Raw genomic sequence first — 227,766 nt, 5'->3', positions numbered from 1 at the left:
ATGTCCGGGCCTAATAATTCGTTAGAAAGTTATTACAAATTATAGACTTATGTTAAATTATAATAATTATAGCGGTATAAGAGTAAGGAAAGTTCGCGAGTTATACCCGCTAATTAGTAGAACGGTTTTAATTTAACAATAAAATCAAATTTAATTTTAGGAATTACGCTTCAATTCGCCCCAAGAAAAAATTAAATTAATTATATATAAAATATATAATATTTCGAATCCTCTCCCTAATAATTATAGAATTCTTTAACCTCCCTAATAATATTTATAATATAATTTATATCGACCTCCTCTATTAAATTCCGGAAAACCCCCTACCGTGGTAAATTACTATCGATCATTAATTTCTTCCTATATTCGTAGAAGGGGAAGAGGAGTACTACGTAAACAAAATTTTATATATTACAGGGCCCTATATTAACTGGAAGGTCTTTATAAAATAGAAAGTGTAACGGCGCTGGCGGACTGGTTCTGGGTGCTATGTACGAATGTAGTTCACGAAGATACTGGAATAAGGTATATAGAGGATTCTAAACATAGTATAGTCCAGGGGATGCGAGCCATTCAATTAGCCATACCAAGACTGGCTATAGGGTAAATCTTAGTACGTACAGGGTTTATTGTATAAGTAAAGGGGATGCGAATAAAGGGATTGGCTAATAGCGACCTGTATACGGGTCCCGCTATCGCTTATATATTTAAGGTATTTATTTAAGTCCGTACGCTTATACTTAATCCTTTTCCTCTTTTCTTTTCCCTATTTAAAACCTTCTATTATAAATGGAATTTTAATTTTACTTTCGACTTACCTATACTATACCCTTATATTATTTCAAATTAACCTAACCACTACTTAAGAAGGTTAAATCCCAATCCGAAAACAAAACCAAAAAGATCCATCGTAAGAATTTAAAGTACTGAACATTTATAATAATAATATAATAATACCACTACGCCTAATACGTAATAGCGCCGGTAGCTGCGAAGGTACCGAATAGACCGAAAACTATAATAACGATTATTATAACGAGGAAGCCTTTAACGACGATAATCGCGATAAAACCTTCTTCGATAATAAGAAAGGTGGAAATAGCGATAGAGAAGGAGGCCTTAATTCTCTAAATCCTAACCTTAAATAAGAAGAAGAAAATATAATTATTAAACCGAAGCCTAAGAAGAAGGTTATTGTTAACGATAGGGATAAAAAACTAATTCCTAAGCGTAAATCTATTAATCCTATTATTAAAAATAAAGTATATAAAGCTATATATTTTAATAAGGAATACTATAAAAGCTTCTACCCAAACGAAGAATGATTTCGCAGTAAATTTATAATCCTTCGTAACAAAATCCTTATACTATATATATTACTAATTAAAATTACCCGACGAAGTATTAGCTAATATAATAATTAATTATAAGGACGATAACGAAGAGCCCGAACTATCCTTCGACCTATTTAATCAATATATTATTTAAGTAATTCAAAATGCTAAGACCTTCGATGCCCGCTTAATTAAATACGAGCTTACTAACGATTTAAAGTAAAAAAGTAGAGGAATTCGCGGAATTATTTATCCGCAATTCTATTCCTAACGTCCTTTTCTAAACGCTACTCACTTCGAACCTCCTATTTTTAACTATTTAATTAAAGAAAAGTTCGCTAAATTATACCGCGGAAGTCCCTAGGCTATATTTTAAGAATTTAAATTACTATTTATTATAAATATAGGGCAAAAAGAATAAATATCGGAATTTTACCCCTTCGTTTCCTATTTAAGTATTAAATTCAAAACTATTTACGATTACGTCCCCACTCTAGCCGATTAATATAACGCTACCGACCCCGCTATAATATAATGATTAAAAGATTCCCTTATGGAAAAGGAAAATACTATCGAAGGATTACAGGATTTTATTATTAATTTAAATTTTAATAAAAGAGTAATTAAGAATAAAAATAAAGGAAAAGCTAAAGAAACGGTATTCTCTAATGATATGAAGGACGCTAACGAAACTCCTCTTAGGGCTTCTACCTACTTTTCGACCTTACTCCCCGAAATCGACCCCAATAATAGAAAACGCCCTACTTCTAACTCCCGCTACTATAGTACTAAATAAACCGACCTTGCCAAATATTTCAACCAAAACAAGGAAAACAATATTCCCTTCGAAGCCTAATATAATTTAATTTAAAATAAGTTCGAAATTGATACTAATTACTAGCCCTCCAACTACAATAAATTTCTATATATTAAAAATCGCTTAATTAATTACACTTACCGCAATCTAATAGCGTACTTACGCAAAACCTATCCGCCCTAAATTAAAATTCATTCTGGCTTAATAACCTATTTATAACGCTAATATTATAACCCTAACTAAAAAGAAAACGTACTTTAAAACTTTGTTAAATTAAAAATCAAAGACAACAATAACTTTAATCTTTTTAAAAATAAATTTATTCAAATAGCTAACGAATATTAACGCCCCAAGACCGAGTAAAAGCGTAAACTATTCTAACGCCTTCTAATTAAATATAAGAAATAAATAAGTGTGAAATATTATAACTCTTCTATTTCCTTTTAATCTTAATATATAAACTATTCCGGTTTTAAATAGGTATTAAAGACCATAGCTAACGAAAATAAAGCCACTTCCAAATCTAGAAAAGGTAATAACGGAAATAATAAAAGACCCAACTCTAATTCTTCTAATTCTTCTACCTCCGCCCCTAAACCCGCTAGTAGTAAAAGAGGTACCGTTCGTTAAAGTAATAACCGTTATAAAAAAACTATTCGATTATTTAATAAAGGTAAATACTTCTTCTATAAAGAAAAGGGTTATATTAAATGCGACTATCTTAAGAAGGAACGTTTCGACCGCGAGCGTCGCAATCGTATTACCGCTATTATTAATTAATATTTAGTTTATAAGAATAAAATAATTAAATAGTTCTAATTACTCCGGCCGCTCTAGCCGTTAACAAATAAGGAATTAATTACCCTAAGTAAATTAAATTCTTTCTTAAGGGAAGTATCGATTATAAAGTAATAAGAAAAGGATAAATAGAAATATAGAGAAAGATTTAATTTAATACCCTTTTTAGGAAGAGAACCCTTATTTATTTAATATGTTTTAATTAATAATAAAATACCATTATTTATATTTAATATTTCAGTTGATATAAGAGTAAACGGTTATTTATTTATAAGTACCTTATTCGCTAAAAGATTAAAGAAACGACTATTAATTAAATTTACGAGTAACTTTCCGGTTCAAAAGATTAATAATTATTAAGGAAAAACGAACTAAAGTAATAAAAAGGTTATTAAAGCCGCTTAAAGAATTTAAAACCGAATCACCCTACCCGATTATTTTATTATAATTAATATAGCGTATAATATTATTATCGGCCGAAAGTAATTCGACCTTTATAATATTTAAATAAATTATATAAATTATCGTTTGTTCTTCCCCATAAAATAAAAACCGGACCCTAATTAATTAAAGTATTTCGAATTTTAAAATTCTACCACTTTAATTAACCCCGCTTATTAAAAGGACGTAGAGTACCGTAACGTATTAATAGTTCGAAAAAATAAGTAATAAACGGACGGTAAAAATAATAAATGAACGGCTATCCGCCTTATAAATAATTATATTTTAATAGAACTTATCCTCGACGGATAACCATTCTTTACTTATTGTAAAAAAAAAAAGAAATCGATTTCAAAGTATAAAATTAATATTGTTATAAAGCTTACTAATATTAAAAAGATATCGAAAAGCGTATTTTTAAATTCGAAACCGCTTCTAACATCGAACCTAAAACCGTCCCTATTACCCCTAAAGATTTTAAGTACATTTAGGATAAGGATATAAAAAAAATTAAATTAGATTTACCCGTATTATGTTTTTTAAAACCCTATTACAATTTTTAAAAAGATTAACCCATTAAATAAAATAGAATGTAATTTGATTAACTTTTCTTGCCTTATAATATTATTTTTAAAATCCGAAAAACCCTGTTATTGAAAATAACCCGTTAAAGAAAAATAAGGATCGAACGCTTAAAGTACTTACTAATTAAAGTATAACGGTATAGGTTAATATAAGCATCATCTTACTTAAATATACGTATTAAATAGAAATCTCTTTATACGTTCCGTTAAGAAAAAAAATTAAATGACCTATTCGATAAGCATTTTCGAAATCGACCGATTTATTTAATAAAAACGAATTATTGATAACCCTGCTTAGGAAGCGCTCCCTTGCAATAAAAAAGAATTCTGTAACGAAGTTCTTTAAATAATTCCCCCCGAATACTATAACGAAATCGAAATCTTCAATAAGTACGACTCGAATATATTACCCGAATACCGTTCTTACGATTATAAAATCGAATTCCATAAAGGTTATCGTTTAAAAGAATTTAAATATAATCCCTTATATAAAATATCCCTTAACGAATTAGAAGTAATATAAAAGTACATTTTAGAAAACTTAAAGGGATTTATTGAACCGAATTTATTATTTTAAGTAATACCTATTTCATTCGTTAAAAAAGTTAATAGTAATTTCCGCTTCTATGTAAATTATTGGGAATTTAATGCGATTATGTAAAAAAATTAATATTTATTACCGCTAATTGAAGAGACTCTTGGTAATGTAGTTGTTAGTTATTATAGATTTACTATATATATAATAATAATAATAAAGTTATAACGGATTTACGGGCTTATATAATAATATAAAAGTATAAAAATAGAATTTATATTTTTATATATAAATACTATCTTTATAACCGGGCAAAAATTCCGGTCTAGAAGAAAGGTCCGATTTGCAATAGGGATCACCCCTAAATAGAATCCGGAAGAAAACCCGGAGGAAAATCTTGACCTCGACCTTCGTAGTCGAATTCCGGCCTCAACGTTAATCAAACGAAGTTATATGTAACTCTATTGGAAAGAACGGAATATAACGTTTCCGACCGTATAAATAGTTTCGTTATATAACGACTATATAGAATAAAAGTAAAGAAAGAAGTCCGAGAAGACTTTTGAATTCGGATTCGAATCCCGGACTCTACAGCTGACGTATGAGAATAACCAGACTACCGTTAGAATGATCAGAAAATAACGATTCCAAAGGTACAAACGGTTTTATCACTCAATAATTTATTAATCCAAAAAGTCTATTTGAAGAGGGCTTCCCTCGAGGAAAGGGGAAAAGAAATATATCTTAGACACTTATTAATATCTCAACCAATCTACTACCTTTCCCCACATTCTACATACCATTCTACTATACTTTGAACGCTCCACATAGCCGTATCGACCGTACCTTCGTACCGTATCCACTCGTCGATCGTTACCTTCCAACAGTAGTAAAAGCGTAATAATTTATAAAGATTAATATCCGCTAAATATTTTATTGTATTCGGATAAAATTAAAGGACGAAGAATTAACGACTTTCTATACTAGTATAAGAATTTTTAAATATAAAGTATTACTTTTCGGTCTTACTAACGGGCCAATTAATTTCTAAAATTTTATTAATTCGGTCTTAACCGAATATTTAGGCGACTTTTATACGGTTTATATCGATAATATCCTTATTTACTCTAATATTATAAAAGATTACCGATTTTATATTAAGAAAATCTTTTGCCGATTAAAGGACGTTAAGTTCCAAGCCGACTTTAAGAAGTATAAATTCTATATTACGAAGATTAAATTCCTAAGATTTATTATAGGACGAAATAGTATTTCCGTCGACCTAAAGAAGGTAGAGGTTATTAGAGAATAAACTGTACCTTCTAATTTAAGAAAGGTTTAATCTTTCTTAAAATTCTATAATTTCTATTGAAAATTTATTAACGATTACGGCTACGTAGCGTGTCCCTTTATAAATTTAATACGGAAAGGAAAAATATTTATATAAATTAATAAATACTAAACCGCGTTTAAAGAATTTAAGAAACTATTCGTAGAAACCCCGTTATTAAAGCATTTCCGTTATAATACCGAAACAAAGCTTAAAATAAATATTAACGATAGAATATTAGTAAAAATATTATCCTAATTATAAGAAGATATTAAAAAATAATACCCGGTTATTCTTTTTTTTAAAATTATATAGAGCGTTGAATATAATTACCCTATTTATAATAAAGCATTATTCGCTATTATTGAAGCCCTCTAAACGTAATAACCCGAATTTGTCGGCTTTTAATAGAATAAACTATTTATAATTATTACCAATTATTAAATATTTAAATATTTTAATATTAAATACTTCTTCAACTTTTAATAAGCCGGATAAGTAAAATTCCTATCCTAATACTACTTCGAAATTACGTATTGGCCCGGTATAAAAAATGTAATAACGGACGTACTTTTTTAAACGTCCGAAGACCTTAAAACCCAAAAAAATAAGAAAGATATATACTATACGCTCCAAATATTCAAACTAATAAAAGAAACCGGAACTGAAATTTCCATTATCGCTTTTATTACTACCGCTTCCGGCCCGCTAAAAGAATCAATCCTAATAATAGCCTTAAATAAAAATAAATTAAGCCCCGTTAAATTAAGAAAATACGAACTAATAGATACGTTTATAAAGGCTAATTGCGAGGATAAATTTTTAAAAAAGTATCGTATTCGCGTTCATAGTTCAGACCCCAACTTTGTAATGCTAATTAACGGATTCTTAGTATACTAAAATCGCCTAATCGTATCCGAATCGAATAACCTACGTACCCGTATTATCGATAAACCTTACTCTATATTAACTACGGTCTACCTAAAAAAAATTTAAAACCCGAACGGTTTTCAAAATATAATACTAATAGCTATATATAATTACAAATATCGACCGTTTTATTAAAATTTATATAATACATAAGGTTAATAAAATCCCCAAGGATAAAACGCCGGGCTTATTCCACCTAATTCCCCCGCTAACCCGGAAATAGATATTTATTATTATAAAATTTAAAACAATACCGAAAGATAAGTACAATTTCGATAACGTATTAATTATACTTAACCGTCTATTAAAATTATTCTAAATTACCCTATATATAAAAAATATTATAGTTTGCAACGCTATTCGAATATATTACGAAGGACCCTACCAGGTTTACGGTATATTAGAGGAAGTAATTTCGGATAGGGGATATCACGCACGTAAATCTCGAGGGTAGGGACACGAATAATCTAACGTAATCAATAAATAACTAAAGATAAGGAAAAAGAAGAAAGAGGAAGAAGTACAACCTTGAAGAGGGCACGGCTATATATACAGCCAATGGCAATACACGGAGGGTGGCGCTAATGATGCACCCAATCAGAAGGCATCTTGGCATGCGCATAGACCAAGCTATGACAGGGGACCGCAATTCACGTTTACGTTTACTAACGAAAAGTTAATTACCGCGGGATATAGTTAGATAGCGGGCTAAGCGGAAGTAATAAATGCCTACATCGACTAATAATTATAACCGTTTATTAACTACTATTAAAACGATTAGTCTAAAGCTATCCCCGCCCTAAATACCGTACAAAATAGTTTGCTACAAAATAACGTGAGCTTATCTCCCTACAAAATTATATTTAAATACTCAATAAAAATACCTTTCGATTAGGACGCCTATATTTAAAACCCTAATATACTACGGACGGAACAACTAACCCGGGAATAAGCCTAGAACTACGCCTAACGTATTCGGAAGTATATTAAATATATTAAAAAAAGTAATAGTAAAAGTATAAGAATAATAGGTAACGTAAGCCAATAAAAAGCGGAAAGAACCTAATTTCGACTTAAATAATAAAATTATTATTATTAAAAAAACTAAAATCTACGACGATTCAATTTAATAATAAATTAAATTTCTTTAATACTTATAATTATTATAAAATTATTAATAAAGTAAGGTACTCCTACCGGCTAAAATTATTAAAGAGTTAGAAAAGTACTAACGTATTCTATATAAACCGTGTATAAAAGTATAATAATAATCCGCTCCCGGGATAAGTGCTCGAATATTCCGGTCCGGTTATAAATAAAAATAGAAACCCCAAATAGGAAGTCGATAAATTTACGGCCTTTAAAATAATTAATAGGAAATTCTTCTACTAAGCGGATTAGAAAAGTTAAGACTCCAATCTAGAATAGTATTCCGCTTCGAATTTTAAATACGTACCGAAAGCGTTTTAAAACTTTTACGAAACTAATTTAGACGCCCCGAGCCCGCCCCGAAAATTAATAAATTAGTTTAACGAAGATATAGAACAACACGACGATAACGAATACCCCGAAGCAAAGGGACTAAAGCGTTTATAGCGTATTATAAGGAAGAAATAAATATAATTCGGGTTTTATATAATTATTTAATAAAATTCGCGGACGAGTCTTCTATATAAAGGGGGGGGGGGGGGGGGGGGGGGGGTGGGGTAATATAATAGCGCTAGCAGACTAAGTCTAAGTACTATATACGAATAAATTACCGTCGGGTTTGCCGATGACACTAATATCCTGGCGGTAGCAAAGACGACTGAGGAGAACTGCAGAACTCTCCAAGCTGCTTGGGAGGTCTGTGCCGAATGGGCAAGGGAGCGAGGGATGGAATTCGAAGCGAGCAAGACGGAGTTGATGCACTTTACCCGGACAAGGAAGCCACGAGAAGAGACTCTCCGGATCGGGGAGACCGTCCTAGAACCGGCAGAATCCGCAAGGTTCCTAGGCGTTTGGTTAGACAGGAAACTCAACTTTAAGGCCCACGCTCAGGCCATAAAGAAGAAGATGGCGACGCAGACCTTCGCGTTAACACGGCTAGCGGCAAAGACATGGGGCTGCTCCTTTGAACGAGCCCGGCAGATCTATACGAAGGTGATTCGAAGCGCAATAGCCTACGGCGCATCGGCATATCATCAACCGACGGAGCTATACGGGAAAGCCCGGGGAATTGCGACCCAGCTGGCGAAACATCAGACCAAATGCCTAAGGGTAATGGCGGGGGCATACAAAGCGACCCCGATAAGAAACTTGGAAACCGAAACGTACTGTCCGCCGATCGACCTTTACCTAAATAAACGGGTAAGAGCCTTCGAAGAAAGAATTGCTCGGACGGACCAAGCAGAGTTCGTTAGGGGGACGGCTGCATGGGTAGCCGGTTGCATCCAGGAGAGGTCCCGACGACGGACTTCCCCTCCCAAAGACCTACCGGAAAGCGGAGCGGCCAAAGCCCAATGGGCCGAGAGATGGGCGCCCACCGCCAACCTAATAGGGGAAACAACGCCGCAAGACGCGCCACACGATACGCAACAGGGCACGCCGTATCAGGAAGAGCCATCGGCCAAAGATAGGGAGCGGTGGTTAGAGAGAGCAACAAGGAGGGAATGGATAGCAAGGTGGGAGATGCAGACAGCGGCGGCAGTCTCCAAGTCGGGAAGACGCTACCAGTTGACGATCGCTGACCTATACCCAAAGTTCGACGGGACTTCGATAAGGAGACATATGGTCGGCTCCAGAGAGAAAAGGAGGCGCGGAGAGGCTGAGGGCGAAGACCCTCGCCCCCTCTCTAAAGCCAAAAGCTCACTCCTCATCCAAGCGCGGACAGAAGTAATCGGGCTCCGGTCCTTCCTATTTAAAAGGAAGGTCCCCGATATCGAAACACCGTACTGCTCTTGCGGGACGGGCAAGGAGACCTTTGCATACTTGGTTTACGACTGTCTATGGACATTCAACCAGCGAATAAGGGAAGAAGAGTGGCCGCACAGCCAAGAGCAACTGGCTGTATACTTGGACGACGGAGAGCAGGCCGACCGCCTCCTCGGTTGGGTATTGAGATTGGGACGGCTCCGAGAGTACCATCTAGCAGTTGAGTTGGAGGAGGGAGGAGTCGGCGAAGCCGACCCTCAGGGATAACACATCAGTCGATGGTAAGATATCGGCGATGCGTTAACGTCATTATTCACCGAGCGGTGGGTGAGCACCGCTACGGTAGGAAACGCAGGTGCCGGCCTCGCGGCCGGGCAAGGGGCGGGGGTTTGTATCCGGCAGACGGAAGTATGTACGGTTTTCCCTCCGAAACTAGGTGAAGGACCCCATGCCCATCGGGCGCTTAGTATATAGTTACTACCATAGGGAATAAGACTACTATCACTATATACGAATATAATTTAAAAAAGTATTAAAATGAGGTATATAAAGGATTTTAAATATAGTACGGTCTAAGGGATACAAACTATTCAATTGGCTATACTAAAATTAGCTATAGGGTAGATCCTAATACGTATAAGGTTTATTATATAGGTAAAGGGGATACGAATAAAGGGATTGGCTAATAGTAACCCGCATACGGGTCCCGCTATCGCTTGTACGACCAAAGTATTTATTTGGGTCTATACGCTTATACCTAATTCTCTTCCTCTTTTCTTTTCCCTATTTAAAATCTTCTATTATAGATAGAATCTTAGCCATGCCTTCGACTCACCCATACTGTGCCCTTGTAGAAAGGGTATAAAATTTTATTTTAATACCTGTTAAACAACTTTAAAAACAAGAGAGGTACTAGAGACCTTTAAAAAAAAGTATAGAAACGCCCGGCTTAACAACGGGCTAATTAATTAATTTATAAGGGGAAAAATAAGGAAAGGAAAGCAGTTATTATTAGTAGCTAAAGGTAACGAGAATAAAGGAAGGCGTAAACTTAAAATTAATTAAAATATTATTTCCCCTAATAACGCGTCCTCTTTAATATAATTACCGATTTTGTTAGCAACTACTAGCTTCGGAGCGAAGTATTCTAATATCGTTACCGTAGCGGCGTTTAACTTCTTAATAACGTAGGCGATAATATTTTTCTTCTTCTTCTTAGGAAGGGCTTTAACCTCCTCCTCCTCCTCCTCCCCCTTAAAACGAATTCTCTTCTTAATCTTTTTCTTCTTCTTCTTCTTTTCTTTCTCTTTATATTCTATTTTTACTCCCAGAATTACTTCTATTTCCGCCTCTTCCTCTAATACTACCGGCTCCTCCTCTAATACCGCCTCTTCCTTTACCAATTATATTACCCTACCCGATAATAACGCTAACTGCTCCCTAAATTCCCCTTCGTCCTCTAACTCCCAATTTACTTCTTCTACTACCTTCTCCCTCTCTTTCTTCCTCTCCTCCTCTAATGTAAAGATATAGGATTCGAACTTAAATAGTTAAATAACGACGGTAATGAATTAGGATTCGAACTTAAAAAGACGAGATTTGAACCCAGAAACAATAATATTAATTTTATTTATTATACTAAAAACGGTACAAATAGCGGATTCGGCGGTAATAGCGGCGGCGTTAAGTCAATTAATAATTTCACAACTGGAACAAAAAAATTCAATATGAATTAAAACTTAGGAAGCAACCTAATTAGCTCAATCCGTACGGACGGTTTAAACGTCTTCCTCTAATAAGCTTAATACTTCAGCCGAAATTAAAGGTATTAGAACTATTGGAACCATAATTAAAATTACTACGGCGGCGGGCTAAGCGGGCGGTTCCTTACCTATAGGGTACTTAACAACTAAATACGGAGTATCCCTAATAATAAATATAAATAAAGGAATATTATATTAGAAGAAATAAAAGAACGATTTATTTAATAGGATAGCTATCCTTAACTACATCTTTAAAATAACAAACGACAATCACTACTTTGCGGAAAACTTAATAAATCTTACTACCAGCCCCCTTACCGATAAGGTAATGTCACGGGTCTACTGGGTGTGCACTGCAGTAGGGGTGGAACAGAGCTTGAGATTGTTAACAAGGAGGAAAAGGTCTGCAGGCCGTGCCAGCTCTGCAGGGAAAACCTAAATACTAGGACCCTAGCCAATCAGGGGGAAGGAACCATGGCCCACCCAGAAGGTCTACAAGCCCGAGGCATCTCTGGAAGCCTAGCTCCCAGAGCCAGGCATAACCTCTGGGCGCCAGCCCGTTACAGGTAACCCTATACTAATTAAATATAGTACCGCTCCTAAATAATAGAGGGCTAGCGCCGGCAAATTTCGGAATTCTTAGACCGGGCGCACAGGGCGCAATAATCTTTACCTTCAGCGAATATGCAAACCTTATAATCCCTAATAATTATATAGCAGGAATACTATTAGGGGGTAGCGCCCCGAATAAGGACCTTAGTAAACTTTTCTTAGTAAGTTCGTAAGCGGGCGTCGTGCTGCATATGTGCGTTCACGGTGGGGGTGATGCGTTCTTAATTTGGTTGCAATGTCAAAAAAGGATGGCCCACGGTATCGCACATTTTCGCACTTTACATTGTATGTACACCAATATGGATAATGCACCTATACAGGGGGTTGCACCATATCGCACCAACGGACAATAGAAGTACTATAGATATTATATCGGGATATTAGTCTCGCACCCGTAGAGTACTAGATATTACCAAATATTAGTTCGCATTAGAAATTAACCGCGCACTTAGACCCGCACACCTACTGGGCGCGGTTGGGATTGTATACGGACGTATATTTTTTTTAGAAATAATTTACTTTTTATTGCCGCTAGTCTACTATACTGCTAGCTGGCGATACGATACGATTAATGGTATTGAAACTATATATAAAACTTTAAGAATAAATATTATTAAATATAAATACCAAATATATTTACCTATTCCATCCCTTCCCTTGTACTGCCATACGTACTTTATTACTAATATCGCTAAGTTAAAAGCTGGAGGATTTCTATGAATATAGGGAGTTAGTTAGTATATAGGTAGGAAGAATAACGGGCAGGGAATTTACTGTACGGTGAGGCGGCGGAATATAGGTAGCGGATTGTACGAGTATTTAAATACTACTATTAGAGAGTACTCTTAAAGAATAGAGTGCAAGGGTACAGTATGGGTGAGTCGAAGGCAAAACTAAGATTCCATCTATAATAGAAGATTTTAGATAGGGAAAAGAAAAGAGGAAGAGAATTAGGTATAAGCGTATAGACCCAAATAAATACCCTAATCCTACAAGCGACAGCGGGACCTATATACAGGTCGCTATTACCCAATCCCTTCACTCGTATGCCCTTAACCTACATGGTAAACCCTATACGTACTAAGATCTACCCTACAATTAGTTTTAGTATAGCTAATTAAATAATTCGTGTCCCCTAAACTTTATTATATTTAGAATCCTTTATATATTTTATTTTAATACCCTTATAAATTACCTTCGTATATAGCACCCAAACCTAATCCGCTAGCGCCGTTATATTTTTCCCCCCTATAAAAAAAATTCGTCCGCGAATTTTACTAAATAATTATATAAAACCCGAACTATATTTAGTTTTTCCTTATAACACGCTATAAACGCTTTAATCCCTCTAATTCGGAATATTCGCCGCCGTCGTACTATTCTATATCTTTATTAAATTAATTTATTAATCGTTAAGGCGGGCCCGGGGCATCCGGATTAATTTCGCAAAAGTCTTAAAGCGCCTTCGGCGCGTATTTAAAAATAAAAGCGGAATACTACTCTAAATTGGGGTCCTAACCTTTCCAATCCGCCTAATAAAAGTACTTCCCATTAATCATTTTAAAAGCTATAACCTTATCGACTTCCCACTCGGAATCTCCGTCTTTATCTATAACTAAATTAAAATATTCGGGTACTTATCCCGGGAGCGGATTATTATTATACTTTTACAAGCGGTCCGTATAAAATATATTAGTACTTTTCTAACTCTCTAATAATTCTAGCCGGTAGGAATACCCTATTTTCTTAATAATTCTATAATAATTACGGGTATTAGGGAAATCGAATTTATTATTAAGTTAAATCGTTATAGATTAGAGCCTTTTAATAATAATAATTTTATTACTTAATTCGAAATCGGGTTCCTTCCGCTTCTTAATAATTTACGCCGCTTATTACTCTTATATTTTCAATATTATTTCCCCAACGTATTCGACGTATCCCCAAATACGTTAGGCGTAATTTTAAGCCTATTCCCGGGTTAATTATGTTATCCGCGGTAAATTAGGGTTTTAAGTACGGGCGTCCTAATCGAAAAGTATCCTTATTAAGTATTTAAATATAATTTCGTAAGGAAATAAGCCTATATTATTTTATAATAAACTATTTTATACAATATTTAGGGTAGCGATAGCCTTAAAATAATTATTTTAATAGTAATTAATAAACGGTTATAATTACTAATTAATTATCACGGGGCGAGGGCACCGTTAGGTATGAGGTATGATCTTTGTTGTTGTTGTACGAGGGAAGTAAGAAAGGTGTGCGTAGCCAGGGCAGATATAGGGCACGGGTGAAATCCACTTATATGGATCTACCCCGTAACCACTACCAAGGCTAAGCCTAGTACCATAGCAATGGCTGCAGCTGAGCCGCAGTACAGCATTGGCTAATGGCACGATTGGCACAGGGCATGTAATCTAGCCCTGTGATACTAACCCCTCGCAAAAGAAGTCCCTGTTTACGAAATGGTTAATTAAATATATAGTTTTGCCTTTGAGTCCTTCAAAGTAGGTCTTCCCGGTCACCCTGTGGATATACTTAATTATAATCTGATAAAATCCTTTAGTGCGTATATTAAGACGGGAAGTTACTTAGTATTAGAATTCTTATTTAAAGGTAGAATACTAGCCAAAATATTACTAAACGTAACCCTTCTACCGAAATATTTATTATTTTACCAAATAATTCTAAACAATATTCTAATTGTTTTTATAATTGCTACCTCTCCTCTTTATTATCGCCAACCCTTGTAAGGGGGTGCTATAAAGGCCCTATAATATAGCGGCGTACGAAGACGCTTAAAGCGCCGCTACTAGTATAAGTAATGTAGAAATTATATATTCGAATCGTATTTATAATTCTTTATTTTCTCTTTTTCGCAATGTAATTATTAAAACGCGCTATTTGTTTGCGCTAACGTCTTATAACTATTATACAATTTTATTCGAATTGGGGAGACCGATTTAGGGAGACTATTTAGGAGGAACCTGCCTATAAAAGTCCTATAGTAAAATAAAGTAAAGAAATTAAAGTATAAGTAAATCTCGGGCTATTCTTTGGAATAAGTTTAGGAGATTTATTTTTTAGAGATTTAGGGTAGGGTTGGCGCTATAAATCTTAAATTCTTTTTTATTGAATTCTTATTGATATTTTATTTTTTATTTAATTTTATATTTCGTCGAATTGGTGGTAGTACTTCTAATTATTTTAGGGTATCCTCCGACTTTATTACCTTTTTCTTTAGTCGCCCTCTTCTTTTCTTAAGTTAGGCCGGTAGTAGTAATATATTAGGGTTAACGTTATAGAATTTCTGTTGGAGGTGTCCCGTGTCACGTGCGGCCAGCCATGGCTCCCTTCTCCCTTCACTGGCCATGGCACCACCGCACAGGGACCTCCCTTGCCCTACTTTTAGACCTCCAGACTTTACACACAGTCTGACCTCTACTCTACTCAATACATCACCATCATCATTGATTCGTTCGTTGTCGTTCAGCCTATTCACATTAATCCTTTCCTAACTATAATATTTCCGGGCCGATTTTTAATTTCTCCAAGCAATTTCTATTCGTAATTATTATAAATTTTATTATTATTAAGATCCCCAACCGACTCAATAAATATATTATATAACTGTATAACGGCTTTACCCTTACCCTTATTCTTATTAATAGGATATTCCTTTACTCAATGTATTTAAGAGCTACAATCTATACAACGGTTCTCCTTCTTCCAACATTATTATTATTTAAAAATAATCCTAAAACCGGAACTAGAAGCTCTAAATAGACTACCGCATCTTACAACCCTAAATATCCTTATAGTACTAATTTATATAAGATCCCCGGGATTTACAATATCCCCTAAATGATTATTACCATCCAAACGTCGGAAATATTCTTATAGAATTTTGAAACCCTCTAGAACGTCCGTCTTTTCCTTCAACCTTATTCGCTACTCTTTATTCAAATTACCTATAAAAAAAGTCTACTTTAAACTATTTATCTAATTGCTCTAAACTCAATCGAAGACTTTATTAAAATAGAGGAGGAATATTTTAATTACTTTGTTTCGGGCTTACAAAGTTTCAAAGAATTCTTAGGCCGTACGTTTATCGGAATTCGTTTCGCCGTAGGACTAGTAGAATTTCTACAATAACCTCGCTAATAAACAATTCGTCAGCTATCGGGCAAAAGAAAGAAGGGTCTTCTAAATAAGAAATAAAAAATTAGAATAAAATAATAAAATTAGGGCTCCAAATTACCAATACCTAGACCATTAATATAAAGTTTTACCTCGGTAATATAGAACCAAGCATCGAAATCTAAAGTCTCCCTAAACAGTTTAATCAAATAGGGAAGGACTAACTTGAGCTAATAAGGAGAGGCTACAACGAAGGGAACAACTATAGACTAAGAAACCTTAAATTCAACCATCTAATCGACCAAGGATTAAATAACCACAACGAATTATTATTACCTTTCGCTAGCAATCTAATCCCAAAGGATAGAAACCGTAGTAGAGCAAAGAAAACGAAAAAGTTGAGCACGGCAAAAAAATCGTACAGACAATCGTAACTCTCCTATACAAACGAACAAAAAGGTTTAGAAGGTAGTGAAGAAAAGGGTCAACAATATATCACGGGTCTACTAAGTATACACAGCAGTAAGGGTAGAACAGAGCTTGAAATTATTAATAAAGGGGAAGAAGAGGTCCTACAAGCCCGGCTAGGCTGGAAGGACACCTATATACTGGAAGCCTGGCCAATTAGGGGGCAGGCAAATAAGCGGGTCTGCAGGCCCTGTCAAAGGTCCATAGCTCTGGCTTGCAACCAGGCTCGACCTCTGGGCGCCAGCCCCTTACACTAAGCTTTAAAATACTTTAGGAGTAAAAAGGTATTAAATAGTAAATAAGTACAATAGTTAAAAACCCTTTTAGAATATTAATTCCGTATAACTCATTGCTCTAAGAAGGAGAACGTTACTATCGACGTATTATCTCGGAAACTTAAAAGTTTAAAGACGATTAAAGCTAAAAAAGAGGATTAGTATACCCTCCGCTTATTAAAACCGGATAAGGAAGGGTTTCTTATTTTCGCTAGTAATAAGGAGGATATAAATACGGTTAAATTATATATTATTCTTATAATAAGTTTAACGATAGTACTTTAAATAATATAATTATTAATTATAGAAAGAGATCAGGAGGAAAGTACTACGGCGACCCTATTGGGGATAGTATTAATTAATAAGCTCTTAATATTAAATTATAGTATGGATTTATTATCGTTATATAAAAAGAAAGTAAAACTTCCCAATATATCCTTTACTTTAAATAATAGTTTATTTTATTATAAGGGTAAGTTAGTAGTGTTAAAGGATAAAGATATAAGGATATATTTAATATGGGATATGTATGTATAATTTACTACGGCGTATCCTAATAAAGTAAAAATAAGGTGGCTAGTATATAAATAATATTAGTAGTTAGCGATAATTTCGGATATTAACCGCTACGTAATAAATTATTAAAAACATAAAATATTAAAGCACTTGAAGGATAAAATATTAAGGAAGCTTTACCTTATACTAGTAATGGACGGAAGACTTTAGCGAAGCGTAGTAATTAATTTTAAATCTATATTAATAAATAAGCAGGGTTATAATAATATTTTAGTAATAATTAATTACTTTATTAAAATATCCTAGTATTCCCTATATAAGGATATAGTAATAGCCCGTTAAGCGGTTTAATTCTACTATTAGGGACTATGTAGGTATTTAGGTGCCCGGAGGAGGTTATTAATAATAGAGGCCCTTAATTTATATTCGATTTTATATAAGAATTTATTAAATTCTTAGGTATTATTTAGAAATTTAATAGCCTAGATTATTCCTAGACTGTAAAATAAATAGAAATTATAAATTAGTACTTAAATTAGAAACTTCGGCCTTTTATTAATTATAATTAGGACGATTAATCGCTAGCGCTCTTAGCGTTGGATACTGCCCAAGTTATACTACTATGTAAGAGTTTAAATAAGTTGTTGCCCTACGAAGTAGTTATAGGATATCCTATATTAATATTTTTCGATTAATAAAGCTGTACGTAGTTAGCCGGTCTCCCTATTCGAAAATGTTTCAATAAGTCGGAAGCTTAAGCATTAATACGACAACTAAAATAAATTAGGGATAGGGCTATAAGCGCTATTAATAAAGCCTAATAATAATAAGCGGTTTAGGCGAACCGATATTGAAAGGAACCGGACTTTAGAATAAGTAATAAAATATTTATTATTAAAAAAAATTAAATAACCCATAAACTGAATAATAAATTAGACCGACTATTTACTTATATCTTATATTATATTGAAGTAATAAAGGGATACTCTTATAAATTAGATTAGGGGGGATAGCTCAGTTGGGAAGATTTGGGCTTGGTTTACCTTGCGGTTGTTCCGTGAGGTTGTAGGTTCGAATCCTACTCCCCTCTCTTCTATCCGATCTTTTCGGCTTGGAATTCTTCCCCTACCCTAAGTACGTGGTTAAATTTGTAGGGCTCTCCCTAGTCTAAAACCCTAAGAACCCTACTAAAGTAGATTTAAATCGATTTTCTACTCCTCGATAAAAGAAATCACCCCGTCTGATAGTACGATAGCTTCTCCGCCCAATCAGCGCACGATTCCCTAATAGTAAGTAGGGTAATACTTATCTTCGCCTCCGAAATTAGGGCCCTCGGGCCGAAAGAAGACTTTAAGAACGCCGATCGAATCTGTAAATCCTTTCTTCCTTCCCTCTAAAATACTACTCTATAAAAAAGTAGACGGTCCCGGGGCAGTGAAGAAAGGGTAGGGGTAGAGGGGTTAATTAGAGGAGAATAACGAAAGGAAGGCTTGGGATAAACGAAGGAAAATATTAGATGTAAAGACGCGGGAGGTTTTTATCCGGTATTCGTGGTAGTGGTCTCGGATATACGGTTTTTCCGCCCGGCTTTGAACGACGAAGGACCGTATACCTAAATAGGCAATTAATTAAATTAGACAGTCAAGCGTGAATAGGATTATTATTATTATAAATTAGATTAACCCGAATTGTATAGGGGTAAAAAAGTATTTTATATTAATTATTTAGGGAAGGACGCTAATAACCTACTACCGGGGTAAGTTAAGTAGAATCCTATTAGGGAAATTATAATAGATAACGGAGAGGAGGAATAGGAAATATATAAAGTATTATCGTCTAAAGCCGTTAATAGGAAATTCTAATACTAAATAGAATAGAGAAGTTGGGACCCCGACCGGGAATAGTATTCAGTTGATAAATTCAAAAATATAATTATAATACTTTAAAAATATTATACAAAATATCCGGATAAGCCTAATCCACCTAAATAATTAACCTACTAATTAAAGGGGGATAAGGAGAATTATAAAGAAAATAATATCCCGGTTGTAATAAGGAGAATAATATACCGTAGAAGGATTTAAGGCGGTTTTCTTTATTTTTATAGGAGGGGATTGGAGCGATAAGGAGGATTATAAGCGGCCCTTTCGGAATTATATCTAACGATTAAGCTAGCAACGATCGTAGGACTAGTTAAATAACGTAGTAATAACTATATTTCCCTACCCCAAGGGTATTATTAAATTTAGAAAGCGATAAGGTTGTAAGTTTAAAATAGGCTTATATTAAGACATCTTTTTATACTTTTAGTTTTTGCTACGTTTTCGGCTTTGGGTCTAAACTGTTAATTGGAGGGGGGGGGGGTAATATTATAGCCCAATATTATGACTTCCTAGGAGTATATTAGTCACGTACTTGCGTACCGCTTTCGCGGAACGCTTGCACTAGTATTGGGCTTACTCGAAGTGGGTCCTAGAAGTTCTAGCGCGCACATACTTATTCTCGTGCAGCCAGCCCACCTTTACACCTTTCCTCTTTCTTTCTTTAGCTTTAGTTTTGTATTTGAATTGCGCTATATTCCTACTTGAGCTGGCTTTCTCTCGTGAATGTGCGTGCCCTCACAGATATAAGTAAAGGGATTGGCTAATAGCGACCCGTATATGTGTCCCGTTATCGCTTATACGACTAGGGTATTTATTTCAGTCTATACGCTTATATTTAGTTCTCTTCCTCTTTTCTTTTCCCTATTTAAAATCTTTCATTATAGATGGAATTTTAGTTTTGCCTTCGACTCACCCATACTGTGCCCTTGCACTAGCCCGGAAATAAACATTTATTATTATAGACTTTAAAAAAATGCCGAACGATAAATACGGTTTCAACAACGCGTTAGTAATAATTAACCGTCTATTAAAATTATTTTAGGTTACCCCTTATATAGAGAACGCTATTACCTATAATGCGGCCCGGATATATTACGAAAGACCTTACTATATTTATAATATATTAAAAAAAAAATTTCAGATAAGGGACTATAATTTATATTTACCTTTACCGGCGAAATATCGAAATTAACCGGGACTAAATATAAATTAGCTACTACGGGATATAATTAAACGGTAGGCCAAATAAAGGTTATAAATACCTATATTAACTAACGCTTTCGACCGTTCGTTAATTACTATTAGAACGACTAGTTAAAAGCTATCCTAGCCCTAAATATAATATAAAATAGCTTTCCCCAAGATAGCGTAGGCCTATTGCCCGATAAAATTATATTCGGACACTTAATTAAAATACTTTTCAATTAGGACACCCGAAATTTAAAACCCTAATATACCGTAAATAGAGCAAATAACCTAGAAATAAATATAAGACTATACCTAGCGTATCTAGGGGTATATTAAATATATTGAAAAAATAATACTAAAAGTATAAGGAATAATAATGTAAGGGGGACAGCAGAGTGCTGCACAGCTGCTGGGCCAAAAAGAGATCGATAAGGTTCTATAAAGAAGAAAGGGGGAAAAGTCGGGCTGCAAAGCGGAGCTACAAACTATAGCCTTTTAAAGGGGGCTACAAGCACGTATACGGTACTATAGAAGCGTAACGCCGTACTATAGGGTATAAGCCACAAGTAATTAAGCTATAGAACTTAATATAAACCTCTAGGCGGTAGCCCCTAATATTAGCCCCCCTCTCCCAATCTAGGTTACTTTAGTAACAAATAACGTTATAACTTATATATAAATTATATGCGTGCCTTCTAATATTACGTATCCTCCTCCTTCTAGTTAAATTAATCCGTTTTATAGCCGTCGCCCCGCTTTGAAATATAAAAGGTTTTCCTCCCGCCCTTCCCTTCTCCCTTCCTTTTCTTTCCCTCTTTAACGAAACTTTGATAACCTCCCGTAAATCCCCCCCTTCCTCCGTAGTATTATAATAATTAACCCATTTTATAAATACGAATAAAATAATTTCCCGTACGATCTTCGAATAAAAGAAGAAAAAGAACGAAGAAAAAGAAAAATATATTCGCGTTTAACTCTCTATTCTCCGCATTCTTACAGCCTCTTCTAATCGCCGTACTCGTTCTATTACCGCAATTACTACTACTTCTATTATCGCCCCTCCAATTCCCTCAACTCCCCGTACTTCTACCGGCACCCTTTTTTTAAATTATTTTTACTACCCCTCCTTTTTACACTATTCCCACTATTCTTAGCGTCCGCTTTACTCTCCTACCCTCTACCCCCTTTAGTCCTAATAATTTCGTATTTTTCCTAACCGAAATTTCTAACCCTTTAGAAAGTAAATCGGCTCCGTAGCGTCGCGGCCCTATAATTTTTATAATTAAAGCAATCCCTATCGAATTCTATAGTATTCTCCCTTCTTTATACGCTAACGATTTTAGAAATTCTTTTATTAACTTTAAAAAGGCTTAAGAAGGTATAACTACTTATATTATTTATACGAATTAATATTAACCTTATTTTATTCGCAAGTACGCATATTACTATAATTAAAATGTTATTTATTATATTACTTACCAACTCGATTCGGCGACAATTTATATAACCCTTCCTCCTAAAGCTTAAAAAATATATTTAAAGTAGAACCGTGAAGGATATTTTAGTATTAAGGATAAATTAGAGCCCGCCACTACCCTTGCCCGTAATAATTTAATTTTTATAAACGAAATTTTAAAATATTTATTTAAATTCGAAAAAATTAACGTCTTCGACCCCAACGCCCTCAACCGGTGATTTACCGACCCCAACTTTTTTTTAAATATCATAACCTATACCGACGCTTTTATAACCCTTCCTTTCGTTACTTTGGCTCCCTACACTCTTATTCCCATTACCGAAACTCCCACTACCGTCGACCTCGTTACCGCTGACTTTATTACCGCTTCTAATATAATTTTTTTATCGAATACTTAAAATTTATTTAAACGGGCGTAAATAGCCTCGAAACTAAAGTATTTAAATCTCTAGAAAGGCTGGCTATATTAGAGAAGAATATAAAGATTTTATTAATTTAAAAGGTTTAGAATAACACTACTTACTATAAATATACTTTAATTTTTATTCGCGTTAAGAAGCGTAAAGCTTCTCCCCTCCCGGAATTTATACGTAAATACCCCTTTATTTATAATATTACAGCTATAATTATTTAAATTAATTCCATCCCTACTACCTCTATTACCCCTACTATTTTTATAACTATTAAAAGTATTTATTAAATACTCTTAATATTATTAAAAGAATTATAAAATTACGCGAATTTAAAGAGGCTACTATTATAATTAGTCCTTCTAATACTAATTTTAGAAATTTAGAAAATAATAAAGAGAATTTAAAAGTTTATACGGGCTATTTATATTCCTTACTCTTTTTTTTTTATAATTTTATATAATAATGTTTGTATAGGAAGTTAGCCTCTACGAATCCCTTTATTTCTTCGGAGAAAGGGACCCTCTAACTTCTCCTACTCTACTATTATTCTAAAAGTCCTATATTAGTATCTACGGGCCCGTATTACCGCTTAAATTCATTTAAAGTAATAATATTTTAAAATTCTTCTACAAATTCCTATATAATTTCTTTATATTCCTTCTATTTAATATAAACGTAGCGAATTATAATACTGCCCTTATTTATAAAATTATTCATATAGAGAATATAATTTACTTCCTATTCCTTTTCTCCTTTAATTATAATAGTTGGGGGCTAGGGGTCTATAATAACTTAACTTAGTAAAGGGTCTTCTACGGCCCTCCGGAGGAGGTTAATATAAAAAACGTTATAAGCCGTAGTAAATAAACCTTTTAATTCTACTATATATGGAGAAAGGACTTTAAAGACTATATATTATATATATATATATAACGTCAAACTTTTTCTTAAAGTATTTAAAATTATAATTCTTAAAATTTAACTAAACTTTATCTCCGACTTAGAAGCGTTTTATTAAATACCTCAAACGGTTAATAAATTTCTTTTATTATTAAATAGTAATTATTATAATAGCTTAATATAAATCCGAAATTTATTATAGCTTTTTAATAAATTCGTAGGCCTTCCGCTCTAAGGTAGAGGAGATAGGGAAGTTTATAAATAATTCCTCTACTATAGGGATAATAGGATTAATTTTATACCTGTAAATTATAAAGAAAGGATTTATACCGATAGAGGTAACGTCGTTAGAATTTACCTATTTAATTAGTACCCTTATTACTAATTATAAAATATAGTTAGCCGTAGTAGCGGACGAAATATTTAAAAAAAAGTTATTCTACGTGGAAATTTATATTTATTAAAGGTATAGGCTCTAAAATAACGCTTTTACTGAACCGGTCCTTAATAACATAAAGATAAATATTACTATTTACTTTTAAGAGGTTAATAATAAAATTTATTTATACAATTTTATATTACTATTTTAAAATTAATAATAATTATAAGAAACCTCTTTTTATCTCCCTCCAAACTTTTATAGAGCCGTAGACGTAGTAATTGCATAAAAACCGCTATATATAAGAGCCGAGGAGTAATTAATAATATTCTTTTATAAGGGTAAAAATTAGTCCCTTTCTTTTAAAATAATTAAATATTAAAGTTTCATATATTCCTTAGATTCAGGCTATATATAAAGCGTCGAACTATTAGTATTATTCGGTTATTACTAATATTATAGCCTCCGAAGAGGCTGGGGCTCCCGGGATTTAAAGCCGCCCTTTATAGCGCATATGCCCCAACCTATTTACGGAATAATTAGCGATTTATATTTTTAATTAGAAAAAAAGGTTCGAAGGAGCGGGAATTTTTCTTAATTATACGTAGGACGGCTTAATACGTAGAGTCTCTATAAACTACCTAATTTTAAAATTATTATAAATTTGGATTTCGAAGACTTATACGCCTTCTATTATAAAGACGGATAATATAAATATTCGTATATATTTTTATAGAATTATTTCAAGAATAAATTATATATTTTAAATTTCGAAATCCTCCCTAATCGGTCGGTTTTAATTTCGGCGGGAAAAGGTATTAGGGACGACAATATTTTTACCCAAGTAATAAATGAAGTCCAAATTAAAATAGAAGAAATATTCTACTTAGCGGGCCTACCGTTTAGAATGTTTTTAGCAGTCTATAAAATATTTTAGGTTACAATAATCGGTTAATATAATAAAGGCTTCGCAATTACAGAATTCTATAAACTATTATTTAAAATAAAAAATAATAGCCAACATTTCTTTATTATAAATAAAGTAATTACGTTCAGCTATAGAAAACTTTTATAAATAGAAGCCTATAATTTAATAGGTACTATCTTCTAGCTCTTAAATAATAATTCTACCTAAAATGTAGTTATTATAATTAATTTTTAAGAAAGTTTTATCATCGGGGTCGAATTCTATAAGGATAGGAGCTCGTATAAAAAAACGTTTAAATATTTAGAAAATTAAATTATATTCTTTTATCTATTCGAAAGCGACCCCCTTATTTATAGATATTATTAAGGGTATAATTACTTTCGAAAACTATAATGTAAATATCCGGTAATAATTCACGAAACCGAAGAAATTATGTACGCCTTTTTACGAAGTAAGAACGAACTATTTTAAAATTATTTTAATCTTTTCGGGGTCCGCCTATACGCTTACGCCTATATATATAATAAAATTTAAATACTTAACCTTCTTAATAACGAATTCGTTGTTATTTAAATTTAAATATAAACTATATTCTTTTATTGTCTCTAAGACCTTTACGACTTTATTTATATAGTTTTCTTTAGAATTAGAAGAATGAATAAATACGTTATTTATATAAGCCGAATAGAATTCCTTTAGGAAATTCTTTAAAATAAAATTAATATACTATTAGAAAGATATTAAGGCCCTAAATAACCTAAAAGGGACTACTAACTATTTAAATACATTATAACGTATATAGAAAACTATTTTCCACTCCTCTCCCGCAATTATACGTATTTTATACAAGGCCTATATTACATTTATTTTAATATATTATATTATACCCTTCAAAATTTTAAAAGTATTATAAATTAAAGGAAGGGGGTAATAATCGGTACAGGTAATAGCGTTAAAGGCTTTATAATCGTAATAAAACTGTAAACCGCCGCCGCCGGGTTTACGTATAAATAAGATAGGGGCTCTAGCTTTTAAATTATTTATACGGATATACTCTTTATTTATAAAGTTTTTTAATATTTTCTTTAAAACGAGGAACTTTTCGCGGAATATACTATATAGGGGGCCGTATAAAATAGGAACATTTTAACCGTTTAAACCCTTTTTAAAAAGAATTTTATAATTAATACTAGGTTTATTAAGGTTAAATTTATTTACCTCTTCTTTTATAAATAGGGGTAAAAAGTAATAAAACTTTTTAGGGATTTTCGAACGGAGCTAGGCTTCCGTATAGACTTGTTAAAACGCTAAAAGTTTTTTTAATATTTTTTTTTCAAATTAATTATAAAAATATAATCTTCTACTATAACCCTATTATATTATTTATATATACATTTAACAATTCTTACGAAGGTAATTACTATAATATATAACGCGGATTTAACCTCTTTAATAAACGGGGTATCTTCCTTCTCTTCCTTTTTAACGTAAAGGATCTAATTATTTATTACCCCTATATAAAAACGTTTTTCGTAGGGGATAAAATAGGTTCAATATATAACTAATTATGGTTTTCTTGGAATTAGAGGGTATTCGAATTCTAAAACGATATAAACTACTATACATTTAATATAGCCGTTTACTTCTATTATAAACCACATGAAATTCGTAATGGAAGCACCTTCTATAATTATAAATACGCCTTTAATTTAATATATAGGGATAGGGATTATAAGGATTTTAAAATCTTATACAACCTTTTTATTAATTATAACATAGTACTAATAACCCTCGTCGACGAGGACGTACAATAAATTACAATTATTAACGATAAATAGAATTGAAGTAGGTTCGATTTCTATGTTATTCTCTAATTTAAAGTCTTCTACTTTATTGCTCAGTACTTTTAAGGATTCTAATACCCGATTACATATTGGAATTACTCTTTTCCTTAATCCTCTAAGGCCGAATCGTATTATTTATCTTCGTCCTTTAATATAAGAAGGGTTATAGCCGTTTCAATTAAATTAATCCCAACTTTATTATTAGAGTTTATTATAGGGAGGTATAAGTATTATACCGTATAATAGTCCGAAGTATTATATTTTATATAAAGGTTATTCCTACGGCGCCTCTAACGTTCCTTATTAAAAACCTATTAGGTACAGCAAATAAGGCTATTATTATAACCTCCGCGGCCGCCGCTTCGTTTACGGGCGGAACCGGCTAAAATTCTATTTATAAATATATTAATATCGCTATCGGCATCCTTTATACCCAGTTCGTTAAAAGCGGGGCTAAGGTTATTTATATTATTATTCTACAAAATAGCAATTGAAATATATAAGGCCCGGGAAATAGAGAACCGGCTAGCGGAAATTCAATTAAATTCCTAATTCTTCCCTCTACCCTAACGATAATTATTCTATTATTTAAAGAATTTAAATACTTCGGTACATTTATAGCAAGTAGCGTTAACCTAAAATATTTCGATATAATCGTTATATTTATTAAGGAAAGTAATTATAAAAACAGTATTTAAAAACTTAATATTAAAAGTATTATATAAAATACCTAATTTAAATTCGTTATTCTACGTAGCGCCTCCAACTTTAAAGAGCTCGTCTTTCTAATCGGTATAAAAAGAGGAGAAAGTCTGACCATCGTATTATTAATAATATATTTAATTTAAAATCCCTCTAACTTCTTTCTTTTATTATCGGGAAAGGTAACGAAAATTTTAATTTAAGCGGCGTTTCTATTTACGCAAAAGCCCGCTTTATTATTAGTATTATACGTTTTAACAAATAGGGTATAATAGAAAGAGAAGGTCGATTATTAACCGTCCTCAGTAAATAGGGTTAGAAATTTCTACGTACGTAAATATCTATTACTACCATTATTATTATTAATTATAGAATTAGCGCTAACTATAATTAAAGAGAAATTAAAATTAGGATCTAAGACCGGGGAGCGATTCGAAGTAGGGTTTATAATTACAAAGCAAAAGATTCGTATAAAGTCTAAATTATTAATATTAAATGCATTAGCAATAGCCATAATAAGGTTAATTGTCGTCTTCTTAGGGTCGTATTTAAAGGTAATACCGGTAGTTCCTATAATTCTTATAGGACCTTCTATAGAGCCCGAAGGGGCATCCTAAAAAGAGGAGGTAAATACCATTTCTTCATCGATATCTGTAAGCAATCTAAATTCAACTATTCCAATAATTAATGGGCATTGCTAGGGGGGCACTAGTTGTTTTGCTCGGGGGGCACTAATACTCCTAGGGTTAGGGTTCTATGTATGTAATTGCGGAGCGGCTCGCCCTCGTGGCGGAGGAGCACGGGCTCCTGCTAGAGGCTTAGATGGGGAATAGGAAGGGGAGATCGACGGAGTTCGCGGTTAGGGTGGTAACGGAAACGGTACATACAGCGTAGGAGCTGGAGGCGGTAGCGTTACTACTACTCCTAGATTTCAAAAGGGCGTTTGATTGGGTTAATTATAGGTGGCTCCTCTACACCCTGTGGGAAAAGGGGCTTCCACACTAATTGCTCTATTGGGTCGAGAATTTCCTAATAGACCGGAGAGGAAGCGTATTCTTCGACGGGAAATTATTTCGGGAGTTTTAAGTACTTGCGGGAGTATTGTAAGGCTTCCCCCTTTCGCCTATCCTCTTTCTAATCATTATTGCTATTTTGTACGAGGTATTGAAGGAATTGAGGGGGATAGTAATGGTAGGATTCGTAGACGATACTAATATTTTAGCCTTTTCAAAGTCGATGAGAAAAAATTGCGATAAATTGAAGGAAGCTTAGCGGATTTATTACAATTGGGCGGAGGAACGTAGAATAGAATTTAAGGCTAATAGGTTGGAATTTATTTATTTTATTAAAACCCGGTAGTTACGAATTGAAACTATTGACTTCGGAGGGTACTAATTAGCCCCTACGGATTCGGTACGGTTTTTAGGAATATAATTCAATTGTAAATTAATTCATTAAACATACTTTTAGGCGGTAAAGAAGAAAATATTGATGTAAATCTTCGTATTTATACGTATTGCGGCGAAAATGTAAAGTTATAATTTCGTCCGAGCGAAGGAAGTATATATAAAAGCGATTCGTACGGCGGTAACTTATAGAATGTTAACGTACTATATATTAACGGAGCCGTTTAAAAAATTACCCAGTTTTATAAAGGCTCTAATAACGATTTATATTAATTATTTTAAAGTAATTTCTAAAATTTATAAGGTAGTATTTATATTTAATATTAAGACGGAAACCTTTTACTTACCCTTTAACTTTTATTTTAATAAAATGTTTAGAGTATTTAAGGATTAATTTACCTACTGACCGGTAATCATCTTCGTTAAAGGGACGTTAATTTAAGTAGCGGAGGAATTAGGAAGCGGAAAGAGAAGTAAATAATTATAATTACCCCCGGTTAACGGCTGGGTAAAAATTAAATAAGTTAAAAAATAAGCCCCGGGCGAAAATATTCTAATACTATAGGGAAAAGTGAAAGAATTTATATTAACTAAGAAAGAGAAGTAGTTAGAAGAAGTAATTCGGAAGGAATAAATTGTAAAGTAGTATATTAAAATAACCGAAGCAATAAAGAAAAGGAGAAAACTAAATACTATAAAAGCGTATATGTAATTCGATAAAATTATATTATAATATTATATTTGGCCTAATATAAATAAGAAACTATTATTGTACTACCTCTCGAAAATTATAAATTCGCTCTTAGTATAAATTAGGACGGGCAAAATAGGCTTACGAATATTCCTATTCGAAACAAGAGTACCGGAGGTAATAATACCTTACTACCGGTATAAATTAATTAAAGAAATATTCGAATATACTATATTAGAGTTTAAAGAAATAGGAAATATATAATGATAGGGAGACCCAATTTAGCCGCAAAATTTCGAATAATTTTATAATAAATTCGAAACTATAGAAGGAGCGGAGCGGATTCTTCGCTAGGCCTTACATTTAAATTGATTATAAGAATATAAATTAGTAATAAAGATAGAATAAATAAAAGAAGTAAAGGAGCTATTAGGGAGTTTGAATTGATCTTTGATTTTAGAGCGCGGGAATATATTTATAATACCCCTAAATTAATTACCCGGATACGAAAAGATCTAACGAAAGTACCGATATAATATTAAAGAAACGCTAATAAATTACTAATTAAAAGTATGTCTAATTATTAAAGATTAAATAATAATTATAATTAAAGAATATTATAAAACTAGAACGAAATTAAATCGCCGATATAGAAGGAGCAAATATTATTTACTAATTATTTAAAAATAAAACCGTTATAAACGTTATAAAAATTCAATTCGGGGTTAGAGTTACTTTCGTAGCTACTTTCAAAAACTTATAATCAACTTCCTCCTCGATATTATTATCCTTAATAACGTTATTATCAAAACTAATCTACTTTAATAAACCTTTACTCCTAATATATCCGTTTCTAATAACTAGGGTAAAACCGAAAGCGTAATTATTAAATAATAATTTAAAGACTTTAAAATAAGTAATATAGACAATAACCTCAATATTAGCGATTTAATTAAAAATTAGCGAAGAAATTAAAATAGAAACTATATAAAGTATTTATATAATTAGAAAAATCCTCGAAACTAATTATTATATAACGAATAGTAATAATACCCTCTTCGATAAGACCGATACATTTATTACATTATCGACGCGGTCTTTAATAATTAAAATAAAGTTATTAATCCTACCGAAGACGGCTTTAACGGCCCTACTAGCTTTATCAGCGGGAATATATGGTAAAATAATATTATAATAGATAATAATAAAGTCTGAAACGTTATTAGGGGTAACACCGCCGTCGTTTATCTTCTTCTTCTTAAGAGAGGAGTAAATATTAGAAGATCAAACCGTAACGGGGGTATTATTATTACCGCTAAATTCATTATTATTATCCTAAAAAGTAATAATTACGTCCTAAACAATAGAAAAGACCTATAAATTCCTAACAAGAATTTAATATTCAAGAAATTTAAAGTTAAAGTTAATATCGCGGAAAACCTTAGTAACTCAAACAAAATTATAACCGGATTCGAAATAGCACCCCTTCGAATACTTCTCAAACTTCTAACCCAATATACACTTACAATAAAAACTTTTAATTTTAACTAATTTAAAAGGTAATTAAAATAATAAAGAAGAATAAAGGAAAAGTTTATAAAAATCCGAAAAATAGTAGGTATTATCGAAGCTATTATAGAAATACTTATAAGAGAGAATAACGCGAAGGATTACGTAATATAAATTATAAATATATAAAATATATTGAATATCGTTATTAGAGACCTAATAGTAGGCTATAGAAATAATATTCTTCTCCTACTCCTTTACCTTTTACTTATTTTAAAACTACTAATAAAAGGCCTTAACAATCTTTTTAAATACGTAATGGAGAATATTAGAAGATATAATAGTAAGAGTAGTAACCTTAAAATCCTTGGGGTTTTTAAGAATTTTAGCCGGCTTATTACTATTAGGCTTATTAAATTTGTTTAGGGCCTTAATTTAAATTTTATTAAAAGGAATTATAGTAACGCCGGGTTGGAACCGAAAAAAAAAGTAGTGTAATATTAGAATAAAAGCAGTAAATTAAGAAATAAGTAAAATAAAGAATATAAAAGAGAAAGAGAGGAAGGAAGGAAAAGAGTAACGGAGAAATTACTTTAATAATTAGAGAGTAAATCGCTATAATATATTTATTATAAAAAAGATGGGATAAAAGGGCGGAGTAAAAAGAAGGAGAAGAATAACGATACAATTAGTAATTAATTAAATTTAGCGGAAGGAATAGAAGGGAAACGGGATAGGCGTAAAACCGCAAGGACCGCGTATTAAAATTAAAAATTATACTTCGGGAATAACAGTAAGGTTATACTAAGTAGAAAATAAATAACGAAGGTACGGCGCCGATATAACGCCGTTATAATAGAGTAGCAGAGGGTTTTTAGCCGGCTACGGTATAGTTTTTCCCATTGATTAAGAATAGAAGTAGCACCGCATACCTACTAGGTAGACTATATAGTTAATTAGCGTATATAAGACCAATAATAATATATATATAAATACCAGAATATATTTTTATTAATACCGTCTATAATATTAATAATTAGGTATACAAAACGGGTCGTACCCGCCGCCTAGCCTAATCGTCCAAATGCAACCGTACGTACCTCTATCTTTCTAATACATTACCACTATTATTATCGCCAAGTCAACAAAGATCGTAGAATTAGGCATTTCATCGGGGGGCACCAGGGTCGTCTTACGGGGGCACCAATCCTTATTTACGCACTAATCGGGTTAGGGTTTAATATACACACTATTTTTTTCGACGGTTTAATACAGTTTGACAGTAACCGTACAATACCATTTCGGTATAAATCAGTGCCAAGCCCAATCGCGCAGTGGACCCCCTTATATACGACTTATAATTTTGAACTTCTTAGTACCTATACCTTCAACCTTAACAACTTTCTTTTTATACCCTCTTTACAACTAAACTACCTCTAATTACTAAAATAAGCGAAAATCAATTACTATTTACTAACTTCAATTTCCAAAAGCCTTAAAATACTACGCGCATCGTGTATACAATTCTATACTATAGAAATTATTACAAAATTACCCGCTATAGTTCGTAGTATAATTATTCGTAGTAGATGGATAAATACTATAGAACTCCTATATTAAAAACGTTATATACTATATAAATTTCTATAGAAAACTATATTATTACTAAACATTGCTATAATTCTTTTCATGTATCTTTAACATCATGGAATTTACCATATAAATGCTATTTAACATCTAAAAGACGTGCCAAGAATTGAAATATTGGTGCCCCAATAAGGATTGGTGCCCCCGTAAGACGACCCTGGTACCCCCCGATGAAATGCCGAGAATTAATCAAAACATTACACCCTATATAAATCTCTATATAAATTAATGCACATTAATTATAGACTATCTTAATTAAAATCTATAAATAATACGCTATGGTATTGAAGTGCGCTGGCCATGCGGTTGATTTTATTGAGGATTGATCTCGTTAATGTTTGGTAATAGAGGCGGTAGTTAAAGGGTAAAAGTTCAAAATCGCCAATTTTATATATACAAGTGGGTCTAGGCGGCTAAGCTGGGCGGCTATCGGGTACGACCCGACTATTAATACTATAGGCGGTATTACGAAATTACAAGACTAAAAATCTAACTACATAAAACCCTAACCCTCAGGAGTATTAGTGCCCCCCGAGCAAAACAACTAGTGCCCCCCTAGTAGTCATAGCTGCCGAACCCCCATCTGAACGAACAGTCGCCCAATAGTCCCTCAACGGTACGTCGCTCCTTTTGGTAGATCGGTGAAATTCCGTCTGTAGACGGTTATATAGATACTACGGTCCGCGGACTGTAGTTTTAGGCTATATTTAGTAGGTATAACCTATACTCTCCCACCCAATTCTGGTGTAGTTGGGTGCGATTGCGCGCCGCCAAATATATTAAGGAAGTTACGACCAATGCGTATAGTACTAGTACCCTAGATTATACGAACTAGACTTATATTTTTCTACGGACCTATTAGCTATTTATACCCGCGCTTACCTTATTACTTAATACCTAATACCTAGCGTACAGTTCACTCCGAATTCCGAATCCCGATTTTGCGCCCTATTGCCCGCCCTACTACCCGGGTGTACGGTCTAGTACCCCGACCCCGACCCCGACCCCGACCCCGACCCCGACCCTGGTATTGTACCGCTGCCCGGCGGCCGGCGCTGCGCGGTAATATAGGATGCGACATACAATTTAATGCGATATATAATTAAATGCGGTAGTAATTAAATGCGGTTATAGTAATTAAATGCGACGTATAATTAATATACTACTATTAATGCGATGCGGTTAATGCGATACAATTGAATATAGTAATATATATTACGCTTATAATACTTAGGGATTAACGCGGCGGCTATTAGACTTTTAATAATTCTACGGAAGAAGATCCGATATTTCGGTAGAGGTACTATAGCGGTTAAATATAACAATAAAGCGACTTGGGACGATACATTCCCGGAGGCGAAGAGTATATGCGTAATATTTATAATATAGACGAATTGTTAGCTATCAGATTGTTAAAGCGCTTGTATAGTAATATGTACTTTGTAGTAGTTATAGATAGATCCCTATTTATAGATAATAATATATCGTTAAATAGTATTTAGAATATTGATTGATTTATATTAAGATGATGTCCTAGGTCACCTAGGCCCAGATAGGTTGGTGGTTACGTTTGTGACGGTCTTTGAGTTTCGAGATATTAACGATATAGATGCGGTGCGTTTGAATAGTTAGTAGGCCTATAATGATGGACTCGTTGGTATTTTCGACTATAGGTAAGTCTGGTTATAGTACTGTCCGTATAGTAAGTATTACTTTGGTTAATATAAGGAAGATACAACGTTTTTTTTTATACGGGATTGCTTATAAGTAAAGATGTGATTTATACGGCCGAGGCTATTAACGTTCTTATATTAGATATAGTTACCGATGTTGAAGGTATACCGCTTGTGGGTTCTATAGTATTGGACCGGTTAATTTAGGTTCCTTATATACTAATAGGCGGTTTAAAGGCATTAATACTTTACTATATTAATAATACTATAGGATATAGTATAATAATATATATATTAACGCTATAATGTAATAGCCGGCGTTATATTTGTCGCTATAATCGCCTATGTAGCGTTCGTCCGGAAATCTGGTCTTCTCTAACCGATTGGATATATTAACTAGTAATAGGCTAGGACAACGATATAGATAGGGATAGGGACAGAGACAGGGATAGGGATAGGGACGGCAATTTACTCGTTTGAAAAGGATACCCGGGCGTTGTATTGTATAATACTAGGGCCGAGGATTATATGTAGAATATTATAATCGAATTCGTAGGCCTCTTTTAGAGCCCGACGAAATATATTTACTATTTGTTTCGAAGTTAGCGGTAGGCAATATAGCCGGCTAGTATCTCGGTTGATTCTAATAATAATAGGGTGATATATTTTCTTTATTAAGCCGTCCTTAACCCTTCTAAATACTACTAGGCGTAAATATATATTATCCGCCGAGCGATTAATATTAAATTCGTCGTTATCGTTATCTATTAGTCCTATTTTAATTCGATCTTCTCATTATGATATTTCTTTCGAATATATATTGGGGGTATACTAGGCGAACTCATTTATTTACGATATTAACGTAGGGTCGGATAGGGCGAAGTTATTTAATTTAACGAATCGAATAATATAGACGATGTGTTCGTATTGGAGGATGAATCTTTCGATATTTTAGCTATTAGTGGTCTTTACTATCTTTTTAAGTCGCCTACGTTATTATTATTAATCCTAATTAAATATATCGTCGTTTATTTACGCCGCCCGGGTTTTGTATACCCAATTTGCAGTAGCGATTATGTGGGCGGCCCGGCGCCGGGCTGAGATTTTATATAATACGAAGTTAATCCTACTAGCGGTTTTAGGGGAAATTGTTAGTGTAGGGTATTGAATACAATTTACTTGTGATATTTCTCTTCTACTAATATATTTAGTAGGCTTGGCGGACTATATTTATTATAAATGTCCTTATAATATATACCTACGTAAATATTAGGACGAAGCTTTTTTTGAATGTATATTTTTGTACGCTTGGGTAAGCCGGTGCTGTTGGTTACTGCGTCGGCGACAGGGGTAATTTTATTTAGATTACTATTGTCGTTACTATTAATTGCTATGATTGTATCTTTTTTATTAATAAGGATAATAAATGGAGGTGAGGACGGCCTTCTAGATATCGAAGGTATAGATGACCGTTTCGATCGTTAGGATATTGCGGTAGTTATAAATAATCGTTTAGACCGTTGGGATATGGCTATAGATGACCGTCTAGATGAAACTTGTAACGGTAATTCGGTTGTACGCGCCTTCGTCTTAAATACTTCCGTTCTAGGGTTTTTGGCTGTGCCCTCTGCCGTAGTATTATACATTAGTATATACTATTATCTTCTGGTATAAATATAATCTTCTAGTTTCTTATATTCTTTTTAGGAATTTTTAGTATTTATCAAAACAGAATTATTACGAACTATTAATACTAGAGCCCTGGCTATAGTACTAATATAATTATTGTCGGTTGGGTTAGGTCGCCAATGTCTGTGTAGTATAGTTTTCTAAGCTTCCTAAATATACGAATTAATATAGTCTTTTTTAGCCATGTTTCGATAAGGAGCGGTGTAATAATAGACTATTTGCCGTACACTAACAATTCGTAACTTTTAATATAATACTTTAGTAATAATATAGTACTCCAATTAGGGGGAAATAGCCACTTTTATAGTCTACGATAATATTCGAGCTCGGAGGTGGGTATAAAAAATATATCTATTAGTATTTTGTGGATATATATAGCCATACCTTTAAATTTTAAATATATTAGATTAGGGGGACGGGTTATTATTATATCTAAACCCGGTATTAAATCGAATAATACTAGTCGTATCTTATTAATCGCCTATTGAATTTAATACCCTTTTTTGTCCCCTTTTTTCCGTAGATTATATTTAACCTCGTACTTCATTTATAAATGATAATTATAAAATCGGTTGAGATTAAAGGTGTTATTAATAATATTCTGCTTATTGATTATATAGTGTGGACTAATAAAGTAAAATCGGCAAAATTTTAGCTTAGTAGACCTAGTAACGCTATAATCCTTATTTTATTAAAGTATATTACTAATATAATATATAGTAAATATTAATATTACCGTTAGTCTCCCCTTAATATCTATTATAACGCCTTCATTAAATAGTATTAAGTAGCCTATTGTATTAATAACGGCCTTTATAAAGAAGTTCCGCTATGCTCGCTCACTTCGTGTTAAAATACTTCTTTCCCTAGACCATAACAGCTGCGCTTCAAATAGGCTAAATAATAAGCTTTAAACGAAAATATCCAAATATTGTAAAGAGAAATAAAAGAATCTACGTTAGATAAAAAAAAAGTAAATAGTTAGAAGAAGTAATTTGGAAGAAATAGGTTACGAGGTAATATATTAAAGTAATTAAAACGATAAAGAAAAGAAGGAAATTAAATATTATAAAAGCGCGTACGCGGTACGATAGAATTATATTATAATACTATATTTAACCTAATACGAACAAAAAATTATTATTGTATTACTTTTCGAAGGCTATAAATTTACTCCTAATATAAATTAGGATAGATAAAATAAGCCTATAAATATTCCTATTTAAAGGAAGGGTACTAAAAGTAATAATACCCTATTGCTAATATAGGCTAATTGAAGAAACGTTCGAATATATTATATTAAAATATAAAGAAATAGAAAGTATATAGCTATTAAGCAATCTAATTTAATTATAAAATATCGAATAATTCTATAACGAATTCAAAACCGTAGAAGGAGCGGAGCGGATTTTTCGTTGGGCTTTACGATTAGGTCGATTATAGGAATATAAATTAGCGGTAAAAATGAAATAAATAAAAAAGCGGAGGAGCTATTAGGGATTTTAATTTAATTTTTAATTTTAGAGCGTAAGAGTATATTTATAATACCTTGAAATTAATTATTCGAATACGAAGAAATTTAACGAAGGCGCTGATATAATAGTAAAATAATGTTAATAAATTACTAATTAAGATTAATTCCAATTACTAAAAATTATGTAATAATTATAATTAAAAAATATTATAAAACCGAAACGAAATTAAATAATTAACGTAAAAGAAATCAACGTTACCTACTAATTATTTAAGGACGGGGTTATTATAAGCGTTATCAAAATCTAATTCGGAGTGAGGGTCGCTCTTATAATTACTTTTAAATTCATGATAAACTTCTTCCTCAATATTATTATCCTTAATAATATTATTATTAAAATTAACTTACTTCGGTAAACCTTTATTTTTAATATATTTACTTTTAATAATTAGAGTAAAATTGAAAATATAATTATCAAGCGATAATTTAAAGATTTTAAAATAGGTGGTGTAAATTATAGTTTCGATATTAGGAATTTAATTGAGAGTTAGCGAAGGAACTGAAATGAAAATAATATAAGGTATTTATACGGTTAGAAAAATCTTCGAAATTAATTACAATATAATGAATAGCGGTAATACCCTTTTTAATAACGCTAATATAATCCGTTATATTATTTATATAATTTTTAATAATTGAAATAAAATTATCGATTTTATTGAAGACGGCCTTAAGGGCCTTATTAGCCTTATTAATAGAAATACGTAATAAAATTATATTATAGCGAATGGTAATAAGGTTTAAAATATTATTGGGAATAACGTTACTGTTATTTATCTTCCTCTCCTTAAGAGAAGGGTTAATATTGGAAAATAAAACTATAACGGGGGCGTTACTATTATTGCTAGACTTATTATCGTCGTTTTAGAGGGTAATAATTGCGTTTTAAATAGTAAGAGTAATTTATAAATTATGAATAAAGGTTTAATATTCGGGAGATTTCGGGTCGAAGTCGGTATTGCGGAGAGTTTTAATAGCCTAAATAAAATTATAACCAACTTTAAAACGGCGCCCCTTCGGATAGTTCTTAGGCTTTTTATTTAATTTATATTTATAATAAAGACCCCTAATTTTAATTAATTTGAAAATCAATCATAATAACGAAGAAGAATAAGGGAAAGGCTTATAAGGATCCGAAAAATAACGGGTAATATTAAAGCTAGTATAAAAGTATTTATAAGAAAGAGTAATACGAAGGACTATACGGTATAAGCCGTAAATATATAAAATATATTAAATATTATTATTAAGGACCCGATAGTAGGATATAGAAATAGTACTCTTTTCCTACCCTTTCGCTTGTTATTTATTTTAGAACTTCTAATAAAGGATTTTAATAATTTTTGTCATAGGGCTAGCGCCCGGTTGATATGCTTGGCTATTGCCAAGCGTACCAAGCCGAACTAGGGGTTGTTGCATAGTACTAAGGCTAATGCGAGCCCTCTAGTTCGCCAAACCCACATATTTGCCTAGCCCGTACGGTCTTAGCTCTAGTTGCACAAAACCTTCTTTCGACTACTCCCTTCTAGAGCAGTCCTTTTCCTCTCTATCAAATATAGCATTTCAACCTTACACGACTGCTCGCTGTGCAATACTCTCGCAGACCCGTTACAATTTTTTTTTAAATACGATGCTACGATAGGGAATATTAAAGGATGTAACGGTAGGAGTAGTAGCCTTAAGGTCCTTAAGGTCTTTAAAATCTTTAACCGGTTTATTTTTATCGGGCTTATTAGATTTATTTAGGGCCTTAGCTTAAACTTTATTAGAAGGAATTATAATAGCGCCGGGTTGGAACTGAAAAGAAAATATAGGCGGCGTAATATTAGAGTAGGGATAGTAAATTAGGAAGTAGGTAAGATAAAGAGTATAAAAAGGAAGAAGAGGAAGGAAGCGAAAGAGTAAGGGAAAAATTACTTTATCGATTAGAGGGTAGGTCGTTATAATATATTGATTATAAAAGATACAATGAAAGGGCGGGGTAGAGAGAAGTAGAAGAATAACGATACAATTAGCAATTAATTAAATTTAGCGGAAGGAATAGAGGGGAAGCGGGATGGGGGTAAGGCCGGAGGGACCGTATACCGGAATTAAAAATTATACTTCGGGAATAACGGTAAGGTTATACCGAAGAAAAAATAAACGGCGAAGGTAAGGAGCCGATACGGCGCCGTCGCGATAAAGTAGCGGAGGGTTTTCAACCGGCTACGGTACGGTTTTCCTACCAATTAAGAATGGAAGTAGTACTATATACCTATTGGGTGGATTATATAGTGAGTTAGCGTATATAAGACTAATAAGAGTATAATACTATTAAGACTATTTATAATATAAATACTAAACTATAGGCAGCTAGCATCGAGAATAAAACCCTTACCGTTAAAATATTAACAGCCAAACTCAACGATATTGACAATATTAAGAAGCGCTTAAGTATTAACTTTACTATTTAAATCAAGATTAGCACCGCTAACCCCGTTAGTAATACTAATATTAATTCGAATACCTCTAGTACCGATAAGAATAAAGATAGTAAATCTAAATCTGGCCGTAGCCGTAATAAGAAGATTCCCTACACTTCGTATAATGAAGAGATCTGGCCTACCCAGAAGTACTTCATTTGCAGTTATTATATTAAAAAGACAGTTAATATCTATTAGGCCTACAACCCAAAACTCGCCCCCGATACCTAAAAGTCGAAAAATGAATTAATAACTAAAAAGGCTACTATTAGTACTACTCTCGCTAGCACTACCGCTACCAATATTAATAACCCGGCTACCTCCAATACCCTATTATTCTATAGGGGTACTTTACTATATAGTATTAACTAATAATCCTTTTAATAGAGCCTATAATTAATAAAAGATTTAATTCTTATTACCTCTTATTAAATAGTTTATTTATTAAAATTCAATAAACTCAAAAGTAATAAAATATTTTAATTTAAAAAGATAACGTTATCTACGATTCTAAATATATATATATAATATATTCAATTATTTAAAATAATTTACAAAACTATAGCCACTAACCGTACTAATCCCTCTTACCTTTAGGGATAGCTCTAAAATATACCATTACTATATTAATACTATTAAATTAACTTTACTAATAATTTTAAACATTAACGTTAGAGTATATATTAAAAACGTATTATATTCGCTAATTATATTAATTAACCTAATATTAATAAGTAGTCTTGTCGATAATAATATAGAATAGTACATGTAGTTAAATCGAATCTAATTAGGGAAAGTAGAAATCTAATACCTATCCCAAAATAGCCTAATCTATATACCGGCACATCAAACCCAAAACTTTATTTAATAAAAAGACCAAACGAAATTACCTCTATTTAGCTCTATGAATTACTCAACAATATATCGCTGCCTCATACATACAAAGAAGGAACAAATCCTAAAAACCTATAAAAACGCCAAAATCCCAATCCGTAACGCTAAAAATTACATATATAAATCTTATATTATCGCTAAAATAACGAATAATGAACTTAAGTATTAAATTGTACTAATTGTTATATAAGCTATCGAATTTATTTACATTAATATAATTTCTCATAATATACCCGGCTATATAAAATACAAATATATAATCCATTTCGTTAACCACGTCTCAAAGTTGATCTAGCCACGCTTCTATATCAACAAAAGAAACGCGGCCGTCCAAGTTAAAGAATTCAAACAATTTATTAAAATCCAAAATAGAAGAAAGGTTAAAATCTTTAGTATAAATAGTAACCCTAAATTTAAATTTAATACTAAACAGTTCTAAAATAACAACATAATTAAATAGTCCCGTAAAGAAAGTATTACTCTTTAGAAAACTATAGTACAGACTTTATAAATAAACGGTAAATTAGAATGAATAGGAACTATTTTTATAAAACGAATAGAAATTCTGATAATTAATTTAAAGATTCCAATATATTTATAGCCCTTTATTATCAAGGCCGTTATTCAAATGGATAATTTATTACTATTAAAGGTTAACCCGGAAGGCAAAAGTCTATAGGAAATTCTAACCAAACGCACCAACTTCCTTAAAGGAATAGAAATCCTATATATTGAATACCTACGTTCATACTTCTATAACGCGTATTATTTTATTAAACTTAAAAAGCGAATAAAAGGCAATAAATTCTACCCTCGTCCAATTAAGAGAAAACTAATCGGTTTATAATAATATATATAATCGTATCTATAAAATTTAGAATCTAGCGATAAACGAAATCGTTAAGGCTAACGCTATAAGATTCATCGAGAAAAAAAACAACGAAATTCCTAAAGAGAAGGAACTTCCCTTAATAATTCACTTTTGTAACTAAATAATCGCTGAAATCGAGGAAATCGTTACTAGTAATCAATAGATTTAAGTAATTATATTAAGTGTTAACCTAAATGATTAAGAGAAAGCAGCTAAAACTAAGGCAAAGATAGCGCTTATTATTAAGAAACTGGGCAATATAATTATTAATATTCACAACCTATACCCTTCCCCAAATACCACGCCGGCGCCAAAGAACGTACAACAACCAAAGAACACGCAATAACCGAACTCTCCTAAAAACAATACATTTCCCTACGATAAACGTCTAACTACTATCGAAGAAAATATCCGAAACCTAGAAGGAAAAGATAACGATATTGACCTATTTAGCCCCGATAACTTCGACGAAGAACAACTAATTCCCCCTAGCACATTCGAAAATAATATAGAAGACGAAAAAGTAATTACCGCCCCGTCAAACCTAACTCTACGTTACTAAGAACTCGAACGTCCTTAAGAATTCGAACGAATTCAAACTCCTCCCCCTCCTCCTCGAGAAACTATATAATAAACCCTGGCCACCATAGTCATAGCCTCCGAAGGCTCCAATACTACCGAAAACTCTAAAACCCCCGACCGTAATCCCGACCGACCAAAATATTCTAACGCCGCCGGAATTAAAAAGCAAACAATTTTAACGAATAGTATTAAAATTAGAAGGTTATAAATATAAAATCCAAAGAGCGTTTAATGATATTAAGAAAATTATTTCAAACAACCTAAAACTACTAAACCTCTACGTTAATATTACGGAACCCTAAAAGGTCCGCTATATTTTCATACCCTATCTTACAACTACAAAAGCAATCTAAATTCAATAAATTAACGATATTATATATATTATCCCTAAGAATTATCGAGAGGCAAGAAAGTTATCCAATTAAAAGGAATACTAATTTCCCATTATAAAAAAAAAATTTAAAACTGTAAAGAACTTGGGAATATAAAAACTAATTAAGAGAACCCCAAATATATTTACCCTACCTAGTAAATAGGTATATACTAAGAAATATTGTATCGACAAAAAGGAATTTATTACCAAAGCTAAATAAATTATTTATAGCAACTTCGAGAAAGATAAGTAAGATATTCAAAATATTTACGTAATAATAGCTAACTTTATAAACGTTAAACTCTTTATAACTATTATAATAATTTTAAACTACGAATATTATTAATATAATTTAATACAATATTTCTAAACGCCCTAATTCTATTAAAACACCTATATTATATCGAATAACCAACTGGACTAAACAGGAAAAGAGATAGCTATAATTAATTAGAATTAATGTTCTTATTATATAAAGCCTTATATAGCCTTTAACGCAGTCTATTATTTTAATTCTCGATATTATACCTAATTATAAAAGAAATAAGTTTCGAACAGTTACAGTAAATAAGTACCTTATAACAAATAAGTAATTGGGAGTATTTATCGCACTTTATATAGACGACTTCTTCGTTGCCGTAGTAATTACGACTACTATTAACTATATTCGAATTACCCTTAAGAAATATTTTAAATTCAAGTAATTTGGGTAAAGTACGTAGCTTTTTAAGCTTTAATATTATAAAGGACGGTAAAAAAAAATAGTCTTTATTACCTAAAAACGATATACCCGTACTATTATAAAAGGCTTTACTAGTAAAATATTTTATAGAATTAAAATGCCCTAACTACCTAATTTTAAGATCGATAGGGGTATTAAATTTCTAAAAGAGAATAAAATATATATTACAATAATAGGTCGGTTGAATTATTTATCGATAAGAACCTACCCGGATATTATATATACCGTTAGTAAATTCTATAGAAGTAATACATGGCTAACAAATAAATATATCATAATAATAAAATATTTATTCTACTACCTTTAATAACACCCAAATCTAGGAATTATATTGGGGGGCTAATATTCGTTAAAGAACGGCCACTTCGACTTATATTTTAAATATTACGCCGACGCCTCCTTTGCTAATAATATACCTTTAAGGCGTAATATTACCAAGCATATTATATTCCTAACGTATGACATTTAATCTGGGGGCACCCGGGTCGTCTTACAGGGGCACCCAACCTTATAGCGGCACCCATCGGGTTAGGGTTTAACGTGTATATTATTTTTTTCAAGCCTTTAATACAGTCAGACAGTAATCGGACAATACCCTTTCCGTATAAGACAGTGCCAAGCCCAGTCGCCCAGTGGACCCCTTGTGCACGACCCCCATCTTTAAACTTAGTAATTTTGAACTTCTTAGTGCCTATGCCTTATCACAACCTTCTTTTTGCTCCCTCTTTACAACCAGACCACCTTTGATCCCCAGAAGAGGCTAGAATCAATCGCACGTACGTAAACTAGCTCTCAAGTAGACTTACCAGCTCCGAAGGCTACACGAAGTGGCCGTGTAAGCAGGCCCAGTCAGAAAGTTAGGGAAGCCTCTAGCCAAAACACCATATAAACTATCACGAGATTACTGGGCATAGGCAGTAGCATAGTCATTCGAAGTATGTACATAAATGCCAGAACTCTACTATATTGAAAACATTGTGTACTATACAAATCTCCATACTTTTAAAACTATGTTACTGAACATCGCTATGATTTTTTCATGTATATGTAACACCATCCAATTTACTATGTAAATGCTATTTTACGTCTAAAATACCTGCCAAGGATTGAAATATGGGTGCCCCTATAAGGTTGGGTGCCCCCGTAAGACGACCCGGGTGCCCCCAGATTGAATGCCTAACGTATAGCCTAATCTTATAGAAGTTAAAGAGGTAAGAGTTCGTAATAACTAGTACGATGGAAGCGGAGTTCACAAACCTCGTTCCAACAGCGAGATCGCTAAAATAGGTAGGAAGTATATCTCAAAAACCTCGGTTTTCCCCAGAACCCAATCAACCCAATTAACCTAATCAACCCAATCAACCCAATCAACCCAATCAATCCAATCAACCCAGTTAATAGTAATAATAAAGAAGAAGGATATAATACTAACGTCATCCTCTTTACGGATAGTACTAATACTAGAAAACGGGTATTAAATCCCAATACCTCAATACGTAACCGTCATATTAATATACGTTATAAATAGCTTATTAAATGATCCGACAAGAATAGTATCAAATTAATCTATATATTAGGCGATGAAATAGCGGTAGATGGTCTAACGAAGCCGTTAAAAGCAAATAAGCATAGCAAATTCATTAGTTTAGTAGGATTAGTAGCCAAGGACATTCCCTAGGGTTAAAAGAATAATACCAAAAGTATCTTGACAATATAAACAAAACAATCATATACAGTAGTATAGCCTTAGAGAGCGGTCTTTCAGTCTGTAGGAGTATATTGAGAAGGCCGTCCCTATTACGTACCTCTATACCGTTGCGCCCTTCACTTGTCTGGGCGCACGGCCCTGGCTCCCTCTCGTGCCCTATTTCAGCCCTCTAGACTAGCCGCCTCTCTCTCTCTCTCTCCATAGCATCACACAATACAGTCAGTAACCCATGCCTGTTCACATTTTATGGTCCCTCCCTATATAATATTTTCGAATTTATATTCTCGTAAGAGAAGGGGAAGTAAAGGGGTTATTAATAGCCTAATTAAAGGTTTAGGCAAAGAGGTTATTGAAGCGCAGCTGTTATGGTCTAGGGAAAGAAGTGTTTTAACACGAAGTGAGCGAGTATAGCGGAGCTTCTCTATAATAGGGTGCGCCCCCCTATAAATTCTTCGTCCTATAATTGGCCGGTTTTGAATATTTTGTAGTAAAATCCGTACCTTGGATTGGTTAGAATTTTGTAGTCCGTGTACACTACGGGGGGTCTAGGGGGGTGTCCTCCTGGTTTTAGCGCTGCAAGTTTGAGCGCTGCAGGCAAAGGGGGGGTCCCGGGGGGCGCAGCCCCCTGGTAAGTAAGAAGAAAGAAGGATTCTAGAATACTTATAATAATAGGTTAGTGAAGTAATAGAGCAATAGAGTGATAGGGAGCAATGGGAAATAACGGGGAGCAATGGGGAGTAATAAGGAGTAATGAAGTAATGAAGCAATGGAAGCCTTGGAAGTATAGGTTGGGGATTGGGATATAACTTAGAGTTCAAAGTAGACCGCCAAAATTTGAGTAAATGATTGAGATCCAACTTGGTGTTCAAAGTAGACCGCCAAAATTTGAGTTGATGATGGAGATTCAACTTGTAACGGGTCTGCAAGAGTATTGCACAGCGAGCAGTCGTATAAGGTTGAAATGCTATATTTGACAAGGAAAGCAAGAAGGAAGACTGCACCAGAAGGGTGCAGTCGAAATAGGGTTTTATGGTATATGGGATGGCAGAGCCCAGACGGCGCGGGGCAAGCAAACAGGTGGGGCCTAGCCAACCAGAAGGCTCGCATCGGCTTACATCATCGGTAAGCTGTATGCAACCGGCTTGGCGGCAGCCAAGCTAAACCCCTAGGCCTTAGCCCCATGACACAACTTGGCGTTCAAAGTAGACCGCTAAAATTTGAGTTGATGATTGAGATCCAATTTGGCGTTTAAAGTAAACCGCCAAAATTTGAATTAATAATTGAAATTCAACTTGGCGTTTAAAGTAGGCCGCCAAATTTTGGCGTTGGTGATTGAGATACTTCCCTAGACCTATATGACAGCTGCGCTTCAGTCAAATTCTGCCGGCGCCCCGGAAGACGATGTTATTGATAGTAAGAGGTATACGCTATTTAACCTTTTTTTTTTAAGTATTAATATAATTAGGGGGTTTATTATAATCCTTTTCGTATTAAATAGAAATTCCCTATTGTTCTTATAATCCCTCCCTTCCTCTTTATTATCGTCGTTGTCCTCGTTATTTACTTTCTCCCCTATTACTATAGTAATATGCTCCTTATAAATATCATTAACTAGGGTTTTATTTATATTTTGGGGGGATAGCTCAGTTGGGAAGATCTGAGCTTGGTTCACCTTCGGTTTCATCCGAAAGGTCGTAGGTTCGAATCCCGCTCCCTTCTCTTTCATCCGATTTTTCGGATGAAATTTCTTCCACGCTTTCCTCCCTAAATAAGTATTAAAAATGTGGAGGGCCCGCTCTAGTCCAGAACCCTAGTAATACGTAGCTGGATATGTATAAAATTTATTCCTATTCGAAGAAACGGCCTCTCTCTCCGCTCTAGCTAATAGGGTTTTAGAATTAGAACCCTACTTCCAAAATCCATTCCGGAGCCACGGTATTAGCTCAGCATCAAAATCCAAAATCCTATACGGCGACTACGATAATTAATTAATTACGTTATCTCTTATTAATCCCGGCCTATATAAGCGTATATATATAAATAACCGATAAAGGTTAATCGGCGAAGAATTCTAACGAATAAGACCCCTCCCCTCTACCCTTATACCTTAAAGATAGGATGAAGAACTACCCGACGAAAACGCGGTACCGAAGCGCTAGGTGGGGGGGCGGGGTCTTGGAATTAATTAATTAGAAGTTACTAAGTCTACCGGGACGAAAAATAACGATAAAAAAAGACGATAAACAACGAAGCAACCAAAATCTCCTCCGGGCGCGACGTAGTAAGGCGGCGCATTAGGTGCGGGGGCTAGGGTTAGGGTTAGAAATAGGGTAGCTAGGGGTTTTCATCCGTTATACAATTTTTCCTCTAAATTAAGAAAGGAAGCAATACCGTATACCCACTGGGTAAAACTATAGTATAGTTTAGCGGAATAAGACAATATATATATCTATATTTTCTTCGAATTATATTTATACGCGGGGGTCTCCAATAATGTGAGAGAAGGTTTTTAATTATTAAATAGTAAATTAGGTAATTAATTAAGTTAACTAGCGGCTAGTACTAATATTAACCTCGTTATCCTTATTAAAAATCGATAAGGGAAGGTATTCTATACAATATTTGGTTTACTATTAAAGTAGCTATTTCCTCTCTACATTAATTTAATAAGGGAAATTCTCCTCTATATTAAATATATTGTTATTGTAAACGGGGATATATTTTTATTAATTATCCTATTTATACTTTTCGAACTAAATATTTTAAATAACTTTAGCCGGTTGACTTCTATTAGTATTAACCTTCTATTATTCCTTTAACTTCTTCTATATAACGCCGTTAATTTATTTTATGACCCTCTCTTATTTTTTTATCAACTCATATATTTTTTGTTGAATCCGTTCAATTATTTTAGTATTAAGTTATCCCTTCGAAAGAGAAAAATTAAGGCCGTTAATACTATTACTAATTTTATATACCTTCCTCTTTATACGCCGATCGGAATTAACCTCCCTCTTATAGTTATATTAGTTACGTTCTTAAATTTTATTATAAGTTAAGATAGTTTTTATAATAATTTAGAATAGATAAAGGTATTTCCCGCGGGTAGGGGAGCTGAACGAATAAGAATAACGGTTAATAATATAGTTAATTACTTCGATAGCCTTTCTAAAGTAATTCTCGTATAGCATTATAATAGGGTGTGTAGGGTATAGTTTAAAAGCTAGTTACTTAATTTTAATTTAAAATAATACCGTTTATTTATTAATTAGCCAAATACTAAACTCCTTGAACCCCTTCATAATATTGTACTTCGTAAAATTATTATTTATAATACCGTTAAGCGAATGTACGAAGGTTGCCCGGGTAAAGTTATATTCCCTTCGCTAGACAAATTGACGGAGGACTTTCTAGTAATAGGATTTAAAGGAGGAGAAAACGCCTACCTTAAGAGGTTATATAAGGTAGGTAAAATAAAGAGGTAAAGCGAGTAGTTTTATATCGAATGCTTTAATATAGTCTTTAATTACTATATTACAATAGCTATTAAAACCGTTGATAATAAGTAGTCGATATATAGGATTAGTGTTAGGGAGCCGCCTTTTACTAATGTTGATATAATTACTTAGTTGACGGCCGTTAATATTATACTTATATTAGTTACAACCGAGCTAGTCTATAAAATTACACCCTATCTTTTTGAAGGTTGGGGAAAATTTAAAGAAATATTTATTGAAGTATTTTAATTAATTAAGACAAACTCTACTCGCACCGTAGGAAAACTCCATTCGGACCGTAGTTTCAAACTTCAACCAAGTATAACTTTGCTAGATTTAAGCGTATAAATCCAAAAGTACTATTAGAATATTTGTCATTTTTCGTACTATTTTTCACGTCAAGCAACCCTCCTAGCCCCCTACTTACTAGAAGAGTATTAGCGACCTTAGATTCCTAATATCCTTAAATTCCCATTTTAGTATCTTTTTAAAATTGGAGACTTATAAAAGGGTTACCTTTAGGGTATATAGAGTGTAAGGTAGAGAAAAAATAAATTAAAATTCCCAACACGTTTGGGAGATCTCAAACCCTAACCCCCTCAAGTTATTTGAAGATTCAATATTTTACCTACGGTCCGTGTAACGGGTCTGCAAGAGCGTTGCACAGCGAGCAGTCGTATAAGGTTGAAATGCTATATTTGATAGGGAAAGAAAGGGAGGAAAGATTGTACCAGAAGGGTGTAGTTAAGACAAGGTTTTAAGGTTGAGCGTACAGGCTAGGCAGTTATACGGGTCTGGCCAATTAGAAAGCTCGCATCGGCTTATCGGCTTATCGAGCCTGTAGGGATCCGGCTTGGCAAAGCCAAGCCAATACCCTGGGTACTAGCCCTATGACATTACCCCCCTGCTCCCCTATGGAGAGCTCGGCCTACAATACAATATATGTCGCAGCTAAAATATACGAAAAAAATGACCAAAATCCAGCACAACCGTACCTAGCCAAATGCCTATCTAAACGGGGAAAACTAATAATACTGGAAAAGTATCTATATTGAGCCTCCAAACAAACGTTGTACAATTACCTGCTTCCTACCCGAGTCGGTAACGATGCGCTTACCGCCTACCCTTATAGAGTTGCGCTATGGCCTGGTACTAAGACTAAATTAGGGGACATTTCTAGACCTTGCCTAATTCCGGGGCCCTCTTTTGCCGTGTTATATTAGCGATCCGTAACGGAGATAATTAAAATTAAAGCTATTACCTAATACTTCGTATCTGTCGGTGGGCTGGAAAAGGCGACAACGAAAAAGGGCTTGATTGTTGTTGTCTAAAGGAAGAGGAGAAACGGAAACCAGGGCAGCCTAAATACCTGGAAGGGAGTGCCGGTGAATGGGCGGCCCAGTGCCATTCACTGGGCAACCTGGGCACGGACTTCCAACAGTATCACTTTACTTCTCCTACCAGTAGTAGGTTGCCCTCTCGTTCCCTCGCTAAGGAATAGCCTCAGTGATTTTTATACCTGCGAAATGTAATACCTATTCCCTCCATCGGTTGCGTTATAAATAGGTACTACTAAATATAGTTGGGCGGCGAAAGGTATTATTCTAGAATTTGCTTATTCATTTAGTAGACGGTATACCCTAGCAAGCTAACTAGCGATAGTAGCACTCTTCTACCCCTAATATTATTAGGGTCGTCTTCAATAAGACTTCGCTCAATCTAAAAGCTCCTCCTCTTAATCGTCGTTATCGTAGCCGTCTAAGCCCCTACCGGGTTACATTCGAACGTTATTTATCCTTATCTTTTACTTGCACTATTTGAACTAGTAAGAGCCACTCCCACAATTCGTACACTTACCCTCCTTCTTCTACTTATTCTTCTACTTCTAAAACGGCGACATCTTTCACGAGGCCACCGAAGTATTAATAGAGGTATCTATAGGATCACTAGCGTCATCATCATTAACCGGGGTATACTTCGAAAACGAGGAGGTAAAGGCTAAAAGAAAGGAGTTACCGTTAAACTTCCTTAAGTAAGTGAGTAGCTATATATATTGTTTAAGTACGTCGGTCCTATCGTTGAGCTATTATTTCCAATTATAATTTAAGGCGGCGGTTACTTAATTGACTTTGGCGGGGTCCGACTAAGAATCTGCGTAAGTATAGTAAAGTACCTCTTCGAACCGAACTAAAAAGCTCGCTATTAACTCCCTGCTCTTCTATCGCAATTGGTGTAGTTCTTGGTTAACGCATTTGGCGGAGTTGGGGGTCCCCGTAAGTAAGACGGAACTTATCGAGGAATACTATCGGCGACCGCACTAAGGGGGAGTTAGCGAAGGCGACGAATGGTTTCTTAACAGTGGACAATAAGCAAGCGAGCAAATAGTAAAATTGCGCTTTTAAGTCGCTAATAGCGTACCTATCCATATAGAGTTTAGTTAGCGCGCTCAAAACTTAAGTTTCGAAGTCCTCTTTATTCCCAGAAAACTTTTCGAGGTAGGGGAGTATTATCTTTCGTATAGGAACATCGAGAGAAGGGGAGGTCAAAGCTTTAAGAGTAACGAGCTCGCTTAATACAGTCTCGAAGGTAGCGCTAAACTAATTGAAGCGTTCTTAAGGGTCTTAGGACTACGGAATCTAATCCGGTACTATTATCGAGAGGGACGGGGGTCTGGGTAGCAAAAGGAATCGGTCGGTGGATAAGAACAGTTGTCGTAGATGAGAAATTCGTTATTAGAGGGGATAAGAGCAACGAAGGGGAGAGAGACTCTTTAGGCGTGCCTACAAGAGAAGGGTAACGGTATTAATTTAAAAAGAGGGTCAAATATGATGTAACGGGTCTATCAAAGCGTTATATAGCGAGCAATCGTATAAGGTTGAAACACTATATTTAATAGGGAAAGAAAGGGAGGAAAGATTGTACTAGAAGGGTGTAATTAAGATAAGGTTTTAAGGTTGAGCGTACGGGCTAGGTAGTTATACGGGTCTGGCCAACCAGAAGGCTCGCATTGGCTTATCGGCTTATCGAGCCTGCAGGGATCCGGCTTGGCAAATCCAAGCCAACACCCTGGGCACTAGCCCCATGACAGTCCGAATAGAGTTTTCCTACGGTGCGAGTAGAGTTTCTCTTAATTAAGGGTAAATTTTACGTTCGAAAATCCTATTGGGGATTTAGCGAATTGTATATCGCTTAGGATATTATTATTAATAAATTCCTTAGTTAAATAAAAATAAAATAAAAAGTAAATAAGGATTCTATATTTATTTTGATACGGGAATCTAGGGATTGCTTCCAATACGGTACAGATTATAAAGGATGCAGTAGCATTAGAAGCATATAAAGGTAGTAAGAAAGATGATTTAAAAAGAAGGGGACGGTTAGAAGCTAGCCGCCTGTACGAAGAAGATATCCTGCACGGGGAGCGTAAGGCACGGACTATAGAGTAGTCCGAGCTCTAAGCCTGGCAGGCATGGAATCCTCTATGCCAGCCCAATTAGTTTAGGCTGCCTTAGCTAGTCTAAGGTATAATAATATAAGGGGTGATAACGATAATACCGTATATCGAAGATATTCGGTATTAAATGCCGGCTTATAAGAAAAGAAACTATTGTCCTTGATAGTCCCAAGTGTTTAAGTCTCCTCCGATAAATATATTTATAAAGATAATAAGAGAAGGTCCGAAGAAACTGTCTATGAAGGCAATAAGGTCCGGAGAAACTATCTATAAAGGCAATAAATTATTTCCGAAGTCCTCCAGGTCTCTATTATTAAATTCCAGGTCTCCTCCGATAATGTTTAGGTCTCCTCCGATAAGTTTTAGGTCTCCTCCGATGTATCTATCTATTCGGGATACTCTGGGGCGTATTGGGGTATATCAGAATTATAAGGGCGAAGATAGTAAAAGTCCGTAGGGGTCCGATGAGGTCTGGGAAGTTAGGTAAAGTTTAGGAAGCCGGGCGTTAGTTAATTAAATGAAAGAAGGAAAGAGAAGGGGGTATTCGAAGGAGTAGTTAAGAGGGCGTGAAAAATGAAAAGATTATTACGTAGATAAATAGAAGTAAAGTAAAAGGGTATAAAAAGGGATTTCTAGTAAGTTGGTACGAATTGTAAAGAGCTATTAGGAGGTAATAGGGCCGTTGACGAATTGTAAAGTGCTAGCAAGGGAATTAGTACGGGTTATAAAAAGCTATTAAGGAATTATTAATTCGGTATTAGTAGGGGAGTTGGTACGAATTATAAAGAATAGTTAAGGAATTACTAATTCTTTTATTTTTATTATTGATTATTAATTATTAAAATAATTTAGTTAAGGAAATTGTAATACTATAGTTACGCCGGGTTACTAGAGAAACTATTACGCTGGTCAAGTCTATCGAATTATTAAGAGAAGAAAGGTAGAAGTAATAGGATTAAACGGGAATCAAAAATATAGGGTTGGTAATAATGCTTTAGTATTATTATTAAGAGAAAAGATTATTTAGTTTATAGTTACCCGCCTAGAAAGAAAGAAAATAATGTCCTTATTATAATAATAAGAGAGGAGGGAATTGAAAGCTCGAAATTTAATAAGAAAGTATTATTATATAGATAAATCTTAAAGTGAGCGTTTAAATTGCTACATTATAAAAGCTAGGGTAGTGAGTTTACTAATTACATTTTTAAGTATATTAAAATTTATAGTTCCTTTACTACTACGCTAGCTAGTATTTTTAATGGTGAAAACTTTTAAGGTACTAGTCTTTAATTTAGTAGGCCGGTAATAGTTATAATCGTAGGGATAGGTGAAGAGGAGGTTTCGTAAGCTAAAGATTTTATTATAAGTACGGCAATTATAGGGAATTAAAATTTAACTACTAGAGGGAGAAGTAGGCTAATTACTATTTTTATATTTATTAGAAGTAGCTATTGGACTACTACTTTTGGGAGGAGATAAAGCTACCGGCTACGGAATTAGAAATACTATAGCCGTAGCCGTAGTAGAGGCGGAATTGTTCTGCTTGGAAGCTAGGGATATTGTAGCGTTACCGGTAATAATAGGAAGCTTTTTTTCGTAACGCCCGAAGTAAGAGAAGTCTTGTTGGAAGTCCGTGCCCTGGGCCGCCCATTCACCGGCTTTGCCCATTCACTGGGCCGTTCCATTACCGGCACTCCCTTCCAGGTATTTAGGCCGCCCTGGTTTCCGTTTCTCCTCTTCCATTAGACAACTACAATCAAGCCCTTTTCGTTGTCGCCTTCCAGCCTCCATCAAGTCTAGCTTCGGTAATAGTTTAGGGACGAATAGTTTAAATATTAGAATATTAGAGTACGTATCCGCGACGGGAATTAGAAATACCGTAGTAGGTATTACGGTAATTATTTTATTCTTAACGATGGTTAAATAAGAAAACCGCTTTTTGAATTCGCGGTTTAAATTATTATAAATCTTATCGAATTTCGCTTCAAAATTAAATTTTTAGTAGTTCGGCTTAGGAAGGGGAGCGCGGCGGCGGGATTCGAGAAATTTGCGATACCGCTCTTCGAAGTTCGGGGTTGGTAATACTGGCGAAAAAACTATAGCCGGGCGAACCGGGCGAATTAGAACCCGATAGGGGGCCGCTAGGGAAGTTAGGCGGCCGTTAAGGAAATTAATAATATCCTCGTTACTAGGGTAACGGTTAACTTAGTAATTCGGGGTATTATTAGCTGTAATAATAAGAGATCGCATTTTCAAACGAACATTAGGCTTATATATATTTGAATAGACGTAGTTAAAAAGGGCGTTCCTCGAGCGAAAATTAGAATTACTATACTTATAATAAATATACTTAATTACAGTTTTGGGAAACGGTAGTTTTGAAGTTAACTTTTTAATTTTAATCTCCGCGGGAGATAGGGAGACGGACGAAGTTTATAATTTTAATATTGAATAGATATAAGGGTCTAATACTTAAAGCGCTTCGCGCGTAGTTCGAAATTATTATTTAGCGGTATAGATAACTTTCTTAGGAACGACGATATATTTATCTTCGTTATTAACGCTAATAGCGTTTAAGGTAATAGAAAAAATAGTTTAAATTACTAAGATTAAAAGGATACGAGGTTTCTTTTCTGGGGGGCGGTAAGAAAGAATTAAAAGTTAGCGAATAAGAAGAATATTACCGGGAAGTATATTCGCTAAATCACGGTTGCAATACTAATTAATAAGTATATAATTGAAAGAACCCTATTTTCGTTGATAGAAATTTATAAAGCTAATTTTAGGTCGAAAGAAAAGCTTCTAGAAAGAAAGTATTAGCGTATCCTTTCTAACCTCTTTTAATTTAGAAAGATAAGGTATTTTCTAAATACGAGGGTCATTAAATTATTCCTTATCCTTATTTTCCTTATATTTACTATACGACTTCTTATCTTTGTCCATTTTTTTATACTTATTATATATTTCTTTTTCTTTAACTTTATTAATAATAAAGTATAACTAGATAGTATAGCTTTTAGAAATCTTTTTAAATATTTTCGGCGGGGAGGAATAGATTTTAGATAGCCTTAAAATAATTAATACCTAATCCGTTAATACGAATATAGAAGAATTATTTGTAGTCCCAAATAATTTGTAAAGAGTAAAAGAAGGCGCGGGGGTCCCTAAGTTTATTGCCATCTTGAAAAAAGGTTCTATAAGGATACTCTTTATCCTTTGGATACTATAGGTAATAATAGAGGCGGGCTATAGTTGTTTAAATTTATTAATAAAGGCTACTTGATTTAGTTTTGCGGAAACGCTGGAATATATTGTTTAGAGGCGGGCATTCGAATCATCTAATTTATGGCGATGTCCGTATTTTCGTCGCGATGGAAAAGGGTGAATTAAGAATTCGTAAGGTAAACTTAGTTCGGCGGGAGCGCTAGAATGACTTATTTATTGTAATAGAATGGGAGTTTGGTTTATAGTCGGTCGGCGCGCTTAAGGATAATTCGCGTTGGTAGGGGAGTTAGTATAGTGGCCGAAGGCCGGTACTAGTGCTAGTATTAGAATAGGGGTTTTAAGAGTACCTAAGTTCGTTTCGAACGGCTAGGAAGCGGCTATCTAAATTCGCTGCTTTACGAAATAGTATAGTATTAAGGAGGAAATATTAGCAAGTACCCAAATTCGTTATTAGTAGGGAAGGGTATTGAAAATTCTTAAAATTACTCAAATTCGCTTTAAGAAAAGAGCGGTCGCGTACTTAAATTCGGCGGCCGAGGAGGTAATAAGGAAGTTAGTAATAACGAGAGTTACTGGAATTTTATTATTACCGTCGATTAGATTAGTAGAAGGTTTGCGCTTTCGCTAGCGGTACTTAAAATAATCGTGTGCCTAGTATTGAAGGTAGGGGAATATCGGATATAGTTAATCGTATTGCTCGTGATAAAGTCGTTTGCGCCGTCGGTATAGTTAGTATAGTTTAAATCGCTAGTATTACTACAACCGTTTAATTGTAGCTACTATTTAGTACGGGAATTTGGGGATTGCTTCCAATACGGTATAGATTACAAAGGATGTAGTAGTATTAGAAGTATATAAAGGTAATAAGAAAGATGATTTAAAAAGAAGGGGACGGTTCGAAGCTAGCTGCTTATACGAAGAAGATATCCTACGCGGGGAGTGCAAAGTACGGACTATAGAGTAGTCCGAATTCCAAGCTTGGCAGGTATGGAATCCTCTGTACCAGCCCAGCTAGTCTAGGCTGCCTTGGCTAGTCTAAGGTATAATACAAGGGGTGATGATGACAATACCGTATATCGAGGATATCCGGTATTATATTTATATTTATACCTATAATTAAGGAATAAGACTCCCTATTTGCAAGATTAAAAATTTCTAGTTAGATTTAACTATTAGTATTAATTTCGCGCAATTAAAGGGCGTTGAATTCAATTAATTCAAAAAAATTTCGTTAATTTTTCTTTTATTCAATTCCTTTAATACTACTACCTTTATGTGATTACTCGATACGTAACTAATACGTACGCTACATTTATTATTATTCTAGTAATTATACGGGGGAATAATAGCGGTAATATCCTTATACTTATTAAACTAATCGTTTATGGATTTAAGGTTCAACTTTTAACAGTAGTATTTAAAATTAATAACGTAGTACGTCGTTAACCGTAATTCCGGGTAATCGTTAATAAATTTCGTATATTAGTGCCTATCGAATTGAGTCGATGGAGAATTCAGCCGTATCGATCGCAAGCGGTTAGTAATAATTATTACTATAAATTATAACGTAGGGAACCGTCCCCTAAAGTAAAAAATTATATATACCGTAATAACCTCCTTTTTAACGGAGGTTAACGACTGCGGCCGCCTTCTAAGTTTTGTTAAAATAGTAGCCTTACCCGTATCTTATAATAATTTTATATAGTAGGTAATTAAATTATATAATTTACTAATATAATGAGCGATTTCTTTGATTGAAGGCGGCTTCTTATTATTAAATTTAAAAATATTATATCGATCGCGCGCGTCGAAATACCAGTAGGTATTAATTAGGCCGGCGGGGACGGGGAATTCTTTTTAGAGGAATCTATTTATATTAGAATTAGTAAGTTAACTAGCGACTTTAATTAATATATAGATATATAAATTCTTATTGTTTTATAGCTTTACGAGGCAAATACGATAAAAAGCGATGCGTTTGGGTACGAAATGCGGCGATATTGCTATTCGAAATTACGATGCAAATGAGCGATTTTGTAGGGGGTTAATAATCGAATTTGTATCAGTTGTATTGGGCACTATCCCAGATTAAAATATTATCCCAAATTTTTAGCGCCCCCTACATTGACGAAATGGAGGGGGCAAAGAAAGCTTGGCGCCCAGAAGCCCCCAAGTACACGACCCTCGTCCCCCGTCGAAAAAGAGGAAGCGGACACACAAGAAGCCGAAGCCGAAAGCCCCAGCCGACGTCCCCCCTGGCCTGGACGTACAATACAGCCCTGGTTTGTTTGTTAGTCTGTACAAAAAACGGCAACTTTGCTGGATATAGGAAAGTGTTCGGCTTTCTATCGGTTAATTACCGTAGACCGATATCTTCTAGTCTTGAAGGAGTCGGAGAGAGACATAAGAGGCTTCTGTGGCGTCAAAAACTGATGGAGGCTGGAAGGCGACAACGAAAAGGGCTTGATTGTAGTTGTCTAACGGAAGAGGAGAAACGGAAACCAGGGCAGCCTAAATACCTGGAAGGGAGTGCCGGTAATGGAACGGCCCAGTGAATGGGCAAAGCCGGTGAATGGGCGGCCCAGGGCACGGACTTCCAACAAAAACCCTTGTCATTGTCCCATGATGCTTCAAACGGAGGACAGTTCCTCTCTTCAAAGGCCAATGAGAGCTCCGAAACTCCCCTGTTCAACCCATGATCGAAGAACCAAACTAACAAACAAACCAGTATTGAATTGTACCTTCAACCCCCATGGGCGCTGCAGTTCAGCCTATGTCGAACTCGGCAAACGATCTACATGGACTTTGGTTCTCGAGGGTCGCTCGCACCGTCTCTCACGAGATAGGCCATTGTTTCTGCTTGGGACACTGCTCCTATTATGCTTGTGTTATGCAGGGTACAACGAGTGTGGCAGAGGATGTTAGACAACCTCCTTACTTGTGCCCTGTCTGCCTGGCAAAAATCACACATGCCATGATGGGCGTCTCACCCGAAACTGGTGATAACGAGCAGGCATACATTGTGCAAAGATATCAGGCCTTGATGGAGTTCTGCCAAAGCTGGCTGCATGTGGGTGGGTATGTTTGCCGGCTTTCATGCCTGGCTTGAGAGAAGGGTCGAGATTCTCTCCGCAGGGCGTAGTGCCTCTCCGCCCATTTGTCTTGATTGACGAACGAGCACTTATTGGTGCCCGTGAGACGTAGTTGTTGGTTCTTCTGATGGGCCATGCTTCTGGTACCGGAGTGATTACCTAGGGGTAGGTAGGTACGCATGACGGATCTTACACAGGACACCGGTTGCGGGAAGCCGACATGCTAAGTACAGTCACCATTCACCTAGACTTTGATGTGGAAGTTTGAACGCTCTTGTTTCTGTTACATTTCTCCGGTTTCCCTCTAGTATCACTTCTTTGCCCCTTAAGTACACGATTAAAAAGCCTACCAGCGATGTTCAGGATGCAGTGTGTGGCATTGGGCCTGGCAGCTCGCCCCTTTCATCTCTGACAGGAGCTCTTGATGGTACTGGTGAGTACCGCTTGCGCCGGATCAAGTGCCTGGACCGCGTATTTCTGTTAGTGCTTCCGTCACAAGTGACTTTCATGTCACAGGCGGGATGGGAACGCAAAGAAGGTCAACTTACACCAAGCCGGCAATAACACCGATCAACACCGGTATTCCCAATCCCAACGAGACACCAAGAATAACCCTATTGCTGACACCATTTGTGTCCTTGTCGAGGAAGTCCTTGACGTCTTGAATGGCTTCACTGGCGCTGGGCAAGAAGCCGTCGTCTGTAGCAGATGGGTTATATGAGGTCGGAGGCCCGCTGACGGATGAAATCATGTTATGAACGTTAGTTCCAAACTCTGGAATCGAGGACACCGAGTCCATCTGGGTAGCAGGGAAGACCGGAGAAACGCCGGCTGGCAAAACGGTAACGAGTGTGATAACAGATTTCATTGTTGTGCTTTCCTGCAGCGAGACCGGGCAGTTGACCAGTCCTGGAGACTTGCAAATCTGCCCAAAGAAGGTTGCCGTGGACGAAATGGTGGTAGTGACCAGTTCTTCTTCCCGACGGCCCAAGAAACGGTTAAGTAATGGTGGCGGAGTCATGCGAGGAAGCCAGTTGAGTCTGGGGGATCCGCGTTCCTCCAGGCCCGCTGTGGTTGTGGCCGTGACTGTCGCCGTGGGCGTGGTCAGGGTAGCGCAGAAGCCGCCTATCTTGGTATGGAAAACGGGGATAGAAGAATTAGGACTAGGACCCCAGGTGTTGCCTAGCGCTTCGATGGTGGCACCCGCGGCGACCGCAAGAGCAAAGGTATAGAACGCTTCAGCCTTGAGCTTGCACTCTTCCTCTTCTTCGTCATCCCCGTCTTTTCGAACTGCAAGTTCGTGGAATGACGAACTGTCAGGGTGCACGGCACCGGCCGATTCCACTTCGTTTCGACGGGCAGCCTTCTCAGGGCCCGAGTTCTCGTCACCTGTGGATATCGTAGGCCCTGTAACAGATATCGAGAACTCGGCCACATGGGCAACAACTTCAGCAACCACTCCAGCACCAAATAGCGGCTTGTCGTCCTTCGTTTTCACCTTTGGGAGTTGCTTCGTCACCTGCTTGAACTCCAGTCCAGCCTTCAGCGCGACTCTCAACACCGCCTTGATAGTAGCTGTTGGAGAAGACAGGGTGACTGGCAGGAACTCAAACTTTCCTCCGTGGAAGTTGAAGTCCGAAATGTTGCGGCTGAACATGACAAGTTCAGCACCCACGCCCTTGTCAAACTTCATATTCTTCATATGAAAGCCGCTGCTGATGTCAACCTCGGCGTCAAGCTCGATGATCAGATCAATGACAACCGCAAGGCCCGCTGTGATATCATCTCCCTCGGAGAAGCCAAAACTCGGATCCTTAGAAGAAAAGAGGTTCAACTCATATGTCGACGCTGCGCTTATCTTTGTGTTGAGCTTCAGATACAGCTCGAAGTCGTCCTCGAACAAGAACCCGATTTTGACCTCTGGTAGAGGAGCGAGATCGACGTCAAAGTCCAGGTCCAGGGTTGGCCAATCTATATCGGTGAAGTCGGTATCTCCTTCGTATATCAGCTCTTTGAATTCGTTTACGATGGCCTCTCCGCTACCTTTGATGGCATCCGTGAGCTGGTCGGCGGCTGCCTTGGTCACGTTTTCGATTTCTCTCCCGATCTCGAGAGTGTGGTTCCGGAAGACGTCGGTGAAGTTGCCGTTGACAGTGAACGAGCCGGTGGCAGCCCCCCTAATGTAGCACTCCTCGCAGGTAACCTCGATATTGAGGCTGGAGCTCAAGCTCTGGTTTTTACCGGGCTTGTCTTCCCTTTCGCTGTAAGAGACAAAAGTAGTCAGCATGGACCGTGGAATCGAGAAAAGAGGAGATTCTCTGCAGTACATACAACTGGAGCTTCATAAGTGTGGCTCCCCTCCAGCTCCTGTTAAAGTCTATCCTCCCGGTCGTTAGGTTCTTGTCTCTTCCCTCCAACCTGACAGCATTTAAACTTCTTGCAACATGCTTTAATGTGTCATGGGACGTCATTCCCGGCGCATTTCGAATCTGGTAAGCAGGGACAAGATCACCAGCTACTGGACTGGCGGAAACGGTACCCAAGCCCGCAAGTGCCCAGACAAGGGCCGTTACAAAGCCTCCGAGCACCATGGTAATGGAAAGAGTAGTATGCTACTCGTTGATGAGTGACAGGAGATAGGAACAATGGATGCGTACAAGGAGCGAACAGGTTGGTCTGCAGCAGCCTGGGAACGGGCTCCATATATACATATACCTAGCCATGGGAGTTTGTCGTGTCAGCCCTAGCAGGCTCTTGATCTCCTCGTTGATATGGCACCAAGGCAAAGTTTCCATTTTGTCGCTGGTGCCGAAACAATAATCCAGGAAGCTGCTGTGATGTAGATGTAAGATGGGGTAGTAAGGTCCTCAGCCCTGTCAGACGCTACGGCAAGGTACATGAGTTCCATGCTGTTGGTACCGAGATTCGAGAAGAAACAACAGCGTTTTGTGGCTTGGAAACAGCTGAAATGCAGCTTGCCTTAGCAGCATTGATCCGTCAAATTTCCTATCTCGAATCATCCCCGCGAGCAAACTCGATGCGAACTTGTATGTTTGCCTTGGAACCGCTCTGGCTGAACGTGTCCCAGGTAAAGTTGGTCTTCCAGCTTTCACACTTATCTCGTGTATATCGTAAAGGAGCGCATCTAACCCAGGCTAGGCACTTTGTTCTGGAGAGATAACCAGCTTTGTCAGTCCTGTCTCATGACATTGCAAGCTATATCATACCCCTGCAGGTCTATATGTCTGTTGGTGACAGCATCCCCGGCCTACATGCGTGCCCGTGGCGTAAAAGCCGCTGCATACCCGACAATGTCACGCGGAGTCTAACAAGAATGGAACGCTTCTCAGGGCCCCGCATGCTGGGTGCAGAGATACAGTGCAAAAGTGTCTTTCTAGCTGCTACTCCAGCCGAGAGAAAGAATCACGCACTGGCAATTTCTACTCCGCTCTCGCCTCGCTGAGCATTAATAAATGGCATATCGCTCAATACCTCCAAGGCTGTGTCAGGATTAACGAAAACTGTTTCAGCCACGGTTCTTGCTTGAGGTGCTTGTCGGCATTTTCGAAAGATGACCATGGGTCTCATGCGGCGGGGAGGCTAATGAACGACTTACACGGATTCCCGAGGATTGATAGAAGACGCGATCAAGGGCTCGAGCTCGAGCTGGACATTTGTTTGGCAGCACGAAGCTCGTAGGATCCGACAGCAATCCGAACCTTGCTATATCGGGCGGCCGCTCGGCAGCCTTGGCATCAGGCCTACTGAGCTCAGCTTGCAACCTCGATCAGATAGGTAGGTAATGGGGCATGACTTCCAGCCACATCTCAATTACACTAGGGCCAGGCTTTGGGTGAAATGCTCAACGGTTCAGGTAGAAGCAGGAAGGCGAAAGTAGGTGTACCCATTGCTCCGGTGTCGGGAGGTAGAGACAGGTATTCACCCTCTCTGGGCCAAAAGCCAACATGCGATATTTTGAAGGCGCGCCGATATTATCGACCTTGATCGACAAGTTTCGTTGTGTTTGCAGTGGTACATCATTTGAGGATGGTCACAAAAATTGAACCCAAGGTCGTGATGACCATTTAGGTCAGAGCGCAAGTTGAATCCCTGGACGAGGGTGACAAAACGCCGGAGATCATATAGGATTTTGAAGATTGCCGACCGAGTAGGTAAGCGACAACACTCACACATCACCTCAGGAACCTAGACCTAATCTCCCTCATGCATCTCGGGTACCCTTCCCTCCCATTCTTTCTTTCCGTTTGCCTATTGTTCTTTCATCAGACCTCCTGCCTAATTCCGAGTGCTTCCTGCGTGTTTTTCCTTCTCGACTGATCATATTCACCAAACTTTGCTCGCAGACGACCGAATCCGCTGATGATGTTTTTCGCAGGGCTTGTATGTCCCTCCGTGAGCTGCTACCTATCTTGAGACTGACGACATACGGAGCTCTTTGGCGCAAACCTGTGAGGAAGCCTCGCAATGGTTATATTTGAGTAAGAGTCCGTCCTACTTCATCATGAACTGGTGATTTTAGGAGCAAGTGTCTAACAAGCATCTTTAGCAGCTTCCCCAGCTCATAGCCACTCTTATCAATTCCCCAGGAATTTGAGGCTACGGGTCATCTCAAACGATGGCACAACATCAACGCCGCAAGAGTGAGATCACAGCAGCTCGAGGACTTTGGTTGTGAACAACAGATACCCAATCATTGGGTAGCTGATCTTCGATCTGGTGTAACACAGAATATCACCACGTTCTCCAACGTTGCAAAAGAGTAGCAAAAGAGTAGCATCTGCCCAAGTCAACAGCAGGACCGGACTCCGGTAACCGGGTAGCTAATGTTGCATCTTCAGCCATTGACGTCTTTTTCGGGGAGCAGTCTGGATCTTCCCTGACTCGACAGACGCCATGCCTTAGGCTTTGGCCTTATCCGGAACCCACGCCTCTCTCGCGGACCAGTTGCCGGTTCCCGTAATTGGGTTATTGGGTAGTTGGAGTACCGTCCACCCAGTGACAGCACCATCGCATGGCAGCCCTGCACTGTACACCTCCCACAAGGAAATCCCCTCAGACGTTGCCAGCTTTCTGGGGATTGCTTGGAGGCTGTCTGCTCTGTATTGCTAGGTATCATAGGATGCCCTGTGCATTACGGGCTCTTCGAGTCGTCGGTGAAAGTTGGGCATATCGAGGACAGAAGAGCGGGGCGGTCATTCTGTTTTCTTGAGTGTGAAGCCATCCGTTCGAGTTCGGAGAGGTACCTGAACGTGGTGTGTAGAGAGACACTGTCGTCACAATACCACCTTGGACACACCCAATCCAGTCAAGATTCCGCCAGTAAGGGAGAGGGTTACTGCAAATGGATTCACACGCCGATAAATTGGGCTCTAGGCTTTCCGCTAGTGGCATGCCGAGGTAGGTCAACCCTTCGATATCTCATTCCCCAGGGATTCCTTGCCTTATTGAGGGGTCAATAAAGAATATGATTTGAAGAAACGCTCTTTCCTGTCTCGATAGAAGCCTTTTCCACGCAGGAAGGTGTGGTAGCATAGGTACACATGCAACCAGCAGATGGCAAGACTAGTTTCCAAAAAAAAAAAAAAAAAAAAAAAAAAAAAAAAAAAAGTAAGTCTTGTGGTCAGCTTCGAGCAATAGGCGCCGCAGAGGGGTGTATGTCAACACGCGGGTTACATAGGGTGGATATGGAAATAGACCCTTCCTTGTCTCATGGCTCACTGGGACCTTATCCAAGCGTGACAAATCCTGCGCGCCTTCTCGCAACTCCATAAAGGATCTATTGCCAACAATCAAGGATCCATCCGCGTCTCTCCGCACCATTCCCCAGTCGTTAAGCTAAACGAGGATATCTCAAGGCCAAGCTACCTCCAGTTGTAAGACGTATGGTAGAAGCGCCTCATGCCTTGTTTACGACAGAGGTTGTGGCACTGGAGATATAGTCGGGTATGGACGCATGGTTCCGGAAAGGCGGGAGAACACGTCTAGTACTCGCCTACCCATCACTCTTCTAGGGTGGTGGTGAACCTTTACTGCAACCCACAAGACCAGGATGATCGGCAGCTATGAGGAATAAGGGAGCTCCTCGGTAGCCAATGGAAGCTTTAACTTTCTGTTCACAAGCAGAGACCGTCGCACCCATCATGCTACAGGAAGGAACTGAGGGTGCTGCTGTAGTACCCGTATACACGAGTCATCTACCACTGACCTATCGGGGATATCCGCTTAACATCTCGTTGATGTTTATGAACTTCCGGGACCAATGATGTTGCTGGCAGCCCGGGGGCAGGAATATTGGGCGTACTTACTACTACCGGACCAGTCTTCCCTACTTGCCGGTCTGCCACCATCGGAAATTCAGGCTTCAGATATCGGGTTTCCAATGTGCCATCTGCTTCTTTTGTGGAAAGCTGCAATGTCTTGGCAAGGTGAAACTGGATCTTTGTCGGTTGCCTGTGTGCCTTTGTCACCATGAGCCCAACCGTCACGAAACCGACATAAAATGCCTCCATCTGGCACCAAGCTACTTACACCAAGAGAGATTCTTTTTCCTGACTTCAACGCGCCTTTGACTTGCTGCAGAAAAGAGATATCGACTCCTTTGAATTCTATTATTCCGGTCCAGAACAGGAGCCGAAGGCAGGGCCTTAGCTGAGCACTTGCATACCCGTCAACATTTTCACCGGGCATCAGAATACAAGCTCTCTCACACAGAAGCTCACATACTCTTTGCCTGTCATCAAGACCCATGACGGTGAGTAAGAGTGCGCGGGGGTATTCCACAGGACAGAACAAAGTATGGGAAAGGGACCAACTGATGACAATGTCTTTCCAGTATCAGATTGGCGATGTTGTCTGCATCCGGGGCGCAAGTCTCCGCTACAAGGTCATTGCCGTTACTGGCTCAATGATCACGATCATCGTCGTGAATCCTCAACCAGACGGCCAATACTTGCCATTCACCTCCACGTCCCTCCAGAGTGTCGACGAGTCAAGGATCGAAAAGGTTGAGACCTAGCAATACCATGCTCATGGCTGATTGTGACCTGGGAGGTACGGGGTCGTGCGTACATTAGGGATTGCTTCTGTGTTGGAAGTCAGATTAACCAGCGTCCAAGGTCCAGCGAGGAAAAGCACTTAGCCTAGTACAAGTAGGAGCAACAAGCAGAGGAGGCAAATAGTGCCCGTATACCATCCGACTTCCATCGGTTGATCACTGGTCGCCGGGCCAACCATACTCTGCAGTGACCTCAAAGTGAAAAGGGACTGAGACGGGAAGGCCCTTCACCCCCATTGTAAGTAAGGCTGCCAGGCAACAATACCTTCCGCCCTGCCACGAAATTACATACCACCCCGCCCCTCCTGTTACCGTCTTCATCTCTCTTGGTATCCTTCTTCCACGGGTTGCCATCCCATTCCTTTTCAGCCTCAACAAACTTGCAAATAAACAGCTTCCCGCCGACATACCCCCTCCCTTCATCCACTTCCACTTGGATTGTGCTACACCGAATCCGAGTTAGTATTCGGCCATCTTCCGTCGCGCTCCTACGACTGGGACGCCACTCGCAGCAACGCTTGACAACAATTTCGGCATCATGGAGCAGCCTCAGGTCAAGATGATCGGTGGCCGCGAGTACGCTGCCACGGGCTCCAAGTTTGGACCCTCTTACCTGCCCGTCGACGTTATGGCCCGCATGAATGCCTCGCCGCACCAGGGTCTCGCCATGTCCGCCGTCGTCCACGTACTGAACCCCTCCCCGCGCGTCTTTGAAAGTATGAGGATAACTGACATGGCGCTCAATAGGACAAACGATCTTTGGACTCAGAGGCACCCGCCAGAGAGCCCCTCCCCGGCGTTGACACTGACAAGCACTTGACCATGCCTAGCCCTAAGCGTGGCCCCGTCGCGTCAACCTTCCGCCCGCTGCCCAAGATCTCCAAGGCAAACGGTAAGCTACCTGTTCGTGCGCTTTGGATCCCACGTCCGTACCCAATGGCGCGCGCTGAGACTCCCCCCATCATTCTTCCTCCTCCACGCTTGTCGAAAGGATACGTGACCTCGGAGACCCTGAAGTTTTCCAGACCCGAATCCACCGGAAACCTGAGTGCAAGCTACTACAGCTCGGCATCGTGGAAAGAAGAACTCGCAAAGGTTACCAACAAGCAATGACGGCGTGGCTCCAGTCTCCAGAGATAACGCATGCGGAAGACCAAAAAAAAGCACAAAAAACACAAAAAAAAAGAAGCCTAGCATAGTAATAGGCAGAGTCTCATCGTTTCTCCCGACTATAACTCTCCTTGCTCTCTCCTTCATCCCTTGTCGTTCCATCCTTCCTTGCAGTGTTTCGCTTGGAACTATCTGCCAGCGCAGTGATATTTGCTGCATCTTTGTCAATGATCAGGATAGGAAGCTAACTATCTGACGATGTCGTGTACTGTTTACCACAGGCCAAGGATCTGTCCACTCTCTTTCTTTGCCCGTTAGCATTGCCAACAGCCCCGCGGAGGCAGCCATGGCCCACCTTATCAACACTCTTGTCGATAGCGCCAAAGCCACCTTTGAGGATCTGCTCGCCAACATGGCCGGCTCGGCTTCTAACACGGTCAACTCGGGCTCCGACTCTGGTGCTGCTGACAACGACAACGGCAACGACAAGGGCAACGGCGACGGCAGCGGTGATGGCGCAGCCTCTTCTTCCACCACTACCACCGCAGCCAACACTACCTCCGCCACCGGCTCCAACATCGGCACTCCCCGCCGTCGTCGCGCTGCCGGCGGTGGCTCCGGCGGTTCAGGCCGCAAGCCCGGCGGCACTCCCCGCAAGAAGCCCGCCTCCCGTGCTGACGTCATTGAGAAGCGCGGCTCTTGCGAGCGCTGCAAGAAGTCCAAGGCCAAGTGTGAGCCCATCCCCGAGTGCATCCGTTGCGCCAAGGACGGAGTCGAATGCTCGCTCAAGGAGACGATGATGCAGGAGACTGGTCGTCGTCTGGGTGCTTGCCAGCGCTGCAAGAAGAACAAGGTCGGCTGCAAGAAGATCGAGAGCTGCGGTCGTTGCCACAAGGCCGAGCAGCCTTGCTCTTGGGCTGTTAAGGCTTAGACCGACACCGATAGGATCGTTGAAGACGTTGCGGGAGTTCTGGAAAAATGGGTTTGTGGGGCGGGTTTTCCATCGCATTGTGGTGGAAGGATTATCCGTATAACCTGTTTCCGAAGACTTCAACTGCTTCAACGCCGACTTGTGGCCTAGAGATACCCGACTTTATGAGCTTTAGTTTTGGTGCAGTTGGCTTGGCTGAGGGGTCCTTTGCGTTGTTATGGATTGATGGTTATCACATGGCTTGGAATTGAGGAGTGTCCTTTGCGCACATGGGCTGAATCATGAAGACGAACTGGGGATGGGAGGAACTTATCTTGGACTGCTCATTGTCCGTTGCTTGGGGTCTTTTTCTCTTGCTGTACTTTTATGGGAGACGATGCCTTTAGGGTCCTCCACGGACAGCTGAATCCAACAGTCCAATGCATTCAGTGGTTAATTGTCGACTGCTCCAAGGCGGAATACATGAGAGTGATGTTGTGTGCTCAAACGAATCTGATGTGCACAGCCAATTCCATATTTGACACCGTAATGCATACATGCATACTCTATCTAGGTTACATTCGCAGTGCTTATCTCATTATAGAGTACGTACCTGCTACATGTTGGACGACTTTACGTCATACAAGTAGTCCCCTCGCTCCTTTCCATTTTCCACAATTTCTCCAAGCACCAGAACTCTGTCCCGACACTCAACTTCACGAAAGCGTCGACGCCAGCTAAAGTGGCCAAAATGATCAAACGTGGTAAGCATTAATCATCTGGCTCTCTCTATTCCATCATTCATGCGCTAACTCAGGTACTGAAAACAGCAACATATCTTACCTCCATCGCCGACCCTTCCCTCCAACCGTCGCATCAGTCGGCGTCCTCCCCAAGCTCGGGTTAGCCACGTTATCCGGAAACGAGCCTCCCACAGCAACATTGAGCAGAATGAACTTGGGAGTCCGCGTAACCGCCGTCCAAGCCGTCTCGTTATTCACCCGGTTCCCATCCACAGTGAACACGACATTCCCATCGATCCTCCACACGACCTTCTCCCCCCTCCAACTCCCGCCGGGGTTCGTTCGATCGATGTCCACCGAAAACTTATGAAACCTGCTTCTGTCGAGCGCCGCCTGATTGGTGACCCCCGTATACTCATTGCAAGGCCCGCCCGGCGCATTCGGCCCGCAGTGTATCGTCTGCCACGCTGCCGACGCGCCGTTGACGTTCTCCAGGATGTCAATCTCGCCAATCATCGGCCAGTTCCAGTAGTTGCCTCGGTACGCAGAACTCAGCATCCAAAATGCAGGCCAGATGCCAAGCTGCTTGCTGGCGGGGAGGTCACCGAGCTTGATCCAGGCCTCGATTCGGATCGCCTGGCCGGGAGGACAGACGATATCTCTAGCTGCGACAGTCTCAATTCGGGAGGATGTCCAGGCGCCCGTGACTGGATTCTTGACTGGTGTGATTTGGAGTGTTCCAGAAGTGGTGATGACGATGTTGTTGGTGGAGGAGGTGTAGGTCTGGACTTCGCCGGTGCCCCAGTTTCCTGGACCCCCGGGGTAGGATGTGCCCAAGTCAAAGGCCCATTTGGAGGTAGAAGGAAGGGAACCGGGCCAGTACAGGGAGAAGTTGTCGACGAAAAGCGCCTTCTTGAAGCCCTTGGGGAGGTAGACGTTATACCCGGGTCCGTAACCCCATTCCTGGACTGGTGTTGCTGCAGCCTGCACGCCGCCGAGGAGAGCAAGACCCGCGGTCAAGACGACACAAAAAGGGCCCATTTTGAGGGATTGGACGCTCGGCAGGGACGACGAGCTGGCTCGCGGGAAAATGCAAGGAGAGAAGATTGGGTCGAAGCCGGAAAGCACAACACCACTACAGCGAGCCGCCTGGTATTAACCGAACCGAGAAAGGGAAGAAGGTAACATCCTGGAGCTACCGTATAGGTCCATCTTATATGCTAGTCATCCAGGCACTTTGCCATACCCTCGGGGGAGGCTGGTTTATTGCAGCCACCATCGTCGCCGCGCCGGCATGCTTCGCGTTCGGGAACGGGAGCATTCCAGTTTACCCCTGACCTCACTGACAAATCTGCTCGAATTATGGAGGCTGAGAAGCTAATATGTCTCAGATCCGCTAGCCACGCTACCGCCCCACTTGAAAATAGGTAGTTCCGAGAACGATCCAGTCCAGACTTGCCATAGTGGCTACCTATCCGTGGTCTAAATCGATCCGAAGGCCACATGCACAACAAAAACCGAGGCAAAGGATGCAAGTTCACGGCCTCATTCAGCTGAACACTATACGAGAACGATAGCGAGCATATGGAGAGGCAAGAACTCGTACATTACCTGGTGCCCCAATGTCATTCTTGGTATCTCCTCTAGAGGTATCCTTTCAACGGACATTCACTGGAAAGTATAGCTGTGATGCGTCGTGCAGTTGTTTACCTACTCCTTTAGCCATAGGCTGTACAGATAAGGAGTGAATGGCATCTGAGTGTCGCCGGCTGGCTATCTTGGCGCAAATTGCAAACGCGTTGTGATGCATCGCGAGTCGTCTAGGCGGTGGGCGCAACCTGACTTTTGTGCCTCACGGACCAAAAAGGACCATAAATATCAGGAAGCAGTAGCCTTCCTACAATCTCAAAAGTATCCAAGATTACAACATACGTCCATCGTCAACTAGGCTTTAAGCGGTATCCAACTTTGCGTACGACCGTCAGTCAATTCAGGGCTCACTACCATGTGTATCCGCCGATTTGCCGAAAAGAAATGCTGAGAATGCAAGAACGTCATTTGGAGCGAGGTCAAGGAGGAAAAGTGCTGGCCGATGGTTCTGGAAACAGAGGAGGAGGCTAAGAAAAAGGGTCGAAGCCGAGGGCAGTTCGGAGGATGCACACAAGGGGTGACCAAAAAGACTGATACAGACTGGAGCATTTGCTCCGACTGTGCCAGGAAGTCGTACGTCTAGGGCGTTGACGGTAGGGTTCGAGTCAAGCCGATAATTCGATGACACGATGGCAGTTTGGTGGACGAAGGGAGCTGACAGCTCAACGCTCTGAGCAATAGCAACTTCAGATCACCACAAGCATGACACTCTCGTCTACTTATAAGAAAAATGCTAGCCCCGAGGGTAGCAGTTTCAAATACGTAAACTCAGAGATGGGATTGATCCATGGAGTACAGAGTGCCGGTGACGGCATCATCTTTGCATGCTCGAGAAGTGACAACAGCATTCACCTAGCACAACGCCCAATTCTTCCGTCCTCACCTTAATTCTAGACAACAAGTATCGGAGGATGGTGCACCAGCAACCTCGATAGCGGCCAGTCTGACCTGTATCCAGCCGCATAATGGCACATCCAATGTGTCACTACAGAATAGAATGGGAAGCATCTCGTCATTGTGTAAGACCAGCCCAACTCTGCTTTCTAGGGCGCTGGATCCTATAAAAGACTGGCAGCAGCGAGGCAAATTTCTCCCATCTCGGTCCCTATAGCCAGTTCCAAGCTTCAAACGAAGCTGCTTCAACCTTTGTTCCACCCTTTGACATTCACAGGCACCCAAGAATAACCCATCAAGCATCAGCCATCAAAATGTGCAGAACAACCGTATACGAAATCTACTGCGCCGACTGTAACAGATTCATGCGCGAGCACAGGGGCAGGGAATATTGTGAACAAGTTGACGAATACTATAGAAAAGGCTACCGATCAGGGCTAGAATCGAGCGCTTCTTGGCCTGACGGGTATGGCAGGTGCGCAGCCGGAGAGACGATCAACACATTTACGAACACGAACACGCAGCGATGCTTTGCTTGCAAGAGGAAGAGAGACGAGAGAGGGGAATCACTCAGGAGAAACATGATAAGGCGCCAGAGTTTATGAAGTACCACGGGAGTTATTAGCGGCTGGGGAATAGATGCTTCCAATCCTGACGAATATTAGGTAAAGGGGAGAGATCTAGGTTGAACGTATGTCAGAAAGAACTCTCAGTCGCTGTTTGAGGCTTCTCCGCCTTAACGAGCAGGTGTAATCAGTCAGAAGGGAAGGAAGAACAAAAGAAAGCACGAGAATAATTGGCGCATGCATTTGTTTGCACGCAATGTAGATGAGAGACCCTACGTGCAGTCGTGAGCCCTAGTCTCCTTTCAACATTTAAGTACTGTTTATTCTTCTTTGCCATCTTTATAAAAGTCCCAACGTCCATCGTATTTTGGATCAACCTCCAATTTGGACAAGCAACATATCCCCTCTGTGCCTTCCCGTACCTTCGTCAACGCCATCAGCGTCTGCAAAAATCCACTAGTATCTCGCACATCACTACCCAACCACCCTGTAGGTATCCTCCCTGACGAACCCTGTGTTTTATCCCAAACAGGTCCAACAGCTCACTTTCCCATCTCGGCAGCAAGCTTCTCATATCACCACTCAATCAAATCCACCGCAAGCCCTCCTCCACCATCCACTACGGCTTACCGTCAGTAGAGGTAGAGCCAGCCTCCCGTCTACTCCGTCCTCGAGCTCCGAATTCCGAGCACCGATTTGGCTGTCCCCTTCCAAGCCATCACAGCTCAGAAGCCCCGTCAAAACCAATTCACTATGTGCCGGCACAACATCCACTCGATAACCTGCATGTCATGCGGCGTAGAATACGAGAAGTGGATCCGCGAGAAGCCGTGCCAGAACCAGTTGGCTCGTGATCCCAATCCATTGCTCTACGAGGAAATGGACGGATTTCGCAATATTGGCAAGAGGGAAAAGGTTATGGAAGGCCGGGGCGCGTGTAGAGATTCGGTTATCTGCGAGATTTACTGGGATGGCCTTTGCACGACGTGTCGTGAGTATTCTAGGGAGGATTGCCGAGCGGGCTTTTCTCCTCGAGGGGGTGTTTGGTGTTGGTTGGATTGAGGGGTGTTGGATACTTTCCGTTTGAGATAATGACGATGGGGATGTTCTAGACTTGAAGGCTGATTTCTGATTTTTATATGATCGGACTTTGGCACCGTCATGGCACTGTTTGGTTGAGACAATGAAGCAGTGCAGTGTCCATCCAGTGTGTGTCCTTTGCTTGTGAAGCAGAGTCCAGACACATGTGCGCGGAGAAAGGCGGCTTTCACACAAACTTTCACGTTATTAGCTAAGAAACGAGGTCATCCCAAGTAAAAAGAGACCACCGCATTCGTACTTCCCATATGGCTCTGACGGAGACCGCTCTCGAACGTATACCTCTAGTAACATTGGTTCAAACCCAAACAAACCAAATGTAACAGATGAAAATGTGTAGTCCACAAGATAAATACCTCTGCCTCTACCCGTCCATCGCTCAGTCCTCCCCTACACCTCACCATCCCAAACACAAAGCAGTTCAAGCCTACAGTGAAAACCACCTGCGTTAACCAACAACACCATCAACAACTGTTCGCTGCCTCACCACCTACAGTCCAACAAAATGTGCACCCATGCCATAACCCGCACCAAGTGTCCCGGTTGCGCTAGGGAACTGAAAACCGAGACCAAGGAGACCAAATGCAGCGACGCCACAGCCAACAACAAGAGCTGGGGCAAGTGCAAGAACGGCGGTAGTACCACGGAATCGAGCAAATACGGGGATAAGCATTGCTCGAGTTGTAAGTGCAAGAAGAAGAGTACCTAGCGCCTAGCTTCGAATAAATGACTTGTTGGGTCATCTCGCCACCATCCGTGAGGGAGTGAAAGGGAGCGGAAGGGAGTGGGAAGTAGGTAGTCTAGCAGCTAGGAGTAGGGAAATAACAGTCTTGTGTTCTAATCGCCTAATTCCGCTGATACTGCCTGCCGCCTCGCCTCACTTCAACCTCCCTACGTACCCTTCCGCGTCCCAGCCCTTACTATCTCCAGATGTCCCCTTTCCCGCGTAGCTTTCTCTGCGTGGCTTGTCAGCCAAGTGGTCGTAAGAATTAACCGAAAACATCACGGTCCAATATATCACGCCTTCAGTAGACTCTTTCATGCATCCACGCGTCTTTCATACACCTTTTGATCAAAATTCAGAACATCTCTTCGTAAACAAGGCATAACAGATTTTGGCCGACGTCCTCCAAATTATTACGAGGCATGCCACAGTTTTGTTAACGGCCTTTCTTAATCAAAGCGAGCGGCATTGGACTGTCCATGCAACTAATCGGTTTATTCTTACGACCACTCGTCGGTGTAAAGGGTACCTACTCTAGCTACCATGGTCGTACTGTGTCGGGCGGCGCGTTCTATGTTCACCGTTCCTGCCACCGTTCCTTCCTGCCGCCGCCCAGCCGGTACGTCCTTCTCCTGACATCGGACGACAAGACACTCACCCGCCACGCGCCTGCCCCTGACTGGCCCTAGCCCAGGCACCAGCGGCCATTATAAGGTCCGTTACCTAGCCCCTCTACCACAACGGGGAGCCCTGTGGTCTCATGGCGCAGTGGTTACCGTTGATGAATAACTTAGCGCGGCGGTTTTCGTAGGTATGCAGCTGGGGTATTGTCGTTCGTTCTACAAACCTACCTGGGCAACTTAGCTTTTTGCTTTCTTTATTTGATTGGGGAAGTGGTGAGGATGTTGGAAATGGGGGGTTTGGTTTTTTTCTTTTAGTTTTGGGGGTGGAAAGAGTTTTTGTTTGGGGAGAAGGGAGGTGGAAAAACCAAGCGATTTGGAGAGGGGACTGAAGAGGAAGAAGGAAGGAAGGAAGGAAGGAAGCTTTTGGGGACGCGAAGAAGTTGCTGAAGCGTGCTGTGCATAGTCGAGTTGAAGAGTGGTCCGAGGCACAAGTAGAATGAGGAAGAGAAATGGACAGAGGGCTTGGGGAGAGAGCCTCCTTGGATCATGGTGTTGTTGGTGTCAAACGAAAGAGTGAAGAGGACATTGTCGACGAAAGCGGCGAGTCGGAACGAGGGTGATGGACGAAGAGGAGAGCCTTTCGTCCTCGTCTGTACAATTCAATACTGGTTTGTTTGTTAGTTTGGTTCTTCGATTATGGGTTGAATAAGGGAATTTTGGAGCTTTCATTGGCCTCTAAAGAGAAGAATTATCCTCCGTTTGAAGCGATATGGGATAATAGTAAGGGCTTAGGACGCTACAGAGGCTTCTTATAGGTGTCCTATTATGCCTCTCTCAAGGCCTTTAAAACTGGAAGATATCAGTTTCACGGCGTTCACCCGATAGAAAGCCGAACGCTTTCCTGTATCCAATAAAGCTTTGGCCTTTTGGTACCAAACTAACAAACAAACCAGGTCTTGATTGTATACTATAAAGTCGAAATGTCATGTCGGCCCTCAAACCATCAATTCACCTGCACCTGATCCAGTCCCCGGGGTGACGAAGTAGTACGTGTGATGTATCCAGCGTTGCACACGCCGTGAAGGTAATCGATGTATTCAAAATATTAACTCGCACGTGAACGGCCTCGTGGGAAATAGATATCGAGTATTATCGAGTATAAGTATCGTAGGCCCTCTGGCTTCCCAAAGGCCGACGAGGTCAGTACCGACAACAGCAAGCCCAAGCCTCCATCTTGACTGAGACCAGAAACAACCACACCCAAGAAACCCAAGCAAGCTATTACAACTACGGATAGCCCACCCAGCCAAAATGTGCACAAACCACATTTACGTAACGACTTGCTATTACTGCGAGGCCGAAATGGGCAGAAGGACCGAGGAGGTCAAATGTGACCATGTCCGGAGGTACTACCTCTCATGGCGCGGTTGCGGCTACAGCAACAACGTGGAGCATGCCGAGTTCAAAACCTGCTCGTCGTGCAGGAGGTCGATACGCAGGAGATGAAGGACAACGAAAGGGGTAAAGAGGAGGAGGAGTAAAGGAGGGAAAGAACGGGGAAGAAGAAGACGGGATGATGGGAAATCTGAAGGGGACATGGAGGAAGGAAATGATTGAGGAGTGGACTGTGGAAGGGGGGTTACCGGACCTGCTTGGAATGAGATAATTTGGGGCTGTCACTCAGCTGGTTGGTGACGGGGAAGGGAAGGAAAAGAAGAAGTTGAAGGAAGTAAAGAGGTGAAGTCTGGAAAGGAAGGATGAAAAGGGGTGTGTTGTTTTGCTTAACCCACTGAACTTCCACCCAGTCTCAAATACACTTTTCAACCAGACCATGACACAAAACAATAGCCAGGTGATCATCCATGAAACCCCTCCTAACAAACGCCCAAGCTCCAGAACTGGAGCCACCCTTTGACCGTGATCTTATCCGTCTTGTCGATGAAGCACAGATCCCTTATTATCCACCTCATCTCCATGATCCTTTCCTGCCATTACCCATATGATACCGATGTCCCCTATCCCACCCTATACATCCTCAACCCTTGTAATGTCTACCGTCTTCACCGTCTTCGTGGTCTTGGTGTTCCTTGTCCACCACCCCTGGAACCTCTTAGTTTTCCCGCCCGTGGTGACCTTCAAACAATCCTCAGCCTCCTTCAGCAAAGCCTCGAGTTCCTCTTCCGTGGCATTTCTTGTCAGGAGGGGCTGCATGGAGGCAGTTAGGCGGTCCAGTCGTGCTTGGTCGAAGCCGTGGATGAGCCCCTCGGTTGTTGTGGGTTTGGTGGTCTTTTTGAGAGGCATCGAATAATATTTCTGGAGTTTGACGAATCTGTCGGTGGGTATGTCGGTTTATTTGTGAATCTGATGATGCGACTGGTGATTATTGTGGGCAATTAATACCGATTACAATACATGTGAATTCTTGTTGTTGAAGTGCTTTATGGTTGAGAAATCGAATTCGGGATTTCGCTGTCGGACGGAACGGCATATTAAGCTTAGGGTCCTGACCGTCTTCTAGAAGTAGACTCCTTCCTGTTGTCTTTGAGACACAGTTTGCCTTGCCAACAAGGGGCCCATTGTCGAGTCTTTGTCCACTGAGGCAAGTGCTCGGCAAGTGAACCATACAGGAAGTCGGCCATGCGCCAGGCTGGCTGAATGGCTTTGAAGATGAGCGGGCTGGAACAAAGAACGACCATGGGGAGGAACCGAGTCCGCGCCTTCGGGAACTGTAACGGTCCTCTGGGTAGTGGGTGACCAACCGGAAGGCCCTCTGGGGTAGCGATTTCCACATTGGGCTGTCCACCCCTCGGTGGCTTGATGCTGACCCGAAGAGTCGGGTGGAAGGAGACACGGGAAACTGTGAGGCGCCGGCAGTTAATGGATCTATCTGCCGGAAAACAGAGCAACGGAACGGGACAAGATAGTAAGTAGCGGATCATCAAGTGGTTTGTCATGGGAATGAAAGAAATAGTAAGAAAGTACAGGTTGCTAGATGTCCAATGGGGCCTAGAAGAGCAATACAAGAGAACGAATCATGAGCCCGGCCATGACTGTAAAACCGAGAACTCAAAGCACAATGATAGCCACTAGGCGATACTCGCCATCAATGGGGACATTCAGAAAGTAAGGTTCTCTGGTATCACTCGCTCAAACCAATCCGCTGGCTGACGTAAACAAAACATAAACTGCTTGACCGTACAATATCCATCCAAGAGGCATGTTTTCCCATGCCAAAAAAGCCGGAACGCCTATATATCCACCAGGCCCAAGAACGCCAACATGCAGAATCAACAGGATAGATAGAAAAAGGATGAAAACAGGCCAAAAGAGGACAGCCTATTCCTCAGACCACTGCTTGGGTGCTTGTGTCTGTGAGTGAGAAGCGACCACCGTGTTCACCTAGATACTCCTGTTGTGCGCTTCCCTCAGACGCTTAATCCAATGTTTGCGCACGTGACTGGGCATCTTGCAGAACACCATGGCCTTGTTCTCGTCCGTGAGGGCCTTTTCGGCCACCTTGAGCTGAAAGTCCATATCCTCCTGGGCGAAGTCTCGGAAGAAGATCTCGACGGCTTGCTCTGCCCAGCTCAGCTTGGGCTTGGGAAAACGGAAAACCTCTGCCAGGGCTGTTACCGCATCGGGAGTAGATAGACTGCTGACTGCGGAAGAGCTGGCAATACCCGAGGCTTGGGAAGCGTGGTCAACAGAGCTTGAGGCAGTACGACGGCGTTTTTCAGCGTTGGTAGAGCCGCTGGAGCCACTGCTGTCAGGCATGTGAGGCCTTCTCCGGTTCTGGACAGGATTCTCCTCGGGCGGCGTGAGGGCGGACGTGCTCGGGTTATTTCGGGGTTGATGTGCGGTCGGGTTGGGCCGGGAATGTGGTGGTGGTTGAGACGACGGCAAGGTTGGTGGAGTGGGAATGGGGGCCAAGACGGGGGCGGGGATGGGAGAGGGAAGAGGGGCGGAAGCCGAATGGACTGGCGGCGGCGGAGGCATGTGGCCCTGTGGATGAGGGTTTGCGTAGGATGGGTCGGCAAGGAGGTTCATGATTGTCGTATTAGGGGCATCCTGGTCGGCGTGGCCTGGACCATGACCGGAGCCGGGGCCGGAAGGGTTGAGGTTATCATTCGTCTTGCGGGGGCGTTGTTTGGTCAGCCGTTTAGGGGCACCGCCAGAGCCGATGACATCGGGGAACAAGATCTCGTATAGTTCTTCATGTTCAAAGGGTCTGCCACGAAGGGAGCGAGAGAGTGGCTCCATCTGATAAAAGGAGACATGGGGTTAGCGGAGTGACAAGGCAAGACGGGACGAGGCAACGGGATGCCGACATGACATGACGCACCTGCAAATGTCTGGCCCATGCTTCTTCGGATGCATTTACAGTCCTGGTCATGACATCGTAGTGGAAGTCTGGATCCTCCCGCAGACCGCGCCACAGACGGAACTTTTTTCGAGCATTGTCACTCTTGTTGATGAGGTGGCCCTTGTTGGCATAGGCGTTATGGTGGGTGATGAGGGCCTGCAATGCGCGGTCCCAGGCCTCGGGCTTGAACGTGTTGCCCTCGCGTAGACCGAGATGGACAGACTCGCAGAGGGAGGTGAAGAAGGTGGTCTCATAGGCCGTGTTCCAGCTGAAGCGGGGGCCGCGGTGCTTACCGGGAGCCAAGGCGGGAGGGCCGGCGCCGGAAGCCGAGGCGGGGAAGGGGTCGTCGGACATTGGGGGCCGTGTGGTCCGTGTTCCGTCCGTGGTTCCGTCCGTGGTTCCGTCCGGGATCCGTACGGGGTCCGTTGACTATTTGTACGGACTGTACGGTACCGTTAGGGTGCGTTGTCGAGATGGGTGGAGCCCCCTTTCTGGTCAGATGGTGACGGATGCCGTTGACGCCGTTTGTTGACGCCTACAAGTGTCCGACGGAAGCTAGACAGTGGCCCCGTCCGCCCGTCCGTTTGTCCGTCTAGCAAACGGGACTGACGGATGGCCAAGAAGAGGAAAAATGAGAATCGAAGACGGGAACCAAAAAGCTGGGGTTGGTCGGGAGGGTGCGAAAATAGGAAACGGAGGCAAAGATGGATTGCAGTCAATGGTGGGTCGAGGCGGGCCGGGACTGTGAAGTCGGTTGGGAAGCGTCAAGCAAGGCAAGCGTCAACACACAGCGCAGCTGCCAAAGCGACGGTCAACCCGACAGGTGATTGCGGTTGTGATTGCGACTGCGACGGCGACGGGAACTGAGCGCGCCTCGGCGTTTCAATGATAAAAAGGAAGATGTTTCGTTTCAATCGCGCTTCCGTTTCATGGCAATCATGGGAATCCCGTCATCAACCGCGTAGATGAATGGATGGTTTGAATGGTCATAGAGTGGCAATCGGGGTTTGGTGCAGGTCAGTGACAGCCGAGGACGGGAATGCGATGCGAGAAGGAAACTGTGAAAGTGCCGCAGTCCAGTTCCCCGTCACCGTTTTGCCGAATGATTGCCAGACACAAAGGCTGCCAGGACACTGCGCAGTGAGCCTGCACTGAAGACGGCAGAGCGGGGCCTGTCGGACCGCAGATAAGGTATGCTGACAGCTGGCATAAGCGTCTCCACTGGCGGAGGTACAAGCAAAGGTACAAGGAACCTGGAAGTAATTCGAGCAGACTGCAGTCAAAGCGCAAAATTACAAGTCACCAAAAGTGAAACGGAAAGAGTCGAGTCCAGACCTTTGCTTCCTCTCCTGCCAAGCCAGGTCACGGGATCTTGTGGACCGTGCTCTGCGACTTTCTGTTACTGTAGGTAGATTCTGGCCCAGTCTGCACTAACAATTCCGGCGCCACCGCACAACCAGAGAAGTTGTTCACTGCTTCGACTTTACGGACTTTTACAAGACATCAAAGCTGACACTTGACTTTGACCTCAAGAATCCCCCATTGATCCTTGCACTACCAGCCCGTTATGGCCAGCACGCGTGCATAATTGGGATCATCGGGCTATGTGTGTCAGGACAGCTCCAGGTGCAAGTGCCAATCCCCGGAATATGGGAGTCGTCCTCTTCCGTGATCCGGGGATAGCTTCTTTTTTCTCAAACGAGTCGTTCAAGCTGATCACAATCCACCGAGTTTCATCGGGCGTACTCAGCCAATCACACATGACCGAGATTAGGTGTGCCCCAGGCCACTTACACGCCCAGTTTCAGAATGCCAAGCCCTCTGTTTCAACTGTTTCGAAAATTACCGAGTTTATGAGTCGTTACAACAACAACTCGAGAGACTCGACAAGTGTCACAGCCATCCATACCTCTAGCTACCAATGGAGTTCAGAAGGATATGGCTGCTTGCGCGGCCAGCCCCTTGGAGTTTCGATGCTCTTTTCTTCCGAGCCTCCTGACGAGGCCTCCTCGTCGGCGTCAACGGTCTAGACAGCAGACCATTTCCCCGTCTTTTGTCTGAGCGGTTCTGGGTTTGAATCTATATTGCCTCTTTCCTGTCCTTCCAACAACATAAAAGATGCAATATTGACATCCAGAGCTTACTTTGTCTGTGTTTTCCCATTCGCTTCTGCTATAGTCTACCACCTGGCGTGGTGGTTGCCCTATTATTCTGTCTTTTTCACTCCCATCACTCCCTCACAATGCCTGTCCTTTTCAAGCTTTTCATCCTTAGCGTCTTGCTTTCCCTGGTGGTGGCTGCGCCATACACCAAACGCTCATTCAAAGTCGAACGGATCAGGAATCCGAACTTCAAGGCACGCAATGGCCCCAGGGAGCTGTTGAAGGCGTATCGGAAATACCGAATGCCAGTTCCACAACCCCTACTTGATGCCATGAACGCCCAGAGAAACGGCACCACACCAACAATCACATCAATAACCCAGGAAGACTTCTCCGAGAGCTCCACGCCCGACACCTCGCGGATAGATGCCATTGGTGGCAGTGGTAAAGCGGCGGCAGGCACAGAGGCTGGTGCCGTCACAGCCACCCCTGAACAGGACGACGTCGAATATCTTGCTCCAGTCACCATTGGCGGTCAAACCATCAACCTCGACTTCGACTCGGGCTCATCCGATCTATGGGTCTTCAACACACAACTCAGCCCCCAGATAACAAACGGCCATCAAGTCTACAACCCTGCTGCATCCAAGACCTTTAAATTGCTGCAGGGACAGACATTTTCCATCAGCTATGGAGATGGCTCTGCTGCTGCCGGCAATGTTGGTACCGACGTGGTTGAAGTTGGCGGTGTCGCTGTCCAAAACCAGGCAGTCGAGCTTGCCACCCAAGTTTCCCAGACATTCATCCAAGATACACAGAACAACGGCTTGCTTGGCCTTGCCTTCTCCAAGCTCAACACTGTCCAGCCTCAGCAGCAAAAGACCTTCTTCGACAACGTTCTCCCCTCTCTCGCCGAGCCCGTTTTCACTGCCGATCTCCGCCATAACGCTGTTGGTGCTTACGAGTTTGGCCGCATTGATAACACAAAGTTTACGGGACAGATGGCATGGATCCCCGTCAACACAGGCATGGGCTTCTGGCAGTTCACAACGTCTGCCTTTTCCGTTGGAAACGGCCAAGCTAAGAAAGTGGCACCGGCACAGGCTATTGCCGATACGGGCACCACTCTGATGCTTGTTTCCCAAGCAGTGGCCAACGCCTATTATAGCCAGGTCCAAGGAGCTCAGAACGATCCAAATGCGGGAGGAGTCACATTCCCTTGCAATGCAAACCTTCCGGATCTCTTCGTGGATGTGGGCGGGCGGTATATGGCCCGCGTCAAGGGCGACGACATCAGATTCTCCCAAATCGATGCTACTAGTAAGTCTATACCATCTCCTTACGACAGAGCCATATGCTAACATCTATGCTTCAGCTTGCTTTGGTGGTGTTCAGCCCACGACATCTGGGTTGGAAATTTGGGGAGACATCTTTTTCAAGTCTCAGTTCGTCGTTTTCAACGGCGGTAACAACTCACTCGGTATGGCCCAGCATGTGTAGAGCACATGCTCCATGCCGAAGAGTAATGACCGCTATGACGTGTTTTGTGCGAAAATGATTGAATATAGTATACTTAATAATATCATTTTGAAGAACCGTCCTTCGGGATCTATTGCCTTGCTTTAGCTCAGCCGGTGTAAGTTATGTGATCACTCAACTCAGTTTGACTTGTGACCTCCGATGTCAAGTGGACAACTGATTTTGCACGGCCTGTCTCTCAGCTACATGAACCTCGGCGTCTTTCCTCGAAAACACGGTATATGGATGATTGGTGGGAAGATTTATACGTATGCATCGCACCAAGAACTCTGGTTGATCGTTTCCGCGAACCATTTCCGATCTCGTCACAAAGTTGCATTTGCCATACGGCCTAAACCCGGTCCCCCGCACTCAATCCGACATCACAGCCAGGAACATACATCACGCGAACTTCAAAGGGACCATCCCCCGCATTTCCACTTCAGCACTGACGACTGTGGCTTCGGCGTGAGCTTCTCTTGGTATCATTTCCCCAATCCCGAAAACACGGTGGGAGTTCGGCCTTTCTCAGGGGGCGGGGTGTTACACAGCGCGAAAAGAGGCTACATGTCGCCTAATCAATATATGGCAATGCGGCCCGGCTGTTGTCGGTGGCCACAACCGTTCGGGATGCTTCCTTGGCCAGTTGAAGCACATAGTATTCGCTCGCCTCGTGTCCTTCCGAATCTCCACAGCATCTCGTCCACTGCCGGAACTGCACCCCGCCATTTATCTCGCACATGAAGCATGACCCCAATGCATCACGACGATCATTCGGGGCCTCAGCGCCCGATGTCTTCCAGTCTGAATCCAGGTCTTGCATGCCCGGAAGATCGTATTGAGGATGGGTTTAGGTAAAGTGGCGGTAGCTATCCGTCCAGGAAGCTCGCCGTGGTTCCGACTGGGCATTTCTTGGGCGTCAGTATAAGAGAAGGTCGTTTCTTGGTCCGGGGAGACGGGAGAATGGGTTTGGCCTTACGGAAGGAACTCAAGCCTGGCTGAAGAACAGGGACACAACACTCAACACAGAGCCCACCATGCACCTTTTAATATTCGCGGTGTTGGCCACGTCCTCCCTCGCCTGGGCCGAGACCGGCGAGAAGCAAGCTCGTCAAGCTGGTTCAGGTTCTGCGGCATGGGACGCTGCCTACTCCCAGGCAAGCACTGCTCTCTCCAAGCTATCACAACAAGACAAGGTCAACATCGTCACCGGAGTCGGTTGGAACAAGGGCCCCTGTGTTGGTAACACCCCAGCAATTGGATCCATCGGCTATCCTCAGCTGTGTCTACAAGACGGCCCTCTTGGCATTCGGCTTGCAGGAAGTGTCACCGCGTTCACACCCGGTATCCAAGCCGCTTCAACATGGGATGTCGAACTGATTCGACAGCGCGGCATCTACCTCGGTGCGGAAGCTAAAGGCGTTGGCGTACATGTCCTTCTCGGACCCGTCGCCGGACCACTTGGCAAGATCCCCAATGGTGGACGTAACTGGGAGGGTTTTGGTCCGGATCCCTATCTCACAGGTATTGCAATGAGCGAGACCATTGAAGGGATCCAGAGCAATGGTGTCCAAGCTTGCGCCAAGCACTTCATCCTCAACGAGCAGGAGACGAACCGCGAGACTATCAGCAGTGTCGTCGACGACCGCACAATGCATGAGCTCTACCTCTTCCCTTTCGCTGATGCTGTACACTCAAACGTTGCAAGCGTGATGTGCAGCTATAACAAGGTACGTTTTCCCCGGTCTCCCTTGGAAGCTGAAGGACTTGAATGACTGACATGCTTCCAGGTCAATGGCACGTGGGCATGCGAGACTGACAAGATCCTAAATGGCCTTCTAAAGAAGGAGCTGGGCTTCAAAGGATATGTCATGAGTGACTGGAACGCCCAGCACACCACGAACGGCGCTGCAAACAGTGGTATGGACATGACAATGCCTGGCAGCGACTTCAATGGCAAGACGATCCTGTGGGGACCACAGCTCAACACCGCCGTCAACAATGGCCAGGTCTCCAAAGCAAGACTGGACGACATGGCCAAGCGCATTCTTGCATCGTGGTATCTGCTCAAGCAGAACTCAGGCTACCCGGCCACCAACCTCAAGGCCAATGTCCAAGGGAACCACAAAGAGAACGTTCGCGCAGTGGCAAGAGATGGTATTGTTCTGCTCAAGAACGACGACAACATCCTACCGCTCAAGAAGCCCAGCAAGCTGGCAGTCATCGGGTCATCTTCCGTCGTAAACCCGGCCGGAATCAACGCCTGCGCCGATCGTGGATGCAACACCGGTGCGCTCGGCATGGGCTGGGGCTCTGGCACAGCCGAGTACCCCTACTTCGTAGCACCCTACGATGCTCTCAAGACCCGGGCACAGTCCGACGGAACCACCATCAACCTTCTCAGCTCCGACAGCACCAGCGGCGTAGCCAACGCTGCCTCCGGAGCAGATGCCGCACTAGTCTTCATCACCGCCGACTCCGGCGAAGGCTACACCACCGTCGAAGGCGTGACCGGCGACCGTCCAAACCTCGACCCCTGGCACAACGGCAACCAGCTAGTCCAAGCCGTGGCGCAAGCCAACAAGAACACCATCGTCGTCGTCCATAGCACCGGCCCCATCATCCTGGAGACCATCCTCGCACAGCCGGGCGTCAAGGCCGTCGTGTGGGCCGGTCTTCCCAGCCAGGAGAACGGCAACGCCCTCGTCGATGTCCTGTACGGCTTGGTCTCTCCGTCGGGTAAGCTGCCGTATACCATCGCCAGGAGCGAAAGCGACTACGGCACTGCAGTGCAAAGGGGAGGAACGGATCAGTTCGCTGAGGGTCTGTTTATCGATTACCGCCACTTTGATAAGAATGGCATCGCTCCCCGGTATGAATTTGGTTTTGGTCTTTGTAAGTTTTTCCCTTTCCTGTCCCCTTCCATACTAAGAACAGTCCACTTACCTCTGTATGCCAACAACAGCCTACACAAACTTCACCTACTCCTCCCTCTCCATCACCTCCACCGCCTCCTCCGGTCCCGCCTCGGGCGACACCATCCCCGGCGGCCGCTCCGACCTCTGGGAGACCGTCGCGACCGTCACCGCCGTCGTCAAAAATACCGGCGGTGTGCAGGGCGCTGAGGTGCCTCAGCTGTACATCACGTTGCCGTCTTCGGCGCCGTCGAACCCGCCCAAACAGTTGAGAGGGTTCACGAAGCTGAAGCTCGCGCCGGGGGAGAGTAAGACGGCTACGTTTAATTTGCGGAGGAGGGATCTGAGCTATTGGGACACGGGGAGGCAGAATTGGGTGGTGCCTAGTGGGAGCTTTGGGGTGGGGGTGGGTGCTAGTTCGAGGGATTTGAGGTTGAATGGGAAGTTTGACGTCTCATGAGTCTGTCGAGGGGAGTAGGGGAGCTAAGCCCTTGCCTAGCTACCTGTTTTTGGATGTGGCCGTATGGGTGATGGGTTTTGGATGACATAACCTTTAGGGTAAAAATTTGGAATGCTTATATCTTCTTCAGCTGGATATGTGTGCTGACGTTTCGGCACCTGTGCAGTCTCGGACTTGAAGACCAGTTTCTAGTAGAAGAAAGGTCTAGAAACAAGCCTGGGTCTTATCAGCAGACACCACAGTTCATGATCATGTGGTCGAACATATCGATGGGTTCGAAGTCTCCGCGGATGTTCGGATCTTAGCCTTGCTCTCTGGGCTTAACCTTCTCCCTCTCACCCCCAGAGTCCCACGAGATTCACGTCTGCACAGGAGAGGCACAAGTCAAATCCCGTGTAGCATCAGCCCATCAACTACCACCGCCCAGCCTCCCCACAAGCCCTTTATGTCATAATCAGCTCCAATCCACAGGCAATAGAGTAGTTCGCAGTTGGATCATCACCTCTTAAACCTCCCCCCCCCCCCCCCCCCCCCCCCCCCAAAAGGACCGCGCATTGTCATCCAGAAGCAACGGCCTAAGCCGAAGCAACCAACCGGCATCCCGTCCCCGGATTCCATCCCATCTATTGACTTGAGAACCATGTTTCATCTTCAACAACCCCCATCTGCTCATGGTGCCGGGATCAAGGGGCGATGGTAACTTCTCATGTCACACGATGACATGCCTGTCTCCGGACTTCGGCTGTGGTACCACGCATGCTCCGAGGATGTTGAAGGTCAGCCACGGCAACTACATACCCTCCCTCATTTCCCAGATACGGTACTTCAACTCCCTTCCGCGTCATCTCTTCGTCGTTCCCCCCATCAAGCAAGAGCTGAAGCTTCAAAGCTTCGAGAACTAGCTCACTGTCTCTGCTGTGCTTGTACGTAGCCGGCGTGGTCGGTAGTCAAGAGTGGAGTTGACAATGTAACCGGCCTGCAGCTAGCCTATCACCAAGACCGCGAAGCTAATGGGGGCACACCTAACAAATAACCTGTTGTTCTTGCCCTCCGCGTGCCTCCGCACGGCGTGCGCCCTGCATCCCTGGAATCCCGCCTGCTTTGATTGGGAAAGAAGTTCACACCAAACCCACGAAATGCGCTCACGGGTGTGTCAGACTGCCAGTGTGTGTTCGTTCGTTCACCCGCCCTTCGTTCGTTGTTCCCCTCACTTCCAGACCCTAGTGGGGGGATGGAACATTCATGAGGGGATTGCATTAAAAATAAGTTCAGGGCGACAGGGCGTGACGGCGTGGCTGGCCCCTTATTCGTCTCACCATGGCACTAGTGACTAGTGTCGATGCTACTGTAGGCTTGTTGGGCTGCTAGAGGTAGTGCTGGGCAGTCAGCGTAGCGCCACTACCGCGGGCAGCAGGGCTTGGGATATAAGAATTGAACTTCCCCTCAAACTTCAACCTGATGTTTTCCTTCTTCTTCTTTTTAAGACTCTTCGACTTCAAATCAGCCCTGAACGAACATCACAAACTCACCAACTCAAACAAACCCCCAACAACAATAATCATGTGCGGAGACTCTTGCTCTTGCGGTGACAGCTGCAGCTGTGCCAACTGCACCACGCACAGCAAGTAAATACATTTGACGATGCAAAATTGTAAGTGACACACGTCTCCCATCTTCACGTTCAACTGAATCAACCCCTAACACCATCCAGAAAACAATTCCCAACTGTGTCAAACCCGACATCTCCATCTTCTTCCGACGTTTTCCGATTATCTCATCAAGACATCGCCTCTCATTGAACCAACTGGCAAGGGGGAACCGGCAACACCGACATGGAGTATCACCTCACCACCACTCAAGAGTTCCTTATGAATCGGTTCCGAGATTCGGTCTGACTGGAAGTGATGGACATTCGAGGTTACCACACTGGGAAAGCTTGTGATGGATGAACGACTCGTTGTGCTGCATTAGACAGGCATTAGCGTGAGCTTAAATCCAAGGAAGATGGACCAACTTTCTTTTTCGTTCCTCCCCTGATCCCACAACTTTGTGGAACCGGGTTCGAATCACTGCATGCCCGGATGGGGGTTCCGGTGTTTCGACCGTGCAGGTTTTTTGCCTGGAGTTATTGTGAGGGGGGAAACTTGCTTGTTTTATTGTGCTCGTATGTTGCTCATTCATTCCTATTCGAAGACGGAACGGGCTGGGAAAGGTGAGTGGTGAAGTCGTGCCCCTCGTCCCCTTCTAGCTCCTGTGTCAGCACTGGAGTCAAGTGTCAACATGAGATCACTCCTACAAATCGTTATCTTCAACACTGGAATATCTTTCTCATATGCCAGCCAAGTTGCGGCCCCGAGTCTCAACCTTCCAAATTTCATGATATCAGAGCTACATCCCATGATTGACAGTGATACCAACGAGAGACGCCCGGTGAGTGCTCCTGGAGCCCACAACATCTGTCTCGAAAGGCAAGCCCGGCACTAGAGCTCGCCACGCACTAGTCAAGTCAAACGCCCACCTTTCTCTCCCTATACATCAAGTTACCCACAAAGCGACGAGTCCAGCTGTTAGGGCTGAAGATGAATCTGGAGATGACCAATAATTCATAACGAAGATCCCGTATCTCCCAAGGGTCACGGACGTCAAAATCACACCACGGTGCACCGTATCGCAACATCATCGATTGGTTCTCCCATCTAAAACTTTGTGAGAACGTGAAACGGACACTGGTGCAACCGACAGATAACTTTCCCATCGGAGTGGCCGAGCCGCGAGACAGAATGCCATTTGGCCATCTCCAAGCACAGGCACAAGCTTAATGCTGTTTGGCACCTCGCAACCCACCAGCAGCATGTCGTGGAAGTAGCAGCCAACCCGTTCCCATCCCACAATCTCATTGGGGGCTTGATGGGATATGGCCTTATGGCCTTAAGCTCAGCTGCCCTCCTCAACCGTTGGATTTCTGTGATGCCCCAACGTCATCCAATGCACGATTAGCCACCACCATCACCGGTAGATATAATTCTCCGATGTCACTTGTCTCAGATGAGATATATAGCGATGTAGGGACTTGAGGTGATATGCACGATTGGTTTATACTGGCATAGCCACGCCTTGTTCGTTGAGTAGGCGGAGAGATCTCAACTTGGTCAGGATTCTAGAAACATCGAACAATCTACACACCCAGTGACCGAGATGTAAGCCCACGATGACCACCAAAGGCAAAGTCAGGAGAAGGACTGAAGGAGAATCCTTTAAAACCTTCCTCCAACTAGCCTCTAGTCCACCCATATCCCCTCAATCTCAAGTCCTCAACAGCTCAAATTCCAAGACAGCAAAACACACCATCTTTGACAACCTCAACCACAACTTTAAACACCCACATCCACACCCACACCCACCTCTCACTTTTCACTTCCACTTCCACTCACTTCCACTTCCACTTCCGCTTCCCACCTCCAAGCCACCCTCACCCAGTCAGTCACCCTCACCAGCACCACCAAACATGTGCACCCAAACAATCACCCAATCCCTCTGCTCCCACTGCAAGGAGCTTCTCCTCGAAGTAACCACCGAAGAGCGCTGTGCCAAAGTCATCCAAGCGCAAGCCTACACCTTCTCTTGCGGCACCAAGAAGACGACCAAGGCGAGAGAGTACCCGAGGAAGTGCGCTTCATGCGTGAAAAAGGAGCGATCAGAGAAGCCGGGGATGGAGAGATCAGGTAAGTTGTGTGCAGTGAAAGGAAGAGAAGGGGAAGGAAGCATGATGGCAACGTCTTCTACAGCTACAGCTACCCCTTTGTTCAGGTTATTGGCTGACCTGTACCCCTTCTAGCGTCGGCACTCCTGTTGAACCCTCTCCTCGCTGGTCGCGGCATCCGCTGCCACTCATGCCCGTCTCTTTGGCAGCTGGGAGGACGAAGTCGATGAGACGGAAGGGCATATATGTGTCAGTCAGTCAGTCAACTGAGCGTTAAAAGATTGGGGGGGGGATCCCAGCCCATTCATTGAAGGTCATCAAATCCGAACGAAATGACGACAGATCGGAAACTTAAAGGAGTGGAAGAAAAGCAGGAATCGACGAAGACACAACTAGCAAAAAAAGAAAGAGTCTCGAAAGAAGAGGGAAAAAAACATACAACACCAGGGATTCGCTGGTCGTCACCGACCCAACTACTAGTCTGGCCCTCACTGGCTTATCTATGGGAGAGCGGACGGGATCCCGAGTTTTCCAGTGGGTATGGTCGTATGTGCTTGTTTCCTCAGAATGTGGAGTTTATCAAGCCAGATGGAATCCTGTGGGCCTCTCTGTCCTTGGCATATCCTTCTTTCTTACGGTCGAGGATACACTCCATGGTCTATAGAGCCTCCACAACACATAGAGCTGTCTGAGAATAGATCGAGATTAGATGTTAGCTGCTTCTGGCATGTCCTTCGAACCCTCCTACCTATCCCATTCGAGTGATGCCTGAGTCAAACTCCTGGTCTTCCCCATAGCCAATCCCATGATGAGTTGCCGGCAAACCCAGACAGAACCATGATTCCCTGCTAACAAACTCTTTAGCTCCCTCCGCCCTCCCCCCTTCTCCTTATCACATTATCCTCGGAAATGAAGACCTCCAAAACACAAACCTCGAATCCTCCACACCCAACCCTCCAAACCTACCCACCCTCACCCTCGGCCTCCCAATGCCCAACTCCCTCCTCCCCTCTACCAGCTCCTCAAACACCCTTCCCCATTGATGCCTCCTCACTTGAGCCCACTCGTTCGGATTCACCTCCACCGACCTAAACAACCCAATGAACTGCTTCACGCTCCTCGCCATCACCGGACCCCGGGAGAATTCCGCATCTGTAGCTGCCCGATCCCATCTTTCCCACAGGTCAAGGACCTCGCTCATGCCTGTAAGAACGATGCAGTCATCGGTTACTGGGCTTACCCCGGTATCGAAATGCGAGAGGTGATGAATGCGGATGTAATGGCGAATATCCTCTTGCTCGGTGGGAAAGGTGAGGGTGGATCGAATACGCTCCTCCCAGGGCATGTGCCCGGTGTTGTTTCGGTCGGTAAGCTGGTAGAAGTTGTCGACGGGCTCAAGGACAACGCAGGGTCTGCCTTCGTGGGATCTCTTGACACTCAAGCGGACGATGAGTCTCAGACCGTGGTGAGGCCGGGCGCGTGGGAGGTTGCTGTACGTGTACATGGTGTGGTTAGTCCTAGTTTTTTTTTTTTTTTTTTTTTTTTTTTTTTTTTTTTTTTTTTAGCTGTTGTTGATGTTCGTAAGTGGTTGGATGGACAAGTTTGAGCGGTTGACTTGAAGCTCCGCGCCCTTCGACCAGATATATAGTCAGACAGTCGCCTCTAAGTCCATGAATTCCTATCACTTCGACGATTCGACCGGCCAATGCGTCTGTTTGCCATGTTCAACCACCATTTTTCAAAGGATCTCTGTTGTGGTCTAGGTGTATGTCAAGGAATGTGCATTGACAACAGGTGAAGGAATTGGAAGCTGGGAGACATCATTAGCAAACTAGAGACAAGAATGAATATGCTAATGGGTGACGCATGAGGGCGCCGCAGAGCGGTTATGTACATAGTGCCTGGCATTGTGCTTTTGTAGCCCAGCTTCGACGTGACGAAACAGCTATCGTGCGCAAATCAGTGGAAAAGCGAGGCGAGGAAGCGAGCCATGAAGAACAGAGATGAGATGTCAATTTGACGGGAATTGACCCAGAGCTAAACAAACGCCAAAGTTGAGTATCAGAGAAATGCAAACCATGCCCCCCGTCACAGCCCATAAAACGTAACATTTCGAGGAAAGGAACAAGTGTTGCCCTGCAACACAGAAGAGAAGAATCGGTCATGATCAAAGTCGTGTGGACTTTTCAGACTTGCGGTTCCAGGTTCATATCCTCTATTGGTCCTTGGCCTTCTTGCCCTTGGCGAGGTACCTGTACACTCAATATTAGCATTGTGGAAGATATTGTAGTTGTCGCATCGAGGTAACGTACCCGCTGAATACACTCTCGAAGACGGCGACAGCGGCGAGGATACCAGCGCCACGGCCGGCATGCTGCCACGTGAACTGCCTGCGGTCGTAGAGGCCCCAAGCCCTGTAGCCGAGCCATCCACTAAGACCAACAACGGCGAAAAGGTTGACGGCAGCGAGAGCACCAGTGGTACCATCGCTCAAGCTGGCGAACTGCTTGGTCAACCAGTTGTCGGCCTTCTTGGCCTTGCTCTTGGCCTTCTTCTTCGCGAGGTCGGCCTCAGCGCGGGCCTTGGCCTTGGCCCTTTCGGCCTCCTCCCTGGCTGCTTGTTCCTCCTGCTCGACGCGGGTGGCCTGGGTCTCGGTCTGGATTTCCTGCTCTTGGAAGTCGGAAGGGACGGTGTGGACAGAAGGGGTATCGACGTCGATCAGGGAGGAAGTGGAGGTAGACTCGTCAACCTCGATCTGGGGAGGGAGAGGGGCAGCAGCCTGAGTGAGAACAAAGGATATGTTAGAATCGTTATCTCATGGTGCGCGAGCCAATTACAGAATCATTGCTGGGCGCGTAGCAAAGGAAAGCAGAGGTAGCGATAACTTACCTCCTCGGGAGTCTGCTTGGGGCCCTTGGCAGCAATCTCAGCATAAGACACTGTCACGAATGGTGGTTAGCTATGTTCTCGGAAGTGTCGCGTGGTTTTGGGCTCGGGCAGATATGCCGCGCAAAGCCGCGGAGAAAGGCAGAACTTACTGTTGATTGATTGTGGTAAAGGTGTTTGTGTGTTGATTAAGCGGTAGATGGGAGAATGGGAATGATCGCAAAGGTGAGGCGACGTCGAAGATTTGTTCTTGGATGTTCTTGAAGTTGGTGATGATCTGGGGAAGGGAAGCTCTTGGAGTTGACGGCCGAAAGGATTTGTATTTAGGGACGAACAAGCACGGGATTGGATGAGCGTGAGGTCACTTCGTCAACCAAGGAACGTGAAAAGCCGGAGAAGGGGCTTGGCAAACGTTCGGATACGATTGATTCAAGGCATGCAAACGGCCTTACGGCCCATGTCAATTTGGCAGTCACATTCAGTGGTGCGATGCCCCGTGCCTGCTTGACTTTTCGCTTGAAGACGGGAGCCTGATGCTGGCTGCAAAGAATCGTGACAGCGCATGAACGGGGAGCTCCAATTCCAAAACGGTGACGCAACCGGACGGAGCCAAGGTCAGCTCACCACCCCGGAAAACAGGCCCCAAAACAACCCCGCTGCCCCGCTATACCCACTAAAAAGCCCAAAATGGAAGCCAGCACAGCTGAGCACCCATGTCGCGAATGACGTCTGCGGCTCCGCTAGCACGCCTTTTTAGCTTCCAGGCCTCTCCGATCCAAGCAACCTTGGAGAATGTCAACACAGGGAAGTTCCCCTGGCATCGGGAGACGGCGGGACGTCCCAAGGTGTCAATTGGGTTGAGGTTGAACTGGTCCCTGATCAGCATGTCATTCTCCGTTTTCCTCTTGAAGACGGGCCGTTGAAAATGATAAGCTGTAGGAGCTATTCTAGGTAACGGAGGCCCTCCGTCGTCGACAGCAACACCAAGTATGAGCATGGGATATGTCTATTTTGCGCTTGCATTACATGGTATGAATACACAAAGTCGTACATTGCCCTTCAAAAGCGGAAGGCAAACCAACCTCAACCCTCTCGCATGCGCCTCTAAACTCCCATTATCCCAGATGATACTAGCCAGTCGCTGACTGTGGTCGCCATCGTTGCGCCTGTCTTCTCCCTTTTCTCTCTCTCTCTCTATGCCATATGTCAAATCGTACAGAGCAATGGTACTAGAAGTTGTAGAAACAGCAGCAACAGGCTAGCTGTGTGTTGTTTGTCATTGTTCGTCGTCTGTGTATTTATTGCTGCTTCTTGCCCTTGTTGGCAACGGTAGCATCGTGGGCGGCGGTGGGGACGACCTCGGAGGTCTTCTCGGTGGTAGCATCGTAGGCAGAGGCAGGGACAGCAGAAGCAGCGGTCTCGGGAGCCTTCTCCTGCTTGTTCTCGACGGGAGAGGCGGCGGCGGGAAGCTCAGGCTCCTCCTTGGCGGGGGTGCCCTCGGCGGCAGGGGCAGGGGCAGAGGCGCGCTCAGCCTCCTCGTCGTCAGCTAGCTCGGCGCCGTAGACCTCGGGGTACTTGCGGAAGCAATCCTGCATGTGACTGTTGGATAGTTAGCTTTCAATGTTCCACCTCGATTTCGACTAGAGGAAAACGTCGGCGACAGCTCTGGGTACGTACGAGAACTTGTCAATGCACTCCATGCCCTTAGGCTCCTCCGTGGAGTAGACGAAGCAGCTGAAGGCAGCCTTGAACTCCTCGCCACAGGGGCCGTGGGCCATGCCACCCAGGCACGGGCAGTCCCAGTTGATCTCGCCGGTCTCGGGGTTGAAGGCGCCCTGGGCATCGGCCTCCTGTTGGAGAGCCTCAGGGGTGGCACCAGCCTCGGGGATGACACCCTCGGTGGACTCGGACTTGGGCTTGGAATCGCCCTCGGGGATGGCCTCAGCCTCGGCCTCGGCCTTGGTGATCTGTTCCTCTACCGACTCGGAAGGTGTCGCCGGGGTGGCAGCGGCCTTAGCGGCAGCCTGGGCAGCCTTCCTGGCGGCGGCATGCTCGGCGGCCTGGCGTCTCTTCTCTTCGACAATGGCGTCGACGGTGGGAAGGTCGGCGTCGGTCAGCTGGGAGGGGGCGGTACCGGCGGTCTCTGTGCGAATTGGCCCATGTATTAGCATTGGCGCATTGTGTGGTCGATAACACGACGGAGAGGCCGAGGGTGCGCAATAAGGTTGCTATAGCTAAAAGGGGCGCATACCAGCAGGCACATCGGAAAAGATGGGGCTGGTGTTGTAGTAGTAAACGGCAGCGACGGCGAGACCCCATCGTACGGCGGCACCCTTCCATGTGCTCTTCTTGGGCGCGGAGGTTGTGGAGGCGAAGCGGCGGGCACCGGAGGAGACGAGGGCCGACGGGGAGGTGGTGGGCCGGATTGCGCGCAATGCGCTTTGCGAGGGGCGGAGAGCCGTGCGGTACATTGTGTCGTCGGTGTCGGGACTCGAAATCAGAAAGACAGGCGCAAACGGTCGGAGGAGACGTCGAGGAAAACGAGGGTCGGACGGTGCTTCCGGAGCTCCACGGGTCCGGGAATCAAGAGGTTTGTCATCACTTCCAGAATCCGACCGACAAAATTTCTGGCGATGCTCCAGTGTAGGCCAACCGGCCGACCGACCGGGCGGGCCAGGGCGTTGTTACTCCAATTCACTATCTGATTGGTCACACCCGCTTAAAAGTGGCACCCGTGTCCTTGAGAATGTCATTGTTTGAAGCATGTGCAGCAGATGAAATTGGAGAAGAGACGAATAAATACATGGCGACGTTAGATTGATCAAGAGGAGATTCGGGTTTAATTTTCGACATACGATCAATACAAGATTAGGAACATGGCGAGAGTAGTCTTGAGGCAGCAAGACATCTCAACTCTGGACTTGCATCTCTAAAGCTTCTAGAGGGTTGGGGTTCGGGTTGTCTATGTGTGCAGCGTATGAAGCTATTACAAGCTCGTCTTTCACAGATATCTGCTGCTGGTCGTCGACACCACTGCATGCTGTAACGCCGGACAGCCCACCGGAAGCGCCGAAACGGGCCTCGGGGCAGAGACAAACAGCACAACTTAATATATAACAACCTCTGTTCTTGGATCAAACTAAGTTCGGATTAATAAAGCTTCCCTCTCACTTACGTTCACCACTACCCAGCTCTACCAGCTGAACAACTACAGAGGGTGTGCAATACATCCGGATGAAACAATGAGCACAACCAACGGCGCCACACAGACAACCGGGGCGACCGGTGAGGACCAGATTTTCGAATGGTATCCCATTGATTTGTTACGGGATTATGAGCAGCAGAAGAAGGATCAATTGCAGAATGGCTCAAATGGAACCACTCACAAGACCGGACGATTCGCACTGGTCGTTCTCAACCAACCACTTACTCATTTGGGGTTGGTAAAGCGCCTGTGGAAGAACGGTATGTTAAGGCGAACAGTCAGATGAAAAGAAACGGGTATTAACATCGAACTCCCACAAAGCATCTATCCGCGTCGCTGCCGACGGAGGCGCAAACTGTCTTTATGACGTCGCCGGCAAGAACGGCGACCATGAGTTTGTAAGAGACATCATCACCACCTCTTCACCTCATCCAAATTATCACTAACAACAACCTTCAGGATGACCTCACAGCAATCATAGGCGACCTCGACTCCCTCACCACCGAAACCCGCACTTACTTCACCACCCACTCCTCTTCCCCCACCGCCAGCAAAACCGCCATCATCCACGAACCCAGCCAATACTCAACCGACTTCGCCAAGTCCGTTGACTACCTCCGCGGTCCCTCCTGCTCCAAACCCGACGCTCCACCGCCCGACATCGTCGCCATCGGCGGTCTCGGCGGCCGCGTCGACCAAGGTCTCTCCCAGCTTCACCACCTCTACCTCTTCCAATCCTCGCCCACCTACGCCGACGGGCGTATGTACTTGTTCAGCGGGGAATCGCTCACCTTCCTGCTCAAATCGGGAACCCATCGAATCCGGGTGAGGGAACCAGGTCAGACAAACCAGCCGGAGAAAGACGTGTTCGCCAAGTGGGTGGGGATCCTACCGGTCAAAGAGCCGAGCAGGATCTGGACGAAAGGACTGGAGTGGGATGTGGAGGATTGGCCGACCGAGTTTGGCGGGCAGGTGAGCACGAGCAATCATGTGTTGCCGGGGACGGAGGTGGTGGAGGTCAGGGCGACGAGGGATGTGTTGTTTACTATTGCGCTGAGGGACGTTTAGGGGGTGTCCTTTGGTGTGGTGGGGAGGAGACGCATGACGGGGGATTGGTTGGGTAGGGTGTGGTGAGGTAAGAGGCCCGCCCGGCTTGAGAGGAGAGACCAGAGGTAGGAATGGGAGGTTATCTGCTGTGAAATGGTTACGATCCGGTCATTCTTGTTGCATACATGGCGGTTAAAGGGAAAGGGCATATGGTACCTTTTAGATGAAATTGTTCACGCCTTGCTGCCCATGATATTAGACCATGTTTGTTTAGTTAAAAAGTAAACCAGACCAAGCCCAGCACCCAAAACTCCACGCTTGATGACTGTGAGACAGATGCCGCCGTCGCCGGGCCCCATGCCGCAATCTGAACGGACCTTCGCTAAGAGTCCTCCTCCACCGCTAATAAGATAACCCATCAACAATTAGTCCCGTCTGTCTCTTTTTTTTTTCCCCATAAAACCCATGTTTCGACCACCAACGCAGCAACAAGCAAGCTCACCTCAAATAATGCAACACCAACCAACAGAACAAGAAGAAAACCACCACCCCTCCCCAAAAGATCCACTTATCCTGCTTCGCCCTCCTCTCAATCATCCTGATGGTATCGCCACTGATCCCCAGCGTGTTGCCAACCGAGTACAGCTTCCGCTGCGTATTCTTCATGATCTCCCTCTGCTGGTTCAGATCGCCCAGCACCGCCTGGCCCCTCGCAATGTAGTCGTCCAGCGCCGAGTGCGTGCTCCTAAAGAAATCCTGCTCCCTCAGCGCATGCTGCTCGCGACTCGCGTCCCCGGAGCCCAGTACACTGCTGCTGCCCATCCTCCCCGACTCGGCCATGCTATTCGTCCTCGCATGCGATATTCCGTACCCTCCTCCTCCTCCCGTAGCGCTGCTCGTCGCCGTCGCCGTCGCCGACGCCGACGCATTAGCATACGGATTCTCAGGCGTACTCGCCACAAACGGCCTGCGCCCCAATAACTCGGCGCGGTTCTGCGCGTGCATGTGTTCCTCGCGCTTGGATTTCAGCGAGTCCAGCTGCGTCCGGAAGTCGTGCAGCTCGGACCGGAAGTTGCGTATCCTCTCGTAGGCCTTTTCCTGCTTGGCTGCGTTGAGCTCCTGCTTGGCGAGGTGGTTGTACTCGTCGATGGTCCGGTTGAAGGCGGTTAGGGAGGCTGAGAGAGAGCCCAGCGCGGCGGGCGTGAGAGAGGTCGGATCGAGCTCGTGTGAGGAGAGGGCGGCAAGGTCTTTGCGGATGGAGGTGCTCTGCTTGAGAGCTGAGTTGAAGGTTGTGTTCTGGAGAGGGTGGGAAGGGTGTTAGTTGCTTCGGGGACCGTGAAGCTGTTGATGCTGGTTGACTTACCATGTTGGGCTGACTTTCAGGGGTTCATTCGAGGATCGGAGTTTCGAGAAGACAAGCAGGCAGCAATGCTTATCGTTGATGGGAGGTGAGGTGAAGGAAGTATGGTTTATTAGAAGCTATAGGTAATGGATGGATCTCGAAACGATGGACCAGGCAGAAAGGTAGCTTCAAGCTATCTGTTCAAATGCTTCTGGAAGCTTTGCAAGGTGGCATCTGCAATTGTTGGAGTTGCGATTTGGAGCCTGGGATGGATGCTGCTCGTGATTGTCTTGGCGGCCGCATTTTAGCGCTGCGGGTGGGGTGTATCTAAGCTCCCCGCCGGGTCTGGGCACGAGTGTTTGTGGGGAACTGTCCAAACTCCAAAGTGGAGGAGAAGAGGAGGGTTGGGGTTGTCCGTCTTTCCTCCTCAACGTCAACCTCGACCTCATCTTCCTTCTTCATCACGAGCCGGACAACCAAAAAGACATTGATTAAGAGCGCTTTTATCTCACAGTGCACAAGGCTTCGAGAAAGTCAAATCTGCTTCCAGCTGCCCGCATCATCCTGCGTTGGCACCACTTCGACGACCAGGAATTGGCCAATCACTAGCCCGATACACCGAGCCTGCTTCCAACGATTTCCATGTCACGTTTGAGACGGGCGAACTCCACGTGTAACCCTGAGCAGATACGCACCGCGCCAGCCCGTAGTCTGTCTGTTCACACTCCAGCTGGGGCAGCTTGGTGGTCGCGACGCCGCTGAATTGGACCCTGTTTTTGCGCCTTCATTAGCCAACTATGCTTTACCACTCCAGAGGAATCAAGAGGGAACCTACGGATGCTCAGGATCAATGTCGATACAAACCCAATCCGTCTTGATCGCAATCTCCTGAGTCTTGTCATCATATCGGAACGAGCAAGTCTTGGGCGCAAGAGGCTGTTCGCCAGCGCCAAATGAACCAGGATACCAGGTCTCGGCGTCACCCAGTTTGACGTCGTCATGGTAGACGAACACCGGGAAATCAAAGAGGCTGTTCTGGGTGTTGAGACGCACGTTGAAGCTGATGGCTGCCGAGCTCACGTCGTCACCGGTGCTCTTGTCGAGCTCAAAGTTGCCAAGGACCCCTGAGGGAGAGACGACGGAAGAGATGGTGCAACCGTCTACGGTCGGGATGTGATCTTCGATGGAGTAAGGGGCTAGGGCAGTTTCTGAAAGGGCCTGACCTTGGACCGAAACTCTGTCGGCTTGGCAGTATGTGGTGGTCGACTCGGTGCTGCAGTTCAGAGGGAGAGTGGTGCTTCCTGTGCCTGTGATGCTCACTCTGTGGCGTCACTCGGGATTAGCACTCTCTCTTCGACCAAACAAGACGGCCAAAAAAACTTAACGGCTTTGCAGAATCAACATCGTCGCAGTACCACGTCTCGTTGATCTCAAACTTCCAGCTTCTCGGATAAAACACGGCGTCAGTTCTGATATTATACCGACTCTTACGATCTGTGCCCCCGCCGCAGTTGATCTGGAGACGCGGATCCTCTCCTGGGCCAGCCAAAAAGTAGTTCAGGCAACCGACTACATGTCCAGTGGCTTCATTGGTGACTTGGAACTGGATCGACTGAGACTGGATGGCAGACGGCCCGTCCCCAGTCTCGTTGATGAAGATGATAGTTCCCAGTGTCCACTTTGGCGTCTTGGAAAGGGTACCACAGCCTGGGTTCTTGTGCCCCGGCGGTCCTTCGGCGTATGCGGGCGTGATCGCAACAGGTTCTGAAAGCGAGCCCTTTACCAAGTCAACAGGGTTGGATGTCTTGCACCCATCGCCGTCACAAACGAGAGGAATAGATGCGTTGCCAGATGCCCTGAAATGCAATCCGTCGTATGCTTGACGTACGGACTGATACGCTTTCGTAGTCGTTCTGTCATTGCAGTACCACCATTCATCTACGTGGACGATAGCGGTAGTTGCTTTGAGCTCGACTGCCCCAGCAAATGTCAATCCATATTGCGGGCCGGAGGCAAGGCAAGTGCCATCTTCTGCTTGACAGCTTATGTCTAGAGTGTAGTTGGTTGCTCTGTTCACGAGGGTGTAATGCGCATGGTGTTGGGCAAGATTGGCGGTGAAATTGTGGACGAACCAACTTGGGATGGTGAAGGAGTTGGTGGTACAGCCTCCGGGAGCGGGCTGAGTTTGTGCCAGTGCACTCGCGGCCGCGAAAGTGAGGAGGAATATCGACTTGAGTATGGCCATGATGGTGTGCTCTCGAAACACCGCGGTCAGACGAGCTTACTGGACAAGGCGGTTGGGGATGGCAGTGGCTTGATGGGTGAAGCAATCAACGCGAGCAGGCGAGGAGGAAGAGCAAAGCTGCAAGTCTCGTGCTGGCTCACATCTCCAGATGCCGCTTTTCATCTAGATGTTCTCCCCAGGCATTCATGCCGTGTGTTCTATCCAGGCCGCTTCCCCTCACCATCCTACCCGCTGCAGGTACCATGAAGCAATAACGGGGACTTTAGCCTTTGAAAGGGGCTAATACCGGGACTGGATCTTTTCGGTGCGTGCCGTTATCTCGGGCAATTGAGCCTCATGTTGAACCGGCTGGGCTGTTTCACTCGGTGCCATCTCAGAGACGGGACATATCTGGACAAAGACAGTGACGATAAAATAAGGTTTATGGTCCCCACATGAATGCTATGGATAGCACAGCCAAATGCTGAAGGCAGACGGGATGCCGGAGATGGGAGAGAAGAGGGAGCATTGTCACCCCGAACGTATCCGAGAATGACGTACCGGCGACTACTCTCTAAGCACGTGATGGTCTCCGATGGGCTCCGAATCCCGATGGGCTCCGACCACGACTCATGCCCAATTCGGAAGGAGTTGATCGAGAGCAACCGGTCACAACATAACCGCTAGCCTCCGATTTCGGGGCCCTAGCAGCAACCATTGCAGTAATCCGCGACTAACATCACGCGTCTTCTTTGTCAGCGTCATGGTGGATGTTGACGAATAACGCTTCCGCGACTCCGTCCTTGACACAGTCATACACAGATTTTCAGACATCCAAGGCAATTGCGAGGAAGATTGTCTTCGTCCCGGCAAGCACGACCACATCTCGATCAAAAGTCTCCCGCAACTGAATCCGGGATATCCGCCTCTCTCTGCCTTCTCCCGCCGCCACCTTTCCTCCCTTTACACCCCTTTACTCGCGTGTGGGGGCCTTTCTGCCTATTAACAATCCGGGTCGAAGCCCACTGCATCGAGCTATTCCCTCTCCCTCCCAAGAACAAGCGTCTCGTTTTGCGGCATTTCCCGGACGCCAGTGAGTGAGAGAGCCGTCCTCCTTCTCAAGCACCGTCAACAGAAGCATCCTTCATGCCGACTTTCCTTTTATTCGATGAGCGTCCTCGCTCACTCCTCAACATCACCACCAAGTGGTCGTAGTCTCTGCCGATAGTTCGTACCAGAGACACCGGAAATAACCGATGTCCATGCGTCGTTAGCAACTGCCTCCCATGGCTTCCCGCCCAGGGCATGACGGCCCTCAATCGTTGCTTTCGAGTCCCTATAGCTCCGGTTATCAGCGTTCTTCGGTCGAGTGACGGGACGCTGGGAATTCTGTCCCTCTAGGTAAGTGAATGGTGTGCTAAATTTCTCAGCAGATGGGCTGACATTAATTGCACAGCTGGGCTCTTCTCCAAAGCCTCCTTGTCCTCCGTCCTACATCTGCCGTAGAGAGACGTGATTCCCAAGTGCCAGTCACACACAGCTCATCAAGTTCGCTTCTTGCATCGACACACCAAGGGCATCAGGGAGTTGCAAACCAAAAAGAGCTTGTCCAGTGACTAGCAGCTAGCCTCGATTGCCTCATCGCCCCTAGCATTCCGTGATTGGCTCAGCTGAGCTCGCAAAACAACTCAACACCTCGAACGTCTCAGCTTCAGCCCTATGTCAATACGAACCGTCACGCCATAACCCCGAAATATCGACGACCTTCAACGATACCAGCGCGGTGGAGTGATGATTGGGGGTCACCAAACTACCTTCCTAGCTAGGGAGCTGCAGCAAAACCAGGAGCAATTCATCAGGAGAGCCAAGAATTCGTCCATGGCGACAATTCATCAAAGGATGTGATGGCCATGTCTTGGCCGTATCCTCAGGCTGGATTCAAGAATCAGGGGATGGGTTGGGGTATCCGCCTCGCACGGGCCACACGACATGCTTTTCTTCATGGTGGACCTCGTCGTCGAGAACTTCAGTTGGCGACATCATGGGGAAATCCCCATGACGATTTCACGACACATATAAGTCACCTCCCCCAGATCTTCAATTCAGCCTTGAGGCTTTCATCTTCATCTTTCGACGAGTCAATGATCACGCATTGGAGAATGGGATTGGGGTCCATGGACAGGGGGAGGACACTGAGAGGCACCACCCCTTTCGCTCTTCTCGATTGTTGCATGGTTCCTGATGGGTCAACTGGACATTGGATACCCAGACGCAAGGAGGAAAGAGAACGACCATGTTGTTGTCGTCGGCTCACAGAAGGGAGAAACTTGGCATTCCAGCATCAGGTACGAATCCGGACAGCTCCAGCAGGCCCCTGCATTGCATTGGCTCTTATGGTTGTTGCCGCAATTCTTGGCTCTGAGCACGACATCGACACATTTTTCCATTTTGTGGGCCATGCCCGCCCATTGCCTGTTGCATGCGGCGACTGTTAATGAGAAGTGCCAAAAGGCCCCACAGGACCCAGGAATCCCCCCCCCTGTCTCGGCCTTACCCTTTGTTGCCTTCGACTGGATCACATCCCGCAACCCATCAGCCCCATCTGTGTGATCCCTTTTCGAATCCCACACCAACGCCGTCTTGGCGAAGCTTTTTGGATGCCGTACGGAATACGGGGCCAAGACAGGACTCCCAAGTCAACGAATTTCTGAGGAATCTTCCTTCCTGATGGAGATTCTCATTGCGTAAAAGCTGTCAGTCAGCCTTGCGTCTCTGGGCATTGACCGCCTAAGGGTCGTTACGTACACGCTACGCACTAGGGCCCAGTTAGACCGATGTGCTCGGCAGGGTGTCCGATGGCGTGCGGCTCGTTGTTGCACGTTGCATCCACCGAACGCAACTTTGGCAGGTTGACCACACCGAGAACCAGGTTTTGGGTCCACCTCCGAAAGATTCTAGGAGGTCCGGGGTGCCTTGAGACTTCACCACAATGTCGCCATGGGATGACGCCAGGGCCGATCCCTGCGAGCCGCACACACTTTCAAGTTCCTGGTCGACCTTTATATCAAAAGCTCGCAACATATAAACCGGCCTTCGCCCTCTGATCAGCCTCTCCTCTTTATCAACATCAACCAAATCGTCAACAACCCTATCAGGGCCGAAGGGCAACAACACACATTATGGGTTCTTTTGACAAGTTCTCCGACCCGGAGGCTGTCAAGACCGCCCCTGTGGCGATTAGCGACGATGATGGTTCCGTCGGCGGTGAGGTCCAGGCAGCTGAGAAGTTCGCCTTTGGCGAAGACCGAAAGATCGGTATCACCGGCGCCGTCTTCTTGATTCTCAACAAGATGATTGGTACCGGTATCTTTTCGACCCCTTCGGCCATTTTTGCCGCCACGGGCTCCGTCGGTGTCAGTCTGTTCCTTTGGGTTATTGGTAAGTTTACAGTTGGGGAATCTCCATCTTGCCGAGACATGCCATCTCTCACCTTGGGGGCCACTCCGTCCTAACCATATTCCTACACAGGTGGCTTCTTGACCTGCTGCGGTCTCAGCGTCTGGCTCGAATTCGGTCTTGCTATTCCTCGCTCCGGTGGTGAGAAGAACTACCTCGAGTACATCTACAAGCACCCCAAGTACCTCGCCTCCTGCGTTCTCGCCGCGCAGATGATCTTTCTCGGTTTCTCTTCCGGAAACTCGCTCGCCTTCGGGCGCTACATCCTTTACGCCAACAACGGAGAGTCCGAAGACAGCTACAAGGCTCGCGGTATTGGTGTTGCCTGCGCTACCTTTGCCTGCGCCCTGCACGCTTTCCTTCCTAAGTGGGGTGTCCGCTTGGTCAATGTCCTTGGCGTCTTCAAGGTCGTCATCGTACTTTTCATCGTCTTCGCTGGTTTTGCCGCCCTTGCCGGTCATCGCCACGTCCCCGACCCCAAGAACTTCGAGCACGCCTTCCGCATTGAAACGACCGCTACCTACGGTGGTGGTGGTGCTTATGCTTACTCCAACGCTCTGCTCAACATTGTCTACAGCTACAAGGGTTGGGAAAACGCCAACTACGTTATGAACGAACTCAAGGATCCCCGCCGTACCTTGACCCTCGCCGCTCCTATCGCCGTTGCCGGTGTCACTATTCTCTACGTTTTAGCCAACGTTGCCTACTTCGCCGCTGTCCCCAAGGCCGAAATTGCTACCTCTGAGGTTCTTGTCGCTGGTATTTTCTTCAGGAACGTTTTCGGTGACAGCGCCGGTGTCAAGGCCCTTCCCGTTTTCGTCGCCCTCAGCAACTTGGGCAACGTCTTGGCTGTCTCTTTTGCCCACGCTCGTCTCAACCAGGAGTTGGGCAAGGAGGGTTTGCTTCCTCTTAGCAAGTTCTGGGGCTCCAACAAGCCTTGCAATGCTCCTGCCGCTTCGCTTTTCCTGCACTGGCTGATCACCATTATCATCTTGCTTGCTCCTCCTCCTGGACCTGCTTATAACTTCCTGGTCAACCTCTACACCTACCCCGGTGTCTGGATCAACGGCTTCGTTTCTGGCGGTCTCATCTGGCTCCATTTCTTCCGCAGAGATACCTGGAAGCCAACGTGGCGCTGCTGGGAGCCCATCCTCGTTATCTTCTTCCTCCTCAACGTCTTCTTGGCTGTCGTTCCCTTCATCCCCCCTGTTGGAGACTGGAACGCCCAGGGCTACCCCTACTACGTCTTCCCCATCGTCGGTGTTGCCGTTCTGCTCCTTGGTGCCTCCTACTGGTTTATGTGGACCAAGTTCTGGCCCTGGGTTCGCGGACACAAGATCGAGGCGGAGAGAATCATCGACGAGGATGGCAATGAGGTCATCAGGTACAAGAAGATCAAGAGGGCATAAATGCTTTCTCGAAGCGATATCACTATTACGGATCTAATGATGCTGGAGAGAATCATGGACGAGGATGGCAATGAGGTCATCAGGTACAAGAAGATCAAGAGGGCATAAACGCTTTCTCGAAGGGATCTCACTATTACGGATCTAATGATGCTTTTTGGAGTTAAGGGATTTTTTTCGGTTGGAGTTCAAGATACCCTTGTTTATCACATGACTTATCTTTAAATATCTAATAACCCTATTCAACAGAGGGTCTGGCATTTTATATGCCATTATCACTTTTTGTTCCTTTTCAATGGTGTTGCAAGTGACAAAGATGCAGTGATGTTGAGTGCTTTCCTGGGAATATTGTTGGCGTACTCTGTCATTGATGCTGAACAACGGTCCATTACCTTGCACAATCTCTTTGCTCACATACCTACATTAATCGATACCCAATATTCATGCCATAGTCGCAACTTTCAACATCCTGGCTACTTCCAATTTCCAAAGCAAGCACGCAATCGCTCAAATTTTTTTGTGTGCACCTTGTCCCTTACATCTCGCCGCCTGGAACGTTGACCTACCCGGGAACTGCCCGACACTAAAACAGACTAACAGTTCGGCGAACGGGTACCAAAGTAGTGGGGATCCACCTTGTCTAAAGCTTAGCGCCAGGTCCAGCGCTTACCCCTGAGAAGTGTAAACAGACTGATCCCGACTGGGTGGGAAGGATAGACCCACTTGGTTGGTTTGGGATGGGATGGGATGGAAAGGATTACGTATGGGATGCCAAGCGATTTTGATTTGATGTTCGGATGTTGTTGATCAAGTTCAGAGCCGGTCGAGGACAGACCGGTGCGTGTTTAGTCGGGGCGCAGAGGCGGACTTGAGGTTATGGCGAAATTAAGTTGCTGCGTTAGTTTTGCGTTAGAATGGTGCCTGGCTAGAAAGACGTTAGAAAACGCGAGGAAGGTTTGCTAGCTAGCTTAGTTCGGCACGCACGTGCAAGAGGTTCGTTCGGATCTGAAGATGTGCAAGATTAGGTATCGATTATTAGGGCTATACGAAAGATACGTACCTTCTCTACTTCGTCCTTTTCTGGTGGCCAAGCAGTGTCTCTTGGCGCCAAGTCGCTGGTCCAACCCCAAGTCTCTCCTCTTTAAGACTTTCACTACAACTTTACGAAAAATTACTGTATTAAAAAACGGACTTCACCAGTAAATTTAGCGCGCCCAAAAGGGGCCTTTTTATACGGGTTAGCTATATACCGGGTTGTACTGAGATTAATATAGCGGTTGTGAAGAAAATCGCAGATACTTGGGTTTGGTTTGGCTTACAAGATATAGGCGGAAAAGGTACGTATCTTTCGTATAGCCCTAATATTCGTTTCCCAAGATTAACCTCCACGACCGACCGATACAGATACCCGACTACCTACCCGACAACCCGCACCGACAGCCGGTAACATAGGGAGAGTTGAATCAACAACGACAAGTCTGATAGGCTGATACTCACATCTTGTGGGGAGTCGAGAGGGTAGCGTAATAATTACGCAGCTCAGAGGTCGGTAGTGGGTTCTCACGACAGTAGCTTGAGATGTTTGAGGCTATTCAGGACCAATCAGACACTACAGGCAGCGAGGGTATGGAGACTGGGAAGTGGGAAGTGGGAAGTGAGAAGTGAGAAGTACCTCTCGAGTAATACCCGTGGAATACCTTTGCCGGTGAGGCTCTCTCTGTCTTTCCTTCACAAGTTCACACAGCTTGATAGAAATCTGGTGGGAACTGGGAAGGAAGCAAGCACCTTTCTTTACCACGGAGCATGGCTAGAGTACTCGGGATAAAATGCGCCGAAACTTCCTGTTGACGGCGTTTGGGATAGCAAGAGACCATGGTATTCGTTCTTCGATGAAATACTCCGAGAGGTTGAGTGCAGCGAGAGAGAGAGATCAGTGTCAAGCCGGATCTTCCTCCTTCTTCACCTACCCGACGATCGATGGTCTTCCCGTCCCGAGATTGCCGACCCGGCAAGCAACCCGACGACTGCCGGCCGGTATCCAAAGAACGGAACGGACCAGGCTCCGGTCTCTTCCTGTGCACACCTCCCCCAAAAGCCATTCAAAGACCATATACACAGTACCTCCACAGACACTACTCACACATCATCGTTCGACAACAAGTGGGAAACCCTCATTGAGACATTTGACCGAGACTTGACCGAGCTTATGCCAAGGAGGAAAATAAGCCAAACCGGATGCAGCAACCCAAACCAGCGCTGGATATCTATCCCCTTGAACCTTAGATAAAGCAGATCGTTAATGGAAATCCCCAAAAAAAAAATCGCGAGGTGAGCCTCAAGCTCAATTCCAAGTTAGGAGACCTACACACTCGCTCTAGTCAGTCTGTTGATGCAACGAGAGGTCATGAGTAGGCCCACTTGACTTGGCAATGTTCCTCAGTCCTGAGAAGAAATGAGGAAGAAGCTTACCAAGCCTACGGGGCCACTCAATGATCGAAGCAGCATCAACAAGATACCTTGCCATATCTCGGCGGCGATCTGCCATCCAAATCTCCTCTTTCGTTTCCGTGAATTCGATGCTGCATGTTCATGGCGAGTTTCCATCGTCTTGTTGGATAAGATAACGCCATGCGATGACTACCTAGGCATTGTGGGCTCAAGCAGGCGAAGTTTGTCCAAACAATCAGGAAAGACCCGGACATGGAATCGATGAAGAAGGCCTGGAAAGACGACGCGATGTAATAGAAGCCAGAAAAACTTGGAACATGCCGACGACGCAAAGTGATGACCCAGAAAAGGGAGATGCGAAACTGCAACAAAATCGGCTGCAGTGACGAGAAGCCATTCCGACGGCAACTGGCAAGCAAGCAAGCAACCTTGTATGGATGGATCAAAGTGTGATCTCAAACCCGCAAAGCTACCGACCACCAGAACTCCGGCGCTGATGCAGACGCATGCGCTGAGTGATATGCAACGCTGTAACAAGATAATGTCGTCCGTGATGCACTGATAATGCTCCCGCATGCCCGCTGCAAGCCCTAAACCGGAAAGCCCAAAACCGGTTCTCTGGTCTTGGTGCATAGTTGCAGACCACTGCAGACCAAACACAAACCAAGAATCTGAGCATGTGAGTGAGAGTGCGGGGGAGGGACGAATGCAGTCCTACAAACTTCGCCGCCGCTTTTGGCCTCGGGGCTCGGGTGTATGGTTCGGCCTAGGATTCGGCTGGGGCTGCTGGGAAACCGGCCTGGTGGGAGAAACCATCATTCGCCGCCAGAGATTGCCACGCTCGCGGTTGTGAGGAGGGTTGCGAGGCTCTTGGCGAGGTTGCTGGTGAGGCTGGGCGTTTTGCTGAGGCATAGCTCTAGCTTGTTGGTTGTGGTTATTGTTGTTGCTGTTGTTTTTAGCCGCGGGCTGATGGGGATTCAGCTCAGCATGTACGAGCCTCTCCAGCTTTCTCGCAATCTCCAGCTCCCTTGCCCGCTCCCGCTGGCGTAACCTCTCCCGCTCCAACTCCAGCTCCCACACTCGCGCCAGATTCCGCCACCCATCGTGGATTCTTCCTAGAATGTCGAGTCTATGGCGACGACGCCGCAGCTGCTCCTCTTCCGGAGGTCTGTTGTCAACGGCTAAGGCATAATCGGATGGCCTCCAACAGCCTGTGTGCCAGGTGTGGCGCCTGTCGTCCGAGCTGTTATATCTTAGTCAGCAATGTAGTCCATCAGAAACGAGGGGCGAGAAGGGAGTGAGGAGATGAATGGGTTGACCTACCTTGACTGGTTGGAGGCGCCACACCTGTAGCAAAATGACCAGGCACATTTACACCTGATTATGTGGCAGCCCTTAACCAGCTCGACCATGTACCCACACACTGGGCAGAGTTTCCACCCTTGCTCCTTGCCCAGGGCGAGCACCTTGAGTGTATCTTGGTCTTGCTTACAAACTAATCTCGGGTGGTAAGGCTGGCGGCAGTGTTTGCAGGTGCTGGCGGAGCACTTGGGGCAGTGGCCGAGATCGCTCTTGATCAGGGCAGGTTTTATAAAACTGCTGCACCGGGGGTTAGAGCAGTAAAGCGGGTTTGGTGTCTTGATCTCCTCGATCATGTCCTCGTACGCCTGCTTTTCCTCGGAGGACAAGGTGGCACCTGTGTAGTCTTTTGTGTCGAATATCTTGCCGCAGCATCGGAATGGATAACGATCCTTGGTCGCAGTGCGGATACCCTGAACGAGGCAACCGTCGCAGTAACCGTGGCCGGCGTTGGAGGGGTTCGAGTCCGATGCTTCCTCGGAAGGAGAGGGAGGGCAAAAGTAAATTAGCTGGTCCGCGGGAGATTCTTCCATGCAGACGACGCATTCGGGGCTCCTGGGTTCCTTGGGAGCCTCATCGTAGTTGGGAGCCTCATCGTAGTCGACAGTTGTCGAGGTGACGACCATGATGTTCTTCGTATAAAAGGATGTGGATAGCCGCTTCGTTGGGTATCTCCTCAACGGGAGCGTCATGGCCTCGATAGTGTCTTTGCTGCTGGTACGCACCTTTGCTTGAATTTTCCCCCAAGAGGCGGAAATACGTTCCTTAAGGCGCACCATTTCCGAGAGGATGAGTCTGATTCTTGTTTTGGTTATGGACAAATTGGTTTCTGGGGTGTCTTATTCGCTGAAACCGAAACCGATGCGGGGATGTGGTTGAATGCTCAACAGCCGTGGAGTAAATAAGATGGTAATGCCAGAATATCCGGAGGTAATGGTTTTGTCAATGACACGGACATTTAGTCTTGTGGGTTATTCTGTCCGGGGGCTCTTTTACTTCTTGGTGCGGAGCAGATGGCGAGTATGTATCAGTAATCCTGTGCAGTTTCGGACTTGATGGAGGTTGTGACGAGAACCAAAAGGGTCTGATGACAGTAGCAAGGAGCTTTTATATGATAGCTATGGCTTATGCCTGGACCATGGTGCTTTTCACGAGCATATGTCTGCAGGAAATGTGGGGGATGCTGCAATAACTCATGCCCTCTTATCAGACACATGAATGACCAACTTGCCATGCGTCTTGCCCTTCCTGAGGTCCCTGAAGGCTGTCGGAACATCCTCAAACTCATAGGCATGCTCGACTACGGGCTTGACTTTGCCCTCTGCGACTATCTGGCCGAGTATAGCCAAGTCCTGGTATTGATCGCCCATCAATGTGTACAGTTGAAACTTGCGTTTTCCGCCACCGAGAAAGGAGGGTCTCAATAGCCTGGACATGGTCGAAGACACGGCAGCCAAGGACATAGGCCCACCGACCTGCACAAACTTTCCATCGGGCAGGAGATAGTCATCGCCGGCCTTGTACAGTTCCGCCGGAAAACCGACATTGTCGACGCAGAGCTTGAAGACTTGACCGCGTTCTTTCAGGGCCTGGCAGACATCGACAGCTGTGTAGTCAATGATGTCGTCGGCGCCAAGGGCCTTGCATTGCTCGGCTTTGGCGGCAGAGCACGAGATTGTGACATGGCAGCCAAGGGCCTTTGCAATCTGAATGCCAAAGGAGCCGACACCACCGGAACCGCCATTGAGGAAGACCTTGTCGCCAGGCTTGACGTGGGGAGCAATGGTCTGGTAGGCGGTCAATCCAGCACAGGGGATGGAGGCAGCCTCGTCAACGTCGACACCCGAGGGCAGGGAGGCACAAGCCTTTGCCGATGCCACGATGTATTGACCGCAAGCGCCCTGCTGAGTAGGGGCTTGACGGCCAAAGACAATCTCGCCGACCCGAAAGTTGTCGACGGTGTTGGTGGACTTGACGACGCGTCCGCAAAAGTCCCAGGCGGGAGTGGCAGGAGTTCGGACGAGAGCACGGCCCAGATTCAGGGGCAGTTCGGCGACCTTGTAGTCTGATGGGTTGATGCTCGCGCTGAGAACCTCGATGAGCAGCTCGTTGTCGCCCAGACGCGGCGAGAGGGTGGGCACGGGAACATCGTCCTTGAGCACCAAGTTTTGTTCCAGGCCACCAGTAGTCTGCGCATACTGCCAGGCGCGCATCGTAGGGGGGATTTCCGACGACATGGTTGAGTGTTATGGATCGCGAATCTAGTGATCAATAGCGTTGGTGTTGACTGTCACTTCAGTGGGAATTGTTAGTGTCAAGCTGTTTAGCGGGGCCAGGAGCTTAACCCGAATGCTGCAGTGCTGTAGCCGCTGGTGCAGTTGAGGAACAGGTTAAAGGCTTGAGGACGGGAGATTTTGCAGTTGAATTGGATACACTTGGGAAGCTCAGAGAGAACGGAAGACGAAAAGCTGGATCATCTGTTGCAAGGAGATAAAAGAGAAAGAGCGAAACAGAAAGCGCAACGCGTCGTCGTCGATAGTTTAGAGCTGAATGCCATAAGCGGTAGGGTGCACAGACCACAATGACCTCATCATTGGTTCGGCAGAAAGGCCTATCAACAGTTACCTCTTTGTTCCAAAACATCATCACACACAAACGGTTCATGCTTTGCCAGAGTCTTCAAAGATGGATTAGAGACATTCCTCAACTAGAAGCTATGCGCAAAAGCTTCTTTTTACCGTCCTTCAATTACAATGCTTATCATCAAAGGGAGTGACTCCCAGACCCAAAGTCTCCTGTGATGGGCTTTACGCTTGATAATCTACTATCTGGAACTCCAGCTGTTACCAGCCCACACCCTGGTTAAAGCTGCCTGAGCTGTTAGCGGCAAAACTGAATCGCTGTACTGGCCGAACAGCAACTCATCCAGCCTCGTCAGCTCCCCGTCACAATCTCAATTCCGTTTCGACATAACCACTGGAATCGATGGCCTGCGATACGAGTTTCAGATCACGGTCACCCGTCGGCAAGATGCCAAAACATCCAATGTTAGCGGCCATCATCAGGCCGCCGCCGCAGACACCCGAGTGCCGATACGAAGACTACTATGCAACATGTGATCTACCTCTTCACTCTCAACATGAAGCAACCTGCAATTGTGTATCAAGATCCTCGATGGCCTCTAAGCCTCGCATCTTCGTCTCAATGGAAACATGGTGGCTCAACTTGACAGGCTATGTTGATCCCTTCCTTCGCCCCTTCCACCCTCCCTGATTAGTGATTACGTCCAAGTTGCTCCTTTTGGGCAGATTATTTCGATTTTCAAGTTTGATGCCATGTTTGTACCCAAAGTCTGGATGAGATGCCGATTCTGTTCGCCCTTAAGAAGCAAGCAATATTGTCAGTGTTTCCACTACCACGTGGTTGTTGGGACGATACAGCTTCCCGCCATGTCAACAACCTCCACCATTTTTCAAGCCCAAGGCGGCCGAGTCTCATCCTTCACCCCGCTCTCTTCCTGAACCAGGTTGAACTCTACCTCGACCATCTTGCCCACTCACGATGGATCTGGCAGACAAGAGATATCGCGGCGGAGAGCTTCTGGGCGTTGACCTCGGCTCGTGGACACTCGCGTTCATCGCCGTCGCCCTTCGTGCCTACACCCGTCTCCGGGTCAGGAGGGACTGCTTTGGGGTTGACGATATCCTGATGTTCATCTCGATGGTGTGCTTCACGGTATACGTTGCCCTTTCTATGAGCTGCATCCACCACGGGACTGGCCATCGTGACAATGACGTCCCTAACGCGAAGAGCATTACAGAGGCCAGAAAGGTGTGTGTTGCGCATCCCCCCTGTCTCTTCTTTCACCCAAGGGCCAAGGCCGACCGAGTTCTTTGCTAACCTGACGGCGTTCTCAGTTCTGGTGGGCCTGCTACCACGCCTACACCTTCACCATCTTGTTCGCCAAGCTATCCGTCAGTTGGTTCCTGCTACGCCTCACGACCATCAACAAAATACACAGACGCATCATCCACGGTGCCGTAATAATCACAATCTCCAATAGCATAGCTTTTTTCCTTTTTACGATATTCCAGTGCACACCGATCTACTACTTCTGGGATCACTCACAAGAAGGTGGGAAATGCGTTAGCACCTCGGCCGTTCTCGCCGTAGGATACACGTGCAGTGTCTTCAATATCGTTACCGATCTCGTCTACGCGCTGCTCCCAGCTTGGATCATTTACCATCTCCAGATGAAGCTCAAGACGAGGATCGCCCTCATGATACTGATGGGTATGGGATGTCTGTACGTATTTCATTTATCCTACCCTCTGATCCCAGTCAGCAGCTAACTTCTAGGGTACTATAGTGCAAGCTGCGCAGTCATAGTCCGCATGCCATACCTCGACCAGCAAACCAGCCACCGGAACTCGAACTCTCTCTACCTCGCAACCAACGTAGCTATCTGGTCCAGCGTGGAACTATGCCTGGCCATCACGGCAGGTAGCCTGGCCACTCTGCGCCCGCTGATCATCAAAGTTGGCCGCAAGCTCGGGTTTGCCAGCGCTACGTCCGCGTCCGCATATGATATTGAATTTGGCCCGAGTGGACCTCTGGTGTTGCTCAGGGAACGCACCAACTCCATGTTCTCGAGGAGAGGACCGTCGACGCCTAGTAACGCTGTCCTGTTGGAGACCGAGAGGGCGGTGCCGTTTGATGGGGCCCATGCAAGTTGAGATTCTAGTAAAAAACAGCGAAAATAAGAGTGAGACTAACCAGAGTTCTTTCGAGCAGTTCTCCAGACACGTTATTGTTACGAGATCCGTCGACAAAGACCCGTCGTTTGAAGGAGATCATCAATCGGATTCTACTTCCTCTTGGCCGCTGAAGAAGTAGACTAGTTCCTCGTCTTTGCTCCACCATTGCTTCTACCAGAGTAGCAAGCGAGCCATTGCCCTTTGACTCAATGTCGTCATGTTCAGCTCAGTCTCTAGCCTTCAAATCTTCCTCAACGGACTATCAGGGCACTTCAAGGATTACGGCTCAGACGACGGCGACGTCTGGAAGGCAGATAGCAGGTACGGAGCAGCAGTTGCAAGACGCTATGAAGACACTCTATGAGGACTCGGCAGTTAAGGTTATGGGAATACAATAGAGACGGAGCTCGCGCGGAGGATTGGCAAACCAAGGACCGCAGTCAGTCAAGTCAGACGTTGATTTCACACACAAAACACCAAAGGCATACGAATGAAGTCAATGAACGTCATTATCCAGTTCTCATAAAGAAGTTCAAGTGATTATACCATGATTGCAAACGCATGCTAATCCCTCCCTAAGCCCAGTAACCACCACCCCAAACTCCAAGTCAAGTCATCAGTTCTTCTTCAACCCCTCCAAAATATCAAACGCCGCCTTCTCCGCCGCCAAGTACGTACTAACCGCCGTAAACGTCCCCGGAATCCTCGGATACACACTCGCATCCACGACCCTCAGTCCCTTGACTCCCCTCACCCTAAACTTACTATCCAACACCGCCATCGGATCCCCATCGGGCCCAATCGGGCACGTGGAACTTGCATGATGACCCCACGCTCCATCCTTGATATACTGCTCAATCTCCCCATCGCTCTGCTTATCCGCGCCGGGCCTGACCTCCTGCGTCCTAACGGCCTGCCTCTTCAGCGCGTCGCGGGCCAAGCCGATCGCTTCGCGCATCGCCGTCAAATCGGCCTGGTAATCGCCCGACCCGAAATCAAAGTAGTTGTAGACAATACTCGGCGTGTCCAACGGGTCGGACGACCTAAGCGTGACGCTACCAGCCCTGTTGCGCGGATGCGCCTTCAGCACAGCCCACGTCCACCAGTCGTGCTCAGCCGTGATATCCACGCTATAACCGGGGTAATAACCGGCAAAATTCACCGGTCCGCCAAAAGTAAACACGTCGTAGCTATCGTCTGTCGTCACGCTCGACTTATACAACATGGCAACTGCTAGACCGGAGGAGGCATAAGTCCCGCGATCGCCCAGCACATTAGGGTTCAACCACCGATCCAAGCACGGATCGGACGTGTTGCCGTACAGCTGGAATGTGCAACCCTTGAGCGCAGCCCAGTTATTCGGGACCTTGACGTTGACGCCGATTTCGTAGTGGTCTTGTAAGTTGCCGCCGACACCGGGCAGATCCACCAAAACGGGGATGCCGAAGCGGGATAACTCGACGCGGGGGCCGATGCCGGAGAGCTTGAGGATCTGAGGCGAGTTGTAGGTGCCGCCGGAGATGATGACTTCGCGTGAGGCCTTGGCGGAGCCGGGCGTGCCGTTGGGGCGGATTTGGGAGGCGCGGTTGGGAGAAAGGGGAGAAGCGCGGTAGAGGTGCGCGCCGTCGAGGAATTCGACGCCTGTGGCTACTGGTTCAGACCCAGAAGTGGTGTTGAAGGTGATCTTGGTGACGTGGCAGTTCAGGCGCACGTCGAGCGGGTACTTCTTGCTGCCGTCGGGGTTGCGGGCGTCGCGCACGGCGACGACGAAGTCACGACTGCCGGAGCGGGCGCCGTTCCTGCTGCTGATGGGAACCTCGTAGTAGGCCGGCGTCTTGTCGCGGGCGAGGGTGTCGGCGTTGAGGTCAGCCGCTAGGACGGTGGCGAGGTTGATGGGCGATTGGGTGATGTTGCCGAGGGCGAAGGCGCCGCCGAGGGTTAAAGACAAAAGTTGCGGGTCCTTGAGCGGGATGGTTAAGGGGGTAACTTCGGTGGAGAGCCAGCCGTCCCGGCCGTGGCCGGAGTAGAGACCGTTGACGTAGTTCTTGTCCTCCATGGAGACGAAGTGCTTGCGCATGTTCTCGGGCGACCAGCCTTGGTCGCCGGTCAGGTCGGCGAGGTACTGGAAGTCGGACTGGTGGGGGTAGACGGCGATCAGGGCGTTGTGGGCGGTGCAACCGCCGAGGACGCCGGCGCGGGGATAGAGTGTGCCGAGCATCTCGGCGCCCTCGGGCGGGGACAAGCCAGTGTAGATGCTGCCGTCCGGTAGCCGGTAGCTGGTCTTCCAGTCACGAGCCTGACGGTCGTCGTCGGGGTAGTGGCGGACGTAAAAGTCCCAGGACATCTTCTCGTCCTCGGTAGACCGGGCGTTGTAGGCCGGGACTGTGACGTTGACGTTGTTGCCCTGGTCGTCGCCGGCCTCGATCAGGAGGGTCTTGTGGCCGGCCATGGCCAAGCGGGCGGCGAGGGGACCGCCACCGGCACCGGAGCCAACGACGATGTATTCATAGCCGGTGAGCTCAACGGCGGAGGCGAGAGGGGCGGCGGCCAAGGCCAGCCCTAGGAGACGACGGAGGATCATGGTAGTAGTATTTCTCGGTTGCTGCAGAACCTGGAGAAACAGAAGGGAGTGATGAGACCGGCTGAAGCCAGCGCGAGCCGCGAGGAGGCCGTTCTTATATCACGTCGACTGACACTGAGGGGAGGTTGGACGTCATGGTCTGGAACTCCGCACGATGCCTGGCTGTTGTTGAGTTAGCACAACCACCCCTCGTGCCCCTTTCCAACAACACAAACAAGGATACAACATCGGTGTAGCCATGCACACCATCCCACATCCCGCGAACGAGAGAGGCCCGGACCGCCCTGCCCACGAGGGGCGGAAGTCGGAACCTTTTGGCACTAGCTTGCCAGGTCCCCGATGCAGCTACGATTCGACGATAATTCACCAAGAGTGTGGCTCAACAGGCAGCCAAAACCATGGTTTTTTTTGGGAGTATATCTCCGCCAGAGCGCGCATCTCCCCCCTCTCTCGATTTCATGGCGCAGTAAGAGCTGGCGAGCGAAGTTCGTGGTGAACATGCTATGAAGTTGCAGATAGAGCTTTCGGTCAAGACTTTGGCCCCGGGTCTAAAGGAATACCGATTCGGGCAGGAACCATGTCCAGACGGGGAAACATGATCGCCGAACTAAAAATCCCAAAGGTTGGGGAAAACGGGAAAATAGTGTACATCGGGGATCGGGCAGCGCAGATCGTGATCTGCAGGAAAGCGGTCCAATCACAGCTCATAACCTCCTGTTGAGTTCATTGAGCTATTCCATTTCTTGCCTAGCCCATTGGTTGGCTTGACGGGAAAGGCAATGGCATTGTCGATCACTGGGATTCAGTGATGGTGGGGAAATTTGGTGGTGACCGGGACCAACAACCTGTCGCACAACATCAAAGTGACGATGGCGGCGTCCGCCCTTCGAAGCCATCCAAGACATTCGGGTTCCCTTTCCCACGAATCCCATCTGTACATCACCCCATCATCGCCCATCGCCGCCAAATCTCGCATGAGCACCCGACCCGTAAGCCGGAATAAGGACGGTGAAACCCAGCGTATAGCGACTTAAAGATTCTTCCGCAGGCGCAAATGAGGCTGAACAGAGCAACATGAAAATATCCTACGAACCAGCTGAGTGGCTGCCTCAAGTAGATTCAAGTTAACGCCCTCCGCGGGCTCGCATGTCTTGATATCGTGGGTTGCATGGGCATCCTAGTTGCTCGTTTTACCAGTCTCGAGGGTTGAGTCTCGAGTCTCAACCCCCAGACTTCGTTCGGGGACGGGGACTTGAGTTTCCCGACACTCGATAGAAGATGGGAGAGCTGTGGTTCTCCATCGATATCAACACACAAGAGTCAATAGCCTCCCACAAGAAGCGGAGTTCTTGCTTTCGATAGTAGATACTCCGTGGACTCCTCTTCCCCAGAGTCTCTTACGTACAAGCGAACCCTAACGGCTTTGAACGGGTACGGATTCCCGCGGGAGATGGGGACGGGATGTATGTACCCCAGCCGCGTGATCAACAGGTAACCTGCCCTGCATGTTTGTCGAGCCCGTAGAACTAAATCCCAAAACGAACCTCTGGGACATAAAACTCGAATAAGGGCGCCCTAAACTTGACCTATATTCCATAAGCAATATTTGTAGATCACTTCGTGTTGGTTCTGTGAAATAGGTCAACAAATGAAGAACGTCAGCCAAGTCTGCCAAAATGCGAATGTGCCTTGAACGGCTTGTGGGGGGTGAAGGTTGTGGTGGACTTGACCGTCAGCTTCGTCCTTGGCATGCTTGGACGAGACCGACCTTGGAATTCTGCCAGACACGTCGACTATTCTGGTAAGATGTGATGAGGCTGCAGAGGGCCCGCATTGGGTTGAGCGACTTCCACTGTTCTCGCGATGCCATAATAACTCGATGGCGTGCATCTACTAGTGATATATGTGAATGTCTTCACTGGCGGCTATCGGCTATTCGCGGCGCTAGTGAGACAGTAGGCTAGATAACCCCGAGGAGTGCGAAAGGGAGCCGTGGGACCCGGGAGCGAAGAATGATGAGAAAGTTATGAGTATTATATATATACCGAGAAATGCGACAGGCCATGGTACACCTGTCGCCGGTGGAGGCGTTCATACAGTGAATGCCTCGTCTTAAACATTATCCATCATAGCTGCCGTTTCAGGTCAGATTTTCCATTACAATTCGTCTTATACGTCCAATGGGGCACAGGTAAAAATGACCCTTAAACCCTCCCCTGGCGACCAACGCTCTCCACGCGGAAGCCCAACTTCTCCATGCCTGCCACCTCCAACACTCCCCTACCATCAAACACCCAGTGTGGCTTGTGCATGTGGTAGTGAACCTTCCTCCAGTCGAGTCTGCCCTTGAAGACGTGCTCCTGTCCCGCTCCGTACCCACTGGTACCCGTCACCTTCTCGATGTAACAGTCTGGGCAGTCTTCAGCACAGTCTGGCACAGGGTTGAAGCGGTGCAATGGATCTTCCTTATCCTCCGCATCTGTTGACTGTAGCAGGAAGGTATGGAGAGCCAGGAGCTCAGTCTCGGTTGGCTCATCGCCCTCAAACGGCCGTGGGTCAGGGACGACAGCCTTGACAGGGGCTGCCTTGGGGGCCAGAACCTCGGCAGACGCTGATACCGGCTCACCGGTGTTCTTGAACTCATCGAATTCGGTGGTAACTAGTAGCGCATCGGAGGAGTGGCAGGCTTCGTAGGCGTCCGCATAGACGATCACTGGACCGCCGTTCCTCTGTAGCACCTCAGCGCCGACATAGCGACCGATATCCTCAGCCATCTGCGCTGGGTTACAGCAGGGGTCGTAGACAGCAATCTCTCGTGGTCCTTCCTCGACCAGCGTCCGAATTATTTCCACCGCGGGCGACTCACGGGTATCGTTGGTGTCCTTCTTGAAGGCGTAGCCGAGAATGGTGAGCTTCTTGCCAATGAGGGTGTTGTTGAGACACCTCACGACACGCGAAGCGAACCTGTTCCTGGCGAACTCGTTCATGGTAATGACGTTACGCCAGTAGTCTGCTACCTCGGGTAGTTGGAGGCTCTCGGCCAAGTAAGCCAGACTGAGCACATCCTTCTTGAAGCAGCTGCCGCCGAAACCGATACCGGCCTTGAGGAACTTGCTGCCGATACGGGGGTCGGCACCAATCGCACCCGCAACCTCACTGACATCGGCGCCAGTCGCCTCGCACACGGCCGCAATCGAGTTGATACTGCTGATGCGCTGGGCGAGCATGGAGTTTGCGACAAGCTTGGCGAGCTCGGAACTGAACACGTTGGTGGTGATGATGCGTGACCTCGGGATCCAGGCGGAGTAGACAGATGCTAAAGCGGCGGCAGCGCGCTGACCAGATGGCGTAGCACTGGAGCCGATTAGGATACGGTCTGCGTTGAGAAGATCCTTGATGGCAGTTCCGGCAGCCAGGAACTCGGGGTTGCTAAGAACCTCGAAGTGAATACCAGGCCTATGGAGCGCAAGCTGGGGAACAGTTAGCGAATCAATCCCTTTACTTGGACATATTGGGTCTCCTTACAGTGTCTTGTACAAACTGCGCTGTCCGGCAGGGAACCGTAGACTTCTCTACAATGATGGCACCCGGCCGGGCATGTTGCGCAACCACATTGGTGACCGCCTCAAAAGCAGTCATGTCCGTCGCAGAACCTGCGCCAGCACCACGGCTCTTGGTTGGTGTGTTGACGGCAATCAGAACGATGTCGGCTTCGCTGATAGACTTGGCCACATCGGCTGTGAAGAAGAGGTTTGGCTGGCGGGCAGCAATGGGTTTCGAAACATGGTCTCCGCACTGGCTGCCGCATTCTGAGGCCGGAGTGGAGGCATCAGAGACATCTGGCGTATTCGAAGATGTGGTGTTTGTAGCAGAGAGGGGCTTGGTCTCGATGGTGCATTCCTTGGATCCGTCTCGGGCAATGCGCAGAATATGGTTCAAGCCGGGCTCATAGATGGGGGGATGTACGGAGTTCCATCGTCGAATGCGCTTCTCGTCCTTGTCGACTACCGTCACTCGGATATGGGGGTTGTTGAAGGCAATGACAGCCGCAGTAGGGCCACCTAGAGGTTTGTTAGTCTACGAACACTCGACTGTAACCCCCACAAGACTCACCAACATAGCCAGCGCCAACACAGCAGATGTTGCGAACTGGTGGTGTCCGGGCCGTAGTGTCGAACAGCGTGGACGACAACGACCTGGAGGCACTCTGGGGTTTCATAGCGGGGATCCCCGGTTGTTGGTCCGCAGCCTGGAGGACGGGACTGAAGGACAAGTTGCTTCCTGGGGTCGTTGGCGCAGTGGAGACGTCGAGACTAACGTCGTTCCCCAGGTCGAGAGTCGAGGGCAACTGAAGGGCCATTGCCTTGTGCTAGTGTTTCTCCCAGAGACAGGCGGTGATGATGGGGAGAAAGGGGCAGCGGAAGGAATGAAGGGAGAAGCAAGTGGTCCAAGACAACGATGGCGGGGGACTACTTCCACTTTGAGGAACCAGGAGACATGGCCCGACAGCGCCAGCGGGATGGTCCAGGAGAGGGTCCAGGAGAGGGACCAGGAGAGGCTGCCAAGAATGGAGAATCCGGCTTTTAGACGATTCCGGGGAAGAAAGGGGAAACGCCATCCCGAGGGCGGCGAGGCTTCAGGATGGTTTTTTCTGGAGGCCAAGACGGGAGGGTGGACATGACGAAAGGTGGAGCGGTGGATGTGGATCGGCAGGGTGACATGTCGAAGGTATTTCCATCTTCCATCAGTCGGTCAACACAAGATCAGATGTCGACAAGTCTTGGGCAGGGTCTTGGTATTAGTCGGGATTTCTTGGACTTGGCCATTGTTGGTTGGATTGGATTGCCTTTGTCTGTTCTGTTCGTGATGGTGGCCCGACTTGGCCATTGAACCCGTGAATCACCGAGCACATAACATCAATCTGGATAACATGTCCATATCGATCCATCATGTTGAAGCTCTGTTCGCTTCCGGCAGCCTTGTTGACATTGGCATCTTGAAGAGGAATGAGGAAAAGTGATGTCTTGTCTTGGACCCTGTAAGGTGCTAGCGGCCTTAGGTACAAGAGCGCAAGAGACATGTTTCTCAATGGCCGAGTTGGGCCAATAAGACTCTTCAAGATAATGACTTGTCAATTGCAACTTCCAATGCTTAAAAATGTCGAGCAATGTCCACCGCTGCTGCCGTCTGATGTTCTTTTTGCTCGCATGTGTTGGTCTTGGCGGACGTGATTCTTGGTCCTCGGATTTCTCGATCGACCAATCACTGGACCGAACTTACGGAGATAGTGGGAATAGTGGAGAGTTGTGGATCCCAGCCGTCAGGGGCCAAGCACCCTCCGCTGCATGGACGGGGATTTCCCCTCCTCATCCGGGGACGCGCGTCAGCGCCAAGTCTAGAAAACGCGTGGAATGCGCCGTGACATCCGAACGAGCTTGCGACTTGTAATTCAGGAACTGCAATTGCGACCAACAAATGTTCCGAGACCACCAATTCGCATCGCCATCTTGGAAAAGGAAGGCACAATAGTCGTCGTACCAGGCAGCAGAAATCTGCCACTTGCCAGGTACGCGACAATGTCCTCGACTGGTCGGTGAGCCGTGGCACAAATCGAACTTGGTCCAATCGCTCGCTCTCTGTTCAAGAGACAACCTCTATCACCATCATCGCGCTCGATACCAACAACCCTCGACCGGTCAATCCAATACTGGCATCCGATCCGATCCATACCTACCACGCGCTCCAACCCTGCCTTTAGATCCCACCTTCGAGACGCCGGATGCGCAGGGCTCGAACCGTACATACTGCGATACACAAACATCAAGCGATGACACAGTACCGAAGCTCAACCCAGGTTTAAGAGTTTGGTGGAATACCTATTACAACAAGCCAGGATGACGTACCGCGCATCCTTCCCGCACAGCGGGAGCACCGTAGCATTCAAGCTACTGGTACCAAGAAACACCATCCCTTACCCATGCCATCCCGCGATCCCTCGTGGTTTTAGCCTCAACCGAAATCCCCGACGGCGAAAGCCCTGGCATCCCATTCATCAAGTGAGGTCTGGGGCTTGAGACTGCTCAAATGCGCTGATGACTTTCAGTTCGAAGCGCGCAGATGATGTGCCTGGCTCGACAGTGCCTCCCGCGGAGCAGAATTCGGGAATTTGGACGACATCCGGCTCCACATTATCCGCACTCCGGACCCTTGCTGGGAAGTATATCCAGCCGACACGGACAGAAGGCTCGACCGAGTTTCTCAGCCGACCTGTATCAGCCACATTCGATGATAACCCAGAGAGGACTAACTGCAAACAAGAGCCCAGGTGTCTTCTCTATCAGGGCTGGACTGCGTTCTATCGTTTGAAAAGGACAATTTCGGCCATCCCAACTTATCGTACAACGTGTCTTGAACGGGAAGGGTGTTTGGTTGATGTTGACTGTCCCCCACTTGGATGCAAGAGGCCCAACTCTCCAGATTGCAAGCCACAAATGCGCAAACGCATATTGGGTGTGGAATCTGAGCCTGGGCCAATGGTTGTTACCTTCAGAATCTCATGGATGAGCGTCTAGCGAAACACACACTGAAGCGAGGAGCCTCTTCGTATGTTGGATATCACCCGAACCCTCTTGAGCGACTCAGGAGGACTACATGACGCGCCTATGACATTTCCCACTGCTGTTGTGGCTTCTTGTCCCTTTGATACAAAGCTGTGCATTTGCTTTCTCTTTCAGACTCAAGGATACGTACAGCTCTGGATTCCATGCTGCTCCAGTACGGGATACTGCTTACCCTTCACGCCGGAGGCCCAAGATCTCCTAGCATTCCATCCGTCCCCCTATTTTTACCGGGGTATAAGTGCGCCAATCGTCTTCTTTGCGACCTTCGTGGCTCCAAAGACCGTTTGTTCTGCTGATAAGTGTTTGTAGTGACCGTCAGAGCGGGCGTAAGAAGGCATTGGGGCTTGAGGAGCACCAACGAAGTTTGGTCTTTGAACATCAAAGCTTGATAGTCACTCGAATGAGTACGTCTCCTGCGAGTAGCTACTGGATTCTGGCTGCCTGCATCGGATGCTAACACTTGCACGGTGTCTCCGTCCGTCGTTTGAGGGTCGCTTCTGATGGGCTGTCAACAGAGTATGGTTTTGTTGGAAACCTCCTTAAGAGTTGCTCCGCCCGGACGTGTTCAGACGATGAGGCACAAGGACACCACCCCCCCAACCTCTTTGCCACCCTTCGCAGGCTTACACTCTCAGTCCCAACATCGAACAGCCCTCTTGGACCAAACCCCGTCGTTCTAGTCTCCCCTACCCCTCCCCACGATCACTGTCCGGCCGAAGAGATGGTGACCTTCCAAAGTGGTGCCTTAAGCAAGTTATGCTCCAAGGACCAGCAAGAACTCCTGGATGCCATCGATCGTCTCCGTTTGGAGGGCATCAACAACTATGTCTCACTGCCCCAGATCATTGTCTGCGGTGATCAATCATCCGGCAAGAGCTCTGTCCTGGAGGCCATCTCTGGCGTCGCTTTCCCATCAAGGCGAACTTGTGCACTCGCTTTCCCACGGAAGTGGTTTTGCGCCGCACTCTTGACATAAGCGCCCATGTTTCTATTGTACCTAATGAAGACGCCAACGCGGCTGAGCGCAAGGCTCTATCTGCCTTCAAGGAGAAGATGACCTCATTCGACCTCCTGCCGGACATCATCGAAAAGGCAAAGAACCACATGGGAATCTCGACAACTCAGGCAAAGGCGTTTTCTAATCATCACCTTCGTGTTGAGATTACGGGTCCTGATCGTCCACACCTCACTATCGTCGATCTTCCCGGTCTCATCCATTCGGAAACGAAAAACCAGACTGCCGCGGATGTCCAGCTGATCCAAAACGTCGTCCGCTCTTACATGAACGAACCCAGGAGTATCATCTTGGCGGTCGTCTCGGCCAAAAACGACTTCGCCAACCAGGTGGTGCTGAAGCTGGCTCGCGCAGCCGACCCCCGCGGCCACCGCACTCTCGGTATCATCACCAAGCCCGATGCCTTACATCCCGGGTCCGAGAGTGAGAAGCAGTATGTCGACCTTGCCAAGAATCAGGAAGTCGAGTTCCGTCTTGGTTGGCATGTACTCCGAAACAAGGATTCCGATAAGGAAGCCAAGAACGTTGTCGACCGTGACACCATGGAGCAACAGTTCTTCAGTCAGGGCGCCTGGACTGAGCTCCCACTCGCCCATCTTGGCATTGACAAACTCCGTGAGAGACTGAGCAAGGTCTTGCTCAAACAGATTGCCTCTGAGCTTCCCAATGTGATGGAGGAGATCGAGACCAAGTTTGAGGCATGCAATGCCCAGATCCAGAAGCTTGGTGATCCCAGGGCGAAGGAGACTGAACAGCGTCTCTACCTGTATACGATTAGCCAGTCTTTTCAGCAACTTGTGAAGGCCGCTGTGGACGGCACTTATAACCACGACTCCTTCAAGGACGCCAAGACCGACACTGGTTATAGACAGCGAATCCGAGCCGTGGTGCAAAACCTGAATGAGAGATTTGCCGACGAGATTGCGTCCCGCGGCCATTACTATGCAATCGAGACATACCATTCTCGCGTTGTCGGTGACAAGATGGTCTTGATTTCTGAAGAGAAGTTCATCAAACATATCGAGAACCTCTTGAGACGTACCAAAGGCCGGGAGCTGCCGGGGACTTTCAACCCAATGATCGTTTCGGATCTCTTCCTAGAACAAGCACGGCCTTGGGGTGATTTGGCTCGTCAACATGTCCAGCGAGCGTGGGAGGCTGCCAATCAATTTCTTGATCTCATCATCGCCCAGATCGCGGACGCGTCGACCCTGAAGTCTCTGAAGAAGGAAATCTTCGGACCGTCTATGGACGAGATCCTGACAGATATGATGGATAAGGCTAGCGAGCTTCTGATACCGCATCAGAGTGGTCATCCGATCACCTACAACCAGTCGTTTACAGAGGCGCTCCACACTGCCCGAGAGGAGCAGTCGAAGAAGAGGCTGGAAAAGGCTGTACGCTCGTTCTTCGGCAATGAATGCACAGAAACAGACATCCAGCACAACAAGACTGGGTATTGCAACCGTTGCAACCGCGACATCACGGGCGGAACCAACATCAAGGAACTCGTGGATGCCCTGGCGCGGACTGAACCAAACCCGCAACGCTTTGCAGCCCAAGAAGCCTTGAGCTGCCTTAACGCCTACTATACGGTATGAGCTAAGATAATGCCCTTCGTTCAGCCCCTCTTTCAACACCCACTTACACTGAACACTATTCCAGGTAGCGATGAAGCGTTTTATCGATGACGTCGCCGCCCAGGTGATCGAAGATAAGCTGATCGACGCTCTTGGGAGTATCTTGTCTCCCGTCGCAATCTTCGAAATGGATTCCAAGCAGATCGCCATTATCGCGGGCGAATCCGAGGATAGTCGTATTGAACGAGAACAGCTCACCAAGCAGCTTACGGTGCTCCAGAAGGGTATGGACACTTGCAAGCGCTTTACCGGGATGAAGTTCACTGGTAGTAAGTCCGATTATTCCATAAGTCATATTCTTCCATACTGACGAAGGAGTAGACTCGCTGTTTGTCTCTGCAACTTCCGAGACCGACTCTGCGTCTGGGGCTCAGAAGACGCCTGGCTCATTGGGTGGTGCAGGCAAGCGGAAGCACAAAGCGCAGAAAGACGAGAAAAAGCAGCCGCAGAATGCAGAGGTACAACTCCTGAAACCCCCTTCTGATCCAATAAGAGATGTTAACAATCATTCAAGGCTAGCGCTTGAGCCCGGGCTGTAAACAGCGGCAAGCGAGGCAAGCGAGGCAAGCGAGGCAAGCGAGGAGAACCCAGCAGTACCTTCATGGAGGATACTCCATTGGTTCCGAGGCGTGACCTCTCTCGCAGGGACATCAACTCGTGGCGCTACCAGGGGGATGATGAGAGTGATGTGGGTGGAAAAACAGGTCATCATTGCGCGGAGGTTCATAAGAGAAAACCTACCCACACTCACCCCCAAAACTATACGCGCCCACCCCCCATAGTAAACCCTTACCCTAACAGCCCACGCCAATCCGTAGCCTATATATAATACCTGCATTTGAAACCCCTATTTTTGCCGCAAAATTTCGTATTTCTAATACATATAACATTATATAGCTACTCGAATACCCTTTTCTTTCTCGATCTATTTAACCCAATCTACCTTAGTAGTCGATTAATATTACGCAATTGTACCCAGTTATATTGTAACCCTATATTGTATTTAATTAATAGTACGTCGTATCGCTCTAAACTAATTGCCCCTTGCCTATTACTAATAAACTTTATATAAATGCCTCTTTGCCGTTGTTGTAAATCGAACAATTCAATCGTTATTTTTATATTAAGCGCTTTATTTAATTGCGATATTTAGATTGTCCCCAATTTGCTAGAATTATTATTTCCCTTCGATATTTTCGATAAAGTACGCCGCTAATTTGCCGTTGTTTATTATTATTACTAGTTTAGTATTATTATTCTACGGTCCTAAATGTATAGGATTAAGAATAAGAAGTATCCGATATACGGTGCGATTAACCGTTACGTTTATTAATACGATTATACTTCGTATTGTAAATAATTGTTTGATAACCTACGTAGTAAACGCCTTCGTATATTTACGAAGATTGTTAGGGATTGCTTATTTAAGGTAACGGTTAATACGATTACGGCGATTAATTAGAAATAGATTGTAGTAGTTACTAAGGGTATATACGAAGGCTACCCGTTATTTAAGAATTTTGATAGCTATTTTTCCCTATAGGAAAGAGTATTAATTTTAGATGCTGAGGCGACCTCTTAGGTTGATACTTTATTCGGGAGAAGGGAATTTACTATCTGCTCTATTTATTCTATTATTAAAGACCGTTACCCTAATTGCTTCGTTACGTATAAGGACTTTTGTAATATGCGATTGTAGCGTAGGAAGGTAGTTTAAGAGGGGTATTAAAATATATAAGTATTCGTAAGAGCTTTAGAGAATAACGATAAGGTCGTTTATTATTATATCAAGTAAGAGGACGAGGGTAAGATTATATTTTCTAGTACTATTTGGGTTTTCGAGTACTAGTATAAAATATAGAAGTAGTCCCCTTTTACTATTTTTATCGACGCAACGTATAAAATTAACTACTATTACTTTCCCTTGGTATAGGGTGTTGTTTTAATTTATAAAATGACTTCTATGCCTATATTTTAAGCTACGATTAATAATGAGGGGAAAGTTAGATTTGGCTACTTCGCTATTTAAATTAAGTAAATTACTAATATTTTAAGTATTATTTTATTAAATATTTTTATTACTAACGGCGATAAGTAGTTAATTAGCGTATTTAGTGATACTTTTCTTAACTATTAACTATAGTATTACGTTTAGTATATTAATTGCAACGTTATTGATTAAATTAAGAAAAAATAGAGGTGTTAAAATAATAATTCTCTTAATAGTAATAGTGACGACGACGATAATTCGTAACCTTCTAATAGCGATAGTAATAATAACTCTAGTTCGAATTCGTTTAATTTAGAAAATAATAATAATAATAAGAATGATAGGGGTATTAATGTTAAAAACGATGCTAACGCCTGTAATTTTATAGAATTTTAGCGTTTCTATTAATTAGTCTGTATAATAATGTTAACGTGTGGCTAGTACTGTGCCTTGTAACTGCCTTGTACTACCTTGTAGTATAGAAGGCTAGTTGAACTATTCCTTCTACGGAATCAGTTGACTCAGTCCCCACAGAATGTACTAGAATACAAGAGGTTTTGCCACTGTATTCTAGAGTCTTATAACTTAGCTAGCATTTCTTCCAGACTGATTTGTCATCACAGGATTCAACAGAAGCTTCTAGATGCTTAGTGTCCATGTATATAGAGACCTCTCCTCTCCTTCAGTTCGTCACTCCTTAAGCAAGCAAGCACAAGTCAAGCAATACAATATAGTCTTTTCTCACAGTGCAGAGTCCACTGTAATCTTCTGTCTTGAGAGCAGAGTCCTCTCTAAGACCTCTTTTACAACATCCTTTTATTGTACTTGCAACTACGCTGCTTCCTTCAGCATTGCTGTCGTACTTCCTACCGCTTCCGCTCCGCTCTGCTACAAGTGCATAGTTCACTGTAGCAACCTTGTACTGGTGCTATCATTATAGGCCAGTCAGGGCACCGCAGGAAACAAATAATAAGGACGGCCGCCACCCTCCCTTTTCTTATTTAAAACGAAGTTATTAATATACGTATAGGGCTATTTTTTATATAGTAATATATACTTTATATTTTAACCGTCGATAAATTAAAAAAAGTATACGAAATTTTTATTATAAAATTCGGGGAATCTTAGCCGCACTTCGTTATTAGGTATATTAAGGCTAAGTAAATGTTTAATAAGCGTTATTAGGCTAGCTACTATATAGCGAATAATTTTAATTATAATTAGAGAATTACTTCCTCTAATGAATTTAATAACGGTTTATTAAAATTATATTGTGTATTAATATACGGTAGCCTCTTCAATTTTTATTCAGCTTACTTATAGTATATTAATAACCGATACGAATTTTATAAAATAACGAATAGTAAATCGTTTTTAAGAATATGGGTTAATTGGATTAATAGCGTATAATTAGGTAGTTACTCTCTAGAATTTTCTTTATAGGCTTTCGATATATTAAATTGTTAATATTATTAATTGTTTGTAGTATTCCCTTTTATAAAAGAGGGTAGGAAGGTCGAGGGTAAATTTCTACCGCCCTATACTAGTACGTTTAGGAAATAATATAGATTACCCTACGTATATATAATAAAATTACTAGTTAGTGAATCAGGTATATTAATTATTGAGGAAAGTTATTATTTATTTTAGTATTTAAATTAGATTAAGGTAAGCTTCCCTATTTTTCTCCCAATATATCCTATATTAATTTATTTAATGGAATTCGGTAGATAAATATTTATACTTTAAATTAGCAGTTAAGGTAGTATTTAAAGGCTGCTTATATAATGAAGAGGGACTGTTTAGTAAAGACTATATCTTTATAATACGATTACTAATTGAAGGCGCTTCGTAATTTTAATTATAGAGGGTTACGCGGTCCTAAGCTATTTTATTTTAATAATTAGTTGGCCTATACGGGAGGTTAAAGAATATTATACCTATTAGCGCCTCTATTCGTTATTATTATTTATAGTACAAATTGGGTAATAATATTAAGGCTTTTAATATTGTAAATATAGTTGTATTCTAGCAATTTTAATAATTCTAGCAGTTTAAGAAGGTAATTAAGAAGGTAACTTAATTAAACGAGCCTACCTTACCTACCTAGTCCCGCTAGCGAAAGCCTACCCTAATTGTTAATTATATTGTTATTTTTAATTTTGAGGAGGAGGCTAGTTTTGAATTGGATTTTAGGCTCTTTATTTTATTTAATACTCTATCCCTCCCCTCTTTGAAAGTTTCCTCCTCCCTCTTTATATGGTAATCTTCATCCTCCGCTAGAGAGTAGCTACCTCCCGTAATCCTATACAACGATACTACTTATTTCGATAGGGTAGAAATTAAATATAATTTTTAAAAATCAGATTTAAAAGAATATTTTATCCCTCTTAATAGGAGGGATATAGCGAAGCTTGGGAAAGAGGGGACGCTAACCCCTCTTATAGACGAAGAATAGTAAACTTACTTTACTAAAGAGTTATAGGAATAGAAGGAGGCCGCCGCTTATACCCTCCCCCACCCCCTATACTACTTCTTAAAGCGGTTACCTTATAAGATGGAGTCCCTATATAGTATTACCTTCGAAAAGGATAGAGAGTAGTTAGAATAGTGTAGAACTTATATTAAATACCTAGAATTATAGTTAAAAGTAAAGTAGGAGGTTAATTCTATTCGTTTATACGTATATAGAGACTAGGTAGTTAAAACTATATCGTATAGTAATCCTTTTATTGATAAGTATATTAAATATACCCGCCGTTTATTTTACGCTAAGAGTATTTGAGAATTTAGAAGGTATATATTATTATTGAGCTAATAACGAGGGGTGGGATTGTGATACCTCATCGTACTAGGCTTGGTATAAGGATGGCTACGCTAACGACGAGAGCGATTGTAACCCTATTAATATCTAGTTTGAAAGGGAGGGTGGCAAGAGGAACCCTATTGTAATTAGTAATAACGAGGAGTAAATAGTAGATATTACTAAGTAAATAAATAAGAAATAGATAAATAAGAAATAGATTTACACTTAACACTACGAAAATCTCACGACTCTGGCGGTCTCAGTGCACATGGCGATTTTAGCAGGGATGTTAGAAGATATGATAAAACGACGGTTTTTATATGTCAGCTATCAAATGGGGTATTGAGGGTGCGTATAGTTTTGGGGGTGAGTGTGGGTAGGTTTTCTCGTTTATAAGCCCTACACCATAGTTGACATAGATTGAGATTGAGCCTGCTTCCGACATGCCTCCACTCTTATCGATGCCATCTCCTCATATACTGCGCATGACAATAATGAATATTTTTAGGGCATCAAGCAAATCTCCCGGCGCACTGCGAAATCGCATCGCAAATCTCAGCCTCCACCGTCCAACCTGACAACAATAAGCTAACCGAGGCACCTGGATAGTCAACCCTTTCCTAAACCGGCTATGCATCTTTGATGCCCTTAAAGGATTGGACTGAGGTATACATCACAACAAAGGGAACAAAGCCCAGATCTGAAACGAGACCCCAATGGTAAGCAGAGCTTCTTACCCATTCCTTTGTTCATTGACTTCGCTTTCTTAACGCGCGTACGCATACTACCTACCTGCCATGACAAAACCTCCTCGAGGCTTGGTCAAGAACCGTATCCTCCAGCATCGCACCCGAAACATTCTTCGTCGCGGAAACTCGAACTCATCATATCATATGAGCTGGACCTCAACATCATCTCTCTGGACCAAGCTATTCAATGCTCGACCTAAACGACAACCGTGGCACCAAACGCCGATATCCTTCCCCCCACGCGACTGACGACAACGAATTGGAACCCCCGCGCGTCCCTCTCTTTTCCATGCCCCTGACCAAAAGCCGCAAACTCATTCGGTTTCCCTACATCACAATGCTCTCCGCTAAGCAAAACACCCCGCGGCCGACCAAGAGGGTAAAATGGAACAAGGAACCAACCCACTGGCAAACAACAGAAGGCGACTTTGTGGACGGCACCGTCCTCCACCCCTCCGACGACGAGGATTCCAACTCCAGCTCCGAAACCCTGGAGAAAGGAGTCTCAGGAGGCTCAAACAACACCTCCGCCTCCTCGGACGGTACGGACCCAGACCTAGTCATGCTCGACGGCAGCCCCTGCTCCTCCAAAGCCGAACTCGCCTGGCTCCCGAACAAGCGGTCTGGACCTGGACCCTTGGGATTCCTCTCCGAACCGGCTTTGTACCAGACCATCGACGAAGCGGTGCAAATGACGTTGAAAAGACGGCTGGTTCCGCATCTGAATGTGGTCGAGAAGATGGTGGAGCAGAATTCGGCTGACGCACTGGAGAGGATGCGGGAGAGGATACGGATCTCTTATCAGTTGGATTATGAAAAGTTGGAGGAGCAGGTGAGGAGGGCGAAGAGGGCGTGTAAAGAGCGGGAGAGGGAGATTGAGCGGTTGGTTAGGGAGCGGGAGGGGAGGTATTGGGGTGATACAGTTGAGAGTCAGGGTGGGGAGGGGGAGGGGGAGGGGGAGAAAAAGTCGGAGGAGCAAAGTCTGGAGAGGGTTCGAAGGATGTTTGTTGAGTTCAGGGCAAAGGTGTGGGAGTTTGTGGGTAGTTCTGCGCTGCAGTTGGAGACGAAGGGGGCGAAGGTGACAGAGGTGGATATCATGCGCTTGCCGTGGGTGCCGGATAAGCAGCTGTTTGGGAACGCGTCGGTGGAGGTGAGGAGGTATTTGGTTATGGCGGCCGTGTTTCAGGTGCTGTATTCGAGGATTTTGAGGCCGGGGCATAGGACGTTTGGGGCCGAGTTGGATGGGGAGGTGGATGAGAGGGGGGAGACGGGGCGGGTGGAGAGGCAGTTGGAGGATATTGAGGGGTATTTGATGAGGCATGAGAAAGGTATGTTTCTTTACGCTGTTGGTGATGGATGATTGAATGCTAACGAGGATGTGACGACAGTGGGACAAAAGAGTGAAGCAAAATGGCGAGCGGTTAACATCAACCTTTTCAAGCAACTTCGTCAGGGGGTGTTGACAGCTGAAGCGAAGAGTGCGGCGCAAACGTTAATCGGGTACCTTGAACCTTTGATGAAGTTCACTTTCGCCCGGAACAAGAAACTGGTTGAGAAGACCATCGAGCAACTCTGCGAACAGGCTTTGGATCTCAAACTGGCGATTAGGAAGTCACCAGTCCCATTACAGATCGAAATTGCTTCGAAGAGCACCGACGAGGAAGACGACGAAGATCCTCCCGAATGGGAACCGAAGGTGGACAAATCTGGAAAGGCGTTGATCCACCCGCGATGGCACGAGAAAATGGGCCAGCTAAAGCTAACAACAGAAGGAAAGGAGGTCAACTCAAGGGTCAAGTACATTGCTTTCATCCCCTTCGGAGCATTGGCGAGATGCGAGCCTAACGAACCTAAGATGGTTGTGGAAAGGGCATGGGTTATTGGAAGGACCTAGCCGTGGTCATCTCGGGCTGAAGACGGCCGTGAAGCTTCCGTACCTAGCTGTCGTCAACAGTGGAGTTCACGCGGCCCCGAGCCGCTGGTTCGGGAGTCAACCCGGGGCTGTGTGTGCTCCACAGCCACTCCACTTTTGCGGTGATGCGGCCGCAAACCCGCTCCGGCCCGCTCCCGGATATTGGACCCGCGGAGCCCGGAGGTAAGACGAGAGATCTCATTGGACGCAAGGAGTTAAGGCATGCGACTCGATGCGGCTTCGGCTTATGTCAGATCTAGAAACGAGCTAGTGCCAGGCATGTGTTAGATAGCATCATTATTTGTCGGCCGCTTCGTATATGATGATAATGATATATATATTTTCCCACCCCTCTACAAGTCCGTCAAACCCTCTCTTTCCTTTTCGTTGTTCTTCTTAACCCATAGCAAACACACCAACATCATCAACCCAAAATGCATCTAATCCTAACAGGCGCCACCGGCCTCGTCGGCTCCGCCGTCCTAGACGCCATGATCAAGACAAAAGACATCACCAAGATCTCCATCATCAGCCGACGACCCGTCAAGATGGCCGAAGATGCGAAGGACCCTCGCATCAACGTCATTCTTCACAAGGATTTCGAGAAATACGATAGTGACCTGCTCAACCAACTTAGGGGAGCAACGGGATGCGTTTGGGCGTTGGGAATCAGTCAGAATGCTGTTGGGAAGGAGTATGTTATGTTCCCTTTCTCTTTTCCCATCCATCTGTTGTTTCCCTAAACCAAGACGACAAACTGATACTGATGGACTGTAAAAGGGAATACGTCAAAATAACAAAGGACTTCCCCCTCGCCGCCGCCGCCGCTTTCCAGACCCTCCCCTCCTCCGGCCCCTCCGGCCCCTCCTCCTCTCCTGCTTCTTCTTCCCCAGAATCCCAATCCCAACCGCAGCAACCCTTCCGCTTCATCTACGTATCCGGCGAAGGCGCCACCACCGTCCCCCTTGACTCCCAGCCCCTCCTCTCTCGCCTCACAAACCCCTGGTTCGCCATCATCAAGGGACAAACCGAGCTCTCCCTCTCCCAGCTCTACTCCACCCCCGGCACCTTTCTTCCCTGGTCAATGAGACCAGGCTTTGTCGACCCGTCCTCCCACCCCGCCATCACGCCTTACATTCCCAAACCCCCCTTCCTCGTGAACTTGGCGGGATGTGTTTTGGGACCGCCGATCAGGGCGGGGTATAAGAAGATGTGGAGTCCTACTGAGCCACTTGGGAAGTTTTTGGTGGAGATGGCTATGGGAGGGTGGGATGAGACGATTAGGAAGGAGGGAGAGACGGGGGGAAAGGGGATTGAGAAGTTGGAGGGGGGTGGGGTGGTTGTGTCAAATGAAGGGTGGAGGAGGGTTGCTGGGTTGGGGTAGGGTTGAGAAGAAGAAGAAGAAGAAGAAGGGAGGAGAGGGAGGAGAGTCAGAGGGGAGAGGGGTGGGATAGAAGGGAACGAACGGGGAGGGAAAGGAGAAGGCTGACTTTGTATGGTGGAAGACACTGTGATTCTGATGCTTGGATGCTCGTTGGTACGTAGACTAGCTAGACTACGTAGTTCGTAGGCTTTTTTGGGCCGCAAGTTGCGTGTGCAAATGTGCTGGCTGTTTGTTCGACAACAAGGCATGGCATGGGAGTGCCTTATTTTTATAATAAGAGACAACGGAATGAGGCAAATGACAAACATTAAGAGAAAACCTCAGCGCACTCCAAGCCCAACCTACACGCACTCTAAGACCCATATGACAGCTGTCATATAAATACGGTCGTTTTGTATGGTAAACTGGGTTCATTTCAATGTTCCAAACATCGCTCCCGCCAGAGTAAAAGTCGTGATACTTTTCGTGGTGTTGTGAATCCCCCATATCGAAATAATTTGAACCCACCAAACCCGGCACGCACAGTCAGCTCAGTACAGTCTTGATCCCTGAAATCCTTCTCTTGTTTATTTACTTGGTCACCATAATGACAGGAACCCATGGATCGTATGGCAACACTTGCCGGGCAATAGCAAGAACCCTATCGTATTAAGCGACTCAAAGTAGAGTGGTGGTGATGCGACGTGCAAAAATCACCCAAAACCGCCAAGTTCAAAAAGGGGTGCAAGACTGGCCAAAAATTTCACGAAATGTGGTGCAATGTTTCGTGCATTGAAATGGGGTATTTTCACGGGTAAAAGTGGACTTTCTGATGTCGGGTGTCATGGGGTGTTATGGGGTGCCAGAGACCCTAACCCTTGGGATTTTATGGGTCTTAGAGTCCGTGTAGGCTAACCTTGGAGTGCGCTGAGGTTTTCTCAACATTAAAACCGAACCAAGTGCTCAAGTGAATGAAGGACGTCAGACGTCTACAGTAACATTAAGTGATTATACTCTATCTGAAGGCTTGAGACTGTTCTAGATAAATGGCCAAACGTCCGCCACTGCACCCCACATCCCGAATGTGCAGTTTCCTGAACTAGGCCCCGTATGGCGCGACGACATGGGGGAACTGCTGGTAGCAGGTCCCACGGTTGATATCTTCACCCAGGCCGGCAGACAACCAGACCTGTCCGCCGCAAATAAGAATGTTCTTTCTTCCGAGAGAATCTTGGAGCGTGAGCTCACCAGTGACGGAATTCACGCATCCCTTGATCTTGCTGACCTTGGCACCCGCCGCAATTTGACCCTCAACAGCTTGCTTGTCGTTGATTTGGAGCCAACTGCTGCCCGAATTTAATGTCCCGATATAGACGTAGTATGTGTAGGTATAGGGAACAACTCTGTCGTGAAAGTACAGAGAGCCTTCGCTATCAAGAGCCAAGTTGTACCGGGGCTGAACGGACGCGGAGGTGCTGGTGCTGCCAAATAGCCAGTTCAGGTTACCGCTTATGCCGTTCAGCAAGTTGGCGTACATGTAGATGGTGTTGCCATTGAAGGTGGTCATTGCACGGAAGGCGTCGGTGTTGGTTAGACACACGGGTTGCACAGGCTCGGGGGCGGCGGTCGCGGTCTCGATCGCGGTGACAGTGGCAGTGAGAAAGACGATATCAGTCTGAGTGGCGGTGACCGTCTCAACATCCTTCACAAGCACAGTCGTGGTAGCCGAGGCTGTGGCCGTCACTGAGACCAACTCAGTTTCCGTGGTGGTAACGGTGGCAGCGACAGAGGCAAAGACGGTCTAGGAAAAAGAAGTCAAGTTAGCTAGGTTCCCCTGCGAACCTTGGGATAGTGAAAACTTACAGTGGTCTCCTCGACAGTAACAGTCGAAACGGGAACGGGAACGGTGATGGTTACGACCTCAGCACCGACGCACTTGCAGGCCGACTTGTACTTGTCGAAGGATGGGCAGTCCAAGGCATACTCGGGGAGCGCCGGAGAAGACTGAACGGGAGCAGGCTCGACCGGGGCCGAGCTGGTGGGCTCCACGAACGTCAAGGTATCGATGTCACGCTTCTTCTCGGTCGGAGCAGGGACGGTGATGGTCTGGAAGACGGTCTCAGTGCTGGCAATGGTCGTCTCAGTTGTAAGCTGAGAGACTGTCTCGGTGCCGATGGTGACGGAAGAGCTCTCGGTGAAGAAGACAGTCTCGGTGGCAGCGGTGGTTGACTCGATCTCGGTGACAATCTCGGTGCCAAGGACGGTGGCATACTGGGTAGAAGACACGGTAACGATCTCGGTCACGATTCTGGCTGGAACCTACACAGTCTCGATAAGGACCGAAGCGCAGTCATCGATACCATGTTCGTTTAGGACAATGGCTGTTGTGACAAGACGTTTGTTAGTATTTCCGTGAGAACATTCTACTGAAAGCAATCGTACCCTTCAAGCACTTGTTGCTGCGACAGCAGGCGGCCGAGGCCAGGTTCAGCCAGGCAAAGCCCGAGACCAAGAACAAAGCTTGCTTCATGGTGAAAACAAAAGAATGACTGGAGTGAGTGGTAAGCGAGTGTGTTTTGTCGAATCCCGAATCCACGGTTGGCTGTGTCGATCACCTCTCTTTGGAATGGCAATGGAACCCTTTTAACCAAGTGTGCCCGAACCAAGGAGAGCGGTTGAGGGCTGAAGTCGGTATGTGTAATTTCCGTGTGCTGGTATTGATAGGACGCCACACGAGCTATCATCGATTTTGCATCTCCTTTCGGGGAGGCCATGCTGGGCCGATTGGACGAGTCTAGACCAAGTGGTTTTCCCGCTAACCCATCTCTAGGCGGACTAGTACTGTGTTGACATGTTCCCGGCTATCTGGGAGACGGGCAAGCACACGTGTAGGCTAGTAGGGCCGTACACTTGATTGGAAACAAGCTTTCCATGGGAACCTGGGGTGTTCAAAAAACGATAGTGCGTCAATAGCGCGGTCGGAGTCCGTACTCGCTTGGTGCCCGATGACAGCTGAGCCGCCGTAGAGAAAGAGTTGGAGGAAATGGAGGTTATTCCCAGGCATGTCTACCTGTGTCCTTGGGGTGTCCGTATGGTCGGAATCAAGGCCAATCCGAGATGTCGGTGAAAAGGTCCATTGCTTGTTGACGTTCCATGTTAATCTCGGCTGGGAACCGAGAGGATGACGGCATCACCAGAGTTCTACTCGGCCAGTCCGCAGAGCTGCCTACACCAAGGTCAAATTGGATCCGGCGCTATCGTGGGGAGGGAGGGATGTTGCGAGGATCCATGGCGTCCATTCAATGTCAATGGAACCCTGGGTGATCTACCACGCCCTGTTAGCGCTTTGCCTTGTTTTGTATGGAGTTCGGGGAAGATCACTAACGGGCCGAGCCCGGGGTCTTGCCGAGGCTCTTGCCCAGCATTGCGATTCGACGGGACAGACCGCGAAGAGGAAAGACAAGCGAGGAAGACAAAGAGAAAGCTGAAGACGAAGCTCCCCAGTGGAGTAAACAGACTGCCAGGGGGATCCTGGGAAAACAGCAGAGCCCACAGAGTCCAGAACGTTGGGGACATGGAGATTGTGGAGTCGTGATGAGATTGGAATTGGTGACGTTGATTGTTGACAGGGCAAAAGTCGGAATGGCATCCAATTTCCAGTGGCTGCTCCCTTCTGCGCCTCTGATCTTGCCGTAAAAGTGGCACGTTGCTCCGGTTCAGGCCGATTCGACGCCACGGAAGGAGTGGCTTGCAGTGGCTTCAGGGGGCCTGCGTGAACTGCTGCAAAGCCCCAACTTGCAGTGCACCGTGCACTTGCCAGGCCTTGTTATTGACTGTTTGACATGTCCAAGTTTTATTTTATTTGTTTCCCATGTCATGGCAGTTACATGAACCACCGCAAGTGGAATGTTCACATCCGGCATCCGCTCGTAAACCAGTGCCCGAGGACCAATCAAGCAAGCATTGCATCGACAGCGATAATGAAGCAAAGACGAAGACGACATTCGGCCATCGGACCAATTTCTCAATCTCCCCGAGCATGACGATGGAAAAGAGGAGGACCATGATGGCTTTACAGTAATGGCACGACAGCTAGTCAGATTGATGTTGGACAACACCGAGGCCATCCAGGCATACACAGGCTGTCTTCCTCAGACATGGTTCTGACCACGTCTCTCGGACTCGGCGTCGTTCCATGATTCCATCTCATACTGCCGAACCCCATGAGGCCCATCAGCACCCTTGGATCCAACCTTCTCTGCCCCGGGCTGCAAGTGCTCAGCACTGTCGGCATCTGGCATCTTGACAAAGCTGGGGAGCTCGTTCTGCTTGGACGTGTTCGAGCTTACTCCCAAAAGGGACATGAGGGACATGAGACTCTCGGTTGGTATGATGCGTGCCAGGATCGGTCGCAGCGTAGGGCCGCATGCAGCAACAATACCGATATGGACCTCAGCCAGGTTCCAGATGGAGAGACCAGTGAGCATGGCTATACCACTGCGTTAGCAGATCATCTATCAGACGAAATAGGATAGGGGACACTGGCGCTTACAGATGGCATCCGACGTCCACAGACCCAAGCTTGCCTTGATGTAGATGTAGGCTTTGGCGACGGACGCACCCACGGACCTATCATCTACTGTTAGCCTGGCTGACACTTCAGGACTTGGACAGACAAGACTCACAGGGCACCGATCATAAAGGTCAGCAGCGTCAAGAACCTAGTACGTTTGTCCATCTTCATGCTGTAGATCACGGGAATTGGGATGAGCAGCGTGATAAAGTCGGTGGCAACATCACTGCCCACCATTGCATATCCGGTGGGAATCGCGCTTCCGCAGTGATCCAGATACTCTTGCGGCTGTCCGAACAGAGCCTTGAGGTGCGAGCCGCACTCTAGCAGGCCACCCAGGACAAAGGCCAGAGTCCACGCAATGATGATTGCGATCCAGACCATGAGGAAACGGCGAAACACGACTCGGGCAAAGAGGTGCCAGAACAGGAAGCATACGGATAGCTTGATCAAGCCGAGAGTAGCGATACCGAGCAGCAGGAACGAGAGTTCAATCTAAAAAAAAAAACAGTCTGTTAGAAAGGGCAGAGCAAGGCTTGGACAAGGAAGCGCACATGTTTGGCCTTGTTCAGACGTCCGTTGACTGCCTTGGGGTCTTCGATCGAGCCCCCCAGTGGATATCCCAAGGCGTGTTCCTTCACGCCTGTTTCTCGTTAGAAGTTGCGGCGAAGAAGATGTGGTCGGCGTTTTCACTCACCATAGATCTCCATCACGGTCATCCCGGTTGCGAAAACTGCAGCCACCACGATCAGCCAGTCGGCCGCAATGTAGCCTTGACGCTTCCACCTCTTGGAGTAGAATCTCAAGCCAACACAAAGTGTCGAGATAATCCACATGATGACAGACCCGGCGATGAGGCCGCCCGGGCTGTCATACTCGGGAGGTGAGAGTTGGGGTTGGGACATGATGGCTCAAGGCTGTTTGGACAACCCAATCTGCTGTTGGCAATGACTTGAGCCCAAAAGTCAATTGATCTCGGGCATTTGGCTTCCAAGGACGAGACACCGAGGTGTCAATGGCAGCAGCCTCAACGGGAATCGCTACCTTATTACTCATTCCACCATTGCGCGGGCCAAAAGATACAGACCTGATCCTCTCCAGCCTTCCCTGGCCAAGAGTAAGCGACGAGGGGAAATGTGCCGGCAGCTGATGCCAGCCTCTTCCGTCTTTGCCCGTGTCGTTGCACAACAGTTCCCTCGACCCTTCTTCCTTCCCAGCATGGTCTTTGGTCCGGGCATGTCACAGTCCATCCTATTCCTACCTTCCGCCGACGCTCACCCACCACCACGCTGATATTGAGTAGCAATACATGCTAATAAACGGTGTGCCGTGTCCAGCGTCCGGGATGGTTACACGAAAGAAAATCGTGGGCTTGTCTGCCTGCTACTACTATAATATCTGCCGTCAGCCCCTCACCTCACCTTACCACCGTTCCTTGGGACCATTCGTCCAATGCATACACGCGAACCACCGAAACAATACCACATTGGCTGCAGGCGAACCATGGTCAGTCAGCAAGGGGACGAACCGCAAAATGAGGGGGGCGGACAACGGGCCGTTTTTATATGGACACAAAGACCACAAAGCTGCTTCATTGCGGCGTAGACGGAGCACTCACTCAGCACCCCCCACCATTCTATCGGGGGGTGTCGCACGGCAATACTATGTGGGTAGGATCAAAGTCGGATAAAAGAGCAAAGGGATCATCATCAGCCAGACCCTTTGCCATGTCGCATCTGCCACCGTTCAAGCGAATAATGCAACACGGCAGAGTATCAGGAACCACTATCGGGGCATGCGGAATCCTTAGCCGGTGGTGGTTTTGTGATGAGCCGTTGCAGTTGCACTCCGATAAGCCGCAGACGGAGGATTTTTTGGTCTCGTATACGAAGAGCGAATACAAGCTCCGGGTCTTGGAGACCAACACAGACATTTCCATGGTACACAAAAACACCGGTTACGTTTACAATTACACTGCGCATCAGTCCAATCACTTAAACTTGTCGGACTTGAAGTTGCTTGCAGGGACGGAGTGCTTGGTCTGACCGAGGAATCGCGACCAGTACCGTTCTGCAACAGCCATGTCCTAGATGTAACTGTTGGTTGTTGGTAGGTTCCGTTCCCATGGCAGTCAGCAATCAGGACCTCCTGTCATTAAGAGAGTCCTGACTGATACTTCCCGCCCAGTTAATTGGTTGCCCTGTTTGGACGTCAGTAACCCCGTTGGACCCCTCCATTTGTGTTCCATTCGCCTTGACAGCCGTTTACGGTTGAAGCGCCACCACATCTAACAACCTGGAAATCCTGACAGCCATTGTCACCAAGTCGTTCTTTCTCTGGCACATGTCAATAATTTGGGACAAAGTCAACAAAACATCACATCACCACCAGTATTTGCAGTTTACGCCATCGAGCAACCGGCCAAGAAGCTTGACTGCTTGAAGCACACCAATGCATCCTCATTACCTTTTCTGAAAAAAAGCCAAAGCCGAAGAACGCCACCACCACAAGCAACTCAACCCAAGAGCCACGCACGATGCTAGCCGCACTTCGACCGCTCCAAGCGGTCCTCCTCGGCCTAGCGCTCGCGACCTCTGCTGTCCTCGCGACAGACACAAACCCCATCGTCAAAGACCCCATCAACAAGCTCTCCTACAAGGGCACCATCACCACCCCCCCCAATTCACCAGAAAAAACCACCAAAATCGAACACTTCCTCAACATCCGCTTCGCCCATGCTGCCCGCTTCACCCCTCCCTCACCCTTCCTCCCCTCCCCCGGATCTACCATCGACGCCACCTCTCCCGGCCCCGCCTGCCCGCAATCTCTCCCCGCCATCCCTCCCTTCTTCTCCGAAACTCACGCGATAAGCGAAGACTGTCTCAATTTGCGCATCTCCCGCCCCTCGGGCGTTAAGGCAGATGCAAAATTACCGGTGGTGGTCCATATCCATGGTGGCGGGGTAGTCAAGGGGTCTGCTTACGATCCCCATTTCGACCCCGACCGTCTGCTGGCGTTGAGTGTGGAGATGGGGCAGCCGGTGATTTATGTGGCGATCAATTATCGACTTACCATCTTTGGGTTTGCGCGGTTGCCGATCCTAAAAGAGCAGAAATCCCTCAATCTGGGCATGAGGGATCAGAGAGTGGCGCTGGAATGGGTCAGAGACAACATTGACCATTTTGGCGGGGACCCTGAACGGGTGACGGCGTTTGGATTATCTGCTGGAGGAACGTTTACGAGTTTGCAGATGGTTGCGTATGGAGGGGCTAAAGGGGCGCCGTTTACGAGGGCGTGGATGATGAGTGGACCGCCGGGGACGGCGTTGAATATGACGAGTGAGGAGACGGAGAGGCATACTAGGGAGGTTGCTGAACGGGTGGGTTGTGATTCTACCAAGAAAAATGACGAGGAGGTGTTGGAGTGTTTGAGGAAGGTGCCCATGGAGGAACTGACGGAGAAGGCGATGGGGTATTCGGTTGAGAATCATCCGCCTGCTGGGTTGTTTACTTTTATTCCTTCGGTGGATGGTGACTTCATCCCGGACCGTCAATCGGTTCTTTATCAGTCCGGGAAGTTTGTCAAGGGTACGTCCCCCTCCCCTTTCCTTCCCTTCCCTTGGCCCCGGCCCTCCTCATCTCCCCACAAAAAACATTCTAACAATCTCCCACTCAGGCATCCCAACAATCCTCTCCTGGGCACAAGACGACGGCGCCACCAACGCCGGCCCCGCCCCCCTCTTTACGTCTGAAGAATCCATGATCCCCGCCCTCCACTCCTTCACCGGCCCCTCCTCCCTCACCCCCTCCGACATCACCACCCTCTTCTCCCTCTACCCCGCCTCCGACTTCCTGCCCGAATACCTCTCCTACGCCTCCTGTCGCGACCCGGACTCGGGAGACCCAGAAGCACCAATCCACTACTTCCGCATCTCGCGCATCCTGCGCGATATCTTATTCACCTGTTCCAGCATCGACTTCGGCTACCATTTATCCCGCGCTTCTTACGCCGAAAATCCGGACTTTGCCGGGGTAAGACTGTATACCCTGAACCAAAGTATGTTGACCCCGCTCTTCAAGGGCGCGGGCATGCCGTATCTGGGCGCGGTGCACGGGAGTGATACGAATTATATCTTTAACGGGGTTTTCCCGGAGTTGGGCGATGCTTGTTCGGAGGAGGATGGCAAGTTGGCGAGGGAGATGGCGGGGGCTTTTGTGAGGTTTGCTGCGACGGGGGATCCGAGCCCTAGTAGTTCCAAGGACAACAAGAAAAGGGGGGAGGGGGAGGGAGATGAGGAGGGGTGGGAGTGGCCGGAGGCGTTTGGGGGTAAGGACGAGTTGTTGGAAGATGGAGTTGGGACCAAAGGATTGGAAGAGCTACGGGGAGTTAATGTGCATGTTATTGGCGGGCCGGTGGGGACGGGGAGTTGTAGGGTTAGACATCATGGGATTGTGGCAGGTGAGCAAGATCTGGGGAGCATGCAGAAGCCGATTGTGGGAGAGGGGGTGGAGTATGGGGAGATGGGAGAGAAGGATGAGGATGAGGAGTCTACGGCGGCTAAGAAACCGGAGCAAGTGAGGAGGAAGAGGGAGGCGCTGTTGGAGAGGGAGAAGTTGCTTAAGCGGTGTGCGTTCATCAATACTTTGAACGAGAAGCTGGGCGTTTGAGTTGGATAGTCCCGAGTTGAGGTATGCTCTGGCTCGAGACAGGTCTGGAACATGGCAACTGGGCAAGTGCAGTACCGTGCCTGGTTAGAGGCGGGAGAGGTCAAGCAGGCTGAGGATAAGAATAGCAACACGGAAGCAGCATTTGATGTGGAAGATGTAGGCAATACCTACGGCTGTATGTTCAAGATGATGGCTTTGGAAGATATCACACGGGTGGTTATTTGTGACTACGTCCCCTCTTTGTAAAGTACAAGCTGAAGCCAAGAAGTGGGAAACACTTGGGACAGTCGAGGATGGTTTGCAACGTTGCCTCCTCCCTCTTGATCGTGTGCCATCTTCAGTCATTGCAGGATTGTCGGGTAAGGGTGGCTTTAGGCTCACCGAGGCTCTCACATAACATCGCCAACAGTCGCCGATATTGGATCGTTTTTAAGATTAGTGGCCACCTTCCCAGTGTCAAATGCGAACTGTCTCCCGAGGCACTGTTGAGCTGTGAATAGCTTACGGTTCCGAGACCTGACATGGAGAGGTGACCCTGCAGAGCAGTGAAGACAGATGATTGATGGAACAACAACGACTAAGTCAATATCGGCGTACTCGGTGCTTGACTGTCGTTGGCGCGGATACGAACCTGTGGGATCAACACCCAAAGGAGTTAACATTGAAGAGGCAAGAGCAAGGCAATGACGAGGCACAGTCAGCGTTGGACGCCGGTAGTTCTCCGTGCGGATGCAGTCATAAGCCACGATCGGACCACTGCCGTTGCCTTGCTTTGGCGGTTACTGCAACGATGGCTCGTGCAGTTATAACTCTTGAGTAAAAGGTTTTCCTTGGGCTGTTATGGCTGCCTGCGCACTGGGTGCACTGTAAATGCTCGGTGCTTGGCGATACGGTATTCCTCTCCGGGTGTTTCCCGAGGACGGACGGTTGAATCGAAGGATCGTGCTCGGAGTGCCGAGTGTGTCTGGCCCCCAAAAGCGTGATAACGGTACCTGGAACTACGAGTCGACCGCTAGCATATTCCTGCTAGGCGCTTATTGTGATAAGTACCGGAAGGTGATGATACCTTTCAAGATCTTTTGCCGATCGGGTCTGGTTGTGCTCTTGGGACTTTGTTTCCTTTGGCTTGTATGTATATCTTTCGGTCTGAAGTCATCGTCAGTGCTGAATGGTCTCCCCGATTTCTTTCCTTGCTTCATCTCTTTCTCTCCAGGCTGTCTTTCAACGCTGGCAGTTCGCAAACGCCTCTCACCTTCAGCACAACGAGGTCTTGTACGCCATATCAGCGTTGCAAACATGAAGACTGTTACGCTGTTTGTCTTGCTTGCGGCGTCAGTCGCCTCAGTCTTTGCTGCTCCCATTCCGTCTTCAGGTAAGGAAGCCCCAATGATTTTGATGAGCCCATGACTGACGACTGGACCACCATAGAGCTTGCTCAAGCCACTCGACGAGATGGACATGGGACAGAGTTTGACACGGACCTTTGTCTTCTCAAGAAGCGAACAGGAGTGATTGGCGAGGGGATCGACAATTGCGACATGTGAGAAGGATCTGGGTACTTGGTACAGGCATTGGAGTGGAAGTGTGAATGGAGGGAGGTCGGATGGATGTCGGAGGGAAGAAGAGGGGTCCAGTTACACAAGGGCAGCAATGGTAGGGGACGGCCAGTTCCTTCCGAAACAATGTTGTTTTCCCGGGTTGGGTGGGATTTAAGGCAGGCACGGAAGGATCCGAGAATAGCATTTCCATTGTAACTTCCGAAAGGGCTGAACTGATGAGCGGGAGAAGAAGGGGTTTCCAAGAGAAAGTCGGTGTGCAATCAATTTATTCATTTGATCTTCACTTTTGTCAAAGCCAATTGCGCATAAGGTTGTTCGGGTGTCTTTGATTGCGCCGCAAAGATATACACATTCGCCCAGAGGCCATTCCAGGCTGCCTTACTCGGTACCGTCCACGATATCTGACGCCCCCAACTCAAACTCCGGTACTTGTGCACCTTCAATATCACACTGTCGATATCTTATCATTCGGATTCCGGCAGATGGGCCCGTTCTTCCCCGCCGCCGCCTTCCCATGTTTCGTATCACTCTTCGCTGACCACCTTAACGGCACCCTTTGGCCCTAGTCCTCCACCCTCATTCATATGATGTGTCTAGCCCTACAGCGCCAAGACGCGGGTTCCTCAGCCAAATTGAAGAGCCGCCGTTGCTATCGGTCCGGCAGATCAGCGCCCACCTCCGTTTCATGGGCGCCTGTTCAAGGACAAGATCACCGGCATGGCTTACTCACCCGTATCGTACGATATGCTTCCAGATGCTTTGTGGGCCAATAGTTGAACGTCTTCATGAGTCAGGAGTCTCATAGCATACCTCTATGCACTGTTACCATAATCTTTAGTCCTGAACACTGATCTCTTTTGCGGTACTGTGCGGTTGGCCTACAAGCGCCTACTGACAAGGATGAGGGCGAGAAGGATCATGGACTGCATGGCATTTCACACAACCGCTTTCTACTTGTCTCCAACATCAGTTGTTGTGTCTCTTGCCCTGGTCAAGACCTTGATGCAATGCCGGCACTTTCAATCGGTTCATGTCACTCCCACACTATGGGTCTCTGCTTCTTCCTCCGATACATTTCTCCCACTCATTCATTGTGCCCATAGGTTTTGACCAGTTCTGTGACGACTGCTCAGATTTTCTTTGACGAGATTCTCATCTCAAGAGACTCCATCATGGAGCCATTGATCACAGACGAGAAGCCCCGGTATGCTCGTTTGCACGGCGATGATGAGAACATCCCTGAGAATCCAGAAGCATTAGCCCTCATACGGAAGTGGAAACGGAGATTCTACGTCCTGCTCGCTTCATCTCTTTCCTTCATTACAATCCTCTGCGGTGTTGGAGTCTACAGCATCTTGTCATTGCAAGACTGTCCACCATCAAAACCCGGGGCCGTAATACCGTATTGCAAGTTCTTCCTACATGACGACTTTGCAGTTACTAACACCATTCACAGCACCGGCTCCGGTACAATATGTCAATAAATGGCTGACTGGGGACCCGGACACCAAAAAGTTCATGGGCAAACCTCGTCCTGAACTCGACCAAGCATGGCATGACCTCCTTGACAGCACTCTGATCAAGTACTCAGCCGATGAGCTCTTCCTCGCCAATAACGCCACCTCAGTCCAGCACAAAGATGGCGGCTTCGTCGGCGGGCTGGGTATTTCCCATTCTTTGCATTGCCTTGTAAGCGGCCACCCTGCCATCAAGTACCGACCATCGCGTCTCGGCATCCCCACTCTCCCCTTTTTGCTTACAATCTCCACCATGCCAAGAATCACAAAGTAAACAAGTTTCCCAATCCGTTCACTAACACCTCTGCGCACAACAGAAACGGCTGAAGCAATATCTACACCCCGAGTACTACTACGGCCATGAGGCGCAAGATTGGGACGAGCTCTACTCACACGTCGATCACTGTCTTGAGTCGTTACGTCAGGAGATCTTGTGCAATGCCGACGTGAATGTCTACACCCTGAAGTGGACGCCACACAGCCGGTTCAAGCCTACGGTAAAGGTGCCACAGCCGCATGCCTGTGTCGATTGGGAGGCGCTGCATGGCTGGATGAAGGGAAGGCAGGCTAGGTTGGAGGATATAGTCGGTCCGCCCGAGAGTTTGTTTGAGGGGAAAGATTCCAAGGAGACAGGGAGTGCAAAGGGTCCGGAAGAATGTCAAGGGAAAGGGGACTGGGAAGGGAAGGAGGGGAAAATAACGGAGTGAGACTGCTTGACGTAAAGGTAATGATTGGGGATCCTTGGCGTAGCAAAGACAGATCTAACAGGCACCAATCTCTCCGACCTGTTTGGGCACCTCTCGAAAATGTCGAGGTGCCCCTCTGACGTTGGTTCCGACCACACACGAGGAAGGAACGTGCCTCGCAGCACGATTTTCCAAGAAGGAAGGCGCTCATCGCGTTCCTGCTGCTGTGGATTGCGACGAGTGCGTGTGTTAGATCATTGCCTTTGATCAATTCTTACATAGTTCATCCATTGCTGCTGTTACAACGACCGCAACCACGCACCTATAGCCATCACTCCGCATTAACAAGCTCAACATATTACCAACAGTATCAATATCTTGCAATTCATCAACGAACTTCCAGTATCCTCGGTATTATACCCTCTTTCCTACCCTGCCCACTGCCCACTGTTCCCTTCAAAAATCTTGCTCCCACCAAACACGCTAACAACCCATCCACAGCAATGTCCGCCAACGATTACTACAACAACAACAACAACAACAGCTCCACCTCAGGCCCCGGCCATCAACAGCCCTCCTCCGACACTCAACACGCCCCCAACCAATCCCAATCCCATAGCTACCCTCCCCAAGGCCAAGCTCACCTCCACTCGTACGACAACCATTTTCAACTCCAAGACCACGCCGGTCGTCGTCGCAGCTCCGCCATCTCCATCCCCGCCGGTGCTGCCGGCGTCAGCTTGAACCCCCATCTCGCTCAGGGTTTTCTGCAACATCAAGTCCCGAACAACACCCCCGCCAACCATAGTGGTACCTCTTCCGTTCAACATGGTCATCATCCTAACACCAGCCACTTTTGTCCGGTGGGACAAGACTCGCACAACACCAGCACCTCCAACGTTCTCAACGGTCCCAACGCCAACGAACCCCACGGTTATAACGGCCCCAACGCTCCCAACGCTCCCAACGGCCCAGACGGAGAGCGCGGTCTCGGCGCCACCCTCGTCGGCGGAGCAAGCGGTCACTTCCTCGCTCACCAGCTCGGCCATGGCCATCACGGTGTCCTCGGAAGCACTGCGGGGGCGGTGGCTGCTAATTTGTTGGAGCACCAGTTGAAGAAGAGCCACCACAATGATCACCACAATGATCACCACAATCAGAATCAGCATGCTCATGATTTGGGGCATAACGGAGGAGGTGGGAGAGGAGGGTTGAGTGGGATGTTTGGTGGTGGGCATCATAATCTTCAACAACAGGCACAGCAGCATCACTACCCGGCTACGCACGCTGGAGGGGTTGGGTATGAGCAACACGGACAAGGATATGGTCAAGGAGATGTTCATCAAGAGCACCATGGACATGGAAAGCATGGGAGGTGGGGTCATTAACCGCTTGAGAGGCTCTGGGAAAAAGTGTTGGTGAGTAGTTGTCCTATTTGTATCGCTTACCTACCTACCTGGTTTTTGGCTTATCCTTGATGTATCGATTGTGTCAGGCCTAGTCAGTAGACCTACATGAAACAAAACTTTATTACAACTTTCCACTTCACGAGCAAGAACATCATACACAGGCATCGCATGATTCGCATCACGTTGTGCATATGGGCCTTAGGCATCGACCCCAACAAAGATTGCTGCCACCAATTCGATCCCACTATCCGACACCTCCGCTGTAAGTACTTGCCCATTGAAGCAGCACGTCCTTACGCTCTTGGTAACAACCTCGCTGACCAGCTTTGCTCCGAGAAGTAAGCCAAAGGGGAAAATAGTAACGCTGTCACCCTGCTCGACACAAAAAGGTAGCGACATAGGTCGGAGCGGGAGGGTGCCCAGACGAACCCGGACTCCCAAATCTCCTCGCTGCCGGCGGTCACACCCCTCGACAAAGCCGACTGGGAATTCCGCCTGATCCTCCAAGCCTTTGGCAATTGGCATCCACCACATCCCCATCCCGCGTCCTCGCCCTTCCCCCTTCCAACGTCCCCCTCCCGTTCCCACAAGCCCCTACATCCCATCCTGGCTCACATAGCTAATGCTCCGAGAGCGTTGGGGGAAAATGTAAAAAGAAAACAAGTACGAAAATAATAAAAAAATATACTTACTCCGCTGGGAAACCGCTTGGTGAAAACCCAGATCCCGCTTGAGATTCGCTGTTGGTTAGTGACACTCGCTAGGTGGTTAGTTATGCTCGCTATGGGTTAGTATACTCCCTGGGAGCCTAGCCTGTTAGTAGCACCTTCACGCGCAATTTTGTGATGGGAGCCTGGCCGGTTAGTAGTGATGGGAGCCTGGCCGGTTAGTAGCGCAAGTTGCTATCTTACACTAAATTAACTACTCGCCAAGGTTCGGTTCAGCGACAGGCCCTGCCCCTACACCTGTATTCCCTCTCTCGGCCCACCCAACAAGTGTAGAGACAGGCGGCGACCTTCTAGCCCTGACGAGCACATAATGATACTGTAGATTTTTTTTTTTGGGAAAGAGGAAGGTCAACTTGAAGGAAACAGAGAACTCACACCGCTTTGATACCAGGGGGGGAGTGCCTAGGACGTGCCCAGACAGCTCCCCCCCAGTATGGCGAAAATGTTGCCCTCGAGGAGGAATCGAACGGATGACCTTGCGGAAGGTGCGATTCACAGCCCACGTGGGGAGCCGCTACGCCACGTGGCCACATGGGTTGTTGTTACCCACTTCAACGGGAACCCAAACCTAAATAGGCATAGACGTGTCCGAATCCCCCTTCCGTCCCAACTTCCCGTCCCAACATCCCTGGCCCGATGTACCTCCACCATCAATTGCCAACACCAACCCTTTGGGTTTTCGCATCGCATTTTCCACCGAAGAAACTTGCCAGGGAAAAGAAACTCATTGACGTGCTCGCGCACAGAAGTGCTGGAAAAAAAAGAGCAACGCTGGGAATGTTCGAGGAGAAAATTTGCAAAAAGAAGACAACAAAGAGGAAAAGAAAAGAAAAGTGAACCGGAGGAGGAGGGAGGGGTTTGGTTTTTATCTCCTGCACCAGCTGCACCACAAACCTGCCAAAGTTGCGTTCGGTGTATGGATGCAACCAACATGCAACATGCAACGAACGACCTGCTAGCACAACGGACGATCACATGGCAATTTGAGAACATCCATTATTTGGTTAGTAATGTGGGCATTTTTTTGTACCAGTTGATAACAGTTCAGTTCAGTTGATGCTACGAGATATCGGACTTGACGATACCAGTTGCACTCTCCGGCAGCCCAGAATCTTTTGTAGAGTGGCCATGGAATGATCCCAAGGCAAACCAAAGGGCGGGAATTGTGTCAGATTCAAGGGTGATTTTAGCCATACCATATGGAGGTTAGCGCTCCAGCTACCTAATATTGCCTGATTTCTGGGTATATTTGGGTTACCCTAATACCCTCTATACCTTCTAAGCGAATTAATCATATACATTCTTCAATCAATTAATTCTACACCATTATATCTAACAATTAATAATCTAATTTGCGTATTTATATTCAACGCTATAATTATTAATTATAAGCAAGATCCCTACGAAACTAATAACATCAACTATATCCTTATCAAAAGAATCTACCGATAAGGCTATTACGGTTATTTTTAATACCCGTACCGACTAGCCTAATTAATATAAAATTCTCAAGAGACTTGTTAGTAGCAACTAGGAATTTAGAAATTGGCTGCTTAAAGGAAGACCTATAGTTCAAAAGGTTCTACCTCCGAAGCTGGAAGACTTCTTCTTTACTAAGTAAGTAAAGGACCGCCTTCTAACGGCAAAGAAGGAGCTCGTTAAATTCAATAGAAGAATCTGGGTTAAAAAGGCCGTAACTATAACCGTAATAATTACTACTACTATAGCTACCAATACGAATAGTACTATTACCGAAACTACTATTACTACTTAATTTTAAAAAGAAGCCGCCGCCGGCGCTAATGAAGACGATGAAGAAGGAAGTTTAGGAGAAGAAAATGAAGAAAAGAAAGAGGAGCATAATAAATACCGTACTAAATAGAATATTAAGAAAAATATAATTATTAACTCCTCTACTGACCTAATAACTACCGGGAAAATAGCGTACGATTAAATTAATAATATAAATAACGCTCGTTATAAATACTAGAAAAATTTTAATAATGATAATACCTAAATTCTTAACTAAATAAACACCTATATTACTACCTATTATATTAATACTTTATTTAAATAGGATAAATCCAACCGTAATTAATTTAAAGAAATTGAAAATCAAATTAATTATTAACTTATTGACTAAATTGCTAAAACTCGTCGAAATTATTAAACCTTTATTAAAAAAATAATAAAGAAGTAACCTAAGGACTTCGAAAAATAGTTATCTAATTAGGAAATCCTTATTGTAAACGGGAAAAGACTCGGAATTAGTAAAATAACATTCTTTACTTTATAGTTCACCGACTTTATCGATATAGTCCGTAAATATAAACCTATTTAAATTATCAGTTTTTAGAAATTCGATGACGAATTCGAAGAAATATCCTTAAAATATAAAGATATATCTATTAATTTTAAAAGGGTTAATATATTAGAACGTACTATACTATTAATCAAATTTAAAAAGGCTATAATTCGTAGCGCTTAGGGTATTAACCGCTCTAATTCGTAAGAGTTCGTATTTAATAAAGAGGATATTTCTAATTTTAATTATAAAAAGAAACGGAAGGTAAATGTAAGGAAGAAACGTAGCGCGGATAAAAACGCGAAAAATTCTTTATAGCCGAAAAAGAGAAGAAGCGCTACGGCGCTTTATAGAATTTACAAACAAAGTTCTTATTCAATAATATACTATTAGTATTTAATATTTAAATTAGGAATAATCCTAAATAGAAGCTAAATAACCCTATTTGAAAATTTGTTAATAAGAATCTCGAAAAATATCCTAAAAGTAATAAAGAAATTAAGAAGGTTAAAAGTTAAATATAAGACTGCTTTATTACTTCTACGTAAATTACTACTTCGAAAAATTAAAGGAGACAAAAAATTAGTACTTGTAATTTAATAATTCTTATTAAATAAAGTACTTTTAATACGAGTAGTAGTAAGGTAATGTTTATTTACTTAAGAAATCTATAATCTTTAATTCTGGGGCTTCTATTTATATTTTTAACGAAATTAATTATTTTTCTTCGTTTTAACCAACGTTCTTAAAGGACCGAATTTAGGCTAGTAAATCTCAAATACCTATTAAAGGTTTTAAAACTATTAATATAAAAACATAAAGAAAAAAGGGAACTTTAAAACTATGGTTAAAAGAAGTAACCTTCTACTTTAATTTTACTATAAATTTTATATTATTACGCTTACTTTAAAAGTAAAATCTTTATTAGGATTATAAACCGCCTAGTAATTACCTCCGTCGGTTAAATAATTTACTTTTTTATTTCTTTTAAAAAATCCATTATTAAATAATTTTCAAACACCTACCCCTCTCCTTCAACCGTCCTACCTTCTTTACTCGTTAAAATCGCTTTAATTCCTTTACTGGCTATTGTGTATATAAAATACCCGCCAAACTCTAATATAAGTAATTCGGTTACTATAATCCTCAAATCTTTAAATACTTTTATAATATTGAAGGCATTAAATTCAGAGGGCCCGCTACTCATTAATACGATACGTACAATATTTTAAAAATTAAACGATAAATTAAACGAAACTTACGAAATAAAGGATTTAATCTAGGAAAGCGTCTTGCCGTCGATTTTCTTAAATATAAAATAGGGAAAAGTAGCTTTGAATATATTATATTTATTACCTACTAATAAAATAAATTCGTTTGGGACATTTATGTAGCGAATCGAATAATTAAGGCCATCGCTAAAAGACTCTATTTAATTATTAATATAATTAATTACTAATATAATATTAAAATTAAATATATTAAATACGATAATAAATTTAATAATTAATATATTAGAAATAAGTTAATTATACGCCTTATTATTTTCGAACCTTTAATACTTAATATTTAAATTTATAACGGTAATACTAAATATTATAAGGGTATAATTAAAGAAAAAGCGTATATAATAATAAATAGCGTTAAAAATCCCTTATAATTTCTAGCTTTAAATCATTTTAACTTCCGTTTACTTTATTAATTAATTGCTTAAATATTTCTATAATTAGAAGTTACTATACGAATAGATTTATACTTTTGTAATTTACTATAAAGGGGTATAAATTAAACCCTGTAAACTTAATTTTAATTATTTATTCGTCTACGGCTATAAAATATATATAATAACAGGTATTATATAAAAAAAAGAATAATAGTAAAAAGAATTTTAATTAAAGGCTTAAATCGGATTCCTTATTAGCTATACTACCTCTTCTAGTTACTAAATTTAAAACCCGTAAATTAACTGTATTGTGTATACTCGTAATATATTCTTTAACGAAAATCCAATTTATTTAAGGAACCTTAATAATTGTCAAGAAGGACTAAGGTTAATTAGTAACGAAATTGCCGATCTATTCAATTAAATTAATTAACCTCTTTAATTCTTTATATAATATTTTGAACCCTTCAACGTAATTTAAAATATAGAAAATAATAATCTTACCTCTCTCCTACCGTTATTTATCGATAATAAAAATTTAAAAAATAATAACGAAACTATTTCGAAATTAATAAAGCTTACTGCTCAAAATAAAATATTTGTCGACTTTATATTTAATTACCCTACTCCGCTAAATATATTACTAACTATTTTTACTACTAACCTTATAATAAATTTACTAAAACTTATCTCCTTCTTAACTTTCGAATTATAGGAAGTTATATTTAACATTAGGAAATTTATTCAATTAATTAAGTAATAGTAAGGTAAAATAATTATAAACGTAGAAATTAATTACCTGATTTCTAAAGGTAGTAGACTAAATTCTATTAAACGTTAAAACCTCCTTCTAATCCCAAAAACTTACCGCAATTTTAAATATTATAATTCAAATAATCTTTTTAAATAAATAAAGGAAATATATTTTAACAATTATAAAAAAATAAAATTATAAATTAAAGTTGACGAAGACGTTCTCCGTATTAAAAATCTTCCAATCCTCGACTATATATAAATATATATATATAAATTTAATAAATATAGTCAATTATTAAAAGTAAAGGCTCCCTTTATAATTAAAGGAAATTAGTAATATAATTATAGTAAGGAAACGTATACTTCTACGTTAATTAATCGCTTATTTCGGTCAATTATCACCTACGCTATTAAATTCGATTTCGAACTCATTTAATACAATATAATAAACGCCTTTGTTAATGCCTACCTTAAAAAAGAAATATATATATATATATACCCCCTAATTATTAAAAGTATAATACTATCTTTAAAATCCTGAAGACCTTTTATAATCTTTAACGAACTCCCTTACTATAATAACGAAAATTTAATAGGACCTTTAAAAATTTAAGGTTCAAATTATTATTCGAAGACCCATATATCCTCAAACGTAATAAAATCCTAATTTTCTATTACATTAATAATATTATTTTCGCCTTTAATGAATTATAGTATAATAAAGTTACCCGGGTTACGAAGAAACTAAAAGAGAAATATAAATTTACTAGTAGTAATAACCTTTAATAGTTTCTAAGTATCGAAATTATTCGAAACTAAAAAGTAAACTATATTTAATTATCCTAATAGGAATATATTTATAAAATTACTAAATTAATTAAGAATCCCTATACCTTCGCCTTTGTTCCAATAAATAATAAAGAATTAATACTTTATAATAGTATAACCTCTTTTAATAAAATCCGGGAATATTAGGTTATTATTGTCTCTATAATATACGCTGCTATAATTACCCGGCCTAATATCACCTTCGCCGCCAGCTGACTAATTCGCTATAATTATAACCCTAATCCTTAATATTGTAAGGCTATTAATAAAATTTTATATTACCTTTAATATTACCTTAATCTCTCCCTCTATTATAATAAATTAATAAAGTTTAAAATCGCTTCAAATATATTGTACGCTAACAATTTTCTAAATTGAAAGAATTCGTATAGATTTACAATTAAATTCTTTAATAATTTAATTTATTAGGGTATAACTAAATAAAAAATAGTATCCACCTTAATAATAAAAATAGAATTATTATCGATTTTAAACGCTATTAAGGAAGTTATCGCTATTATACATTTATATAAGGAGATTAATATTCCCCTTAATAAAGATATGCCTGTAATCGGTTGTAATAATATATAAATAATCTGTATATTAATTATTAAAGTAGCGAAGCTAATAATTAAATTAAAATATATCGATATCTATTGTTATTAATTAAGGTAAGAAACTATAGAGGGAAGGATTAAAGTTAAGTATTTAGAGACGAAGAAAATATTAGCCGATAGACTAACGAAGGTTCTAAGATAATTAGATTACGAGAAATTCTGGGAATTAATAGGAATAACGAATATACTAGTTTGTAAGGAGATAAGGATAGATAAGGAGATTCCGGATAATATTTTAAAGGATATTTACAATTTGGTTAAAGAAATTAATGTATTAGAAGAGAAATTTTATAAATAGCTTTACTTTTGCCCTATTTAGAAAGTTTGTAAGTAAGAGGGTGTATCAAATTTAAGGGTGGTTTTAACCATACTATATAGAGGTTAGCGCTCTAGCCACCTAATATTGCCTAATTTCTAAGCATATCTAGGTTACCCTAGCACCCCCTATATCTTCTGGGCGAGTCAATCACACACACTCTTCAATCAATCAATTCTACACCGTCACATCTGACAAAATGATCCCGATGCTAACTGATGAGTGAGTGGTGAGTGCGAAAGAAGACATAAGATCTGTTTTGCAAGACAACGCTGTAAATTGATGAGCATGACCTCCTCTTAGCTGTTGATTCCCCTCCCCAGATGCTTGATTGGATCTCCGTTGTTGACAAGACGAGCTAAATCGTATCTGTCTGTAGCTTAAAGTCCGCCATGGCAAGTCTCCCCAAAGCCACCCACCCACTAACCTCTTATGCCCGCTCATGCTCTCGGGCTCGGCCAAGAAGACCAATTCCCAATGATGCTTTCGTAGTGAGAATGTAAACCACTGCCTCGGTAGCTAGCGTATAACAGGTGTTCATGCAATGTTCTGATGTCCATAAGCAAACAATGACTTCCACTCCTTTCCTTTTGCCTAGTAACCGCGCCAGAATCCCCCGAGCCGAGTCTCCTTGATTGACACCCCTGTCCATTCCTCAAATACTGGCCGTAAACACTGTTTCTTTATTGAACCCGTCAGGTATCTTTGATCCACCTTGATGACATCCTCCCCCAGATCTTTCCCAAATGTTACTACGCCCGGACGATACCCGCGCCCTCCCGGCGCCCCCTCGATACCGGGATCTGAATCTCCCCTTCCGAATCCGAGTCTCCTCTCTCCCTTGCCGCGGCAAGCTCCAACATCCTATCAATGTCCTCATCTTTCAGGCCCGTGCGTGCCGGCCTCGAAGGTACCGTGAGTCCCGAGGAAACAGGCAATTGCTTCAACTTTTGTATAGGTGCGTGCGCGTGCGCGTGTTGTTGTGGCTCGCCACCAGTAGCAGCATGGCCGTTGTATCCTCCCCTCTTCCGCGGCATGCCTCGGGTGTTGGTGTTGCTGTACGGCGAGACGCCGTAGGTGCCGTCGTCCATGTCCATGGCGTTGGGAGACTTTTGGAAACCTACGCGTTTTTGGGTGGACTGGGACTGTGTTTGGTGGGCGCGTGGGTGGTTTGTTGGTCTTGCCGAGGGTAGGCTTTTCCGTGGTTGTGAGCTCGGCAGTGCGGTTCGTTGTTGCGGTTGTGCGTGGCCGGATGGCAGTGGTTGTGATGATGGCAAAGGTTGCGACGACGATAGTGGTTGTGATGATGAGGGAAAGCCGTGTTTGAGGTTAGCAGAGTTACCGGGACTACTCATGAAGAGCAAGGATTCTATGGCGTCTTGTTCCCGGACGTTCTGATGTGGAGGGTAGAGTGGCGGATCCATTAGCGATGTCCGATGATGATGTGTTGTTAGGTAAGGACTGGGTTGCCCAGCTGTGTTGAGTCCTTGTTGGGGTGGTGGCTGGTGGTTGATAGCAAGAAAAGCCTGTGTGTTTCGTGGCACCGAGTTGCGCCGAGGATGTTGAAATTGCTGTCTTGTTGGCTGAATAGGAGCGGGAGGAGCAAGAGTAACAGAAGGAATAGGCTCTGCCTGCGAAGTTGGGCTATAACGAGGAGCCAAGTGACCCGATTCCGGCGGATAGGGACTCTCGGCGGGCCGCCCTTGGCTGTGATGTTGTTGGGAACCTGACGGATGTTGTTGCGAACCCGATGGATGATGCTGCTGAGACCCTGATGGATATTGCTGGGAGGATGTTGGGTATTGTTGAGAGCTAACGGGAGCCATACTGGCGTGGCTACCTCTGCGTTGGAGGTTCGAGAGCTGTGGACTGGCGGACGATCCGTTCCTCATGTGTACCGTGGAATTGCTCGAGGTAGGAGAAGCGGCACGGGAAGCCAGCGACTCTACTTGGTCAATCGAGTGGGATTGCCATCCATTGTTGACCTTAACCATTGCGTATGAAAGACGAGTCTTGAGCTCGGCAGAGAGCTGTAACAAAGGTGGTGTTAGCATTGAGAATTCTAAAAGCCAGAGATCCAACCAAAGACTCACCTCTCCAAGTCGGCTGGTGGCAGTAGAAGCCATACTGACGGCGCTTGTGTTCCTTGTGTGACTGGCGGTACCAGCGAGAGATGGGCTGGGCCTTTCGTATGTGGGCTTGACCATTCCGTCGGCCATGCGCTTTCTTGACAAAGCATTTCCATTCTCGGGTATCCTCTCCTGTGCGGCAGCAATCTGGGACAGCTGCAGCAACTGTGAATCCTGGCTCGAGTCGTGGCTGTTGGGCTTGCTGGGGCTTCGACCACCTTCGCTGGAGGGCGGGGTAAACACCAAGTCAGCGTCGTTGGTGGAACTTGTTGCTTGCGAGACGCTGAGAGAGTGCGGGAGGCGGTGACGTTGGGACGGCGGAGGAGGTTGGAAGCGACTGGAGCTGTCGTAAGGAGCTAGATTGGCACTGCTGGCGTTGACCGGCGGGTATTCGGACGGGCGAGGGTCGTAGATACGGGGCGCCTCGGGGGCCGGGTGTCGGACGGGTGCCGACGGCTGGTGGGAATGGGGATGCGGATAACTTGGGACGCGATAGTCGGTCGCGTCGTGGGAGCTGGTGGCCGCTGGTCGCGTCTCCTTGTCGGCAGTAGAAGCTTGTCGCATGGTGGCGGCGACCATGGAGCTATGAGGAAGCAAAAGTGTCGAGTCTTTGTCGGCATTGTGAAGCGTCGGCGTCGGCGTCGCAATGGTCGCAATCGCAGTGACACGTCCGGGGTCCAGCGCAGGCAGCACCGACGCGGAGGGCGTGTCCGGCCCCATAATTGCACTTTGAGTACAGCGACAACGGCCGGGCAGGCGAGGGGATCGTGGCGGAGAAGGGGGGGACGCGGTAGTTCGGGGCAGCAATTGGAATGCAGTCGTAGGTTGAAGATTGCTCGATGCGAGATTTGGCGACAAGCGAGGCTCTTTGGTTGGAAGCTCGGGTAGATGATCTCTATAGTGTTGGCGTGCGTTACGCGGTTCGCGACGCCGCCCGCAGATGGGCTAACGAACTGGAACCGCGCTGTGTTGCACTTACACGACTCCGCTTTCTCTAGCTGGGCTGCTGTGGACAATGGTTTCCCTACACTATTTAGCGGGTCCCCACTGCCGCGCGCGCGTGAACTTCTGGCGCTCTCGGGGCTTCCCTGTTCTGCATTTGTGAGCACCGCACGGATCGAATGGTGAGCAGCGCTACAGAAATTGACCCCACAATCTTCAAGTGTGCTCACGCCAAGAGCACGTGTGATTTGAGACCCAAGTTGATCATTTATGTTTCGCCTCTTCAATTGGCTCGGGACGCGTCGACTTGTCCTCTTCAAGTCATTTCACAACTCCAGTCTTCACTCTTCACTTCCGCTGTCCAGATCGAGATGAATGATCCATCATCAAACAGTCATCATGTTCGAGATTTGGTTGACCAAAATCCGCTAATTTACACTTAGGCCAATTTCCGAATTTTGTCCAATCTTTTTTTGTCTCGACGCCAACAAGCACCATCAAACTTAGTCAAGCGTCAACTGAACGCGAGGTCACGTGCCTCCAACTACACCTCTTCATATGCACATGTTTGAACCACTTCCTGTCATACTTCTATGCCCCCAACATTCTCATCATTAGGTGTGTCAATCAACCATTACATCTCTTGAATTTCAGTGCAATCTCCATTCAATCCGTAGAACTATCTAAAGTCTGTCCCTCTCCCAGCCCGAAGAGTCTTCTTCAACCACAAGACAAATACCCCTTCCACGTGAAATTCAACGCCCCCCGAATCGGCACCGAAAACATCTTATCCGCATCAATGAACGTCCCTCTCAGTTCGTTGAACGTGCAAAGCGACGGATTCCTCTGCAGCTCGTCCGACATGGAGTCCTTCTCTGGGTCCCAGTCTCTCCAGCCGCCTTCCCGGGGAATGCTCCATCTGATAACCGAAGCACCGCCGCGTCCGAATTCTTCCTGCTTATGGTGACAGGTGGTGATGTCTTCGTGGTCGCATTGGTCGGAGCAGCCTGTGTCTTGCCTGTAATGGCGGTCTTCAGCTTGGGTGGGGGTTGCGAGCTTGGGTTCTGGATTGAGGACGAGACAGAGGGAATCGTCGGTTTTGGTTTTGGAGGTACTGGATTGGTAGAGGAGGCGGGGTCGGCGCTGACTCGTTAATGAGGGGATAAGGATCGTGTGGTTGAGGGTTTGAATTTTGGGTTGTGGCTGCGAGTTGTCAGATGTCGATGGGTTCAAGGACATTCTGATGAACTTGACGCTGCAGGTCAGAAGTGGAAGACAGATGTAGACGGCATCAGAACACCAGTAGGTGACACCAAGGGGTACTGGCAAGTCATCCACCCTCTTGTGAAAGTGGTACGCAGTCGTTAACACATCCCCAGACTGCTCAAGTCTCGGTTCTTCGGTTCCGGTGTCCTCACCGGCTTCAAACCGGAATCTGGTAAGAGAGACTGTTGCTTTCGTGACATGAGAGCTTGCAGCGTCGAAGTTGATGGATAGGGCATACAGCAAAGAGCCGTCGGAAGAGAAGCGAATTTCGGTCAGTAAGCGTGAACCGAAGCGTGTCCCAAGGTCTGGCATCTGCTCTTTCTCGGCAATTTGAGCTTCCGGCAACAAAGGACCATCCCTTTCGGACAACTTGGGTAGGCTAGATGTCGTGGTCTTTCCGCTGACTGTGTTCATGATACTCAAGCTTTCTGCATCTTGTGCCCAGACAAAGACAGGCTCCCTGGGATGCAGCGTACCACCCATCTGCCTTCTTGTCTTTTGCCTTCCGTGGCATGGGACCCACACAGGATTCCCTTCTTCACGAACGATGACCAGAACGTCTGTAACGGTATCGCACTCGGGCTCTGTTGCATCCGTTGACGAGTAAATAAGATTGGAATCCCCTTCCGTCTCACTGCCTGTTTCGCTCTCACTCTCTTCTTCATCCTCGTCAAATTCCTTTTCATCATACTCTTCATCTTCCTCTTCTTCCTCGTCATACTCGGAACGATCATCATCTCCTGGGCCTCCTCCATCTTTCTGTCCTGTACCTTCCGCGAGCCCTCGGAGTCTCCCCATGGATTGCGAAGGCCTTTGCACTGGCGTAAAATAACATGCCACGTTGACCTTCCCTGTATGGTTGGAAGCAACCCGTACTTCATTGACGAGCTGCCAACTCTGTGGTGTGCTCGAGAGACATTCGCTTACCAGTCTCTTAGGCAGCGCATATGACTGTTCTCCGTCAGAATTTATAACCGCAACATCCAGATTACGCTTGCAGATTGAGTACATCCCGGGAGAATCGACAGCTGACAGCGAACCGAAAGAGCTGAAATGACGGAATGGAAAATTCAGACCTGAGTTCAGAGACCCAGAGACCCAGCCTGGCTTCGAAAATGGTGTTGAAACAAGCCATTTCAGCGATCCATCACCGGTGTCACTGGGCTTCATCAAGAGTACCCGAGCCTTGAATACGCCCTTGTCAGTACACACCTCGTCTACCGATACATCGCTGCTTGGTCCCAGCGCACGTGGACCAAGGGCGACTCGCCTGATTGTCTTGTCCAAGAACTTTGCTCTTCCCGGAAAAAAACCCCAACCTGCAAGGTCCATGGGGCACAGCAACAGAGCATCCATGCCAGACGAGAGTGCCTCGTGCCACTCCATGATGAAGCGTTGAAGATGGTGAAGAATCTCCAAATCGTGCGTTGACACCCACCCATTACCAGGCTTATCCCACCAAAGCGGTATTGTTGAAGCGATGAAGTCTGATGTACTCCATTCCGACCCATCAGCTCTCATGCTATAACCACAGCTGCCACGCTGTACGTATTGGGCAAACAGATAGCGTGCTACTTTGGTTTGTACCCGAAAGGCAGTCCAAAAGCCGCAGCTTTGGATAAATTTTCGGATCTCTTGACGCATTTCCTCGCAAGCCACGCCTCTCATATCCAAATGTTGAAACCAAAAGACAGAGGCATATCGAAGGAATGCATGCTCAGGGTCGGTTTCGAAAGACTCTGGCAGGCCATCCGGACTCTCATAGCGTTTGAAACTCAGGTACGTGAGACATATCCGGCCCATTTCCCGATGCGCCGATGATCGATCAATGAAGTACTTGGAGAGATGTTCCGAAGGGACCAGGCTATGGCGGAGAAGGAAGAAGTCTTGAACGGATTTGTGACTAAGCTTAACAATCGGGCTTTGTGCGGTATCGGCAGAGGGAGAATCGATGGTTAGGAACGATCCACAAAGCCGACGGATAGCGTCTTGAGATGGAATTCGTTTTGTGGAATAGTCGTTGGAGCCGATCCGTGTGGCCAATGCATCAAGCAGTTCGGTCATGGCTAGGAGTTTCCTGGTTGTAACAAGAATGACGATGGTGCGCCTGTAGACGAGTGGGTGAGTTAGCTAAGCAGTTAACCGAGGGCACCCCTCCTGAGAGCGAATGCTTCTTACCTTGCCAGCTCTTGCTCGTAAGTAGTCCGATAATTGAGTTTCTCGAGACTGCGCAAGTAACAGCCGCTCAATCCCTTGGGATAAGTTCTCAGTTCCTCTTCAGCCTCTTCCTCGCAAGTGATGCCTTGTCCAAGCAGGGTATCTGCTCGCAGTTTTGCATAGAGGAAGTTGCCCTCCGACGCTTCCACCAAGTCTTCAATCTGATCCGGCGAAAGTTCCTTCTCACTAAGCATGTCTTCAAGGTAGGCTTTGATATCTGCAGCCAAGCTTGCTGATGAAGGAACAATCTGAAATGCTTTGACCCTTGACATGGTTTCTCCTATTGGGCCTTCATTACGACTGGTGAAACACCACTTGGTGGTTCCATGCCGCTCCGAAGCCTGCGAAATCAGCTGCTCAAACATGCCATGGAAAGGATACGGCCTTTCCTGGTCTAACCCTATTATTTCGTCAAGACCGTCCACCACAATGTAAGCAAGACTCGTAGCCTTGAGAAGCTCATGGACGACATCCATGAGTGGTCTTTCGTGGTTGATGAAATTATTGGAATTGGCTTGGTCCTCGCGGAACATGTCAACAACTTTGTCCGGTATCCTCTTGGACATGTACCTGCAGAGTAGCTGTATGGCAATGGAACGAAGTGCGTTTCGAGGGTCTTTGCGGGTGGGGTCATCGAAGGAGCAGAAATACCAGACCACCTTGTGGTTCTCCTGCTTTAAGCGGCTGACAATCTGGGAGGCCAAGATTGTTTTTCCGCAGCCAGGAGGTGCGTTGTACCACAGGACAGGATCTGACTTTTTCCCTGTCCAGACATCACGCCTGTCCCATTCCTTGTATCCAGGGTGGTCGAAAATCCATGAACAGGTTCCGTGGTGGTGAAGTTCTAGCATATCATACAGACTGTGGCGAGGGTCGAGCTTGGAGGGGCCTTCGGGGCCGGCAACCCATGGGATGATCTGGTCTCGCAGCATGTCTGTCCGGTGCCTGCATTAGCGTATGTAACGAATACCAAGAAGTTCGGATGAATGCGTACCTGGACGCCATTGACGGGTCAGTCTGGCCTCGATGGACTGAGCGAGACACTGGACGCTTGTACGGTCCTCCTTAATGGTGCGTAGACAATCCTTGATGTCCTTGTCGAGTGGGCTGATAAGTCCCTTGGCTATGCTCTTTGAGAACGGAATTGGAGAGGATCTTAATGGATTCCCACCAGAACTGGAGAATGTTCCTGTATGATGCCACCAGTCTCGCCTGCATGACTGGGTCATCTCGATAGGCATCGTAGAAGTTGTCGTAGCAATGAAGGTATGTATCGATCTCATCGAGCGCTTCAATGACTGTATTCAAGCACTCCTGGGCGTTGAGCGCCAGCATCAAGACCATGCGAGCACCAGAGAAAATGGCGGCCACCGCCATGGGACATGCCCCGAAGACGGTCTCGCAGAACTTGGCAAGCTCGGTCAAGGATAACACGAAGGGTCCCAGCTTGTCCAACGCCCTGGCAGACTTGCTGTTTTTCTTCTTGGCGGCGACATCTCGGGAGAAGTCGTTGATGAAGGCTCGCAGTTGGGCTTCCTGGTGCTTGGACTCGGACGAGTTCTCGGGCGCAGTTTGATCGCGTCGCTCGGTAATGGACTTGATGAAGGGATGTTTCGCGTCTCTCTTGGACAGCTGAGAGAGGAAGTCATCGACAACGGCAGCGAAGCGTTGGTTCGGCGTCTGTGTGCTGTCGCTGTCGCTGTCGTTCTTGAAGTCGTCAGTCGTCATGTTGTGTCTAGAGCTTGGCTCCCCGAGGTCATCGGAAGCAAAGAATCCCCAACAACATCAACTGCCAGGGACTTGAGGTACAGACCGGAGATACAGGCCTTCATGTTGGGGTGCAGAGACTTAAAATTTAGGGCTGACTCCTTGATTACCACCCCACCCTATCCCATCCTTGCAAATTGACCTGGTGGCGGCAGCTGACACCCAGACTGAAAGTGTTGAAGGAGGTCACCAAGACCGGGAAGGAGAGAAGGCTGTGACGACAAGAGAAAGCCAGGTGGCGCGGGGTAATATGAATGATTTTGGCGATAAGGTTGCTTCGTTTGGAAGGCTCGAATGTCTCCGGCAAATGGACGATGGATGCCTGGAAACACCAATGTAAGGTGCTAGCCCAAAGGAGCGCTTAGCGCTGAAGCCGCATGCAAATATATGCAACTATTGCATGCAACCATCCCGTCATGCAGCAATCAGCAGGGGCATCTGACAGACTATTTAAACCGTCAGAGCGGGGATGGGGTCGGTCGATGATAACCGGAATGGCATGGCATCACCAGGGGCATGAGCAAGCCTGGTCTATATCGTGCCTCCAATGCCCACCATTAAAATGGCTCTACCTAGTCTTCATACCAGCAGTTGGCATGAGTCCACACCTGACAAACGCATCCCATCAAACGAGCAGCCATGGCGAACGTTGACGCCGGAACACGCCTTGAAAGCTTGATCCTTCGCCGCAAATACGATCCGAAGACTCGGGAGGAGAAGGAAGTCAAGGTTCACAATCTCAAATCCGATGCGCTATCCGAGGAACAGCGCAAAGAACTCGAGCATGCTCTCGTCATCCGTCAAGTCTACGACCAGAATGGCCGGCAAGAGAAGACCATCCTCAACGTCAACTCCCCCTTCATCCTCCGCGCATTCCGAGATGTGATCAAGTCCCATCCCATCGTTCCCTCGACCTTTGAGGAGCCCTTCGAGCTCGAAAGTCCATTCCAGATGCTGATTCACCACTGGGATGACCTGGATGTTCATCGCCGACAGACATCCGACTACGATGTCCGATCCCATCTCAACCTCCTTTTTGACTTCATGGAGTCTGAGCTGGGCCCTGACTACCAAAGACTCCAGGCCATGTGGCAAAAAGGCCATATTACGTACGAGACATTATGGTCCGTCTTCAAGCCCGGCAGCCTGCTCATCACGTTTGAGAACGGTCATCCCTGGCTTCTTCGCTGCTTACGGACGGGTTATGAGGTGTACAACAGCATAGGTCCAGTCTGTCATATTTACGGTCAGTACACCGACTTTGATGGGAAAACATTCGGAAATGCCACTCAGGAGTTTCAGATTCGCCAGAAGGTTAGCTTGAATGGTCTTCATCCTGGTCCCATCAACCAATTACCCATCTTCCCCCTTGCGTACTGGACAAAAGACGAGACCAAGATAGACGACCTGAAGAGAAGACTCCAGATCAGGGGAGAGGCCTTCAAAGAGATCGATGGCGTCGCTCTCAGATACTACCACGGTACGGCCAAGTATCTCAAAGAACCTCCGATGAGCTACTACCATCCCTCTCTTGAAGGCGAATCAGGCTTGTGGATTGGGTTCACGGTCAGTACACTGACCCCAAGGCTAGCAACACTCTTGAAAGCCAGAGCAGTACTCATTCAAATGTCAGTATAGGAGTCAGCACGAGTTGTCTTGGACCGGGTACTATTCGACGAGGAAATATTCTCCGAACGCAAGACCGTCGCCGCCAATCCAGGCGCGGACCTTACCCTCTGTCCGCCCTATACCAAGGGGTTTTCCCCAGCAAAGAAGACGTTCTGCCGGTACTACCTGGACTGTCTTCGCCCTATCGACTGGAAGCCAGATGCCTGGGAGTCTCTGCTCCTCCCGAATGCCCAGAAACGCATTCTTCGAGCTCTCGTTGAGAATCACATATTCCCTGACAATGCCCGGGACGAAGACATGCAAAAGGGCAAAGGGCTGGTTCTCTTGTTACATGGAAGCCCCGGGTCTGGAAAGACGATGACTGCAGGTTAGACTAGTCGGCCTGTGGCGGTCACGTCTTTTCCAACTTGCTAACAAGGGCGCACACAGAAACTGCTGCAGAAGCAACCAAGAAGCTTCTAATCTCAAGCTCACTCGGGGAGTTGAACCGAGACAACTGGGCATCCGAGTTTGAGAGACGTCTCAAAGAGCTATTGCATTACGCCACAAAATGGCAGGCAGTCGTGCTACTCGATGAAGCTGATGTGTTCCTAGAGAAACGCGAGGATGCGGAAGGTCACAACGCCGACCGGAATGCCTTGGTCGCCGGTGCGGACCCTCCATGTTGGAACTATATGCCAATGTTCGCTGCCACTCGTCTTCCCTACCCACAGTCTTCCTGAAGCATCTTGAGTACTTCTCAGGGATCGTGTTCCTGACCACCAACCGCGTCCGGTCATTCGATGCCGCGATGAAGTCTCGCATACACCTTGCGCTGACCTACGGACCACCCGATCTTGAGACTCGGCGGCAACTCTGGATGAAGTATCTCGGAGCGATCCCGAAGAGCGAGATCAGCATGGGTATCAACGAGGATATTGACGAGCTGCTCACAGAAAAGCTCAACGGACGTGAGATATCGTATGCGGTCAACACGGCTCGTACCATTGCTCGTCATGAACGACAGCCACTGAGTCTTGATCACTTGATGACTGTTATCCTAGTGCGGCAAGAATTTGACAAGTCTTTGAAGGAGGTTTCAAGGATAGAAAGGAAAGATTCCGTTCTTGACGCTTTCTAACGCCTGGAAGAGTATAAGGTGCCCAGCCTTCTAATAAAATTGGATTAAAGATATTATTAATGGGGCTCGATTACAAATTGCGTGATGATTTCTGCATCGCAGCATTCTGCGTCGCAGCAGAAAACATCTTCTCCAGAATAGCCAGCTTCTCCATCACAGGCTTAAACCTTGACTGGACCTCCGTAGTAGCCGGTCTCCCGTTCAGCATCATCATCTCCATCTCAGAAACAAGCATATCCTCCATGGAATTCAACTTCTCCTCCGTAGAATAAAACGGAGACACGTACGCAGGAATACCATGCTCAACAAACATCTTGTCCAAAGCAACCAAGTTCGCCACCAGAGACTTGTACTCGAGCGAAAACACCATAAAAGTCCCAGGAGCTTCCTCACTTCCCCCCTCTTTGTCATCCCGGTTCGAAGCAAGCCCCTTCTCCATGGCAGCCAGCTTCTGCTCCACCCCCTTCTCGTCCAGTAAAGTATTGTTAATCCGAGAAAGAAGTGGAACGAAGACCTCCTTCATATGCTCCAGCCTATACTCCACCAACTCAAGCGAAGACCTGATCAGAGGAAAGTTATCCGGAGAAACCATCTTCATAGCATCCATTTCGGTCTCCACAAGCTGAAACCCAGCCAGGATCTCCTTCCAAGGTATCCTATCAGCTTCCTCATCTTCCTCAGCTTCCTCAGCTTCCTTAGCTTCCTCAACTTCCTCAACTTTGTCCCCTCCCTCCTCCTCGTCGCCACCCACACGACGTCTCTTGGCCGGACTCTTCCCCTTTTTATCACCACCCCCGTCTCCCTCTCCGCCTTTCCTCACCATCTCAGTAGTGACCTTCTCAGTGACCTTCTCAGTCATTTCAGTATCCTCAGCAGCAATGACCCTCTCAGAAACCTGAACTCCCAAACTCTCCCTGGTAAAATCCAGCCACTCCTCCCTCTTTGCTTTCCACGCCTTTGTGTCCCCAAGACTGTCAATTGCGCAGCTCACCATGCCCTTGCGCAAATGCATCAGACCGCTGGCTTGCCAGGCGGCGACGGCGAAACGGACTAGGTCAAGAATGTAGAGGGTTCGCTCTTCTTCGGAGAGGTCAGGGGTGGAACCGATTTGGTTGAGGACTTGGGTGTGGACTTGTTGGTACATTGAGGGCTCGGGGTCGGGGTCGGGGCCGGATTGAGGTTGGGACATGGTGACGTCGGGGTCGGATTGAGGTTGGGACATGGTAGCGGTAGGCCGTTTACGGCGAGTGGTAACAGGTTTGATAATTGATGGGACTGGTGAGTTAGATGAGAGGGTTAGTTCGTGTCAGAATGATGGATTTGGCTGATCTGGCTTACAGAGTATTGTCTAAAGTATTGACTGTTTTCCAAGAAAGAATCCGGCTTGATACCCGGGAAAAAAAGGGCGAAAGAATCCCGTCATTCTCTGCTCCTGGGACCCGACCTTTAAGTACTGAAAGAGAACGGCAAAAAAACAACGTGAGCCGTGGCTTCCAGGCAACCAGGCCGCACAACAACCCAAGTAGGAGCGTTGTGTTTGGATCTCCCGTGCCACTCACAGGACGGCACGAAGGATTACCTGCGTTCAAGTGCGTTCAAGGATCAGCGTTCCTGGCTTCGGTTCCTGCACCTGTCCGAAAGCGAGGTTCCTGGGGTGCTGGCGCAGGAAGGGAGATCGTGAGCTGAGTTGACATGGACAAGATTGGAAATTTCCACCGCTGCTACAAGGCAGGCAGAGATTGGTCCGAAGTTTTCTTGCTACTGTCGTCGGTGGGAAGAAGGAACGCCGAGAACGCAGCTTCCACCGTGCCTTCCCAAAGCGGAAAATAGCTACCGGATGTGTAATATCTGATTGGCTAGCATGTTGGGATGAAGTGGGTCTAATGTTCGGCGAGTCGGGCGCCGGCCGCGTCGGGCCCGCAAACGACGACATTCCGAGTGCTGCCATCTAGTTTGACGAGATCCTGCAAACCATTCACAAATTTGCTACATCGGTTCTTCAGTTATCCTCCTCGATTATTCTTGAGTTATCTCCTTGGAATTTCAGAAGTGAAGATAAATCCCCAACCAACCCATTCATCCTTTGATGGCCCTTGTTCGAGATGCAACACAGCAGAAGGTGTTGGCGGCCGGTGGCCGGGAACAAAGCATCGACCGTAAAGGGACCAACATGAAGCAACGCCATGCTCCATGTCGCGGTTGGTTCAGGTATCCGTACTGAGAGGAGGGGGGTCTTTCGACCTGTCCGCGAACGGTACTATGACAATTCGGAATTCAGTGACCTGTACTTAGAGCCCTCAACTTTTTTTGATGTCTAAATGCACTGACGTTTCACCTTTGAGATATTTCGTACCTGATTGACTGTTAATTCATGGTCTTTTGACAATCCGAATATTTCAAACGTTTGGGAATTTGGACGTTTCGTCGGGCGGGATAGTCAATTGATGGTAAATTGGCAGTCGTAACCAGTTTGACATCGGGGGTTCTCGAGGTGTCTAAGTACAGATCGTAAGACCCCCCTCCTCCCAGTACGGATCTTCCCCCTCCTCTACTCTACCTTCCTCAACCTTTCAATCCGCTGAGAAAGTGCAATATGACAGACGCGATTCGCATCCTCCTGACCTTCGCTCCTACTGCGGCTCCTCCTACTGCGCCTTCAACCATCACACGCTGGACCGCCTTACCGCTTGATATCGCAGCTACCTTCCACGTCGAAACCACCAGAATACCATGAACATTCTCTCGAATCTCAAACCCAAGGGGCGGAAACGCGAGAAGGTAATCCAAGCCCACACCCAACAATACCAAGCCTCGAACAGATCTTCCAATCCGACAGCCAAAACCACCATATGTCTCAAGTCCAACCCCCTCCTCTCGCACACACCTCTCTTCCCTCTATGCTTCTGAGGCTGTTAGAATGCCCTGTGTTCTACAAACCCCCGACTCAGGTCCCAGGGCCTGTTCTCGAATTCATCTTTTCCACCAGGTTGCTATTGTCGGAGCCGCACCTTGTCCCTTTTATCCACTTCATATCAGCGTACCACTGAACCCCCGTTCCGCGCTTGTTTGATGTTAGACAGTTTGAGCCTCCCTCCAAAAGCTTAATCTGGACGAAACAAAGCATCATTGTCTGCTTCGCAAACCCGCCTTTGTCGCATCGACTCCAGTCCCTGTCTCCCTGAGAGGGGTGGCGCAGAGGGCTTATCCCGTCCCGTGTTGTCGAGACAAGGGATTCCGTTTTTGTCTTTGATCACAGCATGGCCGTGGTTCATTCACGCTACCACGAACCATCTGCGCTATCTTGGGTGCTTGGTGTAGCATGACAAGATGGGGGTTAAAAGTCGTTCTCGACGACCGAGAAAGCTGGTTCCTCCCTTCCGAGTGTTCAACCGCAACGCCATCTCCAAGAACTCAGGAGGTCCTCCGCAGAGTTCAGGCACACGACGGCATACTCTACGGATACCTCAGCACGATAAGCACGCCAGTCTACTGCCATCATGAAGGTCACTCTTTCCTCCTTCATCGTGGCCATCGGTCTCTCTTCGATGACCATTGCCTCTCCTTTGCACCGTGCCGTCAGACGTCAAGAGGATGGACATTCTTCGAGTATGTACCACATCATCCGCCACTGGTTGCAGTGAAACCCACAATTTATCAGCTAACAACACTACCGCAGGTACTGCCCCCGAGTCTGTGTACCACTTTGGTATCTGGCCTCATAATCATACCAGACCTCATAAACCTACGGGCAGCCATACGGGCAGCCCTACTACCGATACTGGCATCCTAACGGTTCAAACCCAGACCTCATTAACCCAAACCGGCCCGACACTGGTCAATCGTGATGACGCCACTACATCCCCATCTCCAACTACCGTCTCCGACTTTCGTCCCCGCAAGTTCACCGGTTTCGACACCCACAAATTCACCGGCATCCCCCCTCCCTCGGTAACCTGGACTCCTCAGAGCGGCAGCCACACTCGCTCTGCCCACACAAGGCCCATCTACAGCGGTACCTACAGACATATACCTCCTCCCCCAAAGCCCACCGGCCCTATCGCCTGTGCCCTTGGGGAGTCTGACTCTGACGATGTTTTATTCTTTGCCAAGAAGAAACACAAGGAAGCCACCAAGCACGCCTCCCAGTCCCACTTGAACCGCAGAGAAGAATCTGAAGGACCTTGGGTCGGCGAAACGATAGTCATACAATCGTATTACACTCACCACGCCACGGTCACGAGAACCCAGTAGTCCGCCGTAACAATCACTTCTCTTCCCGGGCAGTATCAAAATCACCTTCCTCCCATCACAACTCCCCCTCCCCCCACCAGCACTTCTCAACCTCCCAAACCACCAACAACCACTTCCTCACACCCTCCTCCTCCCCCTCCGCCTCCTCCTCCTCCCAGCAGCAGCACAACCACCGCCCCAACCGCCACCCTAACTTCCAAAGCCATAACCCCGCCCACAATCGAGTCCAAAACCCCCGTCTGCCCCTCCGCAGGTACAGCAGGCACCAACAACAACAACATCTGGTGTCTAGGCGGGCAGACCTTCTACCTCGAATGCGACACCGACCACCACGGCGACGATTTCGGATCCGTCAACCTGGTCCCCCAGAACTGGGACATGTAGGGACGGTACGGCGCGCTTTGCGCGGCTGTTCCTGACCAGAAATGTACGGGGTTTAGTTATGTGTGGGGGACTGGCATGTGTTATTTGAAGGAAGGGGGGAATGCGAAGAAGAGTGCAGCGCTGTATTCAAATTAAATTGCCAAGCCAAATATAAATGAACAATCAAATATAAATAAATCAATATGCGTGTATATTTGATTTGCCCAAATAAATATATATCGATATTTGATTTGATATATTTGCCCGCCCGGCAGAATCCCTGGGTTAGGGTTTAAGCTGGCAAAACCCTTTCATTTTTACCCTTAAAGATTGCTATTATCGGGACCCTAAACCCCTATGTACGGTATCCTAAACCCTATATACGGCCAGTTAGCTCGCTCGAGCTACCTAGAGGGACCCGTATTTTAAAATTTTTGGTGTTTTAAATTACCGCCCGTATTCTAGGTACCTTTTTGAGGTTATATCGCTAACCTTTTACCCTAGTTAGTTCGCCTCTGAAATTAAGCCTTATTGTATTTAATTGTACTAAATCGTTTGCGATATTTATTAATTGTCCCTCCCTCTTGTTGTTAATTAGTACTAATTTCTATTTAGCGCTATTAGTATTGCTGCCGCCGCTGTTAAAATACCCGTTGTTAAAGACTTCGAAATTTCGTCCACTGTGGGCAATATACCGATTATTTCCTTTAAAGATTTGATTGCGTACGTAGAGGCTATTAATATATTCGATAGGATATATCGTCTCCCCTTCCGTCGATAAATTAATTATTTGAAAATGATTTACCACGACGATTTGTTTAAGAATATTGAACGTATATTGAAAATTACTTAGTAGGGAGATTAATATATATTAGAGGTATAGTTATGTAAACGTTTTAAATGAAACTCTTAGGTCAGCGATTATAATATTTATTTAATTAAAGTATTTAGAAATTATAAGTTGAATAGTTATTAGTATTATAATTTATACGATAATTTCTACGTCCTTTATATTATTAATTTAATTTTTATTTACTTTCGACGTATTTATAAGATTAAGGAATTTATTAGCGAAGATACCGATTAGCTAATATTTAAGAAAGTTCGCTCTATTATAGAGTAATTATAATAAATTATTTTTTTTATTATTAAGCTTATCAGCGAGGTATTTTGCGAGTTATTAGTAGAGATGATTATTACGGCGCGCTTCCTATTTAATTTTATTAAGAATAAGGTATTTCGAAGGTTCTTATAATTAATAGATTGTAATATAGTTAATAAGTTATTATTAGAGTCGCGCTATAGTTTTATAATATAGATAAAGAATAAATATACCTATTATTTTAATTATTTTAAAGAGCGTTTAGATAAATCCTTTTAATAGAAATACTTCTCTTTTAATTTTTAAACCTCCTTAAACGGCCTTATTATATTCTTAATATTCATTTATTATATAAATTACTATAATATTATTAACAATAATCTATTTGACCTCTTTTAAATTTATAGTAATTATAGTAGCGAGAATATTACGGCTTCCCTTCTATAGGTTATTAAGTTCTACGAAATTAAAAGCGATAAAATCGGCTTCTTTTAGTACGATAATGTTAATTCTAATAATTACTATATTTATTACGTTTTTAAGGGATTATACTTTGCCCTTTCGAACGAGGAAATCGAAATAGAAGTGTTTTATCGTCGTCTTCGTTATTTCGATTACGTTTTAAATTTCGGTATAAAGGCCATTATTAAATCTTCCATATCTTACACTACCGATACTAATTATTCCTTTTCCCGCCTTTTTATTATTAAAAAGAATATTATAATATAGGAGTAGCATAAGTAGGGCCTAGTTAGAAGGCTTTATAGTATTATATAATTTATTTAACGAAATTTTTAAAGACGGACGAAGTTTTAAGAAATTATATAATTTAAACGGTATTTTAATTTAATAACGAACTCTCTCCCTTCTTAGATATATGTATAGAGGAGGATGAAGTTTTTCTTACTATCGGCGTTATTTTTAATAATGTAACGCACTAAAATTCAAATTATTATATAATACGACGCGTTTAGAAGCTACGCTACTTTATTAATCATTACGTTAATAAGGCTATATAGTATTTAAATGTTTTGAAGAGGCTCTTTAAAGAAGATTAATTTAATAATAATGATTGGGCTATCCTTACTTCTATTATAGATATAATACGCTACTTTAAAGACTTCACTAAGAAATTTGAGAAGTAGGGTCCTTACTTCTTAACCGTTATACTTAATTTATACCGCTTTATTACTATTTTTAACGATAAGAGGGTATAATTTAATAAGAAGGTTATTTTTTAAATGTTTAAGGGTTTAAATATCTTAGAATTTAATATTGTAATTTCTAATATTTAACGGCGCCGCATACATACTTTATAAATTTAATCCTCCCTTCAAATTTAATCTTCTTCTTCCTCCTCTTCCTAAATCGAGCCCTCTTAAAAACAACGAGCCTCCTATTAATTATATTGACGATTTAATTAACGAAGGTATAGAGTACGTCAGTTTAATATTTAATAGAATTATTACTAAATTAGAAAAATATAAGGATTTAATAGAGGAGGAGAATACTATATATTAAATTATTTATATCCTCTACCCTAATTATTGTAATAGATAAGTAGTAAAATATCTTTCTAATTACGAATATAGAAAGATTATTAGGGATTTCTAAATTATATACGACGAAAGTTACGCTAATGCTCTTTTTAAACATCTACTAACTAATATTAACAATTAATAGGCTAAATTAACTAATACCAATTAATTTATCGACCCTAATTTCTACGATACCCTCCTTTTATAATTAAAGAAGGAGGATAAGTTGTATTACTACTTTAACGACGAAATTTACGTTATTAATAATATAATTAGCTAGTAGAAGACTAACTAATTTTTATACGTTCGTTTAATACGTATAGTATTTAATTATTATTCTATTCCTTCTATAGTAAACGATTATAAGCGGTCTTTTAACGGCGCTAAGTTAATTATTAATAATTAGAGGCATAGTCTTTCCGCTGAGTCTATTAATATTGTCGAGAATTTGAAGTTCTGGCTAGAGAACGGGCTTAAAAAGTATAATTGAGGTAGGGGTTTGGGAACCGACGACGACGACGATGTTTCGGATGGGGAATCTAGTATTCTAATGAGGTTTAGGGAGGTTTGGGGAGGCTGTACGTAAAGAAAAATGAAAAATCAGGGTTCAAATGCATTAGAAATCACGATTTTACGAATTTAAATATTTGACTAAATAAATATCGATATTAATTCAAATAAATACGATTTCTTATTTGACCTAGTTAAATAAATACAGATCGATATTTATTTATATTTGATTTGAATACAGCGTTAGAAGAGTGATGGGGGGAAATATGTGGAGGGGACGCATGGTGGACGGGTGGTCAAGTTGGGGGAGAAGGAGGTGGGGAATTGTCTTGGGGTGAACCCGAGGGTTGGGCAGTATATGGGGTTGAGTGAGGGGGTTAGGAGGGATCTTGAGGGTTTGGAGGGCGTGGAGTGAGTGAATGGGATGAGGTGAGGGATTGGAGAATTGGGGGGTGGGGGCGAGTGATGAGTCTATCTCCGGCGTTTTTCTCCTGAGAGAAGAGAGGGGAATGTGAAAGATGAGGTGAGATGAGAAACAGAAATTGAAAAGAAGCGTAGAAGATAGATGCATCATTCCCTCTATCCCATCTCTTTGCCGCATATGAACGGAACAGTTATTCTTGCTCCTCTTTTCCTACGTGCTGTGAAGCTTTGAACTTTTCAAAGAAAAGCATTGACGTTGATAGGACATACCAGGAACTGTTCACCTCTTTCTTGTTTTGACGAAGTATTCTTTATTACTACCCTATGAACGACTATCCCGCACAAACAAGAAGGTTCATAGAACATATTGCACGCTTCATGTGTCACCGCGCTCACCAATTGCGCGTGATACATGCGAGTGTCCAACAAGCAACGTCTAGCTCCGGCTTCTGAGGTTTCACACACCGGGGGTCAGCATAGCAATGAAACGGATCAAGGATGAGTGAGTGTCCCTGCATCACTCGACGTCCTGACAGTCCCTGAATAGCCTCCGTCCTGACTAGCCCCTCCTCCGTTCCTTAACGGAGGTACCTTGCTGTGTACATATGGTCATTGATCTACCAGCTCCGTTGGTCCTTCCTTGACAGGCAGACCGTTATCGTACGACAGCCGGTCCCCGTATGTTCCCTGTAGGTGATCCTTCTTTAGCCCCAATGACCCAACGTGTGTAAGACACTTGAGGCCAATGGGAGAATTGCACCACTAACTCCGTGAGTGATCCACGGCAGGGAAGATATGAGACGCTATCTCCGCTTACCGAACGACGACAGCTGATGGGTAGAGGGGAGGAGGGGTAGATCAACGTCTGTCTCACATCCAAGTGATGTTGTTCCAGATATGGACCTTGAACATCGCGAGTTTTGTTGGCTGGAGATAACTGTGATGCGATGATATTCCCTCAGCACGACGACGATGATCAGGTTGACGTGACTCCGAACAGACAAGGACTCCGAGGGTCAAGGTGAGCTTATCATGACCGATCAGCAACGGTCTCGGTATCTTCCGATGTCTGGCCGGTTGTCTTGGATGATCTATCTGTCTTGCGTGGTTTACTTGCCTGGTCTTCATGTTCACGCCATATCGCAACTTCATGTACTGTAGCCTAGTGTAGCGGGTATGATCTCGCGAATCACAAGCTCACGGGTTGCTAGTGTCTGGCTAGTGAGGGTGGGGGACAAGACTAAGAGGGCGCGTGCTGCGGTTCAAGCAGTGAATGCCATGAAAAGAGTCGTAGCGTTGGTGGATAGAAACGAGGGGAAGAAGAATCGAGCAACCCAAGGTGCAGTGCAGTGAGTGAGGCCACAAACAAACTCGGGCGGGACACTCGGAAAGAACGAAACCAAACACTCTCGGAACAAGTATCTTCTCTCATCATCTGTTAGAAGGGGTAGTAGAGCGATGAATTTTGCCATAGTTACCTCTAAGCATGGCTCTCACTAACAGAGGTACATGTGTCAACGTGGTCTCCTCCGTTGTTTCCTCATGAGTGAGGGGATTCCGAGGACAAGAAGGTTACACTACAGTTGCTCTCTATCGAGCCAAGTGCACCGCACTGCAGTAAAAGGGAGGATGAGGCAGGAAGGATGATACAGTTGGGAAAGCATCCCAGAATAAGTTCTCAGTGATGGGTTGGGGTAACCATCATTCCTCCCGTTCAAGTTCAAGAGAGTTGATACAGTGCGGATGTCGTTCTCATCGATTGCTTTCGTTGAGGCGACAAGATGAGGGCAATGACGCTGGGAAGATGTAAAAAGTATAGCACGACGTGAGGATAGAACATCGAAGAAATGACGATGCGAAGCGGATGAGTTCACTTGAATAGAAGTCACGGTCTTTGAGGGCAGTGACTGAACGAAGAAACATCGAGAAAGTGAACAGACCTGAATCATGGCATAGAAAGCAGCACTTACAGTGACGTGTGAGTGAAGGTATGCGGTTGAAGAAGCGAGCATGTGAAGTTCTCACGTCAAGCTTGGCCGCCGTCATCAAGCAACTGCTATCGTCAACTGTGTTGTCACCGCTGGTGGTGTTGTTAAGCGAGGTGGCAAAAAAATGTTAGTGCAATTGTTAGTGCGAAGCCACTGCTGACATCCAAATGGCGGCAAGCTGACAGTGCCAAAACTCAAGTTCCAACCCAAGGGTCGTCGACGACAGGGGTACCTGTTCGGAGCTGGTGGGACGGACCCTGGAACGGCGGCGTGGGTGGGACCGTGTGACGGAGTTTGACCGGGACGGTGAACAACGGTGAGAGACCCTTGAACCCTTGATGTGACCACCAAGACCACGACCGGAAGGACCCCGACCAACCGGGCGAAAGGCTTCCCAATGCACTCACGGAGAGCCGCAAGCCTCAAAATGTACCAACTTTCTTGGTTTTTCTCGCGTTGTCCCAATCAGCATGGTGAGATCTTCAACGCTACTTGGGGGTTAGCGATGGCTTGGGTGGACCCTTTTGCCAACCCCCTCTCATAAAAGAGGGGGAAAAAAATTGTAGGACAAACTTTTAATCTGGGATAGCCCATATAGTAATCTACTAACAATCTGTCCCATCCATAGACTAAACCACCACATTTCAATAATGATTTATCAACACAACGGTTCTAAAAGCTCAATATATTGCCCATTTAGGTAATTAGTAAATAAATGAATAAATTGCAATCTTTATCTATTATTTTCTAGTGCTAGTATAAGTATTAGTGCAAGTGCTAGTATAAGTATTAGTGTTAGTATAGGTACTACCTCCTATACAACCGCCTCCCTCCTTACTAATATACTTTTGAGTACGGCTACTGCTTACTTCCTTACCTATATACGAAGTCTTATAGTACTCTTAATGTTCTTTATAACCCCCTAGTATAATATTAATTCGAGAAACCGTAGTTTTAATGGAGTAGAGGGGTCAACGGCTAGTATTAATAACCTAATTAATAGCCTAGTTCGTACGGGAAATCTTAATATAGCGGGCAGGTAAAAGAGACGGCGGTTAATTAGCTCTAGTAATAGTAAGTTATCCTCTTCTTCCTCCTCTTCCTCTTTATCGTCTTCCTTATCGTATACCGCGTTAAGGATAGCTTCGTCCTCGTCGTCGTTATTAATAAGAATACTCTCGTCTTTGAATATAGTGTTAATTATCTATATATTAAAACGAGTAACGACGTCGGTAATAGATTTAAGGGTAAGTCCTTCTATTGAATTAATAATTTATATATCAATATATGTTATGGGGCTAGAGCCCAGGGGTTAAGCTTGGCTACAGCCAAGCCGGGTTCATGCGGCTTACTGGCGATGTAAGCTGATACGAGTCTTCTAATTGGCTAATCCCCACTTCCATCCTATATACTATAAAACCCTATTCTCACTGTACCCTTCTAATATAATCCTTCTTACTCTCTTTGTCAAATATAGTATTTTAACCTTATACGATTATTCGCTGTGCTTTACTTTTGTAGACCCATGACATTATATTTAACCCTCTTTTTAATTTAATACCGTTGCCCTTCTTTCGTAGGTACGCCTAAAGAATTTCCCCTCTTATTGCTTCGTTTCCTTCCGCGATAGACTTTTCTATTTACTAACCGATTCTTCTCGCTACTACCCGGACCTCCGTCCCTTTCAATAATAGTACTAATATCCTTCCCCTAAATTTTATAATTTTAAGACTCTTAAAAACGGTTATAGTAATTTATAGCCGCCTTCCAAACGTTATTGACCGAAATCTCCTCGAAGCTTACCGTTTTTCCTAAGCTAGTATTCCCTTCCTTCGATAAACTTTTAGGGGATAAAGAAGAGTCCAAAATATAGGTACTTAATATTTAAATTAAATTCTACGTCAATAAATTCGCTATTAGTAATATAGAAGCGTAGTTCTACTATTTACTCGCCTATTTATTACTCGCTATTAAAAAACTATTTATTATGTTCGCCAACTCCCCCGTATTACGGTCGCTGGCTACCTTTATTAATAAATTTGAATTTATATATAGGGACTCTAACGCTATTAAACGAATTAGTTAAAACTTTTATTAGCTACGCTAAAAGTCCGGTTTTAAAGAATTTATAATGGCCTTCTTCATTTAATTCGAAAAAGTATTTTATTGCATTTATATAGATTCCTAATTTAATATTGCTAAAGTTAATTAATTTACTACTACCTTAAATTATAATTAAAAGTAACGCCTCTCCGACCGAACCGACGTACTTAAATAATACTTTTAATTATTTACTTTCTTGAGGAAATTTGATAGTAATACTTTCCTTTTAACTACCGCCTCCTCTTCGTCTTACCCCTTATAGAAATATAGTAATAGCCCGGTTAATAATAATAATGCTAGTAATCTTATAAATACCTTTATTAATACTTCGGTAGCTTCATTAAAAATATTGCCGTTTTAGAAGTAAAAAAATAGGTAGAAGAAAGAAAGCAAATCTATAAATTGTAAGAGTAACTCCTATTAATTTAAGTAGTATAAAAGACGAAGATAAATAATTTTTACGTATAATCCGGTAAGGGTGTAAATAGTTACGATAATAATAGTTATAGAAAGGAAGAATATTCGGATTAAGTAAAGTTAATATTGGCGACCCTAATAATATTAGGGGTAAAGGAATATTATTATATTTAAAAGTAGAGACCTTTAATTAGCTTACTATAATATAATTCTATCTACTAATTAAATAGGTGAACTATAGAATAATACTTTTCGCTGCCTAATTATAATTAGTAGTATTTATTTATAATATAACTGATAGAAGGAATAAGTATTATATTTCGTAGGTATAAGAATTATTGAAGCTATTCTCTAACGAAGGAAGTAAACAACTATTATTAGTAAGAGAAGTAGAGCAATACGAAATATTGGGTAACGATTTTAATTACACTCTATCGCGGGTATAAATTTTTATTTTTATAAAATATTTCCCAAATAAATAAAATTTAAATATATTTCCTAATTTAATTTTAGTACCTATAATCTTTGGGTACAATTTTATAAGGGTAATAATAAGTACGTTCGTTACCGATTCGAGTAATAGGCAAGTAATTGTACAACGTTTATTTAGGGGCTTAGATAGAGAAATTTTATTTTTTCTAGTATTATTAATTTTCCCTATTTAGATAGGCATTTGGTTGGGTGTAGTTGTACTGGATCTTTGGTTATTTTCGTATATTTGGCTACAATATATTTTATGCTATGGGCCGCGCTTTCTAAGGAGGAGTAGGGGGATAATATTATAGGGCTAGAACCTAGGGGTTAAACTTAGTTGCAACTGAGCTGGGTTTATACAGCTTACCGGCGATATAAGCTGATACGAGCCTTTTGGTTAGCCAGTCCCCACTTCTATCCTATATATTATAAAACCCTATTCTAACTACACCCTTCTGGTACAGTCCTTCTTGCTCTCTTTATCTAATATAGAATTTCAACCTTATACGACTGCTTGCTGTGCCTTACTCTTGCAGACCCATTACAATATAGGTGGCTATTTAAGAGCCTGTCTTAGTGAGGGGTTGAGGGCGGGGAGGGGAGGAGAGGAGTTTTAGCGGTTAAATAGAAGAAAGTTGAGTAGTAAAAGGGTATTAAATGGTAGAGGGATTATTACCTAAATTAGTATTAATATTAACCGAATTATTAGAAAAGAAATAAAAGGGCTTACCTTATATTCCTTTTAAGGACTTCTGGTACTATTATATCCTATATATCCCGTATAAATAACCCTCCCCCTTCCTCCTCTTCGTCGTTGAATATATCCTCCTTATAAACTAGTATATAGCCGTCTTTCAATTACTCTTTCTGCTAATTATTAAGGTAAACCTTCTATATAACCTTCCCCTTACTGTTAATTAAATCCTTAACGTATTTATTATATAGCTTCTTTTAAGTCTTCTTATTGTATGACCTAATGGCTATTAATTATTTTTTTCTTTAATTATCTACTTCTTATATTACTTCTCTATAATTCTTTAATTAAATTCTCTCTTAACGAGATTTAATGCCTCGCCCTTTTATAGAACTTTATATACCCGCCGCTTTATTTTACGGTCGAAATTAGCTGCCTTCTCCCTATCTTAACAGTTATACTCTTATATAGTATTATATATTAACGGTGCTTCGTAAATAACGACTTCTACGACGTAATAACAGATATACGTAGGGGAATTAAATGTATGATAATATTTATCTTTAATATGGGTAATAACTTTTGTGGCCTTTCGAAAGCGGTCCTTCTTAGAGAGTAACGAAGGTAAGGCGGGGTTGGATTTCTTAGGTTGCTTTATTTGGATTTGAAGTAAGATTTTTATTTTATTGATTGGCTACGTCCTAGTATTAGAAAACCCGTTGAAAATATTATACGTAGTTATATTAGAATTAAAGATTCGCTAATAAGGTCAGTCGGAAACGAAATAGAGGTAATAGGGACGATAATTAACTTTGAGTTTATAAACGAAGGTAGTGTAAATGAAGTTAAATTCGCTCCGCTAAATGAATTGTTTTAATACTTTTTAATAATGAAATTTGAGGGACGAGAATACCCCGACGTTAAAGGGTTGTATTATATATATTAAATAAGGAAGTACAGTTATTAGAATAATATCGAAAGTATTAATATACTCTTTAACTTTTATACTATAGTAATTATTAAATTCATTAATAATTAAGAGACGGTAAATAGGTTTATATAACCTTTTTAAACTAATACCGTTAATAAGGTCTTTAAATTTCCTATTAATATAGTCGACCCTATATTAATTATACCTAAACTAATCCCGAAAGGAGAACCCTTTATCGCCTAATTTATAATTATATTCTTTCTTCAATTTCGTAAAAGTAGGGGACGAATAGAAGGAATACTAATTGATGTACTTTAATTAATCGAATATAAAGTCGGCGTTTAAAAAACCGGTTAGTAATTTAGTAAACCTAATAGAGTCGTCGAAGTCGTTAGTAATAAAGTCCTTTGTAGGATCCATTTTAAAAATTATATAAATAGGGATAGTTTTATTAATTGTGTTTATTCTAATTATTAAAGTCGCCGACTTTCGATTGGTAATATTATTAATTTCTAATTAGAAATAAATAAAGAAAAACGGTAAATATTTAACCTTATATAATTCAATTAATAGAGTGATATTTTTAATTGTACTAACTTACCTTTTACTTCGCTAATTCTCTTAATATAATAACCCTTACGCGCCCGCCCGCTATATAACCGAATTTTATATTTATTTTATCATAGTTCTAAATATTATTATTATTAACGTTATACTTCTTGAGTATAGCTTCGTAATTATTAAATTACTCGTTAATAGAATCCTTTTTCAACTCCTAGAATTTCCTTTTAATATTAATAGCCTAGTAAATTATGGTTTTTAATTTAGGATAGTCTTTAAGGAAGCTAATTAACTACGTTACATTATAAGTCTTTAGAACCTTGCGTAACGAACGTAGTCGATTTATAGCCGTAATTACTATTTAGTATAAGGTGGAAAACCTTTCTTAAAAGTAAAATATTATATATAATACAATAGTATCCTCCTTAGCAGCGGTCAATATACGGGGCTTCCCTTTAGGGCGCGACGAAATAATTTAATTTATTAAAAATCGATTAGCGATTTAATATAGCGAGATATAGAAGTACGCGATTCTCTAGTGATAGTGGCGATTTTTTTAATAGTCAGCGGTTTATATGATGATTTGAAGCATTTAAGACGTTCGCGGCCATCGAAATATATACGGGCGCTTCTATACTTAGCGGGCACTTCCCCTATTTTATCGAAATATTTATCAAAATTTATTATACGTACGTTAACCTCTATATTAATCTATGGATATATAGACCGCTTATTTTTTTATAGCGTTAAATGGTTAGAAATAGCGAGTCAGTATAAAATTTCGTTGCGAAATAGTCCCGGAATATACGATGCAAATGAGTAGTTTTATACGGCGCTAATAGCCGATTCTGTATGGTACCAGGCGGGTCTTGTCCCAAATTAAAAGTTTGTCCTACAATTTTTTTTCCCCCTCTTTTATGAGAGGGGGTTGGCAAAAGGGTCTACCCAAGCCATCGCTAACCCCCAAGTATCACCGTCCATCTCTTGGACCCCTACAACTACAACAAACAACACAGTGCGCAGCCGTTCTAACAGCACAAGATATGAAACAGTCGTCAGTGAAGGGATTCCCAAGGCAACACAAGTTCCAGGGAAATCTCAGGGACCTGCGAATCTTCCTGAGAAGATTCTAGCGCAACATCACATCCCTTCTTCTTTTGACATTTCTCCGATAAGAAAGTTGCAAGTAGCGGGCAATCTGGCGGGCATAACCGGCTGGGCATTAGGCTACCAGCCCAGAAAAACCAGAGGGATCTTGCATTGAAAAGCCAAAAGGAGGCTAAGATCTGCCTTGCCGGGCGCAGAAATCGAAAGATGTGTGGATTCCAAGGGATGAAGATCGTTCTTTTTGGATTGGAACTTTGGAAGTGGTGGTGGGTTTGCGTGGGATGATGCGACGCTGAGGCGGTTGGGCGTTGTTCCGTTCCTTGAATTCTTTTTTGCAGGGACATCGATCAACATGTGAATGAAAGACGCCGCAAAATCCCTATTGGGTTGCAGTTGCATTTCCCAACCGTGTTTGTCTCTTGTCTTGCGTGAGGGAGGTGATGATAGGCATTTTCACGGCGGTGATTGCCAGGGCATAAAGGATGAAGATCTTCTGATATCTGCGACTTTGTTGCATTGATGGACGACAGCGGGACTTGACCAAATCAAGGCCCAAGAATGCAAATCTTGGCAAAATCTTGGCCCAAACCGATTTCGAACAAATGGGAAAAGGGACCGCTAAGAAACATGGCCTCGGTTAGCAGATCCAGAAAATCTGATTGGTCACCAGCCAGGGGCATCTTCCAAGCGATGGTTTGCTCGCGTCGGAGAAGGCCCGAAACCGTGAACCGAACCCGGTACGGAACGGCGACCGCCGGGTTAAGCGAACAAGAGGACACCCCTTTCCACGCGGTGCCGGGTTCCCGGACACGACGGCCCCTCCTCGGCCTCCTCCCCTCGACGGAAGACGGAGTGGTGTCGGACTTGTCATTGGCGGAGTGCTGTTATTTACCGCTATTTCCACCCGGCGTCTTGGCTCTCGGGCGCTACGGGAGACTACGGGAGCAAAGGGCGGACCTCTGCGTGGGAAAACGGATCCGAGTGCGACTTTGGCAGCTGAGCAGTGCTGAGGATTTGCCGGCCGGCAACAGCAACGGCATCAATGTTCATGATTCTCATGTCAGCAACAACATCATCGGTGTCAAAGGGCAGATTAACCTCATAAGGAATAGTTCAAGATGGAGGCACGTCGAATTGGACAAGGACACAACTCACACTGCCGTTGTTAGCAGCTTGACAGCTTGACAACGAGACAACGGGCATTCACCATCAGACAACACAATGGTCTTTTGATGCCTTTCCCATCATCCCTTTTGACGAGTTGTTGTTCCCGCAAGTTGGACGCCACGCGGCGGACATTGCATCTAACAGAAGTCGAAACACCAATGCAATGCACAAAGGGTTCTTTGCTTTGCCTTGCTTTCACTGCAGTGCACTTTTGACACGGCACCCCAAAAAACCCTTCCTTCGCGCCATTTTCCCTGTTTCCCTTCTTGCTTTTTGATCCATCAGCATCCATCCATTGGATATCGCCAAGACCATGATCACGAACTTGCCCTCCGTCGTGCGCGGCGGACGGCCTCCCACGACGCCAACGAGTCCCTTTCCACTGTTTTCACACCCCCGACCCCTGCCCAAGTCCCGCAAAGTCCCACAACCACCGCTCCGCTTACGCTTTGCGGATAGAACCCACCCTTGCTGCGGGTTTGTTTTGTGATTATGCAAAATGATATCAGTGTGGGTTTATCCTTATGGGGCCCTTGTTAAGGGTGCAGTGGGGGTGTTGCTGTCCTCAACAAAGGGTCCTCACCGTGCCCGAAGAAGGTAGGTCGACGGCATCGTGAAACTCGAAGCAAAGGGTTCAGGGAGATTGGAGACGTGGTTATCCATTGGAAAATGGGGAAAAAAACAAAAAGGTAAAACGAACCCGAGACGAGACAGAAGGAAGATCAGAAAATTGTTAAGCACAGTATGCTCAGAGTCCGGACGAACCCATTGCTCGCCCTCGGTTTCGGAGACAAAGTTGTCAAAACTCAAAAAATCATGGTAAAAACGGTCCGTCGTTTTCTCCCCGTTTCACCAACTGAACTCGCAGTTGGATTAACCGTCGAGTCGACTTGGTCAGTGCTTCCGTCAGATTGAATGAATGCCACGGTGCGGTGTGCTTGGACGACGTCAAAGAGTCGGTCCGTTCATCGACTCTTATCTCGATGTTATCTGTGATATCGAGATCTCTGTGCTCTTTTCTATCACTTGTCTTGCTGTCTTTTCGCCTCACACGCAGGCGATATCTTCTATGACTTAAGCGCCGATTTTCATATGATACCATGGCGAATTTTCCATGAACGAGTTTTCACAAACTGTGTCCACGTTTCGTATGTTCGGTTCGGATAAACAAGGTTCAAAACTTGACGATGGTGGTGGTGGTGGCAAATCATTTCCTTTGGAGGGAAAGTACTGCGTACACTACTCGAACTCCCGAGCCAACCACCACTACGAAGTGCCGATATGATAGACATGCTGACATGATATGACAAGATCCTAGACAAAAGCAAGACAAGAAAGAACAAGCACGAACAAGCAAATTAATGAGCCGCATTGTGCAAACTCTGTCAAATCGAACGGGGATATGAAATTCCGAGTGTTACAACGCCGGTAGCTACGGTAGCCAAGGAAGCCAAGCAAAAAGTCATGAAAAGATGGGTTTTCGAAAAACTCAAAATCTTCGAAAATGCTTCCGCTCCAATGAATTGCAATGGTACATCCAAGCATGACGGTTATCACTCGGAAAGCGCCGGGGCCACATTCAGCGGATTTCGGCACCGGCGCCGCGACACAGGGGATGAGGTTGGCCCTCTGATTTGCATGGGGATACTTGTCTTTCAGTTCCTCTCAAGAAAGGTTGAGAGAGATGATCATACCTTAGTTTCGCGTGAATGTAGTGAAAACATTTGTTGCAAAATCGTTCCCGGGTTGTTACCTGACGATCAGAATTCAATGTTCCCAAGCATGCATGAACTGAATTCCTAAAGTCGCGAATCAGTGACGCTTCCAACATCCACGGCAAAACCAATTCCCCATCCTCGACATTCACGGGCTTATCTCTTCGTCAATGGTCTTGGCATCAATCCTTGGCACGCTCCTCCATCTTGAAACAGCGCCTTGGCACCTCCACGGAGCCCACTCCGGCTCGCTTGGCAAGGTGGCGTCCGCCAAGAAAACCGCACGCACGGCTCTTGTGAACAACGGTTACAAGCTGACGGAAAGGGGTGACCCCTGTTGGTGATAATGGACGACGTAAGATTCTCCAAGTACAGACGTAGGCCCAGTTTGTTATTTCGATATCAATCCATCATATGGGGGGTTTCAAACCAGTGGAAGATATGGGAACAATGGAAGGTATTTGTGAATAGTCATGTTTTGTGTATCCTAGAGAACAATGAGATCTAAAAATGCTGAGCTCTAGTGATAGATCTAACAACATGTAAATGGTGGAAGAGAAAATAGAAAATGCATGATGAGAAAGAAGAAGAAAAAATGAAACATCTTCATCTACTGCTACCACATCCCATCCTCCTCCTCATCCTCGCTCTGCAAGGGCTCATCAACCCTCGCGGTATCGTAGTCCCAAACAAGAAATGAAACCCTTTAAACGCCAAATGGTATGATATCTCCCAATTCCGAGATTCCGCTGTCGCTGCCAAAGCGAAGGTATATATAGCCAAGCCAATCAATGCCCTAAATACCAATGATCATGCTGTAAACAACCACACACTGAAAATCCATCACAATCCGTTTACTCGACGGCAGAGGCGTTCATGTTGAGAGGGTTGACACGGTCATCCCACTTGAAGTTAAAGTCATCACCAAGCTCCTTGCGGCAGGCAGTAGTGACGGCCTCCCAGACGTTGGCGAAGACGCCAAAGTTGGCCGGGTTCTCCTCGTCGTTCTCGCCGCCCTGGAACACACCGGTGCGGACAAGGCACGTGTTCCAGCCGTAGAGGTTACCGCCGACGATGTCGGAAGCCGGGTTGTCACCGACCATGTAGATGTTCTGGGGGATCTTCTCCTCGCCGTGGATCTGCTCCATCCAGGAAGCAATGACCTCGTCGGCGTACTTGTAGGTGGCCATCTCGGGCTTGCCGTAGACGACACGCTCGAGGTCGACGCCGGTGAGAGCCTTGTACATGGCCTCGAGACCGATACGGAAGGCACCCTGGCTCATGCGAGGAGTGGGGTGCTCGGTAGGGCAGAGCAAATCACCCTGGGAGAAGTAGATGGGGATGCGCTGCGAAACAGGGTCCTTGGCAACAGTTCCGAGGCGGCCATTCTCGGATCGGAGAAGATCGACAATGATCTGCATGTCGGTAGCGTAATCGCGGGAGTCGGAGAAGACCATGATGGCCTCGATGTTGCACTTGGTGAAGTCGCGGGGGCGGGAAGTGGCGCGCTCCTCGTCGGTGAAGACGCGGTAGGGAGCGATCGAAGGGTCCCAGGCAACAATGTCGTTGGGAACAACAATGTCCTTGAAGCCATACTCCTCAGCAACCTCGCGGCACTTGTAGCCCTCACCACCGACAACGAGGACGGTGTTGTAGTACTCGGCCAAGGCGCGCATGGGGGTGTGGGACTGGATGAACTGATCGGTGCTGATGGGGTTCTGGAGGATCTTGGAGAGCTGCTCGGTACGGGCAAGCTCGGGCTTACCAGAGCCGTTGGTAAGGAAGATGTGGGGGATCTTGATGCCAAGCTCGTTATCGCCGTTGAGCATGTCCAAGACCTTCTTGCCCTCAGGGATCAGACGATCACCGTGGACGAGGACACCATCGATATCGAAGACAAAGCTCATGTTCTTGACCTTCTCGACCTTCTCAGCGTGGATGTCTTGAACACGGTCGGCCAAGAACTCGCGGGTAGGCTTGAGAGGAAGGGTGCCGGTGGCATCCTGAAGGGCCTCGGCGACGCCGGGGAAGGTGACGCTGCTGAGACGAGACTGGCGCTTGGAACGGGGGATGGGAAGAGAAGCGCCGAACGAGTTGCGGGAGAGTCTGCGCTCCTTCAAGGATGGGGAAGCGGAAAGGTTGTGCATGTAGAGGTCGGCGTGAGCATCGGGAGACCTGGTTGCCGGAACCTCGATGGTGTTGTGGTTGCCGGGAGTAGCAGAAAGAGGGATGGTGAGAGAGTCGGGACGGGTAGAGTTGCCACGAGTCTTCTTGATGTTTAGTTGTTGTGGTCCATTGTCCTGGGGCTCCTGCTGCTGCTGCTTCTGTTGCTCGACACCGTCGACGGCCTTGATTTGAGTCTCAGTTGGTGACTCTGGAGGAGTGTGGGGGGTCGTCTTGGTGGTTGGGTTAGGAATACCCACAACGAGATTGCTTTGCTGACCGGACATCTTGATGGATGGGTATCAGAAGAAAATACAAGACTGTTCGATGTGCTGTATGGATGAAGAGACGCAAGGATGAAAACGGTCTACGTTTCGTGAGTAAAAAAACACAAGAGGATTTGACTGCTGATGATGGCGGAACAATACCATCTTGAGCGGCGGGCATCTGTGTCTCTTATATGTCGACGTCGGTAGGGTCCAAGGCGATAGTATCATGGTCTTGGCTCTTGTCATGGCGGGTGTGCTCTTGGGACCCCTGGGATCCTGGGATGTCCTCTCCATCAGACCAACCACGCGAGTCGCATTCGCGAACCCCTGATCTACTGCTATCAAAGGAATCCATTCAGAGGGTGCCGTCTGGTGCCAAACGTCGATCTCCGACCGAGTATCGCCGCAAGATCTCCAGGATGACAACAGATAGGGCAACTGATGGTGAGATGGCGGTTCCCACACAGTGCCGTGGCCGCCAGCGCAGGGCCCCCCACGGATGGGATTATAGTATTGCCCATCGGACGATAAGTGGCCCCTTTTTGCATGCTCCGTGCATTCACCGTTGTCCTGAATCAATCTCCCATACGCCGCGTCCAAACGTGAAGCGGACACATTTCCTAGTAAACGGATCACGGCTAGGACGGTAGCAGCGTAGGCGGCGGGCTTGTCCATGTCGATGTCGTCAGAGGCTCCAGAATTTGTCAAGAGGTTGAGGGTCCTGGAGAACGGAGATGAGATTGGCCGTCCTAGCAGGGCGAAGAGTGGGCATATTTTGTGGGACCGTTTCGGACTACAACTGCACCACTGCAACGCCGTAAGACAGGTGGCAGCAGCACAAGACCACCCGGCACCCGGCACCCGGCGTTGGCGCTGCCCGCCGTCTTGACCGCTAACCACCAATTTGGATATATCGCTGCCAAACCTTGTCTTTACGTGTCCGTTCGCCGCCGCTGTTTGTCCGTTGTCCGTGTCCGAACCAAGGCACCAAACGGCACCAGAGAGGGCCAAAGCGATGCTGGCTCCAATGACAGCCCGGTGCCTGAAACTGACCGACAGTGATGTTCCAGGGAAGAAATGCGCCAGAGATGGAGGATCAAACATCAGAGAGCCAAACATGACTCGCCATGGATGAAGATCTCGAGATGATCGCCTTGGCGTTTCCTCTGTCATCCGTTTGATGCTGGGCTGTCCCTCCGTCTGGCATGTCGGTGCAACTGTCCTGAGCGTCTCGTTGTCTTTGTCGTTGTGGATGCCCGTCTGAGACCTTGTCGGCGTCGGAAAGCCCACCTCACCCCCGCCGCACGTGGGGCTCCGTGGGGCTCCGTGCGTCATCGGTGGACCCCTAAAAATGCCTCTGCTGCCACTGACCCAACACTGATCCAACGCTGACCCAGCATGCATCACTCTACACAGTAGGGATCCGCACCCCCTGGTCCCTGGAAGGATACCTTGGCAGGCCGCTGCCACCTCTCTTGCCTTTGTTTACCGCCCCGAATCTCAACAGGAAATACGTGCAGATGTGTGCGTATCTGCGTATCTCGGTCCTGGCAGCGCCGGTTTCTTGTAGAGCTCCGAATTGGATTTAACTGGTGCTTCCCGTGGGTTCTGTATCTTGATCAGCAAACACTTCTTATCAGTCTTACCTTCGTTTTGACGACGACAAAGCACTCCTTCAATACCCCTTTTCCATCACAATCACAAAACAAGGATTGCTCTGACAATCCGTAATATCACCACCTCCAAAATGCCCGGATTTACCGCCGCCAACACCACCTACACACTCAACAATGGAGTGAGAATCCCCGCCGTCGGATTCGGCACCTTTGCCAACGAGGGTGCCAAGGGCGAGACCTATGCCGCCGTCAAGAAGGCCCTCGAGGTTGGGTACCGTCACCTAGACTGCGCGTGGTTCTACCAGAACGAGGACGAGGTCGGCCAGGCGCTTGCTGAGTTCCTTGAGAACAACAAGGACGTCAAGCGCGAGGACATCTTCATCTGCACCAAGGTCTGGAACCACCTGCACGAGCCCGAGGATGTCAAGTGGAGCTTGCAGGACTCTCTCGACAAGCTCAAGGTTGACTACGTCGACCTCTTCCTCGTCCACTGGCCCATTGCCGTCGAGAAGGACGAGAACAACATGCCCAAGATTGGCCCCGATGGCAAGTACATCGTCAAGAAGGAGCTCACCGAGAACCCCGAGCCAACATGGCGGGCCATGGAGGATCTCGTGGATGCCGGCAAGACGCGGTCGATCGGTGTTTCAAACTGGACGATCCCCGGCCTGCAGAAGCTCCTCAAGTTCGCTCGCATCAAGCCGACCGTCAACCAGATTGAGATCCACCCCTTCCTCCCCAACACCGAGCTCGTCGAGTTCTGCTTCAAGAACCAGATCATCCCTACTGCCTACTCTCCCCTCGGCTCGCAGAACCAGGTCCCATCGACGGGCGAGCGTGTCCGTGATGATCCCCTTCTCAAGGCTGTTGCCGAGCGCAGCGGGCACAACCTCGCCCAGATTCTCCTCGCCTGGGGTCTTCGCAGAGGCTACGTTGTGCTCCCCAAGAGCTCGACCCCCTCGCGTATCGAGAGCAACTTCCAGATTCCTGTCCTCCGCGACGAGGACTTTAAGGCCATCCAGGAGGTCGCCAAGGGCCGCCACTGCCGCTTCGTCAACATGAAGGACACCTTTGGCTACGATGTCTGGCCCGAGGAGTCGGACGGCCAGCTCAAGCAGGAGTAATTGTTTGGTTGCGTGGAGTTTTGTCGACATGATTTAATGACTGGGACGCGGGCGTGTCAACGGAGACGGAACGATAGAGCGGTTGGATACCAAAATTCCTTTGTATTGGATATCTTGTTATGATAGACATCACCTGGTAGATGGGCTGAGCAAGCGGATGGATTAGTTACCCTTCTCATGTGTGGAATTGGAGCCATTTACATACGAGTATCAACCCTAAGATTGTGTTCTGTTGTGATTTGTGACCTTGTTGTTCATGTTCAACCTCCCGACGTCGAGTCGTCCGAGTCTCCTCGCCTCTTCCGTTCCCCGCAATCTCGAGTCAAACGAAGTAAAAATCTTGACTCTGAGTCCTGCAGCACAACCCGGGACCGACGTTGGCGGACCTTCCCGTCCCGCCGGATGCTCTTACCTGTTTGATCGTCACCACAGACCTTCTCTTTCCGTTTACAACCGCCAACCTTCGAGTGGAGGAGCGCAGTTTCCATATTCGCAATTGAGATCAATGATTGGCATTTCACGTTTCAGATCCTGCGCGTCATTTCCACCATCATCAAACTTGCTCATCACAGAAGCAACGACGCGTCAAGCCGATCCATGATACAATGGATCCCATGCCGAGAGAAGTCGATGTCGACAGAGCTTCACATGAAAAATGTCATCCGCGTCCAATGCTCAACACACCTCCTCTATTTTGGTGGAAGCTGCTTGTTCGGCGACCTCACGGCGATATTGACAAATTGCGTCCTGATATTCGGATCGAATATTCCCATCTGTTCGGTTGATATCTGAAGAAGGATCACCTCCTTACTGTGGTTTGTTAGACATCGATGAGCACTTTGAAGTGAAACAATGCTTCAATTAGATCATCTTGTACCTTGTAATCCTATATATCAAACCATCTTAACCAACTACGCAGGAAAGCACAAAATCGGTGGAATTCTCCCCAGCCAACTCAAACCTCACCTCCATCATCCCTTCCTCTCCATCTATCCCATCCCCTCTCCAGCTTTTTCCACCCTACACTCAACAACCCGAACACCTACTCTACACTCCCTCGTACCCGGGCCTCAGTGCCCTCACCCTCCCATGGCCCCCAACCTTCACCCAAACCCACCAACGCGCCTACCAACACCCCTCCCCTGTTACGATCCAATAAGGGATCACTTATGTAAGCAGCTAGATAGACCAATCAGGAGCGCCGCAGAGCCGCAACCGTAATAGCGGCGCAGCGGCGCCCTTCTGAAGGTCGGTATATAAGACGGCCTCCCCAGGCCTCTTATATTACGGCTCTTCAGCAAGCAATAGCTTCTACAATCAATCAGTACCTTTCGGCTACTACTACCGTTGTTCTACCTATCCCAGCGATATACTCCTGTGCTTGTAACGGTTCGTCACATCCCCCTACCTCCACGGCTTCAAACATCCACAGCACACATCACAAGCCATCACCGGCCAACTCGACATCCAGACCTGCCTTTCCGGAACCTTGCCGTTCTTATCCAAGATTCCTTGGGGCCCTTGGTGAGCTGGGTTTTGTGGGTCAACGATCTGATTGAGAAAGACCTCGAGAGCGGGGAGCTTGTCTCGGGCGTCGGAGCAGGGCCAGCAGAGGGGGTTGTGGCGGAGGCAGAATTCGGTGAGGGGGCGGTAGGTTTTTGGGGGTGGGATGGATGGCGGTGGAGGACGGGACTCGCGGGAGGTGTTGAGGGTGGTGATGTTGGTGAGGTCGGCGATGGTTGGACGGTTGTTTAGCCATGCTTCTCGATCGAACGAGTGATGTAGCCTGAAGAATCAGGTTGAGAGATAGCAGTACGTCAATGGAAGAGAAAGGAAACCACAATTCGACGGAACATTGCAACTCTATGGATGGGTACTCGTGACTATTCTATTCCATTCCTACTCTATTTGATCACCATCCAACCACTTTCCCTTCCTCCCTCCCCGGGGTTATCCATCCTTGGTTGCATTCGCCATCTTATGCTCTTCCAGCGCGTCGGCCAAAGCCCGCGCAGACCCCTTTGTAATGAGCCTCCAAGTCTCCAAGCCCTCGCCGTCATCCGTCGCGACTGTTATCATGACGGATTTGGGGCCACATGGTTCCTCCCTGTAAGTATAATCAGAGTCCAGACGCTGATCAAGTACAAGAGTAGCCCGAGGCTCAGCATGAAGCTGAAGGCGCACCTCGCCGGTCGTATTGTTCTTGACCAGACGCAAGAACCCCATACACTGCGTCTTCCATGGCAGCCTTCTTTGCTTTGAGCCCTCGTCATTGCTGTCGTCGTCATTCGCGTCATATTTATCCGCCTTAGCACGAACCTCAAAGACAACAGAGCCGCTATCTTCTCCCGGGCCGCCATCGACTAACGAGAGTTGGACCTGTGGCGCCTGAGACAGGTGTTGTTCGTTCGAGCTGGGTTGAACTAATGGAGAGAGCTGTTCCGCAATGTCGTTGAAGACTTCCTGAGCGGAGACAACATAGGCAATCCTTGATGTGGTGCTGCCCGCAACGATATGGCCGTAGAAGGCCTTGGTCGTGGCATCAAATATACAGGATCCTGAGTCACCGGGTTGGAGAGGTGAGCCGAGAGATAGGGGCCAGACTCGCTGGAACGAACGGGTACCCTTGATGCAAATGAAGGATGAGCAACCCCATAGAATTCCGTTGACAGAGCCTCCAGAAGATGTGCTGGTTTGTACATGGGTGTTGACGTGAGGCATTGGAGATGCGTCCCTGCGCATGATTGTTGGAAGCCCAAGGATCCTCGAGACAGATACCGATGGCTCCACGGGTACCAGCATATAGTCAAGGTCCGGTGACCCCATGACGTTGCCGGCGTCAACACTGAGAGAAAGAGACATGGGCTCTCCATGTGTTGGTCTGAGGTGCAGTCGATCCAGTACCCTTCGGGCGTTCTTCTGCTCATTCAGTTCCCGGACACGCCCGTCCACGGCATTGAGGATAACCTCAGATGCCTGGTATTGAGTTGGTTGGGCGTCGCCATGGATAGACTGACTGCGTTCACTGTCGCTGGAGTCTGAGGTATCGCTATTGCCAGAAGTGGTGATTCCGCCGTCAGTAGCGTCCGTTGAAGAGCTTTCAAACCCTCCGAATTCGAACTCGTCGTCTGACATGTCAGCGAGCTCAGTGTCCTCAAAATCAGTTTCGCTACCGTCAGTGCGACTATCAGCGTCAACTTCGACGTTGCCGTCCGTGCTGTCATCGGTGTTGCCGTTAGGTTCACTGTCGGGGTCACTGTCAGTGTTGCTGTTGGTGTTATCGTCGGTGCTGCTGTCAGCGTAGGCGACATTGTCGAGGAAAGTATCCATGACAGCCTGGTCATCAGAAGCCTCCGGCGGAGGAAGAACGTGAGCCACAGTGAGCAGAAACGGTCTCTGTGAAATGTATATCACTCCGCCGGTGGTAGCTGAAAGGGGCACTGCAGACGGATCGCGTGGCCGACGGAACTGGACCCGACAAGATGCAGGAAAGCTATGGGCGTCGTCCAGAGCTGTCACTTCAGCTGTCCATAGATCCTTGGTGGATTCGACCGAATCGTCTTCACTGTCGCTGTCACTGTCGCCATCAATGTCGGCATCACAATCGACTTTTGCCAAGAACTCGGGATTGTCAATGTGAGGTGGATTTCGCCAGTGACCAGTGTGAAACCCAGGTGCGTAGGTGTCGATGATGTCGCTTTCCCTCAACTCTTGTAGCGCTTGCTTCCTTGGGCCGGGTAGAGTACAAGCAAACATGATGTGCGGGACGGAGGTCTCGGGCGTGGTGCCGATCATGAATATGCCGTAGCCGATAACCCCGTTCTTTGGCACCGGAGGGCATGTTGTACGCAGGAGCTCGTTGATCTTGGGCGATATTTCGACGAACAGCTTCTGCACTCTGCCAGTAGCGTCCCAGCACTTGTACTTCTTCATCATCCCGCAAAAGGTTCCGACTGATGCTTCGGGATTTGGCCATTTTGGTCTGGGGAAGCCGCCAGTGAGCGCCGAAAGAGATCTGGCTATGCGTCCAGGAGTTTGTTCCATGGCCGCGGAATCGGCAGTTTGGAGAAGACGGGTTGTTGACGGCGCAGAGTCACAAGGCAAAGCTTGTGAGCCTCACGGAAAGATGGGTACGTTTTGAGAAGAGAATCGGGCAGTGAGGACAGAAGCTAGAGGGGCGTAACACAATGGTCTTGTGCATTGGCTTGAGGAACTCGAGGATCACGAGAAAAATAGGGATGTAAAAGCTCGGGCAGCATGTGAAGACAAATTGTTCAAATGACGAGCAGTGTCTAGCATGCCCCTGCGGCGCACAGCCACCCGTTCTGGTGATGTTCGGAGGATCGGAAGTGTTATTGGGTAGGCAACAACGCTAGTTGCCTCAATCCAGGAGTAGTCGCGTCTTCATGCAGGCTGGGAAGAGGCCTCTTGATTGTTTGTTGCCTTGGGCTGACAGCTGAAGCGGACGAGTACATACAAGGCTCACCAGTGTAGTGCCATGGCGGGCAACCATTTGTCACTCCCAACTTTGACAATGTGATAGAGCACATAATGGAGCTAAGAGACGATATTTAAGCAAGGCAGAAACCGTGGCTGAATTCGGTCAAGGGGCTGGATGCACCACGGCGGCCTGCACCCCCGGCACAAACATGGACCGAGTGGACGATACAAATTTCCGTGCCGAACCCTAAAATCCAGTGACAAGACGTTATGGTTGGAAATCGAACCCGTAGCCACCAGCGCCGCGAAAGTCAACTACCATGCCGCTGTCGTGCTCAATATGCAAACCAGTGGGTGTGAAGTCGAGCCAGGAGTTAATCGTTGAACACTTGTGGAACTGCCCCCAACTCGTCCGCCCAGCCAACCGAAAAGCGCAACCTGACTACACTCCTTACTTTGGCTTCTATACGCACCAATGCCGGATTGCTTTGCAAGCATCGCCGCGCCTGGGGACTCGTTCGCATCAAGATGTGCTCGACTTGGCCCACAAAATCACCGCCGACGAACCAAGGGAGAAGCTCGAGGACGCTTTGAGTTCGATGGAAGAGAAGAGTGAGGGGATTCAGGAGGAAGAAAGACTCGAGAAAGCAGCTGCATCCATCGACCTGGTCGTACGGTTGATGTTGATGATCGAAGTGGGCGAACTGAAGAACACCTTCTCCGGTCGACAGCCACTTGTCTGGACCAAAGGCACAGTCGACGATTTTGTGCACGAACTCTTCGAACCCCAAACATCGCAGAACCTGGAACGGGGAAAGTTTGGCCGACTGTTCACAGCTCAAAATCTGGCCCTCATTGCTGGTTTTCGGGTCGAGCTGACGACCAACTTGGCCGATCATCTTCTGTTCCGGGACAGCGACAAGACTGTCATGATATTCCACCATGCCACGTTCCTTAGCCATCAACTCGGGTATGTGTAACATTTAGGCTGTGTACGGTATTCCAGTAGTGCAGTAGAGGAAGCCCGGTTTTAGTGGCACCCGACTCTTACAGCCACCAAAACCGCGCTTCCCTACTGCACCACCTCCTGGAGTACCGAACACAGCTCAGCTTCACTCGTCCAAGCACTTGCTAGGATACCGTCGTATGTTGCTGACAGTCCGTTCCCCAGAAACACAATCTTCCCACCGGACTTCGTCTCAGAAACTCTCGACACACTTGCGCTTCTCTTCCCCCAAAACGACGCGGCTTCGCGGAAGTGGTACCGTAAACAAGGGGAGCGGAGCGAGCTCGACATGGCGGTGCTCAATTGCGGATCGAGGCATCGGAGGACTCGGCTCGAGGAATACCATTACTGGCACGATCGGTTGTTGATTCTCAAGGAGGAATTCGACGAGGCGAGGCCGACGACGATTGCGCAGTGGTGGAATGATCGGCGGGACGGCATTCAGTGGTACAGTCTTTGGATCGTCATGGGTCTGACATTGTTCTTCGGGCTGGTCCAGAGCATAGAGGGAGCCGTTCAGGTGTATCAGGGGATGAAGTCGTCGGGCGGATGAAGTTCGGTGTTGGCGTTGGTGATGGTGATGGGTTGACGTTGAAGGAATTGGAAGACGTCAGAAAATTGAGAGACGTCAAACGCAGGCACCGCGGGTCGGTTCCCCGCATCCGATGGCGGGGTTGGTGGGGTATGCAGCCCTGTCAAGCTCGCCTACAGGAGCTACAGCGGGGATAGGGTACGTACCGCTGCAAGCTACAGGGCTCATGCAAGAAGCATCACATCATCGATGCATCATCAGTCTGCATCCAATATCATACATATCAACGCACATCTGCAAACGCCCGCTCTCGCCTAAAACATGTACTCTATCTAAACGACAACAAGTCATGATCATCACCAGTCATGGTCCATCTCGCTGAAACGACTAACCCATGGGGCGGTCACTCCTGGGTGACCGACAGTCCAACCGGCCTCCCCCCAACCCGGAGCGTGTGCAATAAGCTCTTCCACTCCTCCCTCTTCGACATCGGCATCTTCCGCGACACCCTCCTCCCCTCCTTAACCCTGCACTCCGGCCTCGCCTTGATCGCCTACGGCGCCGGCCGCCTCACCGACCGTCTCGAGACCAAAGACTGGCTGTGGCCGTCCGGCCAGGTCCTCAACGCGTGGTGGTCCGCCCTCGGCAAGCGGGTCATCTGCGACGGCATCCCGTTGAGATGCGCGTGGGCCATCATCAACCGCCAGGAGCGCCTGCTGCTCACGGGCGTTACGCTCTGGGGCAGCCGGCTGTTCTGGCGCATTGCGAACCGGTCTGTTAAGAGAGGCAGCGATGATCCGCGGTATGAGGCGACCAAGAAGCAGCATGGATGGTCGTGGAATAAGGCGCTGTTTACTACGTATCTGCCCGAGGCGGTGTTCCAGAGCTTGATCACGCTGCCGTTTACTGCGCCGTTCCGGCACTTGTCTGGGTCGGATCAGCCGTTTGCGGCGCCGTCGGGCGGGTATGCGGCGGTGGGACAGGCGGTAGCGGTGGGATTGTTTAGTATGGGATTTGCGCTCGAGGTGCTGGCGGATTGGCAGCTTGAGAAGTTCAAGGAGAAGGAGAAGAGCGGCGAGGAGAGCCATTCGAGTATGTGCCGGGAGGGAGTTTGGAGCATTGTTAGACATCCAAAGTGAGTCCCGACCCGTACCCCTTTTTCGTGTGTAACAATAACGGGAGCTTTTTTTGCTAACAACGTTTCACAGCTACCTCGGCGACATGCTAGTCCACCTCTCCTTCCCGCTCCTCCTCTGGGCCAACAACGCCCTCCTGCCCATCCACCTCCTCGGCCCGCTGACCAACTACATCTTCCTCCGCTACGTGTCGGGTGACAAGGAGAACGAGCACTGCCAGGCTCGCCGCTACAGTACCGAGAACGTGAACAAGAAGATCGACTTTGACAAGTACCGTCGCGAGGAGAACGCCTTCTGGCCTGACAAGTGCCAGGTGTCCAATAAGTGGACCTGGATCGTTGTGGGCGCTGGTGTGGCCGGTGCTCTGTTGGAGGGACTGGTTACGCATGTGATCGCGTGACTCGCCATAGGCTGGAAAGCTGTTGGAATGAGCTGGAAAGCCGTGGAGATGGGATTGAGTATTAGCTCTGAGCTGGGGTTTAACGAGGCCATGGTGTTGGCGAGGGAGGGACAGGATGTGGCAAAATTGTTTGCTGGGAGTGGTGTTGAGTTGACGGATTTCTTTGCGTGATTCGTGCCGCGATCGGGTTTCTGCTGGAAAGTGTTGTAGGATATTGTAGGATATGGTGTGTAGAATATGGAATCTGGGGGGAAGAGGCGATACCTCGCTTGATAGGATGTGATTTGGATGGATCTGATAGTCTTAGTTGGAAGATTTGGATAATGTAGTTATTTGAATGACCAAAAACGAAGCATTTTTCCAAGAGCTACACTCCACACACGCCCAAAAACCCCCCAGGTACACCCATTTTCCGAGGTGCCAGAAGGCAAAGGAACCACACTCGCGCTTTTACCTCCAAAGCAACCCATAATGCAATTCTCTTAACCCTACTCTAAGCCCCTATTACTTTTTTTCCCTTCCTTAGTCGCATTTCGTAGTCCGACTCAAAGAAGGATGGTAAGTATCGAAGACGAAATACACCGTCTAGTACGCTTCCTCAATCAGACTAAACGAGTTAGAATAACGTCATACCGGCTTCGAGAATAGACGGAAAAGGGTATATCGAAGACAAAAGCCAATGCAAATGGAAGTACGGAATCTTTTTTCTTAAGTGTCTTAAGGGGGTGTACTTGAAGGGCGTATCTGGGGATTTTTTTGGGCGTGCGTGGAGTGTAGCTCTTTTTCAACCCCTCGTCCATCAACTGGTTCCGTTGCTGATGACAGGCCTTGACAGACCGGGCGACGGAATTGGAACGGAGAAAGCTTTACGCCATCAGTGTCTTCAGCTGCCGCTGAACATCTTCCATGTCATGCTTCCCTCTGTCGAAATCAGACCGTTGAGCATCGAACAAGAAGTCCCCGTGAGCGGCTCGGGACTCATCCATGGTCATCAACATCACTAGCAATGGTGAAATGGTAACCGTTATCGAACGTTTGTTCAATGTCCTTGTATTCGGACACTCTGTGTAATTGATGCTAACTGTTCTAATATCGCGACTCAAATATTTTGACGCCTTTCCAGCAGTGCGTGATATTTCCACACTCTATCCTTTATCCACGTATATGTACGACACAGTTTCTCAAGGCTTGTCTTCGCCGAGCCTGTGCGTACGACAGTTTCTCAAGGCTTGTCTTCGCCGAGCCTGTGCGTACGACAGTTTCTCAAGGCTTGTTCTCGCCGAGCCTGTGCGTACGACAGTTTCTCAAGGCTTGTTCTCGCCGAGCCTGTGCGTACGACAGTTTCTCAAGGCTTGTCTTCGCCTAGCCTGTGCGTACGACAGTTTCTCAAGGCTTGTTTCCGCCCGAGCCAATTTGTCTCGTACCAAGTCGCCTTGTTTTCGGCTTCTTGCTTGTCATCAACCATAACCATAACTTCATGACTTCATAACGCCATAACTCCTCGCTCGCTTTCAGACCTAAAGCTTCAACCCTCAAACAAAGGCCGACAAAAATCAACGAGCTGAAACAAACAACACACTCTCCAAGGTGATCGAGGAGGGAAGGAGAACAGGAGAAAGCAAGATCAAAGCTCCTCCTCCATCTCTTTCTCCATCTTCTCCTTCTCCTCTTTTCCACCCCCGGCCTTGTGAACCAAGCTCCGGATCAAAGTCCTGTTGTGTTTCACAGCCCATTCATCGTTGACAGGTGTGTTCTTTCTGTCCGGAACCACTATTTCGCTGTTAGCAATCATTCAAGGTGGAACAAAAGAAGAATAGACTCACCCCTCTTACAACAATTCTTCCATATATGTTCTTCACTAACAAGTTCCCCTTGTAATCCGCATGTTTTGATGTGGTCCATTGCTCGGCGCTTCTTGAAGGGGTGCCGGCAAAAGACCCCTTTGATGCTTGCTGGGGCGTTGTGGGTGGAGTTGGAATGGGACATGCAATTTTGGTCGAGCGGACAGCGGAGAACGTAATAGGCGTTTTGTTCTTCGTCGCCTGTGTCGGTAGTGGTGCGTTTGCGCTTGTTCGCGCTGGAGTGGGAGCTGGATGCGGTAGTGATGGTGGTGCTAGGGTCGGTAGTGGAGGCGGCGGCGGTAGTGACTTTGCCCTTCTTGGATTTGGACGTGAGAGTAAAATTACTGTCCTTGCTGTCATCTGTCTCGCTGCCGCTGTCGCAATCATCGCTGTCTTGGCCCAGGGCCAACTCGTCTTCGGAGTTGTCGTCGCTATTGTTGTCATTGCCATTGTTGATGGCCGTGGCGGTCTTGCTGCTACTGGCCATGCTGCTGCTGCCTTCGCCGTTTTCTCCGCCATTGTCGTTGGCACTGCTAAACACCGTCGCCTTCCCCTTTTCTTTGGCCTTGCTCTTGTTGTTGCCCTTGGGATTTGTTAACTCCGCCCTGATGCGACCGCTTTTTATGAACATGGAGGAATCAAGCTTGAAAACCCAGTATTTTTCCTTGACGACCTGCGAGCGCTTGATTATTCTGGGCTTGGTGATTTTGTGGGTGTTGTTGTTGGTATTGTTGGATTTGTCGACCGCTTTGCCCTTGCCTTTGATGTCCTTCTTATTGGCAGGAGTCTTGATCTTGATCTTGCGGGCTCTGGGCTGCAAGTTGATGGTGCTCTTATCGGCATCGTTTGCCGTAGTCTCCTGGTTGGTCTCTTCTTTGGTGACCGCGGTAGTGGCGGTGTTGTCGATGGCAGCGCTGATGACAGCGCCGGTGGTAGTGCTGGTGGGGATGTTGGTGGAAGGGTTAATCGGCTCGGTGTCCCTGGTGGTTTCCGTGGTGGCGCTGGTAGTGGCGATGGACGGTTCAGCGATGCTCGAGGTGGAAGCAGACACAGTATAGGGAGCCACGACGGGCGCGGGAGCAGAGGTATAGGAGGGGCCGGCAACCGTAACGGCGGCGGCGGCGGCGGCGGCGGCGGCGGTGTTGACACTCCTGCCGTTCTTTGTAGCATCGACGGAAGCGTTGGGCGGTCCGGCATCGACAGAGGTGGAAGGAGGAATAGAGGCAGAGGATGGGCCGGCGATAGCGGTGGCGGCATTGGCGCTCCTGTCGCTATTTGTAACGTTGGTGGTCGAGTTGGACGGTCCGTCAATGTTGGAGGCGGAAGTGGGAGCAGAGGCAGACGAGGGACCAGCGACAGGGGCGGTTCTGGACTCGGTAGTGGTGGTAGGAGGATCAACGGCTTTGCCTTTCCCTTTGTCGCGCTTGGACGGCTGTGTGCCAGTGTTCGACTGCTCGGCTAGCGGGGAAGTTGAGAGGGCGCTGCTGTGGCCGGCACGGTGCAGGTTGGCGAAGTATGGAAGGTGGCGAAGAGATTCGGGGATGTAGGATGGACCTGCCTCCTCTGGCTCTGACTCCAGATCGGTACCTTCCTCATCATCTGGCTCATCACCCTGCTCTTGATTCTGCTCTTGATTCTGCTGACTTTCCTCCCATGCCAGCTTCTGCACGGAGTCTGGCTCCCAGTAAAGGGGATGGGGATGATCTCGAGTGACTGGTCTGTTTTCCCAAGCCGGAGAACGATTGAAGGGAGGGTAAGGGGGAGGGCCAGCTGGGCCGTACGATGTACGTGCTTCTAGCAGTCTTTCCCTCCACTCAGAATGCCACTCATGCGTGGGTCCCGGCGTGACCTCCAACCTCAATCCCGTTTCACCGTCGGTCCAGTGGTCGGGAGAATCGCACATCCCAAAAGGTTTCCATTCAAAAAGAACGGAAAGCCCTTGCGCTCGGTTAGCCATGTTATGGACTGTGCTGAGTTCCTCCAGAATGGCATCCTGCTCCGCCTTGCACTGCCTGATCTCTTTCTTTGTCGCTTCGAACTTTCTAAGCGCCCGCATCATGTACTTTTCGAGCTTGTTATCGAGCTTGTGATACACCGCCTTCAGATCATCAAGCTTCTCCTTGGTGGCATGAAATATGTGAAATTCTTGGGGGGTGAGATCGCTCTTGTCTTCCACCCTGTCCCACTGCCTCTTCGTGAACCACTGCATCTTCAGATGGGTGTCGGATATACTGGTGTAACAAGCTTGTCGCAAGGTCTGATGAAGTGGAGGATACTTGGTGGAAGTGAACGAACGTCGTGGTGTAAGGTAGTTGAGTGCAGGACAGCTTCGATTGCTGGGAGGCTAAGGCTTTTGTTGTTGAGAGGAAAGGTACCTTCTGCAGAGTAGAGTTTGGAGGACTGAAATTAGAAGCAGAAAGGAAAATGAGAGGTAAAGCCCCGGTTCAAGGGAGCGGAATTTATCGTTGTGTGGACGCACTGACCCTCCAGAAATCCAGGATGTTTCCTATTGTCACTTTAAGGCCGAATGGGATGAGAAATCTATTGAGATGCCCTTCACCTCCTACCATTGTGGACCCCAAGATGTTGCCGACTTATTGTCCGAACCGGTTCCTGGTATTGTTTGTCATCCACACGGTGCTTACAGGGAACACTTGAATACCAAAGGACCATGTATTCCGTCCCTATGTGTCCATACCGATACGACATGGAGGTGAATCAACCCATCCACTGCAGTGGGCGTCAAGGTGGAAATATCCATTCACCACCAACCGCTTTCCTCTTCGTGTCTACGCAACAAGGACCTCTCGGCTTGTTGTACAGTCCTTGTTGTCCTCCGTTTTCTTGCAGCGCGTGTCCTTCACGGCAATGACCAATGTATCTAGAGGTACCTTACATAGTAAGCCAGTCATATCTTCGTGCTATGCTGTCCTGGCGCCATCGTTCCCATTTGTTGTCTATGCCACAAAAGTTATTCTGGGCATCATTGCGACCCCCATATTCCATGGCCCACTCATTCCTCTGTTTCTATGTCATCTCATGTCACAAATCTATTCAATTTTTGCCGGCCGGTTTCAACGAAATTCACCTGGTAATTTCTCTCTGCTAATGACTGACTGGCACCTGTCCGGCATCTGATACTAGTATTCAGTCTCAACTCGACAGCACAGTGAAGCCACCTCGACGCCTAGGACGTTCCCTTCACCATTCATTTGTTGAAGCCCCACAAAGCTTTGACCTTCCTTCAGTTCTATTTGAGTGGACGTCACCTCCATTTCCCTCGTTCTCACTTTTTGAACTCCTCGATCTCTCCAATCTCAACCTCTCCCGCATTCCGAGGATTGCCTCTACTTGTGGCACTTGCATCGGGACTCTCTCTCGCGACATTCATTCCGTTCCGTTCCGGCGTCTCCCTGCCAGGAGTCACTAGATATGCGGAGGACAAGAGGACAACAAGCTGCCGCCGCTGCTGCCACCGCTGCTGTGGCGCAAACCAGCAACGGCAAAGGTGAAAAGGCGGCTAGAAGTAAGCCATCCACTACAGTTGCTACGAACAATGCTCCGGTCATGTAAGTTTCTCCCTAACAACGTGCAAGCAAATGATGATCATTCAAGGTGCCATACATGCACGCAGTGACCTGACCGTTGTCTCTTCGCCGCGTCACAGTCAAGATGCCCTCTTGGGCATCGACTTGGGAAGCTCCGGCATTCGCGCCTGCCTGATGCCCCCGAACGCGCCTGAGAAACTCCTGATGATCCACAACTCAGTCTATGGAAATGATAGTTTCACCTTCCCGGCAAACGGACGCGTGTTTGGCCCCGTCAGGCCAGCTGAGATCTACCTCAGCAAAGTTGACCATGACGGCCATGAAGTGGTGGCACTGAAATACGCCTTTTACATCCTGGCCGGCGCCTCGGACACCCTGACTGGAGAGTACCCCCTGATCGACAAACTCAAAGCCGAAGCCATACGCAAGCCCAAAGAGTTCCGGGCAAGGCTACGCTTGGGCCTCTTGCAGATGTTTCGGTACGTCATCCTCAAAGTGCACGACTCGATCGCGGCTGGAAGGCATCCTTGGAGGATTGGAAAGGCGTGCATCACCATCCCGTCGCAGTGGGATCTGGACTTCGAAGCGCAGTACTCCGCGATTCTCGGTGAAGCCCTCAACTGGAGCCAGGATTATGCGCGCGATCGAATGATGTTCTTTTACGAACCAGAGGGTCTTGCCCACTTCCTCCTTCACACCCAACTGTACATGAACGACGCAATCGCAAAAAGTCAAGCCCATGAACATCGCCCTTGTTTGGTTCTTGACTTTGGAGGCCATAGCATGGTAAGTTATGAGACACTGGAACCATGAAAACCATTCATAACATCTTGTCGCTAACCTGTTGCTGAGTAGAATGGCTGCTTGTATTACATCAACTCAAAGCGGGGCGATACACTCAACTTCTATGCCATGGAAGACGCGTTCGGTATGCTAGAATCTTTCACCCCGCTTGTCATACTTACCTGGGACCAAGGAGCCTTCTAACCTACTTTTCATTACTAGGAGTCGGCAGTGGCGGCGAGCAGTTTGCTGACAGGCTAGTCAAAGCTTGTGATGAAGTCTGGCTGAAAACCTCAAGGACGCCTCTGCGGCCGGAGGCCAAGGTGCAGATTCGCGAAACGATCAAGAAGTATTTCGCCTATTGGGGCCCTGGAAAGACGACTGGGGAGCAGAAGTTTTTTTTCTGTGACGACAATGATGATTCAGGCGTCATCAGGCTTTCAGAGGAGGCTATCGACGAGTGTTGGGCTGGTGCTTACAAGCCCGCTCTTGATCTCGTTGAGAATAAGGTCGAGTACTTGAAGCAAGCATATAAGAGCGGAAAATTCGAAAACAAGCCTCTTGTGGTCGCTGCTGGCGGAAGTCTCCTGAACGAAGCCTTGAATGAGGCCGTGGAGGCCATGGTCAAGGCCGCAGGCTTGGGCCCAATCTTGAAGGTCACCAAGCAAGGTGTTTCCCACGAGTAAGTTTTCTCAATCCATGGAAATTAGCACTCAGTTAGCTAACCACGCCAATACTGGTAGTGCTCAGCGTAATATCGTTGGCATTCTCCACTCGGTGGCAAAGGCGCTAACTGTCCTTCAGTTTCTGCGTCAAGGTGCAGGAATTGCCATGCAAATGAGGCAGGCACAGGCTGACGACTGGGACGATAGAGGGGCCCCGTTCTGGTACTACGTGAGTTATTGCTTCCAGTTCTCAATTCAAATGCATCCTGGGGATAAACTAACACAGCGCGTAGTGGGTGGAGGGCAAGCAGGAGATCCGGCCGCAGTGCAAAATCAGGGTTCAGGCCGGTGATCGGTTCAGGCTGATCATGAACCCGTTCTATGGCCAGGACGTGAAACGCTTCGGCAAACTCCCGCAAATCTTTGTGGCAAGGGCCTACAACTTCCTCCGGAAGTTTCCCATCATGCCCAGGAGCGGTTTGGTTGAGTGTTTCGTGCAATGGGTCGGCGAAGGAAACGAGGTGGTGATGCACCTCGAGATTGTCCTCACACCCGAGGAGGAGGAGGAGGAGGAGGACACAGACAGCCGCATCAGATGGAGGTACAAACTTCCTCTGTTCTTCGACTGCGGTACCAGGTGCATGATGCCTGGTAAGAGGAGCACTCGTCTTGAGGACGTCGTCCCTGATCTCTTCACGGACGCAGACGGAGATACCAGCATGGATGATTAGGTCGATGGCACCTGCAAGAGATCGTGATCATCATGGGATGGGAGTAAGTTTGGTCTGGTAGTCCACTGAATCGAGGGGCTAGACTTCACGTACGGTACCTGTGTGACGAATCGTTACAAGCACAGGAGTATATCGCTGGGAATAAGAACAACGGTAGTAGTAGCCAAAAGGTACTGATCGATTGTGAAAGCTATTGCTTGCTGAAGAGCCGTAATATAAGAGGCCTGGGGAGGCCGTCTTATATACCGACCTTCAGAAGGGCGCCGCTGCGCCGCTATTACGGTTGCGGCTCTGCGGCGCTCCCGGAGCCGCCTCTACGGCACCGCTGCTGCGGCGCCGGTACTGCGGCGCGCTCCTGATTGGTCTATCTAGCTGCTTACATAAGTGATCCCTTATTGGATCGTAACAACCTGCATAGTGTGTGTATAGAGGTGACCAGCGAGAGCAGAAGTAGATAGCAACCCAATACTCCCCAGAATGCTGCCGGATGACTGCCAAAAGGTGAAGAAAATGTCGGAGAGTAAGCAAATCACCTAAGAAACGTCCGCTGAAGCAGTTGGAAGACATATGAATGTCATGATCACATGGCAAAACGGTTCACTCTGCGCCCCTAATTATCTCAGAAACTCAGACCTCTTTGCCAGTCGGGGCACTTGTGCGCCAAATGACTTGAAAAATGACAAGAACCTCAACTTGGCAAGAGCTCCTGCGGACTGAAAATGATGATTAATCTCCACAGCAGGCACCCAGGCATCTAGTAGCCCAGGGCAGGTACGACCCCTCATCAGACATTGCAAGCAAAACAGGCAAGTGGTTCGCGAAATAGAGAAATACAGTAACGACCGACACTTAACATACGTAACATATGTTCTGTTCTGTCCCTCAAGGTGAACGTTTTGTACCTCTACCCTCCTTGGACCTTGATGGAAGTATGGCTGCGTTTGTTCTCGTACGGTTTTCGTACAGCGCTTGGAATAACTCAACTTACTCAACCAACTCGACTCAACTCAACCCAACTAAACTCAATTCGAGACTCCCAAGGCGAGTTACAACTCAACTCAGAACAGTTAGTGAATTGGCCGCCTTTTTGAGTATAAAAAAGGTCATATGAGGCCTTTTGTACGAAAACCGTACCAGAACAAACGCAGTCTATAAGCCAAAAACAACATCACCGTTCGAAACTTTGTACGGCCAGGCTTTCAACGCTTGTCTCACTCACCTGGATCTTGTTTTCGTCATTGGGCGTATCCCAAACTTCTCATTAGCCAACTGCCTTGTTGCCGGCGGCGGCAGCGGTAGCGGTAGCTGTGGTTCCAACGGAAGCGGCAACATCAACAGAAGCAAACCAAAGTTGCACAACCAGGAACACGAATATGGACACTAGCAACTACCCCTTACCTGCAGAACGTAGCAAAATGACGGCACCGAAAGCAAGTACTTCGTCATCTATTTTCAAGCGGCCAAAAACAAGGTCTGTGTTTGTAAAAGTGGAGAATGTGTTGATGGAAACCTCGAAGCTTTGAGTCTCTAAGTTTGAGTTGAAATGGCTTGGGAGGAGTGTTATGTTTGTTTCACGGGACTGTTTGTGTTGGTATTAAGGAGTCACGAAATGAATCAAGGGAGAATGAGTCATCTCATGCTGCCGAAGGATGGATGCTTTTCACAAGAGGGATATATAGTAGGATCCCCAATGAGTTTTGTACGCAAAAGATATGGCAAAAAAGTCATAGATACCTACTAGTGACAAGGCTCCAGAGAAAAGACATAGATACGAAGGTGTGAAAAAGGTACCTTATATATGTTCAACAGGAGGGGCAGCAAGTAGCTGCACGCAACTACTACATCCTCCAATTTTCCCAGCATATAGATGTATTCTTCCGTACTCCAGGTTTCTCATGCCCTATATAAATTTCCAAGTCAAGTTCAACAATCCCTTTGGCGTCCCTTACGAACACCGCGTATATATCCACTGATCTATCTCCCACATTCTCTCCTTTTCCTCTTCCTTTGCCTTGAAAATACCTCTAGGTACTTCAATCTTGGCCGTCATCATTCCAACCTACCTACTCCGTCTTTCTCTTCATCCACAGCGTTTCTCTAGCTGTGGCGCTTTCAGGGTCAAGATCCCGTCATTTTGATCCTCACCAGAGAGAACGGCGGTGATGGTTACACCTTCTCAGCAAGCGGAGCTGTCATGGACAACGACACCCGCGACGAGGAAATCTACATCAACAATCTCGAACCTGATAGCCGTCTGGGTGTGCCCTTGAAATACGGGCTGTACATCCTTTCGGACGCTCCGAACTCCCTCGCCAAAGAATACCACCTCATGCAGGATCTGATTGCGGAAGACCGTCGCAACAGAGCAGAGTTCAGGAGGAAATTGCGCCTGGGTCTGGTGCAAATGTTCACCAAGCTCAAGGGAAAGGTGGAGCACATCATTGCAGGGAAGCGGAAACACTGGAAAGTACCTGTAGGTATGTCTTCGACCATTTCGACGACATTGACTCAGCGCAAATTCACAAGCAGAGTCTCGACGACGACGGTCGTCTGAGTGTGTCCCTCAAATATGCGTTCTACATCCTCTCAGATGCATCAAAGACTCTCAAAAAGGAGTATCCCCTCCTGCGAAGGATGATTGCGGAGGATAATCGCAACAGAGAGGTCTTCAGAAGAAAGTTGCGCTTGGGCCTTGTACAGATGTTCAAATGGCTCATTAGCAAGGTCGAGGAGACCATCGAGACCAAACGGGCGCGCTGGAAAGTGGGAAAACTGCGCGTCACCATTCCATTACAGTGGGACTTGAGGTTCGAGGAGCAATACCGTTCGATCCTAGCAGAATCCTTTTGCACGCTGCGCGAACGAGAACATGTAAAGGTATAACTAAACGAAGACACACAGCAGGAACCTCAAGTTAACACCAAATAACAGTGGTGTAAATTGAAGGACCGAGATTGTAGGTGAGATGTGATACACCGGGAAAGAGCTAACAAACTCCACCTAGCAGCCCTGGGTAGGAACGATCATGTGAAAAAGCAACAGTCAGTTATCGCAAAAATGAATTTAGGCAGTAACAAGACTCAATGAAACGATGAAACATACGCCAAACACTCTCCTCTGTCTGAACAGGACAGCACTCTGTATAATTCAACTAACTATCACGTCCAACTGCTTTCCTTTCATGTCCATATTCCCCATTCATATGTCCACTTCCTCAACTCTTTTGTGAGGATGAGAAGAATTTGCATATTCGGACTTGCTTTCTCATTCCGCACCGCTCGTCGCGAAACAACATCCCCACCTGCGCGCGCCGCCTTGACACTCAGGAGTTCGAGCCTTATTCCACCGAGACCGTACCGAGTCATCTACAATGTATATAAGGTACTGAATAATACATATTCCAGGCCCGAACTTGCAGGAAGAAAAGATCTTGCCGTTAGTTTACCAGCCTTCAACGAACACATAGCAAGCCCGGTCGTTGCTAACTAGGGAATGATATCCCACGACGTAAGAAACAACTTATCGGTATCGATTTGGGATGTTCCGGAAGCCGTATAACGGTAGTCTGTCCTATCCTGCGCCAATACGATGATCCCCACAACACCTTGGTCAGAGCTATCCCTCCTTCCAAAAGATTCAACAATACTCCGTGGGGTTGGCAAGACTTCCCTGCTCACGGTTATCCCTTCGACGATGATGCCCCGGCATATATGACCTCAGTGTCAGATGGCGCCAGTTTGAGCCCGTACCGCTGAAGTACGCATTTTACCTACTTGCTAAACAGCTGGACAAGGCCGCCCCACAACATCCGATGGCGCAAGAGCTCGCTATATATGACTCCCCCGAGTTTCGAAGCAAGCTTTACTCTGGTCTCGTAGCTTTGTTCAGGAGCATGCGCACAACAAAGGACGCTTATTTAGCCGAGCGCTTGGGACAGTCCTTTACCGACAGCCGTGCGAGCGAAGGACCACATGTGCGTCACTATACCGGCACAATGGAACTCTTCGTTCCGAGAAGTCTACCTTAACGTGCTTGCTGAAGCGTTCGACATCCATCGCGAGACGGTACATAAACACATTACGTTTGTCACCAAGTCTGACGCCTGGGCTCATCATTTTCGTGGCCCTCTACACAGCGGATTATTATCGCAATGATGCGATGAGTGAAGAGGTTGTCCTCATTCTATCTTTTGGGGGTCAAATGATGGTATGTTTAACTAGTAGGGGGCCTTCCTTCCCGCTCGGAGTCGTTACCGACACAGGTGGCAGAGTACATTTAGAGATTTCCAACGCGGGATGCGATCACTTCTGGGAATGTGCGTACCGCCATCCGCTCAAAGTTGCAGCCCAACAGTTCGCGCTTCTCAACAGAATCATGCGAGATCGTAAGGTTGCCGGAAGTGTGATAATTTCACGAGGATGCTTGGAGCATGATTATTACAATTCTCCTCTTCAGCTTCGCCTGCAACAACTCGCTGAAGATGCTGGTCTCCCACGACCTCATTTTGAGCGAGACATCCACGATCGTGAACAATCGTCAGCAACCAGGGGTGCAATTGCAACAGTAGAGTACCTCTACGCTCTGACTGCCAGACAGTTCATCACTCAGGATATCGGAATCGGCTTGCAAAGAAAGCTGCCCAATCCCAGGACAATACTCTGTATCTTTAAACAGTGTCACGGCCAACTGCTTCTGCTTCTTGTACATAATCCCCCTAGATCTGTCCACTCAATCAATCATTTTGTCTTAATTGGAACACTTTGTGTCAGCGTATTTGAACTGCAGTCGCCTTTGTTAACCAACATGAAGCCGGAAGTGCATTGAATGCCAAACCCAGCCCCATTTCTTCAAGGGCAGGACTTCCCGCACCTCCCCTCATGACTTCGGATACCAGCTTGAGACTTCGCGCACTTCTTATCACACTACTATGATAGCAGAATAGGACTAGATTCTCAGCACGCGGCGTTTTATATATTGATTGATGAGTTTAAAGTGGTCTACGAACAACGCAGTGTCAATACCAATACTAGTTTCCCCGGTCCGTGCAAGGAAAGCTATGATCAGATCGACAATTTTCCGCTGCTCAATACCTGTACTATATATGCCAGCCAGTACGAGTGCAAAACACCTGACTTTCAACAAGAATGGCTCTCAGGCTCTCCTCCTTTTAAACGCTTCTTAATAACGAAGAACTAGCCCAGCTTAACCAAGCTTCACGTCAGAGATCCATCCGGCGCGCGCTTCACTCAGTACCGTAGTGATGCACCATCTTAAGGTTATCATCCACGTGCTTGGAGCACCTCGGAAACAGACCCGGTAGAGCAAAGCAAGCATGGATCAGATCCCTCCATGCCCAAGGCATTTACGTACCTATCGAATCCAGGACCTTAACAATCGATGTTATAGCCGGAGATCATCTTCGGTTGGTCTGTGACCCTTTTCTTGGTCAAGATTTCAAGTTTGATGGCTGGAACAATGCGGTTCCCAGACCTACCTACAAGCGGACATACGATCTGCTGGACGATCTGCCCGTTCCCACCTCAAACGGCAAATTCGAATGCCAAATTGACTTTCGGAACAAGCATGTCGAAAGCGGTGGAATGATGATTCTCAAACTCAAGATCATCCCTGAGAAAGCGAAGGGTCAAGGCGCAAGTCCGCCCACTACCTGAAGCACTGGATGATGTCCATCTATTTCGACGTGGGAACCAGATGCTTCTTGCTCGGCGTGAGAGGAAAGACCCTCAAGGAAGCCGCCCCGGAGATCTTCAAGGACGATGACGGATTGGAGACATGCAAATGACGGGATAGTCAAGGTTTGGATGGGAAGTTTCACGGTTGAATCGTTCTGCTGGTAGTTTTTGAGGGTATTAGACGTTGTGTAAGCTAGCTTACATCTAGAGGTATTGAGCGTGAACAAGCTACCTCTAGACATGGTGAAAAATGTTGATATACAGCCTTCAAGGTCTCCAAAATGCCAACGAAGAGCTGTGAACAGTGGGAAAGTAAACAGATCATACACTGAAGCGAAATGGCACAATGTCACATAATCAAGTATACACGAAGAAACACCACTCAACGCACCCAACTGAATCTGCACGCTTCACAGTATATCTAGAAAGATAATGACTTCTTGATGGAGGACTTGGTGCACACTGTCCGCAGCCGGCAGCCAGCAAGGCGGGTATGGCCGCTTATCGGACACGGACCTTGTAGCAAACCGGCAGTGACTGCCATTTACTGACTCTGGCTTCACCGCTCGTGCCTTCCACGTTTTCTGCCGCGTCAAAACGCTTCCATTCTTTTCCCGTCTCTGCCGTCACTCACCACTAAAGAGCTATCGGGCGGCCTAATGTCCATGTTTTGGGGCAGGCAACTTTGGACCTTGAGGCGAATCAGCTCTATCCAGTCGGAACCTGACCTCCACAACCCCTAGGACCCTTCACTTGAGTCGAACACAGATCTTGTTCCTATTCCATTCACTGGCGCAGCCATCTGCCGTACTTCACACGACAACCTGGAAACGCCCCGCCAACTTTCTCCTTTTATAAGACCGCCCCTCTCGACTTCGTGGCACCATCCTCCTCCCTTCCCAAATCCTCGTCTCGCAACAATACTCCCAATTCGCGCCAACAGAACTCAGTAATCTGCGCCTATTTTTGCGTGCACTGACTGATTACCCACGATGGATAATCCAGGCGACATGGTCGACAAGTGGAAGGAGCTCTACCCGTCAGTATCACCCCTTGACAGAGAATGCGAAGGTCGCTAACGTTGTGCAATGATTTTCCCCGAAACAGAACTCAGTTCCTCGCTATCCACCTCGGAACCTGGAAGAGCCGCGTCATGGTCGTCTGTCCTCCCACACGCCTGGAGAAGCTTCATTTGATGCAATTCATCCATTACCCCCTTCACCATCCTCATCGCGGTTCTCTTCAACAGACTTACGACGACTACTACGGTCGCAAGGACTGGCCGTCACATGGATACCCATTGGATGATGATGGCCCAGATTATGATGCAGATGATAGAGGTCAGCACCAATCATGCCAACCTGTACCACTCAGGTATGGCTTTTATCTTTTGGCAAAGGAGTATGGCAAGGCTAGTATTCAGCATCCAATTGCGCAAGATCTTGCGTTTTACGACTGCCCTGAACTCCGGCGCAAGCTGTATTCAGGTCTTGTAACCATGTTGAGGATGATCCGCGAAGTAAGCGAGAATGACCCTACCTCGGAGGGTCTGAACGCCGACCGGGAACTTGGCAATATTTGCCTTACTATACCGGCACAGTGGGATTCTTCGTTTCAAAAAGTCTACCTTGACGCTCTTGCCGCTGCGTTCGATTACCAACCTGAGACTTTACGCGAAAAGGTCATGTTCATCACCGAGCCCGACGCCTTGGTGCATGTGATTTATGGCTGTTTGACCCACAAGCCTACTCCGATGAATCGCCAGCCACAGATTGAACTCTTTCTCAACTTTGGTACTCATACGACGGTATGCTCAACTCCTGCGAATATCATCTTACTTACCGTATTAACCCGGTCCTATTCTTCACAGGACGGCTCTATGTTTTGGGTGGGCCCCCAAGAGGTCAATGGACCCACGACTGTCCGTACTCGATTTTTCCGTATGGGCGATCCATTTGGTAAGACCTGATACCTGCCGGTGCATTTTGGCTCGTCTTCCTCCGCTTGGCTAACCGAAGTGCTTTTATAGGAGTTCCTGGAGGTTGGGCGCTCTGTTTCCATTACGCAATGGAATCCATAGATGACTCTTTCTTCTCAAGAGAAGGACGACCCTTATCCGCAAGGGAAAGGCTTCATATTACTTCTAAGCTCAAGTTGTCCGGAGCGAGGAAATGGGGTCCAAACTACCGCTCGCAGGGCACTTGCTTCTCGATTCTTACGGATGGGCCCGCGTATAAGACGGTCGAGATATCGATCTCTGACCAGGAAATTCGACATTGCTGGGAATCTGCTTACCGTCCCTCTCTGAGGGTTGTTGCTCAACAGTTCGCCCTATTCAAGAAAATCAGGACAGAGACAAGTGCTCCAGGTCTCGTATACGTTACGGGTCAAGATCTGTGGAGAAGTCGTCCCCTTGAGGCCGAATTGGAAAATCTTGCGAGACAAGCTGGCATCACGAACTTTCAGATCGAAGAAAGTTGTGCTGTTTTTGGAGCAATTCGAGCAGCCGAGATGAAGCTCACTGTTGAACAGTTCATCATCCAAGGGGTTGGTATTGGTTTGCAAAAGAAGTTGCCTGGTACATCTCAGTGGGAGGATGATGCTGCGTTGCTTTGTTACTACGTAAGTTGACGCAAAACAGAAACCCCTGGCCACGACGAGCGACCTAACAGCTAACACACTTGCTCCTCGGTGCTTTAGGACATAAATACCAAGGAATATCAACGAAGCAGATCCACCAGTGCCCAGCCTCAAGTCGAGGGTACCCAGTTCCGCCTACTGTGTAATCCCCTTTACCACGTCATCCCGCCGAAGAACTCTCAGTCGGAGAAGCCCCCCAACAAAGCCATGAAAACACCGATCAAGTCATATCAGTCGTATGTCTTGTTCGAAGACATGCCCACGGTCCAACAGCGTGGGAAGTACGTTTGCCATGTTGCCTTTGAGGGCAGCGGGGATGAGATGTTCTTGCTCGTCAACGTCGAGCAGGGAAGACCGTCGACAACCAAGACGGCAGAGCTTCGTCTCCGCCTCCGGTACAATCCGGTCCCCAGACGTGCCGAAGCGTTTTTGGAGCCAGCTGAGGGCGATGGAGAAGATGAAGACATGGAAGAGGCTGCTTGAACGAAGGTGAGACTCAAGGAACACAACCCGCTGAACCTCCAGACTTTTACTGACTCGGGGTCACAGTGGCAAACTGAGGATATGAGGAGGATCTTTATCGTTCTTAAATTCTTCTCGGTGCTTGCTTGCTACCGGAACGCCGCCTGCCACGGCCCTAACAATGGGACGTCACAGCCACAGCTGTGTTTGACGCTAAGCTCGATCTGTCAACCTATTGTCGGAAGTCCCTCTGTACGACGGCGAATCCTCCTCTCATATCAAGACTGGCGACCATTTCTACGGGATCACCAGTGTGACCGAAGATCAAGATGTTCTACAAGCTCTAGTTTGAGCTCATTCATGGCAGCTTGCTTTCTCTTACAGCACAAGTTTCCATGCTTTCCTTTTGTTGAAGTATCAATGTCGGAGTTTGTTTACAAATTCCATCATGCAGTGGAATACAGCGTTGGCGAGGCAATGAATAGGGGTTGGTTCCACAAGAATGTGGGCAGCAGGCTTGCATACAGCAGGCTTAAAGGCTTAGAAGCATTTGGATCTACTGTCCCGCTTGTACGTCCGCCCGACAGGACTGTTGTACGCACGAGTGTGCAAGTCCACTTGTATTTTTCAGCATCAAGCGAGCTGGTATTCGGGGCTTTCAGGTCGACTTGGCCCGTTGTAATTGCCCGAGATTCAGCATCAGTTTATAGAGAAATGTTACAAAAGACATTAGGGGAGATGTCAACGAGTGTCCAAGGAGTGTTGAGGCAGATAGATGAGCGGATGGACGGGGATGCCTCGCATATGCAATGTTGGCATCCATTGGCTAGGGAGCATCACCATATAACCGCCTCTTTCTTATTTTACAGTAGAGTGCCTAGATAAAGACATCATCATTAACTCCTTATTAACGATAATGGCCATTTTTCTTCCACTCGTTACATTTGTCAATTGTGAAAGTCAAGCGTACATTCAAGAGTAAATCTCAGTTAACAGTTCCCTTGGTTGTTTCACGCACTCTCCGCCTTTTATGCAACACCGAAGCAAGTCTGCGCGCAAATCACAGGACACAGGGTTGGGGTTCAACAAAGGATGCGCAGGCGCAGGTACATAGGGGCTTGCATGAATCATCTTCAGCTCAGAAAATTGGACTTGACTTTCGCATACGTTCCTCTAGTAACTCGGGCACTTCGGACACATTTGGAACATAACGAACAACCTCAGTTCGCTAGGTATGCACCACGCTCTACAAGGCAAATTATCCATCATCAAGCAACTTCTCTCCCTCCCCAGAGTATTCAGTATCTCTCACCTCTTCCCCAGCCTCTAAGCCCTTCCCGTCCTCACACTCCCCCCATCCCCCTCGCTTGCCCCAACTTCTGGTCCTCCGGCGCCCTTCTACAAGTACGCTTCCCTTCCGCCCATCCCTGACAGTAGAACGGGTTGCAGTCTCTCAAAGAACTGCCCGTATACCCCACAATCGCACGAGCTTTCAGCATTGGGTGACACGTGTGTTGAGATTTGCCAGGAGAATTCTTTAGGATTTTGGGAGGAATGTGACGTGTACCATCTCCGAGCCCCAACTCCCGCGGGAGTGCCATTTAGGGTGCAACTGCAGTATGCAGGGGTCAGAACCCTTTGTTGATGCAGGTGTCATCAGGGTCTTCTTGCCTTTGCATGGCCCCCGGTTAGGACCGCAACAGGAAGGCAATCCAGAGAATACGACTCTGGTTGCCGACTGCCGTACAATTACAATGCTGGAAAGTTTGTTAGTGCGGAACTTAGCAGGGAAGGGAAACAGGGGATCTCTCTAAAGGTGGAGAAGAACACTTGGAGCCCACACACATCGACCACTTCAGGTCTTCACCCCACCTCTACCACCTTGAGCACCACTCGCGATGTTGACCCGCCATCAGATCCTACCTGACCAACTTGAAAGAGTAAAGTGCTTGCTTTAAGTACCACGCCAACAAACTTACCAGGGCTGGATTGTACGATCGTGGTTGCCGACTGCCGGATGATGCCCCTCTTGGCTCCCGTCCTCTTCCTGCTTAAAGTCAGGTCCTTTCTCGCTCCCGGATCAATCTCTCAACGCCCAAAAGACTCCCATCAGACTGTCCACCCAGAATCGCGACCATGGTCACCAGCCCGAAAAGCCCCAAGGGCGAAGCAGCTGCGCCAGCCCCGGCCCCGACCCTGCTCAGCGCCGATGCGCAAAACGCCGCGGGCATTCTTCCTGCGTCGCACTGGACAGCGCAACCGGTAACTCACTCTTTCCATTATTATATCATGGCGCGAAATTGGGATTCGGTGTCATTTAGCAGGCCGTCGATGAGCATGTACATGGTTGACACCACTAACCTTGCATTCCGGACCCCCAGTTTCGCGAGATAATACGGTACTTGATGTTCAGGAACGGCAGCTAACACATTTCTCTCTACTTTGCAGCTCCCGGAAGAGAATTCAGGCAACGATACCGACTCGACATATGGATCTTTCAGGTCCACTATCGCTTCTCTGGCTTCGAGCATTTACGAATATCGCACCATTCAAGGAAGAACCTATCATGGCCAGATGGGTAATGCTGAATCGTGGGAACCGAACGATGCGCGTCACGTCGAATCCATGGAGATCTTGTAAGAACCCGCATGCCTGAGTAACCATGGGCGTGAGCTGGCTGCCTTTGGCTGTTGTCGCAATACGCACTCTCTTGTCTTGTTGCGACAACCGCCAAAGGCGAGCACTTCACACCCACGATCAATAGTGACTGCTTCGATCGTACAGTCTAACAGTCGAAAAGGCACCATGCTCTGGTGTTGCAGACGGACGGAAAGTTGTATCTCGCTCCACTGGACAAGAAGAAGGTACAAAAGGTACTCGACATCGCAACAGGGTCCGGACTCTGGTCCATGTGAGTACCACTCAATTTGTCTTCCTCCCATCGAGTCTCTCTAACGACGTCGTTGTTTGTTAGTGATTTTGCCGACGAGTTTCCGAATGCCGAAGTTATTGGTACCGATGTCTCCCATCCAACCTACCTGGGTGCCGCCGAATGTCAAGTTCGAATTGGACGATTGCAACCAAGAGTGGACATGGGGTGAAAACACCATCGATTTCGTCAATATGCGCTTCCTAAATGGTGTCGTCGACGATTGGTATGCCCTCTTCCGTAACGCCTATAGGGTGTGCAAGCCGGGCGCCTGGGTAGAGAGCTCCGCAACTTCTACCAAGTTCTTGAGTCCTGACGGGACGGTGAAGGATGGAAGTGCTATGGATCAATGGGGCAAAGTCTTCCGGGAGGGCGGTAAAAAGCTCGGAAGGACCTTTGCTGTCTATGAAGAGGACCTTCAGAGGAAGGGCATGGAAGCCGCGGGATTCGTCGATATTCAGTACAAGGACATCCAAGTCACTCTGGGTATCTGGCACCCAGATAAAAAGGCCGCCGAAATAGGTCTTTGGTGGAAGCTGGCTATTGAGTCAGATATCGAAGGTTAGTGATGCTTCAAGTCATGAAGAAGAGAGGAAAGTGAAAAGGGGGCAATGCCAACACACTGTTGGCCTTTCGATCGAAACTGCTGAGACTAATGCTAACACATGGCCACAGGATACATCAACTACTTCTGGCATGCTGTACTTGGCTGGACCCCTGAGGAGGCCAAGGTATTCGCCCGCCACATCAAGAGGGAATGGAACGACCCTAACCTTCACGGCTATTTCATGATGCGCGTCGCATGGGGCCGTAAGCCAGAGTAAAGAAACGGGATAGACGGTTGCAGGATGACGGGGGACTGGTGTCACAGAGTTTTGGATTTTTCTAGGAATTAACTGATGTATGGAGGGATACCGCTCGCAGCTGATACCCATCAATTCAGTCTTGAAGAGGGCAATGCCGATCTCCTTTCTACCCAGATGCGGCACATGTCTGCGGAAGAGAGTTCATCGTCCAATTTCCCGGTGATCGTCCACTCCTTCCATGATTCCTCATCATCAGGGGCGACTTTACCCAGAAACGAACACAAACAACACCGCTCAACAAACACAAGACTCCTCCCAAGCCATCCAACCTCAGAATCAGAACCTCAAAACTCCTCCATCAACACATCCTCCTCCCTCTTCGCTTCAAACTCTATGTTCTTCTTCCTTGCCTATTCATCGGTCACCGGTCAATGCCCTTGCTCCTTGTTTGTTCGTGGTGGTGCTGATTGTTATCGGTATCGTTGATCCCGTCACTCTTGTTGCTCTTCTTGCGACTGCTGCCGCTGCCGGGCGTCAGGTCCCTGGCTCTCTTCTCCCTTGCCCTTGGCTTTGGATTTGATCCCAGCTTGTGTGGGTGGTCTTCTCGTCGGTGGCGCGGGCACAGAGGGCATGGGACCGGGCGCGGCAGCGGAGGACGATGTGGTGACTGAGGAGTCCGCAATGGGAACGAGAGCAAGTGCTGGAGTGGCTCTGGAGTTACGCGTAGCACGGCGATCGCGTTGGGCTTGGATGGTCGCGCGGAGGGGGCGCTTGCTTGTTGCGGCACGGGGGGCCGGAGGGTGATGGGAGCGATTGGCGTGAAAGATGTTGGTAAGCAATGGCGGACGGCGGAAGAATCGCCTGGTTCGGGTACGGAGTTTGGCTCAGGTGCTGGGACGGCGGTGGAACTGGTTGCAGGCTCGGCCGTGAGTCCAGCCGTGGGTTCGGTCGGGGGCTTGGAACTGGACGCAAGTTTTATCGCGATCGTGGTTTATGCTGCTAACAATGGGCTGTAGTCAGACAGCCAGGTCGTCAACGGCGAGGGAGGCTGAACAAGAAGTGGTCTACTGAAGGCCTTACAACCGGTACTCAACCGCGCTTTCAGGAAGACTACCTAACGCCCCCCCTGATGGAAGTCTTGTGGAAACCAAACGGAGCAATGCCCCTCCTTTCAGGTCCAGGTTCAACTGGAACTCTTCTTGGCGTCTGTCAGTCCGATGTTGCTGTCCCTTCACCTCATGTGTGGGGCTTCTGTGTAAATTACCGGACAATACTTATCAGTGAAGGGAAGCGACACTCGGGGATGGAATTGTTCTGGTTGTTGGAAGTCCATGCCCCGCAACCTTGGGCGCGCAATTCACTGGGATTTCCATTCACCGACACTCCAGTCCCTTCCTGGTAGTATAAGTAGACTGCCCTGAGTTCCCGTCCGCCTTCTCCTCTTCGCCTTTCTACGGTTCTACCTCCAACACGCAACGGGGCAGAAAACATTTACGTCTTCTGCTTATCTCTTCCTTCTTCAACCTTTCTTCCACCCTTCCTCCACGACTTCGACGTGACGACCTTCCTCTCTTCGCGCCAACATCATTGCACCCGCCTTCATTTGCCGCAGGAAATCGGCGCCAAAGCGGATAGGACTTCGACAACACCACCATGGCCGCCCCTTTTTCAAGGATGAATCTCTCCCAATCACAAGGCGCAGCGAGGTTTGTTTTCCGATCCCTACCTACCCATTGACACGTGTACTCAATCTACTTTGATTATGACTTAGCCAGAATGTCTTGGTCACCCTGGACCTTGGCACCGTTAGCACTCGCGTCGTCATTAAACACAGTGAAGGCATCATGTCTAAGGTTTTTGCCTCTCATGGTTATCCTTTCGATAAGCATGTCTCCGTGTACATTGGCGAAGATCACGCGTCCGACCGCGAATCAGTTTCGCTTAAGTATGCATTCTACATCCTTGCCAATGCTTCGGATGGGTTCGTGGATCAATACCCCATGCTACAGAGGCTCCGTCAAGAGGACAGCGAGACATTCCGTCAGAAACTTCGGATCGGAATTTTGCAGTTGTTGTGGACAGTCCGCTACTGGATTTTCGAAGACTTTCGCAAGCATTGGGTGATTCGTCGCCTCTCGCTTACCATGCCGGCGCAATGGGGTTTAAGGTTTGAAGGTGTTTTTCGGGCTCTAATCGGAGAGGTCTTTCAGTGGGACACGACGATGGTAAGAGACAAAGTCGGCTTCGTTAAGGAGGCCGATGCCCTAACTCATTACCTTGTGAACACACCTGAGTACCTTAACAAGGTTAAAGCACCGAACTCTAATCAAGTGTGGCTGGTCCTTGAGTTCGGCGGACATAACCTGGTAGGTGCTTCCGTCCTCTTAGCTTGATCAACATGCGAAGTATTGCTGACATTATGAATCCAGAACGGATCCCTGTTTTGGGTGAAGCATAACGAACAGGGACCGCCGCAGTATTTTAGACTGGGAGAATCATTTGGTGAGATTAACCATCCCCGTGCCATCCACTCCACTATTTAATGGTCCAAATTCTGATATATCGCTTTCTTTCCTAGGTGTTGGCAGCGGCAGTGAGCACATCCTTCACAACATCTTGGCCGCTTGTCCAGCCAAGTGCCTTAACCAGAGTGCCGGCCCCGGACATCTGATGTGTCCTGCTGTCTCCGAGCAAATTCGCGAGGCATTCACTGATCCCCGCATCAGAGGAGACTGGGGCCCTGCCCAGGAGGGAGAGAATCCCAAACTGTTCTCTTTCGGTGTGCCCCTGTGGGAGGAGCAGGATTTTCTCTTGTGCACGTTCGACCAGGCCGAGATCACTCAGACTTGGAACGACGCTCATAAAGCCGCCTTTGAGCTTGTCGAGAAGCAACTCAAGAACCTCAAGAAGAGGACCACAGAGACCAATCACCCTCACATTGTCCCTGAGCCAGTGATCTTCATTGCCGGAGGTAGCAGCAAGAACAAGCCCTTGAAGCGCAAGCTGATGGCTATGGTCCAAGAGGCCAACCTCCCCGCTCCGGTCTTTCTTGACTAAGCCTCCCTTGACAACGAGTAAGTTCTACAGCTTACTGCTCCATGCCAAATGGAACTTGGACTGACAACATACTCTCCACAGCCCGGTGCGAAACGCCAGTGGAGCAATCACTGTGACGACCATGATGGAGTCTCCCGAAAACTTCATCTTAATTGGAATCGACAGTGCTCTGCAGATCAAGCAATTGAGTAGGCTGTGGCCCACTTGGCTGATGACAACGGTGCTCTGGTTTCATAGGGGATGGCGATTGAGGGGTATGCCCACGATTGTGTAGGCTTTGGGCTTGTGGTTGACAAAAAGCTTTGTCGCTGGTGGTCGTTCTGCTTGGTTCCCTGTTTTTTTTCCCTTACATCGTCTTTGCGCGCCAGCTAGTTCTAGCGTCTGCGATGTTTGTTTTACTCGGGATTTTTTCTTGACGATGTCAAGTCACATCGTTAGATCTGACAGTGTGTCAGCGTTGAATAACGGAGCAAACTGATAAAGGGCATTAAGGGGGAAAAGATTAGCGATAGAGTAGGAATAGCACAAGCCCATAGATGGAATTCTAATATTGAAAGTTGACTTCTTTATGATCCTGTTTCTAGAATAGTTGCGAGTATTGTGACCTTGATTCCTTACGGTCGTTTCCCTGGACTTGTTTGTTGGCTTTATACCCCGAGGAAGATCTGTTAAAGACCGTCCTGAATGTCATCATAATATTTTGAAATACATAATCATCAACCAAAAAGAGATTATCAGGATCTGAGTTGACATAATGACACAGGAGTTAAGCCTCCGTCATCCAAGAAGACACATAAACCAGATGTAGAAACGCCTAGGAATGTTGACCAGACGCCTGAATCCGATAAGCTCTCCAGGGGTGCTTTGTAATGATTATGCCAAGAAAACTTGAATGAAAGGGTCGAGGTGAGAGACAGCATCAAACTGAAGCGCTACTCGTCAGGGCTCGAAGCGCCTCTGACTATTTTTACCAAGAGTCAAGCGGCGTTTCGAGCCCTGACGAGTAGAAGCGACAGGCCATAGCGCGGTGCATGTGGTATTTTCCATCCGCAAACCCGTGCATATTCATTCCAGGAAAGCACGACCCGCACCCACCCCAAATTTCCATGCGCCTCAATGTCCACCTTCCAAGACACTCAACCAGAATTTTTCACGCACGCAACATGACTTGATTATCTTTGGCAGGCTATGAATTCAACCTTTGAACCCGTTGTTAATCCACCTTGGTAGTTGAAAGTTTGTTAAGAACGGTCGCTTAGGGTGTTTGCATTCGTGGGGACCGATACTTGCAATGCTCGCGGAATAAGGCGGGTGGTTGATCCAAATTCTGCCAATGGTTAGAGAGAGAAGGTTGGTGTAATAAAGCAGGAAACAAAATATTTACGTGGGGAAGAAAGTATCTTTACGGGGAGTAATGTTGGTGTATGTTGTGGGGCAGGGTGCGTTTAGATTTGGGGTTGGCGCGAGTTGTCAGTGTCCTTGGGTTCCTAGTACCTTTCATATTTCTCTTTCATATGCTGTATCATGAACTCCTCAAGAGACTCCTTTCCGGTTTGATATCGGCATTCGGGAACAACAGTAACGTTCTACACACTGGCGTGTCTTCAGGTGAAGAGAGTCGAAGGGGTTGGTTGCGGTAATGAAGACGGGATTGCTTATTCAGGAGAAAAGGAATGGTGGTCTGATTGATGGTGGGAGTTGAATGCACGATAGTGGGATGCCTGATGGGTGAGATGGTGAAAATGACAACGGTCAATGACTGAGAAGTTCAACAAACGGAATGGCGAGGAACTGAGTGGGCTGGGAGAGCAATGGAACCGGAAGAAGAAGAGAGCACTATGCCAGGGTGGCAGGGGAAGGTATCGACCACCGGACAATTCGGGTAGCCGGTAGGTGCCATCTTTTTGAAGATGCAGTATTGAGAAAGAAACTTGGAAGTTGCACTCCCAGTCCGCCTTCCACATTCCGCACGATAGTTCAGAACATCCATTGAACCGCTATTGACGTTTATTCTCCCGTCATAAGTACCTCTAGTACACTTGAACTTCCATGCATGCATTGCCCGTATCAGTAGGTAGGTAGCACCGCAAGGAAAGGCGATATTCTTGGACCAGAGTGCTGACCATCTGGCCAAGGCTCCAAACACACAACCATCTATCTTCAACCCTATTCACAGTGTAGCCCCCACTACGGACGCCTAAGTGTTCATTCCATAGCTTCCTTTCATGGCTTCGTTCCATAGCTCCGTTTCATGTCCATTAACACCATCTCCCGAACATCGTCCACTCCGAACCTAACTTAGTCCTCCTTCAATCGCCTCCCACCACCGCCCCAAAACTTGGGGTTAACCTTATCGTCCTCCGCCGGCTCCGCCCTCCCATGCTTATTCTCAAAGTCCTTATTATGCTCGTCCACCTCGGCCTGCTGCTCCTTGGTCAGATTGGGTGTCTCGCCGGGCACGCTAGCATTGCTAATCTTGGGCTGGGGCGGTGCGCTCCGATGGGAGCTCGAGAGGGGCTCGCCGCCACCGGTGCGGCCGCGGGCGTCGCCGTTCGCTAGAGCATCCGGCATGGCGAACTTGTCGTCGGTGTTTGAGGTTGAGGTGTTGGACTGACCGGAGCTGCTGCTGCTGCTGCTGGACGACTTCTTCCCTTCGGGAGCGTTGGGGATCTGGCCGCCGGTGGGCGAGGAGCCCGTCTCGACGGCTTCTTTGGAGCGGGAGCCGCCTGATTGGGCGGAGGCGTCCTCGGAGGATTTTGGGGAGGAGGTGCCCGTGGATTGACCCGAGGTTGTGCTGTTGCCGTAGCCGCCGGTGGATTGGAGATAGCGGGTGGTGTGGAGGGGAGCGATGCGGCCCGTTGGGAGGGTGGCGAGGGGCGCTGCGATGGCCCGGAAAAGGGTGCGAGAGGAGAAGCGGTTCATTGTTGGATGTTTGAGGATGTTCCTATGGTGTGTTCTGATTGTAAATTTTACGAATTTCGATTGATTAAAGTAGTAAAGGTCAAAAAGATTCGCATTGTTTTGGTAGGAAAGCTGTGTTTTGTTCGGGTGTTTGGGCAAGTTAAAGGACGAGCTGGGATCTGGTGGCCAAAGAGGTACTCACTGAAGGTGACGTTATGGTCATGACATCATCAGTAGGTACAGCTGCTATGCAAGGAGCCCTTGTCCAATCGAGCCGATTGATGGATGCGGGTAAGGAAAATCCATGCACTTTTGGAGCTTCTTATCTTATCGTTGATTCAAGACAGAGTTAGCTACCTGACCAACCTCTCTAACAGCTTTCATGTCTCGCGAGCACCTCAAGCTCCACGCACATTAAACCGATACTGATCACCTCTATCCAGGTATACAACCTTGTCACTGAGTCCTGCTCCTTTAACAGCCTCCTTAAAATCATCCAGCCCCGACAAGAATACACTGTAATCATCAAAGTGCACCGGAATCGTCACGTCCGGATCCATCAACTGCATCAGCTTAACCCCTTGCTCCGCATCCATAGTCACCATAAACAACGGCAACTTGGGTCCTGGAATCGTAGTGCCTCCCAAGTGAACCAGCATCAGGTCAATCTTCTCGTCCTTCAACCGCTGCGGAATCTCCTTCAGCTCGTCCACAAACAACGTGTCGCCAGAGATGTAGATGCGATACCCCGTCTCGCCTCTGCTCTCTGACCCATCAGCCGAGTAATTCAACTCGATCAACCAGCCATTGGTCGGTGGGACAGCTCCCAGAAGCTCGTTTGCAGCGGCAAGCGGTCCGGGGGGGACGTGCTTCCCCGGCATGCCGGTGACCTTGACCACGGGCTTCTTCCCTCCTGTGTCGCCCTTGTAGTTGACCACAGGAAGAAGGATGGACTGGAAAAAGTCCAAGTCGTAAACGGCCTTGAACGGGTCTTCTTTGCCAGCCAATGCCTGCTTCGCGTGCGGAGTGGAGATGATGGGGAAGTCCCTGTTCAGACTCTCCTCCACCAGCTTGTCGAAGTGGTCTTCGTGGTAGTGCGAGAGGAGGATACAATCAAGCGGAGGCAGGGCGTCGATGTCGATGGCTGGGTTCTTCAGCCGTTCGGCGGTGACACCGGGACCGAGATGTACGTGGTCGCCGGCGTGCAGGAAGTTCGGGTCAGTAAGGATGCGGATGCCGTGCCATTCGATTACCGTAGTGGCGTTACCGATGAAGTAGACGCTCCCGTTTTCTTGACCTGTCGAGACCTTGGTCGGGTGAGTCTTGATGTTCGCGACGGGGAGGACAGGTTCGGGGCCGTGGTCATGCGAATGGTCATGTTGGTGATGGTGTTCGAGCTGGGCTTTGAGGAGCGGGATCCGCTTGCTGGGGTCGAGCTCGAGACGGTGGACTTGTTGGGTCTCCATTTTGTTGTTTGGATGTTAAGGTTGAGGATTGATAGGAACACAATTTCTGTTGATCATGATACTAACCTCTTTGTTTTGGCGCTGTCGTGTGGTTCTGTCGTGTCGTTTGTTCTTTCTCCCCGGGAGCAGCGTTCTATGGATGTATGATGTAGTCGATGCGGTCGGGGCAGGCACCCCGCTATAGCCGTACTGGGAAGGCGGGGGTCTAGCGAACAGCAAATTGACTGTCAATTGACTGTTGGGGGGTCGTAAACGTTGGTAATTTTTTCAAGTGTTCTAGTGGCTGTTCGAAATTTTTCAAATATTTACTGAAATAAACGTTAGAATGTATCCAAACGTTGAAATGGGTAAACGTTTGAGTTATTAGGGTGTAATCCGTTGGCTTTTTTTTGTGCTCACTAGTATAAAAAGTAACTTTAGGTAAGCAAGCTGTATAGACTATTTCTTACCAGATTTACCGCTTAGCGCATAGACTGGGTGAAAATACTGGTAAAAATGTTAGTGAAAATTGTGACCTGTTTACTTTATTAAAATCTTCAAAATCATTTGAATTAATCTACTAGTTAATTACCAAGACAGAGCGCATCAATTACTATAATCGATAAAGTTATTCAATATATACTTTTATATAATTAATAACCTTTGCCGATATTATTTTAGTGATAAATCTAGATTGTCTGTCGGCTGTAGCAAAAAGGGGGAAATTTTCAATATCGCTAAATCGTATAAAACGGTTAATAAATATCGATATAACTATTTGATTCCGATTATCTTTTTTCTTTATTAGACTGTCTTATTAACTGCCCAATCGATATAGACTCTCAAAAGTCGATTATATATACTTCCAGTACCTCCTAGTCCTAATCCTTTACTTAATTTAATATTACTAGTATTAGCTAAACTACTAGCCAAATTAGACTACCTTCTATTTAACGCAAACCTCCTCCTAAGAAAGGTAAAGTTAATATATTAAAAATTCAATAATTACCAGCTTAAAAAAAATTACCCTCGAAATTCTCGTTTAAACCGTTATAAGTAGCGCTATCGAGCAGAATAACTTTAAAGAAACTATATATTAATAAATTATACGTTAATTCGCTATTAAAGGTATTACTTTTATTATTAAGTAATTACGTAATAAGTATAGAATTTGTAAAGTAAAGTAGCGGCTTTAAGAATTTATCCGTTCGTAATTGGAATTCGGGCGTAATAAAGTAACGGGTACGATTATTACGCTAAATGATATTTAGGATAATATAATCGTAGTTAATATTATTCAATATTATTTTTATAGGGGATTTATTAATAAAGGAAAATTATAGGAATATCCTAAGATTATTTAATTTAGGTATAGCATCCTTCCTTATTTCAATTTTATAAAACGTATTTTCGAAGGTAATTATAATACTACGGGTTTGAATACGGTTACCCTATTTAATTTATTAATCGACCCCGCTATATTTAAAGGGGACGAAGAGGAAATAATAATATAATTCGAAGAGGAGGCGGCCGTATAAATTAAAAACGAAGAGGAAAATAATAATAAAGAGGGCTTACACGTCCCCGCCTACGCGCATAATATATAGAAGAAATCGTTAATTTTTTTTAATATTAACCTAAAGAAGAAAAAGAAACTATCTTATAGCAAAATTATATTCGAAGGTATATTTACGTTCGCTGCAATTATTAGATTACTTAATAGCGGTTCGAAATAGTTTGTGAAGGCGATAGAAATCTTTAACAAAAATTAAAATTCGGTCGTATTTAACGATATTGTAAAAGAAGTTTAAGAGAGGTAGGAGGAATTTAAAAGGAAGGTTAAGCGATTTTATTATTTAAAATTAAAGAGGAGGAAGTAATACTTTAATAAAATCGAAGAAGAGTTAGAAGTGGATTAATAATTTGGAAAATTTAGGAGTAAAATCTATACCTTTTGTAAATACCCTAAAAATCGCTATATTTCAACCGATTATTTAACATATTAAAATTAATTGCCCTTCGTTTCTCCTAACTAGCAAAATTAGCGCGCGGGCTATCCCGC

General features: G+C 45.8%; 54 protein-coding genes and 2 pseudogenes across 56 annotated transcripts; 31 read left to right on the top strand and 25 right to left on the bottom strand.

The window, feature by feature from the left end:
• Positions 1–18,462: 18,462 nt before the first annotated feature.
• B0H65DRAFT_t404 lies at positions 18,463–18,549 on the top strand (annotated as a pseudogene). Its single transcript has one exon. The product of its transcript is annotated as a tRNA-OTHER (tRNA).
• Positions 18,550–46,586: 28,037 nt separating this feature from the next.
• B0H65DRAFT_t405 lies at positions 46,587–46,673 on the top strand (annotated as a pseudogene). The gene has a single exon. The product of its transcript is annotated as a tRNA-OTHER (tRNA).
• Positions 46,674–52,281: 5,608 nt separating this feature from the next.
• Positions 52,282–54,070, top strand: B0H65DRAFT_445215 (uncharacterized protein; the record flags this gene model as incomplete). Its single annotated transcript, XM_062825727.1, has 6 exons — positions 52,282–52,320; positions 52,363–52,388; positions 52,507–52,540; positions 52,781–52,845; positions 53,489–53,609; positions 54,008–54,070. 6 exons carry the CDS (start codon positions 52,282–52,284, stop codon positions 54,068–54,070), a joined length of 348 nt encoding a protein of 115 aa, XP_062678317.1.
• A 3,812-nt stretch (positions 54,071–57,882) lies between these two features.
• B0H65DRAFT_445214 (uncharacterized protein) lies at positions 57,883–58,334 on the top strand (the record flags this gene model as incomplete). The annotated part of the gene is made up of 2 exons (XM_062825726.1): positions 57,883–58,208; positions 58,241–58,334. 2 exons carry the CDS (start codon positions 57,883–57,885, stop codon positions 58,332–58,334), a joined length of 420 nt encoding a protein of 139 aa, XP_062678316.1.
• A 247-nt stretch (positions 58,335–58,581) lies between these two features.
• On the bottom strand, positions 58,582–60,567 carry B0H65DRAFT_551709 (uncharacterized protein; the record flags this gene model as incomplete). Its single annotated transcript, XM_062829837.1, has 3 exons — positions 58,582–58,684; positions 58,771–60,483; positions 60,554–60,567. 3 exons carry the CDS (start codon positions 60,565–60,567, stop codon positions 58,582–58,584), a joined length of 1,830 nt encoding a protein of 609 aa, XP_062678315.1.
• A 4,496-nt stretch (positions 60,568–65,063) lies between these two features.
• Positions 65,064–65,258, top strand: B0H65DRAFT_432377 (uncharacterized protein; the record flags this gene model as incomplete). Its single annotated transcript, XM_062825000.1, has 1 exon — positions 65,064–65,258. The coding sequence occupies one exon, from the start codon at positions 65,064–65,066 to the stop codon at positions 65,256–65,258; it is 195 nt and encodes a 64-aa protein (XP_062678314.1).
• Positions 65,259–65,835: 577 nt separating this feature from the next.
• Positions 65,836–67,338, top strand: B0H65DRAFT_432557 (uncharacterized protein; the record flags this gene model as incomplete). Its single annotated transcript, XM_062825011.1, has 3 exons — positions 65,836–65,982; positions 66,045–66,189; positions 66,689–67,338. 3 exons carry the CDS (start codon positions 65,836–65,838, stop codon positions 67,336–67,338), a joined length of 942 nt encoding a protein of 313 aa, XP_062678313.1.
• A 792-nt stretch (positions 67,339–68,130) lies between these two features.
• Positions 68,131–69,101, bottom strand: B0H65DRAFT_511251 (concanavalin A-like lectin/glucanase domain-containing protein; the record flags this gene model as incomplete). Its single annotated transcript, XM_062828471.1, has 2 exons — positions 68,131–68,160; positions 68,187–69,101. 2 exons carry the CDS (start codon positions 69,099–69,101, stop codon positions 68,131–68,133), a joined length of 945 nt encoding a protein of 314 aa, XP_062678312.1.
• Positions 69,102–70,918: 1,817 nt separating this feature from the next.
• On the top strand, positions 70,919–72,977 carry B0H65DRAFT_433662 (uncharacterized protein; the record flags this gene model as incomplete). The annotated part of the gene is made up of 3 exons (XM_062825083.1): positions 70,919–71,079; positions 71,860–71,872; positions 72,765–72,977. 3 exons carry the CDS (start codon positions 70,919–70,921, stop codon positions 72,975–72,977), a joined length of 387 nt encoding a protein of 128 aa, XP_062678311.1.
• Positions 72,978–75,640: 2,663 nt separating this feature from the next.
• Positions 75,641–75,916, bottom strand: B0H65DRAFT_433352 (uncharacterized protein; the record flags this gene model as incomplete). Its single annotated transcript, XM_062825063.1, has 1 exon — positions 75,641–75,916. The coding sequence occupies one exon, from the start codon at positions 75,914–75,916 to the stop codon at positions 75,641–75,643; it is 276 nt and encodes a 91-aa protein (XP_062678310.1).
• A 100-nt stretch (positions 75,917–76,016) lies between these two features.
• On the bottom strand, positions 76,017–76,700 carry B0H65DRAFT_285531 (uncharacterized protein). Its single transcript, XM_062822941.1, has one exon. The coding sequence runs from the start codon at positions 76,567–76,569 to the stop codon at positions 76,111–76,113; it is 459 nt and encodes a 152-aa protein (XP_062678309.1). The 5' UTR covers positions 76,570–76,700; the 3' UTR covers positions 76,017–76,110.
• Positions 76,701–77,004: 304 nt separating this feature from the next.
• On the bottom strand, positions 77,005–78,461 carry B0H65DRAFT_285529 (Myb/SANT-like DNA-binding domain-containing protein). Its single transcript, XM_062822940.1, has 2 exons — positions 77,958–78,461; positions 77,005–77,875 (listed from the first exon to the last, which is right to left on the bottom strand). The coding sequence occupies exons 1-2, from the start codon at positions 78,330–78,332 to the stop codon at positions 77,015–77,017; spliced, it is 1,236 nt and encodes a 411-aa protein (XP_062678308.1). The 5' UTR covers positions 78,333–78,461; the 3' UTR covers positions 77,005–77,014.
• Positions 78,462–80,114: 1,653 nt separating this feature from the next.
• Positions 80,115–81,678, top strand: B0H65DRAFT_285517 (penicillopepsin). Its single transcript, XM_062822939.1, has 2 exons — positions 80,115–81,400; positions 81,456–81,678. The coding sequence occupies exons 1-2, from the start codon at positions 80,221–80,223 to the stop codon at positions 81,578–81,580; spliced, it is 1,305 nt and encodes a 434-aa protein (XP_062678307.1). The 5' UTR covers positions 80,115–80,220; the 3' UTR covers positions 81,581–81,678.
• A 957-nt stretch (positions 81,679–82,635) lies between these two features.
• Positions 82,636–85,936, top strand: B0H65DRAFT_445206 (glycoside hydrolase superfamily; the record flags this gene model as incomplete). The annotated part of the gene is made up of 4 exons (XM_062825725.1): positions 82,636–83,328; positions 83,389–84,493; positions 84,564–84,821; positions 85,905–85,936. The coding sequence occupies 4 exons, from the start codon at positions 82,636–82,638 to the stop codon at positions 85,934–85,936; spliced, it is 2,088 nt and encodes a 695-aa protein (XP_062678306.1).
• On the top strand, positions 85,786–86,407 carry B0H65DRAFT_285490 (uncharacterized protein). The gene is made up of 2 exons (XM_062822938.1): positions 85,786–85,896; positions 85,956–86,407. The coding sequence occupies exon 2, from the start codon at positions 85,984–85,986 to the stop codon at positions 86,305–86,307; it is 324 nt and encodes a 107-aa protein (XP_062678305.1). The 5' UTR covers positions 85,786–85,896; positions 85,956–85,983; the 3' UTR covers positions 86,308–86,407.
• A 1,930-nt stretch (positions 86,408–88,337) lies between these two features.
• B0H65DRAFT_474942 (uncharacterized protein) lies at positions 88,338–89,124 on the top strand. Its single transcript, XM_062827276.1, has 2 exons — positions 88,338–88,695; positions 88,809–89,124. Exons 1-2 carry the CDS (start codon positions 88,479–88,481, stop codon positions 88,901–88,903), a joined length of 312 nt encoding a protein of 103 aa, XP_062678304.1. The 5' UTR covers positions 88,338–88,478; the 3' UTR covers positions 88,904–89,124.
• B0H65DRAFT_591285 (uncharacterized protein) lies at positions 89,095–90,236 on the bottom strand. Its single transcript, XM_062831095.1, has 2 exons — positions 89,640–90,236; positions 89,095–89,357 (listed from the first exon to the last, which is right to left on the bottom strand). Exons 1-2 carry the CDS (start codon positions 90,175–90,177, stop codon positions 89,332–89,334), a joined length of 564 nt encoding a protein of 187 aa, XP_062678303.1. The 5' UTR covers positions 90,178–90,236; the 3' UTR covers positions 89,095–89,331.
• A 652-nt stretch (positions 90,237–90,888) lies between these two features.
• B0H65DRAFT_551700 (uncharacterized protein) lies at positions 90,889–92,445 on the bottom strand (the record flags this gene model as incomplete). The annotated part of the gene is made up of 4 exons (XM_062829836.1): positions 90,889–90,925; positions 90,986–91,452; positions 91,563–91,612; positions 92,271–92,445. 4 exons carry the CDS (start codon positions 92,443–92,445, stop codon positions 90,889–90,891), a joined length of 729 nt encoding a protein of 242 aa, XP_062678302.1.
• Positions 92,446–92,706: 261 nt separating this feature from the next.
• On the bottom strand, positions 92,707–94,293 carry B0H65DRAFT_285414 (uncharacterized protein). The gene is made up of 3 exons (XM_062822937.1): positions 93,811–94,293; positions 93,237–93,702; positions 92,707–93,158 (listed from the first exon to the last, which is right to left on the bottom strand). Exons 1-3 carry the CDS (start codon positions 94,028–94,030, stop codon positions 92,858–92,860), a joined length of 987 nt encoding a protein of 328 aa, XP_062678301.1. The 5' UTR covers positions 94,031–94,293; the 3' UTR covers positions 92,707–92,857.
• A 354-nt stretch (positions 94,294–94,647) lies between these two features.
• On the top strand, positions 94,648–96,054 carry B0H65DRAFT_285069 (thiamine pyrophosphokinase). Its single transcript, XM_062822932.1, has 3 exons — positions 94,648–95,024; positions 95,086–95,162; positions 95,224–96,054. The coding sequence occupies exons 1-3, from the start codon at positions 94,802–94,804 to the stop codon at positions 95,830–95,832; spliced, it is 909 nt and encodes a 302-aa protein (XP_062678300.1). The 5' UTR covers positions 94,648–94,801; the 3' UTR covers positions 95,833–96,054.
• A 16-nt stretch (positions 96,055–96,070) lies between these two features.
• Positions 96,071–97,259, bottom strand: B0H65DRAFT_285093 (uncharacterized protein). Its single transcript, XM_062822936.1, has 2 exons — positions 97,175–97,259; positions 96,071–97,107 (listed from the first exon to the last, which is right to left on the bottom strand). Exons 1-2 carry the CDS (start codon positions 97,175–97,177, stop codon positions 96,310–96,312), a joined length of 801 nt encoding a protein of 266 aa, XP_062678299.1. The 5' UTR covers positions 97,178–97,259; the 3' UTR covers positions 96,071–96,309.
• Positions 97,260–97,712: 453 nt separating this feature from the next.
• B0H65DRAFT_511241 (uncharacterized protein) lies at positions 97,713–99,398 on the bottom strand (the record flags this gene model as incomplete). The annotated part of the gene is made up of 3 exons (XM_062828470.1): positions 97,713–97,923; positions 97,989–98,474; positions 98,539–99,398. 3 exons carry the CDS (start codon positions 99,396–99,398, stop codon positions 97,713–97,715), a joined length of 1,557 nt encoding a protein of 518 aa, XP_062678298.1.
• Positions 99,399–102,214: 2,816 nt separating this feature from the next.
• On the top strand, positions 102,215–104,403 carry B0H65DRAFT_285077 (amino acid/polyamine transporter I). The gene is made up of 2 exons (XM_062822933.1): positions 102,215–102,815; positions 102,906–104,403. The coding sequence occupies exons 1-2, from the start codon at positions 102,557–102,559 to the stop codon at positions 104,240–104,242; spliced, it is 1,596 nt and encodes a 531-aa protein (XP_062678297.1). The 5' UTR covers positions 102,215–102,556; the 3' UTR covers positions 104,243–104,403.
• A 2,768-nt stretch (positions 104,404–107,171) lies between these two features.
• B0H65DRAFT_285082 (uncharacterized protein) lies at positions 107,172–109,032 on the bottom strand. Its single transcript, XM_062822935.1, has 2 exons — positions 108,011–109,032; positions 107,172–107,930 (listed from the first exon to the last, which is right to left on the bottom strand). The coding sequence occupies exons 1-2, from the start codon at positions 108,823–108,825 to the stop codon at positions 107,402–107,404; spliced, it is 1,344 nt and encodes a 447-aa protein (XP_062678296.1). The 5' UTR covers positions 108,826–109,032; the 3' UTR covers positions 107,172–107,401.
• B0H65DRAFT_285081 (uncharacterized protein) lies at positions 109,033–110,636 on the bottom strand. Its single transcript, XM_062822934.1, has one exon. The coding sequence runs from the start codon at positions 110,281–110,283 to the stop codon at positions 109,240–109,242; it is 1,044 nt and encodes a 347-aa protein (XP_062678295.1). The 5' UTR covers positions 110,284–110,636; the 3' UTR covers positions 109,033–109,239.
• An 827-nt stretch (positions 110,637–111,463) lies between these two features.
• On the top strand, positions 111,464–112,897 carry B0H65DRAFT_285059 (uncharacterized protein). The gene is made up of 3 exons (XM_062822931.1): positions 111,464–111,877; positions 111,964–112,352; positions 112,416–112,897. Exons 1-3 carry the CDS (start codon positions 111,608–111,610, stop codon positions 112,780–112,782), a joined length of 1,026 nt encoding a protein of 341 aa, XP_062678294.1. The 5' UTR covers positions 111,464–111,607; the 3' UTR covers positions 112,783–112,897.
• A 421-nt stretch (positions 112,898–113,318) lies between these two features.
• On the bottom strand, positions 113,319–115,503 carry B0H65DRAFT_285055 (uncharacterized protein). Its single transcript, XM_062822930.1, has one exon. The coding sequence runs from the start codon at positions 115,382–115,384 to the stop codon at positions 113,420–113,422; it is 1,965 nt and encodes a 654-aa protein (XP_062678293.1). The 5' UTR covers positions 115,385–115,503; the 3' UTR covers positions 113,319–113,419.
• A 1,887-nt stretch (positions 115,504–117,390) lies between these two features.
• On the bottom strand, positions 117,391–119,963 carry B0H65DRAFT_285022 (uncharacterized protein). Its single transcript, XM_062822929.1, has 3 exons — positions 119,498–119,963; positions 118,910–119,445; positions 117,391–118,854 (listed from the first exon to the last, which is right to left on the bottom strand). Exons 1-3 carry the CDS (start codon positions 119,742–119,744, stop codon positions 117,589–117,591), a joined length of 2,049 nt encoding a protein of 682 aa, XP_062678292.1. The 5' UTR covers positions 119,745–119,963; the 3' UTR covers positions 117,391–117,588.
• Positions 119,964–122,725: 2,762 nt separating this feature from the next.
• B0H65DRAFT_591274 (P-loop containing nucleoside triphosphate hydrolase protein) lies at positions 122,726–125,594 on the top strand (the record flags this gene model as incomplete). Its single annotated transcript, XM_062831094.1, has 5 exons — positions 122,726–122,930; positions 123,011–124,614; positions 124,685–124,928; positions 124,981–125,117; positions 125,174–125,594. 5 exons carry the CDS (start codon positions 122,726–122,728, stop codon positions 125,183–125,185), a joined length of 2,202 nt encoding a protein of 733 aa, XP_062678291.1. The 3' UTR covers positions 125,186–125,594.
• A 4,797-nt stretch (positions 125,595–130,391) lies between these two features.
• B0H65DRAFT_579850 (uncharacterized protein) lies at positions 130,392–132,226 on the top strand (the record flags this gene model as incomplete). Its single annotated transcript, XM_062830782.1, has 2 exons — positions 130,392–131,532; positions 131,593–132,226. The coding sequence occupies 2 exons, from the start codon at positions 130,392–130,394 to the stop codon at positions 132,096–132,098; spliced, it is 1,647 nt and encodes a 548-aa protein (XP_062678290.1). The 3' UTR covers positions 132,099–132,226.
• A 243-nt stretch (positions 132,227–132,469) lies between these two features.
• B0H65DRAFT_284950 (uncharacterized protein) lies at positions 132,470–133,586 on the top strand. The gene is made up of 2 exons (XM_062822928.1): positions 132,470–132,810; positions 132,897–133,586. The coding sequence occupies exons 1-2, from the start codon at positions 132,551–132,553 to the stop codon at positions 133,498–133,500; spliced, it is 864 nt and encodes a 287-aa protein (XP_062678289.1). The 5' UTR covers positions 132,470–132,550; the 3' UTR covers positions 133,501–133,586.
• A 783-nt stretch (positions 133,587–134,369) lies between these two features.
• On the bottom strand, positions 134,370–136,009 carry B0H65DRAFT_579848 (uncharacterized protein; the record flags this gene model as incomplete). The annotated part of the gene is given in 4 exon segments (XM_062830781.1): positions 134,370–135,280; positions 135,343–135,787; positions 135,803–135,860; positions 135,922–136,009. The coding sequence occupies 4 exon segments, from the start codon at positions 136,007–136,009 to the stop codon at positions 134,579–134,581; spliced, it is 1,293 nt and encodes a 430-aa protein (XP_062678288.1). The 3' UTR covers positions 134,370–134,578.
• A 1,383-nt stretch (positions 136,010–137,392) lies between these two features.
• B0H65DRAFT_474900 (uncharacterized protein) lies at positions 137,393–138,684 on the bottom strand. Its single transcript, XM_062827275.1, has 5 exons — positions 138,165–138,684; positions 138,032–138,108; positions 137,616–137,968; positions 137,592–137,595; positions 137,393–137,516 (listed from the first exon to the last, which is right to left on the bottom strand). The coding sequence occupies exons 1-3, from the start codon at positions 138,434–138,436 to the stop codon at positions 137,631–137,633; spliced, it is 687 nt and encodes a 228-aa protein (XP_062678287.1). The 5' UTR covers positions 138,437–138,684; the 3' UTR covers positions 137,393–137,516; positions 137,592–137,595; positions 137,616–137,630.
• Positions 138,685–140,343: 1,659 nt separating this feature from the next.
• On the top strand, positions 140,344–142,914 carry B0H65DRAFT_284588 (Alpha/Beta hydrolase protein). The gene is made up of 2 exons (XM_062822925.1): positions 140,344–141,639; positions 141,728–142,914. The coding sequence occupies exons 1-2, from the start codon at positions 140,589–140,591 to the stop codon at positions 142,717–142,719; spliced, it is 2,043 nt and encodes a 680-aa protein (XP_062678286.1). The 5' UTR covers positions 140,344–140,588; the 3' UTR covers positions 142,720–142,914.
• A 1,101-nt stretch (positions 142,915–144,015) lies between these two features.
• Positions 144,016–144,263, top strand: B0H65DRAFT_551684 (uncharacterized protein; the record flags this gene model as incomplete). Its single annotated transcript, XM_062829835.1, has 2 exons — positions 144,016–144,091; positions 144,148–144,263. The coding sequence occupies 2 exons, from the start codon at positions 144,016–144,018 to the stop codon at positions 144,261–144,263; spliced, it is 192 nt and encodes a 63-aa protein (XP_062678285.1).
• Positions 144,264–145,450: 1,187 nt separating this feature from the next.
• Positions 145,451–147,869, top strand: B0H65DRAFT_511221 (uncharacterized protein; the record flags this gene model as incomplete). The annotated part of the gene is made up of 4 exons (XM_062828468.1): positions 145,451–145,649; positions 145,735–145,967; positions 146,113–146,431; positions 146,983–147,869. 4 exons carry the CDS (start codon positions 145,451–145,453, stop codon positions 147,867–147,869), a joined length of 1,638 nt encoding a protein of 545 aa, XP_062678284.1.
• A 7,832-nt stretch (positions 147,870–155,701) lies between these two features.
• On the bottom strand, positions 155,702–158,250 carry B0H65DRAFT_284275 (uncharacterized protein). Its single transcript, XM_062822922.1, has 2 exons — positions 157,197–158,250; positions 155,702–157,133 (listed from the first exon to the last, which is right to left on the bottom strand). Exons 1-2 carry the CDS (start codon positions 157,950–157,952, stop codon positions 155,856–155,858), a joined length of 2,034 nt encoding a protein of 677 aa, XP_062678283.1. The 5' UTR covers positions 157,953–158,250; the 3' UTR covers positions 155,702–155,855.
• Positions 158,251–158,894: 644 nt separating this feature from the next.
• On the bottom strand, positions 158,895–163,385 carry B0H65DRAFT_511219 (uncharacterized protein; the record flags this gene model as incomplete). The annotated part of the gene is given in 11 exon segments (XM_062828467.1): positions 158,895–160,258; positions 160,274–160,337; positions 160,368–160,488; positions 160,668–160,735; positions 160,760–160,956; positions 160,970–161,196; positions 161,619–162,420; positions 162,520–162,591; positions 162,700–162,787; positions 162,798–163,241; positions 163,311–163,385. 11 exon segments carry the CDS (start codon positions 163,383–163,385, stop codon positions 158,895–158,897), a joined length of 3,522 nt encoding a protein of 1,173 aa, XP_062678282.1.
• A 678-nt stretch (positions 163,386–164,063) lies between these two features.
• On the top strand, positions 164,064–166,173 carry B0H65DRAFT_432673 (P-loop containing nucleoside triphosphate hydrolase protein; the record flags this gene model as incomplete). The annotated part of the gene is made up of 4 exons (XM_062825022.1): positions 164,064–164,990; positions 165,063–165,420; positions 165,483–165,701; positions 165,767–166,173. 4 exons carry the CDS (start codon positions 164,064–164,066, stop codon positions 166,171–166,173), a joined length of 1,911 nt encoding a protein of 636 aa, XP_062678281.1.
• A 70-nt stretch (positions 166,174–166,243) lies between these two features.
• Positions 166,244–166,780, bottom strand: B0H65DRAFT_433853 (uncharacterized protein; the record flags this gene model as incomplete). Its single annotated transcript, XM_062825096.1, has 1 exon — positions 166,244–166,780. One exon carries the CDS (start codon positions 166,778–166,780, stop codon positions 166,244–166,246), a length of 537 nt encoding a protein of 178 aa, XP_062678280.1.
• An 81-nt stretch (positions 166,781–166,861) lies between these two features.
• On the bottom strand, positions 166,862–167,362 carry B0H65DRAFT_433239 (uncharacterized protein; the record flags this gene model as incomplete). The annotated part of the gene is made up of 1 exon (XM_062825055.1): positions 166,862–167,362. A coding segment is annotated over one exon (501 nt), but the record flags the coding sequence as incomplete, so codon positions are not given.
• Positions 167,363–169,670: 2,308 nt separating this feature from the next.
• B0H65DRAFT_551678 (uncharacterized protein) lies at positions 169,671–170,808 on the top strand (the record flags this gene model as incomplete). The annotated part of the gene is made up of 3 exons (XM_062829834.1): positions 169,671–169,779; positions 169,850–170,384; positions 170,505–170,808. 3 exons carry the CDS (start codon positions 169,671–169,673, stop codon positions 170,806–170,808), a joined length of 948 nt encoding a protein of 315 aa, XP_062678278.1.
• Positions 170,809–186,215: 15,407 nt separating this feature from the next.
• B0H65DRAFT_284170 (HAD-like domain-containing protein) lies at positions 186,216–188,051 on the bottom strand. The gene has a single exon (XM_062822920.1). It carries the CDS (start codon positions 187,965–187,967, stop codon positions 186,372–186,374), a length of 1,596 nt encoding a protein of 531 aa, XP_062678277.1. The 5' UTR covers positions 187,968–188,051; the 3' UTR covers positions 186,216–186,371.
• Positions 188,052–189,357: 1,306 nt separating this feature from the next.
• Positions 189,358–190,905, top strand: B0H65DRAFT_284167 (NADP-dependent oxidoreductase domain-containing protein). Its single transcript, XM_062822919.1, has one exon. The coding sequence runs from the start codon at positions 189,697–189,699 to the stop codon at positions 190,687–190,689; it is 993 nt and encodes a 330-aa protein (XP_062678276.1). The 5' UTR covers positions 189,358–189,696; the 3' UTR covers positions 190,690–190,905.
• Positions 190,906–192,645: 1,740 nt separating this feature from the next.
• Positions 192,646–193,134, bottom strand: B0H65DRAFT_395927 (uncharacterized protein; the record flags this gene model as incomplete). Its single annotated transcript, XM_062823768.1, has 1 exon — positions 192,646–193,134. A coding segment is annotated over one exon (489 nt), but the record flags the coding sequence as incomplete, so codon positions are not given.
• A 2,681-nt stretch (positions 193,135–195,815) lies between these two features.
• B0H65DRAFT_432406 (uncharacterized protein) lies at positions 195,816–196,688 on the top strand (the record flags this gene model as incomplete). Its single annotated transcript, XM_062825004.1, has 2 exons — positions 195,816–196,099; positions 196,301–196,688. 2 exons carry the CDS (start codon positions 195,816–195,818, stop codon positions 196,686–196,688), a joined length of 672 nt encoding a protein of 223 aa, XP_062678274.1.
• A 344-nt stretch (positions 196,689–197,032) lies between these two features.
• Positions 197,033–198,203, top strand: B0H65DRAFT_432331 (uncharacterized protein; the record flags this gene model as incomplete). The annotated part of the gene is made up of 2 exons (XM_062824996.1): positions 197,033–197,802; positions 197,876–198,203. The coding sequence occupies 2 exons, from the start codon at positions 197,033–197,035 to the stop codon at positions 198,201–198,203; spliced, it is 1,098 nt and encodes a 365-aa protein (XP_062678273.1).
• Positions 198,204–199,576: 1,373 nt separating this feature from the next.
• B0H65DRAFT_530551 (uncharacterized protein) lies at positions 199,577–201,947 on the bottom strand (the record flags this gene model as incomplete). Its single annotated transcript, XM_062828934.1, has 3 exons — positions 199,577–199,973; positions 200,027–200,982; positions 201,346–201,947. The coding sequence occupies 3 exons, from the start codon at positions 201,945–201,947 to the stop codon at positions 199,828–199,830; spliced, it is 1,704 nt and encodes a 567-aa protein (XP_062678272.1). The 3' UTR covers positions 199,577–199,827.
• A 1,529-nt stretch (positions 201,948–203,476) lies between these two features.
• On the top strand, positions 203,477–205,771 carry B0H65DRAFT_579791 (uncharacterized protein; the record flags this gene model as incomplete). Its single annotated transcript, XM_062830780.1, has 6 exons — positions 203,477–203,613; positions 203,679–204,378; positions 204,448–204,520; positions 204,598–205,057; positions 205,119–205,269; positions 205,334–205,771. 6 exons carry the CDS (start codon positions 203,477–203,479, stop codon positions 205,769–205,771), a joined length of 1,959 nt encoding a protein of 652 aa, XP_062678271.1.
• Positions 205,772–207,666: 1,895 nt separating this feature from the next.
• Positions 207,667–209,526, top strand: B0H65DRAFT_445179 (uncharacterized protein; the record flags this gene model as incomplete). The annotated part of the gene is made up of 5 exons (XM_062825724.1): positions 207,667–207,729; positions 207,873–208,248; positions 208,284–208,642; positions 208,703–208,727; positions 209,261–209,526. 5 exons carry the CDS (start codon positions 207,667–207,669, stop codon positions 209,524–209,526), a joined length of 1,089 nt encoding a protein of 362 aa, XP_062678270.1.
• A 216-nt stretch (positions 209,527–209,742) lies between these two features.
• On the top strand, positions 209,743–211,443 carry B0H65DRAFT_445178 (uncharacterized protein; the record flags this gene model as incomplete). The annotated part of the gene is made up of 3 exons (XM_062825723.1): positions 209,743–209,835; positions 210,227–210,320; positions 211,178–211,443. 3 exons carry the CDS (start codon positions 209,743–209,745, stop codon positions 211,441–211,443), a joined length of 453 nt encoding a protein of 150 aa, XP_062678269.1.
• A 1,013-nt stretch (positions 211,444–212,456) lies between these two features.
• Positions 212,457–214,587, top strand: B0H65DRAFT_579788 (uncharacterized protein; the record flags this gene model as incomplete). Its single annotated transcript, XM_062830779.1, has 4 exons — positions 212,457–212,503; positions 212,572–213,422; positions 213,545–214,086; positions 214,165–214,587. 4 exons carry the CDS (start codon positions 212,457–212,459, stop codon positions 214,585–214,587), a joined length of 1,863 nt encoding a protein of 620 aa, XP_062678268.1.
• Positions 214,588–216,702: 2,115 nt separating this feature from the next.
• On the top strand, positions 216,703–218,319 carry B0H65DRAFT_511230 (S-adenosyl-L-methionine-dependent methyltransferase; the record flags this gene model as incomplete). The annotated part of the gene is made up of 6 exons (XM_062828469.1): positions 216,703–216,828; positions 217,015–217,202; positions 217,367–217,477; positions 217,541–217,586; positions 217,627–218,056; positions 218,171–218,319. The coding sequence occupies 6 exons, from the start codon at positions 216,703–216,705 to the stop codon at positions 218,317–218,319; spliced, it is 1,050 nt and encodes a 349-aa protein (XP_062678267.1).
• Positions 218,320–219,954: 1,635 nt separating this feature from the next.
• B0H65DRAFT_432599 (uncharacterized protein) lies at positions 219,955–221,358 on the top strand (the record flags this gene model as incomplete). The annotated part of the gene is made up of 4 exons (XM_062825016.1): positions 219,955–220,011; positions 220,077–220,667; positions 220,731–220,803; positions 220,880–221,358. The coding sequence occupies 4 exons, from the start codon at positions 219,955–219,957 to the stop codon at positions 221,356–221,358; spliced, it is 1,200 nt and encodes a 399-aa protein (XP_062678266.1).
• Positions 221,359–223,341: 1,983 nt separating this feature from the next.
• Positions 223,342–224,496, bottom strand: B0H65DRAFT_474837 (uncharacterized protein). The gene has a single exon (XM_062827274.1). The coding sequence runs from the start codon at positions 224,278–224,280 to the stop codon at positions 223,657–223,659; it is 624 nt and encodes a 207-aa protein (XP_062678265.1). The 5' UTR covers positions 224,281–224,496; the 3' UTR covers positions 223,342–223,656.
• B0H65DRAFT_474835 (beta-lactamase-like protein) lies at positions 224,497–225,924 on the bottom strand. Its single transcript, XM_062827273.1, has one exon. The coding sequence runs from the start codon at positions 225,723–225,725 to the stop codon at positions 224,658–224,660; it is 1,068 nt and encodes a 355-aa protein (XP_062678264.1). The 5' UTR covers positions 225,726–225,924; the 3' UTR covers positions 224,497–224,657.
• Positions 225,925–227,766: the final 1,842 nt, after the last annotated feature.

The sequence above is a fragment of the Neurospora tetraspora genome (genome assembly GCF_033439725.1).
Source record: "Neurospora tetraspora strain CBS 560.94 chromosome Unknown B0H65scaffold_7, whole genome shotgun sequence".
Classification (NCBI taxonomy): domain Eukaryota; kingdom Fungi; phylum Ascomycota; class Sordariomycetes; order Sordariales; family Sordariaceae; genus Neurospora; species Neurospora tetraspora.
Note: the sequence above shows the minus strand (reverse complement) of the source record. Positions and strands in the feature narration are given on the sequence as shown.

Bases quoted from the DNA above. Each gene is read 5' to 3' on its own strand.
- B0H65DRAFT_285531 (XM_062822941.1), bottom strand. From the start codon at position 76,569: ATGACAAACCACTTGATGATCCGCTACTTACTATCTTGTCCCGTTCCG.
- B0H65DRAFT_285529 (XM_062822940.1), bottom strand. From the start codon at position 78,332: ATGTCCGACGACCCCTTCCCCGCCTCGGCTTCCGGCGCCGGCCCTCCC. The intron at 77,876-77,957 runs GTGCGTCATGTC...TCCTTTTATCAG, and splicing joins CATGGGCCAGACATTTGCAG to ATGGAGCCACTCTCTCGCTC.
- B0H65DRAFT_285517 (XM_062822939.1), top strand. From the start codon at position 80,221: ATGCCTGTCCTTTTCAAGCTTTTCATCCTTAGCGTCTTGCTTTCCCTG. The intron at 81,401-81,455 runs GTAAGTCTATAC...TCTATGCTTCAG, and splicing joins CTCCCAAATCGATGCTACTA to CTTGCTTTGGTGGTGTTCAG.
- B0H65DRAFT_285490 (XM_062822938.1), top strand. From the start codon at position 85,984: ATGGGGGCACACCTAACAAATAACCTGTTGTTCTTGCCCTCCGCGTGC.
- B0H65DRAFT_474942 (XM_062827276.1), top strand. From the start codon at position 88,479: ATGTGCACCCAAACAATCACCCAATCCCTCTGCTCCCACTGCAAGGAG. The intron at 88,696-88,808 runs GTAAGTTGTGTG...TACCCCTTCTAG, and splicing joins GCCGGGGATGGAGAGATCAG to CGTCGGCACTCCTGTTGAAC.
- B0H65DRAFT_591285 (XM_062831095.1), bottom strand. From the start codon at position 90,177: ATGTACACGTACAGCAACCTCCCACGCGCCCGGCCTCACCACGGTCTG. The intron at 89,358-89,639 runs GTAGGTTTGGAG...ATTCTCAGACAG, and splicing joins GAGGCCGAGGGTGAGGGTGG to CTCTATGTGTTGTGGAGGCT.
- B0H65DRAFT_285414 (XM_062822937.1), bottom strand. From the start codon at position 94,030: ATGTACCGCACGGCTCTCCGCCCCTCGCAAAGCGCATTGCGCGCAATC. The intron at 93,703-93,810 runs GTATGCGCCCCT...CAATTCGCACAG, and splicing joins CTTTTCCGATGTGCCTGCTG to AGACCGCCGGTACCGCCCCC. The intron at 93,159-93,236 runs GTACGTACCCAG...ACTATCCAACAG, and splicing joins GAGTGCATTGACAAGTTCTC to TCACATGCAGGATTGCTTCC.
- B0H65DRAFT_285069 (XM_062822932.1), top strand. From the start codon at position 94,802: ATGAGCACAACCAACGGCGCCACACAGACAACCGGGGCGACCGGTGAG. The intron at 95,025-95,085 runs GTATGTTAAGGC...ACTCCCACAAAG, and splicing joins AAAGCGCCTGTGGAAGAACG to CATCTATCCGCGTCGCTGCC. The intron at 95,163-95,223 runs GTAAGAGACATC...AACAACCTTCAG, and splicing joins AGAACGGCGACCATGAGTTT to GATGACCTCACAGCAATCAT.
- B0H65DRAFT_285077 (XM_062822933.1), top strand. From the start codon at position 102,557: ATGGGTTCTTTTGACAAGTTCTCCGACCCGGAGGCTGTCAAGACCGCC. The intron at 102,816-102,905 runs GTAAGTTTACAG...ATTCCTACACAG, and splicing joins TCTGTTCCTTTGGGTTATTG to GTGGCTTCTTGACCTGCTGC.
- B0H65DRAFT_285082 (XM_062822935.1), bottom strand. From the start codon at position 108,825: ATGGTGCGCCTTAAGGAACGTATTTCCGCCTCTTGGGGGAAAATTCAA. The intron at 107,931-108,010 runs GTAGGTCAACCC...AAGATATAACAG, and splicing joins GGCGCCTCCAACCAGTCAAG to CTCGGACGACAGGCGCCACA.
- B0H65DRAFT_285081 (XM_062822934.1), bottom strand. From the start codon at position 110,283: ATGTCGTCGGAAATCCCCCCTACGATGCGCGCCTGGCAGTATGCGCAG.
- B0H65DRAFT_285059 (XM_062822931.1), top strand. From the start codon at position 111,608: ATGGATCTGGCAGACAAGAGATATCGCGGCGGAGAGCTTCTGGGCGTT. The intron at 111,878-111,963 runs GTGTGTGTTGCG...CGGCGTTCTCAG, and splicing joins GCATTACAGAGGCCAGAAAG to TTCTGGTGGGCCTGCTACCA. The intron at 112,353-112,415 runs GTACGTATTTCA...AGGGTACTATAG, and splicing joins CTGATGGGTATGGGATGTCT to TGCAAGCTGCGCAGTCATAG.
- B0H65DRAFT_285055 (XM_062822930.1), bottom strand. From the start codon at position 115,384: ATGATCCTCCGTCGTCTCCTAGGGCTGGCCTTGGCCGCCGCCCCTCTC.
- B0H65DRAFT_285022 (XM_062822929.1), bottom strand. From the start codon at position 119,744: ATGGCCCTTCAGTTGCCCTCGACTCTCGACCTGGGGAACGACGTTAGT. The intron at 119,446-119,497 runs GTGAGTCTTGTG...ACAAACCTCTAG, and splicing joins TGTTGGCGCTGGCTATGTTG to GTGGCCCTACTGCGGCTGTC. The intron at 118,855-118,909 runs GTAAGGAGACCC...ACTGTTCCCCAG, and splicing joins CGCAGTTTGTACAAGACACT to CTTGCGCTCCATAGGCCTGG.
- B0H65DRAFT_284950 (XM_062822928.1), top strand. From the start codon at position 132,551: ATGCATCTAATCCTAACAGGCGCCACCGGCCTCGTCGGCTCCGCCGTC. The intron at 132,811-132,896 runs GTATGTTATGTT...GGACTGTAAAAG, and splicing joins CAGAATGCTGTTGGGAAGGA to GGAATACGTCAAAATAACAA.
- B0H65DRAFT_474900 (XM_062827275.1), bottom strand. From the start codon at position 138,436: ATGGTCTGGATCGCAATCATCATTGCGTGGACTCTGGCCTTTGTCCTG. The intron at 138,109-138,164 runs GTGAGTCTTGTC...AGTAGATGATAG, and splicing joins ACCTTTATGATCGGTGCCCT to GTCCGTGGGTGCGTCCGTCG. The intron at 137,969-138,031 runs GTAAGCGCCAGT...GCAGTGGTATAG, and splicing joins GTGGACGTCGGATGCCATCT to CCATGCTCACTGGTCTCTCC.
- B0H65DRAFT_284588 (XM_062822925.1), top strand. From the start codon at position 140,589: ATGCTAGCCGCACTTCGACCGCTCCAAGCGGTCCTCCTCGGCCTAGCG. The intron at 141,640-141,727 runs GTACGTCCCCCT...TCTCCCACTCAG, and splicing joins GTCCGGGAAGTTTGTCAAGG to GCATCCCAACAATCCTCTCC.
- B0H65DRAFT_284275 (XM_062822922.1), bottom strand. From the start codon at position 157,952: ATGGGGCCGGACACGCCCTCCGCGTCGGTGCTGCCTGCGCTGGACCCC. The intron at 157,134-157,196 runs GTGAGTCTTTGG...CCTTTGTTACAG, and splicing joins CCACCAGCCGACTTGGAGAG to CTCTCTGCCGAGCTCAAGAC.
- B0H65DRAFT_284170 (XM_062822920.1), bottom strand. From the start codon at position 187,967: ATGTCCGGTCAGCAAAGCAATCTCGTTGTGGGTATTCCTAACCCAACC.
- B0H65DRAFT_284167 (XM_062822919.1), top strand. From the start codon at position 189,697: ATGCCCGGATTTACCGCCGCCAACACCACCTACACACTCAACAATGGA.
- B0H65DRAFT_474837 (XM_062827274.1), bottom strand. From the start codon at position 224,280: ATGAACCGCTTCTCCTCTCGCACCCTTTTCCGGGCCATCGCAGCGCCC.
- B0H65DRAFT_474835 (XM_062827273.1), bottom strand. From the start codon at position 225,725: ATGGAGACCCAACAAGTCCACCGTCTCGAGCTCGACCCCAGCAAGCGG.